We start from the raw sequence: 288,358 nt of genomic DNA on the forward strand, positions 1-288,358 counted from the left end.
GCTGAAAAACACCTCCAGAAATCACTGACTGTCGACACAGTTGGCTGTACCATCCACAAATGCAAGTTCAAGCTATAACATGCAAAGGAGAAGTCATACGTGAACACAATCCAGAAACGCCACAGTCTTTTTGAACTTTTTTTTTCGAGGGGAATCACAGTGCCCTGCAGAATAAAAAGGAGAATAACCACATCATTTTTCTACACATCCTAAAAGGCACTATCAATACTAAAAAGTTTATAGAGGTTTAAGAGCAACATATGCTCACATCCAGGCAACCCCCCTTTCAGAGAAGGCCTTGCATATTTCAGCAAGATAATACAAAATCGCAACAGCATGGCTTCACAGTAGAAGAGTCTAGGTGCTGAACTGGCATGTCTGGAGTCCAGACCTTTCACCAATAGAAAACATTTGGTGCATGAGAAAACCAAAACTCTTGCAAAGAAAAACCAGGGCTTTTGAGAAGCCAGAATCCTACATCAGACATCCCAGACGTTTACAGACTGTTGTTAAGAGAAGATGGGATGCTACACAATGGTAAACATGGCCCTGTCCTTACTTTTTAGATGTGTTGCAACCTTCAAATTCAAATTTAGCTTTTTCATGAAATGGTCAAACCTCTCAGTCTCAACATCTGATATGTTGTTCATGTTCTATTATGGATAAAATACCCAACTTTTTGGAATTGGGCTTGTACATCCATACGTTAAGATTTACTCAGGCCACATTAACACAATGTTTCATCTGATAGTGGCAACTATTTGCTGCATTTTGGCTGTCTGTGATAGAGTTTTGGGTACAAAATGTTTAAAAATTGACTTCTAGGGTACAAACTTTTGAAAATTCAACCATTTTTCTTGTCATGTACACTGGTATTAGAGTTCCCTCAGAAAACAGAGACTTATGCATATTACAGTTCCAGTCTATAGCTATGCACAACGTTGGACTCCTGAGTTTGTATGTGCTGTTCAATCTAAGTCAACATTTTATTGAATTATACTCTCTTGTAGTTTAGGGTAATTTGGAATAACGAATGCACCTCATCATCAGTCCATAAAAATGTTTGTGCATCGTCATTTTTGTATGTTTGTACTCCAGTCTTGTAAAGAAGGAAGCAATGTGCATGTGCATTCCAACAACTGGTCTGGCATGAACACTACAATAGCTTTGGTCGTCTGTTTATGTGGCACTTATTATATAAAATACTGTCATCACTCTTTTGAAACTGAAAATGAAAAAAATGAATAAAAAAATCAATTTTAAGAGGATCATTTCAGTACAAACTTAGCTCCAGTTTTGCATGATAGCAAAAGATATTTATCTTGTTATCTTCGAGGAAGAACAACAGTTTTCCCATAATGACAAGTTTATTTCTTGCAAAAATGTCTGAAATAAATGCTATATCGTGAGAAAACAAGCATAAATAAGTAGAGGTCATGAGCAAACATCCAACATGATTCATAATAACTGGAAAACAAAGAAAAACAAAACAAACACATGTATCTAAGTGTGTCTGTAGAAAAGTAGCTAAATGCATTTACACAGGGACATTTCTGAGGCATTTGTACCTTTAATATGTATATCACTACCTTACTGTTTTATCTACGTATATATTTACATACAGCTTTTATTTGTTATACAACTTCTAACAAGTTGTTTGTATATAGTTGGATATTATGTAGCATATGCCTAGACTACTTTAGAGTAATTTTATTTCCCCTAACCGATCACTTCATTAGGTACACCTGTACAACTGCTCAGTAATGCAAATATCTAATAAGCCAGCCACATGACTGCAGCCAATGCAAGCAGGGATGTAGACATAGTTTAGATGATCTGCTAAAGCATCAGGAGTGGAAAGAACTGTGAGCTTAGTGACTTTGAATGTGCCATGATTGTTGGTGTTCTGGCAGGCTTTCAGGCAGTACTTTCTGGAGCAGCAGAGTCATGACGTACACAAGCAAAAGCAAAAGCTGGTGCAGTTACGGAGGAAGAGATTAGCGTGGATGCTGCTAAGGTGCTAGTTTTATCAGAACTTGACAACATTTCTTTGTTAAAAGAAGAACAAAGAACAGCAGTGAGTTGTTTTCTTTTCAAAAACGACAAAAGTCGAGTACTTACATGTCCATAGTCACCATGTTTCGAGTTATTCCTCAGTAGCTGTGCATGCGCAGCTTGCTAGCGGCTACGTCACGTGCTTTGTTGCTCTGATTGGCCCGTAGAGATGTGACAGACAGAACGTTCACCCAATCATACTCCCAGGATCTTTCAAAGCTTCTGCCTTTTCTCAAACGTTTCCTATTGAAGCTTTCCCAGATGTGAAACACATCCATCTGCCGTATCAGGTTATTCAAACGTCACAGTTGAAATGAAAACTGTTCAGCCCTGGCAATGCTATATCATCCTTTTCATGCACTATTTTGTTGCACTCGTGTGAATTGCAGCCTCAGTTTTCTGTTCATATCTGACAGGAGTATCACCCAGTGTGGCCTCGAGAAGACTGAAATCAACAAAGCACATTAGATTTAAATCAGCAGTACATAGTACACTTCATGTACTTGAACATAAAGTGTTTCATAAGACATATTAAGGTTGGCCCATGGACTTTAGAAATATTTATTTTGATGAGATAAAGTCTGAATATAATCTAACAACAAAAGATACTCCACTGTGGAGGTATTAATGACTTGAGTCTTGTTAAGAGAAAAGCCGCAGTGTAACAGAATACCCATGTATTATTCAGGTGTACAGTTCAATCACTGTCTATCTCTTCTCTGGCTCTACAAGAAACAAGCAGCTCTGCATGTTCAGTGTATACACAGGGATTATATGTTTATGTCTTCTTTACAATGTGATTTAAACTAAATTACATGAACCATGCATACACTCTGGACAATCACTGTCACATCTGATTACAGTTATAAAAACAGCGCTGAGCAGAGAAACATGTGTACATCTGAAATGTCTGATTTCATTTGAAGGTTAAGAAATCAAACAGTTGCATGAATCCTTCAGCTGAGTGTGGTGTTTTTATCACGCTTTGACACACAGCTGAGCCGTATCAAAGTCCAACCAAACAATCTTCTCCACATCAGTCTGCCTGAGTCACAGCGACTGACAAGAGATGAAACGACCGAGGATGGATGAGAGGCGATAAACTGATGATCTGTCATCTGAGGAGCTGATGGACAGAAGCTCCAGCAGCAGGTTACTGACATAGAGAAAGATGGAGGATGGCTGGGGAGAAATCATTCAAATTTGAGAGAGAATGAGGATTATGGCACTGCATGTCAGAGCCAAGTATTCCACTTTTATCCTTTCCTCCTGTAGTTTCAAACTATAACAGCTCATAAAGACTTATGACATGCTTTATTCATCAAATGTGATTCAGATAGATCAATGTATTCTACTTACTCATTCTGCTAAAACTTCTGACTGCTGACAGAAATGCTGAAACACTGACATCTAAAACTGAGCAATCAGCATTAAACTGTTAAATAACGACCAATACTTCATAACTTAACTTACAAAAACAACATAGAGCACAGAGATAACGTAGAAGATGACAAGAAGTGTTAAGAGGCCAGAAACATAAGTACATTATTATAAAATAGCAGAATAAAAGTCTGAAATACAATATAAACATCAAAAAGTATGTAGAAAGGTGCATAAAGGAGAAACTGTAGATGTGCAGGTATATTAGTGATCAGGTTGTATTGTAAAGGAATATACCACACACAGTGTGCTGTTGTAAACAGAAGAGAGAAGTCCGTTGTATTTCAATGTAACACATGAAGTCTGTATAGACATGCTTTATTTTTGTCTGTCAGTTCTGGGGGGGGGGGGGTAGAGGGCCGTACTACTGTTTATGAGGCTGACAACAGAGAGGAAGAAACTGTTCTTGTGGCAGGAGGTTTTTGTTGCGATGGACCTCACCCACAGGAGAGTTTGTTAGCTTTAGCCAAAGCTAACATAGCTATGCTAGCTAAACAATTAAGGTTACTACAGATTACTACATGAGCCAATGTGGCTAAATTAGCTTTAGCTGAAGCTAACATAGCTATTCCAATTAAACAATAATGTTACAACATAAGCCAATGTAACTATATTAGCTTTAGCTAAAGCTATCATAGCTAAACCAGCTACATAATTAATGTTAAGTAAGTCAATCTGGCTATGTTAGCTTTTGCTAAAGGTAACATAGGTATGCCAGCTACATAATTGCAGTTGTTTCATTAGCCAATGTAGCTACATTAGCTTTAGCTAAGCTTGCAAATCTATGCCAGCAACATTATAAATGTTAACACAAAAGCCAATGTATCTAATTTAGCTTTAGCCAAGACTAATATAGGTATGCCAGCTACATAATAAATGTTACCACATAAGCCAATGAAGCTTTGTTTGCTTTAGCTAAAGCTTACATAGTAATGCCAGCTACATTATTAATGTTACTACATAAGACAGTGTAGCTCAGTTAGCTGTGGCATTGTGAGCTTTAACAAACATAACTAAAGCTAATGTAGCTTGCCTAGCTGCTGTGTGAGCTTAGCTTTAGCTACATCAGCTACATTCGCTATGTCGCTAATGGAGCTGCATAAACTACATTAGCTGTGTAAGAACGTTTTCTGTTTTTAAAATTCCTTACTGCAATGGTTAAGAATTCATGATATGGTAAAGGGGTGGAGGAGGTAAGTGCCTTTTTATTGGGTATATTAATGTAACTGCACAGTCAACCAAGTCTATCATCAGGATAAATCTTGTTTACTTTTTGAAAGTTAACTCTCATTTAATGTTAATTTTTCAGCATTTCGTGTTTGTTTTACTGTTGAAAATCTGACTTTTCAGTTGGGTGTATTATTATTTTCCATGTCCTTGTCACCTGCTTCATGGCTGTAACACAAAAGAGGGATGAAGACTTTGTTTATTGTCATGGGTAAATTAATCCCCAGAAGATTTTCTGATCTCAGATTTCCATTTAATTCAAAAATATTGATCAAGGCTTCCTCAACGTCTTTCCAAAATGGGTTTAAATTAAGACACAGAAAAAGTATATGTATATAGTTTTGTTTTTGTTCTCCCCACTCTCTCAGACATTTCATGCCTTGGTTGGACTACTTTCCATATTTGTAGGGTGTAATAGATAAAATTGTTCATTCGTTATTGTTTTCTTTTTAAACTGCTTTTTAGGTTGCCATTTTACATAAAAAAATTCATAAAAATACAGTGCTTAACAAATTTATTAGACCACCACCCAAAGTAAGGTTTATGCCACAGCTGTCCAAAATTAACAGCATTGGTAATTACCAAAATCATTTTTTCTGTTTCTCCATGGTTAATACACCAATATGTAAAGGCTCTTTAACCAAAATGTTATTTTTAATGCTAAAATGTAATTATGAATTTTCAAATTTAATGATTTACAGAAAAACTGAAAAAATAGTAAAGCACATTATTATTTCTTGATTGATATGTCAAATTATAGTTATTTACTTGCATTCCTGAGGAGAAAAATTAGTTTAAGTGGTTGAATGTTATGCTTGATTCATTTCTGTCTTCTCAGAGAAGCCCGTTGAGCCAGCTCAAATTTGGGTATAAAAAGGTGAATTCAGTTTGAAATTCCTCATTCCTGTTCAAAATGGTAAAATGTGGAGAGCTCACCGAAAATGAAAAAGTCCACATTAAAGCACTTATTAATGCTGGATGGTCTTTGAGACAAATATGACAGGTGGTCTAATAAATCTGTTAAGCACTGTATATGAATCGATTTCATAAACATGGTGTTTAATACTTGTGCCCATTATGTGTATTAAAGCTCTTGCCAGTTGGTGCTCAGGGGTGTTTCCTTGGGTGAAACTAACCTTTACAACGAAGAGCTGGATTGTGCTGAGGCTTTGGAAATCAAGATAAAATCAGTCTAATGGAGAAATGAGCTGGTGAGGATGACTTCCTTTAAACAGCTTGTCCATAGAATGAGTAATAACATCACTGTATTCAGATCTATTTAAAATCCCTGTCAGGGAGAGGTTGCTAGAGATGATCATGATGATATTTGGTGTTCAGTGGTGTGATCTTTTTCTATATATCACAGAATAAAATGTTCTTAGCAGATGACTGAAAGGTGTAAAAATGTGTTTTGACTTGCCATGACGTGTGATAAACACTGCTGAGACAAATGTAAATGCCATTTCTTTTCTTTTTTCTTAAGTGGAAAATAAAGCTTAGCATAGGTTAAAGTTGAAAGACTGTTTGATTTCCATTCATCTGTTCTTCATTAATAATCACTCATTCATGTGTCTCCCTTTCCCTGCTCTGGTAATCAGCTGGTATGGGCGTGCACTCCAATTCTGAGCCAATCCCATTCTGCTACATCCTCTCTTGGCCTAATCAACCTGCTGCTGTCATGTTTTAAAATTTGCTCTTCGTTCCTCTGCAGTCAGTCTGTTGCTTTAGTGCTGTTGCTACAACACTCCTCCACCCCAGCCACCTCCATTACATCTCATCAGTGTTCAGGTCTAACCCTTCAGTGCCATCAGGGATCCCTTCATGGCCACCCCTAAGTCATCTCATCAGAGTCTGGGTCCAGCTCCACACCTTCTCCTACTCCTTCCATCACCACCACCAGCATCTAGACTCCTTCATTTCCAAACTTGTAAAATAAATTAACTTATATGAAGACTCTCTTGATTCAAATCTGTGTGTAATAAGTAAGTTTGTGGTGAATGTTCGATGCTGAAAAACCCAAAGAATATTTGTCACCAGCAATTTGATTCCATCACACAAGTTGGTGAAAAGTTTATTTTGCTTTGCGTTTACGTTCACATTACATCAGTGAAATGCATTATTTTAATGAAGTAAATAACTGAACACAAATTTGAGCTGACAGATTATAAAATGTATTTTTTATTTCTTCAAACAGAAATACAATATTTCATACACTTCCACCCTGTACATCTACATTCTGACGACAAAAGTCCACTAGAGTGAAGACGAACACAATTCTCCAGTCAGACTTTACAGACACTTTAAATATTACAGTGGAATATGTTTGCTCCAACAATGAACAAACTCCTTATTTTCAGAAATCAACTCTTTGTCCTTTTTGATCAGTTAGCATCATTTAGAGTGATGATAGATTAAGGAATTCTTTATAATCAGCTGTAGTGTCACTCACATGTAAGGTATGATAATGGCCTGCAGCACCGAGCCCCCATCTGCTCAGTCTTTAAATACATCAGTGTGCCATTTCTTCTCAGTAATGCCAGTAAAATAACCATCATTTATTCTTTCAACCCTTTATATATCAATGTGCGCTGTTGGAGGAGTGTTTAATGTAAAGGGGGAAAAAATAACACAATGAGGAAAAAAATGTAATGCTACACTACTACACTGAACTTTTCCCAAAGCCCATTAAATTTCATCACATAAGAGAAAAATCCGCAACACTGCCTATTCACAAAGTTTCTATACAGACTCTATATGTTTATTTTTAATTGCTATATTGGCATCTAAGTGGTTATTAAGTCACTTCAGTTAGTCTAACAATGAAAGAAAAGTGACTCAAGGCAATCTGATGATCTGAATAACCAACAAATTGTTGTGATTTCATCATTTTATATCTTAAAACAAATGGACAATGGTTCTGAAACGTGATCATCCATCTTTACAGCAGCAGCAGTTCATACAGTATAAGGCTCTGGGGTGAGAGTAACTGTGTTCATCCACGGCAAACCACTCGCACAGTCTTGATCGATCATGTCTCCAGCCGTGTGATTTACTTAAACATGGAGTTGAAGGATCGCCCAATGATAAGTCTGCGAATCTCGCTCGTGCCGGCACCAATTTCGTACAGCTTTGCATCACGCAGGAAACGCCCCATGGGGTAATCGTTGATGTAACCATTTCCACCTGTTGACAAGTGACATAAGGATCTGAGTTTTTATGGAGTGCAGAAATGCATGCACATGTTCTAAATTCATATAAAAACTACAAAATCAAGCTTGTTTTCAAAGCATGGTCTCTTTGTACAGCGTAAACTTGTGTTTCATTGCTTGATTCAGAACTAAAAATATATGATTGAACACTGGCAGCTAACAGTCTTTTCCTATTCAAGTAATTTCTGAATTATGTAAAAACTCATGAAAGATAACTAATCATCTTAATAAACATGGCATATCTGTTATTTGTTACATAAAGGATTATGGTTGTTGGACAAAATGACATAAAATAAGCTGTTTACTGGGAAAATAAGGCGATAAAATGATAAGCAATCAGTTCATAAAATCCTGACATCAGGAGAAAAAAGCAAAATGAAAAGAAAGAGGACAATTATTTGTAACAAAACTGAGCTCCAGAGATGCTTGGCTTTCGTGTGTTTTGCACTGAGGAGAGACTTCTGACTAGCAACTCCACCCTAAGGCCAGATTAGTGGAGGGCTGCAGTGTTGGTTGCCCTTCAAGGAGCTTTGCCCCATCTTTACACAGGATCTCTGAGCTCTGCCTTTGCAAATCATGTCCAGTCAGTTTAATTTACCACAGGTAGCCTCCAATCAAAACTATAGAGGACTACATATTTCTCTCCTAAACTAATAGAAGTTTCTCTACTCATTAAGACATGATTACCTTTATTTTCAGACTGTTTCTGAACAGCTAAGTTTCGTGTTACTCACCCAAACACTGAATGCCATCTAGAGCAACCTGAGTGGCATTCTCTGCACAATAGAGGATCACTCCAGCACAGTCCTGCAATGACAACACGTCAGCACACATGAGCGCAGTGGTGAAGAACAACAACCAAGAAAGGAACAGTTATCAGTAAAATAAGACATTTCAACAAAGAGGGAAACATCCTAAATTATGACTTAAAGTGGCAAAGATTAAAAGGTCAACACTATTCAAATTATTAATCCTAATTTCGTCATTCAAACTTTTAAGGATTTTAAAAGTCAAAATATTTCTAATCATAAGCTGCATGTGAAAATCATAGCTGTTAGAGACATCTGAGGCCAATTAAACAAAAATAAAACTTCTGAACTACACTCAATTCAAAATCTTATTTTTCCCTTTATGAAGAGTAAGGTTCTGTCTAGTAATATCTTAGTGATGCAAAAGCTTTTACCATCGCACTAAAGTGTCCTTTGTCACAGGCCTTGGCCACATTGTACACATACTGTCGACAGGAGCTCAACCTGGTGTACATGTCTGCCATCTTTCCCTGCATTAACTGCAAAGAGAATGAAGCATTGTGTTGATTTTACATAAGACACTGTATGTTTTCAGAGTTTTTTCATGAAGCGTAGCTAAAAGACAAACCTGAAAGTGCCCGATTTTCTGTCCAAAAGCTTCTCTTACGTGAAGGTAGGGAACAGCAAAGTCTAAGACTGACTGCATGATGCTGAAAATCATGACACAGTTAAACACACAGGATATAAACAGACAGAAATGTACAGACATCAAGTAAACAGGTTGCAAAATCAAAAAGGAAAAGTGAAGGAAATAGCACATTTTGATGTCTTTAAATATGTTTTCTTAACTTCAGATGCCAATTTCTCTGAATCTTTTAATGCGAGTAGAGTGATTTTACTTCAGGAGTACCTTATTTGTTATACTGAATTTGTCAGAAACTAATTTTGTTTTTTTAATTCTACATTTCCAGTGTCCAAGCTCATTTTTCTGATCCTTATTCTGTAGGTGTTCCAGTCACAGCGACAGCTTGAACTAAATATAAAAGCTGCTTGTAGAAACTCTTGATGGTTACACACATATGCAAACTAAATGTGCTATTTTGGCTGCAGGCAAGCCAACGAATTCAAATACCCGACACATTCAAATAATTTTATCTGAGGCAGAGTTAAGACTTTAGAATACTTTTTAAGACCTTTTTTAAACATCCACTTCACATATTCTAAGATGCTATTGCATCTTCAAATTCTATCCCATCACATTTACAACACAGTTACAAACAGGAGCATCTATAAAAATTACAATGTCAACTAAAATTTCAGTTTTTCCTGCAATCTACCTCAGAAAGTTACATTTCCCAATATTCTCGGTTCATCTTATACAAAGTAAAACTTTTCAACCTTTTTTGTTTTAATTTTGACAATTACAGCTTATTAAAATCCAAAATCCACCATCTCAAAATATTAGAATATTGTGTGTGGGAAAGTCCAGTTTGCAAAGGCTGCCTGACAGGGTTGCCAGGTCAGTGGTTTTTACAGGGAATTGGGCTACTTTTAACGCACTGCTGCGGGTAGATTTTTTGTCTGCTGGCTGAGCAGACCCATTTTTTATGTCTTGTGTATGAGTATTTAACTTCTGTAGCAGAACAAACTACTCTATTTACACTCAAGTACAACTAAAAAAAAAAACAGCAGACAGGCAGGAAAACATGGAACATGGCACACAGACATACACGCCACCCACAGAGAAGCAGAATGTCTGCGGGCAATCAAGTGATATATGCAGTGTGGCAGAGGTTTTACTGTATTATTCTGAATTTCAGCATTGGGCTTGGTTTTGGGCACGTTTTATCGGCCACTGCTGGTTTTGACCACTGATTTGACAGCTGTCCAGAAAATAGTTAGTGTCATTCTCCACAAGAAGGGTAAGCCACAGAAGATCATTGCTGAAAGAATAGGCTGTTCTCAGAGGCTGTATCAAAGTATTTCCATGGAAAGTTGACTGGAAGGGAAAAGTGTGGTAAGAAAAGGAGCACAAGCAATAGGGATGAACTCAGCCTTCAGAGGATTGTCAAACAAAGTAGATTCAAGAACTTAAGGAAGCTTTACAATGAGCTGACTGAGTCAGTGGCTCAAGAGCCACCACAGAAAGGGTTTCAGGAAATGGACTACAAGTGTTGGGTTCTTCGTGTTGAGCCAATCCTGAACCACAGATGTAATCAGCATCTCATCTGGGCTAGGGAGAAATATAACTGGACCGTTGTTTAGTCGTCCGAGGTCCTATTTCAGATCAGAGTAAAATCAGCATCTTATTCAGAAACCAAGGTCCCAGAGTATGGAGGAAGATGTGAGAGGCACAAAATTCAAGGTACATGAAGTCCAGAGTTTTCAGTTTCCATAGTCAGTCATGGTTTAAGGTACCCTATCATCTGCTGTTTGTCCACTGTGCCTTATCTAGTCCAGACTCAACACTGTCAGCCATTTACCTGGAGGTTTTAGAGGACTTCATGCTTCCATCTGCTGAGAAGCTTTGTGGAGATTCTGATTTCCTTTTCCAGCAGGACTTGGTACCTGCCCACGGTGAAACCAAAACTACCTGAAACTGGTTTGCTGACCCTGGTGTTACTGTGCTTGATTGGCCAGCCAACTGGTCTGACGTGCACCAGAAGAGAATCTCTGGGGAAATGTCAAGAAGAAGATGAGGGACACCAGTCTCCACAACACAGACAAGCTGAAGGCTGCCTGGACTTCATAACACCCCAGCAGTGCCACAGCCTGATTGGCTCTATGACATGTTGCATAGATGCTGTAAAACTGAGTGTTTAAATGATTTTTGTAAGCTGTAAGTCATAATCATCTACATTAAAGCAAAAAGGTCTAGAAATATTTCAGGTTGTGTGAGATTAATATAGAATAGATAAAATTTTCACTTCTTGAATTAAATCACAGGAAAAAGAACTTTTTTTGGAGAATTCTGCAAATAGACTGTGAAAAAACTGATATCTGAATGCAAGGTCTTATTTTTCACGTAAGCAGCCTAAACGTTTTTATACGTCTTTCAAGGAGTACCTAATTACAGGTGATACATTGCAGTGAAGCTATAACGAATAACAGCATCCCTTTAGTTTCAAAGACAAAAAACAAGGTATGATTGCCCATTACAAGATACTTTTAATTCTCTTTAATTCTGATTTAAAAACATTTAAAGGTCTACAACCTCTTTTGATTACTACAAAAAATAAGACCTTATAATCTTGAATTTAAGACTTATAATACATTAACTTTTAATACTTAGAACACCCAGCAGAAATCTTGTAAAAGATAAAATATTTAAAGCCATATGTATATGTATGTATATTATGTGAAATGCATTTTTTCTTACATTTGCTCATAAATACTTAGCAACGAAGGAATTTTCAAAAGCCTCATTTGAGTCTATTTCTAGTGTGAACATACCCAATAGGCCCTGATGCCAGCACCAGCCTCTCCAGATCCAAGCCACTCATCATCACATACACACCTTTGTTTAATGGGCCGAGGATGTTCTCCTCTACAACAAAAACAAAGAAAAACTTTTCAACAAAGCACAGAGAAAGCTGTCTTGATAGGAAACAAAGAGATTTTCTGTTTGATGCACACTTTACAGAAAAAAAAGAAAGAGCTAAAAAAGAGATGATTTAGGAATTCTCCTGTTTTTCACAAGGGAACACTTGGCAGAGTGCGAACTTAAACACACACCTGGGATTTTGCAGTCTTCAAAGATCAGCTCGCAGGTGTTGGATCCTCTCATGCCGAGTTTGTCGAGCTTCTGTGCTGTAGAGAATCCTGGCATCCCCTATAAAATGTTCACAAGCAAAGCCAGACGTATTTCTTTTCACTTTCAAATGAATGCAGTTTGACAATCATAGGACCAAATGCAGACCAAAAAAGGTTGCCCCACATACTGAGAAAAAATTTATCTTCACTTGACTGATTACCTTTTCAACGATGAAAGCTGTGATCCCCTTTTGATGCGCTTCAGGGTCTGTCTTTGCATAAACAATGAGGACGTCTGCATCGGGACCATTTGTGATCCAGAACTTGTTACCATTCAGAATGTAGTAGTCGCCTGTAGAATAATAAAACAGTCAAATAGAAATGAAGTGGAACCAGAACAGAGATAAACATCAGAAATGAGTTTTTAATAAACATGTGTCCTGACTAAAACCTGACTAAAATGATCTTATTCTGGAAACATTTTGGTTGTTTTGGTTTAACAGGAACAAAGTGAACTTACACAACTACTATGCTATTAAAATTTGGCAAGACATAAATTAAGGCAGAGCTGATGAGTGTTCACACCATTTAGCTTATGTCACTCTAAAATGTCTCACTCACTTAGAGCCGTAATCTATGAAAGCACATACCAGCTATTTTTATTTCTGTGGGTACATCAACAGTACACCATTACTGCTTCGATACAGTCAGTTATTAAAGGGATACTTTAACATTTTGGCCAATTTGCCCAATGCCATAATTCCTATAGTCTTAGTAAAAGGTCCGTTTTCTTAGTGATGTGAATCATATCATAAAGGAGCATGTTTTATAATTTCCCTTTGGAGAAGACCATAGCGCGGTGCCGTAGCATGATGCAAGCTCGAGAACCGTGAGTATGAGCGTGTCTAAATAGTGAGGCTTATTTTCACATGTTTGTTTTTTTGACATACAAGGTCACCGTCATTTACAGTACAGGAGTTCTGTCATCACACTTGCAAAATTTCACACACAGGCAGTGATGATGGTGCTGCTCTAAAGGCAGTTATTATAAACGTGCACATTAAACAGCACCTTTCTCATGTTAATTCTATGCTCTGCCAGAAACAGTCTACGTTGTCCCTAAACTCTGAATCAGCCAGCAAAAAGAGTCTGAATATTTCTCCAATCAGACTGCAAAGCTTGACCTTGAAACTATGTTCAATAATGAAACTATCATAAACTTTAATGCACATATAGTTAATATGAGATGCATTGTTCATCATTAACAGGCTGTAAATTTGTAAAAACACAGCGCACAGAATCTAAAAGGATTTGATAGCTACATATTTCAAGTGGCAGAAATAAACTGCATACATTATTAGAATCAATATATGAACTAAGACCTAAGACAGGCCTTTATTCATTTTCAGATGTGGAATAATACAGCATCACAAGTACAGAGAAAAGTGAAGATTATGAACTGAAAAAGTAGGTTTTTATATCCTACCTTTCTTTTTGGCTTTTAGTTTCATTGAGACAACATCAGAGCCAGCATTGGGCTCACTCATGGCGAGGGCTCCTACATGCTCTCCAGTCATTAACTGGCAACAGTGGAAAAACAATTAAAATATTGAATTTAATAAATATCTGACAGTATTTAATATCCAACCATTTGTAATGTAAGGCATAAATTCTAGTCCTCACCTTTGGCATGTACTTCTCCTTCTGCTTCTCGTTGGCGTGGCGAACCATCTGGTTGACACAGAGGTTAGAGTGGGCACCATAACTGAGTGCAATAGCTGCAGACACTCGAGACATTTCCTCCATCACAATGACGTGATCCAAGTAGCCCAATCCTGTGCCCCCATATTCCACTAGAGATTTTGAGAGAAAAATATGTTAAAAATAAAAACATAAAACACCAGCCTTCAGTCCACCAAGCTTTGAGAAAAAAAACACACAAAGAACCTGGAGCTGTGATGCCAAGGAGTCCCATCTCTCCCATTTCTTGCCAATATTTCTGGTGGAGTGAAAATAACAGGTTAAAAAGGCTGAAGTCCTGACCAAGCTCTGATGCTAAATTTACGCACACAAGGACCCAACTACCCTATAAGATATAGCGTAGCAAGGAAGTGGATCTTGGTTATAACAGGGCTGACTTTTCTGTGCATGAATTCTGCCTTAAAATGTTTGACTCACCCGCATTCCTGGAAAGTCATTGTTCTTGTCGATATCATCAGCATAGGGTGCTAGCTTTTCCGCACAGAATTTCCGGACTGTTTGCCTGAGCTGTGAAAAGGACACAACATAAACAACAGACTTTTAAATTACTTCTAACTTTTGTAAGGTGGTAACTTTTGTCTGTGAAGCCTGGAAGAAACATCAAGAAGGTTTATTTTGCAGAAGGGCTTCAGGATAATGGATTCTTGCAGAAATCCTGTATGCTGATATTTAGCTGAAACAGATATCAATACTGATATTTAAATGTAGCTCAGACCTGAAACTACAGTCCTTATGACACACAATTTAAAGTTTGAGGATGAAAAAATTAACATACTGCTGGCCTTCAAACACACTTGAAAGTATAAGGACTGATCCCACATAAAGAAAAAGACTTCAGCTAGTGTAGGTATGTTGGTCCAGCCTAAAGCTCTTCTAATTTATTTGTTAGGGATGGCCAAAATTTACAGCTGATGAAGGCTGATTTTTAAAGCCAAAACACTGGTTTTAAATAAGGCCAATAACATTGTACATCCCTATTTTGTAGTATTATCAAGTGTCAACTTCTGATATCTTGTGTAGCTTGTTTTGGACTGGGCCTATTTTTAAGCATGGCATACACTCACTGTGTCAATGCCACTCAGGCCTCAATGTTGATTGGCTGATGGTTGTGTTACATCAAGCCAGTCAGAAAGGGTTGGGGGCAGGATATTAGGTGAGACTGTAGATAGTGAAAACAAAGACACATCTTGCAGTAGAACCAAAGTGGCGCATCGTTATTGATTGATTTGGTCAATTATTGATAAAATAAACGCTGATAGTGGTTAAATGTCAAATACTGGCATCAATAATCAGCAAGGCTAATAATTAGACTTCTAGGAATGGGTGGTGGTGATACAGTAATACCATATCCCATGGTATTAAAAATAGCCATGGCACTGACTATCATTGTGAAGACGGTGTCATTTAATGAGCGCATATTTAAAGTAAATGCCTTGAGAAACAACAGCACTACTGCCCATGCATGTGAGGATCTTTAAGTGTGATAAATGAAATTCTGCTAACGACTCCAGGCCAACTTGACAAATGTGCATAGGCAATCGTAATATAGCTATATAACTGGTTGTACTGTGATCCATAGCAACATGAGTTTAAATAATGACCACACCTGCTATGTCAAGCATAATCAACCCATTATCACTTTTAAAAAACATTTAAACCTATCGCAACCCATTTTTATCTGAAATGGAAAAGGAAGTTAAAAGCTGGGATGTCTGGTGGTTTAGGTGCACCCTTTAAACAGAAACCATTTATGGCTAATTTCCAGCATGTCATTCTCCACTCTCTCACTCCTAACTTACTACTCTAGTGACTGTCCTATCAAAATAAATGCATTATCATACCAAAAAAAAATATATTTTTTTTTTCAATAAAAAACACTTGAAAATTGATGATTTGTTCATACGTTAAACAAAAAAAAGCAAACAGGCATCTACAAGCTTTGTGTTATAAATCAGAAAATGTGCGTGAGAGTGTATGGGATTTTAAATCATTTCCAAATCTATCACCAACATTTCAGACTTTTTTATTTTTTTTACAACGTCTAGAGCTGGGAGCAGCCCTTTCATCCAATCAAATCCTTTATATGAACTCCCTCCCCCACTCCTCTTTACAACCAGTCTAAAATCTCACTCACTGTGAGGCAAACAGCGCTGACCTGAAATCACCTTTCACACAATTCGCAAATCTTACAAGAAAAGATGTTAAAATGACCGTTAAAGCTGTAAATGCCCATATATGGAGAGAACGGAGCTGTAAACGTTAGCTAGCTATCATTGCTAATCATCCACATGAAGGAGCTCTTAAAGCTGCTCGTACGAATATTATTAATGCCTTCCCCTTTAGTTTTGACATTCGTACACACAGAATAAGTAAACGCTAAATTATGAGAGTAATAAATGTGAGGATGTTAGGCTAGGTCGGCTAATATGAAGGTCTTTTGCATTGTTAGCTAATGTTATGTCATCAACCCTCACGTGCACTGCGTCCTTAAACAACCGTTATCGTTCCTCTCTTAAACTAACTATCGCACTGACTCTGAATTATGTAACTCTTTAACTGCTGTTTACCTACCTACAGCCTATCTGCACTGATATGCTAACTTTGTTTTGCTCGTTAGCTAGCCACTGTGGCTAACCTGTATCTGCTCGTCCGTGAGTCCGTTCACTACGTCGTCCACAGGTATCGCAGCCCCCGCGCATCCTCTCCTCGCCACCGCCGGGATGGATAACCTGGAGCCGAGGCGGAGAGCATTTCTGACGGCGAACATGATGCTGCTTGAAGTGAGGCGGGTAAACCGAGGGAAATAAACCTAAAGTTTACACGAATGGTTGACTGTCAAACCCCGGCCTGGGTGCCCTTTAGCACAGAGAAAGTAAGACGTCTCACTCTGGCACTGTTTCCAAGCACCACAAACGTCATCAACAAAGCGCTTCGTTTCTCCTTTATTCTTGTCATCTGCGCATCAGCGCCACCCTGTGGACTGGAGGTATAGCTATAAATTACGTAATTGACTTTCTAGTAACTAATTGGATAATGTGCGAGAATAATTCAAGAACTTGAGTCATTTACCAATCTGATGTACCTGTACTCAAATTCCTTTCTGATACAACTGACTACATTTCAGCTGAAATACTTCCTGTATAACCCAATTTATCAAAAGTGAGTTTTAAAACACCCAAAGACACATACATTTATTTAAGAACACGTGTAAAACTACCTGAAAGATTAAGCAAGCTCACCTGAAAACAAAAATCTGTTGACATTTTATTACAAAAAGATAATGTAACTTCTAACATGATTTGAGATAATACTTTATTAATTCTCATAGGCAGACTTCTGGCATTGAAGAAACAAAACAAAACAGGAGGAAAGTGTTAAAATAAAATTGAATTAAGAATAAGCAACATAGATAAACTAAAGTACATTTTTAAAAGACAGGAGGCATATACAATTAACGTTTTGTGTGGTCAGTAGTAATTAAAGTGACACATGTTAGTGTAGAGTGCACTGACTAGCAGCCAGTTATGAACATAGTATTGGTATGATGTAAACATGTTATACTGTATGTGCAGTATAGAGGAGCAAGATATGTAGATAATATAAAGATAATACAGATAAACTGAACAGTTTAATAAACAGCAGTATTTTAGTATAATTATTACAATCACTTATGGATTTTTATGAGATTTGGGGAAAAGCACAATGTAGTTAAAAGTTAAGCTAGAATAATATAATATAATATAATATAATATAATATAATATGAAAAGTACCAGTGTTAATAACAGTAATAACAATAATAATGTAATAGCATAGTGCAAACAGTATGAGATTGATGTGCACTACCTACAAAAGGCATTCACCCCTTTGATGTTTTATATGATGTAAAATAAGTGACTGCATATATATTCACCCCCTTAAAGTCGGTATTTAGTAGATCTTTGGCTGCAATCACAGCACTGCATCTGTGTGGATAGGTGTCAAATCAGGCTTGCACAACTGAACACTGAAATTTCACTCCATTCTCCTGTAAAACTGCTCAAGCTCTGCCAGATTATACTGGGATCGGGTGTGGAAAGTCCTTTTCAAGTCCAGCAATTTTCTATTGGATTGATTTCTGGGCTTTGACTCAGCCACTCCAGAACATTCACGTTGTTGTCTTTAAACCTTTTCTGTGTAGTTTTCGTGGTTTGCTTTGGGTCATTATCTTGATTAAAAATAAACTAAAATAAATTACCCTTTCCCAGAGTGATTGAATACATTTATACAGGAATGTATATCAGTGAAATGTTGGCAGGATAACAACTGTAGACCTTCATGTCATGTCATCACAGAGTCAGTCTGCCTTATCCCAATTCCTGCGTTTTGGGGCTTTCAGCTTCGTTGGCATATTAGCCTAACGTCAGTGCTGTGAAACCAGCTCCTCGGCAGAGATGGAAGTTTGCTCTAGTTGCACATCAGTTATTAAATGACACAACTCATCCATTAACATTCATATCCCCTTTTTCAAGAAGGAACTCTGCCAGTTTTTTTACTTCTGTCTTTCATGTCACTGTCATTGTAAACAGAAATCTTGTATTTTTTTTATTAATTCATATCTAGGAAGCAAAAAAAAAAAAAAACACAACCAAAATGCCTCCCCTTCATATCCATCCATCTGTTTATTTCTTTTTATTTTTTCTTTTAGGTTTAGAGAAAATATAAGCAGACAGCAAATGTCCAAAGACTTTACCTCCATTTGGCTGAATATAAATCTGATCATGCATTAACTTTTAAACATGACGACAGAGCAGCAGAATTAGTATTTTCACTCTGTTGTCCCCCTTGTTTGCAGCCGTCCTTCAAGTACAGGTTTCTAGTCCAGGTCATACCATGCCCCTTTTACTCTGATAAAAACCTTTCTGTTGTCTGTTCCAGGTTTGAGCCTTAACAGACATCCAACTCCACCTCAATTACTCACATCACCAGGAGGACATGGAAATAAGGAGGTGAGCTTCTGACTGATGATAATATTCATGTAGTTTTAATTTTTCTGATGTTTTTGAGGACAAATTAAGTTAGTAAAGAAATCCACACTGCTCTGACTGTTTAAGGCAATTTTACTGTTGGGCAGTTGGTGGCAGTAGAGAGTCACAATACTGTATAAACGTTTGATTTAAAATTCAAGACATAAAATCAGCTTATAAAGAAATCTAATACTTTAAGAAGTCCTCAAGGTTTCACTTCAATCCAAGTGTTCAAAAGTTCAGTGCTTTGAAAGTTATGACAATAAATCTATACTTATATTTATTAACATTTGCTTTTTCTAATTGTAATGTTATCTAAGGCGTGACTTCTAATCCGTGTTCTCTTTTCTTTTGATCCACACCCAAAGGTGCCCTTTGGTGTAAAGCCAAAGTCAGCAGGGCTGGATTAACTGCAGTCAGAGAGGACTAATACACCCGGGTTGTGTCCGGGTTTCCTCACACAAAGAAAGCCTCTGTCAGCTTCCTTGATCTCCGTGCACTGATTCTAAGGAGGTTTTACACGTGTGTGGTTGGTATGCACATTTGTGCAACTGCACATGCTTATAGCAAAAACTTTTAAAATTATTTTATATTCAGCTTTTTAGACCACAAAAGTTCACTGACTGATTTAAGACCAACAGAAGAATTAAATCTTGCATTACACCCTCAAGCAGGTTTTAAAACAGGGAATTTTCCCATCATACTTTAATAATGAATGAAATAAATTTGCCTCTTTGACAGTAGAACATATAACATATGCCTTTACCCGTATTTTTATAAATCCTGGTTTCTATGGCACAACTCTAAACTCTCTAAGTCAGTGTTGGAGTGAAGCTACACAGCAGACAGGCTACAGGGTCAAAGCTCTGATAGCAGGCTGACATGGCCACTACCCTGTCATTATTCAACCTATCATTACTCTTTCTGTGACTGTGGTTCTAACACTTTGACCTTAAGGATTCAACAGTCTATTACGATTGCCTACTGTACTTTTATCCCCTCTCAGAGATGCAAAAAGGGTCGCTAGACTTGAGCTTGTATGGTGCCTTTATAGTTGTCTGACAACCCAAACTCCTTTGCTTTGTAAGTTGTCCATCATCCATAAAATTAATCCACATTTCATGCAACAATAGAGGAGCAGTGGGAGCAAATTGAGGTTTAGAGTCTTTCCCAAGTGCATATTGGCATGTGATTGCAGGAACTGGGGATTGAACCCCCTATATTTCAGTTGAGATGACGACTGCCAGTGGTCCACCATAATCTGAGCCACAGAAATATACACATATGCCCCTATTTGGGAAGTACATGTAAGCTACAGAATGAAGCAGTTCACTGTAACCAAGCACTTACACATGTAAACATACTCTGTCAATTAAGTTTTATCTATTAAAATGAATCAGTAAATGGAATCATAATGACTTTGCAGTGCTGTTGACACTGTGCTTTGACACTCATCAGTCTTGAAAGGTTTACAAAGCCATTTCTAAGGCCTTGGGACTCCAGTCAACCATGGTGAGAGCCATTACCCACAAATGGAGAAAACTGGGAACAGTGGTGAATCTTCCTAGCCTACCAAAAATGACTCCAAAAGCACATCGATGACTCATCCAGCAGGTCACAAAAGAATCCCAAACAACATCTGAAGACCTGCAGGCCTCACATGACTCAGTTAATGTCAGTGTTCATGATTCAACAATAAGAAAGAGGCTGGGCAAAAATGGCCTCCAAGGGAGAGTTCCAAGGCCAAAATCACTGCTGACCAAAAAGAACACAAAAGCTCTTCTCACAATTTGCAAAAAACATCTTGATAATCCTCAGACTTTTGGAGAAATGTTCTGTGGACTGATGAGACACCAGTTTAACTACTTTTGTAAGAAAACTGACTCAGCATTTCATCAAAAAGAACATAATTCCAACAAACATAGTGGTGGTAGGATCTGAGACCACTTTGCTGCTCCAGGACCCGGACCACTTGCAGTAATTGATGAAACCATCAACTCTGTTCTCTGTCAGAAAATCCTGAATGTCCGGCCATCAGCTTATGCTCAAACACACTTTGGTTATACAGCAGGCTTAAAAAAAACCTCGGTCAAGGTAGGTACTTAAGTCTGATTGAGATGCTGTGGCATGACCTTAGACAGGCCATTCATGGTAAAAACCCTTCCGTTGTGGCTGAAAAAACAAAACAAAACAAAACAAAACAATTCTTTCAGGAAGTGTGGGTAAAAATTCCTCATTGCCAGTTGTCAGAGATGCTTGCTTGCAGTTGTTGCCACCAAGGTTGGCACAACCAGTTAGTAGGTCAAGGGGCAATTAATATTTCACATACTGTAGGTCCAGGTAGGTAAGGATGTTTTTCCCGTTGATGGAAAAATCAGGGGCTATCTTTGTCAAATATTTCAATGTATTTCATGATATGAAACTTTCAGGTGTGACAAATATGCAAAAAGAAAAGGAGAAAAATCAGGCAGAGGGAAAATACTTTTTCACAGCACTGTATTATCATCGTTATATTTTCATTTTAAAACTGCTAGTGGCTAACTGTGCGCGCGTGCCTGTGTTCAATGAAAATATTTATCTTTGGTTTCACATAAACTTTTCTCTGTGCCGTTTGAGAAACTCGGAGGAGCTGTCAGCTATGAAGATGCACACTGACGCCACCTCCTGGATGCTGTTTTTACTGCTGAACGACTTTGATATGTTGGCATTTTATTTCGAAATTTCTCTCACTTACGGAGTCATGATATATTTATTAAAGAGTCCAACACACGACATGTTTTCCCTCTCATTTACCAAAATAGTTTAGGACAGCAGCTCATTTTTGTCGTTTTGATGTGGATTCAAAAGTGTAGCTTGTTCGGTTTAGGGCAGTTTGTGTCTCATAAGTTAAGTCGGAGGAAAATTAAACATGTAAAAACCTGATTCGTCAGCTGGTTTAATTTCTTGTCAGGAAGCGCGAGACTCAATGCGGAAGATGAACTCATACAGTTGTGCAAGGAGTGCGCCGGCACGCGTGTGCGTGTAAAACCACGTAGACGCGCGAGCCACTCCACCTCCTGAGAGAGAGGGGTTCCCCTTTCCAGCAGCACACGGAGAGACTGCCGGAGTTCTTTGATGAGTGCAAACTCGTACAACAAACAAGGAAGTCCCGCAGATGATCGGCTGTACTCATAGTGTGGTTCTGAAAGTGAAATGACCAGATTTGAAGGCTAATTTGAGTCGTTTCTGCGCCTCTCGTGCGCTCTCACGACGGATCTCCAATGCCCAAAGAGTGCAGGAGGAAGAGCTCCAAAGATTTAGGGCTTTCAGGGACTCCTATAAACGAAGGGTCACGTTCAGAGCGAAGACCAGCCGGGAAGTCCTCGCAGATCTGCGATGGTCTTGCTCAGAAAGCTGCTCAGATCACTGCTTCATCCTCAACCGGAGAGCCGACTGTGATGGATGTTCGACAGGTACCGCAGGTCACCATCACCCCGGAGGGAGGCGGCTCCTCCCGGGAGATACAGCAGGAGGACTTGGAGGATCCGGTGGAGGGCACGTTGCGCAGAAAACTGTCTAACTCGTCCATCTCATCCACGGGCTCATCTGTTGTGGAGTCCGAGGATGATTTACTGAGTGACAACGAGAGCAAAAGCAAAGGCATCATCACGCTGGAGCCTCTGGTCCTGGCCCCTGACACAGGAGAGGTGAGCTACAACTTATTTCTGCAGACTTTGACAAAGTGGTTTAAAGCTTTCATGTATAAATGCAGAAAATATTTCACAGCAGTTGATGGTATTTACAAGTCCAAGGCTACACAAAATAATCCCACACACTGTTTAAATTATCAGCTGTTACATAAAACATCAATGAATCTGCTTAAGTCTGCCCACATGAAGCATCCTTGACCTCCTCTGTGTCATTTCATATCTGCATCCCCCATATCTCTCATGTTACAGAAAAGCGCTGATGTTTAGAAAACAGTGAAGCACAGCAGCACACCAACAGCAGTCAGCAAACTGTTCTACTTCCTCACAGAAGTCCTCTGGGATCTCTGACTGCAGAGAGGAGGCAAAATGAACTTAAAAGTAGGGCTATCACAATACCAAAATTTTAAAAACTGATGTGATACAAGTAATAATCAAAGGACAGTGATATAAACAAAAACAGATGCTCTACATACTCAGAAAAAATTGCAGACAAACCCGTGCACAATGTCTACATAGGTCTAAAGTCAGCAAATAGTCTATGCTTTTGGGCTTTTTATGCCTGTATTATAAGAGATGCACTCTATTATCAGCATGATATTGGTATCGGCAGATGTTAGCTCGAAAAGTAAATTATTGGTATCAATATGAACATTTCTACCGTTATTTCTAATGGATATTTTGGCTGAAAAAAATCAGCTTATAGCAGCTGTAAATATTGTAGGCTGGACCAAAAACCCTACTTCAGGTGAAGTCTTTATTCATTGTTATTCCTGACACTTTAAAGTGTAAGAACTCTGACTTTAAGGTGGATCCCTGCACTGTAGAGCACCAGACGGACAAATATTTTTGTAACACTCCATGCCATTTTAGCAGTGACCTTCTGTGGCTTACCCTCCTTGTAGAGGATGACAATGATTGTCTTCTAGACCTCTGCCAAGTCAGCAATCGTCCCCATGACTGTGGTTGTGTGTACTGAACAGTGGTAGACAGTAAAAAAGTAAATGTACTTAAGTAGTTTTTAAGTATTTGTACTTTTCTTGAGTGTAATTTTCTGGGGAGACTTTTTACTTTTACTGCGCTATATTTGACAGGCTGATATCGTACTTTCTACTCCACTATAGACCCTCTCGTTACTTGCTGCTTTTTCCCTGAAGTTTTTTCCATAGTGTGTTTAGCGATCATCTCTGTTCATGTGGTTTGTTCTATTTGGACTTGCCATACCTTAGAGTACTTTGAATACTTAAACATTTTTCTCTACTACTTCAACTCAAGTAATAATATTCAGTCATGGATGAAAGTATTGGCACTAGAGCCCGACCGAATTTTTGGCAGGCCGATTATAGCGTATCACAGAGTAATCAACATCGGCCAATATGTAGCCGATATATTAACTTTCTTGCTGCGTGGGGTTTTTATCTCTGCTCCTGTCGCTCTATGTGTGTCCTTGCTGAACTCAGCCCGAGCCTGGCCCCTCCCCCTCAACCACAGAGTTCAGCAGCAGCTCTCCCCCATTCAGTGTTGCCAACTTAGCGACTTTGTCTTTATATTAGCAAGTTTTCAGACCCCTCTAGCAACTCTTTTTTTAAAAAGCAACTAGCGACAAATCTAACGACTTTTTCTGGTGTTATTGGAGAGTTTTGGCGACTCTGACGTGAAAGCACGTATTGTTGTTGCTCTTCTCAGTGAGCAGTGGCTGCTGCCGTGGGTCCCTCCCTGTCCCTAAGCACTCACAGGCAGCGAAGTCCTCGCGCAGCAGTCCCTGCTGCAGTCGGACTCACACAGCTTGTTTTGCTGCTTGCGTGTGCTGCGCGTGTCAGCTCCGGGTCGTGCCGGTGCGGCTTTCACACAGGGCGAGAGTTTTCGGCATGTCAGCCGCATCTCCCTGCTCTCAAAGCCCTGTCCTTCTTCATAAGTTTTACCTCAATAAACCCTGCTAAAGGCGACTTGATTCAGTGTACAGAGGAAGTTTGTCGGGAACTATTCAAAATAAAAGCATTCTGTACAAGTGAACAGAGTTTCTTTATACAAATGCTAAACCAGGCTTTTACTTTGAAAAGCACAAACCAGAAAAGCATTCATATGGTATTTATCTTTCCTGTGACATATTCTACTAGTGTGGGGACAGAAAGTTTCACTAATAGTAGATCTTTAGAGAACAACCTTATAAAATAGGCGCATTTAAGCTTGTGGCCTTCCTCAGGGTTATCAAGAAACATATTGTAAACATATTCTATGTGCATATTTGCCACAACGGTGTAAATATGGCTCTCCATTTATCATTTTCCTGTGTAATGGTCCACAGCCACAATAAAAGACTATTATACAGTGTTTTAATGTTGTCTAAGTTGCATATTTGTGAAATAAACAAAGATAAATGCAACTGGTTATTCACGTCCACATTTGTGTTCATGTACAGTATATATCCTGTGTATATTAATGTTCTTATTTCATATATATGGGCCGATATATCGGTTATCGGCTTTTTTTAGACCCTAATATCGGTATTGGCATTGGCCCCAAAAATCCCATTTTGGCCAGGCTCTAACTGGCACCCCTGGAATTTTTCTAGAAAATACACCATTTCTCCCAGACATCGTTGCAATTACAAATGTTTTTGGTATACACATGTTTATTTTATTTATGTGCATTGGAACAACACAAAAAAGCAGAAGAATACAGCTAAAATTGACATAATTTTACACAAAACTCAAAAAATGGGCTTGACAAAATTGTTGGCACCCTCAACATAATATTTGGTTGTACACCCTTGGGAAAAAATGACTGAAACCGAACACTTCCTATAACCATCAACAAGCTTCATACACCTCTCAACTGGAATTTTGGACCACTCTTTTTTTCCAAACTGCTCCAGGTCTCTCAGATTTGAAAGGTGCCTTTTTGCAACAGCAATTTTGCATTTTTGAGATCTCTCCATAGGTGTTCAGTGGGATTTAGAGCCAGAATCATTGCTGGTCACTTCAGAACTCTCCAGCGCTTTGTCTCCAACCATTTCTTGGTGATTTTTGAGGTATGTTTCGGGTCATTGTCCAGCTGAAGCACCCATGACCTCTGACGCAGACCCAGCTTTCTGACACTAGGCCCTATATTTTTGTAGCCCAAAATCTTTTGATAGTCTCAGATTTCATGATTCCTTGCACATAGTCAAGGCACCCAGTGCCAGAGGCAGCACTGGGTGCTGCAAACCCTCTTTGTGTTGTTCCAATGCGCAGAAATGAAATAAACATGTGTATACCAATAACATTTGATATTACAACAATTTCTGGGAAAAATGATGTATTTTCTGGAAAAATTCCAGGTGTGCCAATACTTTTGTCCGTGACTGCACATTGGAGTAAAATTTGACTAGGAGTATCTGTACTTTACTCAAACACTGAAGTTGAGTACTTTGGCCACCACTGTTACTGAACCAGAGTGACAAAATGAAGGCTCAGGAAACCTTTACATATTGGACTTTTTCCACAATATTTTAATGTTTTAAGATAGGGGATTTTTGAAAATGTCTTGGAATATTTCACTTTGTATGAGATGAATCTAGAATATATGGGAATGTAACTTTCTGATATTATTTATATTATTTATTTGATATTGTTATTTTGTTGAGATCCCCTGTATGGGTATCAGTGCCAGCTAAAATGAATTTTGGAATATCAGTGCATTAGCAAAATCAGTACTATTCAACCCTATATTTCACTGAAATAACTTAGATTGTATCATTTTCAAAGATTGTTTTAAGGCTCATAATCATGACTCTAAAGTTAGTTTCAGAGCATAAAATTCCCCCTAAATATATTATCTGTTAAGACTTGAAGGATGTATTTATTATTAATATTATTATTCTTATGTTTGAGATGATGAAAAAGGATTGATATACAGTAACATTTGAAGAAATAACTGCAGGAAAATTGCAGGGCAATCCTCAGGAAGTGTGATTTTCCCTATTTGAAAAAATCTTGTTTTAATTAAAGCCCTTAATACCATGTTAATGATACCATGCAATCTTAAAAATCAAACCAAATTATTACACCATTAAGCCAAATAATCACAAATAAACACAAAAAGCTTCTTTCTTAGTTTTCCTACTGTTTTCTGTTTTGTGACAGTAATCATTTGTGAATCTATTTTTTATTAAATTGAGTTTAATTTGAAAATAAACATGTTTTAAATGCTCCATGTTTTTAGAGCTGTAATCTCCAACCTTTAACCATTGTGTTCTTCCTTCAGCACACACATCATGAACCCTGAGGGTGGAAATTTGTTTGGTATTCTTGGCTGATAAAGCTTATCAAGACAGAAAGCATCAACATGCACAGAGTTATCAAGACACCTTTTTAGTAACTGGTATTGTGCACTTAGATTTGTCACTGGATCTTGTTTTTTGAGTGCGATTTGTGTCGAAGTTGAGTGTGATCATAGTGACTCAGCCCTTGATTTCCATTGTTAACGGCGTAATCTGCTTTTTGTCAACACCGTCACCACATCACACTCACATGTTCAGACTTTCCTGGTTGCTTTCTCCATACATGGTCTACAGCTGTCACTTTCCTTTAAACACACTGAATAAACATTGCCCATTAAGCCTGTGTGTGCAGGATATTTTCCAGTGTTCACTCACTGTCATGTGAAGTCGAGTGTAAAGGCTTTCTCGAGTGAAAAAGTCAATTCTAGCTCTTCAGATACATTGCCACCTATATAGAAATGTGTGGTCTCCTCTGTTGTTTTTTTATTGTTTGTTTCAGCCTCTTTAGCTCGTACATGCACAAAGTACGGCACAGATCAGGTCATTGTGTAATAGTGTGTTTTTGTGGCTAATCTAAGCCTTGGCCTTTGACATTTAACAAAGAAACACTTCAGGAAGTCAGAGACACTGGTGCTTCACAATATTTGGTTGCTCACTCTTGAATGCAAGTCATAGTGGTTCAGTAAGTCACTGTCATGTATGAGTGGAAAGAGCAGACTTGAGATCATTATACAGTGATTTAGATAAAAAATAAGGTAGATGACACATTAATCAAATTTAAGGCTTGAGATGTGACCAACAGCAGCTGCAGAGTGACTCACACTTTGTCGCTTGTAATTCTTTCTCTGTCAGGAAAGATTTGAGCACTGAAAATTGGATGTTTTCATTCTAAAGCTGGGAAACATTTTCATTTTTTAAGACTGAGATGCAGGACAAAACAATATCCTGTATGTCAATGTAGATTAAGAAAACATTATATGCTTCTTATGACCCCATCTTGCCATTGTGCGATGTTAAATGAGTTTTAGAAAAAAAATGGCAGGCCTAAAGTTCAGTAAAATGATAATATTGATACAAGCGTTGAAAGATATAATCGACATGATATCGATATCAGATGTGACATTTCTGCCAATATTTATAACGATTATTTTGGCTTAAAAATCTGCCTGTATCAGCTGTAAAGTTAGTGGAGTTTTATGCTGGACTAACTGATCATTATTATTGTAGATTATTTGTTATCATTCCTTACACTTTAAAGTGTGTTTTAAGGACTGACATTTTCAGTCTGAACTAAATTTAAGTAATAGTATTAATATTGGTAAAATTAATTTCTAAATAATGGCATATCAGATGTTGGCAAAAATCCAATATTGTGCATCCATAATTGATACTTGTGTAATATCACAGCCACAAAATTAGAAGACAAAAATTGCAAGTAAACTCCTGCCTACTATTTGAATTACCCAAGTACACTGACATTTAAAACAGTTGGGGGAAAAGATGAGATTTACCTCATTCTTCATGAGTTCCATCTGCTTTTCCAGAAATTCAATTTCTGCGTAGTTTTTCGCTGTATGCTTCAGGTCATTGTCTCGCTAGAAAATAAATCTTCTCCCAAGCCTTAGTTCTCTGGCAGACTTAATAAGATTGTCCTCCAGGTTTTTCCACATTTATTTTACCCTGTACGTTTACAAGCCTTCATGGGCTGAAGCATCCCCACTGCATGGTGCTGCCACCACCATACTTCACAGTGTGTTTATGGTGATATGCAGTGTTTGGTATCTGCCAAATATAGCGTCTTGTCTGATGGCCAAAAAGCACCATTTTTGTCTCATCAGACCAAATAACTTTCTTCCAACTGGGTTTTCCTTGTTTACCTTATTCTTCACTACTTGTATTCAATTTTCCATATGTTGCCAACATATTAATGTAATTTAGACTAATGTGTGCTCTCCCTTTTTTGGTTACAAATAAGACTGAAGATCAATACATTTGTGTACTTTTTTTCTCTAAGATTGATTTGGGCTTTTATGTCTTTATTTGATAGAACAGTAGAGAAGACAGAGTAGGAAATGAAAGCAGGAGAGGAGCCAAAGGTCAGATTTGTCATGTAGATTTGCCAGTTGCCATGTAACACTAGTTTTGTCAATAGGTTTTTTTCATGTGGTAAATGTTTCATTGTTGTTCTATTTGGCCATGAAATAAATTCCTTTTTATTTTACTTATTTTGCATGAATTTTAGGCATGTTTGGGCCAAATATTCCGGCTGCAGTAAGGTGGATTGACACAACCCAATATATGCTCTGGATGTCCCTGCATGTGATTAGGGACATGGGAAAATAATCGTTTGAAATTAAAAAACAAAGTCCACACCTTTAGGGAGAAGTAGGGGTTGGATGTGGTGAGTAAGGTTGCCATGTGTTCCTGGTCGTGCTTTGGATGTCCCAAGGGCCTGAAAACTGCAGGGGATCTCTGGGCATATTACCAGGGGTGAAAAGGCACGTGTGTTCACATGTCGAGCTGGATTCCGGCCGGTCCCCCACTGTCTCCAGCCCTGGGACCTGGCACAACGGCCCCTCGATGAAGCTTTAGCACCACCCTACATTTCAAAGTGTTAAGAGTATTTTTATGTTCGGCAGTGTGGCTGTTCTGGGATCCCCCTGCCCTTTCATGAGCCTACCTGGAAAATATTAAACAGGAACAGCACACATTCCCACTCTTCCTGTGCCAAAAAGGAAAGCATAAGGCAGGGATAGTAACAGCAAAAAAAACAGAAAGACATTGATTAAGTCAGATGCAGAATGAAGGAGGAGCTGGGGTGGAGGAGGGTTGCAAGTGCAGCTTGCAAAGAGAGTGGCATAGTGCCCTATTTAAACTGCAAGCACAGTTTAAACTAGAAAAGCACTCGGAGAGCGCAGACCTCCACCATTAGCTCTATCTTTTAAAGAATCCTTAAAAAAAAATCATGGATCCGGATCACCGTCTAATCAGTTCTTCCTTATACCACTTCTGACATTTTCTGAAAATTTCATCAAAATCCGTCCATAGGTTTTTGAGTTATGTTGCTAACAAACTAACAAACAAACTAACAAACCCTGCCGATAACATAACCTCCTTGGCGGAGGTAATGAAGCAGCATGAGAGCGATTAGCTAATAGTGTGCTTAGAGCCAATCAGCTGGCCTGGCTTGCATTAGATCAGCTGATTTCAGTTATGGCAGCGCTTGACTCTGTGGCCTACCTGAACTAACGCTATGTCCTCAGTTTCTGCTATTGTGACGATTTGTTTTATCTCTGCAGAACAAAATATTCATGTACAGTATCATGTATAAAAAATACTACTTAATTAAGACATCTGGTCCTTTCCTATGGCTGCTCTATTTGACCAGATCCACTCATGTCAGTGGGTCACACACAAACAAGCCCAGTGTTACAAAAAGAAGGTGTGTCTAACAAGGCAGAAAGTGTTTAACTAACCAGAGAGCAAACAGAGGGAGAAAGTTTCCTTTCCATTCACAAGAGTAAACAAACCTAATCACCTATAAGTGCATCGTTTACTTTGTAATTAGGCAGTGCTGAAAGCTTTCTTTGTTTTTAACTCAAGTTTTACCATAAAGTGGAGTTTTAACATAGAAAACATAATGAAACACTGTTGTTGATGTAACCAGTCAGTGTTTTCTAGCTGGTCTAGCTTTCAATGCTTGTACTGGAAAGTAAAGAATAGCTGGATTTCAGTGGTTTATGAGTTAGAAGCAGTTCAAGGCCTCAGTGGGTGTTAATCATGAGGGATTAAAGTCAAAATTATTAGGGATGAGCTATATTATTGGCATGATATCTGTACCAACAGCTTTATCAACCTGAAAACAAAAAAAGTTAGTGTGTTGTGGGCTGGACCAAAAGACCTACTTCAGCTGAAGTCTTTTTCTTTATTCATCATCCTTACACTTTTAAGTGTATTTTAAGGACTTAATTAAGGTCTGAACTACACTTAAATATTGGTACCAATATCGGTATCAGCTTAAACTAGTTTAAAAATATCAGCCTATCTGATGTCACACTTAGATTAGATTTCTATGGTGCTAATTTTGAAAGCTAACTTTAGTGTTGTAATGTTAGTCATACTTTGACATTCTCTTTACCTCCGAATTACCCGCTTTCAACCCTCTGTATGTTTGGTGCTGATGCTGAGGGTGTGAGAAACATCAATTTTAATAAAATATTTTGATCCTCCGACATTTACTGTGTCTGAAATGGCCTTGGCTCACTGTTTGCTTTTGCTGTTTATCAGAAGGATGATCCGTGATTGATGTCTTAAACAATATTTTTCTAAACAAGTGAGAGAGAACAAATAATTTATCTTTGAAAAGAAATAAATTACACATTAAAATGATTTTTTTTTGCTTTTATTATCTTATATATTTGTCATTACAAATATATTTCTACTATTAAATAGTTAAAATATTAGTTTTACCTACAAAAGAAGGATCTTCATGAAAAAACTAACCTGACATGCCAGATGCATTTGTTTCACACATCCATCCAGTAAACCACTCATAGACAGTGTTTGGAAAGGGCAGAGCCTTTGAAAAAATCTCAGAGGATGATTGGATGAACGTTCTGTCTATCACATCTTCACAGGCCAATCAGAGCAACAAAATACGTGACGTAGCCGCTACTGAGGAACGCTGCTACTCCATAGAGAACTGCATAACGCAAACCATGGCAACTGTGGACATGTCAGTACACGACTTCTGTTGTTTTTAAAAAGAAAAGAACTTAATGCTGTTCTTTGTTCTTCTTTTAACAAAGAAATGTCGTCTAGTTCTGATAAAACTGATGCTTTAGCAGCTTTTACGCTAATGTCTTCCACCATAATTGCACCAGCCTCTTGTTGCTGCTTGCTTACGTCACGACTCATCACGAAAGTACTGCCCCTGGCTGCTGACTGGTCCTGTCACTTTCTAACCAGGCCCAAACAGTTCAGATGGGAGCTTTGCAAGATGGAGTCACCAGTGAGAAACACGGAAATGGGTGAATCCATCTGCTTTGCAAGGTTAGAAAAAACTATTTACAGTAAAGAGTAATAAGTACTTTACAACAAAATCGTTTTCTTGAGGTAAAAAACAAGAATATCTATTTTAAAATGAATGACTAAAATATTAATCCATCAATCAACTCGGCCGCTTTGTGGTTTGCCACATGGAGTTGCTGTAGTCAATGCGCAGGGAAGTGCAGGATGAAGGTGCAGGCCCCTGGACAGATCTAGTACCTACACCGACTGCTGAAAGCATCCCTACAATATGATGGTGCCACCACCGTTCTTCACATTGGGGATTGTGTGTTTGTGGTGATGTGCAGTGTTCAATAACTGCCAAACAGTGTTTTGTCTGATGGCCAAAATGCACCATTTTGGTCTTTATCATTCCTTATACCTTAAAGTCAGTTTTAAGAACTGATATTTAGGAATTGCTTCATCCTTCAACTTCAAATTGTTTAAACTTCAAAAGTTTAAAGCCTTCTTCCAGCAGATTTAGAATGTAGCATGTAATCAGAGGTGTTTCGCATAGCGACAGAAGTGTTATCAGTACAAACTGAGATTTCTGCCATCAAGGCTGAGCGGGGTCAAAAACATGATTAAAGATAAGAGTCAAAGTCAGAGCATGTTTGAACTGTAAATACAGAGAGAGCTGCAGGCTCTTTATGTTTCCATTCCCTTTGTGTGTGTGGATAAGACATTAAAACACGTTTTAGAAAAGCCATGTTCAAATCTGCGTGTCACTGAAGTAAAAGACTTGCAGCAGCAACGTAACACAACAAGTTAGAAGAAGTAGAACACCTCCACAGTGTGATATTATCAGTAAACAAACATATTAAGTGAAGCGAATCAGCTGACATTTAAGAGATCCTCTGCTGCTGTGCAGTTCTCTAATAGTGAGGAGGTGAAGACACTCGAGTGTGAGACTCCCGGTTTCATTTCCTGTTTCAGTCTTAGCACACATGATAGTGACCTCTGAAAGTCTTAAGATAAAGATCCAAAAGACATTTTCCTTTAAATGCCTGTAGGTTTATGGAGATGGTTTCAACTGATACAGAAGAGTACTGTAAGAGAAACCCTATCACTGCTTAAATGTGTTTTTAGAGATGGAGTGGAGGGAATGAAACAAGCAGTAGCCCACAAGTGTGAAGCAGCACAGTGTCTCTGTGAAATGTGCAAGCTGTTACTGTGTTTTATCCTTGCCTGTGTGTGTTTTTGTGTAGTGACAGACAGAGAGAGAGGAAGAAGGAGAAAGAGATGACAGAGGGAGGAGAGTCCTTTAACAAACACACATGAAAGGAAAGTCAACATTACTGCCAAGAGGAGATCATTCAGTTGTCAGTCATGCTAATGTCTTAATTATTCATTGTTCTTTGTTGAGATTCAGTAAAATCATTGTTTTGTTGAAGAAAAAAAAATCAGACATGGAGTGAGTGGGAGTTGAGCAGCTAGAAGCAAATGTGCAGCATCTCCTGGGAGTATTTGGTGTAAAAACTGCAGATTTTCTCTTAAAATGTGACAAGCCATGCATGTTTTATTCAGAGTGAAATCAAAATGCCGCTTAACTTTAAAAACGATAGTGTCTTTTGTTCCATGCTTTTAGTTTTAGATGCTGCACACATAAAGCACATAAAGCTGAACTGAGATGTTGAGTGCTGATAAGTTTCCACTGAAATGGCATTCAACTGACCTACATCAGCGGTCACACACACACAGTGGAAAAACAAAAGCCTGGCATCAGATTTACTCTTTAAAACTGCTTATGTGATCAGATTTTTCTCCAGACAGTCTAAGGTTGACCAAGGCTGTACCACATCTCTTGTATCAGATTGTTTTCTGCACAAAGACATACAAAAAGACCTAAATGCAGCTTTAAAACAGCTCTACTCTGTGCTGTCAGGTTCACTCATGTTTGTTTTTCTTGGGTGTTTTCTGCAGAGCAAGCCATGGTGGAAGTTAAAGACAGTTGTCCACTGGCCCTTCAGTGCTACCCAGAGGAAGAAACTGAACTGGGTTCAGCTGGCCGGGCATAAAGGTACGACCTCTTTGGAGCATCACATCATTGATCCCTGTTAAAGGAGTCTGGAGTGCAGGTTGCTTCACTGATCAGTGCATTTGTTAGTGGGTTTTTGACACAGGACTGACCTTTTCAGTGTCACAATTTTTTTGGCAGCTTATGTGAGAGGAAAAAAGGCAGAGTGAGAAGCCCGCCTATGTTGCAGTTTCAACACTTGCATGCTGTCAGAAATTATTGAAGTGTTGACCTTTGAATTCAAGAGATCTGACTCATGCAGACTCAGGAACAATCATTTCTAACTTACATACAAACTAGGGATGCACAATGTTGGATTTTTTGCCGATATCTGATTTGCCTTTACTTAAAATCAATTTTAGCCAACACTGATATCAAAACTGATACTTACATGTAGTTCAGACCTAAAATTTCAGGCCTTAAAACAGATTTTAAAGTGTAAAGAATGATGATAATTAAAGAAAAGACTTGAGCTGAAGCAGGTCTTTTGATCCAGCCTAAAACTCCACTGACTTATTTGTTCAGTCAGGAACACTCTCGTTATACATTTAACCATTTTATTGCAAAACTGATCTACAGTCTTACTTGGCTCTGCCCTAAAGATGCTCCCTGGATTAGCCAGGAATCATGCTTTGACTTCCCAGGGAATGCATGGCTAGAAACCCCCATATGAATAGATACATTAACCCTTTATCTACTGAGTTGAAAATGGTGATTTGGACATATTTTGTTATTATGGCTGTAGGTCTGAGAGCTTGAACTTGACTTTACAGCATCTGGTTAATGATTTTTGCACATTATATGGAGTTGTCAGCAATTTAAACGAAGAACAATACAAAACTGGTGTTTTGCTATGAATTTCCACGTCATATGGTTGCGAGTACTGTAATGAGCCATATATGTGCACATGCCCACAATTCTCAGCTTTCCAACACTGTTGGAATTTTTCTGATCGAACAAACTTTGACGGAGTTACGGTAATTTATTTATTTATTACGTTTATTTGATAGGGACTATATAGAGATTATAGCTTTTGCTAGTTTCCAATGAGAATGATACTATGGACATATTAAACATAGCGTCGGCGCTATGGCGGTAGGTAAAGGGTTAATGACAATCCGTATTGAATTCAGTGAAATTTAAAGCAATTAATCCATTTTAGCAATAATCTGAATTTGCCGGTGCAACAAGCTTTATGCTATAAAGGAGGAGGCTGGGGTGGAGGAGGTTAAGCTGCAGCAGCAGCATGGTGCATCAGCATCAATGCAAAGTGAAAGTACATAATGTTTAGATACACTGCTGTATTGAGAGAAAGAGATGACAGCTGAAGACAGCTGGGCATATGACTACTGTCCTGCATGAACTGACACTAGGCTTCATTTCATATGCCTAATATTTATGGCTGGCATAGGCAGATTTTATAGCCAACATATCAGTTTTAATGATCATCAGAAATTATCTGCTGAAACTGAAATTTCCCTTTTTTAATCAACGACCTGCTGATACTGATATCATGCCGATAATTTTGTGCATCCCTAACACTAACACCAGGGTATACCATTTAATTTCCATGCAAGTTATGTCTTGTCATGTCTTCTGTTTGTGCAAATCTCAGATCTTTTTTAAAATCTTGTCTCAGGAAACTTCAAAGCGGCAGATGAGGGCACCATCCTGAAAAAGTTCTCTGAAAATGAGATGCAGTGTTTTGAAAAGCTGAGGGATGACGCTCTGCTTCCGTTTGTGCCTACTTACCATGGTGTGGTGGAAAAAGATGGAGAGTCTTTTCTTCACATGACTGACCTGCTGGCAACATTTGACCTTCCTAATGTCATGGACTGTAAGATGGGAGTAAGGTAAGGAAGTGAACTATGTGACTTGAAACATAGTGATATATTTATTAGTCATTTCTGTAATGCACATGTAAACAAGGTTGTAAACATTTTCAGTACCTTTTTATTATGTTTTTGAAGATATTTCATTCACTGTTATTTCAGTGATTGATAATATAAAAAAATTCCAGAACTTTAACTTTTGTTTCTTCTGAACCACAAACTAAAAGACTGACTGGAGAAACCTGATTTTTTTTTTTTAAACAAATATTTTGTTTTAACTCACCTTTATTCATAACAGAGTTTGGCTGTTACATTCACAAAATAACTACAATGCAAACATTACAGACTAAAGAACATTTTGTAAATAAAACACAAAAAAAGGGTCAGAGGTCTAATCCGGGATTAAACGATTATGTATAGACCTGTTTTAGAAGTAGTGGCTCGTTTTGATTTTATAGCTATTCTAGCTACAATGTTAATGTTTCTATGCAAGCTAATGTAGCTTCGTAAGCTCTAGCATTGTGAGCAAACATAGCCCATGCTATTGTAGCTACATAAGCTATGTAGGTAACATAGCTGTGTATATCATGAAGCTTAGTTAGCTTAAGAAAATGTAGCATAAGATAATGTAGCTTTGTAACTTTTAGGTACATTAGCTACATAGCTATATCAAGTGCATGAAATATGGGTCTATGAGATTTTCAAAACTGTTAAAGGTGTACACTCTTCAGCTATGTAACTTATGTAGCTTACTATTTAGCTAACATAGATTTGTTAGCTTTAGCCTTTGCTACGTTAGCTGCGTAGAGTGTTTCCATGGTGGGCAAACTTTTTTCCTGTGAGCAGACTGTGTAGTTGGCTTTATGTAACGTTTTATACTCAAGTTTTGCAGGTTAGTTTTTTTATTTTTAACTTCTGGTATCCTAATCCTAACCTTAAAGGTGCAGTGTGTGATACTGTCTTGCTCATAGGTATGACACCATAGCTCCTTCCACAGAAATTTGCTGCACTTAGCAAAAACTTAAGACTGTGTGCAAGCATGTGCGTTCATGTTTTGCATGACTGCACCTCTGAAACAATATTGACAATAGAAATGAAATACACCCTTATGCATTTGTTATAAGATAGTTTAAAAATGTGATTTCAATGGAAGCTAATTGCCAAATTTTGGTGATTCAACAGTTTTTCCCCCATCACACTGTAGAAAGGTGTTGTTGTTACAATTCATTAGACAGCCAATCTTCAATAACTACCCATTTCTGTTTAATATGAAGGCTGGGTGTTTCACAGTCAAAATTAAAGCAGAAAATGTGACTCAAGTGACCAAAAAATGGTTCAAGAGGTCACAAGTGTTAAAAAACTACATGTGTATCTTGAGCCATGCGCATAGGAGAGGAATAAAAACATCTGGCAAGCTCCTGCACGGTCTGAATTGCACAAGTTGTTGGCAGCATTTAGTAGAGAAACATTGCTGTTGTTTTTGTGCAGTTCAAACAGTGTGCAAGGGTTTGCCTGCAGTTTTAGATAGCTGAAAACAAGAAATTAGCCAAGATTTGGTGCTTAACACTTCACAGGATATTTACTAGTATTATATAAAAGTTTAAAATGCTGGTGCATTGACAATCCTACACACAACTCAAAAAATGATTTTTGTTTTTTCTAAAATAGATGCCACATTACAGTGATGTTTATGTTAATACTCGCATTAAGGACTTGATGAATACAATATTTTGTGTGTTTCTGTGACAGTACGTGCCGCCTGCGGTGTTTGTGCTCTAAAGGGAACACCTGTTGTAACAGCAGGCTACATGGTTGGCTTCCTGCCACAGCAGGCAGGGTGCCTCACTGTGCACAGACTCAAACATGTGCACACAAATACACAAAAACAGGCGGTCACAACATGCATGAATGCAGACACGATTGCATACGTGCATGTTTCAGTGCATGCACAAACACTCACTGCTCTGATGAAAGCTTTGCTTCCGGTTCAACAAGGGGATACACAAACACACAAAGGTGATGGGCAGGCAGATGCACACAGTGTCACTAAACTCAAAAAACAGGAAAACACATATAAACAAATCATTAAGTTATTCTTTCTGTGTCTTTATACATATATTTCTGAGGCTACACATGTGCAGGCACACACTGAGGGTGTCCCTGGAGACTCCCCTTCTTCAAAAACAATCTCAACCACAAAGCTGCAAACCGCTAACTTAGGCAAGCACTAACACTTCTCACATGGTAGCACACAGCGCTGGAGTCTCCTCTCAGCTTCCCCCTTCAGCTCAGAGAGGAAGTTCACGCTTGCAAACTGAAACTGAAATTTAAATCATTTTTTACATTACCGACTCTGGTTAAAAAAAAAGCTGAGTGATAGCATGCTGCTGTGCACCACGAGAATTTAATACTCAAACAGAAGCTCGCTCTCAGATGTGCAGATGAGTGAGGGCATTTTTGTGCACTTTTCAAAAAGAGAGCAGATGATTAGAAAGGAGCAGGTGTGAGTTATAGTGCAGCATAACATGAGTTCTCCGTATTGGAAAGTATGTAGCTTTATTTCTGTGAGGATTCCTAATCTTGCTGTTAAAGCCACATGTGATAAAATCATGAGATCCAAAACAAATACAAAAGCAGACTTGTTGCAAATAGATAACTGCTGAAATCCAAACACACTCAACCACCGACTTAAAGTACACAAAAACTCAATACAAGTCAGAGTAAACGACAGAGAACACTGCTGAAACTGTCTGTAAAAATGTCACACCTTCCCCTGAGGGATTTTCTTCATGTCTCTTTTGTCTCTTTCAGGACGTATTTGGAGGATGAGCTGGTCCGAGCACGGGAGCGTCCCAGGCCAAGGGAGGACCTTTACAAGAAAATGGTGGAGGTGGACAGTGATGGGCCAACTCCTCAGGAACACTCCCAACGAGGAGTCACCAAACCTCGCTACATGCAGTGGAGGGAGAGCATGAGCTCCTCCAACACGCTGGGATTCAGGATAGAGGGGATCAAGGTAGAAGGAGGGGGCAGATCTTTTGTGTATGTTTAGTTTTCATCAAAGAGACTTAATGTGACTAAACTGTGAATACTGGACTGCTGGACATTCAGAATCCTTGATATTTCTCAAATATGTGTAAAGATGAAGAGAGTATTGGAGTTTTTGGTGACTAAATTGAGACTAAAACCTTAAGTGTAAAAATGGCTAAATGTGACTAAAACTTATGGACATTGTTGTCTATTAATTAAGATTAAATTAGAAATAGCTGCCAAAATTAACACTGCGAGATATAGACTATGGACCACCATGCACCCTCTTCATTTGCAGTGTCGCTCATTTTCTCCAAGTATAATGGTACCTACAGGTGCATCTCAAAGAATTAGAATATCATGAAAAATGTATGTTTTTCTGGAATTTAGTTCAAGAAGTGAAACTTCCATATATTCTTGATTCATCTGATACAAAGCTTAGAGCACACAAAAATAAAAAAATTAAATAAATACTACCATATACTGGATAACCGACTTTTGGGATGAGGGTCATTGGTTTTTGAAATTGATACTCTTATAAATACTCCTTAATGATCACACTTTTCATCAATAGTATTAATTATTTTAACAGGATTAGTTCTGTAATTAAGGTGGAAAAATTAGACATGTTTTAACATGGAACTCATGCATTACATCTATCTTATACTTCTACTTAAGTAAATATTTCTCCTTTAAAAGGACTGGATCTATTGCGATTTCTCGCTAGAAACTAAAATTCAAATTTTCTTTGTGTGACATTTGAACACATCATAAAAAGGTTAATCACAAAAAAGTTAATTACATCACTATGCCATGATTAATTATGATTAGTAACAACATTTCTTTAGTTTGAGTAATTTTTAGATTTTTAAACATTCTTATTATCAAGCATTTATCTTCATTATTTAAAGATTATGTACAGCAATTTGAAAGCGCTTTTCACTAAAAAATGTATTATTATTATAATTATTATTATCTATAAACTAACATTTAAAACACTACTCTTTACTTGCATTTTTGTTTGAGATTAAATGGATAATAGTAGATAGCTAACATTAAAAAAAGATGCGTTTTGCCCAGAGGTGGTAATTCAGACTCGTTGTGCTTCGGTGTAAAGACAGGTCATCACCACGGTATGTACACACAACTTTTGTTTTTCCCAGACTTCCATCAGGCAGGTTTTTAAATCGAAATTTTCTGTGAAGCAGACCTGGGTCTGTCTTCTCACTCATCACTGCTGGCTGTGTTTGACCCGCCTATAACCTTTTCAGCTCAGGAGGACTACGGGAGGACGTTGTGGTCAAACTTAGTCATGTGATTAAATTGCGTTATTATTTTTTGAACGCATTAAGCTTTCTAGATTAATCATGAGTGTTAACGCATTAATATTACCAGGCCTACATTAAACATATAATTTTACCATATGCCAACATAGTTTAGCTCCATTATCAGCGTTATCTCGCTGATGTTAATGCAAATTTCAGCGTTGGATTGGTATTTCTAACTATTTAAGAGTTTTTATCACTCTAAGACTGAAGAGGATTACTGTACAGCAGCAACAACAGCTAATATGACAAGTTTAAGCTTTTCAGCAGCTGATGGAGATTTTCAGCGATTCATCGGTAGGCCAACAGCATTTCACTTTAATTTCTTGTAAAGATTACTGTTGGAATACATAGAAGAGCCACAGGTTTAAGATAGCTATCAAACTATCAGCTCCTCTCTCTGTCATGCTGCTTCACACACCCAAGCTCGCTTGCTCCACCTCTCTCTCTCTCCTCTGGTTGTTTTAACAGACAGCAGGTTAGACACACGTGAACGCGCATGCAGATGAACGCGCTCCAGGCGCTGTGTGAACTCTGATCAGTTATGAGGGGTTTTCTCACACAAAAACAACATACACATATAACAGAATAAAATAGTCTATGAAAAAAACGGTTCGAGTTCTCCTCTTCATCCTCGAGTCCTGATGCAGTTAAAGCTCATGTCCGAGTCCAAGTCCAAGTCATCAGCGCTTGAGTCCAAGTTGAGTTACTGGTCCTCAAAATCAGGACTTGAGCCGACCTGATTACTTCAGGTAGATCGTTCCAGAGCTTTGATGCCCGGACTGAAAATGCTCTGCCCCCCTCAGTTTTCAGCCAAGCTTCTGGCACAAATAAAGACCTTTGCCCGAGGATCTCAGAGTGCATGCAGGGGAATAGGGAATTAAAAGGTCTGTGATGTAACTGGGACAGAGACCGCTGAGTGCTTTAAAAGTGATTAATAAAATCTTAGAATCGATCCTAAAACGTACCGATGTAAAGATGCCGAAACAGGCGTAATGTGCTGATGCTTCTTAGTTCTGGTAAAAATCCTGGCAGCAGAATTTTGCACCATCTGTAGTCTGTTTAGGAATTTTTGAGTAAGAAAAGTAAAAAGGCTGTTGCAATAATCCAGACAGGATGAAATAAAAGTATCTTAAATTGTCTTGGTGTCTTCAAAAGTTAAAAATGATCGAATCTTTGAAATATTTCTGAGGTGATAAATGCATGACTGTTCTAGTTGGGTGGTATGCTGCTCAAAATTCAATAATGGAGGGAAACATGCATAAATTAGCATTTTTCTGCACTGATAAACCAACTTTAAAACTCTTTACAAGTATCTATCTCAGGCCATGCTACTCAAAGGTAAACTACACTTTTGAAAGTGTTAAAGTATTTTACAATGTAACAGAGCTGCAGTAATTCTTGAAAACCTGTAGCGAGGTGGGTCTCCTGTAGCAAGATCACATCAGAACCAACCTCATAGCAAGGCCTACCATACTGATGAAGACTATGCATCCTATAGGAACACCTAAAGTCACTAACTCAGTGGATAACTTCACTCATTGAATCTGATTAGGTTTTGTCCAGTCACAGACAGTGTATTTATCTCCATGTTGTGCTTTGTAAAACATGTTTTTCATGTAAAAAATGTCTGCTTTCATCCAAGGTAAATAATGCTGTCACATCTCTTCCTCTCTTCAGAAATCTGACGGAACGTGTCGAACCGACTTTAAGAAAACCCGTTCAAGGGACGATGTCATCCAGGTGTTCAGAGACTTTGTTGGAGGGAATGTCGGCATACTTGTGCGTGGCAACCTCACAGCTCATACACACCCTTACTGTGGTCATGTGTGTACAACAGACAGAAAACATACTGTATGGTGAATACACAAAACAAACCTTCAGGCATTAACTCAAACACTGCTCAAACTAACAACCCAGTGGGTTAAGCTCTCACATCCGTGTTCAGTGTTTGGACAAATGTCAACTATTTTGTAGACACAGTATGAAAAAGGACGGGGCCTGTCTAATGTTAGAAGAAAACAGCCTTGAAGTGTTTGAACTGCAGAAAGTAAATATTCACTCAGTTATGCAGTTTGAGTTTTCTACTAGGCAAATGGTTCCCAAGTATTCACTCAGTCTACACCCTGTTATAGCCGTGGCTCTTAATGGTTTGTGTTGGATTAAGACTTATCTGAAATCAAATCAAGGTGTTACAGTGCTTTATGGTCTACTTATTTCTGTTTCTATGGCACACAGAAGTCTTACCTGAGCAGACTGATGGCAATACAGCAGGCCCTGAAGACATCAGCCTTCTTCAGACAACACGAGGTGAGGACTGATCCAAAGATGAACAACAAGTTTAAGAAAAAAAACTTAAATCCCCTCAAGGGTTGCAGCAGAAATTGCTTCAGAGAGTGTACTCTAGGGATGACACTGTTTACCAAAAGATGTTTTTGTAGGATGCTTTAAATCTTGAATACTAGGTAATAACCAATATTTTTATGCCCAACAACTGATTATTTCTGGTCAGCTTTTTCAACTCTTTATTTTACTTAAGTCTTCAGCCTCTCTAGCTAAATGTTTTCATTGACCTACTATTATATTTACTAATTGAGCTAGTTGGCTAGTTGAGATATTGTTGTGTAAGATGTTAGCAATACTTTTGACTCAGCTTCAGTTGAAGCTATTAATGTCTAGCTATTAAAACTGTCCCTATACTTTTAGTTATTGAAACACTGTATGATACTTTTAGCGTAGCTAAGCTAAACTGTCATCTACCTTAGCTAATAGGAAGCAGCTTGTGAAGCTCTTGTGGTCAAGCTAGTTTAGCCACCTCAGTAGTTTCTTAACTCTGCTGGATTTATTTTTTTGGCCTTTTTTGCCTGTAATTAGAGAGGACAGTGGATAGTCAGGAAACAGGGATGAAAGAGTGAAGGAGAGATTTGCAGGAAAGAAGCAGCAGACGACCTAACCACTAGGCCGCCTTCGCCCCAATAACTTTGCTAGATTTAACTTAAGTTATTTTTTGATATATCGTTTTATGTTTATACCTTAAGCTTTATAAACTGTCTGGCCTTCATATTTCTATTACCCCACTATAAAAGTTGCTTTTTTCAAGCTCATTAATTATGCAAAAAGTTGCAAAAATGCACTTCATTTGATCTTTTCTGCTATTTGTGTGCCAGTAATACTGACAGTGATTCTGGACAGGATTCCTCTAAATGTCATCTTTATGAGACCAAGATGATGTCTGTTTGTTGAAGCATTCAGGTGTAGCAGCTTTTATATTGTAGGTATATGACCATGGTTACGAAGTGTTCTTTTTGGAGTCTCCAGCTTAAAAAAAAGCATAGACTTTTCCTCTGAAAACAATGATAAAAGCTCATTTTTTGTCCTATTGGTATCAACTTTGCACCTAAACTAGGTATGGCTCCATGCTTTGGTCCAATTGAGTTTTACAGCTGATACCACCTATCTAAAGGCCTCTTTTTCACTATAAAAATTCAGATGGGAAAAATGTTTTTGTTGTATTACTGAATGCGAGTAGCAGCTATAGTAAGTCTGACAGTTTGGGAAGAAACTCCAGAGTGCAACCTTTTAAAGGACAGCTTGTATGTGCTTGTACTCCCAATGGCTCCAACACAGCATTCAGTTTAATTTTGGTTATTCCTGGATAGTAATTTTTAACTAATTTTACCCAGATTTCTGGGGTTGAAGACCTTTCTTTTTGCTTTAGTTTCTTCTTACTAGTTCTGAGCTGTGTTCTGATTAACACTTGTACAGTATCTTTTCTCCACCATTACTCCTGATTTTCTAATACTTTCATTTGGCTTCAATTACCTACAAAGTCTCATTGCTTGTTGGTATTTTTATAGATTGATGTCTGACTCAAAGCAGAAGACATAAAATAAAATAAACCCTCTTGTGTGTCGCAGGTCATTGGCAGCTCTTTGCTTTTTATCCATGACCACACAGGCAATGCCCAGGTCTGGATTATTGACTTTGGAAAGACCACAGCATTACCAGAAGGCCAGACGTTGAACCATGAAATTCCGTGGCAGGAAGGCAACCGGGAAGATGGCTACCTGTGGGGGCTGGAAAACCTCATCCAAACACTGAAGTCTATCAGCGATGAAGAGACGAGTGGAGACATGTGTTGCTCAGTTACCAAAGAAAATAGTCAAACTACAGAAACAGAAGCTCAGTGAATTAGACTTTTACACAGGTGAAGGGAACTCAAACTATTTTAACAGACATCTTGAGGGTGGTTTTAAGAAGAGTAGTTGTTAGGGAGCTTTATAAACCACTGACAGAAAAAAATACACTGGACACTGCAGAGAGGCAACTTGTCACTAGTTTCTGAATGATTGAGCAAATAAACTGACACTAATTCAACTTCCTACATGACAGAAGTGAAAAAGTAGGGTTTCTGCTTTTCACTCTCAGGGAGGGATGTTGTGAAGAAATGCTCATGAAGTATGAATCAAACAAAGGCAGAGAAAGTTAAAGCTGATGTTGAACTGGTCACAGACCTCATAGTCCTCCGACTACAGCACATAAATACTGTACAATAAAGTTAACTGTAACTTTTCTGACAAACTTTCTTTTATTGTGTAACATTTTAGATTTCTTTCACTGATTTGATCAAACTTTAATTTAAAAATTACATTTAATCACTCTTGTTTCATGTGCTGTTAAAACATGCTAAATTTCAATGCTGCAATGTTTGTTAAAGCACAGTCTTTGGTTTTGGTCACAGATGTTCTGCAAAGGAATGAAAATATAAAGGAATTAAAAGGGGAACATTTATTTAAATACTTACCTTTGTTGGACTGGATTCAGTTATTTTTTTGTACCACTGGGACAAAACTGATGACAGAAAAAGGATCAATATATGTTTATTTAGGGCACAGTAAGGTTAGATGAACGTGTGAATACAGTATATTGCATAGAGTGCATTTTTGGTTGAGGGTTATAACTTCCTCAGCTACATAAAGAATTCAGAAACTTTGTGAAAGATGACAAAAACAAATTCCCAAATCAATCAAACATTTTTGAAACCTATGTGAGCCTTCTCTACTTTGAAGTTAAATCAAGAAACACTTCTATCAGCAGGCCTGAGCATAAAAACCTACAGTAAACCAAGAGGATATATAAATGTAACATTCAAACACATCAAAAAAGAACTAGTAACATTTAGGCTCCGAATAAAAACACACGTCTACCTAACTGATTAAATACGAATAACCTGAAAACATAAATACTGAATGTAAAATAAAACTGTTAAGACTGAGATACCTGCAGCAGCATGTTTGCTATATCAAAGCTGAATACCTCCCTCTGCTGAGTAAACATAGGAACTACCAGCACTGCTCTAGCAGACGCAGTGTAAAGGTATCGAATGGCAGTGATCAACTACAAATCCAAATCCATCAATAACATGAATGCATACAAATAAAACAGCTACTGATGGGTTAGTACAGTGTATAAAGCCAAGTACAAAAATAGCAGATATTTTCATAGCTGCATGTTTATCAGCAAACTCCACAAACTTTTAATTCATGAGACCTTTCACAGGTTCTTTGCAGTCACGTGATTCCGATGATGTGCAAATGTCCATTGGGGGGCAGGGAGTGGGGTCAATCATTAGGAATGAATGGGAATGGAGTAAAGTTAATACATGCTCTAAATGGACCTGTGCGCTGCGATTATCATCAGGAAATTTCTACATACAGCGAATGCGTCCACTACACCTTCTAGTGTCTGCTATCCTGATGAAGGATAGAGTCTTGAGAAGTCTTGTATGGACCTAAAAGGCTAGCTTAACAAAAGTCCTCATTTTATCATAAACATGCTTTTAATTGGGACAGTTATATACTATCAACTGAATAAACCCTGTAGGGTAAGTGACTGAGTAATGATGTGTCCGTCATGAACGAGCCCGTGCTACCAAGTGTCTCTTTAATGTTAATAGCAGTAGCTAGCTCCCTTTTGAGTGCTTGTTTTACTTTCCTTTATTCTTATTTAATCCACATTTAAAAAGCCAAATGAAGAGCCATTTGTGAGCCACACAACCAGCTCCACTGAGCTGAGCTAAATGATCTGGATCTCTTAAAAGAGACGGATTCGACACGTTGAGAGAGGCTGGACTGACATCAGCTGAGGGAACACAGGTAAGATCAGGGTTTAATGAACCAAACCAGACCACTTTGCGGAAACGGACCATACATGAGTGTTGTGTGACACCACTCGTCCAGGATTTTTTTTTTTTCTAATTTTTTGCCTGAATATTTCACTACTTTTAAGACTACAAAAGTAGCTCAAGAATTAAGAATGTTATTTTTGCACTTAAAACACCTAGGCCTTTTTGGTAGCGTTTCACTATGCAGAAATCACTTCTTGCCCCCCAACATGGGCTTGCCATTGTTGCGTGGTGTCTTCTGCAAAGAACCTATAGACAAAGAAATATCAAGACATCAGGAAACAGAGTCAGGACTGTAATGTAAGTATATACTGCCAAATACAAATGTGTTTAGTTTGGCAAAAATGTTCAAAATTTAATTTCTAGACTGGGATTTTAAATCACAAGGAGTCTGCTTGTACCAAAAAACTCAGTACTTCAAAAAACACTTGAGTGCATTCTTTGTATTTGGGAGAATAATAATATAATAAAAGTATCTGTGTGATATATTTAGCATCAGTTAGTTAGTTTTGATCAGCACAAAGATGGGAACACAAGCAGATCAGCTGGTGTTTCTAAACTAAAATTAAAGCGGGCAGATCAATCTTGCAAAGCTTTTGGCTGAATCATGTGTCAGTCAGTAGATGACTGGACCAATCAGTGTCTTTAGGGAAGAAAGAGGCGGTAGCTACAGGCATGATTTACCTATAGTACAAGTTGGTAGATTATGGCTGCTGCTGGTGATGGGATTGAAGTTGATGTAGCTATAGCAGCAAGTTTTATCAAAACTGGCAACATTTGTTCTAGCTCTTCTTCAAAACAGCTCTGGCAAGAGTTTTAATTCAAACACAGGCTGCACTAATGGTGTACAACAATAATGGCTACCTCTCAAGCCTATGTACCCTTCTATGCATGTTTCTTTTGCTCTGATTGGCTGTAATAGATTTGAGAGACAGAATCTTTGTCCAATTTTTTCCTGAGGATCTGCCCTTTCCAAACACCATCTATGAGGTGATGCCCAGATGGATGTGAAATATATCTAATTTCAAAGACACATGAAGCAGGCTATCAGGTTAACTCAACAATTTATGGTTTGTTTGCTTTCACCTAGGTTTTAAGTTACTTTCGGTGGCATATTATAACTCAGACGTCCGAAGTTTGTCTTCGAATTTGAATAAACAAAGGCTTTAATCCCCCTATATTTGGAAATCCTTTTAACATGTCTGTCTAAACTGAGCAAACTCCATCTGTAATGGAAGATTTGGAAAAAGAGGCATGAAATCAGGAAGTCATCCAATAAGTTTACCTGGCTGTATCATAAGTACCTTAAAACTGAATTTGAAAGACTCTGTTCCCAATGTCTCAATATTTTCCTGCCTGGTCCTACTTAACACTTCATGGTGCGCACTCAAAAATATCATTTACTATGAAGCAACAAAAATATACTGGCAAAGCTTTCATGAAAAAACAAAAAGGTAGAAAAAGAAGTCCCATCTACAGCAGTTACTCTATCAGCCAGCTCCTGCAGGCTTCATGTCATCCTGTGTTTCAGCTTCAGTGTTGAGCTACCAGAAGCCCTGATAGAGCTCAGGGTCCAGCGTTTTCTCTTTGTATCACAGTGTAGAGGAATGTTTGTGGCATGTGAGCATTTGAATGTGTTTTCCAGCATTCCAGGAACTCTGATAATTTGATGTTGTGGCTCTTAGACCGTGATGAGGGCCCTCATGGTTGTACCGTCTCTTCCAGAAATCCAAAACTCGTGTCATTGGCTGTGAGAAAAAGGAATCCAGTTAAGATTTAAGATCCTTAAATCAACAAGAGTCCCTGATGCACTACTTTGTTTTTTAGATTGGAGTAACACTAAGGTCTTCAGACAGAGAAAAGCCAGAGTCTCTGTCCCGTGTTGGTTTCTCGGCTTTGGTGTGCCTCCTCACATCTTCATGTCCATAGCTGGCATGGCGTTTCAGCAGCAGCTTGGGCATACAGGAAGAGGAGGTGTGGAGGCCTAATGTCAGTCCCAGGCTGGACCCTGAGGAGACACTGGGGGCTGAGCCAGTGTTGGTGATGGCTTCTGAAGCTTTGGGCTTCACCAGCGGGAGGCTCTCGGCCTCGTAGCTCTGCTCATCGTAGGCATAGTTGACATTACCACATGGAAAACTCTGCAGCTTAGCCAGGTCCATCCCAGCTTTTGTGCTCCCACCTGCTGCTGTCTTATGGGAGGACGTGCTCATGGCAGCTTGCTGGCCTGGAGTTGAAGGCGTGCAGAAGCTGGTGGTGTTGTCACAGCTGGCATCATGGCTCTCTGATGAGGAGCTGCAGGTCTGAGGAGTCTGGGCGATGGGGCTGCTGGTAGATGAGCTGGAGAGCGGCATGGACTGAGTGTGAGAAAGCGTTTTCTTCCCCCTGAAGTTTTCCAACACCCAGGAGCCGTACGTGGGGTTCCAAAGGTTCTTTGTCTTGTTCTTCACCCTCTGGCTGCCTGAGGAGGAGCTGTTCCTGGAGCAGGGCTGGTGATGAGGAGGCTCAGGGTGGAGCCAGTGACCTCCTGCACACCCAGCTGCTGCTGACAAACCTGGAGCAGGAACAGGCTCCGCCCAGGATGGCTCCAGAGCCTCACGACATGACGTCACCTCCTGTTGGACTGGCTGGTTTTTTTGGAGGAGGAGATGGGGCTTGGTGGGCTGCACAGGGAGAGGGGTGGAACCCAGGCCAAGTGAGGGAAGACCAAGCTGTGGGGAATCCTGAGAAACAGGGTGGGATACCAGAAGAGGAGTGAGGCTGGAGGAGGTGTCAGAAGGACGGATTATTAAACTGCCATCTTCTTCTGAGGTGGGACCGTACTCCACTGGCAGCGGTGTGTTAATAACATCTGGGTCCTAAATTTAGAAGAAAAAGAACAAACATAAAAAGAGAACATTTTAGTGAATGAATGCTATGAAATGCAAATTCAACATATAGTGAAAATTTGAAGAATTGTGCTATAACATACCTGAGAGCAGTAGTTAATTCTCTCCAGGATAGAAGAAAAGTTTGGTCGGTGCTCTGGACAGTGCTGCCAACACTGAGTCATAATCCGATAACTGCATAGTAACACAAGAAAATAAACATTTATTGATAAAGCTGTATGTTGTACCTCCTTGCAAGCCGTAAATGATAAATAAACTCACATTAAAACCACGTATTACATGTATATATGTATGTATATATACATTATGTATATAATGTATTGGTATTGTTAATATCACTGTATCACAGTGACAGAGGCGTCTTAATGAGCTGGTATCAAACCACCAACTGTTCCACTGAGTCTCCACTGAAATGTGATATTATAGATTTTATCATTAAATGTCAGAGGGCTTCACCAGTGCTTTAAGCGCTTTAAGTGGTCAGTATGCAGTACTGAAACTTCTAAAGTTTGCATCTTAGTGATATGGGACTTCTTCCAGTGTACCGGCAAGTATCACTCTATGATAAACATAACAGATGTTGTCTTTAAGTTTGACTCCACAGACTGAGAGTCCATTTTTCATCACCACAGCATTCCTACATTGATCAGTACTCACACAGGCCCTGGGCAGCTTTTAGGTGGATCCATCCTGCCTCCGTTGGTCACAAACTCCAGCACCTCCTGGTTGGTTTTGCAGGGATACGGCATGTAACCCAGAGAGAAGATCTCCCACAGTAGCACCCCAAAAGACCTGCAGGGGGAGACACAGCTCAACGACTAAGCTCACTCCATCATGCGGATCACATATTGAACCTTCGTGCTCAAGCTGAGGATGGCAGCGTCAATACCATAGATTTTCTCTAAAGAATTCTTCAACCAGATGGAGATGTAATCATGTATTGGCTGGAAGCCGGGACTGAATTAGAAAAAGCTTTTAGCTCCTTTGAATCAAACTACAAACCTCCAGTGCTGTCTCTGGAGTGGTTTCTATTTTCTACAGTATTTTCTTGCAGCAGGGTTTCAAATGCCAACCAGAAGCAATTACTGTATTTTACAAAGTAGTGCATGAGCCAGAATCTAAAGACTGCCAGTGAGTTTCCTGTTGGAATAAAAGCAGAAAACAAATAACATTTTTAATTAGTTACATGGCTTGCAATAGATACATTTTTTCACATTTTTTGGCAAAATCTGAGAACCCATGATTTTGTTGCACAGCTCCTGAATATGCACTGTTATGTCATTACATATTTTACATTTTCCCACATGGAGGTCAGGTTTCTAGTAATTCAACAAGCCAGCACTCTTGTTTTTCAAATTGTTCCAGCTTTCCCATAAAGATTCCACCTCAAATCTAAGAGGAAATTTGCCTCTTCTGAGCTTAATTATACTTCTGTGGTCAACCTTAGCTGACTCTAAACATGATCCCACCATCACATTTGTCTCCAAGTTTAATGGACTGCTGTAGAAACCCACAGTCTTCTGATTTGTGACAAACCTCTGACTTTTTCATACTTTGTTGGTAACAAATTGTTCATCTCGTCGTTAAAGCTGAAGATTTAACAGAGTTTGGCATATTATGCTAAACATCTTTTTCTCTTAGGCATTTAAAAGTGGTTTGAATCCTTCTCTTCCCCATTATAGACTCAATTTACCAATTTAACTGAAGCGTAACTCTGTGTTATTTGCACTGTTGGTGTTGTGTCCACAACAGACAAACAGATGCTGTTCTGTCCAGATCCACTCTTTATATTCCTCTATTTAGATGATTTGTCCTCTGTAGGCCAATCTGGTTTTGTTTCAGAATGAAATATGACTTATTTGGTGAAAGGAAAGAACAACTCATGCTTACATGGTACTGACCACATTTAAATGTATTTAAATGATCTCAGATGAGCTGCTGAGATATTCAAGAGATCACCTCGGCTCTTCAGCATGATAATTTGTGACAGATGGTTCATGCAAATGTTTGAGTTACTAGTGTACCAGATTTAATACAGTATGCACAGTGTCTTTAAGAATAAATGAGTAATGAAATGTATGTTATTACAGAACTGCAAAGAAACATGATGTTCATTATCCACCTAAGACATGCACTTTGAGTCCATTTACCCTTTGATTAGAGGTTCTCGATGCTAATTAAAGAAATGAGCATCATCTTCTTTGAATTAAAAACAGGTTCTCTGTATGGATTTGTACAATCAGGGTTCATTAACTAGGAATTATGTGTTTAGTATTCATACCATGTGTCAGTCTTGCAGGTAAAGATTCCCTCCATGAAGGCCTCCGGTGGCATCCATTTGACTGGCAGCATCGCACGGCCACCTTTCCTGTAATAGCTGGCTCTGAGGGAAAGAAAAATATGATATGGGAATGATAATCTATCATCGGTTTAGAAGAAAAGGTAAACACCACAAGGCTATGAACTCTGAGTACATTTACCACCTTTTTCCCCTCCTTTAAGAGAGACACAGCATAAATCATTGTGGTTTGTGATGCAGATTCAGAAAACAGACCTGTAAATATCTCGTGCCATTCCAAAATCTCCAATCTTGGCTACTCTGTCTGGTCCCGGGCAAGTAAGGAGGCAATTTCTAGCAGCAATGTCTCTAAAAAACACAAAATCTTTTATTGAATGCAGCTTCATAATAGCATTTATCCAACAAAATTCATTGAATGTTTTCTCCAATTACCATACAACACAGAATTTAAGTCACATCAGTATTGGGTTCTCCTTGAGGGAAATGGTTTAAACTTTCTTCCAGCTTTACGGTTGCCTTAATGTTATGGAAAAAAGCGGTGAAAACATAGCACTACCAATCTTTAGACCTCAGCACGCTGTGCATAGCAAACACATGTAACACACAATAAAAGGGGGCCAGCTGCAAATTATGCCACTTGAGGGCATGACAGCACATGTTTTCAGCGTTTTATAAGAGTTTATTAGATTCACTGGTGTAAAAGACAACTTGTAGGTAAACAATTAGGTATGCAAAGTGTGTCCTATATACTAAATCTTCCAGTAAGTTACACATAAATCACCTTTTTATACAGGAAATTGAAGTAAATATGGGTATCAAACAGTTTTAGACTGACTGTACATTAAAGTCCCTGTAAAGTGATGAAAAAATCTTTATTTTAGTTTTGTTATATGACAGGCCTCTGTGTTATGAACCACCAGGGCAAATTGCAGCCATGAAAAACATTTCTAAGTAAAAAAAATTCAGCTTCAAAATCACGAAAAATTAGGCAGTAAAGTCTCCTCTAGGATGGTGTGGGTGTGTCAGTTGAATGAGTTGAAGCCACGCCTACTCACAGAAAATACAATCATTTCAAATAATAAAAAAACAATGCTCCTGATGAGAGCTTAGGTGCCTGTCTTTGTGCTAGAGCAGAGAGATAGAAGTTTGGCATTAAATTTACTATTTTCTGACACAAATCTCTCCATTATGATACCGGTGATATCACAAGCTCCTTCGTCACAGCAGACCAAGCCAGGAAAGAGGCCAACAACTTTTTAACGGTCTAAATCCAAAAGTCAAACACACAAAGATCTCAGTGTTTTCACATGTTTACAGCAAACTTATTTCAACATATCTAGTGTGTAAATACAAAATTTTGGAATTCACTTTACAGGGACTTTAAGTTGTTGTTTGTTCTGCTGTTTTATACAGCTAATTACCAGCTATCGATAAAGTTATCCTTTACTTGAAGAACTAAACCTACAGTGGCTGTGCTCTACACAATAAACAGAGCCAAAATTAAAGGGGACATATTTTGCAAAAAACACTTTTTCAGGCTTTTCTAACACAAATATGTGTCCCTGGCCTGTCCACAATCCCCTCAAGTACCAGAAAAATCCATTCTCTCTCCCCCTCTCTTTTTCCATCTTTTAGAAAGTGTGTGCTGAAACAAGCCATTCTCAGTTTTTACATCTAGTGACCTCACCAGGGGCCCTTAGCACCCGCCCCCAGCTTTGGTTGGTCCTCCCCCACTTGGAGAAAAGTTCCACCCTCCTCTACTGATCCTCTCAGCAACCAGCTAAGATGCTGGATAGCTCAGTGGGTTACCCTGCTGATCACAGTGTAGGAGATTGATGTTTTGAATCCCAGTCTAAGCTTTGGGGGAAAAAAAAAGTGTCTGTAATATCACAAGTGCTGCATCCATTTCCTGAGAGGGGTGTGGTCAGGGGCGGAGTCAGACAGCTTATTACCATTTAAAGCCACAGACAGAGAAATGGCTTGTTCTAAGAAGGGCTGAAACAGAGGGGTTTTTAGACATGCATTTTTAGCAATAAACTTCACAGGCATGTATTGGGAACCTCTGAGAACAATATAAACTTGTCTTAAAAGGGTTAATATGTCACCTTTAATACAAGTCTGGCAACAATGGCAACAGAATGCTAATTGATGAAAATCAGAAAACCCGAGCCATTTAATTAAACATGCGATGCACAAGACATTCTCTGACTTTCATGCCTTACTTACAAGAGATATTAGAGAAGAACTGACCATGTTCAAACAGGATATTAGCCAGAAGCTAATGGAGACAGCAGCAGATTTAAAAACTCTAGGCTATTAACCAGGCCGAAGCCCACATATAGGAACTAGAAGAAGGCAGCACTGTGTCCAGGGTTGCCCTCCTATAATTTCTCAAAGTAAGCTACAAGAAAAACAGAGGGACATAGAAAACAGATCCAGGAGAAATAATATAAGGACTTTCGGCATACCAGAAGAGGCGGAGAGCCCCTAGGCTACTTAATAAATGAAGTTCAGCATTAGTTCACACAGAACACCATGGTCATAAGCCCAGGTGTGATCAGTTGATGGCGAGCTGATCCTAATTATCATCTCCCAGCTCCCACAGCCAACCACAGCTTTTTTCAGCATAGCAGTGTATTTAAATATGATTAACGAATCTCTGCTTGAATTAATGCTGTGACCACACTGCTTTTGCTGCTGGCAAAGCTTAACCTCCACCACCCCAGCCTTCTCATTTATAGTATAACGCTGTTGCACCCTCATTCAGGACCATGCTACCATGGATTACTTGCTTTAAACTAATTTTATTACATTCAGTACGTATTGCCATGAATGCATCCATCCATATGGGCGTTTCTAGCCATGTCCTCCCTGGAAAGTCAAAGTATGCTGCTTGCTAACCCAGCAAGAGCCTTCCCTGCCAAGCAAAACTGTACATTTTGAAATCAAAGAGTTGGTGCTGAAATCAGCTTGGAAGAAGAAAATGTAAGTTGGCGACAAGCAAATCTTTTTGACCATAACTATTCAGTAAGGTGATGGTTAAATGCAGAGCCTACAAAGGAATCAAGAAAGTGTAAGCCTTCAACATCCACCCTGAAGTGTTACAGAATATTTCATCCACCATCTTTACATGAAGTCTTCATGATAACAAAGACTTTACATTGCATTTTACTCAGTCTGAAAATGAACTGAGCTCTCAGTAGTTGTAGATGTGTGTTGATCTATAACCTGTGTATGAAGTGGTTCTCCTCCAGGTAGCGACACCCCAAGGCGATGTCTCTGGCCATCCGCAGCAGCTCCTGCATGGTGAGAAAGGAGGTCTGGCCCTGGAAAAAACAGTCCAATTCAGTAAATCCAACCTCAGTCAATGAAAAACACTTATAGTGCAGACATACCGCTCGTGGTCTGTTCTGTCTCAGGAAGCTCTTCATGTCTCCTCCGGTCATCAGCTCCAGCAGGATGAAGCGTGGCAGGATGTTCAGACTGACGCCGATACACCGCACAATATTGTCATGGCTAAACTTGCTGCATGAACAAACGTGAACAATATTGGTTAGGAGACCTGTGCATGAAAGCGTTGACCACATACATCATATCAATTACTAAATACTGGGGAGAAATTTTGTTTAACAACCACACAACAGCAACACAAAATGCTTTCATTAATTCTATTTTGCACACAGAAACAAAGTTATTTCACAAAAGCTACAAGGGTCAAAATGATTTGCTCCCTTTAGAAAATGATCTTTTTGTTGAGCCATAGCACAAGCACACTACTGTTGTGCAATGATATGCTTTAACTTTGTAATGCTCAAAGCTTGTAAAATCAAGAAATTCAAAGAGAGCCACAAAGTACAGAACAAGCCTGGCAGAGGTAGGAAGAGAAATATTTCATAGATTCTGGTAATAAAACTATTGAGAGATGTGTCTAAAAACCCCAGAACAACTAGCAAGACACCAGCGAGGGACTTAGCCAAGTCAGGAACTGTAGTCTCAAAGAAGACAATCACTAAAGCCCTGCACAGGAATGGACTGAGAGGTTGCAGACCAAGAAAAACTCCACTTCTGCAGAAGAGACACTTTCAAAACAGACTGAAGTATGAACAACCTGGAGAAGACTATGCATACTGGAGGCATGCCCTTTGGTCAGATGAGACCAAACTAGAGCTCTTTGGCCATAGAGGTGTTGGTGATGTTTGGAGAAAGAAAGGAGAGGCATATATGCCAAAGAACACTGTCCCCATAGTGTAACATGGGGCTGGGAGTATTATGTTGTGAGGATGCTTCAGGCCTTTTGGAACTGGGAATCTTGTAAAGGTGGAAGAAATCATGAAGAAAGAAAGATATGTGAAGATTTAGAAAGACAACCTCCAGCAGTCATCAGCAAAACTGGGTCTGGGTTGTCACTTTGTCTTCCAACATCCAAAACATACAAGATTCCTGGTGAAGAACTACCTCCAGAAGACCAAAGTGATTATCGACTGGCCTGCACAAGCCCTGACTTAAATCCCATTGAAAATCTGTGGGCTGAATTGAAGACCAAGGTCCATACCAGGAGACCATCAAATCTAGTGGAGCTTGAGAGATTGGCCAAAGAGGAATGGGTTGGGATTCCTCAGGAGATGTATCTGAGACTTGTTATCCAGCAAAAAGGAGACATGACTATTAGCATCAGGGGGCTAATAATTGTGTCCCTGGTAGTTTAAAAAAAATAATTTTGTGCCTGTGTGCAAAGTAAAATTATGTAAGCATCCAAAATAAAACTAGGATGTTTGGAAAATTAAGAATTCCTTGCTCAGTTTAAGAGCACTTTGGAACTAATAGCTAGAAAACATCCTTACTGTATCTGTGACCTGTCTTTTGTTTAAATATAACCTTTAAATGAACTAGTACTGGCTGAACGAGATACAATGCAGAAGTTTGGCATCTAGAGGCTGGATAAACCACAAAAAAGAGGCATCACTGTGACACTCTAGGATTGTGGGTAATGTAGTACTGGCTGAGATCATAAATACACCACTCTTTAAACAAAGTTGATGAGGGACAAAAGTGTGTCTTTTACCTCACAATTAATCATAATTTTACACCCAGGTAGCTTGTAAAAAGTCTACCTTGAATAATAATGACATTATGGCTAATAATCACATCTAAAAAAAGCAGCGTGGACTGAGTGATGCTGTGGCTGATAAGGGACAGCAGCCCAGACTTGGTGTTTGAAAAGCCTTTTTTTAATTCTAGGGTTGATGTACATCAACAGAAAACCCCATGATGTTTAGTCACTCTTTAGATAAAGACATTATAGACTTGATTGTTCCCTGTTTAACTTTGTAGAGATAAAACATGAGCAATAAAAAAAAACACAAGGAAACCTTTCTTGACCACTTAGGGAGCAATATCTGTGAGAGAAACTAAATATCTTCAAATGAGTTCTTGATCTAATTTTTTAAAATTTCACAGTCAAACTATTAGCATTTAACAAGCAGGGACAACATTGTCAGTACAGATTAAGGTCTGAGCATTTGTGTGATTGGTTCTTAGCTTGAAACACCTGTTTATTCATTTTTCTGTCCATGTACAGTCTGACAGTGTAACCGGATAAGTCGTCAAAGAGGAAATAAAAGCATATACTAATGCTCCCTTTAATCACAGAAATATGCTTTGTGGTTGCCACATGTTGATTTTGCTCACTCCAAAGTCAAGAATATAAGCAATATTAACATGAGAGAGCCAGATTTGTGAATGTTTTGCTTGTTTCATATAATAATGACATTAAAATGTGCATATCTGATTCTAATACACTTGACTCTAGCACATTTATGTACATCAGGAGCCCATTTTCTTATTAGATACAAATGACAAATCATTGAAAAAAGCCAAACAGATGTTTGAAAGCAAGGATAATTGCTTGTATTTACAAATTAAGATTGAGAATAAGCCTTCATACATGATTATCCCTGACTAATTTTCTTCTCATATCATTAGCAGAAGCAATAAGCTGTCATACTGGAGGCTAATCTGTGTGCTACAACATTATTATAGTGTTTGGATATCTAATGTAACTCTCATGAAACAATCAAGCTGCTGAAAGTGTGTTTCTGGTTGATATTACAGGAGTTATTAGCAAGATTCACTGGGTGCATCAACGTGAACAATGTGTGATGTACAAAGAAAGGCTCACCTCATAATCAACGCCTCCATCAGGAAATCCATTTCATCCTGTTCGGAGCAAATTTCTGGAAGAGTCTGTGGAACAGAAAGAGAGTTTGAGATATGTGTGAGTGCTAGTGAAAGGAAGGACATCATTACACCTAATCAACAGACCACTGAAAAGCAGCGAGTCCACGTGGAGCTCACCAAGACTTTTTCCTGGTAGTTAAGCTAAGTTGTCTCAGGGCATTGCCTGAACATTTTTACATTTTCCTCTCTCACAGCCTTACGCCAATTAATTCAGCATTTTGCGTGAGTGCCAATTTTGTGAAGAAAGCTTTTGACTATACTTGTCCTTCCACCTTTTCTCCAAAGCTCAAATGGGATCATGATGGCCTAAAAACAGACCGTTGACAATAAAAGCTTAGATCAGACCTGACTGAAATGTTAGTTTTGGACATTCAAAATCCAACAGGTATTTTGGTCTTGGGTATTTTGGCCAGTATCAGAGTAGCTGTCCAGCATCAAGAGCCAAAAATGTCCGGTGGAAAACATACCAATCGCCAAATAAATAAACAATCTATGAACAATTCCATATTGGGGAGGGGCAGTAATAAGATAGTACCGTATCATGGGATTTCATCAGTCAAACATAATAAACTAAGGACAAAAACTAATTAACACTGAAAGCAAGAAAGGCTGAACAGAAAAATGCATTCTATCTCTACAGTGAGACCTTTGTGGACATGGTTTGTTCTTATTGAAGTTATATTTTTAATTTGGTAGAATTTAAAAGCACACGTTTTGGATAGTTTCAACTGAATGAATGCATGTCAAATTAATTGTGAAATTGTCCTGACTCACATGGATGTTAATGCCATTGTTGCAGTGCCTTTGCTGACTTTCCTTGGTGCTAATTTAACCAACATTTTAATGAAAGAATCTAAATAAACAGTCATGTGCAGAAGTTTTAGATTCATTACAATGCCTGATGTGCCACAACCCGGGGCTCGAGGTCAGCCAGATTCAAGCCTGACACATGTCGAAACACATATGTCCCCCTTATCAGCCAAGATCAAGCTCAACGGCATCTCTGTCTGAACATTGTCACCCCTGTTAAAACACCCGAGGATTGACAAAGGTTTTCAGGCCTTTGGGACATCTACAGCATGACCAGGGACTCGTGGCAACTCTAAAACAAGCTTGGACAGCTCCCAACCTGGGGTCCAGACACCCCTGGGTGCTCTGCTTTGATGATGCCATAATTTGATATGCATCTATTTTACTAAAATCCTATTTAGAAACATAATGCATGGCAGCGTATTGGGACCACCCTAAATGATTAGAAAATAAAGAGGATCTGCACATTCTTGAGAAAAAAAGGCAAATCTTTTGAGATAATAAAGCCTTACACTTACAAGAAACCGCACTCAGAATTTTGAAGTTAAAAAGTTGTAATTCATGAAAACAACAAAAACTTGAAATACCTGAGTTGGAAAAGTTGTACATTTTGAAAATTGAAACTCAAAAATTTCAAGTTTGTAAAAGCAAAAATGTATGACTGTACATTAAAAATTTACAAGAAATCAAAACAAATACAGTGGTTCAAGTGTTGGCTTTATAATCTCAAAAGTTTAATTTTTTTTTCTCATATGTATTTATGAGCTTTAAAATATATTTTAAAAATATTAATATTTTGTAGGTTTTTGACTTTTAAACTCAAGAATTTTGAGTTTACTGTTGTGAATAACAGATCCTTTTTATTGATTTTATTCATGTAGTTCTAATACGCCATCATAATAATGGCAAGAGTGTGCTCCTCACCTTGAGGACCCATGCTGAGAGTTTGACATGCAACAGTAGATGCATTTTTTACATAGATTGAGAGTCTATGGAGCTCAGCTGTCCTTGAAAGCATCATTAGATATGGGACAACAGCCTGGTATGGTCACTTATCTGTTCAGTTGAAATCACAGATAACTTGTCTCGTGCAGACTGAAAATCACGGGTGTCAAAAGCACAGATCTCTCCAGGCACTATGAGCAGTCTGTTGTAAGGCAGGCACAGAAAAGCGTATCTGATCTGACCCACATTCTTCACTCTGAGGATCAGCTTTTACCCTCAGGAAGAAGATTTAAGACCTCTCAGACCAGGCTGAACTGATAAAAAAGTTCAATTGTGCCCACGTCAACCAAATTTATGAATAGCAGGTAAGATGTGCAAAAGGGTCGTAAAGAAAGCCAATACGTCACTGCTGCCAGATGTTTTCATGTACATGTGGAAAATTGTTAGATGGAATTGCTGCTATTATTGGATGTACCGATATGTGTTTTATATGATCTATATTTATGATTTATCGATTGTGTAACTGTGGGATGCAGTCCAAGACAAATTCCCCTATGGGGATATTAAAGTCTATTTCATACATCATAACTTAAAGGTCATCCATAACCTTACCCCTGTATACCTATGTGACCTGCACATCTGCACACCCTCCCATCTCACTGTCCCACCTGCCTGCTTGACCACAATGGATTGAAGGGGTTTAAGTCACCCCTCCTATAAGACATCCACAAAATCAGCTTTCCCTCCATTTTCAAATCCTCTCTAAACACATCTTTCAAACTTACATATCCAGTCTGATTGTTTTCCATTTGGCCCACCTAAATACCAAATTATAATCTTTACTTATGTAGAATCACTGAGGGCAAACCCTCATTTACAATGATGTTGAGTAGAAAAAATAGTAAATACATGACAAACAATGAAAAATATGCAAAATATATCAAACATCTTTTGAAAATATTAAAGGTCAATAATGAGTTAAAAGACATAAAATCAGTCAGGCATGGAATGCCAGAGACAATTAAAACAGGTGCAATCACAGGATAAGAAGTTAACGATGAAGGACCTGAAATTGCCCAAAGAAACAAGTTGACTGATTTTTAAAATGCTTTCTTGTAAGTTCTAAGTGGACTGTGCAAAGAAGCTAAAAGAAGATGTACCAATCTCAGAATGTACTCTAGGAACCTGTACTTAGCCAGACATTAAAACGGGTTTTAAGAGCTCCAGAGGAGCAGACAAGCACGGAGGAGATGGGTAGCATCCCAATAAGAGCTTTGTAAATGAACGTGTGAGTATGCAGGTGATATCTCTCAGAGATGACCATCCAACCTGACTGAACAGGATGCACTGATGAGTGTTTTAAGCATCAACTGTTAATAACCTATGCACAAGAGGAAATCTGCACTAAGGGTTTAGAAGTTGCAGCTGAAGCATGCCTATACGAAATACCACTATAATCCAGCACTGATTAAAAATTTGCCTCAACAGTTGTTTTTTAACATTGCAGAAGAAAGCAAGAGTTATTTATTATTAGTTTTTATTCAGAGGAATCAGGGAATCATTTGACAATGTTTACTTACCAATTCAAATGTTTCATCAGTCGAACTATCCAGATACTTATATAATGTCAAACTTTCAATATTAGAGCCATCATTAGTAGTAATGACAACAGTGGCAAACTTAATGCTTTTAGCTCTGGAAAAGAGCATAAATGTTGTTTTCTCTGCATTCAGAACTAACCAGTGTTTGATTAGAGTAACTTCTAAATAATAAAAACAGCTCTGAAGAGAATGCACAACAGGCTGTACAGTATGACTAATAAAATATAAAATTATGTCATCTGCATAAAGAGGAATTTTATAATTGGAAACAGCTGACACTATTTAATCTATATAAACAGTAAACATAACTGGACCAAGGGCGGAACCTTGTGGAATTCCATTTGTAAAAGGAACAAATTCTGATTTTATTTTTCCCAGAGCTTCCCACTGCTGTCTGCCTAATGAAATAGCTCTTGAACCAACTAAACACATTTTTATCAAATTCACTGAGTATTTTTATGTCTCATTTACAAATGTCTCTCTAATGTTCCTTTGTACTGTGACATGAAATGCTGTGACAGGGGCTTTAAATAAAATACATAATTTTTATAAGGCACATAATTCTTTTTCTTCTGAAGGCATTACAAAAACCTGTCTTTTCTGATCCCTCACTTGTGTGCAACCTTTAGCTCAATGCTGTAGAGGCTCATTATAGCTGATTAAAATGACTCCAGATGTTTTCCCCTAAATCTGACATTTAGATGCGAAATGTGCTTCACAGAAGAGGAGCTGACCTTTATTGCCACCTGCATGGGACTGTTGTCAACGCTCATTCCCAGAACTTGTCCTTCATACACTTCACCAAACGCACCGTGGCCAAGAGCTCTGCAAAACAACAGCAATTTAAGTTTAAATGATAGTATGAAGCATTCTTCTTGCTATGAGACACCAATATCTGCACACCTGAGAAGTGTTATGTTCTTGCGTGGTACTTCCTTCAGTTCGTTGAGTGATGCAGCCTTCCCTGCAAAGCAGTAGTTTGGGTTGTAGTCGGTCATGATGGTGGAGGAGCGGATCTTGCTCAGCTTGTACTCTGGACTCTGCAGACGTCCTCGCACTGCGTGCAGATCGTTCTTCCTGCGGTACCACACTAAAGACACAAGTAAGACAGACAAGCTCAATGAAATTTAGAAGATAAGAGCGGTTTTAAGACTCATAATTCTAATTGGACCCCACACTTACAAACCAGCTTTAGCAGCAACCTGACTATCCCAACTGTCTGCTGTAGGAGCAGTTACACAAGGAGGGGTAATCTCAGTAGATCATATAAAATCAACATTTTTCTTTACAGCAGTGGGAAAACTGTTGCAAAAAAATCAAACTGCTTGTTAAAGTTAATTCATTTTGCAAGACCTTCAACTATTTAGCATTCCTATAACATTACTGGATTCACATTGCAGTCAAACTTTGACATCCACCTTTAAACTATGCAACAAGACTGCTGACAGTCCTATCAGAGATTCAAAGCAAAACTTCCAAAGACCAGTAAACACACTTGGAAGGATATCGGAGGAATTCCCCTTTGAGACGAAAAACTCTTCCACAGTCAAACTCTATGTTTTTTTTTGCAGGGTTCATGTGGGATGTCCTCTCCTTGGTTACTGCTCCTATACTGTCTGTGTCAGTGAGTTTGGACTCACCCTCAGTGGAGGCAGCCCATGTCCCCGATGCAGGTTGGTAGTCTGCCAGGGAGGGGGGTGTTGCGTGCAGGTAAGAGGTGCCGTCGAGCCATCGCCCGGTGCAGCTGCTAGTGACTCAGAGGGAGGGGTAGGGTGGGGTGGGGATGAGGAGCAGGAGGAGGAGGAAAAGTAGGAGGAAGGGGAGGGGGAGGGGGAGGGGGAAGGAGATGGGGTGCCCAGGGAACAGACTACCTCCCTGCATGGGGGAGATCTCAGGTGAAGAGACACCGTTAACCTGAAACTTGTGAGTAGCTGATTTTTCAGTAGAAAGCAGTAAGTATGTAAGTGCTGAAATGTCATGTTTTTGTTTTAGTATTTGATTTATTCAGTTGTAAAGCCACACATTTAAACACAAATGTAGTTAGTTAAACAATCTGACTGAATAAAGCAATGATTCCTTATAAAAAGTTGTTTCCTGATTGTGTTGTTCAATGAAATCAGTTTAGTTTTCACTTTGAATACAGTGTCATGCAGTTACACTCACTATGTCGGGCTACAATCAGCAAAACAACCGTCTCATCTGCAATTAATATCCATCTGATTAAATGTGATTGCACAAAGTTCATGGATGTTATACCAAGCTTAACTCTAACTTTTGGCATTCATTTCACACAGTTCATACAATGACTAATATATGTCAGCCTGAGTGGCCTGTCTTCCCCACTTTCATGCATTTCCCATACAATGTTTAACATTTTTGCTCCTTTCCCTACAATGACTCATCTTCTGAAAGCACAGTACTCTCTGTGAATTGTTTTGTCTGCAGAAGGAAACGGATCTTACAGCTTTACACATGCAGATGGATAATTTATTTTCCTTTCTTTTTAAGTAGAAAGAGGAAGTAACATTCATCCTCATGAGGAGATGAATGTGCTCTGCATTTAAACAATAGGATACCTGTATGCAGCTGAGCATAAACAGCTCAAACAGTGCACAAAAACACAAGGGAGTCATCTTCTGGGAATCAAGAGAGTGAGATCAATAAATTTAATCTTTCTTTATCTTTCTGATCTGCTGATTTGCCCTCATTCTCTGTGTAAAACAGATGATTATCTTATGATCAAATAGTGTGAAACTCCGTACCACCTCTCTGTCTCCTCAGGTCATCAGATATGTCTTGGATCAGCTGGAATACTAAAAAATGTATTTTCTCGCTCAATCCCAGTGGGACATATCAGATATTGCTTTTATAATACACCCCCCCGCCCACCCACATTTCTGGGGGTTTACTGCATGTATCACTTAATTCAGAAACCCCTAATGCCTTCATTTGAGAGTGAGAGGAGAGAGTTTGAAGAAAGCCAGAGTAGTGCCAATTTAACTCGAGACTCCCTATATAAAACACCGATCCAGGAAGTGACAGTGAGAAAGAGAGAGTGAGTTTTCAGCTATTGAGCTCCAATTATTATTCTGCCCTCCCTGTGAGGTTATGGAGAGGACGTGAGAGAGGCTCTGCTATATTCCAACACCTCAAATGGCTCTTGATGGAGGATTAGCGGGTCGACTAAAATGTCATGATTCCCTTCCTGATTTTTCTGCAGCAGACGGTTGTCAAAAAGACGACAAAGGTGCAAAGAGCATTAATAGTGAATAATCCCTCACTGTCCTATGGTATGTTGTTACTACTGCAAACAAACGTCAGTAAATAAGTCAGGATTTAGTACATTAGTCAACATTTAAAAATATAAATTGCACAGCAGTTTATGATAAGTTAAACACTAATGCAACATGACTGTCATAAGGTTATGGTATCACAACCATTTACATTAAATATTAGCTTGTTGTGGTGTGTGTTTTTTTTACCACTGGCTAGTAAAATAAAACTACAAAAAGGTTAATTCCCTAATTATTCCTATTTAAGCAGTTTATTTGTGCAACATCATCAGTAAAGCATTGTACAGCATGTCTGGCTGCAAGATTATCTCAAATTAAAACTTCTTGAACAAATCTAGTCATATCCTTATTCAAAAACAGATCCCAAACCTCTGGTAATTGCTTCCTATCACAGTGCTAATATTAGTAGCATATAAGATGTGTCCTGACATAGTTCAGAGTCAATGCCCAAGCGTTAGTAAATCTTCACTGTGCACTTCCCTAAGTAACCGAAATGTAAACCTTTTAGGTACTTAAACCTCTCTATATTTCCCAAAATTTAAATGTTAATATTTTCTCAACCACTGAATCATAATTCTTGACATTTACTGATTCATATTTCACTCACCAATGCACATTTTCAACTGAGAGAAACTTCTTAGTTAGATGTCAGACGTTTGTGTTCCTCCCTTTGAACTGCAACATGATTCACTGAAATACACTTGTGCAACTGTGCAGTTTCTCAAGAAAACCCTCAATTTTTGGGAGGTTGTTTTCAAACAATACTTAGGTTTTACTGGGCTTTTTTAGATGGCCTTAGGTCTAATTGTGTTAAAAAACAAAAATGTAATTCATAATACAGCTTATGGGTCATCACTATTGTTCCATGTTAAAATAACTGGTTGGCATTAAATACAGTGGAAGATAATGTGGTCTTTACCTGCAGTCACCTTCATTATCTCACTTTAAATCTACAATAAAATCTTTTTTCATACCCCTCACCCCCCAAATTGTCATGATGTGTTTACCTGCTAACAAAAGGAGATCTTCACCTCAAATAAGTGCATTTAAGTGTCCACTTGTGCTCACTTCCTTTTGTTGCAATGACAAATTATTTAAAGTCAAATCTCTCTGGCAGCTCCTTTCATGATCTAGAGCCCTGCCAGAGAATGATATATGACTCGAAAGTCCTGTTTCTGCTGTCTGTTCCATCTGCATATGCAGCTGTGCTCACAGCCGGTGAAAGGTGGAGGGCACAGACTGCACACAGAACTGGAAGCATCTCTTACTGAGGATGACGCCAGCACAAATCAGTGCAATGCCGCTGGCGATGGTTGAGACGACGACTGCCAGGATCAAAGACGATGATAACTGGCCCTGTGGAGCCAGGCCCTGTGGACCTGCTGTGAGTGAGGTGAGAAGTAAGGATTAAGTTAAAAGCAGGCTTTAGTTTAAATTCTTTGTCTTTATAGATGGGAAAGGACATATAAACTGTTTGACATTAAAGAAAAAAGCAGGGTATTTTTGGTTCAGTACATACTCATGGTGCGGATACATGTGACATTGTCATTGGCCAGGACTTCGTCCTCTTCACAGAGACACAGGATCAGGTGAGTGTCTTCATCCCGTTTGCAGCTCTGTGTCTGACAGTGGCTGCAGTTGAGCTGAACCTTGATCTCACACTCACCGTGGCTCTCCATGGCTGGAGGGAAGAATGTGCACACAATTTAACACATGAATGTGAAGACAGAATTTCTCTTAAAGTCTACAGTGCCTATAAAAAGTAATTGCCCCATTGCACGTTTTATCCTTTAATTGATTTTATAAACACATCATGGTGAATATATTTTGGCTTTTTCTGTCAAAAAAACTCTTTAATTTCATAGTGAAAACAGATCTTTACAAAGCAATGCCAATTTAATTAAAATATACAAAGTAAAATAAATGACTGTATATATATAAACCTCCTTCAAGTCAGTATTTAGTAGAAGCACCTTTAGCTGTAATCACAGCACTGAGTGTGTGTGGATAGGTCTCAATCAAGAATGATTTCAATTCTACTCCATCCTTCTTTGCAAAAGTGCTCAAGCTCTGTCAGGACATGGATCAGACAAAAACAGCCCTTTTCAAGTCCAGCACCAAATTCTCTTTCGTATTGAGGTCTAGGCTCTGACTCAGCCACTCCACAACATTCACTTTAAAATGTTTCTTTTGAATGTAGCTTTTAAAATGTAGCTTTTGCTGTATGCTTCAGATCATTTTCTTGCTGGAAAATAAATCTTCTCCTAAGCCATAGTTCTCTTACAGACTGACTGCTATATTCACTTTACTCTCTTACTTTGCAAGCCTTTCAGAGTCCGCTGCTGAGAAGCAACCACACAGCATGATGCTGCCACCACCATGCTTCACAGCAGGGATGGTGTGTTTGTGGTGGTGTGCAGTGTTTGGTGTCCACCAAACAGTGCCTTGTCTCATCAGACCAAAGAACTTTCTCCCACTTTACCACTGAGTCTCACACATGCCTTTAGGTGAACTCCAGTCCATATTTAATATGAGTTTTCTTCAACAGTGGCTTTCTCTTTGCCACTTTCCCATAAAGCTTTGACTGATGAAGGACCCAGGCAACAGGTGTCATATGCATCATTGCCACTGGAGCTTGTAACTCCTTCAGAGTAGTCATAGGTGTCTTGGTGGCCTCTCTCACTAGTCTCCTTCTTGCATGGTCACTCAGTTTGTGAGGACAGCCTGATCTAGGCAGATTTACAAATGTGCCATATTCCTTCTATTTCTTGATGATGGATCTAGCTGAACTCCAGGGGATGTTCAGTTCCTTGGAATTTGTTTTGTTTCCATCCCCTGACTTATACTTTTCAATAACCTTTCTGCTTGCTTGCTTGTGTACTTTTGTCTTCATGGTGTAATGGTAGCCAGGAATAGTGATTAACCAGTGATTGGACCTTCCAGACACAGGTGTCTTTATACTACAATCACTTGAGACAAATTCACTGCACTCAGGTGATCCACATTTCATTAACTGAGAGACTACTAGCACCAGTGGGCTGAACCTCTGTCGAATTAGGTTAGTCACTTCAAAGGGGGTGAATATTTATGTAGTCACTTATTTTACCTGCAAATTTGTGTTTCATTGACATTGCTTTGTAGAAATCTGTTTCACCTTTACATTAAAGAGGGTTTGTTTTTGTAATTTTCTTTTGTCAAAAAGCAAACTATATTAGCCACATTGTATTTGTAAAATCATAAAAAGGTAAAACACCCAAGGGGGTGTATTACATTTTATAAGCACAGTATGTGAGTTGGGGAGCATTGAGTCTGGAGGAGACTCCAACAAGAACTGGTGATACTTTTACAAATGACTTTTTCTCAGTAAATCCCTGTCATATCTAGAAGGTTGTCTTTTGAGCCACAAATTGACATTTTTATCCTTTAACCATTAATTATATATTCAATATTCTGATTATTTACATGTTATTTGGACATGCTTCTGCTTTGCATTATAGTGTTTTTTTTAACATCAGCTAGAAATACTTCAAGGAGCATCGAGCATACACTACTGTGCAGCTACAAATATCTTGCTCACTCCTGACTGACTCCAGCTTTGAGAAAACTTTTCTGAAAAACTTTTAGATAATCAGCCAACCCTGACATGAAAATATGGATGCAAGGGATTCATGATGTGCATTTAGCATCGAAACAACCCCTAAAAGATGGGACCAAATGTAAAGTTAGAACACTTTAAAAAGTTTGCATTTGAAATAACATCTCACTGAATTATGATTAAATAATTTCCCTCATTACCAAATTTATACTCTTACTCTGATAACAGATCTCCAGTCTGTGCCATAAGCTATAATTATATGTTTCTTGATTAAAATTATGAATCTGCTTTGTGCTGTCATGTGAGAAATTCATTAAATCTGATCCTCTTCAAGACATGAAGATGATTTAATAAGATTAAAGAAAAACAACATATTCATCTCTATATTTAATTATAACCACATAATTTAATCTCTTTGCATCTTTCTTGACTGTTCTTTTGAAGACGGGAGAGGAGGTCATTGTGTTTGATAGCGCTGACTGGCAGCGCACACAGCAGCAACAACAACATCTTTCACATGAGAATGGAGGACTGTGTGCTGGCGCCGAGAGCAACAGGCTGCATGAGGCTGTAAATTAGTCAACTACCTTCCTGTTCCAGCTGCTACATAATAAGAATCAGATGGCCGGCAGTCTCAAGATGGGGGGAGCACACACTATATATATATATATATATATATATATATATATATTTATGTATGTGCTTTAATGCGGACTCTACCATTTTGAACAGAAATGAGGAATTTCAATCTGAACTCACCCAAATTTGAGCCGGCTCACTGGGCTTCTCTGAGAAGTCAGAAATGAATCAAGCTTAACATTCAACCACTAAAACAAATTTTTTTGTTCAGGAATGACAGTAAATAACTATAATTTGACATATTAATCAAGAAATATTAATGTGCTTTACTATTTTTTCAGTTTTTTTGTAAATCAGTAAATTTGAAAATTCATGGATAACAATAATAATTATATTTTAGCATTAAAAATATCATTTCGGTTAAAGAGCTTCTACATATTGGTGTATTAACCATTGCAGAAACATAAAAAATGATTTTGGTAATTACCAGTGCTGTTATTTAGGGCAGCTGTGGCATAAACCTTACTTTGGTTAAGCACTGTATATATATATCTATATCTATATATCTATATATATATATATATATATATATATATTTTTTTTTTTTTTTTTTTTTTTTTTTTTTTTTTTTTTTTTTGATTGTACAGGAGCTTTAGATTTAAGGGATGATGGAGATAACTCTGAACTAACAGGCACAGGCAGTGCACATACACAATGTGTGGATGATTTGCTCAGAGCTTAGTGCACAGAGAGCCATGAGCTCAGGATTTAATCTCTAAACCGACAGCAACTCTTTGCTTTGGTATCAAGCCCTCTTAGTGTTATCTGTTCCTGTACAAACTCTTAGCAGTGATGCAAGTGTGTTATATAATCTTTAATAAAAATGGATGACTAAAAAGTCCTATCTGAGTTTGCATCCTGTGACCTTCCAGCATGTCTGCATTTAATGACATCACATTTCTTTCTATTATTTCTTTCTTCTTTCAAAACTGCCATTTGTAATTATTTAGCACAGCCTGCATCAATGATCTGGACATCGCCAAATGACACTCCACATTTCGCTGACCCTGTTACCCACCCCATTATCCAGTCCATACAAGCTCTAGAGCATAGGTCTCAAACTCGTGGCCTGCGGGCCAATTGCAGCCCGGGAAGATATTTTGTGGCCCCCTACTTGACATCAAAGTGTAGAGTTAGTGCGGCCTGCGCATTTTACACACGCACACTCCAGTCTCAGTTACAAAAATCAACCAGCTTCTGCTGCAAATCAACAACACTGCTGCTTTAAAACCAACAAAAGGCTCAATTCATATTACATCCATAATATGAATACACATCAAGAGAAAAGAACGAGATTTTTAAAATAGGTGCCTTAACCGAAAAATGCATTTAACACAATGCAGCTGAAAAAATGCTCTTTTGATGTCTTCGTAATAAAAAATCTTCCGACTGTTATGGTTGAGGGTGAAGGCATTGATGGTTTTTGCTTGGTCCAGGGCCATGACCAGTCATGCTGAATGTGTATTTAATGAATAATCCAGTCTAGTAAATTCATCATCAGTGGATTCTAAAAACGTTAAAATCTGTAAAAATTGCCTTGTTACAAGGACAGCATATTTTGCAGTACCTGTTGAGATTACTTGCAAATAAATTCTCTTTCTAAAGTAGCTAATTAACCCTTTTGTGTGCAAACATGCAGCACTCATTAAATGGTACCTGCAACTGATACTGGATCATTTCTCTTTATAAACATGACAGCAGCTTTTACTGTATATCAGTCGCTGGTTGTATTGAGACCCCTGTTCTAGAGCATAGGAGCTAAGAAAAACCCTGCCACACCACAGAATCAACCAAGAAGAAGTCAAACACAGAGCCACCACACTTCACAGCACTCTCTGTATCAGAATAAGGCAGTTATCAGCTGGATGAGCAAACGGGGGATATTGCAGTGCTCCAGAATCCTCCAGAGTGCATCTCTACTAACAGAGTCAATTGCTTTCTGGAAGTCAACATAGGCTGCAAGCTATTGCAGCAACCAAGAATGGGGTCTACTGTAGACCTCTTAGGTTTAAAGCCCAATAGTTCAGGCCACTGGTGTTAGAGCAGCAGATCACAGATCCTGTCAAGCAGTATCAGTGCAAAGGCCTTGCCTGGCACTGACAGAAGATCAAAGGCCCTGTAGTTCTTACACTCACATCATCCTCCTCTTCCAGTTGGTAGGGATGAGGTCTGTTCCCCATACATGCAAAGGAGAGCATGCAACCGCAGTAAGGAGGTTTCACCACCTGCCTGTTTTGTGGGAGTTTTCTTCTTGCACGCTGATTTCCACTGCGTTCAGCAAAAGTCTGCAATGTGTACGTTCTGTGTGACTGTGAAGCCTTTTCAGGAACATCTGTCCTTACCATGTGGAGTGTGCACTCCTTCTAGCTCCAGGCATGGTAGTTGAGCCCTTAGCCTAAAGTTAAAGGAAAAGTTGTGAAAGACGTACCCAGCAGCTCATTCATTACACTGTACACCTCCACTGTGCAAAGGTTTTCTTTAACTGAGGCATCTTTTTCATTAAACCAGTAGTCCAAAAAGTTTACACTATACCATCATTGCCTTTGAATGCAGGACTATGACACTGTGACGGAGAAAAGCTGTGAAAAAGTGGCCCTGCCAGACTGAGGTTAACCACAGTCAATTTAGGCTCATCATATTAGCTGCTGTACAGTAATCCTCCTCAGTCTTGGAAACAGTGATATAAACTCTTAAACCTTGTAATGAGTCCCCTTAGTTAAAAATATCAATCCAACATTGAACTCTGCATTAACAACGGTGAGACGATGCTGATTAGTGAGCTACACAAGGTGGCATACGGTAAATTTTTGATGTGTTTAAAGACAACTCAGACATTAGAGCATTAAAGGGGGGCAAAGTTAAGACCTTTTAATGATGTGTTCAAATGTCACACGGAGATAATTGAAATTTTAGTTTCTAGCGAGACATCTGAATAAATCCAGTCATTTTAAAGGAGTAATATTTAGTATAAGATAGATGTAAAGCATGAGTTCGGTTAAAAACATGTTGTCTTTTAATGTTAGCAAGTAAAAAAGCTCTCATGAGAAAATGGATGTCAGTAGTTGTACCAACAGTTGAGAATTGGTTTGACGTGATTCATGATATTTTCATTATGGAGAGACTCATTTTCAGGCTTAGACTCTAACAAGAGAAGTTTGTAAGCTGTTGGACACCTTGGACTAGGTATATCTTTACATTGAATCCTACTTTAACTGATCATAAACGATGGAATTTATGTCACTCTCCCCTCTAATTTTTTGTTAAGCTACTCAAGTGTACATAGTTGTCGGAGGCCAAAACGTTTGTTTAAAAAAGAACGATTTAATTTAATCTAAGTGTGCTTTATTTTATTTTTTACCTTATTTTTTACTATTATTACTATTGTTACTAACATTATTATATTATTTATTTATTTACTTATTTGTTTATTATTATTTCATATGTATGTGTGCAAGTATGTATATGTATGGGTGTATGTATATGTAGGTGTGGGTGTAGATATGTGTATGTATATATATATATATATATATATATATCTTTATTTGGTGTGCGTTTTGTGAAAATGCTCCAAGGGCCAAGGACTTACACCTGATTTTTTATTTATTGTTAGTATTATTATTTTTTTAATTACTATTGTTATTGTTATTATTATTGTGCTACAGTTGTTTTTTTTTTTGGTTTTGTTTTTCTTCTGGGGGAAAAAAAGGGAACAGGAAGTCTTTGCATAGTTGTGATGTGGAATGTTTTGGCTCTGTTCTTACTAAAAATCTAAATAACAAAACACAAAAAACAAACAAACAAAAAAAAAACATGTCTAATTTTTCCACCCTAAAAACACAAATAATCCTCTCAACATAAGTAACATTGCTGAATAGTGTGATCATTGAGTATTAATAAGAGTATCAGTATCAATAAAAATCAATGATCGTCATCCTGGACTGTAATGTTTTTCAGTTTTCAGCGAATTAAACTATGAAGAGTGATCAGAACTAAAAAGTGACTAAAACTTAACGTGTTTTTGTCTAAAGACTAAAAGAAAAAATAGTTGCCAAAATTAACACCGTCTCTAAGGCTACTCAACCACCGGGTTGTAAGTGTTTAGTTTTGTTCGTGAACAACTGTTGTAAACAGCTCCTCTAGCCCTTTAAAATAAAAAGTTGAAGAAATTCATACATTAATAAAACACATCAACGTAACCCACCTGGAAGGATGGAATGGTTTAAAGGTACTGGGGACTTGTCTAGGACTCGAACATGGGTAATCAGGACTTGACTCAGGTAAAGGGGACTCGACGAGGATTCTTCTTTGGTGACTCAGACTTGACTTTAAACACTAGGGACTTGGGACTTGACCCAGACTTGAGGTTTGGTGACCCGACTACAACACTACTTTCCGCCATTATCAGAAGTCTTTCCCCTTCTTTATCTTGATTGGCCAGTGAGAGAGAATTGACATTGACAAGCATGACACTGTTCCAAAATTGATCTGTTTACAGCTGAAAGGTTCAAAGACAGCTGACACAGAGAGGGATTTTTTGCCACTCAGTACACTGAGTAGTAAGATCTCTGGACTACATTGGCTTTGTATTGAAAACAAACACTAGAAGCACTAAAACTCTTCTGTGGACAAAGGCCCTTATGCTGCTCGATTTCTGGATCAAAGTCCAACACAGGGAGTGTGGAGCACACACAGAAAAGCTCAGTCAAGTTTGGGTCTGAATAAATGTTTACATGTGCAAGTAAACAAACCTCCAATCTCATGTTCTAGATATGTTAGCCTTTTAATGGTGTATTCACTTTAAGCTGGTTTAAAGAAGCATCCTTTACTTTCTTCCACTCATCTTTCTTCCACTCATCTCTCATCAGTTACACTTAACCACTGTCTATTCAATTCTTCTGTAACTTCTAAATTGACCAAAGTAAACTTCTTAGAGTGGACTTGTATTCTGGTGGCCTTTTACAATATAATATAGTTTCCACTCTATTTTCCTTTATTTTCTATCTTTCTTGCACTCTGACCAAGTCACTCTGTGAATAAACATGGCTGTCGTCATTTCATCATGATGTGCTGAGCTGCACCAGTCTCACCTGCCAGAGGCTGAAGGAAAATCTCCCCCATTTGATGAACAAATGAGATTCCATTCTGACCGTCGGCTGTAATCTCATCTGTCAGCGTAGCGTCACCTCCTGTCATAGAAAAATTGATGTGATCATTCCCTATCAGTCTGCTTTATAAATTATGTCACAACGGTTCAAAAGTGTTTCAAACGGCCAGTTTGTCACTACGTTTGACAGCTTTCTCCCCACAAAGAACATACTGAATCATAAAATGGGGCTTGTTTTGCCAGTTCCGGTGGGCTTTTACATTATTTTACTGTATTTTTCATGGGCATAAATAAAGAAGAATAAAGAAAAATAATGTTGAACTACTTCTTATAATCGGGAACAATCCTAAAAACAAGAAGATATCGCTGCAGTTTGTGGTACTCCTTGACGCTACAACAGGGTTACTGAAGTGTGACTATTATACTCTGCAAGACTATTGCACACTGTTTCTCAAACGTAAAGGAAGGAGTTCGGATAGTGTCACGTTAAAGTTACCTCTATATCCTCCTCCACCTCCCCCCGATGTGCAAGCTCCCCCTCCGCCTCCAAAGCCCCCATAGGTGGACCAGCTAAGCTTTGACAGAGCAAGGGGACAAGATGACCCCCCCTCAGCACCCTCTAATAGAGACTTTCCTGCCCTGGGGTTAGAACTGGGACTGCCCATCCAGCCACCACCTCCACCTTCAGGGAAAGAGACACAAAACAAGCAAAAAATTTAAAAAAAAATCAGATTGTACATATTGCAAAGATAATTAAATGGGGAAATAAAGCATACAGGTTATAAGAAAAGAACAAAAATGAAATGAAAAATGATCTTGGAAGAATACCTGTCTTAGAGGTAACTATGATGTAGAGAATAGGTTAATTTTCTTCTTCATTTTGTCCTCTTGATCAGTGATGCTGCTGTTCACTTAAACTTTCCTTCACAATTGCTAACTGAGCAAGGATGAAGAGCTTTAATTGACTGGCAGGGTGAACAGATACTTCCACTGGAAACTTTGAACCAGATTAGAGACACGCACAGTAAGGCAGTTAAGATGGATAACACATGTGGATGGATTTAGGAGGGCTGTGGCACAGCTGGATACTTTGTTCTTTATTCATAGCATGTTTCTGTGGACACTGGGCAACTTATGGTAAAATTTCATGCAGAAGGAACTTTGGTTGGTTGCTATCAAATGTAAACCAGGATGCAGGATCAGTGTTAAAAATAAGCCAGTTATTTACAGTGTCTATAAAAAGTATTCACCACCTTGGGTGTTTTATCTATTTTATAAACCAGTCATAGTCAATATAATTTGGCTATTAAGACCTAAACAAAAAAAAATTTTAAATGTCAAGGTGAAAACAGATTCTTACAAAGTAATGTCAATTAAATAAAACTAGAAAAGCACTCGGAGAGCACAGACCTCCATCATTAGCCCTATCTCCCAATAATACAGAATCCTTTAAAAAGTTCCTGGATCCAGACGGTGATCCAGATCACTCCCAAAATCCAGTCAGTTCTTCCTTAAGCCATTTCCGACATTTCCTGAAAATTTCATCAAAATCCGTCCATATCTTTTTGAGTTATGTTGCTAACAAACAAACTAATAAACCAACAAACTTACAAACCCTGCCGATCACAGTACTGGGTCTGCGTGGATGGGTCTCAATAAGCCTTGCACATCTGGACATTGTAATTTTACTACGTTCTTCTTTGCAAAACTGCTCAAGCTCTGAGGTCTGTGCCTTGACTTAGCCACTTCAGAACAGTCAACATGTTGTCTTTTATCCTTTTCAGTGAAGCTTTTGCTGTATGCTTTGGGTCATTGTCTTACTGAAAAAAAAAAAAAACTTCACCCAAGACAAAGAAGACTGTCCTAAATGAATTTCCCATATTTTCTCACATTCATTTTACCCTGCCTTCCAGGGCCAGCTGCCGAGAAAGCATCCTCACGGCATGATGCTGCCACCACTGTGCTTCACTGTTGGGATGATGTGTTTGTGGTGATGTGCAGTGTTTGGTGTCCACTAAACGAAGCATCTAGTCTGATGGTCAAAGAGCACAATTTTTCTTCTCATTAGACCAAAGAACTTTCTTCCACTGAACCGTGGAGTCTCACACATGCCATTTGAAAAACTATAGTTGGGATTTAATGAGTTTTCTTCAACAGTGGCTTTCTCTTTGCCACTCTCCCATAAAGCTTTCACTGGTTAATAACCCAGACAACAGTTGTTGTATGCAGAGTCTCTCACATTTCAGCTGCTGAAGTTTGTAACTCCTTCACAGTAGTCATAGGTGTCTCTCTCACTAGTCTCCTTCTTGCATGGTCACTCAGTTTGTGAGGACAGCCTGATCTAGGCAGAATTATACATGTCCCTGACTTATACTTTTCAATAACCTTTTCTCTGAGTTGCTTGAAGTGTTCTTTTGTCTTCATGGTGTAATGGTAGCCAGGAATAGTGATTAACCAATGACTGGACCTTCCAGAGAGAGGTGTCTTTATACTACAATAAAATGAGACACATTCCCTGCTCTAAGGTGATCTTGAATTTCCCTAATTGTGTGACTACTAACACCAATTGGCTGGATCTTTGTTGAATTAGGTCAGTCACTTTAAAGCGGGTGAATATTTACGCAGTCACTTATTTTACACATTTTTATTTAATTGGCCCCATGTTGTAGAAATCTGTTTTCACTCTGACATTTAAGAGATTTTTTTGTAGTCCTCTTTGGCCATGACTAATTCACAAAATCAATAAAAGGGTAAAACATTGGTGGGGTTGAATACTTTTCATAGGCACTGTAGTAATAAACTAAGAAAGCATTAGGGGAATTTAGAGCAACATATTTATCAAAATGAAGTTGAATTGATGCTGGAGAAGCCAAGACAGCTGACTTTTGGTGAAGGTCAAGCCTCTAAAAAGCTTTTCCAGGATGCAATTGGGTAATCTTGTTCTATCTAACCTTCTTGGAAACCATTATCATCTTAAAAGCTTTTTATCAGTTATTTTTAATGCAAATTTCCATCATAAGGTTATTTTTTCAGGTTTGGCATCTAGACAGAGTTTATGTTACCGTCCTCAGCATTCATCATGTGTATGAAAGAAGATTTACAACCACAGTTTGATATGATTTTTTTTAAAAATTATATCAGATATTTTTTGTTGTTTCTGTGCTGAGGATGCTGCACCTGTCCCCCCAATATAACATGCAGAGAAATACCAGCTATTGTTTGAGTATGTTTCATATCTTCTTCTCTACTGGAGTGCACACCTTGCTCTTAGAGTAGCAATGTTTCTTCTAAAATACTTTACCCTGTTTATTTAATTTGTGGGTGTTTAATTCAATTGTAATTTTGCAGAGCCACAGACCACATTACACACCTGTTTTCACAGACTGATAAGTTCATCCTATGTTTTTAAACTGATTTTGAAGAGCAAGGATTTAGTAGTGTCCCCTAAAGTCACTTTGAGAATTGTGTCTGATCAGTTGTTTTCATTGTATTACTAGTAAAACGCTGCACTACAGATGTTTTCAGAGATTCTGTGCCTGACCATGCAGTTTTTTAAATCCAGCTCTTACTGGAGGCTGTTTATCTACCAGAGCACTCTGAATTAGCTGCAGTCATACAAAGCTGTTTGCTTGTTGTTCAAAGAGAAAACCATGCTGGAATTTATGTATTCGGTCCTACCACAAAGTCCCAAGAAGGCAGGAAATTTCAATGAAGAGACTAACTTGCAGGAAGTAGGAAGCAGAGTAAAGCAGGCAGAGAATCACAGCAAAAAAGAGCTGTACTGTCCATTGCTATTTGGTGTAAATTTTTGTTTGTTTAATGATGGGGAGAATATTGGAGAGGGTCAGCCATTCACTGTTCATGAAAAAGATGTTTTTGACATTGCCTTTTGTTCATCACTTTACACCTACTCACAGCCACATTCGAATGTTCAGTTCGCACGTTGGCTCTGTTTCTACCATAAATCAAAATGTACGAGTCAATAGCTTGAACCACCTGCTGATCAAAGCCTGATATACAGCAGGGAGCAGATAAAAGCAAGCTTTAAATCCACACATATGTCCAGCAGGAGTACTTGAGTGTGAGACATTCTTAAATTATCACCTGAAGTCTCATGTGATGGCAGAATGATCAGTTTCAGAAATGCCAGACACAGTTCATCAACAACTCAGAGACACACATTAACACAAACATGCATGCACACTCCAGTACCCAAAGCTACATTTTTCTCCCAACACTCAGATCTTTATCTAAACAGTCTCACAGAGGTTTCTATATGATAAGCTGATAGACGGTCAATGTGTGTCAGAGGGGATTTATGTAGAACGATCAAGCAGGCTTTTCCAACAGCTAAGAGGAGCTGCTCTGGCATAAATGCCTTTCTTTAAAGGTTGAGACCCGTCAGGAAAAATGTACGATGCAGTACAATCCCATTATCCACAGGTTATAGATATCCTGCTGTGTGAGTGCAAGTATGCATGCAAACCCCTGCTGCTTTAGTGTTTGTATAAAGAACAAACCTGTCATCGTGTGGGCTTCAGCCAGCCATGCCTCTACAGACAACACTGCCTTTTAGAGAAATGAAAAACATGCTTTTGATCGCACAAAATCTTGTTGCTATTCGAGGTTCAAGCACTTTCACAACTTAGTGGAAAAAAGGAGCTCATTGTTGACTAGGGCATGCTAAATTGCAGCCAATCATGAGGGCCATTCAGAAAACAATACCAACACCAGTACTCACACTGAAGTAGCATGTTGTCCTCATGTCAAAATGTCTCAGCAAAACATTTACTGATGGAGAAGCTTCTTTTCTTTTTGTAATCACATTGTAAATGTATTTTTTCAAAAGCTGTTTCTCTTAAAATGTAAGGTTTCAACCACTAACGATGATAGCACCTGGCTGCAGATATGCATATACGCATGCACACTTTGACAACTGTAACTACAAATAATTGGTTCAAAATATCAGAATTGATGATGAATATAGAAATATGAGATATACTCAGCAATATAGGGGTGCCCAATAAGACAATGTCAGATCTAGAAGAAAAAGAATGTAACAGCTATCTGCTAAAGCTGTTTCATCATTTTATCGCATTTACTTCTAGCTCTTTTCTCCCTAACCCACTCCCTTTCTGCTTCCCAAAGTAGCAGTGATTTATGGCTGGAAATGAAACTGAAACTTACTACTTAGTCCTTAAGAACACTTCTGTCTTACAGGTAGCTGTGCCTTGGTTTTCTCAACAATTAGTGTGCAAAAAATACATTTATTGTTATTATGGTGAAGTATCACTTTAAGAAAAAAGGAAGGGAAGTAATACAAAGCACAGTTGAACAAAACATAAACAACACTCAAATCTGTTCATAAAGTCCAAGCCTCACTTGATAACCCATTACTGTCAAGAAATCTATAAAACACATTCCATACATTCTAAAACTTGTCGAGTTTGTTCTTTGTAAAATCACTGATGTGTTCAAGAGCAAGAAAAAAGGGTAGTTCCTTTCAACCACTGAGACACACCACAGATTGTTTGTTGTTTCCATTACCGAGCAACACATCTTTTAGCCCCCAAGAAACACACATTAAACAGTGAATTTAAGTTATTTGAAATTACAAAATCATCTGGGTAGATATTGAGTGCATAGTTTGGGGTTAAGACGGAACTCTTTACTAATAATTTTGCTACACTCTCACATGCATTGAAACAGACCCCTTCTAGTCACCACATTTAATGCACGTATCAGGAATATTTGAGTTAAATCGGTGTAATCTTGCTGGAGTAATACATTATTTAGTAAGCCATTTATATTGCAGTAACTTGGAATGAGTATTAACTGTTTGAGTTTGAACTAAAGAACATGCCTCTGACCATTCCTCTAATGTTATGTCCACCTGTAAATCCTGTCTCCACACCCGTAAAATGTTACCTGATGATTCATTGCAGTTGCAAACAAACATATCATAAAGTTGAGACACCTGACCCTTAGCCTTCAGATTTTCTAAAGTTGGAGCTGAAGGTGTTGAAAAAAGAGTTTATTGTGAATTTGGTACACAGCTTTAAGTTCCATGAATGACAGAAATTTATTTTCAGAATAAAGATCAGATACCTTTGATACACTAGATGTTGCCCAGAGTTTGAAACCTGGATCCGCTCTGCCCACAGTTTACAAAAATTGGAGTAAATTGTGACAGCTTCTTTTCCTCTCCCAAATACGCGAGGGTGGTGTGCCATACCATTATTGTATTCTTTAGAAAATGATTTTTTGTTGGTTTCAAAAGAGTTTTCTTATCTGCAGAGTGCAAATATAAGTTTAAAGGATAGCAATCGATTTGGATTCCATTACTACCCATGATGGGGGATTATCCTTGACAAAATAGAACATCGCTGCTCTAATTTGAGCCACACAGAAATACCACCTAAGATTTAGTAGTTGTAATTGACCCCTGTCATATGGCATATATAATAAGGAGAGCCTGAGTTTTGGACGTGTCTTGGACTTGTTTCTCCATATGAAATTGAAGAAGGTTTTTTGCAACATTTTAAAGAAAGAGGGTTGTGGAGAAAGTGGTATTGATTGGAAGAGATACAGGAAGGTAAAATTATCATTTTTATGACATTTATTCTCCCAATCAGAGAAACAGGTAGCGTGTTCCATCTGTTAATAAGTTGTGTAGCTGTCTCTGTAAGGGTGTCGTAGTTGGCTGTTACAATTCTACTGATAGTTTGCATAATTTTAACACCCGGGTATGTTAAATCACAGCAACCACAAAAAGGTTGGATAATGGGGAGTAGAGCCTTATTTCCAGCCAAAGCAAAACTATATCTTCCAACTTTTTGTTGCCTTATTTGCAGATAAAAAAAAATATCCAGCTCTTTGCTTATGCAGCTCTACAATAAGCCGTTGGCAAGGGTTTTGGAAAATTTGGCTCTCTATTTCTTTGATTGATTTGAGTTGTTCCATCTCCGCTCTTTGAGATTTGTTCTTAAAGCTAACAAAACTTATCATTTGGCCTCTTATAAAAGCTTTACAAGCTTCCCATCTCACAGCTGCAATAGACTGATCAGTATTGTTTTCAAAGTAAAAATCAATTTGTGCCCCAATATACTCCACAAATTCAGGATCCCTGAGCCAAGTCGACTGGAGTCGCCACCTTGGGTGCTGATAAACCACGCAAGGAAATTTCAACAAAAATGGTACAGAGGCATGGTCTGAAATTATCATACCATCGTACCAACATTTAGTAATTTTAGATGTTAAGTTTCCTGAAACTAAAAAATAAATCCTGGAGAAAGTCTTCTAAGTACTGGAGTAACAAGAAAAGGTAGACTGATCTGGGTGCAGGTTTCTCCACACATCATTTAGGTTAAAGTTCTTAATACAAGAAAGTAGCTCTTTTCTTGTCTGCAGATGTGAAGTGTCTACTCCTGTGGACCTGTCCAACTCTGGCTGCAGAACACAATTGAAATCACCTCCTATGATAAACTCACCAAGCAGAGTGGCTAATGATAAGAAGAGGTTTCTAAAGAATGCTGCATTATCAATATTTGACCCATACACATTTAACAAATTTAACCTGACTGAAAGAATTTGATATTGAATAGTAAGATATCTGCCAAAATTATCTTCAGTCACACTGATAAGCTGAAAAGGTACTGACTTATGTATAATAGTAGTAATAGTACATAATACATAATAGTAATAACTCCTCTTACATGTGAGCTTAAAGAGGCTGAGAACACCTGGCTTGGCCATCTTCTCCTCACTCTGATTAGCCTACATCATCAGTGGTTAAGTGACTCTCATGCAGAAAAAATATTTTGGAGTTCAACCGCCAAATCCAGCTCATAACTTGATTTAGTTTGACAAGTGTGTTTAGTCTTTTAACATTCCAAGAGGTAAACTGAAGATCAGAGACCATAAGAAATAAATGAATACTGTTATGTGAGCATATCTGATGTGAGACTTTAAAGGGCTGTTAGTAAAAAAGGTAACATGATAGTCAAAGAACAGACTGTAAAAGGGAACACTTAAGGCAGTAGGAAAAACAGAAACATAGTTGAATGTATTTCCCCAACTAAATACACCCACCCACCCCAGTAAAGAAACATCCCAAGGAGCCCACACATGAGCCCTATTATGGAGCTACACTGGTCCACATACATAGAAACCATAATGAGGAGCAGCTTGCTTAACAACCAAAGGAGACCACCCCAACTCCCTCTTCCTAATGTGGTGCAGTAAAACTTAGTGTTTAGTTTTGCACACCATTTGTAGCCATGAACAGTAAATAAAATACTTACTGAATCATGTAAACAGTGTTCATATTGTCCATGTACAGCCACTAGACGGCTGGAACATACCTATTAGCTCAGGCATGGTGATCATCAAGTGGTATGAAACAGTTAAGTTTGCTCATTTGTCCACGGATTGATGACTGTGGCCCCTCAGCTCCTGCATGAACTTCTCCGCTGCCTCCACCATCTCAAAAGTGTGGCGTCTTCTTTTGCGTGTAATAAACAGCGTCGCCGGGAGAACTACCCCATACCGTAGATCCGGAAAGGCGAGAGATGCCAGGTTTCTTCTTCACTTGATCGAAGATTTTCCTTCGTTTTAGCAGATCGGCAGAGATGTGAGGAAAGATCATGATCTGTTGGTTATCCAGGAGCAAGGGACGTTTCTTTCTGGCAGCCCTCATGGCAGCCATCCACTTCATTAACTAGACCCTCGATAGTAATTTTCATGGCCGCATTTTGAGCTTGCATGGAACCATGTTGTACTGATTCGAACTAATTCTCTCTTCAGCTTTCAAGGCGTGTGCCGTCACTGCTTTAGGTTCACCCTGTACTCCTTGAATTGCATATAACAGTCCGGCAAATCTTGCTATGAAGTCCTCCTTCATTGCTTCAATAGCAGTCAAGATGTAGTCGGGACCAGTCGCTATGTCAGAATCCGTAGCTTCCTTGCTAGCACTCCTGTTAGCTGGCTGCGTAGGTTCTAATTTAGCAGAATTTTTTGACTGTTTTGATCATCTTGGTGACATTTGGAGCTGCACAGTACCCTCGGTGATGAGATATATGGCCATCTGAATAATTCAGGTAGTTCAGATGCCAGATTTTTCAAGTTTGACAGAGAGCTCCAGACACCTGTCTGCTCAGCAATGCCTATAACTGGAAGTCCCCATACACCTCGAAAAGATTCAGCTGCTGTTTTGTTCAATTTCACCAAAAAATTCAAGTTAATTCATTGCTCAACTTTTAAGCTAATCATTTCCCGATACCTTAGCAAAAAAACGTGCACTTTATCGGTATTTAGCAGTGAACTAAAGACATCAATTATTGGAAACTTAAAGCAGTTGTGCATGAAAATCCAACCTTTAATATCTAACTCAGTGACTGTGAAGCACACAGTTTTATTTGGAATAATGTGAACTCTGAAAGAGATTAATCTCAAAGACAGTTTTATAAACCTGGAACAATAAAAAGATCAAATGATACCTGCAGCACCAGTCTGACCACTGGTACCAGGAGCTGCGGTGCTGTTTTCATACTGCTCCAGTGGAATATGGTCAGATGTGGACTCTGGGTCCTCCATATAGGCATTTCCTCCTCCACCAGCAGCAATCAGCAAGGGAACCAGCTCCCCTTCCTCCATCTGAAAGACAAGAGAACATACTAGAAATGAAGAGTAATTACATTAATTGCTCCTTTGTTATGATACCAACTTCCAGAGTATGTTTCCCCCATCCAAAGCTGTTAACACCCCACTGAACTGCTGATATGTCTACATGTACAATTACTATCAGTATGTTCACATAATCGCCACAGAGCCACAAAAAAAAAAAAAAACAGGAAAGGATAAACAGCACAAATGCTCTACCAATCACCTTAAAGATGTAGGTCGCTCCCCCTCCTCCACCTCCTCCCCCTGCCCATTCTGCACCAGCCTCTCCCCTGCGGTTATCTTCAATCACAGACGACTCTCCCAGGCAGATTTTCTGGGTTAGGGGGTTTCTCTACACAGGAGAGGGAGACTCAACTTCAGAAGTATAAATCTTAAAGTACAAATCCAGCAGGCAAGATTTCTTTAATCTAGGGTCAACTGTCTCCCCAAGGGAATTGCACTCAAATCTTTGGAGTCTGTCCTTGCTCTCACCCTACTCACCCCCGGGCACGCATCCTCTCCCTGGTGGCCCACTAAGATGTAAAGCACATCTCCTTTTTCCAGAGGAAAGATTGCAGATATGAAGACCCCATGGTTGCGTTTGTTGTGGTTTTTTGCTCCTTTTCCTCCTGCAGCACCGTAGGCAGAGATCCTGAAGGGAAATTGTTTCACCACAGGAGCATAACAGACTGTGAGTGACAGAAATTGTCTTTGGCTCAGGCTTCACAGTATGCATTTTACTATATAAATACACCTCAATACACTTGCACAAAAGGCAATAGATTTCTGTCAAACTGACAAAACCTCCTGAGGTTTTACATAAATTCCCTCTTGAAACAGACATTCTGTGATGGTGTTGGCATGAAGTGCAGCTGTGACCATTTAAGCCCCATACCCTGTAAATCCATTGCAACATTTCTGTTGCCTCTTTTTTGTCATCATAAGTGTGATAATGAGGTCCCATGACTGGCTCTGCAAAGACAATTAAATTGCTCGTCTTCTTCATCTGGCAAGAGAACAATCAGTTACTCTCAGCAAGGCCAGCATGATTAAGGCCCAGAATATGCACTCATGCATCTTAACTTTCACCAAGCAGAGCTTTCGGTAAGCACAACAGTTATTAACATAAAAGAGGAGTATGATCTGTTCACTGGGCTTCTAGAAACACTGTGACTAATGATCAGAGTGGAAAATACAGCACAACTCTTTCTTTCAAGATAAGTCCTGTGACTTATTTTCTGAATGCTGTGACTAACAACCAGAAGTTCATTAGGTCCTCCAGATAATACTTTGAATGTGTGGCATACAAATATTTGAACTAAAAATCTTTGATGTCATTAATCATTTGTGGTCCATGTCTGTTAGGCTTTACCTGTACCAACTGTAGGTTTAGTTTGAACAACTGTCAGTTTTGCCAAGGACTGTGTATAACGATGGACAGGTCAACAGTGACCTAAGTGTGAAGCCAAAACAATTAGACCTCCCCCCTGCTGACTGGCTACAGTCTTTCTAACTAACATGAACTGGCTAACAGAATACCTTTATTTGCATTTAAAGTACATCAGAAACTTTCCTTTTTTTCTTTATTTCTTCTCCAGTCTGACCAGAATTGTCATAATCGTGAGTGCTTGAAGCAAACACAAGGTTCCTATAAACTTTTAAAAATCAGATCTAAGATTTTTTTCGAAGAATGAATTGAAAAAAATAATAGTGCTTCTTGCATGGTAAACGGTCAAAAATAAAAGGCATATGAAATTTCTCAGTACACTAGACTGGTCTGGTTTCCATTGAGTACAAAGGACAAGAAAGACTGTCCATTTTAACATACAAGTAATTTTTTCTTCCCTTTTACTGGATTTTCTAACTATACACAAAACAACATCACCAGACATACAGAGTTAAAGCTCTCCTTTATCACTTACAGGTATCTGTTAGTTGCAGGAACTCTCCATATTTGGACGCCCTTCAAAGAGCCTTCCTTTCCCACTGTAACACTGACATTTTTGTTCCTATAGGTGCTGTCACACTGAGCCTGGGTTGGACCATGGGGACCACTGGCACCACATGAGTTGAACCACCATGTCATCAAGGAAACCTCTGGAGAAATTGAGACAAAAAGGGGACTAGTTTTATATTTCAGTGGGAGTATTTGTTTAGCTCTGGTATATAATCTTAAATACATGTAATAAATAAATATAAAAAAAATGCATGAGTACTTGTTTATTTTTAAACATCCAAAGACAAAAGCACATATATGGTAAAGCATCTAGTTGATGGGACCTGGTATATGAGCCCTTAATGTACGATAAATTATAGATTCTTAGGCTGACCACACACCAGGATTTTAAGCCCGATTTGAGGCAAGATTTTCCTTCCTCGACGATCATGGGGGAGTATCCAGAGTGGATCCTCGTCGCAAACCATTATTTGTCTGAATACTCCTCAAGTGTGTGGTGTCAACACGATTATTTTACCGCTCCAAATCGTCTTATAGCCTCCCAGACTCCGAATCATAAATATCAAACACGTTTGATATTTACGATTTGAGGTCCTAGTGCCTAAGACGAAGTACCCACATCAACAAACGAGAGTGAGCAGACAGGATCATATGTACTTTTACCGTTCAAAAGCATAAACACAGCTGTACCTTCACTCCAGCTAGGACAGCCTGTTGCGGAGGGACAGCAAGAGGGTATCTACAGACATCTATGGTTGTTTTTTTCTGAAGTCACATGATCACCTGAGGTCATTGGCAGGTCGGCAGGTATGTGGTCTCCATTGATCTGAAAGTCTGGCTGAGTTGTGTAGTATGTGCGTTCGGAGGATTAAAGATCAAAAATCATTTGAAAATGTCCTGATCAATGTTGTTTCCCACATTTTTAAAATCATTCCAGATTTTAAAGTTGTCTCCTGTGTGGCCAGCCTTATCAGCAACTGTTACGTAAGTTCTGCACAAACAATGGTTCTATAAGGGATAAGGGACATTGAAAATTCTAAAAGTATCCAAGGAGATAGAAGAAGCTGCACGCTACCTGGGCCTGGGGGCTCTGGAAGGGGGCTTAGGAAATCCTCCAAGAGCTCCATGGTCAGGAGAGAGTTGAGATCTAAGGAGAGGCAGGAAGCCATGGAAGGTGGGAGAACAGAGAGAAAAGAACATCCATGTGCATATCACTGAAGTGTAAAAAAAATCTATTTAGACAGAGAAAAACAAAATAAATTAAACAAAAGAAAGAAAAGTAAAGAAAATAAAATAAAAGAATTCTAGGAAGTGTTGAAAACCGAAACATCTCCTCAAACTAATTTTTCAGCAGGAAAGCGTTAATGTGTTTATCCTTCATTCCTTTTCTGCTGTAGCATACAGGTAAGGTGTGTGTTTTCTGTTTCACGGTTACAATAACTGTTTTTGTACATTTTTAAGATTTTAAGGGGAGCATAATTTGCACAACCCTAAACTTCCCAGAGACAACACAGTCCATCAAGATACATAATCAATGACCTTTAACAACTAATGAGAGCCTTCATGGCCTTATCTTTGCTGGGTCATAAATGTAATCGAGGCAACCATTAAAAATACTCAAGGGTCCTAACCCAACCGTAGTAACAACAAGAAAATGATCCAGTGGTGTTCACCTGATCCTGTGACTACATCACACAGACAACACAGGGAATTCCTTCAATCCAATAAACAAAACTTGTAAATGACATCTAGGTGTAAACTCTGGTACCAATTCATAGCTGACCATTTCAATAGAGCAGAAAATAGCTTTAAAGAAAAAAGTCAAGATCGTTTGAATTAATGCCCGAATGCCAGACTAACAATGACAGGAATGTTGGCACTCACTTTGCAGTACAGTGTTTGAGAAAAACATACAGTGTTGGTTATCCTTCATCATAAACATTCATTGAATCAGTGCATCAAACAAATGACTGAGGACCTGAAAAGCTCAAAGCTTCAGACAGCAGTCATCAATCTCAGCATAGTTAAGGCCTCTTGCTTCTCTTTTCTCCATTTTTACTCAGCAACAGTCTGATTTAATAACATAGAGGGATAATAATCAATTAAATAATTCTTAAAGTCAGGAGACAAATTGAACACAACTAAGACAAATCCACTGTCCTTTTGGGCCTCACTGGCTTATAAGTATAATAAGCCATAGAGCCCGCCTGTGTGACATTTACTGAAAGTGGTCTCTGTGGCCACATATGCCCTGCAGGAGTTTTTGTGTAAATAATCAGAACTTATGCTTTTTAGTGTCTCTGACCAAAAAGAATTGTGTTTATATTAAAACAAGCTGAATGGCGAGTTTCCCGAAAAAACATTTGCTAAGCGTGTTTTGGCATATTTGCATAAGAGTTTTGTTTTATATCCTTACATATTTTTGCAGTCCTGTTCCTAATCACATTGTTAGTCCAACTGATGAACCTAGCACAGAAAGTAAAGCCATTTGCTTGGCAGATTATTTCTTTGTTGTAATGATGCTTCTAGGCAATAAATCTACTACCATTAGAAAGCCTGTTTATTCCCTTTTAAATTGCCACATTTGAAAGGAACATGCATTTGTGGGATGAGCAGCAGAGCTGAATATGTGGGTTAAGCCTTTGAAAAATTTGCCAAATCTTCTCTGCTTATGCCAAACAGCTTATCTGCCATTGACTCTTGTTTGGTGTTTGGTGGGTTGGATGATTGAAGTCTGAAGAAACAAGACATATTGCAGATTTAACAATTTATTCTCTTAGGAGCAGGAGCCTCAGTAACGTGTGGAAGAACCATACACAGCTGCCAACAGCCTGGCACCTCTTCCTCATGCTGGTCACCAGCCTGGTCACACACTGCTTTGGGATGGCATCCCATTCTTCAACCAGCATTTGTGGCAAGTCAGCCAATGTGGTTGAGTTGGTCACTCTTGCACGAACAGCAAGCTGATCCAATAAATGTTCAATGGGGTTGAGGTCAGGACTGCTGGCAGGTCATTCCATCCTCTCCTCTCCCCAAATTCTAGAGGTAGTCTCTAATAAACCGCCTCTGTAGGGTCAAGCGTTGTCATCTTGGAGGAGAGAGTTCGGTCACAGACTGTGGAGATATGGGATTGCCACTGGTTGCAGGATCTCATCTTGATATCTCTCTGGATTGAGATTGACAACCAGGTGCCAATTAGGCTCCTGATTGTCAGCATCTGGGGGTACCAGAACCCCAAAACAAACGTCAATAACAACAGCAAAATAAGCTGCTCATCCCACAAATGCATGTTCCTTACAAATGTTTAAATTTAAAACATTTACAGTTTTAAAAGGGAAAAAAACAGGCTTTATGGCAGCATAAGCTTTATTGCCACAAAGCATTGTTACAACAAAGAAATAATCTACCAAACACAAATTTCCTTACTTTTAATGCAAAGTTAAATTTTTTTATTTCCTTAAGTGTTTAACAATGATTTGTGCGCAACGGTGTACCTTTGTTGAAGCAGGCCGCTCCAATCGCAATGTCATCAAGAGCAACATCAGCATTCGACCCATCCCCCCACACAGCTGTTATCCTGACATGGAACCTGGAGCAAAGCACATACCATGTTTGTATTTGAAGACTTGTAGTTTCTAGTAAAGATGAAGTCTGTTTCAAAACAATAGCAATTACTGTTTTTGTTTATTTACCCATAATGGAGGCCAGTGAGCTCTAGGGCAACATCTTCCCAATCATCTGTCCACTGACCATTTCTCTCCCATACCAGTGGTGCAATGGTGGTCCCATTTTCTTCTATCGCCACCACCAACGAACCATTAAAGTCTCCGTATAAGTACAGAGAGAATCGCATCTATACAGAAAAATGGGAACAAGGGGTAAAGCCTCAAATGGGGGGGGGATAACAGTATAACAACAAAACTAATACACAACTGTATCTAATAAACAACTGACCTGACAGGCAGCAGAAGACACTGGTGGAGGGAAAGAGGAGCTCCGAATGGACGCCTCTCGGGGAGGATTACTTTCCCTTACCTTCAAAAACAGAAAGTGCCCTAGGGACACACAATAAAACTTACACAGCTGAACAAACCCATGATCATGATAAAACTTTCTTTTGAGATTTTATTATGGCTGTCATAGTCCTTAAAGGCACATTATATACTCCTGGTTTATTGTTTGACAGGAACCAGAGGTCTTTGAAGTAAATACGGTGCTGAAAAGCATAAAGGACATTAGTTACGTTTGTAACAGTATGAATGATCTGCAGCTGCATTTATATGAGCCATATAAACTCTTTCATATGCAAAAATTTCGTATGGTTGTAGTCTAACAAGGCATTCCTATCATAGGCTTAGACTACAAAAAGGAAAAGAGACATCTTGTCAAAATTAGTTTTAACAAAAGGGAATTTGAAGTTTGTTGTTAAAAACATTTTTTTCTTTTAAAGTTTCTGTCATTAACACCCCAATGCTTATTCGGAATGGAATAATTTATCAATGTACCTCTGGTTTACCACTGGGACAACAGTGCAATCAGGTTGTTAACAGGAGCATTTGACACAAACTGCACACAAACACTCAGAGAGCCAACCTTGTGTTTGCTGCAGAGCAACACCCTGCATTTCGTTGTCCTCCAAAAACTCTTCTCCAGTGACCCTTCTCCACCCCGAGTGATGGTTGGACACTGACCAGCCACAGGCATCGAGTTCAAACGAACAGTGTGAGCCAAAAAAAAGACCAGCTGGGAGAGAGGAAGATTGTTATTCACAGGATTGAAGAAATACAACAAGAATGCCTGTTTTCAGCTTCCACAGACATATCAGGAGTACAAAATAAATATTTACAGGTTTGGGCATGTGCAATTTCTTTTTTTATAAATACAAAAATGATTCAATCTCTGTGCTTATGCAGACAATAAACATCATTTATAAGTTAGGTCGCTTGTTTTCCTCTGCTATATATAAATACATGAGTTATAAGAGTGTGAATAATGTCCTGAAGATGACATACTTTATTACCAATCTCTCAGGCCAAAACCAGCTCTCTTTTAGGCCATACCCCTAGTGTCCCTGCCCAGCTCCTCAACCTTCCCTTTGGGTTATGACATTCAAGTCTGAACCAAGTGAAGATGTTTGTCGGATTCTCGGGTCAGATTTGTAGTTGAAAGTTGACATGATTGCTCTCTACCTGTTTCAAGACCAAACAAGTATTAAGTCCTGATTAGAAGGTCTGTTGTTTCTGCTTCAGTTTTATTCCTGGGATAAAACTCCTCATTCCTGTTCTAAATATTGGCAGGGCAAACATTTGGAGAGGGAGAGGATTGTGCGGAAGAATCAGGTATGAAACATATTTGAGATTTATTACACATTACTTTTGTATATTTACAGAAGGTTTATCTTACCTGTAAGTTTTTTTAACTAGTAGCTCCTTCCTAAAATGTCATGAATAGGCAAATATACTGTATTCAGTAAATTCCCCTGTTGATTCTTTATTTAATCAAAAAGCGTTTACTTAAATGAGACAAATGTTGGAAGATTCCCTGTAAGAAAAACTAGGCCAGTTACTCCACAAAAAGAATAAAAGTTGTCCAGATTTTACATCTGATCTTGCTGAAATAAAAACACAGACATAAATTAAATGACAGGACAAAGTGCAGCATGACACTTAAGCAGAGTAATTTATGAGCACTGAGAGAGGAGAGACTTTGTTGCCAGTTAGAAAATAAAATGTCTGCCACTGTGACACAGTTACTTTCCCCCAGGGATCCACAACTCAGGGGCTGTAAATAGCCCTGATTCATTGATTTGATCCGTGACTGAAGTGGGGTCTGGAGGTTCTCAGTGTGGCAAAGTGTTTTTTTCTGAACTAAATGATTGAAGTTTCCAAATGAGAAGAAGGAAGCTTTTTTTGGCAAGTTGGTGGAGAAAAAATGTAATGACTGTTTTTTCAGCAGCATGTTTTTCAAAGTTGGGATTTCAAAAGACAAATAAATGTAAAAGGGCTGCATCGTACTATGATTAATCATCTTATACTGTAAGTGCTGACATTTTTGGGGGTGTGAATTCAAGATGAAATCTTTATGGCCAAGGAAGAAAAGGAGCACAAGTTGATTAGAGTGTTTTGAATCATCAGAGGACAGAAGCACTGTCGGGCTGCATATGAAAGTGAACTCCTGCACTTTAAATATATTGAGTATAGGCTCTTGATATTGAATAATCTGGTACGCAGTCATAAGGTTTAAAGTTCAGCATACACTTAAACTTTAATACAGCTAATGAAATGCACTTCAGCCTGCCAGTATCCTCATACTCTGTTTTGAGGACTCCCACACTGCATGCTGGAGGACTTTACTCTTTATCTGCAGTCACACAAACTGAGACATACATATCTTTATTTGTTTTCACACATCCATTCACAGACAAGCCAATTGTGAAGGTTCCTTTTGAAGTTTTATTAATATAAATCAAAGGCCACAATTTGCATCCATGCAACATCCTTTTGCATTAAAAAAACTTACCACAGATGAGGCCCTCATCCTCTCCTAAAGGACAGTCAGTGTGAAAGTTGCACACTTGGCTCTGGTCTATGCATCCTCTTGAGTTTTCACAGTGGAAAGATTCACCACATGGCGCATCGAGCTCATCAATCTGATCTGTATCACAACAACCACATGATAAATTTACAAAGATGTGCATCCACTGAGAGCTTGAAATAAAACCACTGCAAAAAGGGTCTGCAGATGGTTAAAAGTAGGGCTGGACAATTAATCGCAAATCACATTAAATTGCAATATGGGCCACTGCATTTTTCAAATTGCATAAGGTGCAATATTTCTTTAACCTGAAATTTGTGCAAAAATACCAATTCAAAGCATTTTTTTGCTGCAGAGATGTTATGCATTACATGTCATGCAATCATTCAAGTGCCATTTTTTTGAGAATACAGAAAAATCCTACTTTCTCCATTTTTGTAGGTTTTTCTTACTGAACATGAGAATGACATCAAAATGATCACTCCTTTTGATACCGAAGAGTCAAAATGATCACAATTAGATATAAAAGAAGATTCAAATTGTTTAGTCCTTTTTTGATCTTACATTTTGTTGGTTATGATATTGAATGATTTATTGCTTGTGTTTGTTAAAAATACGTACATAAGATGAATAACTTTAGAAATAATTGTATTTCAAATTGCAATTGCAATTTTGGGGGAAAAAATCACAATTAGATTATTTTCCCAAATCATTCAGCCTTAGGCAAAAGCCATGCAACCCTGAAGTGAAAATGTTGTTTTTTCTTTTAAAGTTCAACATTTTGGCCTTCTTCCTCTTTTCTCTTAGCCAAGCACAAGATGTGAAGGTCAACATCACACTAATGTCTGAAAACAAGCTACAGCCCGTAACCGGAGTCTTTTGCTGAGCCAAGAGGCTAGCTGAGCCCCTTTAACATATTAAGAATTTCTCATTCCGTCACAAAAATGCTTTTAATTGAAATAGTAATATACTATTGACTGAGTAAACCTTGTGAAGTGAGCCACTGAGTGAAGATGTGCAATTCACGAATGAGCATGTTCTTCAAAACAAATATTTTATGTTAGCTGTGGTATTTACCTCCTGTTTGAGTGCCAGTTTTCTTTCCTTCATCCTTTGTCGTTATTCAATCCTAACTTAAAAAGCCAAACTGCTACCAAATTAAGAGCCATTTGGGAGCCAAACAACCAGTTCTACTGGTGACTTATGACAGTTTGTTGTGACAGATTTCCTGTCACAATGACCTCTACTGAAACTGCACTTCTGTCAGTAATGGAACCACTGCGTTTGGCTAGAGCAGCTGGTCAGTCCTCAGTTCTTTTACTGCTGGATCTGTCTGCTGCCTTTGACACAGTAAACCACCAAATCCTCCTCTCCACACTCTCTTCACTTGGTATCTCAGGATTTGCCCTCCAGTGGTTTAAGTCCTTCCTCACTGGGAGATCTTTTAGAGAATCATGGAGGGGAGAAGTGTCCAAACTGCATGGCTTATCAACAGGGGTGCCTCAAGGGTCAGCACTTGGTCCCCTACTTTTCTCACCATACACCACCTCACTTGGTGCAAATCCACTCCCATGGCTTTTCTTATCACTGCTATGCAGATGATACACAGCTTTTCCTATCCTTTCCACCAGATGACACAACTGTCTCAACTCGGATCTCATCCTGCCTTGCTGTTTTTTCTAAATGGATGAGGGAACGTCACTTTCAGCTCAACCTGTCCAAGACTGAGCTTAATATAATTCCAGCCAATCCCACTGTGGAACCACAGATCAGTATCCAGCTTGGATCAAATAATGTCATGCCCTCTAAGTCTGCCCAAAATCTGGGTGTCATGATTGATGACCAGCTAACCTTCAAGGTTCATGTGGCCTCAATTACTCAGTCCTGTTTGCCCTCTAGAACATCAAGAGGATCAGACCCTACCTGACAGAGCATGGTACACAGCTCCTGGTACAGGATTTTGTAATATCACACATTGACTACTGCAACTCATTACTGGCAGGCCTCCCTGCATGCACGGTTAAACCTCTGTAGATGATCCAGAATGCAGCAGCACGTCTGGTCTTCAACCAACCTAAGAGAGCTCATGTTACTCCTCTTTTCATCTCTCTACACTGGCTTCCAGTTGCGGCTCGCATTAAATTCAAAACTCTAATCATTGCTTACAAAGCAGTAACCAAAACTGCTCCTGTTCACCTGGACTCCCTCATCCAGGTCTAAACAACTTCTTTCCCACTGTGCTCTGCCAGCAAAAGGTGTCTGATATTTCCAGCACATCAGGCACCTAAGTCACTAATCCGACTCTTCTCCTCTGTTGTCCCTAAATGGTGGAATGAATTACCCAACTCCATTTGATCCACAGAGTCCCTCTCTACTTTCAAGAGAAAGCTAAAGACCCAGCTCTTTAGAGAACACTATGCACTTAGCTAGACTGTTCTCCCCTGTTGTCCCCAGTGGTAGAATAAATCTCCCAGCTACAGTTAGCTCGCACTGTCCTGCTCTATTTCTGGGATTTTTATGCCCAGCTCCTTGTGAGTGACCCAGCACTTGGTACTTTGGTCATTAGTGTTGTGAAGACAATTTAATTGATGGTGATGTTGAGAGATCTCACATTTTGGTTGTTTCACTGTTGATGTTTATATATAAAAAAAAAAAAACTTGTATACATAATGTGCTTTGCCTTTAACACTGCATGGTGGCACCTGCACCCAATTTGATCTGTAGCACTTTGTGGCACTTACTGATGTTGTTTCATCTTGTCTAGATCTTTGCTTGTGTTGTTCTTGCTCTCAAATGTATGTCGCTTTGGATAGAAGCATCTGCTAAATGACACTGTAACATTGTAACATTGTTACATTGTAACGAGCCAGACAGGAAATTGGTGGACCAATCTTCAGCCGAGGAAACACAGGTAAGATGAGAGTTTAAATGTGCTAGAGACTTTTTAAAAGATTCCTCCCTGCTGCCTCTGTGACCTTTTAAAAAACGTTTTGAACATTTCATTACTTTCAGGAAATAAAAGTAACTTAAGGATGCTTATATTTTCACACAATTTGACAACTTAGCATAGTTGTAAACAAAACATGGCCTTTTTTTTGCGTGGTGGTCAAAACGAAGATTCACAGCGTTTAACATGTTTGACAATTAAAACAATTTACAATGAGGTTTTCAGGCAGAAAACACTTCTTATATTTACAGTATATACAGATCGAGATCAGCGAAGAGATAAAAGGTGCTGCTTAGTCCACAGAGGGTTGAAAAATCAAGGCAAATCAAAAGTTCCTAAATAGAGCTTTGAAAAACTTCTTTATCATCTCAAGCCCTTTGCAAAAATGTGAAACTGTGACAGGACTTCGATATACTTTATGTTGGGCATAACATATGCTTCAAATTCTTTAGCGATACCTTTGAAGAGGAACCAGTAATCACAGCTCTACAAAACACAAATACTCACCTGAGTCACAGTCAATGAGCTCTAGGGAGTCCAAAGCCACAGTAGCCTTATCTTCACCCAAACAGGAAGTGTAGAGCAGGGTCACCTGAAAGGATTCGTCGATCTGGCCGATCATAGTCAATAGAACCTCCCACTCTCCCCTGTATAAACCAATCAGATCAATAACCTTAAGACTCATCTGCATAATACAAAATGTTAAGATGATGTATTGCACAAAAGCAGAAAAACAGTAAATACAGAGGCTTAAATAATTTCTAACTTGAATCATTTTTTTTTCTAGTTTACATCCAAACAAACACTGAAGCTCATGAGGATTTTGGGGCCTTTGCTTGCACACAAACACCTAGATTTAACAGCCATTAAGTTGATCCAAATGTATTAAAAAACACACACACATTTTTTGTCAGTCTGCAACTTTCATCTTTTGCTTTTTGCTTCCTTCCAGCAAAATATTGAATCAATTCTCATATGCTGTCAGCTGGAGTCATATGAACGCAATGAAAGAGAATAAATCTCTCAAAGTGATGATCATGAGGCTTTAGCTCCCCTAAAGATGAAACCTTTTTTTTTTATGTCAGCGTACCATCTTAAATTCATGTTTTGACAGCATCTTCACTTAGCTTTAATTTAAGTGTATCTCTGTTTATAAATCCCTGCTGTTACAGCTTCAAGGTACAGCACATTAGGTAGAGGGGGTCAGAAGTTTTTACTATAGGGAGTGCAGTTAAATGATGATAATGCGTGCAATTGAGAAGCCATTTTAAAAGGCACAGTGTTGGTTTTGCAGTAAAAGTCGTTCAGCTAGTTACTGGAAAGAATAAGTAGTACAGGATGGTTGATTTGCAGGTAAGTGGGAGTTAAATTATGGGCTGGATAAATGAAAGTACTGTATGTGTGTTTCTCATAATGGAATTGCTCAGTCCATTACAGCAGAGACACAAACAAAGTCAGTGTACAAGCTTCTTGCCTATGCCCATCCATCCCTCTTCTGTCACAACCAATTAAATAAATCTATTTACAGAGTCTGCATTTAGAGACACAAATGCTTTTAGCTGCTCTGAAGACAGCTGGACCTCGGCATTAGATCAACAGGAAATACCTGTTTCCATTGACCAAAGATACACAGGGACCACTGGCCCCTTACCTTTCTAGGCACTGTCCCACATGGAAGATAAGAACCATTTCTTGCGTTTAACCTCAGTATCACAGAAGATAAAGGTATTAGTTTCTGTGCCCTTGCTCACATTGAAAGCCTCTGTCACCTTTCATTGCAGTGAATCTGAGCTCCCTTCGGTTATTTAATAAGTTGGACCTTTACTTGACAAGCACTTCCAATCAGTGAAGATGTGGGCCTTTACTGTTTGACACTAATCAAATGGACATGAGCTGCATAACTTATGAGTAAACCTGTAAACAAAACATATCCTGTTTAAAAAGAGGCACACAGAAGTGGTTTGAGTTTGTTTCCTGACCTGTGGTTATCACGGCTCTTGCTGTTGAGAACCACTGACTGGACCGTTGATCCTGAGAGGAATGGCTTTATCAGGACCGTAAGGTTTCCCCACGTTGGACCGGCTTCATACAGAGCCACCTGCAGCATGCAGCCCCTAGTGCTTCTTGGCAGGACTGGACTGGTTAGGTGGTACTCACATCTCCCAGAGGCCTCTGCAGCAGGGGAGGGGCTTAAGTAGAGGAAGTGCCCTAAGGTAATCAAACAGAGAAGGATAGTCATGTTTGAGCGTTTAATAGCTACATCACTGTACATTTGGGTTATTAAATTAAGGCTGATCAATTCTTAACAAATATATAATTGCAATTATTTTGACTCATTGAAAATTCTACATGAACTGTTATATTAAAGGGAATTATAATTTTACGTCTTTCTAATTCTTGACAAGACAAAAATATTTAAATGTTTGCATTAAGTGTAAAGCATAACATATCTGCCTCAAAAACTGATTAAATATATATTTTAGTAAACATTTTAGGCTAAAGAAATATTGCCTCTTCTGTGATTTGAAAACTGCAGTAAGCAATATTTATATAGCACTTTTAAAACACTCGGTCACAAAGTGCTTCACAAAAAGAAAAATAAATAAATAAAACAGATAATCCACACAAGGAGAAAAATAAATCACATCATATCGTACATGATCAAACAAGACAAAATAGTAATACACAACAAATTGGAGGAGCTTCAAGTTACAAATTCACAAGAAAGCTTGTCTAAACAAGTGAGTTTTTAAATATTTCTTAAAACATTCAACATTCCAGCAACTCTGCTGATTTGACAGACTGCGGGAGTTTATTCCACGGGGGGGGGGGGGGGCTAGCTCAGAGAAGCCTCGATCACCTTTAGTTTTGAAATTAGAAGAAGGGATGTACAGGAGGCTGAGATTAGATGATCTGAGCGGGCGAGGGGGGATATATGGAAAAAGGAGGTGAGAAATGTAAGTAGGAGCAAGGCCATGCAGTGCTTTATATGTGAGTAACAGGATTTTGTAGTTGATTCTGACTTTTACTGGAAGCCAATGGAGAGATGCAAGAATGGGTGTGATGTGAGACCGGTGGCTGGATCTGGTTAACAGTCTGGCTGCAGCATTTTGAACTTATTGTAGGCGGTTTAGGGAAGACTGCATCAGGCTATATTGTGATTTGATCTAAATTTCGATAAATTTCACAGCCCTAGTCATCATTTTGTTGAAAACTTCAACTTCAGGAAGGCTCTAAGACTGCATTAGAGATCATCATGCACATAAACACAACAGATTTTAAGAGAGACACCCTGACACACAGAGCTCTGAGTCAGCTCTCAGATTGTTTACTGGGTTTTCTAACCTCTTACTGTGTTTCAATGACTTTCTCCTCAGCACTCGACACTCTTACCCTGAGAGCTTCCCACTGAGTGGTCCGTCACAGGCATCCCAGCACGAGTGTATGGTTGCTGTGGCGACACCACTGACCAGTCACTTTGATCAGTGTGATTTGATAGAGTCCAGTGGCACAGAGATTCAAAATCACAGGAGGTACCTAAAAGACAGAAAGCGAGAGTTTAGCTTCCAACTTAGAGTTTTAAAGGGTGAATATTTGAAGACGTGAATAGAAAAAAAGGCAAAACAATATTGATCTCATATAAAGCAGTGTTTCCCCTACCATTCTATAAGGGGGCACCCTGCCCCCCCAACAGCACCCCCTGCCCCCCTTGAACGTCGAGTCAATTTCATTTAATTGTATTTTCAATATACCGCCAGATCACAATAGATGTCATTCAAGGATATCTTTCCTATAGAGCAGGTCTATACCTGGTCCCTTTATTAAACAAACTAAATAGCCCTATGTTATTTATCTTGTTTACATGAATGTATTTAAATTCTGAGTCCTGGTTTTCTGCTCGTTCCCTCTGACTCCATGACCAGAGCTGAGCAAACCCACACACTTACTGACCAGAGAGCCCCGCACCCTCCTCACCATGTCAGAGTTAGGGTCTAGTGTTTGCTGGATTGCTTTGACTCAGTATCATGAGAGAGAGTTCTCCAATGCAACTGATTTATCCTCTAAAGTTGTGTATGAACCGATGCTCCGCTTGTTTTACGTCTGAGATAGTTAAACGAGCGTTGGATTTTTGGTGTGAGATTGCAGCAATTGCGCACAAGTTATTGAATTCTTGCAACGAGTCTGACACTTGTCATGTGGGAAAATCCTGCCATCCTCCGTATATCACGCTGCAAATAGACAAACTGGTGGGAAACGTGGTTAAAATCAGCGACAGTTGGGCACCAACTCCCTCTTGATCTTCTCACCACAGCAGGCAATACGCGCGGTCCCTCACAGGGGTGTTGGGGCAGGTGAGCCGTGAATATTGGAGGGGATCAGTTCCTATACAGACTGACTGAGCAGCTCATCTGCGGGTCACCCGATGATCATTTTATCATTTTAACATTTTAACATTCATTGTGGATGGCCCCTTTTGTCTTTTTATTCCTCGCACACATGTTTCTCATTGCGCCTCGTGCTATTGGCGATATTTCTGGTGGTTATTTACACTCTAAAATAAACCTCGTCCACATGCAGATTACGAGAGAACCTCTTCAACCTTTATAAACATAGGAGTGTTGACAAAAGATCACACAGGAATAGAGACAACAGGAGGAGATGGAGACATGCAATGTGTGTGGACAATAATAGTGAAGAGAGAGAAAATTAGTAGATAAAGTCAGTGGAGGACAATCAATCATCATAAAGCACATTTATCAAAATACATAATATTACCTATTATAAATATTTTATGTTACAATAAACAGTTTCCTAAATCATTTTTTTGGTTAATTATTTGTTAAATCTTTCAGATGTCAGACTCATTTGCATGTAGGGAGGCCTTTTTGACAGCATAGGTAAACTTTACACTTAATATTGGTATGATGCAGTCCTAAAGTTACTCCTGATGTGGTAGGAAGGCAAAAAGGTACATTTCCAACCCTGTCATTCATACATGCACAAATAAATAATGATAGATAGAATGTTATATTGACAGCTGGAAATTAGAGAATCACATGAACACCAGGATTCCTGTAACTGTTTGTGTTGGTGTCCCGCTGCACACTGAAAATGGCTTTGTGACCCAATTTTTGGTCCCGACCCACCAGTTGAGAACCAAGGGACAAGTTTAATGAGCAACTGCTGTCTACCACTTTCATATAATTCATTTTACTTCTAATGCAAATGCCAAATATTTCACAACAAATTATTGCTGTTCTTAGCATGTAATACACAAAAACCTAGTTATTTATTACTCTTAATCCTCTGACTATTAAATATCGATAATAGAGAACAAACAGTGTCTGTTATTCAACCAAAATGAGATGAAACTTATTGTTTTGAAACTCAGAGTCAGAGTAGAGATGCAGTAGACTGTTGTGGCTCACGAGAAATGAATTTCATGTTTTCAATGCAACAAGCTGTTTTTCTCAGATTATTAAATCTTTATTAAGTAAATACACAAGGTTGTCCAGTTTCAGCTTTTTAGGTCTCAATGAAAACATGAACATAAGCACAAACACAAATTACTCAGATGTCTGTACTCATATGCAAATCAACATAGCTAACAACTGAAAAAAAAAAAAAAAAATCCTAAAAAATGCATTTAAATTCCTGAGTCAAACCTACAAATGACATCTCATAGTTTTCTTGGCTCAAAGCCCAAACATCCTCTTATTTGTTTGGAAACCAAAACCATCTGAACACCCAAATAAAAGGACTCTGTAGAAACTGAATGTGTCTGCCTGTGACTTGAGGAGGGATTTATGAACAGGATGAGGAGGGAAAAGTGGAGGCGTCTGAGACATCATGTGATGATTGGAGAGGAAATTGGCACAACCACTAATTTTAAAAACAGCCAAAGAAATCCCTCTAGGGATGAGGGGAAGTTATAAAGGACAAATTATTGAATCATTATGTCACTGGAACACGCTTTAAAGTCATACAATACTGTAGATGATGCTCTAGACGATTACAGATGACTGAAACTACAACTGTTTCTATTCAGAGGCTGTTTTCCTCTTGTTCAGATGCTGATATGTATATCTTTGTACTTAAAATGAGAAGTTTGTTGGTTAATCATCTTTCCTGTGCTGGATTAGTGGTGATGTATTCATTCTCAAACCTTATGACGTATATGCAGTGATTAAAGTGTAAGTAAACCCCCTGCTCAGAGCTAACTCCGCCAACTTCAGACTTCTGAAAAATGGCTCTGTTCTCACCATGTGGAGTTTACACTCCTGCTAGCTACCAGTATGGTAGCTCTCTACCTACACTGATAGTTATAAAGTGCTGACCCACAGCCTACAAGTGCTATTCTCAACTAGGGCTGGGCAATATATCGAGTATGCTCGATGTATTGCGGCTTTTGCCAGGCATGATGTATAAAATGACTATATCACGAACATGGAGTATAGATTATGTGGAAGTTTTGAGCTGTCATTGTGCATTTCTCGCTGGAGTTTCGCCTCTCCCATTGTTCCTGAACGCATCTCTCTCACAGCAGAGAGCTCATTCCCCCGCCCATTTGGAAAACTCTCCTCCGCACATGTGCGTTTTTTTTTTTATCAGCGGGGGAGAGAGAAGCATTGGGGAGTTAAGGAAGTAATATGGTAAAAACATATTGTGATATAAATTTTAGGCCATATTGCCCAGCCCTACTCTCAACCTCCACCGCTCAGTTGTTGTCTTTAACTTAGGAGTCTTTTAATCAAACTAGCTCTCAACAAGGTTCACTTAAGTTCCAGTATACTAACACTTTTTCTAAATTAAATACAGGTTTATAAAATGTTAGCCATTACAATAACCAGTTGCAGTTGTGCACACATTCAGAAAAAGTTGTACAGTAAAAAGTAGTTAAAAGTGAGGCTGTGACATGTTAATATTGATTTTAAAATTATATAAATAAAAGCTTTCTGTGTGATTTGAAGGTTAGGAATTTGTCCTGTAAGGGGAAAAACAGCAAGCTTTTATCAACATACATTAGCTTCAGTCCCTCGGTCTCTGGGATGCATAATGATAAAATGCAAGCTTTTTCTAAAACTGAAGGTCTTTCACACTCTTTTTTTAGTGAATAGTGACATCAATAACCTTTTGTGAAGCCAGCTCTTCAGTCATGTAATAGAGTTGCACATAACTCTTTCAACTATAACCTACCAGTTATGAGAAGAATGTGTGTCACAAGGTGCCTTGTATCTTGCTGCGCTAGAGATGGCTAAGAATGTCTGATTGTCCTTATTCTTGAGAATATATGGATATTTATCGATTTCTTTAATACACAACAGTGTATTTCCTTCATGTTATTCAGATTTTTGTCATGTTGTTGACATATTCTCCTTGTGGAAAGGATTTTTAGAGGCCCTAAGAACATGTATACAGGAAAAACCCAAGAGTGTTTAGTCTTACCAGCACAACAGCTGCCTCTAGTTGGTGGAAAAAATGACTAAAAGCAAATTGGAAAGGTGTGTTTCCATCTTTTACTGCAAAACAGAGTCAGATCTACTACAGTAGTTATAAATTACTGATATAGATGATCATGGGTAAAACCTCTCTTATTTTTGTGCTCAAACGCTTACACAAAACTCTTACTTTGGCTGTCGCCTTCTAAATCCAAATGATGAAGGAAAAGCTGATCCGAGTAGTTCTCCTCCAGGAAGTGATCCAACAGAGCATGGCAGGTGCTGCTAACTGCACAGAGGAAGACAGAGAAAGTGGTTACGGTTATTGTTTTACTATTGAGAACAATGACCTCATTTCAAGTTAATATACATAATATTCACTTCTGCTTTATTCAAAACCAAACACCCTGTTTGAGTTAAGACCTACAGTTCTCTTGATCCAGAATGATTTGAAAATGTGTTTTGGTAAATAACATTGATATCCAGAGGGAGCTGTTGTGAAAACATCACAGCTTGAAGTTGATGGAGAAATCACAAACAAAAATCAAGCAAAATGAAATAATTTTCTGTAAATATTCTTGAGCTATGAGATGAAAATTCTACATCTTGATATTGGTTTCTTTACCCTATGTGCCTACAGCTATGAGCTTTATAAACAGTATCACATTCAGTGTCACCTTTCAAGTTACAGGCCCTGTCTGTATTATTAACCTGTAACAGAAGTCATCTGAATTCAATCTCTGGAGCCTTTCAAACCAGGTATTTTAACGTTCATGCCCACATCCCTTTACCCTATGTTCCAGAGGGAGCTGGTAAACATGTAAGCCTTCTTGCAAGGTCAGGAGACATGCTGGGAAATTTTCATTTGTAACCCTTTAACTGATCCGAGGCTCATGTTGATACGTTTACATGGACGTAAAGAGTTGGAATAAAAAGCTTAAGTTGAAAATAAAGTTTCTGATCCAATCGTCCCACTAAAAAAGAAATTTCCTTCCAACTGAGATGGGTGGTTCTGATGATTCTTCCCGTTTGGGGTAAAACTTGTCTTACTGTGCATGTCTGCCTGTCTCTTCTACTGCACATGTCTGAAAGTCCACTGCACTGTGTCCATTTATCAAATGCAGGATAGTTACACTGCTGAGCTTGTAGCTTAATTAGTGAGGACAAGAAAAGGGTAGCAGTACATTAGAAACATCCATTTTGGCAAAAAGGCAAAAAATGAACAGGTGACAGACATCCAAAGTCACAGGACATGAGAAAGGATGAGAATGAAACCTTCAGTGACAGCTAAGGGACGAGCACTACAGTAATATCAAGGAGTGTCCAGTGGCATGTGCTCATAGCAATTGTGGCATGCAAACCTAAAACTAGATAGAGAATAATAAAGGTAGAAGCGGGAATTTTGCTTGAACTGGATCACACTCCAGAGAAAGCTTTATTGAGGCATGCTCAAAGACTAAAATACTGTCGTGATTGTAGTGAAATACTTTTTGATTATAGTCTTTTTCTTAGCAACAAAGACTTTCTCTTGAACAAAGATTTGGTTAGGTTTTTATGTCAGTGCATAAAAATTATGATGCATCTATTCAGACTACTTTTGTTTAGCGAGCACAAATGCCAATCTTGTTTTGTTATTTGTTTGTCTGTCATTTTGTATTTTGTTTTGTTTGTGTTGACCTCGTCTGCTTTTGTGGTGTTCTTTATGTACTAATACAATCTTTCTCTGCATCGTCTTTGAGTTTTTATGAAGAGCGCTTTATAAATAAAATGTACAGTTATTATTATTATAACACAATTTCTGAATATCAAAGTGTAAATGTGTAACCAGTTAGTTAAGAGCAGCACCAACATTTTTTTATATATCATTGAAAAACTCTTCAAATAAGCTAAACCAATCCTTCACCCTTGGTCGTCTTTCTCTATCCATTAGACCACAAACATACTGGTACCATGCCTCAGACCTGAGCATGCTGTTTAACGCTTCCACTTTCAGTAAGAACCACAGGGTTGCTCCAGAAATAGAGCCATGTTGTTTAAGAGGCAGTACACTTCACACGTGACTTTGTGACATGACATTCAACATACTAACAGGCATGACCAGTAGACAGTGTGTGTGTGAGTGTGTGTGTGTGGGGGGGGGGGGGGGGTGATCGTAATGCAGGGGGTCATCCCATCTCAACCCCTGTAACCGCCTCTGGACAGTGACATTACTGTTTTCTGAAGCCTCTAAGGCAAGGCCTCCAAGGTCAAGCAGGACAAATTGAATTATTTAAAGGACAGTTTATTAAAAGCAGTTAGTTCTGAAAATGATGCAGGCTGACGGCAACAGCAGTCTAGCTTTTCACAAAAATTGCTATGGATAGATTACTGAATACAGAAACCGGAAAGTTTGGATACTCCATAAACTGGAGGGAATTCATAAAATACTAATAAAAACACATTTGTTTAAAAATAAAAAGCAAACTGTTTTTGGGTAATCCCCCAAAGTTCAATGCTCTGGTCATTGCCTCTCTATTGTCCCCTTTTTCAGTATTTAACTTGGGAAATGAAGGAACACAGAAAACACGTTGTTTCCTTTAGAGAAAGAAGAAAATAAAAAGGTTTTATTTTGCTATTACAAAAACAAAAGCAGAACAGTTAATTACTTCAGCTGCTGTTTACTGCTTGAAAGAAATCTGACTTTGAGTGCTGTCAGTTCCTTTAAAAACAAAGACTGATTTCAGGAGAGTTTATGCCAAGCTTGTGTCAAAAGAGGCAGATTGGACAAAGTGGTTGGTGGTTATTCCTTTTAAAGTTTGAGCATTGCACTTGTGATTGAAATATTCTAGGATCCAGAGTAGTCATCTTTTTTGATGAATGTAACAGCTTGGACACTTATAGACCTGATGACACTTCTACTTCTCCTCTCCCACCAATCCACAGCACGATTTTCAATTTTCATCATGGGGATTTTGTTCTCACTGAAATGAAATTTGTGACAACAAAGATATCTAGACTGTTAACTGTGCTTCAGGGGGAAATGCAGTATTAATTTTGACAACCTGCCAGGTCAAATAACACAGAGAGCTGCCTCAGAAGGTGTAAGATCAATATTCTGGTGTTAAAGACCTGCATTTACACTTGTACTGACTGGACCTTATGAACTGTAAAGTGGTTACAGTTCATCCTGAGGGAAACATAAACGTTTTTGCTGAATTTCATGGTTATCAAAATATTTGACTGAAAAGTCATCTGAGCAAAAAGATTAAGTAAAGTCTCTGTGGTTTCCATAATCTTGTAAACAAATTTCATAGTAATCCAGCAAATAGAGGTACAGACATTCATGGTCATGCATGTTAAGCATGCATCAAAGCTCCAGAATATCAAAGACTCATTTAACAACGATGACACATGCTTGCACTTAGTTTCAGTATTTCAAACAATCAAACCAACAGATAAATCAATACTGGAGCTGTCAAGGGAAAACATTTTTAATCGCAATTAATCTCACAACTTTCACAGTTAACTCCAGATTAATCGCAAATTAACTGCACCATTTTTATCTGTTCTTAATGTAACATACAGAGATATTTTTCAAGATATGAATACCCTTAACAGCACACAAATGGACAGAAATGCTTACTTTATGCAATTGTTTGTTTACAGCAACAACCAAAAATTATCTAGATTAAACTCAAAGATACTGAATGTTCAAAAAATATGCAGAAAGCATAACATGGAAAACTCAAGCCCAACAAGCGACAGCAGTTGGGAATACTGACTTTAAGGTAACATTATTGAATAACGCCAAAATGTAGCGCCTACCTTCACACTTCTAGAAGTGAACTCATCTGTTTTTCTCGGCAGCTTAACACATAACATCGGATCTCAGGCATCACATAAAGAAAATGGTCAGTTAAGTTTGAGATCACTTAAAGATCATTCCCTGGATTCTTCCCGTAGGGGGAAATAAAGGCTCACAGAAATATGGATGCAAATTATTTCCAGCAGAACCTCATCCTTCATGTTGTCTTAGTGTCTCCTTTGTAAACAATCCAGCATGGCCTGCATTTGGCTAGGGGGGTGGCTCTCTGCATTATTTAACCTGAAATTGGATACATTTCTGTAATACATGGTATATTTTATTATCCTGATTTTTATTCATAAAAAGGGTCAAGAAAACATTCATTAATGGGCACAAAGAGATGACATCAGTGTCACACACCTGCCTGAGGCACTCAGAGTAAGAGAAAGAGAACTGCTGACTGGGATCACTTCATGTAAAATGTATGGAAATAAATGCATGTAAATAATGATTACGCTGTCTATAACATTTTCAAACAATGACGAAGGTCTGGACATCATAGACATCACCTTCTCCCTCTAAAAAACATTCTTAGTAAAAGTTTCCCTTGTGACTCCATTATTCTGACAGGTTAAGCCTTGTGAAGAGGCGAGGAGACCTTTTAATAACTTGCTAAAACAATGAAAGAGTAGAATAATATCTACTGAAACAATGTACATAGAAAACAAAAAAATGTAATTCAACATTCTTAAAAAATATTTCAACATACAACTATATAGTTGTCTATACAAGTTGAGAACACATTTTAAACATCAATAACCACATTCAGTCATGTTTCTTTGCTAATAGAAAGGTTTAAATCCTGATTTAAATTCTATTATTTGTACAGCTGTAGAAACACTATGATAACATCTAGAGCCCGACCCATTTATCGGCGGGCTGATTATAGCGTATCACAGAGTAATCAACATCGACCAATATGTAGCCAATATATTAACTTTTCTGCTGCGCGGGGATTTTATCTCTGCTCCTGTCGCTCTGTGTGTGTCCTTGCTGAACTCAGCCCGAGCCTGGCCCCTTTCTCTCAAACACAGAGTTCAGCTGCAGCTCTCCCTCACTCAATGTTGCCAACTTAGCGACTTTGTCACTATATTTAGCGAGTTTTCAGACCCCTCTAGCAACTCTTTTTCAAAAAAGTGACTAGCGACAAATCTAGCGACTTTTTCTGGTGTTATTGGAGAGATTTGGAGACTCTGACGTGAAAGTACGTATCGTTGTTGCTCTTCTCAGTGAGCAGTGGCTGCTGCCGTGGGTCCCTCCCCGTCCTTAAGCACTCACAGGCAGCAAAGTCCTCGCGCAGCAGTCCCTGCTGCAGCTGGACTCACTCAGCTTGTTTTGCTGCTTGCGTGTGCTGCACATGTCAGCTCCGGGTCGTGCCGGTGCGGCTTTCACACAGGGTGCAAGTTTTCTGTATGTCAGCCGCATCTCCCTGCTCTCAAAGCCCTGTCCTTCATAAGTTTTACCTGAATAAACCCCGCTAACAGCGACTTGATTCAGTGTACAGAGGAAGTTTGTCGGGAACTATTCAAAATAAAAGCATTCTGTACAAGTTCAGAGTTTCTCTATAGAAATGCTAAACTGGGCTTTTACTTTGAAAAGCACAAACCAGAAAAGCATTCATATGGTGTTTATCTTTCCTGTGACATATTCTACCAGTGTGGGGACAGAAAGTTTCACTAATAGTAGATCTTTAGAGAACAACTTTATAAAACAGGCACGTTTAAGCTTGTGGCCTTCTTCAGGGTTATCAAGAGACACATTGTAAACATATTCTATGTGCATATTTGCCACAACAATGTAAATATGGCTCTCCATTTATCATTTTCCTATGTAATGGTCCACAGCCACAATAAAAGATGATTATACAGCATTTTAATGTCGTCTAAGTTGCATCTTTGTGAAATAAACAAAGATAAATGCAACTGGTTTTTCACGTCCATGTGTGTTCATGTACAGTATATATCCTGTGTATATCAATGTTCTTATTTCATATATCAGCCAAAATATCAGTTATCGGCCAATATATCGGATATCGGCCGATATATCAGATATCAGCTTTTTTTTAGCCCCCAATATCAGTATCAGCATCAGCCCCAAATGTCCCATATCGGTCAGGCTCTAATAACATCCAAATGTGTCTCTGCACTTGACTGCTCTATTAGGGTGTATGAGTAAGATAAAAAGTGAAAAAGCGCTGAAACTTAGTAAACTGACGCCCATTAATATGTACAGTTTGAGCTGACTTCTCTGCAGATTTTACAGACCTGTACTTGAATTTTTCCTTCAGTATTGACAACAGGAAACAGAATATACACATCCAAGGTTATGTAAGGTCTGCTTGATAAACCCATCTTTTATGACCATAGACATACCAAGGCTCCAGTGAGAACAAGGTCATTAAGAGGGGTGTAAATGTCACTTCCTTACTATCTTGCGCTCTTCTTTAAAGCCTGGAATCCAGTCAAAACCAGTTTCAGGGACACAAAGTCAATAAAATGTTTGTAAATAGGTTTTTTTGCAATCAAGTTATCCCGATGGAGGAATGCCTGATGGGAAGGCAGGAAGTGGAGGGACAGCCGTTGAGAATGAATAGGGAAGGTAGATGGTGCTTTACAGTTCTAAATGGACCTGACCTGCAATTATCTTTAGAAAATTTCTACATTGAGTACGATCCCTACACTTCACTTTTAATTACCGCAGTTAAACCAATTTACCTGGCATTGTCTAGCCAGATGAAGGGAGACGAGAGTCTTGAGTAGTCTTATATTGAGATAAAAGCCTAGCTGAACCTCTTTAACATATTAAAAAAATCCTCATTTTTCTAACAAACATGCTTTTAATTGAAACAGTGATGTACTATCAATCGGATAAAGCTTGTGGAGTAAGCAAAAGAATAACGAAAAGCTGTTTACAAACCAGCCTGTTCTATGAAACGTGCCTTTTATGTGAGCTAGTTTGAGTACCAGTTTCCTTCCCTCCATCCTTTGTCATTATTTAACCCACATATAAAAAGCAAAACTGGTACCAAATGAAGAGATGAACACAGAGATGAACTGTCCCTGGGAATGCAAAAAAGGCATGGATAAGGTTAACGTGCAGCACATTTGTATACGATTAATGCAATGTCAAATTACCCTCCAGGGTGATATAGCATTGACAGCATAATCCTGCAGTCTATCAAGCTGAGCATAACTCATGATGCACTCTGTATTATCATGTTTCTGTCTGTAATTCATCAGGTGCTATGTCAGAAAAAAGGAACCACAGGGTAAGAAAGTTGAAAGGGTCAAACAACTATCACATAATCTTTATAAAAGGATAGTTTGATAGTTTGATAGTTTGTTGCAAAAAGGATTGTTCACGTAAGGTTAGAGGGCAACCTCAGAACCCTCGAGAAATCATTGTCTAACACAGTATGATATATGATATATGCCTCTGGGAACAGATGCCAATTTCTTCTTCATAACTCTGGTGAAGTCAGCAGTTTGCATTTAACCACTTCCAGGCAGAACTAATGTTTCCATGCCACATTAAATTAGTCCATCTTATCTATTGAGCCTCAGTTCAACAGTGGGCAACAAGTAATGTGGCAGGCCCACTCTGCCTCACTTCAGAGGTATGAACCTGAAGAAAAAGTGTCTTGCTCATGCCTTTCTTGCAATTAATGGATATTAAGTTCCATATAACAACATTATGAAGTCAAAAGCAAGCAAGAGGAGAAGAAAACGTAAATGATGCTTCTTTGCTGAATGTTTAGATTGATCACTTTAGATGTGTTTCAGGAAGCTGTGAAATCTTAATGCAAAAAAAAAAAAATAAAAATTTCAGCAGTTTTTAGGAAGATTCCAACAATCACCTGTGATTTGTTCTTAGGAAAGAAGAAAATCTAAGAACAATCTAGAGCACTCTTACAAGCATTTCAAAGCTTATATGGAATGAAATGTTTCAATATGCATTCATCACCACTCAAATGTGCTAGATTAAGAAGAACAAAAAATATATTTTTTTATTCTATATTTCCTGCATTTTTTCAATTTAACAATTTCATAAAATAAAAGTTATAGGCCTAATTATTATTAACTATTAAATATGATTATAATTTAATGCTTCTACCAGAAGAACAACACAGTTCTGACAAGGTTCCCAAAACTGTTTCAGTCATTATGTAAATCTGTACCAGTCCTTTGATGAGAAAACACTCTGGTTAAACAACCAGGCAAAAATGTTCACACATTTATCATGAGGAAAGACCATGATTTTGGTTTAAAAACACACAGTGACCGTAGATTAGTCAACATCATGTTGTGTTCCAGTGCACACAATTGCTAATGTGGTGCATGTGTTCTGTTTAAAATTGAAGAAGCTTATTTTCAAACAATTTTTGAAGAAAGGAGTAGTGGGTGAAAAAACAAAGCTTTATCACTCCTATCACAAGAAGAAAAATATCCCAATGACTAGGTAAATGAACCGCAGAAGCACTGTGAAGACTGAGAATTAAGAAAAGGCTTATTTTTCTTTCACGAGGAAAGCAATAAGTTCAGATTACAAGTTTCCATGTCCCCTTATAGGAATGCGAGGCAGCTTCAATACAATGGATCCAATCAATTTCAGCCCATTCTCAAAATATGTTTTTATAACAGCTCTTTGTCTGACAGTGTTAACCCAGAGAAATTTGATTCATTATTATAAAGGCCAAAGAAAACCTTCAAGTCTTTTTCATTTTAGAGGCCACAATCAGAGAGATGTAGGCGTATTTGCTTTGGGATCTTACTGATTTCATAAACCTGTTATCAAGGTTAACAGTTTGCATCACCGGTATCCTATCACATAGAGAATACCATGATTAACTGTCGCTTTTCACACAAACAATGATTAAGGATGCACAGTATTACTGTCATGACATTGGTATTAGCAATATTAGCTCATGAAATGTATTATTGGGGTGTTGCCCTGCAATCGGAAGATTGTGGGGTCGATGTGTCCTTGGGTAAGACACTTAATATCAAATTGGTGTTTAAGTGGGTATGGATGCGTATGACTTGGATTAGCTAATATTGAGGGCCAGTTCTCTGCTATACATGTATGAATGTTGGGTGAAGAGTGTAGGTGTGAAGTGCACTGTAGAAGCACCTTGAATACTCATATTCATATGTGAAATACATAAAAATTGGCCAATATCCACTGTAAATATTGGTTGTATGTACAAACACGTTTGCAGTTTTAAGCTGGACTAACAGACCTCTTTCAGCTGACATTTTTTTCTTAGTCAATCCTCACTTAGATTTTCAAGTGTGTTTTAAAGACTTAAGTTTTAGGTCTTAAGTGGTTTAGATTTATATATCTGTGCTGACAGGCTTGGCTAGAATGAATTTGGAAACATCAGTATATCAGATATTGGTTAAAATCCAATATTGTGCATCTTTCATATGATCACATAGTATTTAATAGTAATATTGTGACCCTACTGGTAATAAAAATGCCATATTTTTATTTCATTTATCACTGTTGATCCCAACAAATAAAAGAATGTTTGGACATTATGTCTTTTATTGTACACTACTTTTTAATCTGACAGATACATAAAATATATCGAGATGAATAAGACGTAACCACAACTGAATCCACATTCAGACAAACAGTACTTTTCAATATTTATGCATAGTGGCAAATCAAATAAATCTGTTAAGTTTTGTTGGGGGCGACGACTTCCAAAACACATTGCTCACGTCTTTTTATGTTTTGCTATTATTTGCCCAATTTGACATCAAATTATACTGCATACCTTAAAAGCCGCAATGGCAATTAAGTCTTGATTGAATTTCCTCTCTGGGCTTGGTAGAGTTGAAAATGTTGTAATTGAATTATTGTACATGAATACATCAAGTTATTTCTTATAAGCAATTTAGTTCTTATTGGATTGAGTGCCAGATGTTAGACCAGATGCCAGATAGTACACAAAGACTTCAAAAATGGTAGTAAACAATGCTGAAAAGTAAAGCCTTTTATTTTTTCCCTGACCCCAAGTTTCAGGTCAGGCCATTCCAGCTAAAAGGAGCAGTAAATTTAAAGATCTTTTATCTAAGTTCGGTTCTGACCCTTGAGACAAAGAAAACATCCTGAGAATGAAGAAGGTAGGTTCCAGAGCTCCTGATGTTGGTCAAAAGATATGAAGGTAGAACACAGATAGCCTTGTAGATAAGAATATGCAGGGGTTTTAGTCTACATGAAAACAGAGAAGACCATCCAACACATTCATACAACCAAACAGAGATGAACCTGAGAGCTCCATGATACACACTATCCAGAATTTAGACTCTGAAATGAGGCATGCATGTACAAAACATCTCCATATAACTGATGGTGCAGAGGGAAAAAATGATGTAATGGATACAAGCAGCATTAATACAGTAAACTTAATTTGAACAACATTTTATCCCACTAAAAATATTTTCTCCTTTTATAGAACTCACAAGTAAAGTTTGGAAAACAGCCTCAGGGAGCTTTACGCTCATTCAAACCAGACAGTTCCTTTATATCCTGATGGAGTTATCCAAGATACATAATACACTGATGTTTGAGAAAGACTGCAATCATACCACTTTGATTCGATATGTAAACGTGCCTTACACTTTCAACATTGAGTAAAAAAAATATCTAGACAGGAACAGCACTTTGTCAAATCTTGTGAGAATTTTTAACATCAGTTTCAAAGTGAGTAGCTTGAAGGATGTTAGTCTTTCTTCCAGGAGGGAATAGCTTGTTAATTCTGGTGTTTGATAAATCATAGCAAAGACTTATGGTCTAGAAACATTTATGTAATCATTTTAGATCAGGGTTTATTTTTTCAAATACAATGTGTAGACATTTAAGGCTAAACCAAGCATTAAACCCAAACATTGAAAATATTGTTTGCTCATCTCTTATTCCATCCATCAGCAATCTGTAACACATTCAAACACATTTCTGCTCCTTTCTGCACTCAGAGGTCTATCCAAAAGAAGCAAACAATGCTTTCAACTGCTAAAAACCTCATCTGTTAGGCTCCAGACACAGTCATACACATATTTGGAAACCATTTGCACATACCAGCACAACTCTGAACCATAAAACTAATTTGTACTCTAATTTTATGTCAGTCATGTGCAATATTGTTAGAAAACAGAGGTGCAGACATGCAAAGCCAAACTCAACTCTCCCAAGCCTCTAAATCAGACAAACTCCTTCAGATATGTCATGTGGTTAACAAAGAATTATAAATTAGGGAACATGGGAGCAAATGCTGAAAGTCTTCATTGCCACTCGAAATGAGAAGAATCACCCTGAGTTAGCTAATGGCCATGTTCACATTGTACTGCATCATACTACTCCAGCTTCCAGAGCTTTATGTCTTACATCACTTCATCCACAGCTTAGAAGATCACATCACTTCTAAGATTAGAAAGAACAAAGGAATGTGACTGCGCTGTATGCTTTGTGTTACTGAGTAAATTATGTTTTTCTTTTATCCATTTGTCTCTATGTCAAAACAGTGAAAGTGCTTATAAGAACGTCACAGGGAATACCAGATGAAAAAAAAAGTCTCTATTAAAGGTCCAAGCAGGGGTCTCTTTTTCATTAGAAATCCCCTGAATGCTCCATAAGAATGCTCATAGGAAGCATTCTTATGAGATGTTTGAACAACATCAACCGGCTCCTTTTAATGCCAAGGATCAGAGCTCTACTGCAAGCTTCCTGCAGATGTCCATGCTGCTTACTCTATGTCAAAGGCAAAACCACGCAAACCTTGAAGGGAAACGCCTTTCCGCAGTCATGATCTTATTCTGTGGTCACTCCTAGGGATGTGCACAGTGAGCAAACTAAATGTGTTCACAGTACAGTTGTAACAGTACTATAATTTGGATGCCTGTTTTGATCTCCTGGACACCCAAAACTAGGGGTGGGTAAAAATATCGATTAATCGATGCACTGCAATACCCCCCCCCCCCCCCAATTCAATATCAATTCAGCAAATTCTCTGAATCGATTCACCTCCTGGCCAGTGGGGGTCGCTGTGCGTGGGATTTACATTGTATGGACGGAGGCTGCACTCGACCAAACAACAACATACACTGTAAAAAATGTCCGTAGAAAATACGGCAAAAGACTGTTAAATAGCAACAGTAAAAGACCGTAAAACAAATAAACATATATTACTGTATAAAATACACAGAATTGCTGTAAATCAAGCAACAGTATGAAACATAAATTTTTACAATTAAAGTACGTAATAATTACAAAATTGTACCGTTTAAACGAAAGAAGATTGTGAAAATAAAGGAAAAATACTGTAATCTTCAAGACGGGCAATTACTCTAAAAATTACAGTAGTATTTTGTTAAAATTACAGACTTTTCTCTCATGTACATTTAAATTCACAGTAAAAATCTGTGAAAAAAATTGCAATCACATACCGTAATTTTAGCAGGGACAAGAGGTTAAAAATACTGCATGATCAGGAAAGTTCTGTAGAAAATACAGTAAAAACCTGTCAACCTGCAAAACCTGTGAACAAGCACCAATTTGTTGTTATGTTCACATTTGTTTCTCAGTGCTACACCACATGATGCTGCCTTGTGAAATAAACGGACAGTTACAGTTAATATGAAAACCTTATTGAAACAAGAATGGTACCAAAAATCATTTTGTTTGTTCTTAATTTGATGGATGAAAGTGGTCAATTATTTTAGTTTAACTGATTTATTGGAAAAGAATGATGTTAATTGCTCTCACAAAGAATGCCATTGCATCTGTAAAGCCATTCCACTTCCTTTAATGCATCTAACACAAAATACATTGATGTACTTTAACATTTCAGTCAATCTTTCAGAACTGAAATTGGATGACACATATTACCGATAGGAAATATAACAAGGTAATTGGAAAGAACTATTTTATATGTACATAAAGAGAGAGAGAGAGATACATACTGTATATATAAAATGTATATAATACAGTTGAATATATAGTATATACATTATATAAATACAATAGTTATTTTTACTGATTAAATAACTTAAACATGAATGCAAATAGAATGACAGGAAACCCTCCATAATCAGTTTTAAAAATGAATGGGAACTGTACATATAGTCTATCAAATTGATTTCTAAGGGAAAAAAAATCTTAAAAAAAAAAAAATGAAACCATGGTTTAGTTTCTGAAATTTTAATTTACTTCTCATACCTTATGTAATTTAATCTAAACTTCTCTTTACCTGTATGTGGGGTTATTTATGTCTAGAAAATACGTTTTGTTTCATGTGCCAATGCTGTATTAACTATTGGAATCTGTTCAATAAAGTTGTATCAATACAAAAAATAAATATATAAAATAATTTTGAAAAACTGTTTCCCGTCGCCATTCAACCCTGTCTACACAGGAACGTCTTCTATTCTGTCTGTACTAGAACAGCGATTTGGGTGTTTAAAAATGGAACAATTTGGAAACGAGCTACAGAGTGAACAGTTTTCAGTCACCTCCCTCCACGTACACTAACAGTGCTGCTTTCTCGAAATGCGTTTGCGCACTGTGGTTGCAGTCAATTGCCATGCGCGAATCGGTTTCGCGCAGGCGGGAAAGAAGGACCTTATACGCTTGCTTGTGTGATTCGTTGGAACATCATACCGCCAACGGCTGCCTGGTTATCTACAGCGTTTTCGTGTCTTCTGTAGTCTAGTGTGCGCGAAATATTTCATAAAGTTGCTGTCTGCTCGTAGAACGAGCTGCAAACGAAGATGGAATACAAAGCAGGACATTGGCGTGTATTAATTCGGCGTCACCGGAGCATCAGCCTACGAGCTATTGGTAAGGTATGTAGAACTTCTTTTGTCGTAGTGTCAAATATTTCTTGAGTTCTTTTCATTCAGTAACACCACGTGTTTATAGGTAGAAGTTAAATGGGTCAGGAGGCATTTTGTTTCAATTCCAGACCAGCCAACATTGCTGTTTGATTTGTATTTTTTGCTGTCATTTTAGCGTGGAGAACGTTCAACACTTGCTGTGTTGGGGACCATAAGTGAACCCCAAGCTCAGAGCTAACTCCGCCCACTTCAGACTTTTGAAAAATGCACAAAAAATGGGCGGTTGGGTACTGGGAACACTGGGAAGAGGGAAAGAAAAAGGACGGAGTTTTCCAGATGAGGTGGGAGTGACCGTGAGGACCGTGATGTCCTCTAGCCAAAAAGTGAGAGTCCCGCCGCAGCACTGATGCTTCAGAGCGACCTAAGGTGAAGGATTTTTCCCCTTCAGAGTCATATTCATATCTGTGTTCAGAGTCATATTCATATCTGTGTTCAGAGTCACATTCATATCTGTGTTCAGAGTCATATTCATATCTGTGTTCAGAGTCATATTCATATCTGTGTTCAGAGTCATATTCATATCTGTGTTCAGAGTCCCCTGAGGCAGGCTTTCCAGCTTATTCCTACCCCTCCATGAATATGGGCGCAACTTCCGCTCCGTTCCATCTAAATGGGACTTTGCATAGAAACGAGATGCTAAACGTGACTATTAAAGCAATTTTAATACCAAACTACATAAACTTAGACTGCTTAACCTCAAACGGGATAATATTATTATTATTTCTCTAGCCTCTACTGGAGAGTTCAAATTGATGACATTACTTTAGATAACCTACACGGGCATTTTTAGCTAACTTTATTAGCTTTATATCAGTATAAAAAGATACATTTCTAGTTTGTGGAGTTGCTGAAATTCTCATTTTACAAACTAATCCCTCTTAAATATGGGAATTATATTTATAAAATTATCCATGACTCAAGTTGCCAGCTCTTCAGTTTGGTAAATGTCAAGTTTTGTATTAAGAATTTATGATAAATTAATACTAAAAGAATCACATCCCCGATGCACTTAGACAGTGGACAGCATGTTGTGAGAGACATATTTAACTTTGTCATAATATTAGTACCATGAACATAGCAACAGGTACTGAGCATAACAGAAAATATGATTAAAAAATTTCAGCTCATTGATTTAACAAAAATGAAGCAGTATTTATTACAGCAAATATTTATTTATTTCAGAACAACCACTGTTGACACTAAATCACTTTAGTAAGCCTTTGGAAAAATCATGTTTTTGCTATTATTGTTACTGTACTGGAAGTTCCACTTCCATTCATAGCTACAGTAGACCCCAGGAATAATGTGGTATCCACCTTATTTACTTATCTACAGCTTATAATACAAACAGTGTGAACATGTGATAACAAAAATATAAATATTTACAAATTCCAGAAGAATTCCTATTGAAACAACTGTGGTTCTTTGTTAGCGTCCATAGTTAGCTGCTGTACTAGAATACATGTATTTAATGTAGCCTACTTCCGTTTTGGCACCGGAAGTTTCGCCCATATTCACATTTGCAGTAGCAGCCCCAGGAATAAGGGGATAGTGTGGTGGTGGACTGTGGTGGTCCTGGGCACTACCTGTTGGCTCCAGCACCTCCTAAATGCACAATGGGGATATGTGCACGTCAGTGTCATGGCACTAAAGATTTAATAGATCACTTGATTTTTGCAGGATGCCACAAAGCTCAAGATTCAGAGAGGACCGTTGGAGGGCTGCTCAGTGGACATAAAGGGTATGGTGTTTCCTTCTCTCCTGTTTCGACAAAAAGAAGACAACCTCTTTTGCCTTGTTGAAACATTCTTGCCAGATGAGGTACCAGTGGAAAGCCTGCCCCATGTATTGTTTTTGTAGTAAGTGGATCTCAGAAACACTTTAAAGACTCATTTGGATGGTAATGGATGATTTGCTTGTAATTCTTTTCTACTTTTATCATTCTCCCAGGAGCCTCTTGCTAGGCTTCAAGGCAGCTCATGCTATGCATTGACCAGCATTGGGATCCACTCAGGAGTTCCTACAGAGGTAATAATTTTTCCTCTTTAGAGGTAGTTATATGGTATAGTGTAATGCTGGCAAAATGTTTTATATCCTTCCAGCCGTGTGCATCATATGATACAATATCAGTTATTTTTATAACTGTGTTATCGTCACCTGTAACAACTGCTATCCTGAGGAAGACGGTTCAGGACAAAAAGAGCCAAAACTAACAGACTGAAAAACAGCACATATCCCAGAGCAGTTGCAATAATAAACTAGAAAAGCACTCAGAGAGCGTAGACCTCCGCCATTAGCCCTATCTCCCAATAGTGAATAGTCCTTTAAAAATTCCTAGATCCAGACGATGATCTGGATCAGTCCCAAAATCAAATCAGTTCTTCCTTTTGCCATTTCTGACATTTCCTGGAAATTTCATCAGAATCTATCCATAACTTTTTGGGTTATGTTGCCAACAAACAAACTAACAAACCCTGCCGATCACATAACCTCCTTGGCAGAGGTAATAATAATTGCACTGAATGGAACTGTGCAAAATTTCGTTGTACTTGTGTACAATGACAATAAAGATTCTGGTTCAGATTTTTAGGTTTGATAGTATCCAAATTTTCAAATTTAAAAAACAAAAAAGAAATAGATGTGCAGCATTTTTTTCTAAACCAAAACTGTTGTGAGCAGAAAAAGCGCAAGGGCAAGCAAGATGACTTACAGAGCTGTGGGATCAACACACACTCTAAGTGGAGAGGGTAGCACCAGTCACAGCTTAGTGTTGATTTTAGAAGAACATATAAACACAGCAACACCCATCTGATAACTGCTTAACAGCTGGATCACTCTACATGTATGTCTGCATTTTGTGTCTGCTGTAGCTTCTGCCACAGAACACAAGGGATGTGACAAGACATTCAGCTCATGGGACAGGGCGAGATTGGGTCCTCCTTTTTTGAGTGAATTCAAAAATTGGATAGTACTTTGCAATCAGTGCATACATAAGTGTTCAAAACTTCTAAGTTGACATGATTTGGTGCTTTACCTTGTCTTTCTATTTTTCCTTACTCTTTTTTAAGGTCCTGTTTCTTCTGCTAGTAGTGACTAGGACTCCATTACTTTATACTGTCTCCAGTATTCCACTCTTCTTAAAAGACGCCAGTTATCAAGGAAAAATAATGGTAAGCCTTGCACAGCATTTGTACATACCTCAATAAATTCTTTAGATTAATCTTTCTTTAAGCAACATGAAGCCATTTTATGTTTATTTTATGTAGTTTACACCAAGCACTGCATTAATCTGGTCATGTAGAAATACCCAGAATACTGCCATGCCACTGCTTTGTCCAGCTTGTTCTCAGTGTTCTGATGATCACACCATATGGGGGCCAATACAGTTTTCTGTGTGAGTCATATGTTTTCATTATGATTGATTTAAAATTCAGCGCCCATCATCTTTGTTACAGCAAAATCCTTTTGTACCCCAAAGCATTTAGGGTAAGTGTACCCATTAGGCCCACCAAAATCTAAGTTCACGTATTTTTCATAGATACTAAGATGGTTTATAAACATGATCATTTGTTAGAATGAAGGATTAATCCCTCATTTGAAGGTATATTTATTTACTTATGCATATTTCAAAGAACAAATTAAAGAAATGTTATGAATAAAGTCAAAAGTCTGGCATGGGCTTAATTGGTACCTAAGTACCATTTAAGCCCACGTGTGTTCCAAATAAGCCCACAACCACGTTTATTGACAGAAATTAAAAAAATTATTACATTTTTCAAGTAGTAAACATATATTAATTCAGTAACATGTTATACATGTTAAACACAATTTATTTTGAACTTGGCTTTAATGTTTGGCTTGTAACAATGGACCACCACAAACATGACTAAGTAGGCCTAAACCTAATTTTCATTGGCTTCAGTATTTAACATTTCATTGAACATTTTATTTAATATTGACAAAATTTGATTCAATATTGACAAAATAAAAAAATGTGTTTGTTTTTAAAAGTATTAAATGATATTACAGTGAATCAACAATATCTTATTGAACTTGGATTTAATGTTTGGCTGTAACAATGATGATTTTAGGACAGTTGCTGTAATTCCTCTTTTTTGTTGGCATTTTTCTCACTATAAACAAATGATTATCCAAAATTAACTGACATAACAATTCTTCTGGTCAGTGTGTGATCTGTGATGTACTCGTGTTAATGAAGTTAGTATAACAACATCCAACACAGGATTACAGCGAAAAGCTATCAAACCTCAAAATTTCATTTTTTTCTATTGAAACACATCAGATGGGCTTAAATGGAACACACTGGGCTTAAATGGTACTACAGTGACTACCAGGGAAATGAAGATAATATGTTCTCACCAAAATTAAACAAATGTTTAAAGAAATGCCTGTAGCCTAAATATGCTGCAAAACTTGCCATCACAGTTATTCCTCTTCTGCCAAACTTTCTGAATTATCAAGGAATTCTTGTTCAAAGTTTTATGTAAGATTTATGTAAAATGAATCAGAAAACACTTAGTTTGTGTACTTATCATTTTTAATCATTAAGCAGTGTATCTATCAGTAGGGCTACATGTATTGACTAGTGATTAGCTCGCTACGCTAGCTAGCATGACTCATCTTTTCACATAAAACTAAATAGTAAGAAATTACAAAAAACTACCTGTTTATACACAAAAAAACAAATTAATAATCTCTCAAATTACATAATATGAATGTACTTAACAAGTCAGTGGCTGAAAATGGTTGAAAAGAGGTTCTTTCTGAGGGGTCCCAAAACACCAAAGTTTTGAGGCGACTTTATCTGAGCCTCCTTGAGACTGCACAAATGTAGGCGGGCCTTTTTCAATATCTACAAATGTGATTGGTGTCAAACAAAAACTGACATATAATTAAGAAATTGTGTGATTGGACAAAATAATGTATAGCATAAGACAGGCCCCTCTTTTTTTTTTTTAATTGACTTCAAAGTCGCAAGTGGGCTTAAATGGTGCCTGGGCTTAATGGGTAGGCTTACCCTAATACAATACAATAATAACTTTATTCATCCCCGAAGGGAAATTATATAGAAATTATATATAAAATTACATATTATATTTACATGTAAAAGCAAATTCTATATTTATTTGGGTGGTCTTACAAGTAAATATATATATAAAAAGCATAGTTTGCAAATATTTATCTTGTGGTTCAACTACCTAAAATCACAATATAACCCTTATGAATGGTTAATACCAAGGTCTTTTGCTAACACTTGTGGTTTGGGCTATTGTGTGTAGCTTTAAATCAGTGTTAATTTCGTCGACTAAAACTATGACTAAAAATGTTCATTGACAGCTTTGTTTTCCATGACAAAAACTAGACTAAGACTAACAAAAATAGATCTGTGATGACTGAAACTGACAAAAACTAAGTTTAGTGTTTGACTAGAATGTAATGTAGTTTTCGTCGGACATTCAAAATCCATGATATCTCTCCACTGTGGGTAATTCTGTCAAAAAACAACGCAGCTGTAGCTCTTCTGTCTCTCAGCTGTAGAAAGCAGGGACCCCAGGTTTGGCAGGGTGCAGAGAACATCCCACTATGACTTGGTACCAGATTTAAGCAAGACAATAAATGCTTGGACTAAAAGTAAAACCTAAATGTGAGGACTTTTTATGGACTAAAACTAAATGGACAGAAATGACTAAAATGTGACTGAAACTAAAATTCATTTCACTTAAAGACTAAAACTAAGACTAAAATTAAAAATATCTGCCAAAATTAAAACTGCTTTAAATAATGACATCAATTCAAATTTATGTTTAGTTTTTACAGCAATAGCTATGTCACTTTTTTGTGTGGGTCCATATCTTCTTGGATATTTGAAGGAGGGGGGAGCTCAGTGGATACAAGCCTGGGCACCACAGCTCTAAACTATAAAGGAAAAGCAAATTGCAATTAATATGTCATAACTGTCTCATTATAATCAATAACGGAAAAAGTAATTGGCTGTTGTTAGGTGATTGCTGACTTAATAGCTGGCATTTGTGGGTACATTTGCGTTTCTTCACCATATTCTATTATAGAAATGATCTGTATGTACTGTACACACTGTTTATTTTATTCTGTTGTGCTGATTGTAAGCATGGCTTATTAGAGCCTAGTTTTCTCAAATTTACATCTGTGTAGGCATTAAACTGAAGCACTGAATCACTCTAACTCTGCTTTTTATATGTACTTCCTGCAGAGAGGATGGAGCCAGTCCAAAGTAGAACACCTGATGAACTGTGCTCGAGTCTTCAAGAAGATGAAGTTTCTTGGCCATGTGAAGCTTCCCAAGTGGAAGGCCTTCTTCAGTCAAGACTGGACTCATTACTCTTGAATCATTTAGGGGCAAGTGACTTTGTTTCATCTTCATGCATTACACCAAGGACTACCTGTCATACATATGGACACAAGCTTTTTCTTCCAAGATCTAAACTGCTTTGTGAGTATACAGACAAGTTATCAGATGTGTTGAAAGGTTTTTTTATTGCAAACATATAACTGCAGAGTTTCTTATTGTTTATCAGAGAGCTTGAATCTTTTGTTAAAAGTAGGAGTATTAGGGCACTACTGCAAAAATCTAGCAAATTAACTGAAATTTCACATGTTTTGTACTGTATTTTTTACAGTAAATATCTGGCAACCACAGCTGCTTGTAATTTACCGTAAAATTTGAAGTAAGGCAGTATTAAGCTACTACTGTAAAATCTGCAAACATCAGCTGTAATTTCTCATGTTTTGTCCTGTATTTTTTACGGTAAATTTCTGGTAACCACAGCTGCCAGTAATTTACTGTAAAATTTAAAGTTGGGCAGTATTTTGCTACTACCGTAAAATCTGCAAACATCAGCTGTAATTTCTCATGTTTTGTCCTGTATTTTTTACAGTAAATTTCTGGTAACCACAGCTGCCAGTAATTTACTGTAAAATTTAAGTAGTTACAATAAAATACCGTTAAACATTATACGGGTCTACTGTTTTTATTACTGAGATAGATTGTATTTAGGTTTACAGGATTTCTGGTGTTTTTAAAGTAATTTACCGTAAACAGGTTTGTTTCATTATCGTTATTTTTACAGCCAATCCCTGTAGAAAATGTTGTAATAGAGCTGTAATTTCTACATCAAATTACAGTAAGTTGTACAGCAAATTACCGTAAATATGGTTACAGTATAACTGTTATTTTTACAGCAAATCCTTGTATAAACGGTTACAGTGTTGTATTTTTTTAACAGAAATTTACAGTTAAAAAAAAAACAGGTTTGAACTGTAATATTTACAGTTGTAGAATGAAAACACCGTTTTTTCTCATACATTCTCACCGTAATTTTTACAGTAAATCTCTGGTAACCACAGCTGCCAGCGTTTTACCGTAAATTTAACGGAATTTTTTTTACAGTGTACCATAACTATGTTGTGAGGTTTATCACAATTTCCAAGAGGAAAGAAATATTTAAGTTTACATGCACTTTGCTTTTTCAGTGTTTATACAGAACTGTCATGGTTTTTACTTTTGTACTCCATATGCACAAATAAGTTATTATTGTGCAATTTTTTTTTATTTTCAGATGTTTTATTGCTCAAAAATGTGAGGTGACTTACCAAATATGTTCACACGGGCATGAAAATAATTATAGAAATTGTCAACAGGTTATTTGTGTATTTCTACTTCTTACTGAATCGACATTGAAGCATTTAAATCAATATCGAATTGAATTGATATCGAATCGAATCGCAACCTAAAGAATCAACATTGAATCGAATCGTGAGGTTCTTAACAATACCCAGCCCTACCCAAAACTGCTTAATTTAGTATTTTTTTTGTCATTTTCAACAGATACATAAGAAAGGTTGACTAACCACTGAACACACACAAACATTTACATACTGTTTAGTAATAAAAGGCTAAATACACTCTAAAATATAAAAAAACTTACATGACCAATCAAAAGTCGAATATTTTTGCTTAATTATCATTAATAACCCAGAAGAAATGTATGCAGTGATTTTGCTCCAGTAGCTGGGCCTGGTTAGAAATTGACAGGACCAATTAGTGTCAAGGGGCAGTGCTTTCAGGTGAGGCAGAGTCGTGATGTAAGCAAGTAGCAACAAGAGTCCGGTGCAATCATGGAATAAGAAATTAGCGTGGATGCTGCTAAAGTGTAAGTTTTATCACAAGTTGACGACATTTCTTCATTAAAAGAAGAACAGCACTGAGTTGTTTTAAGAAACGATTGTCTACATGTCTGCAGTTGCCATGGTAGGCGTTATGCAGTTCTCTATGGATTTACTCCTCGCTGGTGGCTACGTCACGTGTTTTGTTGCTCTGATTGGCCCGTAAAGATGTGACAGCAGGAACGTTCATCCAGTCACCCTCAGAGGATTTTTTCAAAGCCTCTGCCGTGTCCCAAATGCTGTGTTGGGAGATTTTACAGATGGATGTGTGAAACAAATCCATCCAGTGTGTCAGGTTATCACTGACATACATAAGTCAGGATTTTGTACAAGTAAGCACTGCACCGCCTTTTTGCCAACAACAGTGTCACAGCACGTCATCAATACAACACAAGACAGGCCTTTTTGAAGTGTTTCACATTACCACTGCCCAGTTCCAATGCTTTAAAAAGGACTGTCATGTACAGGGCAAAGTCTATATGGAATAAACTGCCACTGCATTTGTTCAAAATTATTAATAGGCTACTTTAGAAAATAAATTTAGGACAGCCGTTTTTAAAAAAGAAATAAGCCTTTTTTACTAGTAACAGCTGGTAAATGATTAAATGTATCTGACAGATATTTAATAGACTGTTACGGAAACTTGAGTGATGATACTGTAAACAAATGTTTTAACCATCTGTGTTCCAGACTATGAAAGATTTTAGATCTTGGTTTGTTGTGACTGTTTGATTTTATTGTATTTTACTGTATCTTGTTACTGTTTGTATATTTTTGTTTGATTATGTATTGTGTATTGTCATGTCTCTCTGTGGACCACAGGAAGAGTAGTCGTTACTGCAGTAACAACTAATGGGGATCCAATGTAAATAAATAAATAAGAAATATGATACATTGCTCTAAAATGCACATATAGTTTAACTCCATTTTTAAACATTATAACAGTTATGTGTCACAATTAAAAGCACAGTTTTTTCTAAACTTTTAAGTAAAGTAATAATAATTAAGCTCTTTGTGCATGACTGTCAAATTTCACATTTTATTAAAAAACAAAGTGGTGGAGAAATCTTGCAAAGACAAAAACTGCACAAGATACCCCTCAAAAAATATTTTGCCCAGTTTTGATTCCTTTCTTAGCATTTTCTTTCCTATAGCGTTAAATAGCCATTAAAATTAGTCTCAAAGAAGATCCCCAGCCACTACCCCAAGATGAGGGGAGGAAGAGCTTTGGTGCATTGAGAGCTTTCTTCATCCTAATTGATCAACTGAAGACACGAACTAGGACTTGACCAAAGAAGCCCTTGAGATACTTTAAGTCCTATGCTTAGAATAACCATGGCCTCAGACTCACAGATGTCTGCAAACTCTCTGATTGTGTATTGAAGGTTGCCGTGTCCTCAAACTAAACAAAAGCCATAGACAAACTCCTCTTTACCGTTGCTATCTTGAGGTCCAGAAAATTTAAACAGCACAAATGAACAGCGACAACTCTGATGAAGACTATCACCCACCAAAAACATAATCATGCAGCTCATACTCTTATGTTAGCATTTCTGTTCTAATATCAATACTCAAGCAAAGATCACTTAAAGAAAAGGGCTGTAGGCCTTTTCCAGGTCCACATCTGGATGAGCAAACCCTAATCATTCTGCCTTGGTCCTCTGGTTCCCTGCCAAGACTGAATCTACACTGTTTCTCTTTCTTCTCAGGATTAGCAATTGGCCAGAGGGTGCTTTCATCACCTCCCTGAAGCCCAATCGTGTCCAGACCCTTAAATATCTAAGGGCCAATCTCATCCTCTCCGGGCGCCTTGCCACTATGTGGTTCCTCCACTACCTTGACACCTTCAGCCAAGAATATGGGTACATGTTTAAACTAAGAGAAAATACTAAAACAAAGAAGCACCTCATTCAGTGCTCACAAAAAGTCATCATGTGAAATTCACAGGCATAAGATGTCGATGCTGTCAGTTTGAATGTGCTGAGTCAAGAATTAGAGCACTGTTTGAAAAAAACTCATGATCATTTCGACACTGTTTTCATAATCCTTCTTTGTTCTCAGGCAATAAAACTTTACATAGACTTTCATATGATAACTATCTTTAGATGGTTTTCATGGAGGGGAGTAACAAATTATTTTAAAAACAAGCAGCATGGGAGGATTACTCTTCTCTGATTCATACGTAAATAGACATGTTTGAGAAATATCCCATTAAATCTCTCAAAACATCTCGTGCTAAGTTATATCAAGCCAAGCTGATGAGTGGACTGAAAGATCTTTTGACTAGAACTACTTTTCCATACCTATTTTGCTCCTTGAGAGGTTCACTGCCTTCCACAGATGATGCACCATTATATCAGACTAAAGCTGTTTCCACCCTAAAATGCCTATCTCCACCAAGGCACACTTCTGAAAGACCCATTTATGTGCAAAGAATCAGGCTCTCCTTAGTTTTAAAAAAAGTCCCATAACTCAATTTGTGATTAAATTGGTTGCAGCTTGGCATCAATTATCAGGCACGTCGTAGGGGTAAGCAGTTTCCTTTCAGATGGCCAAAAACATTAGACACAGAAAGTCTGTCATCTGATAACCAAATATGAATAAAAAGATAAAAGGCAGTACGTACAGAAGCCAATAAGAAGACAATTCAAGGTGAGTGGGGACAAGTTAGCTGAAATGGAAACAGAACATGTGATTTAATGAGCTCCATCAGCAAAAAGAGGACTGGTAATGGTGAAAGCTCTTAAAACATCACTGTGATGTCTTTCTGCAATGCATTTTTCATCATCCTGTGGTGCAATAATGTCATGAAACAGTTCATCTTTTTAAATGTCAAGCTCTGAAGGGTCAGACCTTTAGTACTACAACAGCTGCTGTCTGTATGTGTATTTATATTTGCCTTTTTCTGTAGTTGTACAAACCATGACCAGAATAAAATGAGAGAATTAAAAATGGAATCTGATATCATTAATTTATCATAGCTTGTTTAATATTTCAGAAAAAAAACATGGACCGCAACAAACTCTAAAAAGGCATCACTGTCTAAAGCTATTACACATTGTTTACATCAGTGAGTGTTCATTATTACATAAACTGATAAATTTGGAATAAAGAGTTGGTTAATTTCAAGAACTGGGGCATGTATAATTAATTATATTGCCTTCTTGTAGCAATCCACATTCTGTTCTGAGCAGAATGGTTAGCATTAAATAACGATGGTTCCAAAACAGAGATGCACCAGTGGTAGAAATTATGGCCAATACCAATGTTTAAATTAACACTTTAGTTGATTGGAGACTTCAAAAATGTGTTTTTTTCCCAGTATTTCTTGTTGCAAGACTTCCACTATGCTAACATCTTCTCTCATGCTTGACCATGAAAACATTTATTTACCAAACAAACTACAACATAAACTAACAACTGGCATATTTTGGTTTTAAAGAGTTTTCTTTTTTCACTTTTGCTAAGAATTGACTTTCAATGTCTTGACAAACTGTCGCGTTTGACATTTCAGTCAACTAAACAAGAATTCAGGTGCAATATGTTGAGTCAGAAAGTTTCTCTATTAAAAAAAGTCATTTTCAGACTGCATCCCTTATATAAAATTAAGGAAAATGAGTCTGCTAATAAGTCTGCAAATAAAACACACCAATGATAACACATTGTCATGCTTAATAAATGTAACGGTTTTGTGGATAGCTGTTTTTTTCACTGCATACGTTAGAACTGAAAGAAGGCTGAATTCAAGATAGATTAAGTTATACAATTATAGACTGACATCAAAGCTAGGTAAAAATGTTAAGTGCATTCTTAATACAAAATAATGGTGCAGTCCAAGGTTAAACTTCTGTTACTGATGTTGTCTATCAGACTGTGAATGTGTGAAACCACATAAAACAGGGCAGGCAGGGATACGTCTGAGAAGTAGCAGCGGATTGAGAGACTGTAAGGCATCGGCTTCAGTTCAGGGCTAATGCTAGATGCCACTGACACTTCATAGTCCTTTATTAGGATGACAGCTCTTATGTGACTTATTATATCTGTTGTGTTAAAACTAAGGGAATTCTATTTTTAAGAACACAATTGTGCTATCTTCCTCTGAGACCTTGAAAAACACGCACACTATAAAGCCATGTTTGGTCTGTCATATCTTTGTTGCGACTGTAGTTTTGCTGCTGCTGCTTCTTCTTCTCTGTGTTTAATGGCGTATACACTGCCATGCCACCTACTGTTTTTTGTAAGGAAGTGAACATACACCTTTATAAGCAGTGGATTTTTATTGGAATCACAAAATTATATAAAAGTACTGTACTGAAATTTTTGGTGCAGCCCTACACATATCTGTTGATATTTACAAAAGATATAGCTGTACATATTGGCTCCATGTATGAAAACTTTTGTGTAGATTAAGACAGAACCAACAGACTGAAAAAAAAACCAACAGACCAAAAATCCAATATTGTACATTCCTGGTTTAAATTATGTTGATATGGGCATGGATATGGTATCAGTAACTGTTTTCCCTTTCTCCATTCTTCATCATTTGCTAATTAAGTTGTTACTGCTGATCAAAACTTTCTTTAAAACTATTCTCCTTTACTATAATTAGGACTGATGCCAACATTATATTAATTTAACTGATACCACCTTTTTAATGCTTTTTTGGTGTAACACTCCCAGTATGTAAACATCACATTAAATTGGCTGCAGCGCAACACTGTTTTCACAAAAGCACTCTAAAAACTAACTGTACATTGCTCAGCAAAAAAGAGCAAAACTGGCACAGAAACAAACTGGTGAAAGCTGTGGAGCTAAAACATCCTGCTACTTTCCTAAATGGTCATTATGGACTGAAACCATAACAATAAAATAGGAGAAAGAAATTACTAGAAATAGAAATATGTTGTGCTTTGTCCAGAGTAAGTTTAGAAACATTCTTCTTTTTCAGTTTTATAGTTTATGTAATAAGTACGGTTGCAGAGATAAGGGTTATTTTTGTGTAACTTCATGTGCCATCACTTTGGGATGCATTGCCAAATCTGATGACACAAATAAACAGATCAAAAAGAACAAAATTATTTAGCTGCATAACCTTAAAAAATGTTTTTCGTGGTTTCTAATCCTCCATACAGTATCTTAAAAAATAATACGTAAACCAAATACTTTTTAGCCTTCTATAAGGACAAAATGTTCACAACTAGCATTTAGAAAAAACATTTACTTGGCAGAGTAGGTGAATAAATGGTTAAATAATGCATCACTGAGTACAAAATGGCTCACAAGCACTTTGATTCTCCCTCAAACTGGGTCTGACATCAGTCTCAGAGTAGCATTCTGGTGAGATGGTGTAATAGAGGGGGTAAGGCATCCTTCTCATCTCCCACCACAAAGTCAAACTCCTACTCAGTCTGAGCGGCTGCTGAGCTGACCTTCCTCCACAGAGATCAAACAGTGGTGTCAATGAAAGTGAGGCACCTCACTCATAAGCTCTGTCTTTGACATACGACCCATCAAAGCCAGCGCTGCCTTCCTCATGACTCACTGTTATGCTTTGCTGGATATGAATTCATATCTGCTGCAGAGTTATTTTCCTAGAGAAATGTTTCCTCAATATGCAGACAAAGGGGAAAACACCAGGCCAGTTTTATTAAAGGCTTCCTGTTTTGTTTTTTTTTTTGCTAAAGCAGGCATGCAGCACCAGAATAGCCAAAGAGTGGCTTTGTTTATGATTTCATGGAAAGACAGATGAATGATAGCACTCTGGGTCTGTCACTGCCTCTACTTCTGTTTCTACAACAGGCTAATCTATCCTGACATATTTATGCTCTTGTAGACATGACACCTCCTTTGCTCTGGGCAGTAGATGGGACACTGCATGACCCTAAAACGATTTGACCAGAATGTGGCTTAACTTGAAGTCTCGTGATAAAACAACATGTGACTTTCAGTCTCTGTTACTGTGTTTGCTTCTTCTGCCTCCCCTGACATGGGTCTGTTTTCATTCAGCAAAAACAAGTCATTCTCAAGTCATTCTCTTGCCACATGGAAGTCTGGGAAAATTAAGATATGAAGAATCTGATGTCAAAAGCAAAATATTTTCTACTGTGTGCCACATATAAAAAAGTACAAAAACTGCCAAGGACAGTATCACAGATTTCCAACAAGACCTGTTGGAAGAAGACTGTAATATTTTCACCTCCTCCAAGGAGGTTATGTGATCAGGAGGGTTTGTTCATTTGTTTGTTAGTTTGTTTGTTAGCAACATCACTCAAAAAGCTGCGGATGGATTTTGATGAAATTTTCAGGAAATGTCAGAAATGGCATAAGGAAGAACTGATAAGATTTTGGGAGTGATCCGGATCTGGTTGCAGGAATCCAGGAAGGATTCTGTACTGTTGGGAGATAGGGCTAATGGTGAAGGTCTGTGCTCTCCGGGTGCTTTTCTAGTTTCTAATAATAACTCTCTTGTTAGAATCCTCAGTGGTTTTCACAGCTGTGATGACTCTTCACCATTACTGATTAAAACTTAAAGAGTAACTAGATCCTCAGAACACTTTTTTAAGATTAAAATTGATGTATGTGGGGATTCAGCTGTACTGTTGATTAGTCAGGGTCCAAATCTTGACATTTTAGAACAAAGTATTTAAATTCTACTACTTACTGCCTGTTAGTCCAATCCAATAATTACAGAACACTGCCTGCACTGCTTCTCTTGGCTGCAGACACCAGAGTATTAACCACAGATGACTGGATCAGTGACTTTAAGCATTAGTTCCAAACAACTGATCCTGTATTTTTGATGAAAATTCTCCAATTACGATCAATTCCAGATCATCTGGGGCATCGTTAACACACAGAGTTAAAACATATCCCATAACAGCTTCAGCTTTATTCAGCACAAAAAGCCAGATTACAGCAGCAACAACAGTTTATGGCGGCTATGGTGAGTCAAGAAACCAATTACTCCAAATGACGAGCAAACATAAACACAAATATGCTGCACACATTGATTTCTGAAGACAACAGTGATGTGCACTCAAACTATGTGTAATTAAAATTATATACCAAATACTTGTTTGATGTTTCACCAGATGTGCTGAAATCACCAGCAGAGATAGACAACAGGCAGTCTTACATTACATCTTTTGCTAGCCCACCTGGCTGTGATGATACCATGAGATTAGCCAGCCAAAAAGAGCAAGGGATCAACCATCACAGGGAACAACAGCTACAGAAGTGGAAAATACCAGATGTTCAAGCAGAGCACAGCAGAATTAAGGGCGGATTTGAAACATGTCAACAACTGGCTGTTACTGCAGACTTGTGGACTGCTCTCACCACAGAGTCATCTGTTACCATTACAAGTCACTTAATTCAGAAATGAGACTGGAAGACTGATCCCCTAAAGTCATGCCGTACTGATGAGTGTTACATGCAAAATACACTCCCTCCAAAAGTATTGGAGCAGTGAGGCCAATTCCTTATTTTTGCTGTGGGCTGAAAATATTTATGTTTGACATCAAACGATGAATATGCAACAAAAGATCAACATTTCAGCTTTCATTTTCAGGTATTTAAATCTGAATCTGATATATACAACTAAGAAGATAGCATTAATTGTAACAGAACACCAAATGTCATTAAAACCCTTTTTTTATCTTTCTTTAATGGATGTTCAATCAAAACTGTCACAATATTGTATTTTAACCAATATCTGATATGCTGTTTCCAATTTCATTCTAAACAAGACTGTTATCGATATAGATATAAATGTAGTTCACTTTAGACCTAAAGCTTTAGTCTTTAAAACACACTTTAAACAGCCATGCAAGGCCAAGCCATGACTTTACCTCCACTGTTTCACAGGTGAGCTTATATGTTTGGGATGAGCAGATCCTTTCCTTCTCCAAACTTTATCCTTTCCATCACTTCAGTAAAGGTTCATCTTTATCTCATCAGTCCATACAGCTTTGTCCCAGGATTTTTTAGACTTGTCTCTGTACTTTTTGACAGATTCCAACCTGGCCTTCCCGCTCTTCTTCCTAGTGAGTGGTCTGCATCTTCTGGTGTACCCTCCGCACGTTTGCACATGAAGTCTTCTGTGAACAGTAGATGGTGATACCTTCAGTCCTGTCCTCTGGAGGTTGTTGCTGATGTCAGTAATAGTAGGTGGTGATACCTTCACTCCTGTCCTGCTGCTGTTTTCCTTGGTCTACCTGTTTGACGCCTGTTACTTTGTACACCAGTGGTTTCTTTTTTCCTCAGGACATTCCCAGTGGTGGTTCTGGCTATCACCAATGTTTAGTGCAATGGCTCTGACTGATTTTCCACCTTCTCTCTGCTTCAGAATTGCTTTATTTCACCCATAGACAGCTCTCTGGTTTTCATGTTGGTTTCACCTCTAACTACAAGTGCAGTCTGCACAGGCATAACCCAAATCTGATACTAGTGTCTACCCTAGATAGTGTAGACATTTAGGACAAATCATAGAATAATTAACATAATAGTGTACACTTGGACAACAAAACACACCTGTCAGTCACATATTCCAATACTTTTGCTCACATGAAAAATGGGTGGGTTCAAACAAATATTCTGTATCAGGTGTAAATACCTGGAATTAAAAACTGGAATGTTGATGTCTTGTCCCATATTCATCTTCTGATGTCAAACCTGATTTTTTTCATTCTACTGATAAGCATAGTTAACGTAATGCTACATCTTCAAATTATCAATTAGTAGAGCAACAGATAATTAATTTTGAATGGCATGAGGCAGGAAAATATCGGACTTGCAAATATGCTGGAAAATTACAAAACTTATCTACAGCTAATCAAAAAGCTACAGATGTCCATACTGTCAATTAACTAATCAATAAATTGGCAATTTTCAAATCTCTAATAAGCAAATATTTAAAGAATGATTTTATGTCAAAATATTTTTCACTGTCAAATAAAATCTTAAAGGGTATAATGGTAAAATAATGTCATTCTGTGGTGGAGTTAATTCTGGAAAATACTGAATGTGTTCAAAACACATCCACTTGTCAATGAAAAAACCTCAAACCTGCATGTTTAGTACTTTGAAAACCATCCCTAACATTATTAAGTCTAGTAGCGGTTTGTTGTTGTCGATATAATCAGAGGGGAATTAACTTTCCATCTGCTCTTCTCATAAGCAGCATTTTGCAGAGCACAGCTTCATTCCATCAGACAAATACCGTTTTAACGAACTGACAAATTGGCCCAATCTGTGCGCTGACATGATTTTGCAATTCCCTGCAGTCATGCTGGTAGTATTTGTTTTTAAGTTCCTTCCAGTCATCCAGACTATGTAATTTACAAATGTCTGGCTTACATATGTCTCTTCAGAGTCAGCGATGACAAGATTGTTTCTGAACGGGGCTTTTCGTTCAGGAGCATAAAAAAAGGTTAAACATACTGTAGATCTTCAGTACTGATACTTTGTCTTTGTTGTTTATGTTTTGTGGTATTTGAATTTAGCTCCAGCAAGGATGCACAGTTAGGTATCAATTAACCAACAGATCCTCTGCACATTTCGGATTAATAATATCATTCCTATAAATTACACCCTACAAGAGCTGATTAATATGATTTTAGGTTTTCTATCTTAAGTATGACAGTCTGAAGTTGTTGAAAAAGCATGTTTTAGTCAGGACATCACTCTGCTGTTTTTCACAGCTTCACTTTCTCTTCAGTGAAGCCTCTCAAGAGAAAATGCACCTTTCACATTTCGTGCAAGACTAACATCTCACTCTTGGTTCAATGACTTTCATCTTGCTGTCATGTTTTGTCTAAATGTCACTCCATAACTGTGTCTGCATGCACATATATCCACCTCTCTCTTTTCCTCTACTTCTTGTCTAAGTGCAAAAGAAAAAATATTTGCAACAGCTTTAATGTTGCTTTACTTTGACCCATGCATCCCCAGTAACATAAGAGATGCACAGCTGGCTGCTTATCTGTCTATGATCCAGCCATCAGGGTAACAGAGGCCAGGCTTTGACGTCCTGTCTCTGTCTCTATACAGCTCATTTATATTCTTTAACTCTTCCTGCACCTGAGTGTCAGATGATTCTTGTCCAGAAACTTAGCTAGAATAACAAGAAAAAAAACACTCTGTCCATCTCTAATTGGTTTCATGTTGTGAGGGTGAAATCCAATGAAACACAAGAGCTCAAAGACAAAATACCTATCCCTTAACCCTGCCAGAGAAAATATGAGAGGAGTCAGAGAGGAAATGAGGCATTTTGCATGGTGAATAAAAATATTCAAATGCAAAAAGGATTTATTTTAAGTCCCCAGGAGAAGTAACACTAAATGATCGGATTCCCTCAACGGATCAGCAAGAAATCTGACTCCTGAGGTGTTCTAGTGAAATAGCACCCAATTCTCAACCATGTAAGTGGCTCAGACTAATCAATTTAAACCTTAACGTAGCTCCTCTGAGGTCAAGCCATGGTCAGCATCTCAATGTTTCTTTTGGTCTCTAGTTTCGAATGTGGGCATTTAATCTCCTAATCTCACAGTGCATTTCAAACATAAACTCAACCAGCAGGGGAAATCTGACTTATCAAACTTTAAACAATGAAGAGAGGCAGGCGTATTGGTCTTAAACAGCATCAAAGTCTGAGCTCTACAGCCAGGTAAAAGAATCACTGGAGATGAGCTGATCTATGCCTGAGTCTGCGTGTAATCTCTAGTTTTTTATCACCTATAAAAAGAATCACACTCTGCTGAATGCAAATCAGACTCTATTTCTTTAAACATCCATTCAGAGATGCAAATAAGCAAGCACAATTAATTAGACTCATAGCACACAGTTTATAGCATGATAGTCATCAATGCTTAATCAACATTTAAAATAAAATCATTTACAGTTATTATCTGGCTCAGAGAGATCTTTACCTTCACCTATATTTAACTACTCTCTGTAAGCTTATGTTGTTAGGACTGGAGGAGACAACGCAACATTTCCAAATAAATGAGTCACACAATTTCAGGTGATTTATTTCATAAGTTACTGCGCAATAAATCTGTCTCTGCATGGACAGTGTTGATCATTAAATGTTTTCTCCTGTTTCTTATCCTCTTGATATGCGTTACATCTGGCTGTAAGATTCCTGCTCAACACTCATTCCTCTGTCATCACCATTGGAGCGTGGCAGCAAAATTTCACAGCATTTATAAACACAAAAACGCTTTGATAGCTCTGTGGTGTTTTAACTAAGATATCTACTAAGAATACAATTTTTCCACAGACAAGTTTGGCTACAGCCTTGAATTTCTTGTTTCTAGATACAGCACCATGTGTCCTGCTTACATGCAAGTTTCCAGTGATCAAAGTAACTTGAATCTGTTTCGGGGAGAGATTTCACCAAGAGTCAAATCACAAACAGGATCTGAATTGAAATCAAAGAGTGAAAACAAGCTGTTTTTTGTTTCTATATATGTGATTTGATAGGGGAGATGACTTAACAGTCTGTATGAATTCAAAAAAACAGAATATACAGTTTGCTTAAGTGCTCACATTTATGTATTTTTTATGATGCAAACCAGCTCAACAATAGCGACAGTTGAGAACACAGAGATGTTACTCCAGATTTCTCCCACTTCAGTTTCCATCTGACAAAGGCTGATATAAAAATGGGAGCCACATGTTCCATAATTTCATATCCAAAACATAGAAACATTGTGTCTTTGTTCTTTTACTGCCAATATATCAACAGGAGGTAGGGATTGGGAAATTGTGGTTTCAGATTAATATTGATACTGTAGACATGTCTTGTGCTTCAGGTCAAAAACAACTTATTCAATCTATTGCAACAACTGCAGTCTCTTTTAAGTTTTAACCAAATACAGTGAGTTCTTAATCATAACAATAAATCAATAATAATTTTACTGATACCAGCATACAGTGTGCCACAGGTTAAAGGGATATTTCTGGATAATTTATGTACATTTTACTTTCATTTAAAAGATGCTTTATTAGGTTTATAAACTGAAAAAGAAAATTCAGAGTAACTATAAATTTGCATGTTCTGATGCAGGTAAGTAGCTATTATAGTGCAGCATTTGGAAATGATATAGATGCCATGGCACAACTGGTATGGGAGAACTGTCTCTCCCTTGCTGTTAACTACACTGCATGCTGGACACAATTCAGGACCAGAGAGGGAGGGGGTTCAACATAATACTGTAAGCGCTGGCACAGCTTACGGTATCTGGGTTTTCTCCTGTCACAGAGATTGACTGCAGTAAGACGGAGCCACTTACGCTGGTCCAGTCATTGTGGTTGACACAAGCCAAGACACCAGCTCCTCCTGCCTCTCTTAATTAAAAAGAAAAGCTGGTATGCATAACATGTCAAATAAACTATTTATGAGTAAATAAGCAGGCAACTGTTAAGCAAATACAAGACCATTAGCTGCAAAGCATGTGGTGCCACATCAGAAAGGAGAATGTGGTTCAAACTACTTGTGGGGAAAGAAACATGCCTTGGCATGAAAACTTGGTGGGTGATCGCAACACAAAATAGCGCCTTAGTGTGTAAAAGGCGAACTAATATGCTCCTTGGGAATATTTAAAGCCAGATGAAGTCACAGTAATGCCAATAATACAACTCCACTGAGTCTAAGTCAGCCCATCATAGTTTTTACTGCTCCACATGATATGCCTCTGTGTCTCTTCTAGACCTGAACACTCAGGCAATTCATGTATGACATAAAGCCTAGTCAGACCTGGTAAGCAAAAAGCACAGAAAAGTAACATAGCTAGTAATTTTTCCTATTAAATATATGTGTTGCAACAAGTAAGACTATAATGAGTTTTAAGGTTCACAGAAAAATGTACAGGTTTACATTTAAGATGTGTTGGTAATTTCTTAGACATGTTTTAACACTTTACAGCATCTTATTGGAAAGGAAAACTAATCAAATACTTCACTGTTACCTTAACTTTTGAAGAGGAAGTTTTCTTCACTTTTGGGGGTTCCCTAGCCTATTTGCTATTTAACTAAAAACACCAATCTGTAATTTGCAAACTCACAAACTACTATGACAGCACTTGGAGAGCCCACATCTTGCCAAGTCTATTTGCTGTGCTGCAATTTTAAGGAATGTAAATCAATCTCTACAGTGGGCCTCGAGAGATTATAAGACCTCCATTAAAGTCATTTTGCAAAGTGGATGAGGAAACACCTTAATATGAGTGAATGGAAATGATGGAGAAACTGAATTAACACCTATTACCTGAGAGAAGAAGAGACAGAATTATATTTAACGGGCTCAGTCTAATTCCTGGACTACATTCTCAGTAGAGGGTCTATTTTCACTAAGCTGATTAAAAAAATGAGAACAAAATGAATGTTTTCAACTATTTTTAAACATTTTAACGCTTTTCAGCCATGCTTTCTCGATATGTCTTCTTCTGCAGTAGTCTGGTGAACAATGACTAGAGAATTAGCGCCACCTAACGTCGACAGATCAAGTCCGTAAATTAGCATGATACTATCGGTTACAACCGGGTTGAAACACGCATATCGTTCAGAATCATTATCTTTTCAAGCAGCTTGTTTTCAGAACAACTCGATTAAAAATTAAGCACTTCTTGAATGGAACCCTTCTAGAGCCGAATTCGCTCATTTGGCTGAATATTGTTGAGAAATAATCATAAAAGGCTGAAAAGGGAAAAGTTGAACTGCAGGTAGGCTAAAACATTTTGTTAGCTTAACACGTACTGAAGTTAAAGTGAGTCTTTGTACTTACTTATTAAAATGACGACGGAGAGATGAGCACTGTGGTGTTTTACATAATCCATGGCTTTTTTTGTCGGCACATCCACAGAGTTTTTGTAGTATTTGGGACCTTCAGCTCTTCATGAATGCGTTTCGTTGACCGTTATGAACAGGCTCGTGAAACCCTCAGTTAACGGACACTCACACAGGCGCGCGCTCCTCCGGATAGTGTAGTTGTTTCTCCAAGTTGCGCACTGTTACTCATACCGGTGATGCTGATGCTGCTGCAGCACTCAGTGACGACAAACCATCTCCCCCCTCCTCTTTTCCCCCTTTACTCTCTCTCTCTCTCCCTCGTTGGTCATGACGTCTCCCGGTCCTACAGACAGACATTCATTATCTCTCATTCCCTCTCTCGCTGCCTGCTGGGGTTAGAGGGAAATTGTTTTTATCTTCACTTTTTGGTCTCAGAAGTCTTTAATCTTCATGTTCCGGCTGCAGGTGGTGACACAGCCGTCTCCATGCAAAATAAATGCTGGAAGCCTATAATGAAGAGTGATGAAACTGTAGCTTACCTTGTTACAAAAGAAGAACAGAGACACAGACATATTTCACGAGAAAAAGCAATCAACTTGTACACCTGGAACATAGACTATTCATTATATGCCACAACTCCAATTCCAAAAAAATGGGGCACTATTTAAAATATGAATTACAAATAGCATGGAATGGAATTTAAATCTTACAAATCAATATTTTGTTCACAATACAACATGAACTACACTTCAGATGTTGAAACTGAGACATTTTACCATTTAATGAAAGATATAAGCTCAGTTTGAATTTAATGGCAGCAAAACATGTAAAAACAAACAGCTAAAGGAGCATTTTGCAGGTTAATAGGTTATCATCAGGTCAGTAACATGGCTGGGTATAAAAAGAGCATTTTGGAGAAGCAGAGTCCCTCAGAAGTAAAGATGGGATGAGGTTCACTGATCTGTGAAAAACTGTGTCTAAAATTGTGAGACAGTTCCAGAAAAATGTTTCTTAAGGTAAAATTGTAAAGAATATTCCACTTGAATTCCTTTGAATATTCCACCATCTACAGTTCATAATATCATCAAAATATCCAGTGAATCTGGAGAAATCTCTGTGCGAAAGGGACAAGGCCGAATGTCAATATTGGATGCTCATGATCTTCAGGCCCACAGGGGAGACTGCATTAAAATCAGGCATGTTTCTGTACTGGAAATCACTGCATGGCTTAAGATCACTTCCAGGAATGATTGTCTGGCCACACAGTTAGCTGTGCCATCCACAATGCAAGTTAAATCTCTATTATGCAAAGAAGAAGACATACGTGAACACACTCAAGAAACCCAGCTGCCTTTTCTGCACCAAAGCTCATTTAAAACAGGCTGAGGCAACACGGAAAACTGTTCTGTGGTCAGATGAATTCTTTGAAATTCCTTTTTGACACTACAGGTGCCATGTCCCATTGACTAAAGAGGAGAGGGACCATCCAGCTTGTGATCAGTGCACAGTTCAACAGCATTAGTGCCTATGGCGTGGGCAGCTTACACATCTGCAAAGGCACTATAAATGCAGAAAAGTATATTGAGGATTTAGAGCAACATATGCTCCCATTCAGGCAACATCTGTTGCAGGGAAGAACTTGCATATTTTGGCAAGACAATGCTAAACCACATACCACATTCATCACTGCAGCATGGCTTCACAGTAGAAGAGTCCAGGTGCTGAAGTGACCTGTCTGCAGCCCAGACTGTTCACCATGGAAAACATTTGGAGCATCATAAAAGGACAATATCAAAAAAGAAGATCCAGGACTGTTGAGCAGCTAGAATACAACATTAGACAAGAATGGAAAAAAAATCCTCTCCCAAAACACCCTCAACTGGTCTCCTCACTTTCCAGATGTCTACAGACTGTTGTTAAAAGAAGAGGGGATGCTACACAACAGCAAACATGGCCCTGTCCATACTTTTTTGAGATGTGTTGTTGCCATCAAACTTGTTGATGTGTTGTTCATGTTCTATAGTAAATAAAGTGTGAGTTAGAATGAAATTTTAAAAAACACATTTAAAAAGCTAATATAAAGACAAACATGCAGAAAAGACAAAAAATATGACACTTCTTATACAGATCCAGGTTATTCAGTTGCTACTATGTTAAAGTATGTGTCAGTGCGTGATTTGAATAATTTCTATATGACAATCTGAGGGGTCTGGTGGTTATATAAAGTCTCAGAAGGTCTATTATATAGGAAGATTGATCCTATATCAAACTGTGAGATTTTAATGGGCAGATTGAATGAATAGGTGGTCTCTTCCAAGCAATGATCTCATGTTAATTCATGTGGTAGCTGTCAATCATGCTGGGAGGAATAAAAGCACAAAAATACCCCTGGAGAGGGGGTCTAACGATGATTATGTGAGTGATTTTCTGAGATTAATATTATAATTTGCATTACTAACACTGTTTCTATAAAGGTTGCTCAAGCCAAAGTTCAAGCAGGAATTATATTTTCTGCATTTTGGTTCAATTGTTCATTCTTGCACTCTGTTTCATACACTCCTCTATTCATGCTAACTCATTTACATAAAAGTATCTTATAGCCTGGGTTTATCTATTCAATCGCACTGGTCCTCTCCATCATTGTTAGCCCAGGAAATCACTGCTGTCTTTTTTTTCACAATGGTTTCCTCCTCGCACAGTTTAGTCATGATGTGGTTATGTGTGACCCTTCACCTCCCACATCACATCAAGTCTCATCTCATATCAAATCAACAAGACGTCAGAAAGTCATCGTAGACATCCTCTTGTCAACCCCAGCCTTCGTAGCTCAGTCAGCCTCCTCATCCCATCAATGAGACCACATCTTCACATCTTCTGTCTCTCTTTCTCTCTCCCTCTGGGCTGAAGCGGACCAGCTGTCCTTTCACCTGACTTCTAGTGTATTTCAAAGCATCTGAAGTTAAATTAAGTTAAATCAAAGTCACGCCCATGCAGGTAGTCTACATCAGCTCTGAGAAAATGGGAAATGGCGTATACATGGCACAGTATCCTGTTTTCCTTCGGAGTTCTCAACAAAACCAGGTTGCTGATCCTTTTGTTGAAAAGATCAAATTACATCTGAAAAGGGCCCTTTAATTGGGCTGGTGAAGGGCTGAGCAATTTCTGTGGGATACTCCTCATTCACCCTAATACCACTGTAGAGTTCAAGTGCCAAAGATGCTTTGACAGTTACTCAATTTCATATCTATTCGAGATACATGTTTATCTTTGATTCATTTACTCACCTCTCCTGGTTAAAATGGTATTATGATATATGCTCTCTGTTACTCTGCGGCTTTACTGTACTCATAAAAAGACATTATCCGTGATCTGAATAACCATTCCCTACCACACATGCTGCCACATGTTTCTGATTTACAGCTAAGGCCTGTGAACACAACTCCTGAAGAGGTCTTTCCCCTTTGCTGAAAAAAAGCATCACACTGATATATTAATGTCTATGTGTGGTCCTCTACACAAGGTGAGGATGGAGTGGATTCATGGGAAACATACAGTATATCCCACGATTATAATTGGCAGAGCACCTGTGTGTCTGTTTCAATTTGCATGCCACACAGTTGCTCCAAATCTCTTTGCTGCCTTTTAGAAGACTTCTTGGGTGTGCTGGTTCGAAACTGGTGCCATGAAAAAATCGTCAACATGTACAGATTTTTCTATAAAATCCCCAAATATTGCACAGAGTCATCATTCAGGAACTTCAACTGTGTGCCATTTCAGCTTCTGAAACCAATTTGTGGAGGCACACTAGAGCCCTCCGGCTGAGCTTGACTTTCTGTTAGCTAAGCTATTACTAAAGCTAGCCCTCTGGTTGACCGATAGGTAGCGTATGCCTGTCAAGTGATCTGTCAATCAAATGAATGCGCTGTGAGTTTTGTCCTAAATATAATTGAAATAGTTGTGGAACAAAAAATGTATGCCCCTTATAGTGTGTGCTCATGAGGACATTAGCTAATAAGACACGTTTCATTTTTGGAACCAGGCTGTAAACCAGTTTATTTCGAGTATAAAAACAGCTTTTTAACATGTGTTGTGTACGTGACTTCTGGTGTTCCTGCAGCCAGCCACAAGTGGACACTCGCCATATTGCAATTTTTTGCATTTCTGCACAGTTATGATGTTATTTAGCAGACACTTTTTGTCCAAAGTGACAGGTGTTCCTGGCATTAAGGACCTTTCCCAAGGGATTTTAACTGACTGGGATTTGAACCCCCAATCTCCCATACCACTGAGCTATCCAGCAGCATTGACCTGATTTTTCAGGACCGGAGGTTGCCGCTTGGTCTGTATCCAGCATAACATGGCAGATGTGCTGTGTGATGCTTGGTTAAAGCTCCACAATAAAGTGTGTGCACTAAAACTTTGTAAATAAGTCAAAAGGCACTGCTTTAATGCTCCACTTATTGTGTTGTTGGCCTGTCACCACATGAGTGCACAGAAACACTAAGCCATTATGCAGTTTTTATGACACACAAACTTTCCAGAGATAATGAATCAGTTTCACCTCTGCTATGACTTAAAGACCATGTAAAGTGAAATCCAATGTTTTTTTTGTTTTTTTTAACACACTAGATATGTTGGAATATGGTTGCTGTAAACATGTGAAAACACTTAGATTTACATGTGACTGAATTCTGGATTTAGACAGAATGTTTTCCTTTCCTTTCCTGGCTTGGTTTCATGTGAGCAGGGCCAATATGTGGGCTCAGTAGGGAATGATCCCACCCCTCTAAAACTACAATATAAAATCACAGAACAGTTCATCTCAGTACAGTCTGTTGTTAGTTGATGTCACTGCCTTTATTGAAAGTTAACAGTCAGTTAAATGCTGTTTTATTGTTAATGCCAGAAACATGCCTTATGCCAAATCTTTCAGCCACAGTAGTCTATCGATCATTTAAAGTATCATAACATCAGTAGTATCATAAAGTATCATAAAGTCAATATTCAGATTGTAACATTTTTTAAGTCTGAGAGGATCGTATTTCTCCTGAGTGCTCATTCAACAGACACGTCCACACCATCCTGGAGCAGATATAAGTGCCTCATTTTTCATGATTTTGAAGCTTTATTTGATAAACTTAGAGATTTTTTTCATGACTGAAATTTGATTTAGGAATTCATAACACAGTGACAGTGTCATACAACAAACCTAAATACGGATTCATTTTCACTTTATAGGGTCTTTAAAAATAAATAATGTGATTATAAGGTTGGGGAATATTAACTTTGCATTACTATTAGTAGGCTACGAACAGGAGTTAAATCACTCTTAGACTCTCGGACGCTTTTTTTTAAATGTGTGGCAACATTACATATGACAAGGATGTCATAAATGATCAGAGATCCAGTAGGTGCGGCCAGGAGTCCAACGCAAGGCTCTAGTTATCTTAATGAGGAGAACATGAATGTTAGTAGGCCGTTTTAATTAATCAAAAAATTAAAAAGTCTTCCTTTCTTCCAAACTACAGAATGCATCTTTAATATTTTCAGACATGCAGTTATTGTTGAGCCTTTTTGGACATACAGCAGTGTTTGAGCACAGCAATGTTTCATAATGCCTGATGCATGAATTCACTTCAAGAAGAATTTCAGATGCTTTCAAGCTGCATTTTTCATTTGTTTTGATGGAGAGCAAATCATAAATTCAGTACTCCAAGCCCAACATGATGTTCCTTTTAAAAAGAGAAAACCATCACTGTGCATATGTGCGGCAGTTTTTCTTTCCTGTGATGAACATGTTTTGTGTTTTCTTTCTTCCTACGCTGAAAAGGAAACAGAGTTTGTATCTTTCTGATGAGGAAAAATGACCATGAACATTTTTCAATTTTTTTTTTTTTTTTTTCAAATTTTTGTGAATGCAAACCCATCTTTCCCTGTTTTCTTTATCTGCTGCTCCATACTAAAGCTATTTTGTATTCTTTAGATGCTGGTGGTTCATAACAAGGCTTACATCATCAGGAGAGTACCTTCATGTTCATTCATGCACCTGCCAATCAAACAGGAATGCTTCCCAGAGCACGACACACTTCGGAGCCAGCGCTGATGATGACAGTGGAGTGGGAGAGAGGAAAAAAAGCTGAAGGATCAAGGAACACTGAGGGATCATGGTAGAACAATTTCTTCATCTTTAAAGTGTGTTGAATGCTGCATTGATCCCACTGGTTACTCAGAGAAGGGCTGCCCATGATTCTAAAGAGTCCTCTCCAAATATTCAAGAGCCAAGTTCCAGGGATGCAAGGAGACTTAACCGCTATTGAACCGACTGCAAGTGCTTACAGCTGATCAAAATACAGCATATTCAGGGAAACAAGCCATGGAATTGATATAACATGCCAAACAATGCAGCAACATGATAGCACAAGAAACACGGAAGGAAGTGCACCGCACTGAAGCAACATATTGTGCCCATTATTTTTTTTTCATTGTAGAATAACCTGGACAGCAAACTGGCAGTTATTTTTTTTGTAGGATTTTGACAGTCATTTGAACTGGCTTTCTTTGCTGTAAACTGTAAACTTTTCCAGTCAGTGTTTCATGTGAAAATTGTTGACTCCACTTGCTGTTCATGTTCATCCTCTCAACAATGTGGCCAATAATCCAAACATGGTTATCACTTGTTTTGATAAGTGCATTTTATAAATCAGTGTTGCAATTTGGCTGATAGAGACACAGATAGTGAATTAGTCAATAAAGCAATATGATAAAGCTAAGGTCAAGTCCCATAAACACTTAAATTGCAAATAAAAAGAACTCTAAACACTGAAAACTGGAAGCTAGAAATGTAAGAATGATACCAAGGTTACTGTTGCAGCTTTCTTTAAACTCTATTCATCTTTACATAAAATAGACCTTTTTCAATCCTCTTTATGTAAAAGAGGATTCAGAGGAGGGACCCTGAAAGACTGAAGTGAGCTCAGATAGATAGATCAGAGGGACTAAATTTTCAAGAAACATCTGAAAAATAAAAATATCCATCATCTAACATGCAGGTAAAGAGCAAAGAAAAATTGCAGCTGATTTGAAAAGGTTGCTGCAAGCTTTTTATAAAAACCTCTTTTATTTCAAAGTGAAAACAGATTTCTACAAAGTAATGCCATTTTAACAAAAATATGAAATGTTAAAGAAGTGACATAAATATTCACCTTCTTTATTTCAGTATTTAGTAGATGGCTGCAATCACCGTTGAGTGGATAGGTCTCAATCAGGCTTGCACATCTTGACCCTGTAATTTTACTCCATTCTTCTTTGAAAAACTGCCCAAGCTCTGTCAGGTTGCACAGAGATCAAGCATGAACAGTCCTTTCAAATCCAGCCACAAGTTCTCTATTGATTGGGGTCTGGGCTTTAACTTGGTGACTCCAGAACATTCACATTACATTGCCTTTAAAGCATTTCTGTGTAGTATTAGCTGTATACTTCGTCATTGTCATTGTCTTGCTGGAAAAGAAATCATCTCCAAAATCTTAGCTCTCTTGCGGACCAAATAAATTTGTCCTCAAAGATTTCCTATATTTTCCTGCACTCATTTTACCCTCTACCTTTATGAGCCTTCCAGGGCCAGCTGCTGAGAACCTCCCCGACATCATGATGTTGCCACCACTGTGCTTCACAGTGGAGATGGTTTGTTGTGATGTGCAGTGTTTGGTGCCCACCAAACATAGTGTCTTGTCTGACTGCCAAAGAGCAACATTTTCGGACCACAGAGTGTTCTTTCACTTGACCACGGAGTCTCCCGCATACCTTTTGGGGAACTCTAGTCCAGATTTGATATGAGATGTTATGAGTTTTGTCATATCAAATCTCCCATACCATTCTACCACAAAGCTTTGACTGGCTAACAACCCAGGTAACAGTTGCTGTATGCAGAGTCTCTCTCATCTAAGCTCTTTCTTGCATGGTCACTCAACTTGGATAGTCTGATCCAGGCAGATTTACACACATGCCATGTTGATTTCATTTCTTGATGATGGATTCAGTTGAGTTCTAGGAAATGTTCAGTTCCTTGGAATTTGTTGTGTATCCATTCCCTGTCTTAAACTTTTCAGTAACTTTTTCTCTGAGTTGTTTGAAGTGTTCTTTTGTCTTCATGGTGTAATGGTAGCCAGGAATACTGGTTAACCAGTAACTAGACCTTCCAGGCACAGGTGTATTTATACTACAATCACTGCACTCAGTTGATCCCCATTTCATTGATTGTGAGACTACCAGCACCAATAGGCTGGACCTCTGTCGAATTAGGTCAGTCACTTCAAAGGGTGGGAAAATTTTATGCATTCCCTTATGGTTAATACATTGACCTTTCTTCTACATCTGTTTTCACTTTGACATTAAAGAGTTTTTTAAAATTATTTTTTAGTCCAAAAAAGTCAAATTATATTGGTGTGATTTATTTCTAAAATCAATAAAAGAGAAATAAACACATTATTGTTGCTATGACAAGTGACAGATATAGTGACAAAAACAACAAGAAGAAAACTGCACCTCCTAAAAACATCCCACATGTTTGTTTTTGACTAAAAAAGTGAGAGGCTGAAACCAATCAGACCACTACAGCATCCGCCAGCATTTTCCTTCTAACTCCAACTCCCCAAGGCATTCAGCAGACGACCAAATGTGAGGATATGACATCTCCTCTCCTCTGCGTCGGCCATAGTGTCACCAAATCTGATTCGTGCGCAACAAAACTACAGAGCAAGATCAGTTCAAGCCTCAGCTCACTTCTTTTGGGTATAAGTCTGCCAGAAAACATGGTTTCATGGTTTCTGCAGCTACAGAGCTGACCTGTTTTCAGTTAGCAGACAATCAGAGATGGACTGAACACAAAATTTCCTGTATGCCATTTTATATAATAAAAAAAGGCATATCTGCTGGATGACTTGGCCACAGCTCAGTCGGTTCAAACATTTATTTTGATAGTTCATCTTCATTTCTCCAGTGAGCTCTTTTCACCAAACCAGCTCTCAGAGCTTTGGCCAAAATCTGACCAATAATTCAACCCAAAGTGCACCTCTGACACATCTGTCTTTGGAAAGGAGAATTCCCTGTGTTCAATCTGACCATAACATCCTTTTATCTTTATATTCAATCCAAAGTAAACATTATCCAACATCTTCTCCTGCTGCCACGGCTGCACAAGATTGTTATCCTTCATTTGTGTTCCAGCAAGCTGTCATTCATCCAATGTAGGACCCACATATCAGCTCAAGTGGCAAAAAAAAAGGGTTTAAACCAGCATAATTGGTCAAAGAGTGGCAAAAATGGGTTGAAACTGGTAAACAGAAGCAAAAGGGGTCAAAGAATGGCAAAAAAGGGTTTAAACTGGCAAAAAGGGGACAAAAAGGTCCAAAGACTGGCAACAATGGGTGAGAGGAGCAGCAAAAATGGGACGAAACTGACAAATTTTGTGGCTAATGTGGGTTAAAAGTGGCAAAGATGGACAAAAAGCAGCAAAAATTTGTTAGGGGTGGCAAAACAGTAGCAAAATTGGGATACAAGTGTCAAAAATAGGCATTATGTGACGAAACAGGCTAACTATATAAATGGGCAAAAAATGCCAAAACATTGTCAAAAATGGGCATAATGTGGCAAAAAGTGACAAAAAAGTGGCATAAAGAGCAGTGAACAGTGGCATGCATGGGTGGAAAGTGGCAAACATGGGGGATAGCGGGCTAAAGTGGGCTAAAAGTGGCAAAATACTTGCAAAAATGGGATAAAAGTGTTTAGAATGGGCAAAAAGTGGCAAAGATAGCATAAATGTGTGAAAAGTGTAAAAAAAAAGTTGTATAAAAGAGCAACAAACAGCGACATGGGTTTAAAGCGGCAAAATTGGGTTAAAACAAGTGAGGAAAAGGTGGCAAAAATGGCCCAAAAAGTTGGAAAACATGGTCAAGACTGACAAACAGAAGTGGTATACATGGGCAAAATGTGGCAAAAAAGGGGGAGAGGAGCAGCAAAAACTATCAAAAAGCTACAAAAGTGGATTAAAAGTAGCAAAGATGGACAAAAAGCAACACAAATTTGTTATAAGGGGTTAAACAGTTGCAAAATGGGATAAAAGTGTCAAAAATGGGCATAAAGTGGCAAAAAAGTAGCAAAGATAGCATAAATTGGTAAAAAGTGTCAAAAAGTGGCATAAAAGAGCAACAAACAACAACAATGGTTTAAAAAGGCAAAACTGGGTTAAAACTGGTGTAGAAAAAGTGGCAAAAATGGCCCAAAAAGTTGCAAACATGGTCAAAATTGGCAAAAAACATTGGTAAACACGGGCAAAAATGGGTAAAAAATGGGACAGAAGCAACAAAAGTGGATTAAAAGTAGCAAAAATTTGTTAAAATGAGGCAAAACATTTGCAAAAATGAGACAAAAGAGTCAAAATTGGGAATTTACTGGCAAAAATGGGCCAACAATAGCCTGAATGGGTGAAAAGTGGCACAACATTGTCAGAAATGGCCATAAAGTGGCAAAAAGCGACAAGAATGGGATAAAAGTGCAACAAACAGCAAAAATGTTATTAAAAGTTGCAAAAACAGTGAAAAACAGCAACAATAAGTTGCAAAATAATGGCAAAAATGGGCTAAAAGTAGCAAAAAGGGAGGCAAAGAGAGGCAAAAAAAGGCATGAAAGGTGAAAAACAGCAAAAATGTTTTAAAAGTGGCAAAAAGAAGTAGCACAAATTGACAGAAATTGTGCTGAAAAGAGGTGAAAAAGTCGCAATGATAAATAATTCAAATAAAACTCAGTAATAGTGTGACACACTTTTCTGCTCCATTCAGCCAATTCTGTGGGCAGCCCTGAGAATAAACGCTGTCAGAAATGTGGAAATGTGCAGTATTAATTCAGGCTGAGAAACAGACAAATTCCAGTAATGGAGACCACATCCTGGAAAAAAAAAAAGAAAAATATTGTAAAATAAATTACTTTGACATGAAGAGGTCAACTGCCTGCATCATTTAAGCCTTTAACATTTAAACTGGGGATACTGCATGATGAAAAACAAACCGTTGTGTTGTTGAGGTTAGGGCTTGTTTCAGTGGTAACTGTGGAAACTAAAAAAAACACATCCCTTCACTCCGGCACAGCTTTGAGGAGAAGTTGTTTCCACAATCTGAAAAATCCTGAATCTAAGGTCTCAGTTTCAGCAGCATTAAACCACAGCAGCCTTTCTTTTAGATAAATACACCAGCAGAGCAGCTAAAAACTTGCAGGTGTTCCTTTACTTGTGTATGTGCTTTGTAGGATTTAGGGAGGCAGAGGAATTCAAAGACTAAATCAAAGATACAGAACAAAGGCCTGGAGGAGGTGAAGTTGATTAAAATACTTTGTCAAATAATAATAGCAGAAATGCCATGAGTATTACTGACAGATGATATCTTTCTGAATAAGATATCAGAGGAGAGATGAATGCAAGAACTTGTTGGTTTTACCATGAGAATCAAATAAACTTAGGTCAAAACAACACAGCCTGTACATTCATTGGGGTCGCTTTGAGGCCAGTGAATGTCTGATAGAAGCAGATAAATACTCTTGCATGGGATCAAAAGGTTAACAGGCTTCATAATATTTTTAGAATAACAATGGATCAAGTGGGATATTTAAATTTTTCATATCTTATTAGAAACAACCCAGCAGTTTTAGGCACCTTTTAGATGACGGTTTTGTTTTCACCAGGTTCATTTTGACAGTTGTTATATTTTAGTTTTCCTACAACCCCACTTCCAAAAAAAGTTGGAGTTCTGTGTAAAATTTGAAATAAAAACAGAATGCAGTAATCTTTTCATTAACCCATATTGTATTCACAAAAGGACACAAACAACATATCAGATGTTGAAACCGAGTCCTTATTGAATTTGATGACAGCAACACATCTCAAAAAAGTGAAGAGGCTGGAAAAGTGAGTGGTGGTACGGGTGGTTAGGTTAATTGGCAACAGGTCAGTAACATGACCAGGTTTAACAGGAGCATTGTAGAGTGGCAGAATGTCTCAGAAGTAAAGATGGGCAGAGATTCACCAAACTGTGATAAACTGTGTCTAAAAATCGTGGAATAACTTCAGACAATATTCCACAGCGTACAATTGTTGGCTCAGGAACACTTCCAGAAATTAGTGTCAGTCAACACAGTAGTAGACATTTCACAGTAGACATTTACAGACTTCCGGTAAAGGAAGGGGGCATGCTACACAGTGGTAAACATCTGGTTCAACATCTGGGGTGAGGCAAGAGTACTTTTGGCAACAGTTAAGTCACATTTGAAACAGGTGAGTGTGGTGACTACGTCAATGGACTCAAAGCGGTGTACAACTTTTACCCAGCGCCGTCTCATTACAAGTTGAGAAGAGAAAAATTTTAAGGCAGTCTGAACCAGATAGTCAGTTTTCTTGACTCAAACATTTAATGTCCAACAAACTTGATGTGAAGTTTATTTGCAGTGTACTACAACTAAACAACAGCTGAACATACAGAACAGATAACGACACTGCTGATATTCAGTGTCTATAACCAAATCACTGCAGTGCTGATATTCATAACTTCTCCCTGTGAGGTCGCCCATAATAAGAGACAAACGGGAAGACTTTGTGGGGCAAAGTCTCATGATAGGGGCCCATAAAGATGTGATAACTAAACGTTATTTTCAAGCAAAAATCCCCAAAATTACTCATCAAAGCAACAAAAATACACATTTTTGTTGTTGTTGCTCCAGAAAGTGTAGACTGTTTTAAAATGCAACTCTTCATCCTCTTAAAAATGTATGATCTTTTTTCTCTCTTACCTGTGGTCATTTTGTTTTGGACTCCATACAGCCATGCCAGGACCTGAACCAAAGCTGGGACACTGGAAAAGAAAGGAAATAAGGATATGCACAAACCCTGACAATGACTTGTTAAATTTTTTTCAGTCCACTTCAAAGCTGATGTGAATCTTGGAGGCAAATGGTAGCTTTCAAAATTACTGTTGTCTCCTGTCTTGTGGGTTGATGTGGGTCATTGTGGTCCACTGCCTGTCTTTAAAAGGAAGTTTTTCCCTGGATCTAATGCCACTAGTCAGTGATAATAAAAACTCCTTCCAGAACTTAACTTTCTGTTAGTTGCCAATGTGACAGCCATATTGCAATTAGATAAGTAAGGTTTGGATTTGTCTGCAGAAACAAAATGAGAAAGGTCTGTTAAATTTGGACTTGTGGACAAGATAAAGAGAAACCATATGGTTTTCAGTATTTTGTTGTCTTTGCTTTGCCAAGCTGTTTTCAATAATCAAAAGTGTGATTTGTATAAAGTGCTGAATGTGGGGAATTTTTATTTTGTTTTGTTTGCTTAAAGCATATTTGAAGCAATTGTTCTGGCGAGTGCAGACAGTTTTTGACTTTGTAAATAGCATTACTTTATTTTTCATAAAAATGTTGGGAATTTAGTTTTGACATCTTGTCATATAACATATTTTTAGGGGTTTTTTTGTTATTATTTTCTTGCATCTTTGTTCTCTTTGCACAGCTTTAGATTTTGAAACTTTTTTGGGGAATATAATTTTCAGGGATTAATACTGTATATTTGTGCACTTGGGTGGTTTGATTTTTGTTTTTATTTGATCATTTCTTTTCCTTTATTTTGGAAGGTGCACATTATTACTTGAATTACAGTTTTACTATGTTCAGTTTTCTTTTATAATTTTTTTTCTTTTATATTTACTATTTATATGAAAATTTTTCCATAGTAATTCACTTTATCCAGCACTAAAACTTTGTAAATAAGTTAAAAGGCACAACTATATGCTCCCCTTTTTGTACTGTTGGACTATCACCACACGTGCACAGGCGCACAGAAATGCTCAGCCATTATGCAGTTATTTGGTTAAAAAACACCCCTTTCCATGCAAATTGGCTTTACTGCATTAAGCATCTAACAATGAGGATGGTAGTAGCATGGCATGAATAAAGATAAGTCTACTGTCTGCAAGAACTGATGGAAGTACCCTACAGTTTTTATGGTGTACAAACTTTCCAGAGATCAGGAAACAATTTCACCTCTGTATGACTTTGAAATAAACGATGATAAAAAAAAGGTCTCTCTGAAAATACAGCTGTGAGTCAAATCTGGACCTTTTAGCATTCTGATGAGAAAACTGTTGCTTTGTTTTAGCACTGAAATAGCTCAGTTGGTAGAGAAGGTGCCCAACAAACAGTAGACTTCAGCCCTTCTTGCTCTGGTAGGTTTGACTCCCGGTGCTGATGCTGTTTTGAGCATATCATCCTTCCAGCTGCCCCCAGAAATATCCTGCCTCTCTTTAACGGTGCGGTAGAATAATGGCCAAAAGGCAAAAATAATCTTGGAAATATTGATTAATTGGCTGTGTCGAGTTCTCTTCCTATGATCAAAACAAATTATTTGGTAACTTTATCTCAACACCTTGTATGTTTTCTTGTGGGTTTCCAGCACTGGAAACTGTTTTGGAGGTGTCATACGCTTTCATGACTTCCGTCCTTCCTTCATGGTTTATGTATGGCTCACGGCTCACCTGGGGTCAGCTGAGGTCTCTGAGTGATTAATCTGACCTTTATGTATTTCTAAATGATTTTACTGTCTATGAACTGACTGCACTTCACATAGAGACTGAGCTTCAGTAACCCCAGTATTAAGTCACCTAGCTGTCGCCTCTCTTTCAGCACATTCTCCTGACCTTTGTTTGACTACATTTACCATCTCTCAGGATCATCTCAAATCTAATCATGTAAATTAAATTAGAAGAACCTCATTACTTTGAATCGCCTGCAGAAGTAAGGCTTTGTCTAAGCTCTCATACGTGACATTTCTTCTTCCAAGAACCCAGTCTGGTCTGTTGGCAGCTGAATGGCTAACAGAGGATAAAATGGAAGGAGAATGGAGGGGGGTCTTCATTATTAGAAATCTACTACAAATCTTGATTAGCTTATGTTGCCTGCTGTTTGTTGTCAGCAAGATTACAGTAAATGACTGACCTGATTTTAACCAAACTTGGTGCAAGGAAGGGATTGATTAATTCGATTTCTTTGACACTTATCACTCATTAAGCTTGACTGCATCTTAACACAAACTGTTTTGCTTATTTATTGTTCCTGATAAAGTTTCTATGCTCAGGACGAGCATGTGGTTTCAACTTCTTACTGAATCTTTTATGATTAGTTTTTAAGCAACCACGTTCTTCAGTTTCAGCATCATTCAAACAAAGTTCCTGGAAACAGGCATGACATTTAGGTCAGATTCTGACCTTGGAAGAGTAGATCACTTACCAAAAAACCCCACACTGATTGAAACAGGCTTTCTATTGTTGCTGCTGCTAGCATCACTGTCTTCTTTTGTTAGGCATTGTGACAGTTGGAATACATATCTCATATAAAAATCCATGTTGGCACTAGCTGGAATATGTAATTAGCTTCCAGTAAACTGTAAACTGCAGTGAGATTATATTGCTAGATCAATCGCACCTTTTTTTATTAATGTTTTCTCAAGAACATTTGACATCAGACTTGCAGAACAGCTGCAGATGCAACCTGCTGAACCCTTTGATTCTGTGGTTGCACAGCAGCCAAGCGAGCCTGCACAGTGGTAGATCTAGATGATTTTATGCCTCTTAAGGCGGAATTTCAATGCCAGATGTTGACGATTTTAGGCGTTTGATGTCAAAGAAAAATGGCATGGAAGCAAACCTCTCATGCTTGGCAAGCCAGCTGCACACAGCACCAAACTTAAAGCTGAAGTTGGGTACAAGGAAAAACACCCATGCAGCACCACTGGCCTGTGGTTGGAGTGGAAGGTGACTACTGTGTAAGGCATCTACTGTGGGAGGGAGTAGAGGCTTTGCCACAGCTTTTGTAGCTTTAGACCTCCTGCAGTTTCTCCAAAGTTCTCCTCCAATAGGCCCCACCTCAAACGGTGCTGCAGTGCAGATGAGGTTGCTTATCAGTCTGTTGTCCTGGTTGCCCCTCAAAAGTACCACAACTCTAACCTGGCACACCAAATGGACTTGTTTCACACATCCATCTGGTAAACCACTCATAGACAGCATTTGGGAAAGGGCAGAACCTTTAAAAAAATCACTCTGAGGGTGATTGGATGGATGTTCTGTCACATATTTACGGGCCAATCAGAGCAACAAAACACATGACGTAGCCATTACCCAGCTGCACCCCTACTGACGAGTAAACTCCATAGAGTACTGCATAACATGACCGGGAATCTGCATAATCATGGCGACTGTAGACACATCAGTGCATGACTTTTGTCATTTTTGAAAAGAAAAGTACTCAATGCTGTTCTTTTTTCTTCTTTTAACGAAGAAATGTCGTCAAGTTCTGATAAAACTGGCACTTTAGCAGCATCCATACTGATGTCTTTCACCATAATTGCACCGGCCTCTTGTTGCTGCTCGCTTACATCACAACTCAGTACTGCCCCTAGACACTGATTGGTCCTGTCACTTTCTAACCGGACCCAAACTGTTCAGACAGGAGCTTTGCAAGATGAATTTGCCAGTGAGAAACATAGAAACGGGCGTATCCATCTGCTTTACAAGGTTACCACAACTCAGGCTCTGTATTGTCTTGTAGGCCGAGTCTTTGTTAAAAGTGGGTTGGAGCATGGCAAAGGGTCCCAAAAAGGTGCCCTACAAGTGGGCAATAACTTAAAAAGGGCCTTCTATGGTGCCCTACCAGTGGATAAAATTTGACAAAGTGCCCTCGAGAGTGCCCTTTTAATGGACCCAACATAATAATGGGCACTTCGCTACCCTAGCCAAGTGTATGCCAGTGATAGCAAAGAAATGTTTGACTGAGGAAATGTTTTCTATTTCACCAGATATTCTAAGAGCGTGTTTGACAATGTACAGACTGAGCACAACCTCCCCATCAAGAGAAGACGCCACAGACAAAGCTGGATCCCTAAAGAAGACAGACTTTGCACCCACTGCAGCCAACTGGAGGTTGACACAGAGCTACACTTTCTAACCACCTGTTCTTTGTACAAGGCCAGATGCACTGATGTCTGCCAACCATCTGCTCCTGGATGTGCCCCCAAAAAAAGTGAAAACCAGGGGAGATTAAGCTTTTCAGTAGCTGCCCTGAAACTATAGAACAGCCTACCCCTCCATATAAGATCTGCCTCAATCCCTGAACATTTTAAATCACTTTTGAAGTCTGCTTGGCTTTCACATGGAGTTTTTTGCAAACTCTAAGCAGGCTTTAATGTGTTTGAGACATCTGAGCTAAATTTTAAGTGTTTTTTCAAAGGGTCTGAATACTTATATCAATGTGATATTTCAGGGCGTTTATATTTTTCAGAAATTTGCAAAGATGTCTAAAATTATGTTTTCACTTTGTCATTATAGGGTACTGAATGTAGATTGATAAGAATTAAAAAACACATTTAAACAGCATAACAAAAGGCTGCAACATAAAAAAATTGCAGGGTAGTTTATAATTCCTCATCTGTTTTATTACAGAGAATTAGTTGGTATAATCACATAAAAAATATTTAATCTTAAGCAGGGCTTCTCACTTTTTCACAGCTTTTTGTGCACTGGTGGCCCACCATTTACAGCAGGTGCCCTTTGTATCATTTTTGCCCATGCCCCTCAAACATCCTGTGACCAACACTGCTGGTAGCCTACTCTTGTTATTTAGAAACTATTTGTCCATGAAAATAAGATATATGGGAGGACTGAACGCTTACAAGGTCTATGCATCACAGTTTATTGAGCCAAGCACCCCTAAAGGTCTGATCCTAAAATCAGCCCTGATGCCAGACTTCTTACATTATAAATCTGAAACGTTCAGAGAGCCTTTCTTGCGTGCTGCTAATCATGCATGTTGCTTTAACATCTAATATTGATGAAGTATTGTATAAACTAAAAAAGATTTATATTGCTGATGACGCAAGCTAAACACAGCTGCTCTAGAAAGGCTGCAAATGTAGGGCACATCCATATGTTCAAAATGTCTCTTAGTATGAAATATTTATTCTGTGTTGTGTTATTAATAAAATATTTGGCCAAATGTGATCCAGATTCTGCATTAACTTTTAATCCCTTAGGATAACAATATGAGCTTATCTGCTCAGCATTACTTTATTAGCTAACAGACGGATGTATTGATTGACAGATGTGGTCATGCAATGGTGAAAAAAGATGCTGTTTTCCCCCACAGTCGACAGGAAGCGACTTGCCCCTGAAGTGTAATCTAATAAACATGAAATACGAAGCAGTCTGGGTCTGTCAGGATGTTTCCTCCACCTTTAGCCTGTTTGTCTGAGTCTGTACAGTCCTGTAAGTCCAATAAAGAATAGTCTAAGTTACAATAAGCAATCTCCACATTCAGCTCAGAGCCTAGGAAAAAGGTATACGGTGACTCGACAAAACATTTAAAATCCATTGAATATTATCCAGTTAATCCATAGAGGTATGTTTATCTTTTCTGTCTCCCTCTTGGTAATGTCTTTTTTCTGTCTCATTGTTCCCTGATATATTGACAAGTAAGTTGTAAACACTTTTTTAGTTAAACCTATTACAAAACTTAAAGGTCACATATTTTGCCCCTTTAAGGCAACATGTCCCCAAAACATGCCTGTGAAGTTTGTTGTTGAAAAAAACACTCCAGCATTGGATTTTTGCATGTCTAAAAACGCCCCTGTTTCAGCCCTGCTCAGAACGAGCTGTTTCTGTGTCTGTGTCTTTAAATGTTAATGAGCTCTCTGACTCCGCCCCTCTCAGGAAATGGATGTGGCTCTCCTGATCTTCCTCTCAGCTGCCAGTGGGGCTAACTCCCGACATGACATCATGAGGGGAAGCTGAGAACAGCTTGTTTCAGCACACATTTTCTGTAAGGTGGAGAAAGAGAGAGGGGAGGGACTGGATTTTTCTGATTCTTGGGGGGATATCAACAGGCCAGGGGCACACATTTTTGCTAGAAAAGCCTGAAAAAGTGAATTTTGCACAATATGTGACCTTTAAGTCATTTATGTTGACGCACTCTGCCAACATTATATTCTCTCTGGACATGATTGGATCTCATGACCTCATCTTCCTTCAGGCCAAACTTTAATTTCAGGAACAAATTTTAAAATTGTTGGAGGAATTGTCCAAGACCTTCATGCTATAGCAAACATGAGCTGGTGCTCTAACTGAAGGAAAAAGGGCAAAACTGGAGAAAATATGTAGACAGATGACAGGAAATGGTGTGAAAAATAAAAGGAAAATCTGAGAAGTTAAGAGTCTCCTGATCTGAACTTTGAAATTTAAAAGCATTATTAATCAGCATAGAGTTCACTGTTAGAGCAAAACCCTCAGTGAAATGAATAGCAGCACAGAGGATACCCAAAGAAAACACAACTGAGCAGTAAAGAAAGAAGTCAGTAGACATAAATCAAAAGATGCAGGACATCGGAGCAATAGAAATATGTCATGGAGCCATCGTTCTTTAGAGTTGGTATGCTCCGAAGAACCTTTAAAATAACTTAAAAAAGAACAAACTCTTCACTGTCAAAATAAAATGGGGATCATCTGAGTGCAATGAACGTGTCTCAAATGATTGAAGTTTAAAGACACCTTTGTCGGAAGGTCCAGTCACTGGTTAATCAGTATTCCTGGCTACCATTACACCATGAAGAAAAAAGAACACTCCAATCAACTCCATATTAAAGTATGCATATTGGGATACAATGTCATTATAGTCCCTATTGTTTTAATGGTCAAGCGGCCAAATATGTTTGTCCTTATAAGGTAGTTGGCAATGCCTGCCATTAAACTATCTTGATACTCGGTTTATTTCTCAGATGATGGACAACTAGTATTAAAGAAATACAGACTGGAAGCAGCAGACAGGTAGAAAGCAGGTTTCTGACAATGACACCTCAGGCTGCTAGTGGTTACGGACCTAATAGTCACCTAACTCTTTAAGAAAAGGGCTTTAGGTCACAAAGGAACACTCCTTTTAGAGGTTTGAATGTTGCAAAGAAAAAACTGAGTAGAATATAATTTCCTTTTAAGGAAGGCACAGTGTTGAATCAGCCAGAAAACCACTAATAAGCTCCTTTTCAGCGTCAGTTATAAGACAAATCTCCCTCGTCTACTTGTTTGCCAAGATTCAGTCCTAGACTATGAAAACATGTTTCATGCCAAACATAAATCTCAGTGCGTATCTCCGTTTAGATATGTCATAATACAGGAGGAGGTCATGGGCTGTGTAATCCATTACCAATCATAAAAGGAGCATGTATGCGTGTTTGTTATTACCTGTACTCAGAACAAAGCTCTTAGCAGGCTAAAATGTTTTTCCCAGCAGTATCCACATCAGAAAATTCCCATAATAACAGACTCATGAAGGCACAGACGCTTGTGATAACGGATAACAGCACATTTTCTCTTTTCATTGGATACTGTGTGTCTCCAAACCACTTTGAATGTTTTTTCATGGCTCAGAGGTGGAATGGTTATCAGGCATGCCGGACATTTTTTCTGCTGCTTTTCCACATCCTTTGTTGTAACAGTTTGGCCCATTTGTTGTTTTTATCATCACAGGTATTTGCAGTAAGTATAATTTATGTAAGTAATGACTGAATGATTACAATAGTGCGATAAGCAGATACAAAGTTCAACAAATATCAGTTGTTATGGTTATTCAGACTGAGTGAGTATCAAATGTATCTGACTTTTAGTCTCCAACAAGTAGCTGATATTTTTCATCTCTGTGGCAACAGATGTCAGCCTGCATGGACTAAAGCAAAGGTTTCCCGGATGTTTTCAGAATGAAAGCCCAATCCAAGAGTCACAGGGTAGGAACCATCAGCCCTGAAACTCTGTAGTAAACAACAATCAAGGACAGGTCTGAAATCTCACACCCTCCCAACTTGAAGTCTAACATGTTTGATCAACAATTTGGCCTATGTAAAAATGTAAATGTAAACAAACCACATGGCGGTGAAATAACAGTGATGGAAGTTGCAGCTGTGAAAACCTGACAGTAAGACAGAAACAGTTTGTCAAGCTCTGACAACAACATTCCTGCCTCTATGGTGTGTCATAGAGAAACTCACACAACTGAAAAAAGAGAGGAATGATACAGAGAAATAGCAACCATTGAATCACTTCCATTAGCATCAGCATCAAGCTAGTATACCTTTCATCATAATGTTTGGATAGACAAACAGATACAGTACAGTAGTAAATTTACAAGACAGTCTGGCTGCAGGCTGCAGCTCTCTTGCAGACCACTTTCTGTGAGACCCCTCCTCTGTCAGGATGGAGATAAATGCTAAAACTTTCCAAATAAAACTGGATTAAACTTACAGTTAGTGTTAGGACACCAAAAGTCAAAGTCAAACACCTTAACAGCAAAACCTAATTATAAAACGTTTAATGAAGCCTACTCAACAGTCTGCTTACAGTAAAAAGTTTCCCCCATGAAACACTCATATGCAGCTAATCCTACTAATAAAGCTACAATAGCTACATAAACTATGTAAATAATGTAGCTCAAGACCGAACACCTTTACATTTTTGCAAATTCCATAAACCTGTACTATATTCAGGTAAATTAGCTACAAAGTTAGCAAAGCTAAAGCTAGAAAAGCTATTTTAACTATGTTTGCTTATGCTACATTTGCTATAGCAAATTTAGCTAAACTAGCTGTATAGTTATTTTCCCTACATAGCTAAATTACCATTAGCTATGTCTGCTAAAGTGAAAACATTGCCTTATGTAGTATATTAACTATGTATCTAATGTAGCTATGTTATATTTAGCTAAAGCCAACAAAGCTAAAGCAAGCCACTGTTCAAAGTGATTATTTCATAAATGTAACTGCAAGATTTTCTTTATGAATAAATTGATTTCTTAAAAAGCTAGGGTTTGGGCTCAGGGTTAGGATATGAAAAATAAAATTTAAAAAACTGACCAGCAACACCTACTTGCAAAACATTAAATAAAGCCAACTAAACAGTCTGCTTACAGGAATAAAGCTTTTGTCCAAACTTCTAACGCAGCAAGCACAGCTCATAAAGCTCCTTTAGCTGTGTAGCTACTGTGGCTACATAGCTAACATAGCTACAGCCTTGCTCTCATGTGACTACATAAAGTATGTAGGTATGCTCTCTATGTATTAGTTTTGGCTACTTTTGCTAAAGCTCAAATTGCTAAAGCTAAAGCTAAAGAATTAGCATATGTAGTGTGTTAACTAAGTAGCTAGCATAGCTATGTTAGCTTTAGCTAGAGTTAATGAAGCTAAAGCAAGTCGCCGTCCATGTAACTACTTCTAAAACAGGTCTTTACATAATTTAATCCCAGATCAGATATCCATCTTATCCTGCGTTTTATTTATGGAGTGTTGCTTGGTCTTTTGTGTTTGCAGTGAAGTTATTTCATGAATGAAACAGACTTTGTTTGTGAATAAAGTTGAATTAAAAAAGAAAAAGTATCAGCAAATTACAGCACTTCCATTCTGAAACCGATGGCTTTTCAGACAAAAGGTCTGTGAGAGTGGCTGTCAGAGATGTACGTTCTGCAGCCGGACTGTCTTGAGATAGACTGTTTCATACTGTATATCCATGGCATGGGATATATTTCACATCTATCTGGGAGGCCTCCCATAGTCTGTGTTTGGAAGAGCAAAACCTTTGAACAATTTTTCTAAAGGTGATTTGGCCAACATTCTGTCTGTCGCAGTCATCACAGGCCAGTCAGAGCAACAAAATGTTGTAGGAATTTGCAACTCCAGTGACTAAACTACATAACATGAAATCAATAAGCAGGTGCTGTCGTTGTTTACTATCAGTGGAGCCAGTTAGAGAGTCAAACTCATGCTAAAGCCTGAGCAAAAACATTTCCCTCCAAGAAAAGCTTTCAGTATGGTTTTGAAATAACTTTTTGAAAAAAAAGAATGTAGTCCAGTTCTGATAAAAACTGCTGCTATACTAGAGCTACATCCCAGCTTATCATTTCACTATCAGCCACCATCGCTGAACCAAACCACCACCCTTAGCTACCGCCTGGCTCTCAACAAATGACGCTGATTGAAACATTCTCAGACTCAGCAGAATCATTTCAGATTGGAGCTTTGCAAGATTGATCTGCCTGACGACAGACACTGAATCTGGCCAATCCGTTGGCTATGCAAGGTGACGTCCAACAGTAGTTTGTGGTTAAAAAACAGCCAAAGTGAAGGAAAACAATGTGATTACTTTTATGAACAAAAAAAACACTCAATTACTGATAAAAAACTATGAATCATTATTGGAAGACGCTGTCCCTCCTCTTATCTTACTTCAATAAATGTTGCTAAACTAAGTTTATACAGTTTCTCTGCTGAACAGCTACATGACAGCAAAATGTAACATGAAACTGTTTCCCTTTCTACTGAGACTGAAGGACAAAATTGCCATTTTAGTTTATTTTATAGGAAGAAGATTCAATGTACACTACTTCTGCCTGCCTCTATCAAGAAATTAATCCACTCTGCTCGTGGTCACTTGTGGAGACGATGAATCACATTTTGTTTAAATCAGTAAGGGGAGTATAGAGTCTGACCAGTGTTATCTGCTCTGATCTTTAATTGTGTGGGGATATTCATCTTCCCAGTCTGCCAGCACACACCAGATTACAAGGTTAATAGAAAAGAACAAACCCTGCAGCACATGAGTCAACTCATTTGCAAAGTGAAAATCAGCTTCCTTCCTTCCTTTGACATAAAAGTCAGCAAATCTATGGTTGACAACTATTATGCCAAAGCCTGAAATAAATGAAACAAGTCTTGATTACTTTTGTCTTTCCAAAATTTGTCTTTCAGAAAACATGTTTTACTGTTGAAGGGTCCAATATATTACACGCTAAATCAAGAAAAATCCTGGGAAGGAATTTACAACTTAACACCTGTTTAATTTGTAAGCTCAGTGTTTTTATATTCATCATTCAGTAAGTTTACAAACACAATAAGGTCAAGTTATATCTTAAGATATGGCTTTAGTATCACAGTTTACTGGACTACTTTCCCAAGTGGACATGCCAGATAAACTGTTTCATATATCAATTGCGTAGGATATATTACACATTCATCTGGGAAACCTCCCATGCAAAGCATTTGGGAGGGGCAGATGTTGAATGGACCAATGTTCTGTCCATCAGATTCATTACTGGCCAATCAGAGCAACAACACAAAATAAGCTCCCCAGGCTAGTGCTGCCGTGGTTTGCCAAAGTTGCCAGTGGGTAAAATTCATGCCAAAGCTGGTCAGTTTGGCACTTTGACCTTGTTTTAACCCTCTTCGACCGACTGTAGTAGGTTTTCCAATAAAACCATCCGCGGGAGCTTATGGCTGACGCGTGTTTCAAAAAGTGTGTCCTCCACAAAAGTTTGTCTACTCACATTTATTGAACAGAAAACACGAAAAAATAGAAGACACGTTTTCTGTCCAGACACAGCTTTAAATATGTACAAAAACCTGAACAGTCCGAACACGGTCAGAAAAACAGTGAGCTCCTCTCGGCTCCCAGGCTGTCTGCACCCACAGTACCTAGCATCACAGAGATCACTGCCCTTTCTTAAAGCGACAGGCCTCTATTTTAATCCTTAGCTCTTATGAGTACATTAACTTGAAATAACCAAATACTGTGGCCGTGTAACTTATAATAATGCAAATGTTACTAAATTAAGCATGTAAAAACTTTTTGAATGCCATAAAATAATAACTAATTAATAACTGAACTGAAATTGCCATTAGTTAACACAAACTATGCATACCGCACCTATACCAACTATCAAGAGAAAGAGGTTATAAAAGTTAAATTACTTTTGAACCATAAATTTTTGATCCACAGCAGCAAGCCATCGATATCCATGATAACAGGAACAGGAAGAGCCATGTAGATGGATCATTATAGTACTAGCATTAGCAGAAAAATGGCAGTGAAGAGAAATATGTACAAGGTGATTAAGTTGAACACACTTGAATTCACTTTAAACATTTGAAATAATAATAAATAATAATTTTGATGATGATGAGGCAGGTGGGTCCACAACAGCAGGTCATCCAGACCAAAGATCCTGACAAATCTACACGCCACAGAGGCAGAGGAGCTCCCAGGAAGACAAAAGAAGGACTAGAACATGAAAATTAACAGCAGGTGATATGAAGTGAAATTAATATGAATGCATACAAAGATAAAGAGAGATAAGGAGAGAGAAGGTAAGTGTGCCATGACCCCCCCTAGCAGTCGCAGCCTGTAGTGGCATAACTATCTGTGCTGGTCCAGGCCTGTTTTAATCCAGGAAAGTGTTAACCGTACACCAACATTCAACAGTTAGCTAGAAGTGCTGCCAAAGACACTCAGCTCTTTGAGATCGTGACTATCTTGAAGACAATGGTTTTGGGCATTTGGAGCATTCCTAAGTGCTTGCCTGGGGTTGCATAGCCTCAGTGACATTTAATTGGCCATGACATGAACAATGTTTGCATGTCTGCCCTGTGAGGGGCAGGACTTCAGTCCCATCAAATTTATTGTGTTATATTCAAAACATCCTTTATGTGGCCTTTTAACCGAAAGTATTTTGACAACTTGTTGCTTTTGACTGGATTCTTCCTTTTAAACAACAAAGAATTAAGCATATTGCTAATCTTCTGTGCTTTTTTAAAAATACAATAATACAAAATAACTAGAGTAAAATCGTTTCTAAGAGGCTTGGATGATAAATGCTAACCAGATAGACTCCTGGTTGCACACTGGTATGTACTACCCCTGAATAAGGCCCCACTTGGGCCGTCCTAGGAAAGGTTTGGATGTTCCTCTGTATTGGAGAGAATACCCAAAAGAATGTTTTTGACCCATTAAAAAGCAATAGAAGGCAATGAATATAGGTTTTGGTATTCAAATTTGTGTTCTTTGGCTTTAAAAAGCATCATACAGGCTACTCTGACTCTAGGATGAGTAGTTTAGATTTTTAAGCAGTATAAGATAAGGAGTAAAGATTTTCATGAGTCATTGGCAGGTGAGTGATGGACTGCTGGATTAAAAAAATCAGGACACATGCTGTGGTCAGTGCATGTGCTGTGTGTATGTTGACAGCAGAACCACAGCAGTGGGGAAGAAAGGAGTAAATGCATGTAGAAAAATGTTTTAATAACTGTGCAAAAGTGCATTTGAAGTTATCTTTCTGTTAATGCATGACTTGGGGTTGAGAGGGATAAACTTTATACTTTAAACAATACTGTAATCTGCTTTATTCTGTTATTGTACCAACTATACCATTAATGAATTATTAGTAAACTGCTTAGAAAATGCTAACACACACTAAGCCATTCACACCCATTCATTCTCAATTCACACACTGATGAAGAAGGCTGCTTTGTAGAGTGGCCATAAACTTTCACACAGCAGTGGAAGCAGTTTTGGGGTAGGTACACTGTATGGACAAAAGTGTGCAGCCACACTTGTTAATTATAAAATGCATGTGTTTCAATCAGACCCACTGCCACAGGTGTATAAACTCAAGCACCTAGCCGTGCAGTCTCCGTTTACAAGCATTCAGGATCTCAAGTGTGGCACTGGGATGGATGCCACCTTGAGACGGTTCATGAAATTTCACCCCTGCTGGAACTTCTATAGTCAGCTGTGAGTGACATAATCAGAAAGTGGAAGCATTTAAGAACAACAGCAACTCAGCCACAAAGCAGAAGATCACAGAGTGAATTAGCAACGTTAGTGACTGCTAACGTTGCTAATGCTTTGCTAAAACATAAAAACTGTGTGGCTGGAGCATGGGTTTCCATGTTTAAGCAGCTCCATGCAAGCCTCATGTCACCAAGTCCAATGCCAAGCATCAGATGGAGTGGAGTGGTGTAAAGCACAGCAGCACTGGACTCTGGAGCAGTGGAAACCTGCTCTGTGAAGTGATAAGTCACACTTTTCTGATTGGCAGTCAGATGGGCAAGTCTAAAAAAAAAAAAAAAAGGCAAGTCATAAAAGACAGGAAGACTTTTACAGTTTGCCAACAGCAGGGGGCTCATACAGGAAAAACTCGAACAGATCTCACAGTACTTAGAGACATGAACATGTTTTTAGATGGAGTGCACTCTGGCTCATGACAAGAGCTTGGTTAATGTTCAACAGAGGAACCCTGAGCGATTGTCTTCAGCAATAAAGCAGCCTCTGTAATCAGTTAAATTGAGCAAAAACAGAATAAATCATGAGATAAGATTGATAAATACGTCAAAATGAATATTGGAAAACTGAGAGTAGGCTCCTCATAATTATATTAGAGTAATAAACATCTGATAAGCTATTTTTATGCTTTGAATCAGATATGTTTTGTTTACTGGCTGCATATTGGATCAGAGCTTTGTTCAGTTTTATCACTATTTTGTGATCCAATATCAAAGTTTCAACACCACAAACTCAGCAAATTTGAGAAAGTGCTCTTGAGAGATTTCTTCATCATCACACCTTGTTAAATATATATACACACACACACACATATATATATATATGTTGGCTTTTTGGAAGAACAAAAATGACAAAAAAAATTTCTTCATTCCAAAGTGAAAACAGATTTTTACAAAGTAATGTCAGTTAAGTAAAAACGTGATATAAATAAGTGACTGCATAAATATTCACCCCTTCAAGATAGTGTTTAGTAGATGCACCTTTGGATGCAATCACAGCACTGAGTCTGTTTGGATAGGTCTCAATCAGGTTTGCACATCTTGACACTGTAATTTTTATCTTCTCTGTGACATGTTCTACCAATGTAGCAATAATAAGCTCCAGGAAAAGATGAAGTTAAGAGAAAAAACTTAATTAGACCAATGTGTTTGAGTGTGTGGCCTTCATCAGGACCATCAAGAGACACTGCAGACAGATTCTACTGATGTGGACAACCATATCTGCCAAAACAAGGTAAAATGAGCTCCCTTTTATTGTTTTTCCCTTGTTGCAGAGAAAAACACATAGCTTGTTGAAAAAGTAGACAAGCCTTGTATTCTCTAGGTTTTCTGCACATGAGACACAAATATCAGGTATGTGAGATGTTGAGTTCATGCAGCCTGAAAGCCCTGACTTATAAACTTGCACTCTTAAATGAAAATCAAGCAGTTACGCTGGTGTTTATCAGGCTGTTATACTCCAAATTTCTTTTGGATTTTAGACAAAGCAATGAAAAAAATTATGGTACACTTTTACTGGAGTTTTGGGTTTTCAGTCCCTGCTTTAAACCAGTGTCTCATATAAAGCAGACATACAAACTGACAGTGCTTCAGGGTCAATAGCAAACATGCTGTTTTTCCATTGGAGCCTTTCAGATGATTAAAAACAAGTCAAATACTCTAAATGGTCTGTTAGAGGCTGTACAAAGTGCCACAAACAGCTCCATTAAAACATCAATGAGAAGCCATTTAGGGTTCCCCTACTTCATTAGGTGTCTTCTAAACACTGACACTTACACGTGTGTTTTATGTTAGGAGTAAAATTTTAAACGTGATAACAGCAACGATAACACGCAGTTAATCTACACACTGAGGGGGCATCAAAAAACATTAGAAAATCATGAAAAGGTTAGGTTTTTCCCAAGGATTTTTTAAGAAGTGAAACTTTCACATATTCTTAAATCATCTCATAGGAAGTGGAATATTTAAAGACTTTGTTGTTTAAATGTTGATGATTACAGCTTACACCTCACTAAAATGAAAAATCCACCATCTCAAAATATTAGAATATCACAAAACATCATTTGACTGGAGCTACTTTTTTACAAATTACTGCATCTACACTATATTACCAAAAGTATTCTCTCACCTGCCTTGACTCACATATGAACTTGAGTGACATCCCATTCTTAATTCATAGGGTTTAATATGACGTTGGTCGACCCTTTGCAGCTATAACAGCTTTAACTCTTCTGGGAAGGCTTTCCACAAGGTTTAGGAGTGTGTTTATGGGAATTTCTGACCATTCCTCCAAAAGCACATCTGTGAGGTCACACACTGATGTTGGATGAGAAGGCCTGGCTCTCAGTCTATGCTCTATTTTATTCCAAAGGTGTTCTGTCAGGTTGAGGTCAGGACTCTGTGCAGGTCAGTCAAGTTCATCCACCCCAAACTCTCTCATCCATGTCTTTATGGACCTTGCTACCTTTCACTGGAACAAAGGGGCCCAGTCTAGCTCCTGAAAAACAACCCCACACCATAATCCCCCCTCCACCAAACTTTACACTTGGCACAATGCAGTCAGACAAGTACCGTTCTCCTGGCAACCGCCAAGCCCAGACTCGTCCATCAGATTGCCAGATGGAGAAGTGCATTTCGTCACTCCACTGCTCCAGAGTCCAGTGCCGGCGTGCTTTATACCACTGCATCCGACATTTTGCATTGCACTTGGTGATGTATGGCTTGGATGCAGCTGCTTGGCCATGGAAAGCCATTCCATGAAGCTCTCTATGCACCGTTCTTGAGCTAATCTGAAGGCCACATGAAGTTTGGAGGTCTGTAGGGATTGACTCTGCAAAAAGTTGGTGACCTCTGCACACTATGTGCCTCAGCATCTACTGACCCTGCTCCGTCAATTTATGTGGCCTACCACTTCATGGCTGAGTTGCTGTCATTCCCATCGCTTCCACTTTGTTATAATACCACTGAGAGTTGACTGCGGAATATTTAGGAGCAAGGAAATTTCACGACCAGACTTGTTGCACAGGTGGCATCCTATCACAGTACCACACTGGGATTCACTGAGCTCCTGAGAGCGACCCATTCTTTCACAAATGTTTGTAGAAACAGTCTGCGTGCCTAGGTGCTTGATTTTATTCACCTGTGACCATGGAAGGGATTGGAACACCTGATATCAATTATTTGGATGGGTGAGTGAATATTTTTGGCAATATAGTGTATGTGACACGGCACTGAGCCAACAGTCTGTGGTCCTGCTGGAGTGGGGTGGGGGGTGGGGGGCTATTGCATGATATTCTAATTTTAATTTTTGAGATCAAGAAGGAAAACATAAAGCCATAAAGCCAACATACATCAGTGCAAAATAAATAATAACGTAATGTATAATGTAATATCCCAAGATTTTTTGGGAAAAAAATTTGTGGGCTGATGAGACAAAGTTGAACTTTTTGGAAGGTGTGCATCCACTATATCTGACATAAAACTATCACAGCATTTCATAAAAAGAACATGATAGCAACAGGCAAACATGGTGGTGGTAGTGTGATGATCTGGGCCAGCTTTGTGGCTTCAGGACCTAGAATTGTTGTAACTGATGGAACCATGAATTCTGCTCTACCAGAAAATCTTGAAGGAGAATTTCAAGTGCACTAGGGTTATTCATCAGGACAATGATCACATCAGCAAGTCCAGCTCTGAATGGTAAAAAAAAAAAAAAAAAAAAACTAATGAGGTTTTTGGAGAGGCCTGGTCAAAGTCTGGATGTAAATCAATTGAAATGCTCTGGCATGGGCATTCATGCTGGAAAACCATCCAGTGTGGCTGAATGGGACAAATTTCCTCATTTGCAATTGTCAGAAATGCTTGCTTGCAGTTTCTGCTGCCAAGGGTGGCAATGATAAGTAAAATTATCCTTTAAAAACTACATTTTGTATTATTTAAAGTTGTTTTGTCCATTTGTATTCATTCACCAATCCACCACTTCATTGTTTCAGTTTATCAATAGGGATCTATTGAACTATAATTTCCTTGATATGAAAACATTTTGGGTCTTTTTGATGGATTAGACCGTCATGTTGGGGCCAGGGGTCCTCCCCTGGTACATTATGGATGGTCAGAATCTAATTTGGTGCCTTGTTATTCACTCTTGGCCTCTTATTAACCTTCAGAATAAATATCTTTAATCACTGAAAGTAGTTCCAACTGCATATCTGATATTTGATGCACATCTTTAATGACTGTATCTTGCCCTTTGGAGCACAAGGCCCTGCCTTTTCCTAATGGAAATCGACCTGTTAATCTTTCAACCCAAAGCCTTACTGTGCAATAACTTGCCACATTAATACTTTACTGAAATGTTCACGATTTAGGGAAAAATTATTGTCAGCCACCCTGGTGACTCATTGAGGATTTAGCTATTACTCAAATTCAACAACCCAAGACAGACAAATGTAAAGTGTAACGAGTTTTGACAAAATAATGCGCCTTTTCTGCGGGGCACTGTGTTTTGTATCAGCTCAGTGCAGTGATGCAAAACAGACGTCAACAGAAAATGTACCAGCCATTAATATCCAAACCACTGCATAATAAACACATCAGAGGGCTGCAACGCAAGCTTAATGTTTCCTCACAGGGGAGTCAGTGATTTGTCAGCGGTCCTAAAGCTGTAGTTACCCAGTTCAGTTTAACGACTGATAAAACCCAGCAGAAGGAGAAAAGATGTCCTCAAAGTAGGCCGTTGTTTTTTAAACAAACCCAGAATGACAGTACAGTTACTGCTGGACACAGGCTGTACTCTTGAAACAAGTACAAATTGTTCAGACTGCTAATTTACCAAAAATTGAATAAAAAGTAGCTACTATTCTGTCACCCATTAGTTTGTGGGCTACTGTTTAGGAGCCTCCAGTCTGGATTTGTAAGATACAGACAACTACTTATTAATGCAAAGTTCAATAATAACTTATAGTAAAGCATATGTGGAAGTGTTTAGGAACAACAGCGCAAGTTTTCCAATCAACCCCACTTAACATGAATGGAAATTGTGAGCCAGGCAACAGACGTCAGTGTCTGTTCTCAAATTCCCTCAGAAAGCACTCTGAAATCTGGTGGACAGCCTTCTAAGAAGAGTGGGGACTGTTATAGCTGCAAAAGTGGGGCCAACTCCATTTTAACTTAATACCAGTTTAACAATGATTTATTTAACATGTTTGGCAATGTTTGAAATTGTGAAATGTCTTTGGCAGATAGACTCCATCGAAAAGATGAGTAAGGCACTTCTGAGGAACAGATTTCTGAGGAGCTTGATCCAGACACTAATGAGATACTTGGAAGTAGTGATGAAGGGATGCAGGATGCATGAAGGAACTTGACCATAACACTAATGAGACGGCTTGGGGATGGAGATAAAAGGATGCAGGATAAATGAGGCTGAACCTGGACACCAGTGAGATGTAATGGAGGTGGCTAGGGTGGAGGAAGGTTGAAGCGGTTGCACTGAAACAACATACTGACTGTGGAGGAAAGAGAACAGATTTTGAAATACAGCTGCTGGATGATTGGATTGAGAAAAGTCAAGTTTAAGGGAGTAGACGCTGATTACCAGAGCAGGAAACAGTGAGGGAAAATGGAGGCATGTGAGTTTGTGATTACTAATGAATGGGAAAGAAACAGTCTTCCACTAAGCTTCATATTAAACCGTATAAATTTGTAATTACAGTCCCTGTTGGTGTAATGGTCATTCAGCTGAAAACTTTCGTCCATATTGTGCATTTCAGCTGGATAAGCTAAGCTAGGCAAAGATAAGCAAAGCTTGGCTAAAATAACATTGACAAAACAGCCGTACAGTCTCGTATTTTAATTCTTTGAAAGCTAAAAAGTCCCGCATGATTCCAAGAATGTCAAATCTTTAGCCAAAAATTTTCCCTCAACTGATGTTCTTTTTAAGTAATGTGTCTGTCATCTTTAAAGCTCAGCCAAAGCAGCATTTTTCACATACTTTCAGTAAAAGAGGAGCCTTAAGAGTGTAGTGTAAGTACTTCAGAAATGCTGACCGTCTGTTTTCTATCTACCAAAGGAAGCTATTACATAGCAGGAATGCTAATGAGAACTCCGAATGCAGTCTGTCAGAGTGACCTGTTTGTCCTTCACCTATATCAGACCTGTCTCTTCCTCCAGGACTTGGCTTTTGAACAGAGCAGAAGCAGCAGAAAAAATGTGGTTAAATTGATCAAAGACACTGCTGATGCTGCCATTGAATCTCCTGAGCCGACACTAACTCTATAGTGTGTGTGAGCATGAGTGTGTGTTGTAAGACCAAGTCTTATTCAACACTTTAAATCAGTCTGACATACTTAGTGGTGAAACCCTATTGTATGCACTGAGTTCAGTAAACACACGGACTATTGTATTTGATCCCTTGGATTTATTCTGGCCCGACTCATAATGATTCAATTACTTCTTCCAAAACTAAACGACTGACATGTTTTATGACCTATAAAGTATGTTGAGTCAGACGGCTGCATTTTAATAATTTGTTTTGTTTTGAGCAGTCAGCTTAAGCTTTGGATTTGATGTGGTCTGTTTACACAGTCTCTAAGAAGCAGATGTTTGAAGTTTAAATGTAAAAAATGTGTTGCTCACATATTGCTCATATTTACAGGGATAACATGAGGACAGGAGAAAGTCCACCTTAATTTATTTAGCATACACTCTGTTTGACCAGCTAATAGGCATGAAATTTAATTTAACACTCTACATGTTTTAATTTTTAATAAGTTAAATTATTTTTTGCAGTTCATAGACTGCACTTCCACTCTTGATCTTTATGCAACCAACTCGGTTATTTTCCTTCATTTTAATGTGATTGTAACAGGATCCAAAGCTGAGTCGAAGATTATTCGACTCTTATTTTTTAGTGCTTACTCATACCGTACTGTGCAGAACTTTTTCAACATAGTTGCGCCAAATACTGAGGCAGCAGTAAGGCATTGATGTGGCGAGTAAGCTGCCTGAGGGCACCAGCAGGCAAGATGGAGGACTGACTCAATCCTGGTCATGCTCTGGATGTCTTTCTATGTTATCATGGGCATGGGAAACCAATATGTTGTATGTCCACACTTTTAGGGCAGACTAAGGGGTGGATGTGGTGAGTAAGCATGGCCTAGGGTGTCGTTTGTGAGGGCAGTAGGGTTGCTACAAGTCCCTGGTCATGCTGTTGATGTCCCAAGGGCCTGTTTATTACCCTTTTAAGCGGTGCCACTTTGTAAGGAACATGCATTTGTGGGATGAGCAGCCGAGCTGAGTATGTGCCAATTCTTCTCTGCCAATGCCAAACAGCTTATTTAACTGTTACCAATGACTCTTGCTTTGAGCTTCTGGTACCCCCAGGTGCTGACAATCAAGTGCCTGATTTGCATGAGTCCAGGTTCTGCCTACGGCAGCTGGATCATTAACCTTGCAAAGCTGATGGATTGGCCAGACTCCATGTCTGTCATCAGGCAAATCCATCTTGCAAAGCTCTCACCTGCAAAGTTTTTGGCGAACCAGAAACTATTTGGGCCAATCAGTGTCATTTGCAGAGAATGTGGGCTTTTTTAAGTTTTATCACAACTGGACCACATTTATCTATACAATAAAGAGCAGGAAACATGAAAGCTTTTCATGGCAGAAAAGATGTTTCCACCCTATGCCAACCTGCTTCAGCATGAGTTTGCAAAAGTTACAGGGGAAGGGGGGAGTAGTGTGGTTCTGTAAGTACAATGGGAGCTGGTGGGGCAGTTAGCTCGGCTGTATCATTGGTATAGTGGCAGTTTAATCAGAGCTGGACCACATTTCTTTATTAAAACAAGAGCAAAGAGCCATACTGCAAGCTTCTCTTGGCACAGAAGACATTTTCGGTGTTCTCCTGACCGGCCACGGCTTTTAATCCATATCAAAATCCACAGTTCCTAAACTACGGTAGTGTTTACTGGTAGGTTTGTTGCAGAGATGGGTATGTGTGCTACCACGTCACGTTTTGGGGTCTAAATGGCCTATCACGAATATGACAGTACGTTCATCAAATCAACTTCGAAGAACTTTTTGGAAACTTCCCAAACGCTTTGATAGCAAGGGTTCCCAGATGAGGGTGAAATTTCCATGCAGTGGATATATGAAACAGTCTATCTGGTGTGTCCGGTTTATGACCAGTGCTCTAAGGAATGTAGCCTCTTTGTATGGGCGCCTGCTTAACCAACTGAGTTAAGATGTCACCCATCACTTAACATTTTGAGATGCTCATCACCAAACATTTTGAGAAAAGAATCACCAATCTTTTGAGAAGAGTATTATCCCAGAGCAATCTGGAAACTGAAAGAAAACTTCCAGCTGAAAACATTACAAAATCAATCTCAGTAATATTCTCACAAGGTTTCTAAGAAAAAAAATAAGCATGCTGAGGTTGAGGGTTTGACCTCAACTACTGTTGACTTGTCCTTACGCCACATACATAACATCCTCTGCATTTTTTGAAAAGCACTTAGGGACAAGAAACCACAACATAATCTTGAGTTCATTTACCATCAATCGTTTACATCAGTGTTGTGTATCACTAGTAATTGCCTTTTTGTCATCTTACATAAGTGAAAGATAAGGATTTAGTACATAAATCTTATCTTTTCCCAGAATCAGATTATCCTGTATGTCTCCCAAGAATCAAGTTAGGGTGCACTCACACTAGGCCATTCGTACCGTGCCTGGGCCCGTTTCAGCCTAAAGTCTGGTTCGTTTGGCCAGTGTGAGTGGAATCATTCTGTGCTTTGGCGTGGCACACTTCGCGGCCACGGTACGGAAGGACAAGGTGGGCCTAGGCATGGCACAGATGCAAATGAAGGAGCACAAGAACAGGAATGTGACGTAGCGTGAAGTAACAACAAAAGGACCCGCCTCAGAGAGCCCACCAGGCAGCAGCTGCATGCCAGAGTCTAGTGACCCGTTTCTGCTGGCGAGAACGGCTTCTGACAATACGTCACCACGCAGTTACGTCAAGACGAAGAGCATGCGCAGAAAGAACGTGTCAGATCAATTGGGTGAAGATGTTTACATGGAAGAATTTTCCCTCTGATCGGGTCGTGAAAAGGTGTAGACCACCCCTCTGCAACTGATTAGATTTTTGATGGGATGGGGCTTGATCAGGTTGATTTAGGTGTTTACATGCAACATTTCTAATCAGGTTGAGGGTTTCACCCGATTAGAATTGTCCATGTAAACGCAGCTACTGTTTATTAATCCTGTGGCATATTCACCTCCAGCTCTCATCAGATGGTTAAAATTGCTCTTATAGTGGTAAAAAAAAATTTTATCTGAACATTTAATACTGCTCTGGACACAGGCTGTGCCTATGGCATGAGAGCTTGTTTGGTGCAGCACTGAAAGGCATCCAAAATTCTCAGAGATGGCACAGTTCATGCCGCCTAAAGAAGTGCCAGGGGTATTCAGATAGTACACGGACACACAGAAGAACGACTGTGGGGGCTCATACAAGTTAAAAAGTCAGGGTTTCATTCAGCAGAAGTTCTTGGAAGACTGATCAGGCTCCAGATTTTATATACTGTGAGCAATAACTCTCCCCAAGAACAGCTTTCTCTCTCCTCAGTTAACGTAGCCGACTGATCCCAGGCCAGCTGAAATAACTCTGGTGTCAGATCAGATATTGTATAAATCTGTTGCTAGGGTTAGGGTCTAATGCTGAAGAGAGAACACATTCAGACTTATTTTCTGAACAAGCACAGCCATCAAGGTCAAAGTAAGGATATGTACAGGGATTGATAAATTGATTGTAACTGTTAACGAATCACTGGGGGCCTTCGGCTTGTACTTTTAATCAGCAAAGCTACTTGTGGGTCATTTCAACACACTCCACAACAGACCCGTGAGGTACTGCTAGAACAGGAGGTTGGGTAAATCACCATGAAGACTGTAAACATATTTTATTATTTAAGCATACCTACAAACATACGCACACCTCAGTTGCTAATCCAGTTTCCATTTCCATTATTGAAAGTGGGACATCCTCCGGACCTACAGGAAATGGTGAAATTCCACATAAGAATTCAAGCTTTGAGCAAGAGACAAGAAAAAAAAGGTTTACTTCAGTCTAATCTGACAGGGCAAGCTAAGGTAATATCCAGCACTGAGCACAGGAAAGCCATGCTTTGCAGTTTCAGATTCAGGAGGTAAGAGGGAGGACAGAGAGGATTATTGTGCAGGAGGAGAGAAAGTAAATCACTCTGCTCTCCAGAACTGAGAAACTGCACCCAGTGGGATTTATTAGAATAACATCTTTGGCTGTATTCTTATATGGGCTGGATAGTTATGCTACAGCTGGTGTTTTTAATGACTGCTCAGCTCTCTTAAGCACATTTCAATGTCAAATGCGTGTCCGAGAATGATGGATGAGTAGGGTAATAAATAAGCACAATGTAGTTCTTCTTTAGCTCCATTCAGGATCTGGAGATCATTTATTCTGAGGTTATTTATGATCCTGTTTCTGGTGAAAATCATCAGTGATGGATGTGAAAGAAATGTGAGAAATGTGAGGTTCCTGCTGTGAAGGAACCTCACATTTTTAGATGCATGTTTCATGCTGTATATGGTCATTGTAATTCCATCAGTATTTCATGTTATCCTTAGACGGCCGGGTATATGTAGACCCTTTAGTTTAATTTGATAGCTGGATATAAAATCTGTATGAACTTTAAAGGCCCACAGCAGGAGCAGGATCTCTGTAAAATGTTGAACTAAAATTCAAGATGAAAGAGTAAACCCACACCAAGTAAAGGGAGTAGTAATGGCAATGTCAAAAATGTCTATAGCTATAAAGAAAGGACTTTTTTACAGTGTGATGTATTTCCACAGTACAATCATAAAACTGTGATAAAGTCAACAGTAACAGTGCCGCCAGAAAGTATTCAGACCCCCTCACGCTACAGTCAAAAATATTTTTATTCTCATCAATCTACACACAGCACCCCATAACGACAAAGTGGAAATAGAATTTTAGAAAGTTTTGCAAATTTATAAAAAATAAAAAACTGAACTATCCCTTTTACATAAATATTCAGACCATCTGCAAGAATATTTGAATTTTTTGCCTTCTATTTCTCTTGATTGTTGCTGGGATGTTTCTACATTTTGATTGGAGTCTAAAATCCCCTCTGAGGTTTTTGCTGTTTTAACTAATATCTTTGTCTTTTAACGCCATAGACTATGGCTAGCCAAAAATAGATCTTTAATGACTAAAACTGACTAAAAGTAAGTTTAGTTTTTGTCAAGATGACTATCAAAATAGACTAAAATGTAATTTAGTTTTCGTTTGATAGGGTGCATAGAACATATCCCATGACTTGGTACCAGATTCAGTAAAGAATAAAATGTGAGGCCTTTATGGACTGACACTAGACTAAAATGTTTTGGGGTTTTCATCAACTAAGACTATAACGGGCAGAAATTATTCAAATGTGACTAAAACTAAAAGGTGTTTAATCTAAAGACTAAGACTGAGACTAAAATTAAAAATCACTGTCAAAATTAACACTGGGTTCAAACACTTTTGTGAACAGGAGAATCTCACCTTTCACTTCCGGCCTTTACTAGCCTTCCCACGTGATTCACAGGGCCAAAACGACAGCAATGGGCACATGCCATCACCTCTCACTGTGCGCCGTTGAATGAATCCTTCGTCTGTCAACTTGTGCATACATACGTTTTTGCCAACCAATGACACACTGGAATTCCTAAGGCCCTCCCTGTCATAGTTTTTGTGGGAGACGTAAGCCCAGAGACTGGAGTGAGAGGAGAGAATTAGACCTGTTTATCTCCAATGAGGGTGAATCAAAGCTGAAGTCATTATTCAGTTTTCTGCACTTACCTATTATTTTATTTATATATCCCACTACTTTTGTGAAGCTAAGACTTTGGCAAACCTATGTTAAGTACCAGAACAATGAGTGAAGGTGCGTTTTCACTAGAGATTCAAACTCTAACCCGTTAGTGTTTGAAATCCAGTCTTTCAAACATTTTCAAAGATTGGATTTCAAAATAGTATTAGGGCTTAAATAACTCTTTACATAGTCCTCAATGACAAAAATGGGTATCAGCATTCATAAAGCTGAGATTGTTCTGAAAATTTTGTTATAAAACACTTCAGTATTGTGTTATTTTTAAGTATCTTTAAAAGGTGAATTAAAAATAATGTAAAAGTTGAGGAAATACCCTTTGACCTCAGAGGGTCACATTGATTGGACAAGATTTGGAAAGGCTTCTAGAAGGCCTTGCAGCTGAAAATGCATTTCAGAGCAAAAACCAAGCCATGAGGTCAAAGGAACAGCCTGCAGAGCTCAGAGACAGGATTGGTGCAAGGCACAGATCTGTGGAAGCCTTCAAAAAAGTTCTGCAGCACTGAAAGTTCCCAAGAGCTCAGTGGCCTCCATAATTCCCAAATAGAAGAAGTTTGGCACAAGCAGAACTCTTCCAAGAGCAGGTCGCCTGGCAAAACTGAGCAATCAGGGGAGTTGGGCCTTAGTAATAGAGGTGACACAGAGCTGCTGTGTGGAGATGGGACAAAGTTCCAGAGGAACAACCATCACTGCAGCTCTCCACCGATCTGGGCTTTACAGCAAAGTGGTTAGATGGAAACCTCTCCTCAGTGCAAAACACATGAAAGCCTGCTTGGCTTTCATATGGAGTTCCTTGCAAACTCAAAATGTCTTTCATGTGTTTGCTCTGATTTTATCCCTTGTGCAGATGTAACAGAGTTAATATTGTATGTTATTCCAATTGCATATTGCGAGGTTTAAGCTATTGTTATTTGTAGCCCAAGGGTGCTCTCTCTCAACCATAGCGCATATAGTCAATGGGCAACTGTAAAATTTGGTCAGTTTATGAGAGACATGCACAAGGAGAGTTGTAGAGTGAAGCACTACACAAATTCATGTATTACGTTTATATTCATAAGTGATTTATGAGAAAGCTAATGAGAAACATCCCGAGTAGTTTACTGTTACTTCCTGTGTGCTTAAATGTCTATTTAACAATACTGTACATATATTAGCCGGCCAGCTAGCATGTTTGCCAAATTCACGTTCTATCCTTTTGAAGTGTTGTGCGTGTGACATGAGCCAACTGTATGACTGACCGGTAGTTACCCTGTTCCTCTTCAGATAGTAAACGGCAGCATATAAAAAACAAAAGAGCCTCCTGTCCATCACTCTACACTCAACGCAGAGTCAAGGGGTTTATTGAACCAGCCAGCTGCAATGAAATGCAATTGAGCGTGGTTACACAGACAGCTGTTAATCATAATGTTTGCCACTCAGCCCAGCTGAGCGGTCGTGTCATGCCCTGAAAGTGACATCAATGCACGGGTGCCAAATTTGGCAAAATTTTGCAAGGTCACAGTGACCTTGCACACCCAAAATGGAATCAGTTCATTGTTTATGCAAAATGGACATTTGTGCAAAGTCTGAAGAAAATTCTTGAAAGCATTCTTAAGATAACCTATTCACAAGCAAAGGGTGACCATGATGCTCAATGGCCTTGACTTTTGACCGACGACCTCCAAAATCTAATCATCCTTGAGGACAGAGAAGACATTTCCCCAAGGGTTAAAGAACTTTCCCCAAAGCATTCTTGAGATATTGGTTTTTGCGAGACATGGTCATGAGGTCCAAGGTCCTAGACCTCTATCTAAGACTGTCAAAATCCAATATGTTCTTCCTAGAGGGAAGACTTGATATTTGTGCATAATTGAAAAGAAATACCTCAAAACCTTCTTGAGATTTCCAACTCACAAGAATGGTCCACTCAACAGACGCCTCCAGATCTGGCTATTGCTTGATCAGAGGCATAGAACAATTACTAATAATTTAAAGACTAGATTAAACTGGGTTTTCCTAAGACTCTAGCCAGAGGGAACAATTTGAACTTAAAATGTGGCTGGTGTTTTATAAAATCTAAGTCTAGGTCAAAGATATCTATTTGGAAGGATCTATGGACAACTGTTTTCTAACCTGCCATCATAAGACCAAGGTTTCTCTCAATTTTGGTGCTTTCCTGCGAACCAGCCTACATTCACACCAGTGTAAGAGGAACCAAAGAGGGAGGAACTTACTCAGCATTACTCAGTGGTTTTATGAGTTTATTAATTATTTTGTCTGGCATTCAGGTGAACCTAGCCTTCACCATCTCTTCTGCAAGTTCAGCATGTAACTTGTTCTTCCTTGTTCTACTCTAAAGCTACACCTGGATTTCTATGGATGCCCAGATTGCAACCAAAAATTCTATCTCCTCTGCAGACCACTTGGTGGAAGAACCAAGTATTTATTGGTTCCATCTAAGAACCAGCTTTTCAGGTTCTCAACTATTTTCTTTTGGTTTGAATGCACCAGCTTCTTAAAATTAGGTTCAGGAACTGAAACAGGCAATGGAAAGGCCTATTAGTCTATCATTTGAGCATGCTGGCATGCTGCTGCACTTATTAATAAATCCTGATGTTAATTGAATGTGAACTGATTCGCAGTCATGAAGATGGAAAATCAAGCATCCACTTGCTAGCTGTTATTGTCTGTGCAAGATTTCATAACAGTTCATCTGCAAATTATAGAGATAAATCGGTTTGAAGCAAAGTTGTCAGCACTGTGATAAAGCCTCTAGCATGGCTAACATCAACAGAGGGTTGAAATAATTGGAAGAAATGCAACAGCAAGGGAAAAACAGGATCCAGCTCGAATGGGTGAGTAAAAGGAAACAGCAGTAGCAGAGCATATGTCACACATTATATTATAAAACCTCCCTATCTGTTCACATTTTTATTCCACGGGCTTTTTTTTCCCACTTGTGTTCTCATTTCCACCCACAATGTACACAGTTCAGGAAAAAACAAAAACATATTACAGCTGAAAATGCTCTGGGAATTGTTTGTTCTGACGGCTGTGATAGAAGTAATTCTCAGAAAAAACCTGTGAAGCTCACGGACACTCTCAGAGGATATTATAGGGTCCTTACCCAGCCAGGAATGTCACGGATGTCTGCACATATGGAATGTCAACACAGCCACACAGACACTCAGTTACCAGAGCTAATGCTGCTCTGACTTCCAGCTGGATGTCAGCCATTAACCAAGAGAAAATCCAAAGCACCAAGGGAGGGAACACGACCTACTGCTGTGTCCAAACATATGTCTGGAATACTAAACGCTGTATAAGTCAGAGCTGGTGTGGTTTGAGATTTTCCAAATTGACACCCAGTTAAACCTTCATAACTAATCACATCAAACCATCTGAGAGTTCAAAAGCTGGAACAACCAATGATCAATGCAACAGCGGCGCTCCTGAGCAGAATGTGTGTCAGCTGTAAATGTTCTGGGGAATCAGTACCGGTTTGTGCGTGTTGTTATTGCTGCATACATATGTTGACCAAATGCGCTCAAACATTCAGTCTAATGAGGAAAATCCCTCCAAGTAAAGATAGTTTGGCTTGTTTTTATAAGAGGCCAGTTTGTTTTAGGGTCGAAGTTTCAACAAGGACAATTCTAGGAGTTCAACTAACTTTTAGGAATATTTCTACGGTTAATGGGGAACTGAACTAGCTGCATGTGGACAAGATTATTGGATCAATTATCACTGATGAATTACCAGCATGCTGTGTGTCCCCATAGGTCTACAGAGGCTTCTTGAGGCCTATCTTACTTAAAATGGAGAGATTGCGGTGGGCTAATTCTCACTCACACTGTGATGACTCAGATTACAGTTTTAAAGACGGACTACAAAGCAATAATAAAAGCTACATGAAAAAGTCATTACAGCCTTTAAAAACATGAACTATGATTCATTCCTAAATGTAGTCACAAATAAAATATGGTGTTTATAAGAGAATCAAACATACTCAAATAGTTTATCAAGTTCAATCGTTTGAATGCTAAAAACAAAGTCTTATGTAAAGCAACAACAACCCGAGAAGAAAAAATTGAAATCCCATTGCTGGTATGTCCAGAAATATCTGTGCATTAATTTCAAAGAGTTGCTGTAGCTCTGTAAAAGAACTGAGATGCAGATCTTCAGGGTCAAGTAATGACATCGCATTCAAATACATGTACTTTAATATGGAGTACTTTTGCAGCTATAAGAGCCTCTACTCTTGGAAGCTTTCCACAAGATTTGAGGAATTTGTGCCTATTCATTCAGTAGAGCATTCATGACGTTAGGCACTGATGTTGGACAAGAAGGCCTGGCTCACAGACTCCGTTCCAGTTTATCCCAAAGGTACCTGATGGGGTTGAGATCAGGCCTCTGTGCAGGCCAGTAAAGTTCTTCCACACCAGACTCATCAAAGCATGTTTTTCCAGTTCTTGCTTTGGGCCTTCCCCAAACTGTTGCCACATAGTTGGAAGCATAGCATTATCCAATATGTCTTGGTATGCTGAAGCATTAAGGCTGCCTTTCACTGGAGATTAAGGGGTCTAGCTCAAACCCTAAAAAATAGCCCCATACCATTATCCCTCCTCCACCAAACCTCACAGTTGGCACAGTGCAGTCAGGCAGGTAATGTTCTCCCAGTATCCGCTGAACCCAGACTCACTCATCTGACTGCCAGAGAAGCGTGATTCATCACTCTACAGAACACGTTTCCACTGCTCCACAGTCCAGTGTCCAGTGTGCTTTACACACTCCATCCAACATTTAGCATTGGACTTGGTGATGCAAGGCTTGCATGGAGCTGCTTGGCCATGGAAACTCACTCCATGAAGCTCCCGCCACACTGTTTTAGTGCTTACATTAATGCCAGTGGAAGTTCAAAACTCTTCAAAGCTATGAAATCAGAAAGGCATTGGTGACTTTTATGCACCATGCGCCATAGCTGTCATTGACCCTGCTCTGTGATTCTACGCGGTTTTCTGCTTTGTGGCTTAGCTGTTGGCCCTGACGCTTCCACTCTCTAATATCACTTAAAGTTACTCTGCTACACTAACCCTAGCTACCAGCTAACTCCAGGGCTATTGAGCCTGTAACCCGGTGCCTCTCCCAATGATGCATTTTACATGGGCATGCTACCTGAATTTCCTGGTGTCCTGCAGCCAGCCAGTTGTTGCTACCTGTTTAGGTTAAGAATGTCATCGTGTCAAACCTGTCAACGTGTCGAAGAAACCAATAATACAGTCTTTCGTTTGTCTCCAATGTCTTGTGTCTCGGTGCCCATTACTCTCCCTCTCACCTCCACCTTATAAAGGGACCACTGAGTGACAGCTGGGATGGTAGTTAGTTTAACTGTTTCACTAAGTGGGCATTAACAATAGCTGCTAGTGGAGTGATTAGCTTGGACTTAGCCACAGCAGCAGTTTTGTCAAAGTGGACATTTCTTTATTAAAACAAAGGCAAAGAGCCACACTGAAAGCTTTCCATGACAGAAGAGATATTTTCATGCTTCTCCCAGTCTGCCTCGGCATGGGTTTGTGATTGTTGTAGGTGGAGTCTGTTGGTGTATCCTATGGCTGCTGCCCTCGTAGCAATTAGCTCAGATGTAGCTGTAGGAAAGCTGCATTTTAAACTGAACTGGACCACATTTCTTTTTAAAAACCAGAGCAAAGAGCCACACTGAAAGCTTGTCACAGCAGAGAGGACGCTTTTGCATGTCTCCCGCCTGAGCTTGCCATCAATATGATTCACCGAGAAGCTCCGCCATTAACAATCAATGGCAGCGGTAACCTATCAGCTGAAAAGAAGCACATGCCTACGTCATTTTGTCTTCACGCTCTAATTGGCTCATGAACGTGACAGACAGAACAGTCCTCCGATCACCTTGTGAGAATTTTTTGAAAAGTCCGGCCCTTCCCAAACGCTTTATATGGGCGCTTTCCCAGATGAATGTAAATTGCATCCATGCAATGGATATTTGAAACTGTTGATCAGGCTTGTCAGGTTAGAAAGGTACTAGGTGATGTCCAGATTCCTACGCCTGCTACGTATTTGTACAGTTTGAGGATATTTAAATTGAACAAGGTTTGAAAACTCCTGAAGTGCAAGCCTGACCTTAGAGAGGTCATCAGTCTTGATGGCATATTTTTAAAAAGAAAGACTGTCTTCTGTGGCCCAAAGTTAGGAAAAGCCATGGAAGAAAATGTTCGTTTTATGATCAATTTAAAGGGTTTTTTATTTTTATACAGCTGTCAAATATTTTCTTAAATTCTACTTTAATATGACTACTACTGAAAAAACACCTACATACCCCCATAAAATGTGAGAAGGGAACTCAGATTGGCGGTTTGCATGCACAACCTATTAAACACATCAAAGCGTGACTAGACCTGGTGTTAAAGTCGACGAGGAAGAACCAAGCTGGCACTCAGCCATCTGTGTCTTAAGGATGTTTCCAAAAGTCTGCTTCACAAATGACCACACACACTGACACTAACTGGGTCAGCTAAACCCCGAAGTGTGATCATCCTGCACAAACTCTGCCCAGCATTATCTCGCTACGTCTTTGTTTTGGAGAGAGCAGAGAGAGAGGAAGTTTTAAGTCATCACACTGTTTTTTTGTTGTTTTTAGACAATGATTAAACAAAGCTTTTGTTTTAAGTGATCACTTTATATTGATGGTTTAATGGGTTTATAAGTACACCAATACCCCCCCCCCCCCCCACACACACACACACACACCCACACACACACACCCCCACACACACACATTAGGTCTAATTTATCAGTGTGCTCTGACTCATTTGCTTTGACCCATTTAATCACAGCAGTATTGCTTATTTTGTAGGTTAATGGCTGAGATGGAAAAGCCTTATTTACATTTCCGCCTTCTACTAATGTGTGTTTAACACTCTCCTAGGCTGTAGAAATGGGGGTTAATTTGTGTTTTCGGTGCCCTGACAGTAGATATAGCTGTTAGTTTTAACCAGAAGTGCAGCCTTGCTAACATGATAGAGGAGAGTGGATGACAAAATGCCCTGACTATCCATCCCAATTATTGGCTTTGTCTCTCTTTTTGTTATCAGTGAAGCCTATTCCCAGACCAGCAATGCTTGCAATTATTTTTTACTTCTGCTGTCTCAAGGTTATGATTTCATATGTCATAAGATGCTATTTTATCAGAACTAAATGAGATCATCGACCCACTATCAGGAAGAAACAAAGGCTATTTCCTGTTGTTGTTTTGTATATCTGAAATCAGTAGTATCACAATGCATAGCTAGTAATACTTGTACTTAAGTTAGTCATTCTGTCATGTTAATTTGCGCAAAAATGTCAAGAGAGATCTGGCTGCAGACAGCAGCTGTCGGACACTCCCTCTTGAAGGCCACTACCGTGAGAAGACGCCTCTGTTAAAACAGGAATACATAATTAAGACTTTCAAAATAAAATTGGAAGAAACCTCTGGTTAGGACTAGGGTTAGGGGTAGGGTTATGATACCAAAAGTTAAAACTCAAAAAACCTGACCTGCAAAACCTGATCACAAAAGGTTTAATAAAGACCAATTAACAGCCTGATCACAGGAAAAAAGCTAGTGCACCATGAAAATACTCCATCGTAGCTAATGTAGCTAAGGGTGAGCTATGTAGCAAACATAGCTACATAGGTAAGGCAAAAGCTAACAAAGCTATAATAATTAATGCTACATTTACAGTAGCAAATGTATCTAAGTTAGCTTTATCTGCATAAGCTACATTGCTACATTAGCTTTAGCTATGTACCTACGTAGCGAATGTACATAAGCGTTAGCTACATTTGTGTGAAAACTGATTACTGACCAGACTTCACAGGCCAAATGGTCGTGCATGGCCTGAGTGATCACACTGTACGAGTGAAGTCAGGACAGACTTCCTCTGAAAAAGTCTCACATACAGACCAGTACTGTGAGCTGCTGCCTCTTGCAGACCACTGCTGTGAGACTTACTCAAAACAGAAGTGGCATAATTTGCCTCTACACTATGCTTCACTATCAAAGTGTTACCCACAGTGTTAAAAACTGGATTCTGAGTGATTAGTCTTGACAACACTGATTGTATTTAGTTTAGCATATACTACTTTGACCTGTGCACCTGCAGCTTCTTCTGCAGCGCAGGAATGCACATTAGTGTCTTGGTTATTTTTTAAATTAGTTGTTATATCACTTAGACATGCAGTAATTATAGTTTAATGATTTTGTTAATGCTGCTTTTGTATCAAATTTAATCCGATTTAACCACAGACTCTGAGTCGCATGACTTACTTGGAAGTTGCATTGACTTTCAGTTGGATTGTGTATTGTTTGTTGTGCAGTGTGCGGCCAATCAGGACCTGACAAAGCCCTGACCAGCTGCTACTGACTGGCCGGATGCCCGTGTGTCGTAAGTAATTCTATTGCAAAGTATGAGCTGACTTTCAGTCCTGACTGTTAGAGAGCCAGGTGACATGAGCTTTAGCAAATGTAGTAGGTTATTCTAACATAACTCCAGTAGCTATGTAGGTAACATAACTATGTAGCTAACATAGATAAAGCTGATGTTGCTATGTAGCACTGCAAATGTAGCATTAGCTAACATAATTTTCTTAGCTTTGCTATGTTACCTACATAGCTTATGTAGCTAATGTAGTTTCATTAGCTTTAGTTTTGGCTACATACGTTGCAATAGAGTATTTTCATGATGGACTAGCTTTTTTCCTGTCAGCAGACTGTTTACTGGTTTTTATTAAATGTTTTGTGATCAGGTTTTTGACTGTTAAAGTTTAGTATCCTACCCCTTACTTTAATCCTTACCCTTTCCCTAATCAAATGTTTAATCAGATTTTATTTTGAAAGGTTTAGCAGGTATTTTTCACTGTGGTCTGCGAGAGAGTGCGCCTGAGAGCTGCTGTCTGCAGCCAGACTGTCTTGAAAATGTCATATCTGAGCAACTTTTCTTTTAAAACACATCAGACTGAACTTCAGGCTTGTTGGTTAATGGAAGTCATTAAGAGCAATGTTGAAGTGTTGATTAAAAACTGAGTTATCCATAATCACCCCATGGTCTTATGAAAACATGAGTCACTTCCTTTTAAATGATCTCATGACAAGTGAGTGAACACCATTATCTCTAAGAAGTAAATAACTCGTCCCTTCTCTCTGCACAATAGGGAAATAACAAAAATCATTAAAGTGTTATGAGGAACATGGAGCTGTGGATGATTGGATTCTTAAAAAAAAGCTAATCTCATTTTAGGTGATTAAGGCAAAAGTTTCAAAAAGTAGTCCTGATGAAATACAACACTTTCTAGCAATATGTACAGTGCAGGCTTGGAGAAAATAAAGTTAAAAATTATACTTGCAAGAATATAATCCAGGTAAGTCAGATTTTCAATTTCCTGTAAAAAGAACATTTTCTCTTTTTGGGTAAAAACACCCCTCCGCCCCTACCATACCTTGATTCACTTTAAACATAGCTCAAAGAGTCTGGGTTGTGATGTTCCCGTTACAGAACTCTTCTTTTATCTTTTGCAATTCATGTATCGGTGGCTTGTAATATTGCAAAATCTTGTCTTAATTAAATTGATGTATTTGCACTATAAAGATGAAGGCTTTTCTGAGCGATGGCTCAATCAGTTTGAAAAAGAAGAGTAAGTTGTGCATATGTGCACAGTAAGATCATCAAACAGCACAAATCAAGTCCCTCTGTAGCTTCTTGGAGCTTCATGTATGCGGGCATATTGAACCAGAAGACAGCCCTGTCAGGCTACCCTCATAAACCCAGGGCTTAGGAATGAGATACAAGAGGAAGGATTCCAACATGAAGTATCAAAAAGAGAGAAAATAGAGACATCTGGGGTGATGATAGATAATTTAGAGGATGTTATTCTGGGGTCGCACAAGGACGTTTTGTATTGTTTCTGGCAAGAATTTTATCTTTAACCACAGAAAAAAGGGATCAACATCCACACACTGTTCAGCCCCCAGTGAGTACGTTTTTTATTTTACAAAAGGCAACATTTCAGTCAGCAGGATCTTGTATCTATCTTTCTCCAGAGCAAACAGCTGGAGAAGGAGGCGTTCAAATCAAAGAACACAGTGAAAAATGTTTGAGCCTCTGAATGAAACATGAAGAAGCTGAAGGAATTCTGTCTCATCAGTGGGAACACAAAGCTGAGAAGAACAAACCCAGAGAAAAAAGATTCAGAACAATGGTAGAAAATAAATATCATCTGTTGAGACAGCGGAGCTAAGGTTTAGCTAAAAAAAACTAACACTAAACGTAGCACAAACAAACCCGAAAAGAAGCACTTATCTTAGTTAAAACTCGGGGAAGTCTTCAGTTATCACTGTAACAACAGCCCGTTTTATCATGGTCATCTACAATATGACATCTGAGCCCCCTTCATGACATTTAACAGAGATAATTTTACTAAGCTGGAGATCAATTAAGGAAAGAAGAGAAATCAGAACGGTCAGATACAGAGAGAGAAGGAGATATCTATGCCTGAGCGACATGTAGACTAAGTATTCACATTGAGTAATTATGAAAAGAGAAGAAAAAAATGCATGTTTTCAATATTACTGTACCCATTATTCTCCTGTACTAGCAGAAACAGAGCTCTGTCTATCCAAATCTTCTTCAATTATTTAATTAGCTTTAATTTGAGCTTCTTGGAGAAATGTTAGATTTTGTTTTTACTGTAACCAGGACCAATAAAACCAGGGAAGTTACAAGTAAAGATGGGCAAAGATTAATGGACCAGTAAACTCATTTAATATTTATCTCCAAACTAACTATCAAAGTGAGACACCTGGGCAGGTGTGTGATGAAAACCTCTTTTATGACATGTTATTGTTTTCCCCTTTTCCTCCATTTTTGTCAAAGCAAAAAGTTATTTGGATTCCATGTTCAGTTTTCTACCAGAGTGAATCGAACTAAACTGAATCGTTCTGTATTTCAGTGAATCGCCAACATTTGAATCAAACCGTCTTGAGGAGAGATTCACACCCCCTACAAGGAACCATGTATGGACACTTTCGTCAACTTCCTTTGTGGCCTCCCCCCAACTCTCTGTGATACAGAAAAACCAGAATGATTTTATCAGCCAATCAGTGGAGATCAGTCGGTGTCACGGAGAGTGGCATCACAGCATCTGACCAATGAGCAGTGTCCCAGAACATCTCAAACTTCTGGTTTCCTCCAGAACTTGCAAAATACAGATTTAAATCTGTTGGTCCCAAACATATGGCCCTAACATCATCACTAACCACTCTGCTAAATGATGATTAGTCTTGTGCTTCCAGGGATTAAAGCTGGGTCTTTGTAAATAATAGAGGGTAACTTAGACCTCCTCTTACTGTAAGGAGCTCTGAGATTACATCTGTTATGAACTGGCCCTATACAAATAAGACTGACCGAATGAAACTGCGTGCTTGTCAACGATGGATTTATCTGAGCTGCAGTTTCACTCACATCGGATACGATGTGCTACAAAGAAAAAAAAACCCTCAAAACATTGCAACATGAAGCACTGTTTAAGAAAAAATGCCTTCACAAAATCAGGCACAGGCCACAAGAATCATTAAACTCCTGCCAAATCCTGGTGGGATTGCTAAAATGAATACATAGTTTGAAGAGCTGTTGGGACCTGAAGGCCTGAGTGATAATTTTCTCTTCGGATGTGTCTGACTTCACACCTCCATACGCCGTAAACAAAAATGTAGGTCAATGCCTGAAGTGCACATGTTCAACATAAAAGCCGTGCGTTATTTCCAGGCCCCTTGGTAATCATTATCATGTCTGGAAATCGTCACAAGGGTTCGAAGCTTGAAATGCAATGTTTTTTCTATGCTTCTCTATCAGTTCGTATTTTTCTCAACTTTTTGCTTCATTCCAGCACACGTGAAGCTACCCAGAGAGCGTCTCATGTGGCTTCAATCTAAAAAAACTCAATCTCTCTTTAATCAAGCTTCTTATCACTCACTTTCAAAGTGTAATCTGGTGAATTCTGCTCGACTCTCTTTCATGGCAGGACACGCTGCCTCATCTGACTCCTTCATGCACACCCAGCTTGAGAGGAACGGCCCTCATTAGCCGAGTGTTAAATATTTATTACAACCCAAACTACAGAGAGATGGAGAGGCAGTGGACAAGTAAAAAAGAGAGATATGTGGGCAGCAGGCCCGATACAAACACATCATGGCAGCAATCTGTTGTGCTTTGAACATGAACCCTGCGGACAACATGGTTTGAGCATGTGATTTCACTTTAAGTCAGCTTTACAGTGAAAAGAAAGCATAATAAATGTAGACATTATTATTTTCTGCCTTTTTTGTTTACATATTTAGCCCAAGGAGACTAGGCCATAGTGTTTTAGATGTTTTATTTTTACAAAAGCACATTTTAATGAAAGCAACAGCTCCACAGCTTTAAGTTCAATGTATTTGTGGGTTCTTTTTAAAAAGGTTGACTTATTCTGTGGGGGTTTCATACCTTTATTTGAAAGATATGACAGTTTAGAGTCAGAAAACTGAAAAAGAAAATGAGGAGTTACAAGAAGGAAGGGAGCCACAGGTCAGACATTGAGGGCTATACACTTATACAATGTTTAAGGCTCACTGAGCAAACTCCACATGCAGTGCTGGGAAAAACTATTTGCCCCCTTCCTGATTCTTTATTTTGTTCATAATGTCACACTTGAATGTTTCACATCATCAAACAAATTTTCACACTGGACAAGGATAGCCCCAGCAAATACAAACATGCATTTTTTAAATGATGATTTCATTTATTAAGGGACAAATGCTATCCAAACCTACACTGGCCCTATGTGAAAAGTAACTGCCCCTTTCTTAAATCATGAATTACCTGTGATTAACCACATTTTTGGAAAGCTGTGTTTGGTTTCACTAGCCAAACCCAGGTCTAATAACTTCCACGCCTGTTGAATCAAGGAATCCCTTAAACAGAACGTGTCTGACAAGTAAAGTACGCTAAAAGATCTGAAAAAGCAACACATCATGTCACCATCTAACGAAATTCAAGAGCAGATGAGAAACAAAGTCATTAACCTTTTTCAGTCTGGAAAGGGTTACACTGCCATCTCTAAGGCTTTGGGACTCCAGTGAACCACTGTGAGAGCCATTATCCACAAATGGAGAAATCTTGGAACCTATCCAGGAGTGGCCAGGCTACCAAAATTACTCCAAGAGTACATCGACAACTCATCCAGGAGGTCACAAGAGAATCCAGGACATCTAAAGACCTGCAGGCCTCACTTGTCCAGATAAGGTCAATGTTCATCTGTGTTAAATTTGTCAACTAAAACTATGACTAAAAATGTTTGTCAGCTTTTTTTCATGAGAAAAACTAGACTAAAACTAGCCAAAAATAGATCTTTGATGACTAAAAGTATGTTTCTTTGTTTTCAAGATGACTAAAACAAGAATAAAATGTAATTTAGTTTTTGTCAGACATTCAAAATATTTGGCTCGTCATTTTAAAACTGCTTTTTGGATTTTTCAGGTTATTATGTCTAACTTTAAAGTTGTTTTTGATTAACTGAAACTAAGTGTGAAAAATATGCCAAAAAGAAACCAGGGAGGGGACAAATACTTTTAGCATTGTACATTAATAAAGATGAATTATTTTACACACTATTAACTGGTGACTACACAAGCACATTGTGAATCTGCATCCACCACACAAATGCAACACTCACAGCAGTTTCTCAGATTTGTATTTCTAACCTCTCTGCCTCTTACCAGGCCTTCTTTTCTTGTTTTTCATGTCGCTGCAGCAGACTGAAGGCAGGCTTTGTCAGCCAGACATCGTGAGAGCATCATGTCTCCCCTCTAATATAATCAGATTCAGTGAATTACAACAGCACCTAATGACATTAGGACCTGGTGACACTCATTAAGTCCTCTTAAAGACCCCGCTTGTCTCAGAGTTTTGAAAAGTTGGAGCACAACACAGAGAAAGTGACAGCTTGTCGAAACAGCGTCTCTCCCTGGTGAGATAGGAGAATTACAGTGTCTTTACAAAGTATTCACCTCTTTGGATGTTTTACCCTTTTAGTGATTTTTTATGGCCAATAATTTGGCTTATTTGAAAAAAACAAACTAAAAAAACTCTTTAATGTCAAAGGGAAAACTGATTTCTACAAAGAAATCTCAATTTCTCAATCATCAAAAATGATGTGAAATAAGAGACTGCATAAATATTCCCCCCCTTTGAGTCAGTATTTAGTAGATGTACCCTTGGCTGCAATCACAGCACTGAGTCTGTGTGGATAGGTCTCAATCAGGCTTGCACATCTAGACATTTTAATTTTACTCCATTCTCCTTTGAAAAACTACTCAAGCTCTGTTAGCTTGCATGTCGATCAGGCATGAACAGCCCTTTTCAAGTCCAGCCAAAAACAGTCTATTGGATTGAGGTCTGGGCTTTGACTTGACCACTCCAGAACATTCACCTTGTTGTCTTCAGCCCATTTTCTTTGGGTAATTGTCACTCAGTTTGTGAGGATGGCCTGATCTAGGTAGATTTACACATGTCCCACATTCTTTACATTTCTTGATGATGGATCAACTCTGGTGGATGTTCAGGGCCTTGGAAAAAATGTCTTATCCATCCCCTGACTTATACTTTTCAGTTATCTCAGGGTTTCTTGTAGTGTTCTTTTGTCTTCATGGTGTAATGTAGCCGTGGATACTGATTAACCAGTGACTGGACCTTCCAGAAACAGATGTCTTTATACTTAAATTATGAGACATATTCACTGCACTCAGGTGATCTCCTTTTCACTAATTGTGAGACTACTAGCACCAGTTGGCTGAGCCCCTGTTAAATTAGGTCAGTCACTTTAAAGGAGGTGATTATCTATGCATGACATATCTTTATTTAATTGACATTGCTGTATAGAAATCCGTTTTCACTTTGACATTAAAGAGTTGTTTTATATCAGATTGAGCGGATTTAGTTCCGCTTTTTAAAAAATCAAAATTTAAGCCACAAAAGAAAAAAAGGCTTTCCAGGGAGCCACACAGGCAGAAAAAAAGACCCATGCACACAAGTAAACACCATTTTACCACCAATTTACTCCAACAAAAGCAGGAATAGAGAGAGTGTAGTACAGATGTGCACTAGACTCTCTCACACATACGCACAGAGACAAAAAATTGCACATTATAAAACATTTCATAATGTATTACATGAAACTTAAAATAGCATTATATAATAGACATGAAACACAGTGAATGATGAGGCCATGATTTAAGTATTTGTAGTTTTTTCAAAAGTTCCCTTAACTCTCAAATGAATTTTCCCACTCATTGTGGTAACACAAAAGATTTTGCAAGAAAACACAGGAGGGGTTCAAAGAACAAACAGTCCTTTAAAAACTCAGCGGTGAGTCATAGCATTAAACCATCTCAGAATTATGGTTGAATTCTGGACAGGACATTTCCTGGACAAACACTGTGACTAAATTCAGACTAGAAAGTCAAATCATCATTCCATTTTATCCAGGTTCCCCCGACTCCTCAAACCTTCATAACAGAGTTCCCGCTCCTAGCATGTGAAGCATGGCGTGCACGTCCGTGCCTACCTATAAAGATGCTCTGTGTGCAACCCTCACACTAATGAGGTTGAGTCCTCACAACATGAGTCAACTTTGTTTTCATCATCAGCTCACTTCTTTTGATCAGAAATCATGCAAAAGAACATGATTCTGATCTTACCAGCGTCATGGTTTGTGCTTACACAAGATGCAGCTGAGCCTTTAAGTCAGCACTACAGTGGCCATGAATAAAACACACTCTGTCTCAGTCTCTTAGGTCAGAATAATTTAAAGTTAAAAACCCTCTGTGCCCCTAATGTTTTTTGATTACTCATCTCTTGTAGGCCAGTGTTACTCTCAAAGAAATGTACATTTAATGTTCTCTGCATTGTAATTATGTCAAGTGAGATCTTTTTTTTTTTTTATAATTTTATTTAATGCTCAGGGTTTACAATTAATAACAACTTACATCATTTTGGGTCATTTACACAGGGGCTGCAAGAGGGGGAGAAAAAGGAGATGATTGAATACATTACAACAGAGAACATCTTACAGGAGAGGGTACAGGGAATACTGGCTATGTCCTCCTAGGTTGATAGAGATGACAACAAAGAAAAAAAGAGGAATAAAAACAACTAATGTAGCTATGTTAGCTTTATCAACCATAGCAACAGCTAGCATAGCTACATAGCTAATGTACATATTTATCTACCATGCTGTTTTGAGAGCTTAGCTCCAGATATGTTAATTACATAGCAATGTTAGCTACACAGCTCTGTAATCTATGCAGCTTGGTAGCTTTAGCAGTTTTAGCTAAAGCTAGCATAGTTACGTAGATAACATAGGTAGAACAAAGCTCTTAAGCAGCTATGTTAAATATGTAGGTATGTTATCTATGTAGCTATATTAGATATGTTAACTTTAGCAAATGTAGCAAAAGCTAACATTGCTACATAGTTTGCTACATAGCCTCTTCGAGGGCTTAGTTGGGGCACTGTATGATACATATGTGCATTATCTACGTGGCTATGTTAGCTTTAGAAAACATAACTACAGCTAACATAGCCACGTAGATAATGCACATATGTATCATACAATGCTGGTTTGAGAGCTTAGCTCTAGCTATGTTCACTACGAAGCAATGTTAGCTACACAGCTCTGTTATTTATGTAGCCTTTTTAGCTTTATCAAACTTAGCAAAAGCTAACCAAGCTACATAACGTACCTACATATCTTACATAGCTGCTTTGAGAGCTTAGCTCTAGCTCTGTTGGCTACGTAGTTATGTTAGCTATGCAGCTCTGTTATCTACAGAGCTTAACAAATTTATTAGACCACCTGTCTCAGGGACCATCCAGCATCATGAAGTGCTTTAATGCGGACTCTTTCATTTTCAGTGAGCTCTCGACGTTTTACCATTTTGAACAGGAATGAGGAATTTCAAACTGAATTCACCTTTTTATACCCAAATTTGAGCCGACTCACTGGGCTTCTCTGAGAAGTCAGAAATTAATCAAGCATAACATTCAACAACTAAAACTCATTTTTCTGTTCAGGAATGCAAGTAAATAACTATAATTTGACATATTAATCAAGAAATAATAATGTGCTTTACTATGTTGTCAGTTTTTTGTAAATCAGTAAATTTGAAAATTCATGGATATCAATAATAATAATATTTTAGCATTAAAAATATCATTTGGATTAAAGAGCTTCTACATATTGGTGTATTAACCATTGCAGAAACATAAAGAATGATTTTGGTTTACCAATTTCTACCAATGCTGTTAATTTAGGGCAGCTGTGGCATAAACCTTACTTTGGGTGGGGGTCTAATAAATTTGTTAAGCACTGTACATAGCTTACACAGCTAATGGAGGTACTTAAGCTATGCTGGCAACGAATGTTTTCATGAAGGACAAGCTTTTTCCTGTAAGCAGACTGTTTCCTTGACTTTATTAAACCTTTTATCAACCATAGTCTGTGCAGCATTTTTTCCATACTGTGCACTTCAGCATCACTTCACTCCCTATGAAGATACTTTTTTTTAGCTTGTCCTTTACTGGTGAAGGAAATAACTTTGTGTCTTAAATCTTTTGTGTTTAAGCAGGTAGGTAATTGTTTCCATGTTGGCATCCAGCTTTTAGACAAGTTGGTGTTTATTTCATGTGCTGCTTAACTTTTCCACCACCTGCCTGCTACATCATGCTTAAATTAGTCTTTCACCCTGCAGGGATTCAGCAGACTCCTTACTGCTGGTTTCATTATAATCAAAACAAACAGTAATCCAGTCATCTAAGGAAAACATATGCAGGGCCTTGAGCTCTACACCCTTTTAATATTTTAAAAGCATACTTTGTCAACTACAACAACTTTTCTCTGTCAGTGTGCTTCATTTGCGGTGCACCACCTGGATCTGTGCTGGGGCCTGGATTTTATCCACTGATCAGACTAAATGTGTTGACTGAATTACAGCAAAATGAAAATTTGTAAAGTGAGTTAATTAGATTTTATAGACCACTTACTGGCACCAGATTCTAATACTTTCAGATTTATAGCATGCCTTCAAGTAGAGGTATAATTGCTCAGGATATTGAAACCTTCTCAAACCCATGTAAGGTTTCTCATAAATAGAAATAAACACTGAGTACCCACTGATGCCAACTTCTTTATACAAGGTTTTAAATCAGAGATATTCATCTCAATTCTGTTTTAATTTCCTGTGTTTAAGCGGCTGAATGGAACAGAGGAAATCAGTGGATATTGGTTTCCAACAGTGAGCAAGCTAAGATATTATTCACATGTGTTTAATAAGTGAAAATCCCTCAAAACAGCTTAAGTGGCTGACAACTGACATAGATGTCATATCTGCGATTTTATGAGCTATAGATTAACATGGTTATACATGCACCAGGTGAAACTGAAGATAGGGAAAGGAAGGGAAAATAAAGAGAGAATTTCAACTGAGAAAAAGAGTGATGTTTTATGAGTAGAATCCAGAAAAGCAATAGGAGATGTTCTGATACAGATTCTTGGTCTGTAACTAGTTACTTGGCATACTTTCTTATTAAGCAAACAGGCTTTTTCTCTGCTTCTTAGTGAGATCAGATTCTTTTCACTTGCCTTTTATGCATCTGCACCAGCGATAGCTGAGGCTAGAGGCCTTATGTTTTCAGGTACCCTGTTTGTACTTCCAAATACCAAGACTCACAAATGAACCCATTAGATTTTGGAGGTCAAAAGTGAGCAGTTAAAGTTGTCTGCCCTCATGCTCATAGCTTGCCTGTGAACCTTTTATCCCACACACTTTGCAGGATTTTTTTCAAATTTGCAAAATTGTCTAATCAGACTCGAGGATAAATTTGTGACAATTCAAAGTCAGGAATGAAAGATCAATGATGCTAGTGGGGATCTCTGCCTCAACGATGAACTGATTAGTGTGTAGAGGTCAAGGGTCAAGGTCTCATGCTCATCCCTTACTTGTGGAGGCAATATCTCACAAATATTTCAAGTGAATGTTCTTTGAGCTTCGCACTTTACCCACTCTAACTCAAGGATTACCTGATAAGGTTTTGGACATTTAAGGTCGAGAATTTTGGACCAAAATTTTAAGATAATTTACAGTGTGCCAAAGGCATTCTGAGGAGGAAGAAATACTTTGTATAATCTTATTTCAGTTGCCTCTGGAATAATTATACAAGTGTATTTCCCATTTGGTCTTTTCAGTGTCCAGACCAGTAACATTATGAGAGTTATGAAATTTATAAATCTTTGGAAACTAAGAGAGGCTGCAGACAGCTGATCTCAGATGTCCCCTCTTGCAGACCACCGCTGTGAGATACTGCCTCTGTCTAAATAGACCTGAAGTAATCTGTCGGTAAAATGTTTTTCCCTTTTTTGTTTAAACTCAACAATATGTGTCAGTTACATTCATGAAATCCCCACATTGCAAACATTACAGACTACACAACATTTCCTAAATAAAACAGAAAAAGATCAGAGGTCTAATAAGAAATCAAATTATGTTTGGAACCTGGTTTGGAAATAGTTACATGAATGGTGGCTTGTTTGAGCTAGCATAACTGCACTAGCTACAAAGTTAATGTCACTGCGCCAATGTAGCTACATTGGCTTAAACTAAAGAAAGCAAAGCTAAAGTGAGCTAAAATACACAAAACTTTTTCTAAAATGGGTCTAGTTTAAGCAAACTGAGCATAAGCTAACATAGTTGATGTAGCAACATTAATTTTAGCTACATTTCATATGGAGCAAACATATTTAACATAGCTAATGTAGCTTTGCTGGCTTTAGCATTAGCTACGTTAGCTATGTCACCTACATTGCTTACTTAGCTAAGGCTTCATTTGCTTTAGCCTTAGCTACACTAGCTGCATAACCTAAATAGCTCACATAGCTTTTTATAGCTATAGCCTTAGCTACATTAGCTGTGTTACCCACATATCTTACTTAGGTAATATAGCTCCATTAGCTTAAGCCTTAACTACATTAGCTACATTACTTACACAGCTTACGTAGCTAACATAGCGTCATTAGCTTTAACTATATTAGCTGCACCTACCTACATGGCTTACATAGCTAACGTAGCATCCTTAGCTTTAGCCTTTATCTATCTAAGCTACAATACCTACATAGCTTACATAGCTGACGTAGCTTTCTTGGCTTTAGCCTTAGCTATGTGAGCTGCTTAAGTGTTTTCATGGAGGCCAAGTTTGTTTCCTGCAAAAAGACTGTTTACTTAGCTTCATTCAGTGTTTTGTGATCAGGCTTTGCAGGTCAGGTTTTCAACCTTTAGTTTTTGGTATCCTAACCCATGCAAAAACACCTTGGACCAAAATATGTAATCAATTTTCAGTGCTGTAACTGTCTTACAATGCTACATAAATTCCCACATCGATTGTATATGCATAACCGTCTCACAGTAGGAGTCTGCAAGGCGGGGGGGGGGGGGTCGTCTAAGAGCTGCAGTCTGCATTAAAACTGTCTTAGAAAGACTAAGTTAGATGCTACAACATTTCTGAGCTGTAAATTCCTGTTAAATGTGGTTTATGCATATCACATTTCTGTGACAAGTGTTCAAAAGACACAAGTATCTCATCAACATAGAGGTCTGACAACATCCCCATTCCCTTTCTTGACCATGTATTAATACCCCAGTCATCAGTGATGGGGCAATATGATTGTCACTGGAGCATGTGAAAGTTCAGATTGAGGGAGCGTCTTAATGTGCTCCAAATTCTACTGAGTAAATCACAACAGGATTTGAGGAAAGAGCTGTAATGTGTTGGTTTTCATGGGAGTTTAGAACGAAGTAAAGCCACCAAAGAAGAGGATCTAGTGACATCGCTCCTCATCCAAATATAACAAAGCTCTGATTTTGGTTTCCCAATAATAAGCCATGAAATTTGGGGTTATCGTGCCATTACACCCAGAGCAAGAGCTCTCTGAAGTGCTGTATGTTTTCAATGATACTTGGCTGTGTTTAATCAGATACAAAGGGAGATATCTGACTGATCAAATAAAAAACAAAACATTTAGTAAAAAAAAAACAGGAAGAAACTGAATGAAATCTTGATCACATTGGTTCATCCCCCTAAGGACAGAGGAGAAGGCCTCAGTGCTCACTGTTTAAGAAGCGATGCATAAGAATGAAGTTTATACAATGTCATCATTATTTTTAAAAAATTATTGAAGTTATAAAGTAGATGTTAATGTTGATTCTGCAGCTCATTTTTATTGTTGTTGTCACATATCATGTGCAGTTATTTTCATAACTGCCATGTAAGACTGCAGAGCTCAGGGTAGAGCTGCTGCTCCTTCACTTCAAAAGGAGCCAGCTGAAGCGGTTTAGGCATCTGATCAGCATGCCTCCTGGTTGATTCCCTTTGGAGGTCTTTTTTGGCACATCCAACCTGGAGGAGACCCCGTGGCAGACCAAAACTCACTGGAGGGCTTATATGAATCCCATCTGGCCTGGAATTGACTCTGAATTCCCCAAGAGAAGCTGGAAAATGTTGCTGGAGAGAGGGATGTCTGAGTTGACTGGATGAGGCTGCTGCCACCGTGACCCAGAAAGAAAATGGATGGATGGATGGATGGATGGATGGAAACAGAGCATGGGTTTGTGTCCAACTGTTAATATTACTGTAAATATTTCTGTTACTTTCTAGCTTACTCTATCATCTATATTTATTTTTTAAGGCATGATTACTTTGAATTTAACCCTTATCATATTAAAGCAACAATATCTAACTCATTCACCTTAAAACGTTTTGAAGTTGATCTAAGAGTATGATACCTTAAACAAGAAGAATGGCATCCACCACATTTCCACAGAGTGCCCCGGTCGCCTGCTTTGGGCACTACTTAACTTTGGTAAATGGCAGTTTTCTTGCTTGAAGTGCACACAGCTTTACGCCACTAGTCGCTAGCCACTTCAGCTTAAAAGAAGCCCAATTAGTCCATCCAGGAATTCTTTGATACATTGCTGAGGCTAAGAGACAAGAGTGGACAGAAAAAGCCGAGAAATGAAAAAGAGAGAGTAAACATTCAACAGGTTATTACAGATGTGTGTCCACAGCTGAGCTGGCTTTGTTGCTTTTGAGCGGTTAAAGGCAGGTTAAACTACTGCATTGGAATAAAGTACTATAATGGCAAATGGCTAATGGGAAAGCAAGAATTAAACAGAAGAAGGCACATCCATGCAGATATTAATAACAGATTGCAACATAACATTAGGCTACATCACTGTCTGTGTCAAATATATCTTATAATTGGCAGCTCAACTGGTGCAGAAAGTCATATGACCACATTTATGTCTCAGGCTTGCATGTAAAAAGTCTCTTCCCTTTAGAGTTAGTTTTGTTAGTCTGGAACATTACAAACGTACCTCAACTAGCATGTGCTGAATTTCCCTCTCCAGTGAAGCCACAGACGATAGGCTTTACAGTAAAGGTCTTTATAAACTGGGTCCATTATTTTTTGATGGGTTTTTTTGGATCAGAAAAATTGAAACCCACTCAAACCTTGCAGACTGAATCTGTTGAGTTTTTATTTGCCTTTACTGCAAAAATTTGTAAAATGTGGGAAATTGTTTCAAACAGCGAGCCCATGGCTCTGTCACTCCTTTATAATCACTCTGGATCCATCCTGACAGCTTCATATCACACCAGCTCAATTGTCACAGTGCTGAGCCAAGAGAGATTGAGCAACTTCTTCATTCGGTCTCCTTTATAACCTGCAAGTAGGCTACAAATCTATTCCTTTATCTGTTATATCTAAAGGCCTTTTAACACACACAGCACAAGTAGGATACAGTGAGAAAAAGCCTTGTTATCTAATTTTACCTTTCTAATGTTATCTAGGATTTACCGGAGCATTCTATTTGTTGCATTTCAGTAAATATATTGAATAATAATAATAAACGTATAATAAACGTAATGAAAAGTATGTTCAATTTAAGGCATAGTAACATACTTTATGCTGTAAAACAGCCTCTGTTCAAACCAAAAACCCCTTCTGTTTTTCCTTAAAGGATCATTGTTTAATATTTAACATACTGTGAAAATCTCCCACTCTTCCTAGATTCCTTCACTTATTTCAAATCAAATAATGTCAGCTAGGCCGTGCCAACTTTAAAAAAACCACACTTGTCTTCTAGACTATCAGGAAGAAATAAGACACAAAGATATGAAGGACCATAAAAACAAGATGTAAAAGTTACTTGCACAATGTTAGGGTTTGAGGATTATTGTGTCTGAAGTCTTTTTACCGTTGGTATCATAATGAAGAGGACCATTCAGGAAAGTAAGAAAAATGTATGTTCATTATAAAGTTCTTAAGTTAAATATAGTATACTGTAAATCTGAACAAGTCGAAACTGCTCAAAATTTTTGTTGAAACTCATGAAGTTAATTTTTTGAAGTCGTGGAAATAGATTTTTTTGATCATTTCTCCTCATACATTTATGTTGGGTTAATTTGACTTTTATATGTTAAACTTTACTGTGGAAATTTCCTAAAAATTCTGTTTAAATCCAACTCAAAGCAACATGTTTAAGTACTTTTCATACTTCTACCACATACTTTAATCTTCTACATCAGTGGCACCCAGAGTGTTGTAATTTATAGGACTACAATGCCTCGACTGAATACCCATAACCACCAATGGGGTGAGCAGACCGGGCAGTGTCCCAGCCGGATGTTACCTACTTCCACCGATAATCAGAGTTCCTACATGTTTTAAAATCAAATGAAAGACCTATTAAGGCTTGAACTGAGAAAAAACACTATCACTTTTTGCTAGTGTCAAAAATGAGAGGAATGAAATATCTCAGGACTGAATTTTCTGATTTGATAAATGAATTAATTTAATGTTTTCAAAATGTCAAAATGTATAGGGCAAATGAGGTTCAATGGGTCATAAATGAACAAATTTGATTATTTTTCACAACAGTACAGATCACAGTGAGTCAGACAAAATCAAAGAAGGGTCTGGGTCTATGCAACACTAAATTCCCTGAATTATAGAAAACATTTATGCAACAATTTGTGGGGGAAGATGATTACAATTATAAGGTTGGTTAGAAAACGAGTGAATAAGGGCATGTTTTACTTAAAGCACCTGGTAAAATTTCACACTTTTTATGGTCTTTAATTTCAAATGTGAAATTTAAGACTATTCAAGACTTGTCAAGGACCTGCAGTGACTCTGGCTAACAAACTTAAACACAACTGTAGCTTCATTCCAGCCAGGATTTCATCCTGATTATTTTCCTAGTTTTATATTTTTGCTACAACTGTACAACATGCCAGGACAGACTTTTGTGGAGAGACAGCAAGCAGAGGATATAAAAGTCATCCGTGTTTATTTTAGTTTGATCACGCGAGGTTCTTTGAAATCTGATGTTTGGGGAATCTTCACTGTGAGGTCAGCAGGTGTGTGTTCTTCAGTGGTCTGACGGCCTGGCTGAGCCGTGAAGTTTGTATGTGTCCTTATGTCCGTGGTCTCCCATGTGTTTAAAATCATTTACGATTGAAAATCGTGTAGTCTGTGGCCAGCCTTCATCTAACTTCCCTAAAATAGTTTCCCTTTGAAGAACAATGGCCAACTGACAGAGGTAAGTGCAATTTCCTTATTTTGGAACGGGACAGCTCAGCACATTGCCCCATGAATGAGACCAAATGTAGACCAGATGTGGAGTAAACCATGTGAACAATATTAGTGCCCAAAAGAGGTGCCATTGTCTTTAACCAGACTGTCACATGGGTGGGAATTTCACTGAGAAGCAAGAACATAAAGCAGTGTATATACTTATCAACACATAGGGGAAATCAGGTTTGACACACAAAAGTAAGAATATACAGCATGCAATCAAGCTGTCTGGTGTAACTAAAAAAGTGATTGATCTACTAACTAGAGGCAGGCATTCAGCTTGAAAAGCACCATTATTGATAACTTGGCAAATAAAAAAGTTACATGCTGAGGGTTTTAAGTGGTTTGCGCCAACGTGGAGCCTTCAAAAGTAAAAGATGAAAATGGATTCTTCCTGTGAGGATGCAGGAGCGGTACACAACAAAAAGACATCCTATACGCTTCTACAGAAGTTTGAAGTATTCAGACCACCACCACAGCTCGCTGCATTTCAAGACAACAGAAGGAGTTCCATTACAGGACATGAAAAACAAGTAATTAACTTAACATAGAGTCTAAAAACACATCATAATAGCCAGATCTCACTCCTAAAACATCTCTCTGTGAAACAGGGATGGTAGAAGGTTCACTTTACAGCTGCAGTAAAATCATAATGAGGCCTGTGTTGTTCTGGAGCATTTATTGTTGGACATTTTAATAGGCAAACGTTATTACCCATGAACTGCTGTCGTTATCTTTTTTTAGAAGTAGCGACATTACATTTAATGACTGGAAAAAATTACAAAAAAACAAAAGGAGGGGTCTTGATGGGTCAAATACACATGCTTTCATTAGGTCTTCATAATGATGTGAACTTGCTTTACATGTGCTGCAATTTTCACAAACTCTGGAGGGTTTTCCTCTGAATGGGTTCATATATGAGGTGAATACATAATGGTGTACTCCAGGTTTCAGAAGAGGTTTTTACCAAAGGAAGACCCATGCCATAATTTCTATCTTGTGTCCTCAAAATGCCCTAAAAGTGCCTGAGAGCTTGGTAAAAAAACACTCTCAAGTATACCTCATCTTTCCCAGCACTCTCTTCAGTCTCTCCTATGGGTTCTCTTTGCTGTTGTTTTCATGTTGGCACCATAAATAGATGTTTTGTTTCTGGGGGCAGTTAGAGACCATATGCTTGGTTAGTCAGTATCATCGTCTCTACCTAGAGCTTGCATGTCGGTCTCAGCCGGGGTCTGTAGAAGATGGCTATGCGGCAGCAACATGTGAGAGGTAATGGAACTTATAGAGATAAGGGCCATGCTGAGAGCAAGCCATCTGATAAGTGGCAATGAGTCTTTCTCATCACTGGGGTAATTTAGGCCCACTCTTCTTTGCAGAATAGTTTTTAATTCAGCCAAATTAGAGTGTTTTTGAACATGTTTAAGGTCATGCCACAGCATCTACATCAGATCTAGATTTAGATCAGTCTAGACTTTGACTAGACCACTCCAAAACCTTCATTTTGTTTTATTAACCCATCCAGAACTGGACTTGCTGTTGTGTTTTGGATTATTGTCCTTCAGCCTTACCCAAGTGTTCTTAAGCTTGAGGGCAGGAACTGATGGCTGGACATTCTCCTTCAGGATTTTCTGGTAAAGAGCAGAATTCGTGGTTCCAGCATTTGCAGCAAGTCGTCAAAGCTGCCCCAGTCCAGGCCTGGAGAGGTTAATCTGGAGAAACGGGACAAATCCCAGTGGGCTGGGCTGCTCTTAGGGCTGGTAGGGCAGCCGTACAGTGGCATTAAACAGGCTACACTAGCTAAATAAGTCCATATATCAGCTATCAATGCAGCAGAAGGTGCTCTGCTGGGTAGGTACAAGTATAGACATAATATATGTAAACGCCTCATTGACTAACTGGCTGTACGTCAAAGTCGCCGCCATATTGCAAGAGGCAAGTCCGCTACATAAGGCATTAGGAGTAGACAAGGAGTATGTGAGTTGTCGAAATAAAAAGCACAAATCATACTAAATTGATTTTAATGAATAGTTTATACTCAGTGTTACAGAAGAGGATCCTCCTGAGAGCAACCCATTCTTTCACAAATGTTTGTATACAGTCTGCATGCCTAGGTGCTTGATTTTATACACCTGTGGCCATGGAAGTGATTGGAACACCTGATTTCAATTATTTGGATGGGTGAGTAAATACTTTTGGCAATATAGTGTGTCTTGCTCCTGGTCTGCTGATTGTATGGTTGCTGCGTTTACTTTCCTCAACAGTAAATTGGACTCTGGTCCTATAGTTGCAGTCTTGACAGCACAGAATGCTTCAAAACTTAATGCTGTTGTAAAGACGCAACAATGCACCGATGCTTTACACACATCTGTATCACAGAACATTCATAAAATCAGCACACCCTTTAGTTTCAGATAGTCTCATCACTTCAACTACATGGTCACACTCTGAGTTATTGAATTTCATCATGGTTGTAAAAGGGACAGTGATATCAGAGAAAAGTTTAACTTAGAATACTGAATATTACTGCATAATTTTAGAAAATTAGCAACAGACAACGATGATGTTAACACCTTCAATTATGGCTGCCACTGAAAAACAGCCAGCTCTGAGTGGACACAATGAACAGGTGAAGGTAGAAGCTGAATTTTATCACTGTGTAAAGAAATGTCATGCACTGGACCTCGATCTATTCTCACAGCTTGTTACCAAACTTAATACAAAACAGAAAAACAGGAACACTGAGGTCCCTTACAGGCACTTTCCAAATCTGATTAGAGCCCGACAACAGTTTAATGGAAATCTAAAGAGGTCTCTGTTTAGGAAAGACTGAAAGAGTGAGTGCTATTGATCAGTGACACTAACAGAACAAAGCTTTCTGCTGATATAGAGGAAGCTCCTGGATAAGGTTTTGCTTGATGGTTTTAATTTGGATGGTTTTAATGTGTTAAGTCCCATGAAAATTAAGTTTGTTAAGCCATGTTGTTCAGTGAGTGAACATGCAGTGCAGCATTTTAACGTAAGCTTTGATTCAGTGCTATTTCAGAGTCAAAACTTGCTGTTCCAGTCATTCACTCAGATTAAAGAAAAATAAAAGACTTACTTGAAATTATTTTTTATTTACAAAAATTTCCATTTCAGGCACTTGTAAAGAAGCACATTTTAATTTACTCTTCAAGGCCAGGAGTATTTTTGTGGGGCTCTCAGGCTCATATAAATCACCATAATTCTGACAAAGAGCTGGTTTAAAAAAAAGGTTTTCTCTAGCTGACTTAGACAAAATGTTCTAGGATTTATGTCTCATTGCATCCACTCTGTTTTTTTTTCTTGTTCAGTGTTTAACCTCATGGTTTCAGATCAAACAGGTCGAATGAGATTCAACAGACGTTCAGATAATCTTCACTGATGAGCCTTTGATTTAAAGCAGGTTAAAGTGACAAAAACAACTGGTATATAACACTTTAAGTTTCAGCTAAATCTGTGCCAGGGTGAGAATCCTTTTAGAGAGGATGTAACAGGAAAATTCCTTGTGATCATGTCTGCACTTATTCCAAGTCCAACCTTTGATCTATTTTGACAGATTAAGGAGTCAAATCTCACCTTGCCTCTAGTCAACCACCTTTATTTCTCAGTATCTTCCACTCCTGCTCTGGTATCTGTTCAGTCTCAGTCCCATATTGTCCACTCCTGTATATTCTACATTTTTCTTCTGTTGTCCCTCTCTCTTCCTTCAGTCTCCTTTATGGTTGCCACTGTCTTGCAGCTTCAGGATGCTCTCCAAGCGTTTGGCCCTTATTGGTGGCAGCTCATCGTACACATCAAAGCCGAGCTCTGAGTGGCACTGTGGCAGGCGGAAGAGCAGCAAGTGCATCCTCAATACCTGGAGATGAGACGAGGAGAGTGAGAGGAAGGTACTGGCTGTGAAAAGCAGGGACTCCCACCAAGGAGTACTTGTGACTGAGAGGGATAGAGTACATCTGGCAGGGAATAGGAGGAGGCATTGTGGAGGAAAATGGTGCATTAAAATCAGTTACAAAGCAGGAGGTAAGGTCTGAAAAGTTTAGCACAAAGTTACACTAAAATATTAACATGAATGGTTACAAGAAGTGGATAAAAAAATAACTTAAAGTTGGCGAGTGTGGAAAAAAAGATCCAGATTAAAAGGTGTCTAGCCGTTATAGCTGAAAGCATAATGATAAATGGTTAAAAAAAAAGGACAGTGGCGTGGAGTTAAAAAAGGCCACTTTGCTGACCTGATTATAGTGAGAAAAAAAACACCTTTCCATGATGAGGTACTGAATGTAGATACATGAGAATAAAAATAGGTTTCCAAATGTATTATCAGGCTGCAAAATAACACGTCTGAAAAAAGTGCAGGGGGTCTGAATACTGAATGCACTGTATTTTTGCATTGTTGTTGAGTATCACAAAAAATATATTATGGGCAGCTCACCCTGAAAATCTCAGAAAGTTTTCAGGAGTTTTTGTGAACAGAGCTATAGAAAACAGCTTAAAAAGTATGAATAAAGTAATTGTCAAGCAACTGAAATCTTGTTCACATCAAACTGAGCATTTAAAGCTCAGTTTAATGAAATAAAATAATCAGTTGTGCTTAATAAATCCAGTTTAACAATTAAATGAACATATGACATGATGTCAATTGGGGCATTCCAGCTGACAGCTGGTAAGAAGTTACGGAGGCACAAAAAATACTACAGTGCTCCAAAAATTTAGGAAACACTGCTGTTGTGCAAATGGGACAGACAACAGGTGAAAAGGAGAGGCATCACTAGTGGTAGCATGAGACGGCATCTGCAACCCACAGAAGTTGATCAGGGAGTGCAACTCATCCAGAATGGTGCATCCATCCGTGCTGTGGTAAGAAGGTTTGCTGTGTCTCCCAACACAGTGTCAAGAGCGTGGAGGACATACCAGGAGACAGGCCAGTACCCCAGGAGACGTGAAGGGGGTCGTAGAAGGGCAACAGCCCAACAGCAGGACCGCTATCTGCTCCTCTGTGCAAGGAGGAACAGGAGGAGCACTGCCAGAGCCCTACAAAATGACATCCAGCAGGCCACTAACGTGCATGTTTCTGCTCAAACTGTCAGAAACAGACTCCATGGGGGGGTATGAGGGCCAGATGTCCACAAGTGGGACCTGTGCTCACAGCCCAGCACTGTGCAGCCCCATTGGCATCTGTCAGAGAACAGCTGAATTTGCAGATTTGCCATTGGCGCCTTGTGCTCTTCACAAATGAGAGCAAGCTCACACTGAGCACATGTGACAGATGTGAGAGAGTCAGGAGATGCCGTGGAGAACATTCTGCTGCCTGCAACATCCACCAGCATGACCGGTTTGGTGTTGGGTCAGTGATGGTCTGGGGAGGCATATCCTTGGAGGGCCGCACAGACCTCCATGTGCCTGCTAGAGGTTCACAGTGCAGAACTTTTCCTCCATGTTTAAGATGGGATAAAGATGATTACTGAAAATGTACTCAATCAATTTAAGGAGCAATTTCAGGACTGAAATGAGAAGAAAGCTGAATAACAGTAGCAAAGCTATGTTTTACAGAGACTTACGAAAAAAAACTTTTGGATTAACCGCTTATTACATCATCATATCCAAACGCAGCCAAAGACATAAAATATAAATCATGAAGGAACTCAAAGCTTCAATCACCGTAGATCAGCGGTACTCAACCTTACTCTATCCAAGAGCCAAATTGTCTTAAAAATACTACTGCAAGAGCCACAATCCAAAACCAGGGATGTTGGTGGATTATTGTGTTGTTAAATGGGATGCAAAAGGCGACAAAAAAATGCCTAGTGTCAGAAGAAAGGATATTTCACCGATAATATGCATATGTTTTTATTTATGTAAGTTCCACCTGGACTAAAGTCTTTTTAAAATATCAGAATGTGCCGACTTAGAGCTATGAGAAGCTTTTCAAAGAGCTGATGTATTATGGGTGTCTGTTTGGGTATTTATTACCTCTGCCAAGGAGGTTATGTGATCGGCTGGGTTTGTTCATTTGTTCGTTTGTTTGTTAGCAACATAACTCAAAAAGTCATGGACGGATTGTGATGAAATTTTCAGGAAATGTCACAAATGGCATAAGGAAGAACTGATTCTATTTTGGGAGTGATCCAGATCACCGTCTGGATCCAGGAATTTTTAAAAGAATTCTTTACTATTGGGAGATAGGGCTAATGGCAGAGATCTGCGCTGTTACCACTTTACACCAGGAGATGGCGGACATGAGTAACTTTTTCAAAGTTTTGGAGTTTATAGAGTTTGAAAGACACATGCCCAGTCGAGGAGATGAGTCGGAGCACAACAGAGAGAAAGACAGTGAATTGTAGTGAGAATACTCACAATGCTGGAAGGAATAGAGGAATATTCTCCCTCTGCCATGACTTTCAGTCGTCCATTGAGACCATGGTGCTTCCACCATGACAGTCCACACAAAGTGAAGCCAATGCTTTGCCTCACCGTGTCTCCACCCCACCAGGGAGGGAGTAATCGGCAAATTACATTTTGGGAGTCATCCGGATCACCGTCTGGATCCAGGAATGTTTTTAAAGGATTCTTCACTATTGGGAGATAGGGCTAATGGTGGAGGTCTGTGCTCTCTGAGTGCTTTTCTAGTATTTCATATTTGCATATTTACTGTAGTTCTGTGACTCTAATAACTTAAAGGGATTTTTTTCCTCTCATTATTATTGCTTTTAGCTAAAGGGGGAGGGTCTCCATATTGGTCTTTGTCCTGGGCCTCCAAATGGCTAAAACCGTCCCTGCCTCACACCTGCAGCTCCCCCTCATAAACCGTTCTGTCCTGCCACTTTGTTGCTTTCGTTTGTCTGTTTCTGCCCTTTTGAAAATATTTATCATTAGTACGTTTAAGATAAAATAAAACACCCACGTTTGGACAAGTTTTACTCAATTTTACATTATTTAAAAATGTGATCCGTGTGTGTTTGGCTCGTTGATGATGATGCGCATTGCAAAAACCATCATCAAATACGAGTATAGGAGAGCAGTGACAGGAAGTGACTGAAGAAATTTGTTAAAACGAGGGCATTAGACGCTTCACTTTGAACACAAGACAGCACACCTCTGAATTAACTTACTGAAGAAACGTGCCGCCAGCGGACTTCCTCTTTGCTCTTTGACACACGTTCCTCCATCCAGCGTGCATCCGACAGTAATAATAAACAAGTTTTCATTTGAATTTGGCAATTAAAGTCTGTCTTCTTTGTGTGGAATTAGATTATTGATATGACTTATTGCAATAAGTCTTTACTGCTGGCAGTTTTCACCTTTATACAGGATTTCGGGAGGATTTTTTTAAAGTAAGCCTTAAAAGAGCTGCAACTGGTCACTAAAGAGCCACATGTGGCTTGAGAGCCACTGGTTGAGTATCACTCCCATAGATGGAAAAAGAGCAAGGCCAAACAAAAGATGTCTACAATGTGAAACAAGAGACGGAGGAGTATCCGAGAGAGATTATCATAAGAATGTAACATGAGGGGGAGAAAGGGAGAGGAGATCGAATCAGTAAACACATGGCAGTGAATGAAGATCAGAGAGACACACCTCATCAGTCAGGTAGTAGATTTTCCTCAGCATACTGTGTCGAGCTGCTTCCACCTCCTGAAAAAGATGAGGGAATGAAACATCAAAGGTCCTACTGATGTAAGGATGCTCTTTTCCTCTCTGGATGCTTTCTTTGCATGCTAACCTTCAAAGTTCATGGTTCAATCAAAGAGGATGTTGAGACGTTGGATTATCAGGGATTGAAAATCCAATCTGGGCATTTGAGTGTCAAGTGACTGCTCTTTAGCACATGGGTTCACAATATACATTATCAATATGACCTGAGAGACAACCTGATGTTGGAACTCACTTGTCTCTCTTATGCTGATGATGCCCTTACATCATTTCTCATCATCATTCCTCTCTTAAACAGGCTTGGTATCCCTGTATGCTGAGTGCAGCAAATTAAACAAAAGAAAGAAGGCAAATAAACCACAATCTGAGATAATAATGGCGCCTCTACAACAGCTTTTCTCCCTCATTCTGTCACAAACATGCTTTTAAAGCAGTGGCTCTCAACTGGTGGGATGGGATCCAGAAACGCAATGCTGAGCTGTTCTTGGTGAATTGCAAATGAGGCAAAAAACCTACAATGTATGCAATAATGCCAATATTTATCCAATATGTCAATAATTTCAAAAAAATGTAAGATAATATTGATACCGATATATAAATGTAGTTCAGACCTAAAACCTCAGCCTTTAAAATACACTTCAATGTTGACTAACTCAGTCCTTAGCAAGGTTGTTATAGTTAACTCAAACTAAATTACTAAAACTAAAATATGACAATCATTTTAGTTAACTAAAACAAAAATAAAAACAAGGCTCTACAAAAAACATATATCAGCCAACTAAAAGTGGCATGTGTTCTCATAAAACTAACTCAAATTAAATTAGAGACAAAATATCCTTAGTTTAGTCTTTGACACAGGCATACTAACTAACACATCATCTAGGATTTGTTTCAATCACACTGGTTTGCATCCTGCATGAGCTTGTTCATTGCTGAAGTTATAAATATGTCAATTTCAGTATTTAATTTTGGGAGCCTTAGGAAACAAACTTCTGGATTTGTGCATTAATTTTGTGTGCACAGATGAGTGAATAGCTAAAAAACTACTACAACCTTGGTACTTAGAACGTACTTTCTCTCTGTGCAGTTAAAATCTAAACCGATGCAACTATGTCAGACTGCATGGATGATAATAGGATAATAATAGGATGTAAAATCACACAGACTATTTTTGAACAGGCTGCATTCAGGCAGAGTATGAACAGGTTCCCTCTGGTAGGGGGTTTAGCATTCCCTGCTGCAGAATGAACAGGTTCAAAAAGTCATTTATTTGATTGTCTACAAATCAGCACCAATGCATTGGTGCATAATTACATTTCAGTGGTTGATTTTTTTTTTTTTTTTTTTTTTAATTAAAAGTTGGGAGGAAAATTGTGACATGTTGTTTGTGGACGAACTGGTTCTGAGAACTAGATCGCTTTCTGAGAAACATGAGCCAGGTCCAATTTGAAAACAGTCCCCTTTAACTCTATTTTTTTTTGTTTCTTTAGACAAAGATAATAAAAAGAGCCTTGAATTGACCAAATAAAGAGCATTTGGGAGCCAAAAGACCATCTGTTATTAGTGAGCTAAGCCAAAAGTCCTGATCTCTAAAAGAGCTGCAATTCCCATCACTCTAAGCAGGGCAGGAAGGACATATATAAAACCTTGTTTTTTGTTTACTAGTGGATCACTCCAGTTGACAGGGCAGTCCTTAATGCGTGCCAGTGCTTGTTGTGAACCAGTATGTGAATATCTGGTGAATATCAAACTGTTTTTAAGAGGTGTATCGGCACAAACCATTAAGAACTACTACTTAGTTTTCAAATGCCCAAACTGGAAAGAAATCTGTTATAAATACTTGAAATGAACATTAGAAGACCAGGTGAGGCTCTTTCTTCCACAGCTCATTAAAAACAAAGATCTGTTTAGTTAACTCATAAAATCTTTAATATTTTATAATGTTCATATTCAGGGAAAATGACTTTATGCCAGTAAGCCCACTTAATACTTCAAACAAATCGCACCTCCTGTTAAGTGCAGCTGCAGCACCTTCTGGATTTGCTCAGTAATTACACATGTGGCAGTTTGCCTCAAGGTTCACTGTGTCTGATCTAAAAAGCTACAGAGCCCAGGCATTACATGAACCCATAATCAGATCACTTAAGAGGGAGATAGAGCAGAACAACATCAGCAGAGAGACCTGGATCTGTTTTAGAAGCTGTGTTCATAAATCAGAGAAAAACTCCCAGTGGTGACAGAGTTCAATTATTTTCATTCACAGGCCTGTGTGCCGAGTCTACATGTGTTTCCCATGTGGTTCTGTACCTGTGCTGCAGCATCCTGAGAGAAGATGAATGAGTTGACATGAGATAAAGCAACCACATACAAGACGGGACACCAGCAGGGCTTCAGCATTCCCGTCACCAGGGAGCGGAAGTAGAGACGGAGGAGAGGGAGGGAGTCTTCAGGGGGAGACGTGAAGTGCTCGATGGGGATGGAGAGCTTCAAACAAAAAGAGAGAAAGAGGTGATAAATGAATCCTAATCAACTGTTATATGATCTCAGAGTGTTCTGTTCAAGAGACATTCATATTGAAATGACCTCAAAGGCATCTTAAAAAGCTGAAAAATCCTCATGGCTACCTGATCCAAAGTCACTCCCAATGACCTCAACATCCCAACATGCTCTCCAAACACAGCCAGCCTCATGGTGGCGCTGTACCTCCTCTGCAGGGGTAATAGGACCCAGCAGCCAAAGAGTCTGTCTCCAAAGGACACAGCCTCATACTGGGTCAGAAGAGCAGAGAACAAGTCCTGGAAGGAGGCTAAACCAGGAGGAGGGACGTCCAGATCCAAAGAGTTTAGTCTGGACTGCCTGTGAAGATTTAGTTCATCTTAGCCACAGTTCTCTCTCTTTGCTAAATTTAGACTACCCATTTAAAGAAAAAGAACGTTATCCTTTTAATTACCTTGTTAGGAGTCTGAAAAGACCCCAGGTCAGTTTCTGAACGGGTCTCTCCAGGAACATGTCGCTGGAGCATAGGAACACACAGGACAGGCGAGCCAGCTTGGCAACAGGAGGGATCACCTTCATCAAAACAAGAGATTATACGGACAGTTTTATGGCTACTGAGAAACATGAGCACATCATCCCCCCATTTTAGCCTCCCTTCACCTCCCTCTGCATTTTAGAATTGTTTTCAAGATTTTATTGAGGCATTAATCATTAAATGGGCTTTCTCCAACTGATCTCTCTCTTCAAGACTGGAACATTTGGTCTCTACATGTTCAGATGTCTCTCACATCCTCTGTTTTTAAATCAAACCTTAACGAGGTAGTGAACACTTCAACTTTTTTTTCAGCTGTACACTGAAGTATCTGACTGAACTATGATAAAACACATAAATGCTGGTGTTATTGAGCACATTTGCACCAAACTGATAAAAAAAATCTACATTTTATGGCTTTGATTAGCTCAAACAGACATCTGCTTTGAAAAATCTTTTTCAGAAGGCATGGCTTATGTGACGTAGAAACCTACCATCTAGAGTTCATGAAATGGCAATACTTAGGGATAAGTTAAAAAGTAGTAATAAGATCAAATAAAAAAATAAACAAATAAAGCGCTTAAAGATAACTCAGTAAGATATGCTGAAATAGGATCACACAATGCTAAAAGATGAGTCAGAAAAAAATTGCTAAAATAAAATTAAAAACATGAAGATGAGTGTGTAAAATATGCTGAAATAAAATTATAAAAGCTTAAATACAAATCATAAAAATATGCTTAATTAAGATAATAAAATGCAAATGATAAACAATAAACCCTGTCCATGTACCTTTAGTGCCTCCTCCCTCCAGACCTCCAGCAGGAGCAGCCACTGCAGACAGTGGCTCACCGCCTGCAGAGCCCCCTGCGGAAGCTCCTCCACCGCCAACCCCCCACCGTCAGACACCCCGGCTCGCTCATACAGGCTTACAAGTGGCAGGAAAGGCCAATCGGATGGTAGGAAGGGACCTGTGAGCTCTGGGAGGAGGTGAGACTTGATCCAGGGGTTTCGGCCAAGCAGGGCATCCCTGGACGCCAGCATGGACGGCTCCAGGTGGGCCAGGTGAGTGAGGAAGCAGCCTCGTATGGAGGGCAGCTGGACGCAGGCTTCTCTCAGGAGAGATCCCACAGTCTGCAGGGTGGGTGAGCTGTAATGTTGCGTTTCCTCTTGGAGCCTCAGCTCTCCGAGTTCGACAGCCTCAGGTCCTCCGCTGTGGCCCTCTCTGGGAGGTAAAAATAAACAAACTGAGTCAGACTGTAATGAGGAGGAAACAAAGACAACAACATCAACATTAAACTTAATGAAGTCAATGTAAACCTACGATAAAAAGTCTCTGCTGAAGATGATGGTGGACAGAAGTTCATGTGCCAGGAATTCACTGCCAGGTAATAACCATGGAAGAAGAACCAGTGCCACCTGGTGGTACAGTGAAGCATGCTTTGCTACCTCTGGCTCAATGGGAACCTGAGAAAAAGAAATTTAACACAAGATGAAAACCAGATGGAAACACTAAATGTTGGAAAAATCAAAGCTGCCAAAGTGTTAGACTCTCAAGTATTTTTTGAGATTGCCCAAACACATGGATTATGTTAGAAAAAAAAACCATACAGAATTCAACACAGAACATTTCAAAACAAACTTATTAAATCTAAAAACCATTTGCTTACATAATATCTCCCCTGATGTGAAAAGTACTGGCATGTTCGATGTTGACGGTTTCTAATGCTAGGGGCAGAGGAAAGGCTCTGGCTAAAATACGGATGATTCATGCATATTTTCAACTTATTTTTTTCTCTAAACTCCTCATTTTTATTTGGTGCAAATACTTCTATTTAATAGTTTCCTAATTTCTGGTTGATCTGGTTGTACACTTCTTCCCACTTCTTTGTGGATATGTTGTGAACAAAATCATGGTGTTTGACATTTTCTATCGCAACGTGTTAAATACTTTTTGCAAGACTACTGTTGTCATTTGTATAATTATTTTGCAGTGTCTTAAATACATATCAGAAATAAATTTGATACGGATGGACAGACCATGAACAACCCAAAAAGAGCTTATCAATGCAGGACTACATATCATTGCCAAATACAAAAAAAAAAAACTGACAATAATAAATCAATCTAGCTTGTTTAAAAAATACAGTAACATACAGGATCAACTACTTTTTGTGTACATAAAGTAAAGCTTGTGAATGAAAGAAGCATGAACAGCTAATTTCAATTCAAAAAGAAAATATTACTAAGGGTAGATTTTGGAGAGAGCATACCAGTCTGTGTGCAAGCCGGAGCAGGAGGTAGAGGAGGTGGTGTTCATGACGGCGCAGCCAGGCTCTGGTGTGAGACAAGGTGGGAGTAGCCTGACTACAACTCAGCAGGTAACCAAACACAGGCTCTGACAGGAGGAGACCTTTGAACTAGAGAACGGGACAGGAGGTCAAAACGAGGTATCAGTGGTATCATTAAAAACTGCATATGATGTTGTCCATTTTTGTTCTGATATAATTTAAAAAGCTCTTCAGTGAGACTTACTTTGCAGCTGAGACCTTTGTGGATGCCTGTGATGGTCTCCAGAAGGAGACCCAGGCCTGTGAGGAGCGGGAAGGGGGAGCTGGGAACAACCAGGCCTGGACAGTCCCTCCATCCTGCGCAGGATAAACCAGGGAGGCTGGGAATAGTCTCTGGGCTAGTGGAACTGGACTGGATGTTGCACACAACCGATGAAGACCTAGTGTGAGGAAAAAGTCCAAATTCTTATTTTTCAGGTTGTGAAATTAAACTTGCAATCAATTAAATTTCAGAAAAAGTATTACTGAAAACACTACATTCAGAAAATCTTATCTGTTCAACTGCAGTAAGCTGGACTTACTTGAGGTTTTTCATATGGCCCTGAACAACCTGATGTGACAGCAAAGGGAGCAGAACCTCCGACGTTAGTGTCTCTAGTTCCTGGAGGGTCTCGACTGGCTTGAAACAGCTCTGAGGAAGCAAATTATGCCATCGTTATTACAGAGTTTGTAAGCATGCATAGGAATAATATATGTGGGAAGCCACAGGTCGGACTTTTGTCCAGGTTGCTGTCTACAAGGACTACAACCTCATATAAAGATGCATCTCATTAAGTTAGAATATCATGGAAAAGTTTGTTTATTTCAGTAGTTCAATTCAAAAAGTGAAACTCAGTTATTATATAGATTCATGTCACACAGAGTAAAAAAATTTAAAGTCTTTATTTTCATTTTAGTTCTGTTATGGAAGTCCAGGTTGTTTGATGGCAGCCTTCAGCTTGTCTGCATTTTTTGGTCTGGTGTCTCTCATCCCCCTATTAACAATATCCCATAGATTCTCTATGGGGCTCAGGTCTGGCAAATTTGCTAGCCAACCAAGCACAGGAATATCATGGTTGTTTAACCAGCTTTGGTACTTTCGGCAGTGTGGGCAGGTGCCAAGTCCATAAAGCTTGTCAGCAGATGGAAGCATGAAATGCTCTAAAACTTTCCTGTTAAATGGCTGCGTTGACTTAGGACTTCAAAAAACAGTGGACCAACAGCAGCAGATGACTGGCAACCCAAATCATCAATGACTGTGGAAACTGAAAACACTTAACTGAAAGGACCTGTGACTCTGTGCCTCTCTGATCTTCCTCCAGACTCTGGGACCTTGATTTCCAAATGAATTTCAAAATTTACTTTCGTCTGAAACAGGACTTTGAACCATTGAGCAATGGCACAGATCTTTTTCTCCACAGCCCAGGTGAGACGCTGATGATTTCTCTGGTTCAGGAAGTGGCTTGACAAGAGCAATGCAACAGTCGTAGCCAAATTCCTTGATACGCCTGTGTGTGGTGGCTCTTGATGAACTGACTCCAGTCTCTGTCCAATCCTTGTAAAGTCCCCCCAAATTCTTGAAAGAGTTTTGCCTTACAATCCTCTCAAGGCTGCAGTTATCCCTGTTGCTTGTATATCTTCTTCTACCACTCTTTAATATAATTGTGAACAGCCAGCTTCTTCAGCAATGACCTGTTGTCTTACCTTCCTTATGGAGGGTGTCAGTGATTGTTTTTTGGACATTTGTCAAGTCAGCAGTCTTCCCCATGACTGTGTAAGCTACTGAACCAAACTAAGGGGCTATTTAAAGGCTCAGGAAAGCTTTGCAGGTGTTTCAAGCTAATAAGCTAAAGTCTGACACCATTAGTTTACAATATTGAACATTTTCACAACATCCTGATTTCATGAGAAACTGAATTTTGGGTTTTTATTATCAGTAATCCATAATCATTCTAAATAAAAAAAAATACAAACACTTTAAACATTTCACTCTGTGTGTAATAAATCTATATAAGAGTTTCACTTTTTGAATGAACTTGTGAAACAAATTAACTTTTCCATGATATTCTAACTTATTGAGATGCACCTGTATATGGGTCATGATCTCACCACTAGGCCATTGGTGCCCCAGTATAACTCTAAAATCCCTATTTTTGTTTATTTTATGATGAAGTTGTGCTTAGTGTGGTAAAGCAGAAAGTTTCACCCCTTTATTTCTGTGAGATTTCCTCAAGTATTTGTGATTCGATATCATTTTTTCAGACGTTAAGAAATAACTGTAGATTCAGAATAAAAAAGTATGATTCTTCTATAGAGAATCTAGAGGACAGAGAACCAAGCAAAGAGTTGTACCTGAATGGAGAGCTGATGGTAGTAGGCTTCTAGATATATAAGGTAAACTGGTATCACAGCCAAGCTGCTCTCTGTCCGAACTGGATCATCAAGACTCTTTACAAAGGTTTTCAAATGTCCCACCAGAGATGCCTGCAACCCTGCAACATGGGCCCATGACACCGGAGGAGGGGGAGGACACTCCTCTCCCTGTGAGCTGGAAAAAAAAGAAGGTAACAAGCAGCTAAAAGGATTCAAGTGTCTTGTAGTTGAATGGTCTCACGATTCATACCTGACGAGGCCGGCCTGCAGCTCCTGATGGCAGCCAGCGGTGTGTGTGACCTGTGTGAGCAGACAAAGCAGAGCCTGGACCCGCTGAAGGTGCAGGGGCCACAGAGGATCTGAGGGGTCCAGGGCCCTGTGGACTGACTGCAACGCCTTTGCCAAGCTTAGATACAGGTCTCTATGGAAAAATGAATGATAACATGTTGTCAGGGTACTGTACAGTGTTAACACTGGCTCTATATTTAGGCATGTTTTCACTTGCATGTTTGTTTCGTACTCCTTCTTTCTCTCACTTTATATATTGACCTACATGTATAACTGACAGGCCTGACCGTAGCTGGCAGCCACAGCCCACAGCCTGAAGGCCTCAGTTGTGATCCTGAGGGCTTCGGCTGGTTCCAGCAGCAGCTCACTGGGCTCAGCACTCAGCAGACATGACAGACGTTCCCTCACTCCAACAGAGTTTAACTGAGGAGAAAGATGCATGGTTCATCTGTTCATACATGTGGGAATGATGAAATAAGATTGAAAAGAATGAAATATTGCTTATAATTATGTACTTATCGTGAACACATGTTAAAAAATTACTCAAAAAGATATCAGAAACAGATCTTGTTGCTTTAAAATAAAAGGGTGACATCATTTTGCCTCTTTGTAGTCATGATGAGTATTTTTCCCAAAAAAAAAAAACAACCATAATAAATCCCAGATTTTAGATGTAGGCCCATGAGTATTTTTTTTGGACATAACAATTTTTATTATTGCTAGAGACATGCAACCAAAGAGCTTGATTAAACTCAGGTCAGCTGAAGTGTAAGGCTCTGTAGTTCATATTAAAATATACAAGTGAATCTCAGTAAATTATAATATTATCAAAAAGTTTCTTTTTACAGTAATTACAATTAAAAAAGGAAACTTCCAGATATTATAGATTAATTACCCACAAAGTATTCTTTAATCTTGATGGTTACGGCTCAAATGACTGTGGTTGTGAACCAGAGCCAGAGTAAGAGAATAAAGACCTAGAAAAACAATGCAAATGAGACTTTTCCGACTTATTCTAATATCCTGAGATACGTTTTTTGATTCTTGTAAGACATAAAGATTCAAACAAAACAAACCTTTAAAATATTTCATTTATGCATAATGAATCTGGAATTTATAGAAGTTTCACTTTTGGAATTTAATTATCATAAAAAATGAACTTTTTCATGATATTCTAATTTACTGAGATGCACTATTATAGAGGTAAAATAGCTGTGCTATGGTGTACCCACAGACCTGTGAAGTTTTGCTGACGTGCTTTATGACGCAAACGTATAAAATGATGAGTAAAGACTGGATCTGCACGCTTCAGACACATCTGAATATCTGAATACTGTGATATCTCAACAGCGGCTTTAGTCAGCAACAAACCCAGCAAAGCACTTACGAGTCGGGCGCAGGCATGTCTCCCTGACGTGGCTAAAACTCTCAACAACTTCATGGCAGAGGCTAGTGGCAGTCCGTACACAGATGGAGGAAGAGGCGAGGATGGAGCCACCCACGAAGTAGGAAGGAACTCTGACATTACTGTCTCCATCAAGCGAGGGCAATCAAGCACCTAAGAGGGTATTTTAAACAATTATGGCCAGAATTTGTAAAGGAATTCAAATAATAGCCAGTGAAAATTTAATGTGATTTAAGGGCAGGAAGTGTAGCTGTAAGTGAAAGTGTACAGTTGTAACCTGGGTGGAAGATGAGGAAGAGTGCCGAGCGATACGAGTCAAGATCTCCAGGACATCCTGGACCACTCGTGGAGATGGTCGAACCACTTCCAGGATGTAACGCAGCCTAGGGAGCAGCTTTATCTTTAACAGACCCTGAAACACACACAACAAAGCACATATTTAAACTTCCTCATGAATCTTAACATAAGGAAAATTACTTGTATCGTATATAAAAGTTAATTATTATTTGCCTTGACAGCATCCTGCCTGGCCACATCATGATCACTCTTCTTCTCTTCCTTCTCCTTGGCTGTCTCTCTCATATTTTCCGGCAATCCTTCATCTTCCTCATCTTCCTCTTCTTGAGCAGATGGTAGCAGAGGGAAGGAGGCCAGACCGCGAAACCAGGAGAAGGTGTGATCCAAACACTCCTGACAGGGTGAAAAAAATGACCAATTCTTCTATGGAAGGTGTGCATCAGGGTAGGGTATTCTTTTTCTTATAACTCAAGTTCATAACGCTGCATTGCCAACATATTCTGTCATTACTGATGGATTTAGGTGGGACTTCAACTTCGGTAATTACTTCATAATTCAAATTTAGTGCACATCTGGGGAGAAACCACTCCAAACATTTTAATAAAAAAACTAAGGTGCATTACTTCATCCTCTGCACACACAAGCAGAGCTCTCAGTGCATGCACAGCAGCAGACATCACTCCCTCCACCCCGTCATCTAGTGCAAAGCGGAGCAGGAACAGCAGTCCAGCGTCCAGCAGGGTGGAAATCACACTGCCCGTCAGGACTGACACGTACTCTCCTGCTCGAGCCTACAGGGGGAGAAATAAGTGACTACAGACATATTCTTCTACAGATATCTGCCATCCTGTATATGCTTTGTTTGCAGACCTTTAAGAGGATGTGGGCCAGAGTGCTGAGGGCCAGGCTCCTCTGCTGGTTGACTTGACTACGAGACAGCAGGAAGAGTTCCTGCAGGGAGTAACCTGCCCGCTGGAATAAAAACAATATCAAGCATCAAGAAAATGTGTCCACTTATTTTCTCAGGATCTCTCTCTGCAGATCCAATCTTTTGAATATAAATGAAAACAAACAAACAAAAACATGAAGCTGCAATGTATAGTTTATTAAAGACTAATAAGTCTTTTGTGGTTTTATTTTATTTTTGTGCTGACTGACCTCAGGCTCCTCTCCATGATGGTGCAGACCTAAGTGTGTGGGCAGATCCTGAGTGGGAGGAATCAAGGTCCCTGCAAAGTCAAAGCGAGCCTGCATGGCCTGTAGGGAAAACAGAACCACAGAGTGTGGTATTTCTCCTTGCAAAGAGGCTTGAGTGCAAAAAATAGGATACATTTATTTTAAAAATCAGAATTATCGCCCTACCATCTTGGTTCCTTTCTTCCTCGGAGGTGGTAAATCTCTCATCCACTCCAGTTTCTCTGGCTCCAGCTTGTTCATGTGAACCCATTCTTTCTTAGGCTTCACAGGCAGATCATCCACTAGATAAAACAACAATGGACAAGAATGCACAATAAATTAAATGCTAAAAAATCAATTACGGCAAAAGTTTTTCCCCTTTTACTCTGCAAAAACAGCCAATATTTTTACTTTCTTTGAATATAATGCATTATGAAATTATAAGAAAAAGTTCTTTAAGGGGCTTGTAATTTATATATTTCACAGCGTGACAGCAACATATAATTTCATATCATGTCAATAAATATACAAGACAATATGCAGGTTCATCTCAATAAATTAGAATATCACTAAAGAATTCATTTATATCAGTGGTTTGATTTACAAATCAGTGTGAAATCTTTAAAGGGTTAATCCTACTACTTTACTGGCAGCATGCCTGTCTGTGTTGATTTGCACGCCACCCCATTGCACCAATTGTCCTTGATACCCTTCACTTTTTAGGTGTCCCGGTTCAAAAATGGTGCCATAAAAAATATCATAAGTCAGTACAGATTTTTAATAAAATACTAAAATTTCAAATTTGGGGACTTCCTCTATGTTATGAAGTGACTGTGGACTGTTATTGCATCTTCCTGCCAACAGAGGGCACCAGAGTAATAAAAAGTGTGGGTGATTACGTGACAGAACTGAGAAAGCTGGCGCAGGGCTGTGACTTTGGTGATTTGTTGACAAAAATGTTGGGAGATTGTTTGATCTGTTAAGACAGGATAGAGTGGAGGCTGCTGCCGGAGGATGGACTGACTTTGAAAAAGCACTTATAACTGTCTAAGCAATGGAGGCGGCAAACAGGGGCATTGTGGATTTACATAGCATGGAAGAACCTGGTAAAACAACTGAGCAGTGGACAAGGTCAGCGACATATACCAAAAGCTAGGGTTGTTCCAATCCCGATACCAGTATCGGAAACACATCCGAAACTGCTTAAAATGCAGATATTGGTAACGGCGAGTACAAAAGTTTATGCACCGATCCGATACCTTTTGGTTTAATTTTATATTTTGCTTTCTGTAGCCGTGCTAACTGTTAGTGCTATAATCCGCTATTCATGCCTTTGAATCCTGCATGGGAGCATTTTCAGCGAGCCTGGAATTCATGTGTCTTTTAGGGACTTTAATGATTAAATCCACGCCAGTAAACCTGATATGAACGTCTTTTAATCCATTTTAATCGAATTACGATCATTTATTACCGCTAGCTTGAATGCTAACCACCATATTGTTTCTCTCTGTGAGTGTCTGTCAGCCAATGGCAGGCTGTTCCGTAATCATGTGATGCTGCCCAAAATAGCAGAAAGGAGAGATAAGAGTTCAATGCACTTTTTGATTTATACAACTGTATACATTAAATACATATCTGTATACAACAGTTGTTAATATGTGAGTTGTAAGTTTTATATTGTATTTGGTAAAGTGCAATAAAGTTTGTATTAAAAAAGAGTGACAGGGAGAGCTTGTGATGCAGCCCCCTTTATTATTGTTATTTTAATATTTAGCAGTACAACTTAATAATCAGCAGAAAAACAACTTTAGGGTCACAGAGATGCTGTACATTATGATTCTATTTGTTGAGCCATATCCTAAGTCAAATATAGGCTGCCCGATACCTAAAACCTTGGTTTCAGGATCGTATCGGGAAGGAAAAAATGGAATCGGAACATCCCTAACCAAAGCCCCAGCTGGACATTACAAAACGCCACAGATGCGGTGGAGAAAACCACCTGGTGAAAGACTGCAGGTTTGCCAGTGAAAAATACCACAACTGTGGAAGAGTGGGGCGGATAAAAGGCCCTGCAGAAACAAAACAGGGAGTAAAGAAAATACTACACAGTTTAAGGGGGAGAAAAAAGAATGAAAAGAGAGCTAACCTCATATAGGATGAAGGGGGAGAATGAAGAAGTTTTCACTATATTTAACATTTAATTCTTCTCACACTGGAACAATTATTTTATCAAATTAATAGAAAGTTGAATGGAATAAAAAAGTGTGATAGAAAAAGATGCGTGAATCACGCAAAAGGAGCCCAAAGCAAGTATTGAGTGCATATAAATGAACATTTCTGTATTAAAAATCCTTTTAATTGGTCTTATACAATATTGTACTTTTTTGAGATACTGAATGTGGGGTTTTCATGAACTGTAAGCCATAATTGTGAAAATTAAAAGAAATAAAGACTTACTATTTTTTATCCTGTGTGTGATGGATCTATACAACACATGGGTTTCACTTTTTGTATTGAATTACTAAAATAAATTTACTTTTTCAAGATACACTAATTTATTGAGATGCACTGGCAATACAGAATTAGTCATCATGACAATAAGTTTAAGTATTTAGTTCATGCTGTGATAACTAAAGATTTTAATAACAAAAATTATTAGCTCAAACCATCTCAAAAGCAAGTACATTTTACAAGCATAAAAAAACAACCTTAGTTCCTAAACCTATGGTTGACTGATTTATGGCTATCTATTCTGATCTTTAATCACTGACATAATTCACTGAAAGGGAAATCAGAGGATGCAAAAATGAGTCCTTCTCCAGAGCAGCATAATTACAGAAAACAGCTTTGCTCCTTTAGCTTTTCTCTGTGAAACAGAATATACTGATGTGTAAGATCTGTCTTTATTTGATCCATTAGCTCCACTTTCATCAGGACTCAGTTTTCTTTTAAATCTGCAGGAACTTAATTGCAGAGAGTGCCTTCTTCTGGCTCAGTCTGCTGACAGACTAAAGTTAATGATCAGCTTAAACGTCTGGATATTAGCCGGCAGTTTCATCCCACATTATTTATATAAGCTTGAGAACGTATGCTTGGGAGACGACGGATAGGAAAATGAAGTGAATGAAGGAAGCCGCAGACAGACTACTGTGATGGCCTTTTTGGTGGTGAAAAAATATTTTTGTCTTATATTAACTGCTGGGGTATATTAGGGACGCATCTCTCTTTAAAATGCATCACAACTTTAATATTTTGACACTCCCTGCAGCAGGATTACAGGCCTATTGATGCAAATAATCCATAAAAAGTGAATGCTGTTGGTTTGTGATTATCTCCAGCACCAACAACTGAACAGGAAAAGTAAAAGTGGTACAAGTTGTTTTTTTTACATCCATCATACCCCTCACAGCCTGTGGCGGTGGCATTTCCTCCTCCTCTCCCTCCATCTCTTCTTCTTGGGGATTCACAGCAGCACTGGAGTCAGACTTGTCAACAGGAAAGTTTCCCTCGCTGATTTTGCCCCCGGGCTGTTTGGACGGGGAAGCAGAGGACGGGGCGCTCTGGGCTTTGCGAGATCTAACAAACTCGACCAGCCTCGGATCTGGGAAGCAGAAATAATTGTGTTATACACAGTAGGATCAACAAGATGAAAAAAATGTAAGGATACAATCTAAGTGCATACTATTTCTTTATGTCTATACATATATTTTAAACTATCTATCATGTAGACATTTTCTTACCAAGATGTGCTAGGAGTTTCTTCTGCTCCTGGAGTATCTCATTCTGAGACATGGCCTGGATCTCAGCCTGGTTCTCCATGTGAATCCTCATGGTTTCTGTTGGGCCGTCTGGGCCCTGAAGACCCTGACCAGACACAAGCCTAGAACCTGAGACTACAGAGAGACAGCGACGATAAAGGGAGAAGGAGAGAGGAAAACAAATCAGACATAAATATATATATACGTGACATGTGTTACTCTTGTTACTTTTTTTTTGTTTATGCCAACTTTCAAGATCTGGATTTTTCTGTTTTTTCCCTTTTATTTGCAATTATTCTTGTTAATCTTGCATTTTTAAGTCTGAATTCAGTTCATGGTAGGCCTGACTACTGATGGTTTTTTTCCACTATATACTACTGGATCCACTTGTCTCAACTCTGCTCATTTATTTTATCTTTTAGCTCCATGAAGCATCATTCCTGTTACTTTCTTGCCATGACTTCTGGTGTGTTTCCAAATACCCATACTAGAATAAACTAGACTAGATATTGACTAGTCTGAGAGTATCACAACCAGGAATATCATGAGTGGGATGTCTGATGCAGGAATCAAACCCCTCTGGTTGTTTGCATCATATTGCTGTAGGAATTCCCAAACTGCCTGCCTACATTAAGGAGGTATTACTGAAGTAAACAACTGTGATACTCAAACTGTGGCTCTTTTGTGAGTAGTTGTGGCTCTTCTAATACCTACTTGTAAAAAAGAAAAGATATTCCCAGAAAATATTTGATTGATTTCAAGCCAGGTTAATGTCTTAATTTCCTTTAAGGTAAGAGGAAGAAGTATAGAGTTGAGTTTAGATTCATCACTAACTGAATGCTTGTTATATCTCTCCTGTAAAAACTATATATAGATATATATATATATATACGACCCCTCAAGCTTAGCTGTGTCAACCAATCAGTCACAACCACTACTAAAATGCAGGAGCCCATCTTCAACTGTATCTAGAGTTAAAAAAAAAAAATCTCTTTGCTCTGACAATAGCAGTGAGTGGCAGACACGTGACAGACATCTGTCTCGAGTGGCACACACGAGACAGACATCCTCTTCCTTCACTCAAAGCAACTATGCTCCCAAACTTCTGAGCATGTCCTGTTTGTTAAAACTAGTAATCCACTGTTGAAAAAACTGTTGAAACTTGGTTGGCTAGTTATCTAACTATATCATAATGGTTACAGTACGTCGTGTTTAAGGCCAGCTCAGTAAAAATACTTTAAGGCAAATTTAAAAATGTCATCATGGTGCTTTTAAATGTAATTTCATTAAAAAGAAAATGTAGGTTTTGGCAAGAAACTTAAATAAATTCCGTTTTTAGGACAAGAAATGTGTTTTCTCAACATAAAACATATATTACAGGTTAAATTATGACCTGTTTAACAAATTAACACAAGCTCAATCTATCTTAACAGTTCTTTTAAAATGTACAGTATAGTCTTATCATTCCACCTAAAGCAAAAAGTAGCAGTACTGATATCATTAAGGGTATCAATATGACTCATGATTAATCATCCCTTATTGCACTATACTAAATGCTTTTCATTCCTTATGAAACTACAACAATTAGCCCTGCTCTTCTGTGCAAACTCCTCTGCAAGGGAGGAAAGGGACATTTTTGAATCACAGCTCTTGCAAAAATCAGTATCAGAGTCAAGCTGACAGCGCATATGAAAATGCATATTTTAATTTCTTGAGTTCTTCTCTCTCGCTTTGTTAAAACACCTGTCTTTTAATGTGCTATTGCATTATTAATTATATAACATCTAATATTATCATAATAATCTGTCTTAAACCTACTTACAGATATCTGCGGCTTCACTCTGGTCTGTATCCATTCTTGTCTCAGGAGGCAGGCTCTGCTCTCTGTGCCCAGATGTCTGAGCAGCTTCAGGTGCACAGTGCAAAGGTGTCTTTCCCTCCTTCATTCTCTGAGCTGCGATCTGCTGTGCAAAGATACTCTTCTTTGGGCCCACTGAGGACACTGGCACCTGGTTAGAAGTGATAAATGTAGAAAGTTTAGATGAAAGTCCAACAGCACAGTTCTCAGCAAAAATCAATGACAGCCAAGCACTGACTGCAAACAACAATCACATTACCAATATTATCACTGTTTTCAACAATAACACTTCCGACTCTACTTAATATGATTTATACTGTCTAGCAGTTGCATTGCTTCACTTTTCTGCACAATAATAAGCAGGTTTTGAAAAAGGACAAATAATATTCATGCACATCTCTTAAAATTTTAATCTTACACTTTGTTATTATCACCTAACATCTTCAGTTACAAACCTTAATAAGTACATTTCTTTAAACAACATTAATTATGCACATAGAGAGAAGCTGCTTTTCTTTCATGTTTATGTCCATAGTGTTTTGCCATTTTAGAAAACCAATGCTTATAAATGTTAAGGCTAAGAAATGCCATCATTATGAATGTCTTTTTACCTGACTACTGGTTTCTGAGCGATGCATTACTCTGGGGAAAGCCATTCCTGTGAGAGCTGGTAGAGATATCGGAGTAGAAGTGGTATCTCTCTCCTAAACAAAGAATAATGTTAGAAATCAGTTGATGAAATAACATGATACCAGGCGAGTACACCTCAATAACTAAGACAGAAACCTGAACAACATTTTTTCCATGTGATTCCAACTTTTATGTTTAATAGATAATTTTATTAAAACACTTACTACAATCCTGGAGAGAACAGCACTGATGTGAGTGTCATGTCTGTCCAGCCTCTCCTCTGCGTCATCCTTCTCAAAGGTGACCCGGCTGGCTTTGAAGCGAGATTTCTTTGGAGGTGCTGGTGTCAGGGATGGAAGTTGGTCTGGAAGATCTAAACAAAGCATACATTGAACATTAACTTACTTATAAACTGTTAGCTGCTACATTTTTTCACAGATATTTCAGGAAATATGTGATTTGTACCCTCTTACCTTCTATACTGACAACATCCCGCTGTTCTCCATCGCACACCCCGTTTTTATCGCCCTCTCCTCCTCCAGCCTCCCCTCTCCTTTTGTCAGGTCTACGGACCACATTGGCAGCAGACGGAGCCCCAGAGGTCAGAAACCGCTCCTGCTCTCTCAGGAGGTCAGCCTCAGAGTCAGTTGGCTTGGGACGTCGTAACATCCCGCTGAAAGATACAGAGGACAGTCACAAACTAGAAAAGCACTCAGAGCGCAGACCTCCACCATTAGCCCTATTTCCCAATAGTAAAGAGTCCTTTAAAAAAATTCCTGGATCCAGAAGGTGATCCGGATCATTCCCAAAATCTGATCAGTTCTTCCTTATGCCATTTCTGACATTTCCTGAAAATTTCATCAAAATCCGTCCATAATTTTTTGAGTTGTGTTGCTAATAAACAAACTAACAAACTAACTAACAAACCCTGCCGATCACATAACCTCCTTGGTGGAGGTAATTAGTCCGCTGGTGTTTAATTAGATTTTTTTGGGGGGGCGGGGGTCTTGGTGGGTGCACGGGAATGTTTTTACGCCACTGCTTACCATTTATATGCCACTTTAGCTTCGATTGGAATTTAAAAGTTGTTGGTGTTTCGGCTTAACCGTGTCCATATTAATGGGCGACCTACAGTCGGATACACTTATCGTAGTCACAACACATGTTGAACACTTAAGAGCCCCAGAGAATGCGTATTGTGCTCGTTTTGCGTTACGTGGTGTACTTTTTAAACATATGTGTAATGAAAAAGTCAGCAAGGAGGAAGTCATTTACACTCTTAAGCATCCATGTAACTGATACATACAGGTGCATTCCATGGAAAGGCACCAGTTAACATGGTAACTTTTGAAGCCGAAACATTGGCAAACACGGCTAATCTTGAGGCGATCTAGTATCGTTTACAGAGTGTAAAGTTCAACATAAAACAGCCGTCTTAAAACTGTTTAATATATTTTTTCCCGTATATATCATCTCTACTACCATGCTTTAGCAATATCACGTTTGTGAAAGTAAACATCCGACACGCACTTGCAGTGTGTGTAACGTAATGTAAGTACATGCTAGCTTGCGGAGCCTGAAGTCTCTAACGTCATTCTAACGCTTTAATTATTCACAAAGAAGAGAAACATTATAACAGTGTGAGCGCCTTTGCATCTTCAAAATATGTTTAAGCTGTATGTGGTGGTGGCTAACCTTATGTGAAGCTCTAGATCCGTGTGGCTGGGCTGAACAAAATACTCTAAGACAACACGGAAGAATTTTAATGTTACACCAAAGTACGCCTTCAAAATAAAAGCCCTGGCAGTTCAACGAGAAGTGACCTGCAGCGAAAACAACGCCTCTATTTTTTTCTCGAATTATAAAGTAATATATCGTCTTACACGAAACAATGGTAGAGGCAGGTGTTTGGCGATATTTAGCGTAACGTCTCTGACTGGTGTTGTAACCGTATGTCGTTTGACGCCCTTTTTATAGCAAACCTTGTACTGCATCTGCATTATCATCCTTTCTTCTTCAAGGGGAACGAGGTAAAACATATTTTTAAGATTATTTTTTATGATGTCTGCTCTTTTTAGGTTGCTTTAACCACTGGAGAGTGACATCAGTCCCCACAGACTGCACGATGGTCAACCTCTGCTGCCTTTGCTGCGGTGAAATCCCTCAACCCCGCCCCCCTCCGTCCGGCCAGCAGGGACCACCGCGGGATCCCCGCTCCGTAAAGCAGCAACAGCAGCAGCCTGCTGGCTCCGGCCCAGGCGCTGTGGGGCTGAAGGAGGCACAGAAAAAAGAGGGAACAAACAGGGGGAGCAGAGTAAGTGAATAAGAGGGTCTGAGTTTGCAACTGACATGCGAAAAGTGCAGCATGCTCTCTTCCGATCTGGACCCTGCAGCGGAGGATACAGCGGCCAGCGCTGCCAATGATGCTGAGGGAGAGGAGCAGGAGGAAGAGGAGGAGGACTCACCGGCCCAGAGTGATGTCCTGGAGGAGGTAGGTGGAATTTTTATGGAGTGGGCAGTCTAGCCATTCATTTTCTTATTTGTAACTTAAACATGCACATAAAAACAGGGTATCAATGACTAGAATCAATAACTTTGTTTTTGAATGATTTACAGAAATTTTTACCAACCATCTCTAATGCAATACCCCTTTTTTAACTGACAAAATAACCAACTGAATGAATATTTCTACTATAAATTTGAAATGCATGTTTTTTGATCTCTGATCTTATATCCACATCCTCTCTGTGCCATTATTGTTCCACCTGCAGACGAACAGCACCTCTGCTACAATTCACATAACCATGCAGTTGTATTACAAAGATAGATATTGAGCCATCAGACATGTATTTCTTGCAAAGAGTCATTGACGTGTACATGCACAAGCCCCCTGTCTTTACTGACATGTAGTAATTACTTTGAATCCATTTGGGAAATGCAGCCAGCCGTGGTAGACATAGAGTGAAAAAACACGCCTTCTGAAACTGCTTCGTCTTATTTTGTCTTGTGAATGGTCTGTCTTCAGCCAACAGGTTATATTATGCAAAGTGATGGCTAAAAGGAAAGCTGCTGTCATTCAAAGTGACTCAAAGCTTATCAGACATTTTTGTTCTTATATCTTGGCTACATGGAGAGATATATTTTTCATTAGATGAATAAGATAAGGGATATTGCACAATTCACAAGATTTGAGGGTTTAAATAAAAATGATATAAAAATTATTAACTAATTATATTCCAAAGTCAAGAGGCCTTGCTTTAAAACGTCCTTGCTCTACAGCAGAATTAAACCCGATTGCTTCATAAATAACTGAGCTAGGACCAGCAAAGCGACATGTCCACCCCTCTGTCAGAGCTGTAATGGATGGAGCTGCTTGTCAACATAAATTGCCTCACTACATAAAACACCAGAGGTAGTCTTCAGGAAGACAGGAGCTCATTGGGAGGGCTGTCATCAAAATAACTTGACTGAAATCGATCAGAAATCCAGATAAATTCAACCAATGTAATGTGTAAAACTCCCAAACTCCCCTCCCTGCTCAAGTGTTGCAGTCCTGCTTTAATCGCTGTAGAGGCTGCAGTTTCTTTTATTGTTTTTGTTACTCATTAAACAGCTTTGTGTCTCTGCTGATGGGACTGTTTAACTCATGGCCAATTCTGCAACTGTGAGCAGTTTCTGTTTCTCTGAGATAATCACAGATGATTCAGCAGTCGAGGATAAAGAAAAGCTCTGTGCGTGTTCAAGCAAGGCTGCAGGGTGATCATAGATTCTGTACAATAAACAATATCTCAAACACTGCATTACACTTACAATATTCAAAATTGTATTTCAAAGCAACCGTAAAGTATCAGCAAAATGTCAGTTACACACAATTACTTACAAGACTTTTATATTAGGTTAATCTTCCTCCATTTGAGAATTATGAAGGCCACTGGGCTACTTTGTAGCATCAGGCTACAACTTCACAAAACTGAAATAGTGAGGTGGATCTGAATACTTTCTGAATGCACTGTATGTCATTAGAAGAAGCAAATCAGAAATAGCACTTAAATACTGTATTCCCCTTGTGGCATGACAGTTTTAATTATCAGGAGGTAAATTGCAACTGTATCTACTGAAAACAGTGTGCGTTTTTGTAAAAAAGTATTGACTCCATCTCCATACTCCATCTCCAACAATTGTTAACAATTCTGTCTATAAATACTCCAGGATCACCCTGAGAAGTTAGTTTGACAACTTTAACCAGAAATAGTTTTATGCTAATGCAGCATAGATGAAATAAATTACACATGTAAGTGTGAAAAAACACCTTGGTGAATGTTTTGTCTCTCAGATGCTTTGACTCACAGCCTCCATAGGATACTACATAGTTTTACTGCACCCCTGTGAGCTTCCTTTGGTTGATTTATTTTGTGCTTAGGTATGGAAAACCTGGCAATTTTTCGTGCAGCCACTTCCATTTGCATTTCTACACCAGTCATAATATCACCGCCATGTTTCCTCATTGCTCTAAGTGCCTATTTCTCTTCTTTCCTTCTTATCTCTCTCGCTCCCTCTCTCTCGCTCTGCAGCAGCATCCGATGAAACAGTCTCTGGGTGCTTGTGTCTGCCGGGACTCCCACTGGCGCTGCCTGCTCCTCTCTCTGCTCATGTACGGCTGCCTGGGCGTGGTGTTCTGGTGCCAGGTGACACGCGTCACCAAGATCAGCTTCAACCCAGCTATCACCTCTTCCTTCACGGCCTCCTTCACCTCTTCCCTACGTGGGGCCACAGGGATGGGCATTGGAGGACACTCGATGATCTACCATGACAGTCCCTGCTCTGACGGCTACATCTACATCCCTCTGGCCTTCCTGCTCATGCTCTACGTCCTTTACCTGGCCGAGTGCTGGCACTGCAGAGCCCGGAGCGAGCTGCAGGCCAAAGCTGACGTGGAGAGCGTGTATGAGCGAGTTCTGCGGATGCAACAGGCGCAACCTTGCATTTGGTGGAAGGCGATCAGCTACCACTTTGTGCGACGGACTCGGCAGGTCACACGATATCGTAATGGTGACTCCTACACTACCACGCAGGTTTACCATGAAAGAGTAAACACACATGTAGCAGAAGGGGAGTTTGATTTCAGCAGATGTGGGATGAAAGATGTGTCTAGAGACCTTAAAGGTTTGGAGGGACATTCAGCAACTCGGCTACGCTTCACAAAATGTTTCAGCTTCACAGAGGCCGGTCCAGAAAATGATTACCTCAACCAGAGAGCGAGATTCTTCTCTGAAATCGAGGGTTTGGACGATTACATGGAAGCCAGGGAGGGGATGCAGCTGAAGAATGTAGACTTTAGGGAAAATCTGATGACCTATGCCAACCCGGAGAGGATGCCTTGGTACACCTCCGATGTTGCCTTCTGGCTGGCGGCTATATTGATGTTGTCCTGGCCTCTGAGGGTGCTGGTGGAGTACCGCACTGCTTATGTGCACTACCGTATAGAGAAACTGTTTGGGTTGGAGTACAGCCCCAGCAGTCCCTCTCCTCTGGATGAAGACAGGCCTTTAAGGAATAACCCCAGCTGTGTAATTCCAAGGGTAGACACTTTTGACAGCACTGAGATGGAGTGGCACATTCGCTGTAATCGTCAGGTGATTCCAAGCTACTCCGAGGCCATGCTGCTCAACATGAGCACGGCAGACTCCAACTCACAACAGGACACAGAAAACACCTTGTCCTCAAACTGCTTCCTCCTGGACTCCTCCACTCAGAGCTACGGCGCCCTCCAAAGCCAGGATGACCCCGAGAGATGCAGCGAGCCGAGCCGACAAGGAGGAAGGACGAGGACCATCACCAGCTCCAGCTGTTCCTCCATCTTCTCCTGCCGTGGAGCGCTATTCCACTCCCAGCTCTCCTCCAACACATCTCGCTTCTCCTTGTGCCGCATGTACGGCTCGCATCGCACCGTAGCTCTGTGGAGGAGCCATAGCAGCAACCTGACGGAGCCCTGCTGCGTGGACGAGCAGTGCTGCAGGTCTGACTCAAGTCAGCTGGCACTCAGTGACAGCCCGCCTACTTACAGGGATGCCCGGTTCTTCCCTGTTCTCATTGTCCATCGATCTGAAGGCTGCGGTAGCGAGGATGGGAGAGAAGTGAGGCGGTATTATATACGGAGGGGGTCGTCCTGTGTGGAGACATCTCTGTGATCACTATGGGCGGACTCAAATCAGTAGTACTGAAAGGTGGAATTACTAATATACAAGTTTCTAATGTCTTTTTTATAGCTATAGAATTGGTACATCAGTAAAATGCAATCAAGTGGGACATACGTGACACTGATACATGAGAACTGCATCACTTTAACTCCCTACTGAGCCACAAAAGGAACATGGACTGAACAATAAATTCCTAAGTTCCTTCTGCAACCAAAAACGTATCCATGCTCACAGAAAAGTTTCTGATGCACTCATGTGTGGATTAGGAAGTTTAGAGACTGAGATAGTTTCTTTCCTTTCAAAACAGACGGTTTGGCCAGATTGCATGTCTGTCATCAGGCAGATCCATCTTGCAGAATTGAAGCAAAACGTCTGTTCCTGGTCAGAGAATGACTAGACCAATCAGTATGATTTAAGAAAAAATAAGTGTTAGTTGTACTAAGCTGATGGGAGTACCAGATCTACACAGGGTCTTGCATGTGGCAGGGCCCTTACACAGTATGACTGGCCGAATGTTGGTGTGATGACATGATTTATTGTCTGACAGACAGTTCAGCGAACAAGTCAAAAGTCATCTGCTCCTTGTGATGTCAAATATTTACCTCTTTACTGTTCTCGTAATTTTCTTTTCCATCCATAACAAGTTCCTTTTTTCCATGGTTAAGTTTGTTTTAAAATCTTCAATCTACCTATAAAAAGCAGGTCTGTATCCAAACAGAAAGTCAATTACTCTGAGTTTAAAACAGTAGAAAAATCTATAATGACAAAAATTTAGGCTGAAGTCAGGCAAGTAGATGTGGCAAGTAAGCCGCCTGAGGGCACCATTGGACACAACCCTGGTCTTGCTCTGGATGTCCTTGCATATTACCAGGGGCATGGGAAAATAGATCTGATGAAAAAAATGACACACACAAGTGCACACATTAAGGGTGGAGTAAGGGGTGGATGTGGCAAATAAGTACAGCCTAGGGTAATGTCCAGGCAGGTAGTAGGGTTTCCATGAGCCCCTGGTTGTGCTGAGGATGTTCCAAGGGCCCAAAAACCATCGGCAGTCTCCAGGTGTATCACCAGGGGTGAAAAGGCCCAGACAAAAGAGATGCTGTCGAAGTTGACCTTGGCTGCCAAGTGATACGCACGTGGATATTTATGAATAATGCTAAGAAATTAGTGCTATATATCTCTTGATATATCTGCAATATTTTTTTTATCAGAATCAGCTGCATTGGCCAGCTATGCTTTAATATATGAGGGATTTGACGTTGATAAACAGTGCTATCTGTATACTTACAGTTAACATTGCATTTCAATCAATAGACATATATAAAACTTAGATCTACAAGCTTAGAGAAGACAACAGTGCAGGTCACCAGTTTAGCAGGCCCTCATATACAGAGGCTGGACTGGTCGCAAGATCGATTCCCAGTTCTAGTGCATGTCATCCCATGTTCTGTCTTCATATTTCCTGTCTCTCTTCAGCTGTCCTATCTAAATAAAGGTAAAAAGCCCTGAAATTAATCTTAAAAAAGACAAGTGCAGTGATTCTCCAACACAACTAGAAAAACCCCCACATCTGTAAACTCTCCAGCATACCACCAATCACAATGTGCTATGTCATCATATCAACGTACAGCAAATCATATTGTGTGTCATCCCTTACAGACACAGAACCCCGTGTAGATCTGACACCTACCCCAAGACAAAATGGCTGCTAGTGAAGAGATTAGCATGGACGTAGTTATAGTGGCAGTTTAATCAGAAACAGAGCAAGGAATTGCACTGAAAGCTTTACTTGGTGTAAAAATTGTGTTTGCTCTTCTCTTGAGTGGCCTATGTTAGAGTTTGATTGGCCTACTGGCTCCACTGTTAGTGACCTATGATAACAACTGCCTGTTGAGCACGTTATGCAGTTTATTCCCAGGGTCAGTGCTCTGCTGCTGCATCATATATTGACAGACAGAACATCCGTCAAATCAGCCCCTGAGATTTATCTGTAAGATACTATTCTTCCTAAACACTGTGTATGGACTGTTTCCCAGATGGTTTTGAAATAAATCCCATGGATATGTGAAACAATCCATCTGGTGTGTCAGGTTAGATAGTTTCTAGTGTGCATGGGAAAGTTTGTCATGAACAGGGGTGAATCTCCCGTACGAATGAGAAACATGTCCTTCAAAGGACTCTGTAACATCCTTCTGTTTTTATAACACAATTTATTTTGTAAAATCACAAGAAACAAAGATTTACCAAATCTGACTTTGACCTAAACATGTCTGTTTATGTGCTGGGGACTTGTAAGGGTTATCAAAGAAAAAAAATTTGCATGAAGTTACCATAGATGTATTTTTGTCATTGAGTTGATGTTAAATCAACAAAGTGAAACCAAAGACATGAGCATTCTTTTTTGTCTGTTTTTATTTGGTCATTTTATAAAACACAATAAAAGTATCTAGTGATGTCAAAATGGAAGCAATAAAAGTTTTTCTGAAGGATTTTTAATCTATACAAGTGTTTTTATATCAACCACAGGACATTTGGAGTGGGGATCTGCTTATTTGTATCCTGTAGGATTCAGTTAATTTTATACAATGAGGAGAGAAGAGAAGATTGATTATGTTATAGTCTCACAAATAAGAGTAATCTCATTCTGTGGTCAGCATAAAGTGCATTTCTTCATTGGATTGCTGCTTAATTGAAGGCTGACGGCAACCTTTCTTTCAACATTTAGTTGCTCTAGACATTTAAACTGTAAAACACATGCAGTGAAGTTAAATGTTGCATTTTCCAGTGAAACTGCTTAAGGCTAGGCTTTATTGATTGATATCATCTCACTCATTAAAAGTGTTTTCACTATCCTATCTGCAGAGGGAGCATAAAAATGTTCATTTGGTTAGTTAGCAAAGTTTATTTCAAACATGTAAAAGCAAAACAATGAAAAATGGTCATTCACAATTTTCCATTCTTAAATTTAAACCACTAATGGCATGTCACAGTCCTTTCCAGAAGATGGAGCTGTTGCATACATTTTCATGGAAAGGTCTCATTAAGCAGCAGTCGATCACTTTTAGATGGTAAGTATGAGGTTTAAATATTTATTTATTTTGGGGGGCAGACATACCACCACAAAAAAAGTTTCACTATTAAATAGTATCTTAACAACCAGGGTCTGTCCTGCTAATGCAGAGTTAAAATGTAAAAAATATGAAGAGTACAAGATAAGATGTGCAGGTTATACATTTCTGACCACTGACAGGGCTTAGGTGCTGATGACTTGGTTTCTATTCTGTCCATTCAGCCGACCATCCAGGACCCGTCTTACTCTCTGTAAGTATTTAGCTGTGGCCGATCTTCTTCTCGCCTCCTCATGGTTGCCATCTGCTTGTGGGATTCCAAGGTATTTGTAGTTGTCCCAAACATCTGCTACGTTTCCTTGAGGTTGTTCAATCCCTTTCATTGTCTTTGTACTTTCTTAGCAATCAGGAGGTGAAGTAATTGAAAATATTCAGAATTTCAAGATTTCAGAATCAAAATCTTCTTTATTGGCCAAGTATGTTCACACAAAAAGGAATTTGACTTTGGTTAGCTTTGCACTCAAAGTACTGAAATTAATGAAATAACAACTAAAGCTGAGAAAATACATAATATTAGAATTTAAATATGTACAGGGTCTTGTTAGGTATTTTAACCCCATTAAATTCTGTAGGCCAACTGCTCAGCTGATGGGTATTTTTGCAACTATTCAGTTATTAACTAAATGTAAATATAACATAGTATACACCACCAGAAAGCTCTGATTCTCAGGATTCTGACCATGTAAACCATATCAACAAAAAACACTACAGCAGCCACATGAACACATTTGTCAGACAACAAACAACAATAAAAGTGACACAGCTCAACATTAGAAGCTATCCTGTTCCCCGCAATCTAAATTCAGGCAAAATTATTAGTCCAAAAACACTATCACATCCATAAAGATCCACATTGATTTGATATTATTTCAAATTTGCCTTTGTTGTTCTTAATAGTCCACTGTATTTGCTGTAAAAATGTCTTTTTTCCAGGCAATTATTAGCACTACTTTATAGCAAAATGTCTGTCATGATCCTTCATGGAGTCTCCTGAAAGGCCTGAACTTTTCCTAAAGAAAAAATAAACAATTGTTAAATTTTTATTTTCTCTTCTATTGTTACCATCTTTTAACTTGAAATAGCTAAGGCCTCATGCTTCAGTCAGATTTAGTTTTTCCAGCTTATTACTCCCTGCTACAGTCATTTACAGGCCTCTGTTTCCCAATACTAACTCAGACAGGAAAAAATAATTGCATTACTCAGTACCAGTAGCAACAACAATGGGAAGAAACTTAAGAACGTTACCTTTCTAAAGACACCATGTTTGTGCCTCTACCCCAAATAGTTCAAACACAGCATTCAATTTAATTTAGATATTCTTGGACAGGAGTTTTCGACTCATTTCACCCAGAATTCTTAGGAGTTAATTAGCACAAGTCTGTGCATCAATGATATGGTTGCATGGTATGCAAAGCTAAGCTGATATGATCTGAAGTACAAAATATGCAAGGATGCAGGCAGATTTACATGAGGAAGATAAGATTATTTAAGATCATTTACATCAACCAGTGCAAATGCGCATATGAGTTAAGACATTTTGCCACAGTGAGCTCTCTTGGAGTATTTGAGCACCAGTAAAGCAGTAAAGAGACAGTGTGGGATATTTCACATTAAGCAGGGCTAAGGTGCTTGTGAAGTTTAAGTCGTATTTGCTGACTCTGGGACTGTTAAGCATTCATCAGAGTAACAGCCTGGGGGAAGAAGCTGTGTCTGTGTAAGGTTGTTTTGGCCTGCCTTGCCATTGAGGGTAGGAGTTTGAACAGTTTGCCTCCAGGGTGTGTGGGAATGATACAAGTCCTGGATGGACAGTAGATCAGTCCTGATAATTCTCTCTTGTCCATTTCAGTCTATTTTTGTCCTGTTTGGTAGCAAATCCATCCCAAACAGTGGACATGCAGAGAACAAACTGGATGATGGCCATGTAGAAAATGAACACCAGCTCCAGGGACAAGTTGAAATTCCCGGGCTGTCTCAGGCGTAGTTCCCTGGTGAGTCGAGATGATGCAGAATGTAGTGCAGTCCCATGCTGACCTGTTTGCCCCACAGGCAAACTGCAGAGGATCCAGCAGGGGGCCTGTGATGTCTTTCAGAGGGCTCAACACAAGCCTCTCCAAGGATTTTATGACAACAGATATCATTGCAAAAGGTCTTGTAGTCATTTTGTCCTTTGATAGAGGACTTCATAGGTACTGCGATGATGGTGGAGCAATTGAGGCAGGAGGGCACTTCACACAACTCCAGGGATCTGGTGAAGGTCTGGTGGAGATCTGCGGCTGGTCAGTGCAGACTCTCAGAGAAGAGAGGGACACGCCATCAGGTCCCTGGAGCCTTCCTGATCTTCTGTCTCTGAAATTAGATTTACATCTTGAAACATAGCTGTATGACTTGATATCAAGTTTCCCTGTCACAGTGGGAATATGGTGTATAAGATGAAATACTGGGAGCTGCAAATGCATGATATTTTTTTTTCTTGTTTTTCTAGGGCAAAAATAAGTCTTCAAAAAAATTGGAACTTCATGCTCACCTGCAAGCACTTGTTGCTGTTGAGAACACGTTCTAGCAACGAATGGCTTCAGGTATGCATCCAATAGCTAGTTGATGATCCAGTCTGCATCCTGAGTCAGCATCCATTAGGTGATGGAGGACATCTGACCAATACTGGACAAGAAGGGGAGAAACTTGTAGGAAAGGGTTCATACCTTGCATGCAGCCTATGACCAGAGACAAGCAGAGTCACAAAAGGCTGACATTTCTCCTGTATGTGGATGCAGTCCTACTCCATAGGTGATTTTCATTATGCTAACAATAAATATCTCTTTATTCCTTTGTTTAAACCTGTCAGTAGAGTTATATAGAGTCCAAATAATGTATGAAAAGAAGAAATGCAGTGCCTATAAAAAAGTATTCACACCCTTGCCCTTGCATGTTTTACCCTTTTATTGATTATAAAAACTAATCATGGTCAACAGAATTTGACTTTTTGACAAAAAACCCTCTCAAATGTCAAAGTGAAAACAGATTTCTACAAATGTGTAATATAAAGACGCCTGTGTCTGGAAGGTCCAGTCACTGGTTAAAAAGTAGTCCTGGCTACCATTACACCATGAAGACAAAAGAAAACTCCAAGCAACTCAGAGAAAAGGTTATTGAAATATAAAAGTCAGGGCATGGATACAAAAAATGTTCCAAGGCACTGAACATCCCAACAGAGAAAATAACAACCAGCTGAAGGTATCTTGAACAGCTGAGCTTAAGTTATAAATTATTTGTGCGAAATATGGCACGAGTGCGTTGAAAAGTACACCTTTGTTGGTTCCCACCTCCTCTTACCTTAGATTGTAGTCCCCAGCACAAGGATGCCAGTCTGAACTTCTTATAGGGATGGAGGAACTGAAGATCATCACCTTGTTGAGGGGCAGAACATACAACAGCAGCAGCAGCAAGTCCCTGAAAATTTTGCCTCAGTGCTGCAGCATTGGACATTTTGGTGACTGCAAAAAAGCAGAGACACACAAATACAAAAAGTAATTCTGACATGGCCAGTACAATGCACATATACACAATACACAAGTTATCAGTACACTGTACTGTGGCTTCTGGGTCTCATTTTAGTCTTTATCCTCATCATCCAGGTAATTATAGTCATAACATCTCCATCCAATTATCCTCATATTGCTGGGGGACTATGCAGGAGCAATGGAAACAAGGGCTGATGTCCTACTGGTTGTCAGGATTTTTCCAGTGTTGAGTTGTTGTTCCAGAGAACCTTGTGAACTTCTTTCTTGCTGTACTGTAGATTTCCTTGAAAGAAGGTTGTCATAGTTGTTACGTTGTGTCCTTAGAAGAACTTTCATGAAGTTTGTTGTCCTGCTGTTGTTCCATTGTTGCTCAGTTGTGTCTTTGAAAGCACTTTGAAAATTGTTATTTTAGTGTTGTGCCATTGTTGGTCCAGATTTCCTTGGAAGCACTTTGGGAATATCTTTTTGCTGTTGTGCCATTGTTGGTCCAACTTTCCTTGGAAGCACTTTGGGAATATCTTTTGCTGTTGTGCCATTGTTGGTCCAACTTTCCTTGGAAGCACTTTGGGAATATTGTTGTTTTGCTGTTGTGCCATTGTTGGTCCAACTTTCCTTGGAAGCACTTTGGGAATATCCTTTGCTGTTGTGCCATTGTTGGTCCAACTTTCCTTGGAAGCACTTTGGGAATATTGTTGTTCTGCTGTTGTGCCATTGTTGGTCCAACTTTCCTTGGAAGCACTTTGGGAATATTGTTGTTTTGCTGTTGTTCCACTGTTGCTTGATTGTTTCCTTGAAAGTATTTTGTCCACTTTGTTGATGTTGTTGGGATGTTTCTTGAAAGCACTTTGAATTTTGTTGTTTAGTTGTTGGTCCACATTCATTGCAAGCACTTAATGAGTTTTGTTTTTGTTGTATTAAACACACTTCGTAGTTGTTTATTGTTCATTCTTTTTTGTGATATTTTCTTTTGGATGTACTTCATGATTTTGTTGTTGTATTAAACCCACTTAGCCGTTTTAATTCACTTCAAGCAAACCTTTTGAATGTTGCTGCTGTTTCATGAAAAGCATGGTATAAATTTTGTTGATATGGTGATGGTTTTGATGTTTGTTATTTTGGTTTTGTTAGTGATAAACATGCAGTGTTTAGAAAATAAGAACGCTTGACTTACCTGTTGATGGTGACTTACCTGTTGAGAGATGGAGGCAGACCTGCATGCCGGAGGAACACCCACTGTAACACCAGCACAAAGCCGGCTGGCTGGGGCCCTCCAATGCTGGGTCATACTGCCAATCAGGTTTTCAATTTTGATTCATAGCAAAAAGTAACACTGAATCCTGACTCAAAATTTAGTTATTTTTTTATTAAATTCACTCTGTCAACTTTGTTGATTTGAACACTGTATTTTCTTTATTTTTTTTCTCTTGCATTGAACACTTTTGTAAAGGAATCCATTTGTGACTTTGTGATAGGTATTGAGCTAACTGTTACTATAGTTGTACTGAACACCTGGTGACTTTTTTATTGTATGACATGCACTCTGTGGTTGTCATTTTTTCTGTCATTGAGAAAAATACATAATTCTTTTACTGTTACGCTTAAATCACTTTTGAAATTTGCTGAGGATTTTTTGTCTGCACACTTTAAGTTTTTTGTTTGTTTTATTGAACTCAATGAATTATTGTTGTATCATTTGAATTTAATGCTTGTAGTTTTTGCATCGTATTGTATTAAACACATATTGCATTGCTCAGTCATATTGACAACACTTTAGGAATTTGTGTTTGATTTTTTTTTTTTTTGTTTAATTAAAAGCATATTGTTTATTTTTATTGTTTCTGGTTGTTTATTGGTTATCGTGGTTGTTGTTTCTGATATAACATGCAGTATAAAGAAATTATATAAACTTGACTCACCTGGTGAAGGTGACCTACCTGCTGCAGTATAAGGAGTGAACCTGGAAGGTTTGAGAAAACCTCTGTAGGGGGGATTCAGAGCAGCAGGCCAGGGGAACTGACCACCTGAACCAGCACTAAGACATCTGGCAAAGGGAACCTTGTGTGGGTGGATGTGTAGCCACAGACTAGAGGTGGAGTCTGCAAGAGCCAGCACTAGGCCAGCAAGAAGGAGGAACCCTCTGTAGGGTGGATTCAAAGCTAAAGGCCTATCAGGTTTTGACAGGCTGTGTATTTTGCTGTGAATTTTATTCACAGCTGTTACATACCTGTGATTCCTGGTTAAGCAGCAGCTTGTGAGGTCATCTCTGTCCATGAGATAAATAATGATAACTATATAAACAATAAACTGGTTAATCCATGTAAATATAAGTCAATAAACTAATTAAATGAAAACAGAAAGAGTAGATGGTAACATTAGGTGACTTTTATTGCAAATATTTGACTTAAACCCCAAAAGAAATTTCCAATGATATGAGACTTTAGTCACCCAACACAGAAATCAGGGGAAATGAACAAGCTCTGAAGCCTATTCTGACTGAAACTGTTGCCTCACAAAAATGTAAACCATAACATACAAACAATACCAAACAAGCAGGAATTCCACAATAAAACACAAACAAACAAAATTAGTGGGTAAAATGACAGCGTATTCCCTTCAGGGATGCCAAATCCAGACTGACCCGAGGCCAAAGCAGCCCATTTTAATACCCTGTAGCCACTCCTACTTGGCGATTAAATGTTTTTTTTTCTGACAACGTTTTACTCGTGATTTAAACGTTAACAAGCTTACAAACGCTCAACACTCTCTGTTCCTACGTTTAACATATTTAATCTATCATTTTTGTCGACACATAAGATACATTTGTAAAGAAAATGCATGAAACAAAAAAAATCAGTGGGTTTTTTCAGACAGGACATCATTTCGCGCCTTCCCGCCGATTTACGAAGCGGAAATGCATTGCCTCTGTTTTGTCAGACTCACCTGCAGATGGGACATGGCGGGGTAAAAATGCAGCGCACCTCCAGGTAACTAGGTTTAATAAACTTAGTTTAGAGATACAAGGTGGAAAAAGTACACATAAGAATAGCCTACATTTCACATTAGTGCTTGTGACAGCCATCTCCTTTTCTTTTGATACTAGTTAATCAAAAATCCGAAAAAGGGAGATTTTCATTGGTGGCGAAGATACACTTTGTCTCAGGTTAAAACATGAACGAGTAAGGAAGGCCTTAAAGGAGGAGGCAGGGAGAAGAAGGGAAAAGTTACACATCTGGCCCAATGTGTAATATTCATTTACCGATTTTACATTCAATAAGAGCATATGGATTGAAGACACCACTTTTAAACTGAATTAAAGCTGATAAGTAATTGGCCACTCAGGGATCAGTACCCTTTTGGATGATGCCTTACAGGCCGTCGGAAATCTGACAACTACAAATTGAGTAAAGCTGAAGGTAAAACCATAGTCTGTATCAAGTTAAAAAACAAAAAAGTAATAGGTTTTTTTGAGGGGGTGGGGTGTTTTGTTTTAGAGTATGAAAGTAAAAATGGTAAACTATAATTTATAAATTAGCTTTTTGTTACAAAACAAACTGAATTACATATTAAATCGCACACTAAAAATTTTGAGATAAATAGCAACTTAATCCCAGATGACTGGGATGCGCCTATTTTACAAAACAAGCATGTGAAATCTTGCTCTTACAAAAATGTTACGTTACTAGAAGTAAACTTGCTGTTGCATCTCACACTGTTTGACAAATGGCCTGTTTTAATTGAACTATTTTGTTCAGTTTGTAACAGTCGGAGCTTAAAGGCTTAGTGAGGTGAATTGTATATAAATGTATGTTAAAATGTTGCATTTAAAAACCCTTTGCCGGTACTATGTTTGATTTTCAGTTTTGGATTATTTCTTGAATGTTTAAAGAACGAATGATAAACGGACTCGAGCAGTTTCCTGATATCCTGTCCGTCGATAAAGTACGCGCTCCTTGCTGACGTCACTTCCCCAGCGCGCGAGATCCTGCTAACTGCTGCTAATCAACCAACTGACTGAAACAAACTATCCCGTATCCTCAAATTTTGTCAAGAAACTGAAAAGCTAACCACCACCGACTGACTAAAGCGCGTTAAACCGAGGGTTGACTGTGTGTATTGCCACTGACAGCCGTGTATGAGGTCGTTGTTTGTGGCTCTGTGAAGAAAGCTTCGGTGTTGTTGACATCCATGATGAGCACGGATGTGTGTTGTGTCACTAGCTTCAGGACGTAAGTAACAAACTAGCGTGGCTTTCCGTGGAAGTTTCTCTCTGGTATGCATTTCAACCCTTCGTTTGCTCTGGCACGGCGCTGAGCCGGACTATCTAGCTTTATTATTTGGTTGGAGATGAAGCTCCAGTGTGATGTCGAAGTGGTTAGTCGGATGCTCCCCTCGTTTGGGATGAAAAGTCGAGGGAAGGGGACGAGGGCGGTGATCTCCATTGGGAAGCATTTGGACAAGACGAGTCAACGCAGCAACATTTACATGATGATCTGCACAGCTAAAGACAGAGCAGGCTCTAAATACAAGGTCAGTGGTTGTTATTGGTACTTTTCTTGTCTTCTGTACTGTACAAACTACTGTGCTGTACTGGAGTACACAGTTTATCCCAGAATTGGAGGCCTGTTTGCTTAGGACTATGCTGTTTTTATTGCATGCAGATAGCTTTCAAAGGCAACCTGAAGTCTGAAAACACTGAACTAACTCCATCAAACAATACTGTTCATAAAGCTCTACAAAACAGCGATGTCTAAAATAAAACAAAAATAGTGGGTGCTAATATAAATATGCAAAAATCAGCCCCAAAACCTTCAGGTGCATTCCCAAGGTCTTAAACTAAAGTTAGACCCAAATGTAAGAGACATAAACATGATTAAATTGCTATATTTGCTCTTCTCTCTCTTTTGTTTTGAATTTCTGTAGCGTGGAGGCTATGATGGGACATTAATGTTTCTGAGGTAAAAAGAAGGAAAGGAATAACATGATGCCAAATCAACAATGCAAATGCATTTATATTTCACAGTAGGTTAACACTAGAACCACCAGGGATTTCTTTACACCTAAAACACTCAGCAGGTGAAATTACCCCATTAATAGAGCTGATTGGTCCTCACTTTGAGCGTTTTTTTTCTTCTCTGTCTTTCTGTACATCTGACTGGTTTGTGTATGATTAAAATGATTAAAGTATGTATATACAGCGCTGTCTAAACATAAACTTTACCTGGTCTTCACACCTTTGTAAATAAAGTGTTTGGGGGCCTCATACCAGAGTCTACTTAGAGTTGGCCTCTATGACCATTTTAAGCACAGGGGCAGAAGTGTACTTAAGTTAATTATTATTATTATTCAGAGACCCTGGAGAGTGTTTTAGGATAGATGGAGCTCTTGTACCCATGATTACTGTCAGATAGCCTAAAAATTGATAACATTAAAGACAAAATTAAATTGCAATCCTTTTTCAAAACATGATGATTTTACCTTTCTGTGCATTTTGTATACAAATTCATTGAGTAATTTTGCTTTTATATGTCTATTTGCATCACGTTTATTACGGAAAACACATTATTTGATCAGTTTTCATGGTGCCCCTAAATTTCTTTATGTGCTCCTAACTTTTTGGGGAAAAAGTTAGCGTCAAGCCCTATACAAAGTTAGACACAATTTGAGAACAGCCTTGGGTAAAATTTAACCAATGGCTGTTCTAGTGGTTAGAGTTTGCTTCACAATACTTGCCTTTCTTTTAAGACCTACAAGCGCTGACAAATGAAACACAGCAGAAAAGTGAAATTCAATCAGCCAGAGTTTTTTTTTATGATTGGACATCTTGAATCAGATAACTGCTAAACTCTCTGCAACTTTTAATGATCCCTTATCAGTTTTTGTGTCAATTAAATCCCAAAGATAAACTTTTTCTGTCATTCATCCTTTGAAAGACTCTGATTATAAACTGTGTCTTTGCATAATCTCAATAGGGATGCATGATATTGTTAGTATTAGACTGGTATTTGCACGTTAGCCTAATACGTGAATTACCAGTATCGGCACATATGAAAATTTCTGCTAGTATTTACAACAAATACTTTGGCTATAAAATTCTTCATATATCAGCTGTAGGGCTGGGTAATTGCAATATGTCCTTCTACAATTTTAAAATCTCAGAACATGCAATATTTCTTCACATTTCCAAATGTGTGTCAAACTACAGTTTGGTACATCTTTTGAGGCAGAAATAATATGCTCTAAATATTCAAACCAAATGCATCCTTTCATTGCAGCTATTCACATCAAACTGCACTGAGTCAGAATAACCGGAATTAGAGATTTTAATACTGTATTTTTCATAATATAGAAATATTTACTGCATATTTTATTGAGAAATACATAGGAACTTGAACAATAATCATATATTGAATTGCAATTGCAATATTAGGGGAAGAAATTGCAGTCAGTTAGATTATTTTCCCAAATCGTTCATCCCTAATCAGATGTAAATATTGGCTGTACAAACAAGTAGGTTGGACCAACAGATCTTGTTCATCATCATTCCTCCTTACTCTTTAAAGTTTGTTTTAAGGACTTAAATTCGTTCATCCTAAAACTTTAAATTCTATGTTTTAAGGACAGAAGGTTAAGGGCTGACCTACATTTGAATATCTGAAATCTGAAATCGGTAACAGCTAAAATAATTTGTATAAATCAGCACATCAGATTTCAGCAAAAACCCAATATCCCTATTCTGAAATACATTCATGTCTCCTCAGATGCTTTCTTTAAAAGGTCACATCCCTGTGAACTTGTAAACCAACATGGAGAGATTAAGATGTTTTCAATAATCATGTCTGCACTGGTGGAGTGAGTGACTCACTGTCAGTTTAATGATGATGCACTCCTTCCTGAAATGTGTTTTGAAATGTACTTTTCCACTGCTGACACTTGCCAACTTTCTCTTGCAGCTCAGAGACAACATAGAAAAATTCTTCACTTGGTTTGTGGAAGAAGGAAAGGCCACTGTGAGATTAAAGGAACCTGCTGTTGACATTGTTTTGAGCAAGGTATGACGGCTGGCGTGGCGTAAACACATTCGAGTGTGGGTTTTTTTCCTGCTACAGGTTTATGATGAAATAACTTCACAGTTTTTTTTCCTTAAAGGATTTTCCACACAAGAAAGTAACACTATCAGCTAGACAGACAAATGCTGTTGTTTTGACTGTATGGACAGACACCACCATAGCAGCCTCATTGTTTCCAGCTGCTTTAAAGCCCTCCTGGCTATGTTGAGGCAGCAGTGACCTTTCACCTAGTTTCTAACAGTTCCACCTGTTTTGTTGAGACACACCAACAAACAGACTGACACACCAGACAGATGAAATAGGAAATCAGGAGCAATTACAATAAACCTCTATTGATGTACCTCTATTGGCCACACTTTATAAGCAGCATCAGAAACTAGCAGGGGGTGTTTTTGGTTTCATGACTGATGTTTTAATCTGTATTTTGTTGGGTCTTCACAGATATAAACAAAAAACTTTGTTACAATAGATTAACATTGTATTCCCAGCAGCAAAATGTTCATCATGTTCATTCTGAGGAAGTGTGTCAAGATATTTCAGGCCAGTGAATGTAGGTTAGTTATTTCAAGGAGCCTAGTCATGTGCTGTTTCTGTCACACTTTATTGTATTAATTCATCTGCACCTGTATTGATTGACTGATTGATTTGTAGGCTGATGCAAACAGCTTGAAGAACTTCCTCTCAGCAGCTCGCTTGGCTGACAGAGGAAGCGACACAAGCAGCCTTCCTCTCTCCACCTTAACTCCTGTCCGTGCCCGAGACGTAGAGCAACCCAAGAAGAAGCTCACCATTGTCTCAAAGAAGGACTACCCACTCACCTCCAACTTCCCGTACTCTCTGGAGCAGCTGCAGGTCTCCTACTGCAAGCTGTCTCGGGTGGACATGAGGATGCTCTCCCTTAAAGGTAGAACAAGAAGTGGCTGGGTTTGCTACAAAACTGTCTGGATTACCTTGTTCTGGAGCCATCTTTAAGTTTATGTTGTCTTGTTTTTCTCCAGCTCTCCGGAAGCTCGACCTCAGCAACAACCACATTAAGAAACTCCCTGCAACCATTGGTGACCTCGGCTGCCTCTCCGAGCTTGTCCTTCACAACAACCACCTGGAGGCCTTCAGCGAGGCCCTGTGCCTTTCCACCCTGCAGCGGACCCTCCAGCTCCTGGATCTCAGCCAGAACCGCCTGCGGTCGCTCCCCGCTCAGTTCTGCCAACTGAGGGAACTAGTGAACCTCAAACTGGACGACAATGAGCTCGTTTGTTTGCCATTCCATGTGGGGAGACTCTCCAGGTTGAGGTTCCTGTCAGCTGCACATAACCAGCTGGCTGTTCTGCCCGCTGACTTTCGTAAGCTGAGTTTGGAGAACCTGGACCTGTTTGGAAATCCATTTGTCCAGCCGAACCCTCTGGACCACACCATGAAACTTACATTCCCAGTTCCACTTCAAGAGCTGGCTTCCAGAGCAGTGGTCAGCCTCAGGTCAGTGATGTATGATAATAAGTAATAAAAAAGAATAGTTTAGATTACTGGCTGCTGAAACTTCCTCAGTGTGGTTTCTGATAGCGTGACAGTAAATGTGCAGCTTGTTACCAAAATTTCTGATTTAGAGCAACAGGTTTCAGGGAAATCAGCAGAAGTGTGGTGCAGGAAGTGTTTTAGCACTATTTCTGTTAAGTACTTGCATTATCTCTTTAATGAATATTACTATTTTTCTCCCAACTTTTTAATTGCTTGTGTTTAGATAATAAAATATAGGTTTATTTTACATTCAGCTATTACATTAAGGGAGTAAAAAATGCCAACAGAAAAAGTTTTATTTTCAGATTTGTAACCCAAAGCTGCTACAAGCAAATGTAACAATAGTTGAATGACATAGAGAAGATTGGAATGGAAATAGAATAAGTGTGGTATTCCATAACAAAGTGGTGAATCAGAAAAAACACAACATTCACTGATTTTTAGCAGCAATGTTGTTCTAAATAAACAACACTATGTGCCATTTACTTATAATAAAATAAAATAAACCCTTTTTGTTGTGCCTGGGACTGCTATACTTTTTCCAAAGAATCACTTAGTACCATTTTTATATTAAGCTATGTTTCCACCAGGTGGTCCAGTTTGATTGGGTACAGCTTGGTATGATTCGGTATGGTAACCCCCAAAACAGTTTCCACAGACACCCCTACCCTCATTTGGTGGGTGGACTGTAGAGGCTATGGGTGCCACGTCACAGGCAGTGCAAGTCTCTGCTGTTCCAGCCCCTGAGCTGCAGAAAGTTTTAGCTGGTGACAGAAATCAGTAGGGAGTAAGCAGCTGGAAGTGCTGTCATTTTAATAACTGTTTTAAAGATGTTCACTGTGGTCAGAAGGGTTGAACGATTTGGGACAATAATCTAATTGTGATCCCCCAATTGCAATTGCGATTTGATATACTTTTTTTTTTTTTAGTTTCTCATCTTATGTATATCTCACCAAACAAGCTATAAATCATTCTATATTACAACAAACACAACATTTGATATATAAAACTAAGGCTGAGTAAATCTGAAAAAATATCTACTTGCCATTATTTTGACACATTACAAATTCTCATATGATGATTTTAGGTCTTTCTTATCTTTAATAAGACAAACATGCAAAAACAAGGAGAGACAGTGAATGTGTGCATGATGTGTAGAGCAGAACATCTCTGCCACAAATAAATGTACTAAACTGGAATTTTAACACATTCCAGGTCCAAGAAGTATTGAACCTTCTGATATTTGAAAATTGCAGAAGCTGAAATTGCAATTTAATCTAAATTTCAATTAATTTCCCAGCCCTTAGTGGTCAGTACCGAGCCTCGGCTGATGGAAAATTTTCACAGACATGTTTGGTGCCTTAATTGTACGTTAATAAAGACACAAGATGAAGCTGGGCTAATACAGTGGATGCAACAAGCATTCAGTTAGTGATGATTATAATCTAAGCTCCACCATTCTCCTTCCTCCTACCTTAAAGGGAAATGAAGACCTTACAGTTTAGCAAAAATCAACCATATGGTAAAATAATATCTCAGGTCTAGTCATTTCCCTGAATGTATCCAACACTTCAACAGTTTATACAACATAATATAAAAAATTGAGAGCTGTACTGACTGAATTTGTCATATTGAAAATTTTATGAAGGTTTAACTGGTGTTAAATTAAATGAGATTAGCTGGGGTCCATCAGTCTCATCAGACTGATGTGTGGCTTCAGGCTCTGCTTCATGTATGTGAAATCAGGTCCATATAATGTGAAGAAACTCGATTTATGACCATATACCAGTGTCCATGGCTCAAGAAATGGTTTGGATCTCTGTTGAGTCCAAATATTCCCGGTTTAAGCAGATATCAGTCTGTTTATCTCCTGTTTCCACACACTCCTCATAGAGCAGACAGCTGGTTTATCATTCAGCTTGACTGAGCAGAAAGTCAGTTAAAACCCTCTATTGTGTGTAGCTCTACCCTTTTGAAACAGATAGGTTAGATTGGCACCCCTATCTACTTAGCTCTTTGGCTCCACTTTGGTTTTTATGTTCTTAAGCTAACTCTTGATGTGATTCTCCTTTGTACAGGATACCATATGGACCTCACCTCATCCCTGCCCACTTGTGTCGAGACCTGGAAGTAGCCAAAACCTGCAACTGTGGCCGCGTCTGCATCAGCTTCTACATAAAGACAGCGGTCAGCATGAACCTGCACCAGGTCTCTCACACGGTGGTCCTGGTGGATGACATGGGGGGCACGGATGCTCCGGTGCAACAGCACTTCTGCTCCCTCTCCTGCTACTCTGAATTTTTAGACAGTTCCCTCCAGAGAGGGATCAGATGAGAAGGAACGGACTGTTTGTTTAAAAAAAAGTAAGAACACAATTACAGATGGAAATTGCTGTGGACTTTTGCATTAGATTGCAGGTTTTTAGATGCTGTTTACGTGGAATGAGACGACTACGGTTGCATTCTGCAAACAGCTCAGTGGTGCAGTTATCTGGTAATACCGTTTAATGAAAGGAGAACATTTATGCTGTTATGCTTTGTTTTTAAAAGTACTTAAACTTCCATTCAACTTTAACGCACTTGCCACACGTTAACAATCAGCTAAGAGAGGCACATAAATCCTCCTTAACTTCTCCAGCAGTCCTATGAGTGGCACTGACTTTATGTAATAATTACACGCAGCACTGACATTACACTGACAGTTTGACTGTGCTGCTATGTGTCACATATGATCTTTTTTGTCTCAGTGTTTTATCTCAAATTTTAAGTTTCCCTACTGACCTACTTTAATTAGCCAGGGGAATAAAGAAATTAGAGTTTTTATCTGAACACAGTGCCTCAGGGTCCAGGAGTATTGGCTAAAGTGAGGTGGTTTTTACTGTTCTAATGACCCACAATTTTATAAACATAAATATGTAAATCAGTTTAAAATAAAGTATTCATTACATTGTCCCAAGTTATTTCTTTACTCAGATATTTTATTATTTGTCATGTATTCCTGAAAAAGTTGACTAAATAAAAAAAATTAACTCTGCAAAAGGTAGAGTTTGAAGTAAAAATGTCTACTTTTGAGCCTAAAGCGTCTCAATTGCTTTTTAATGAGGCACATTCAGTGAAGAAGTCCAGATAAATATCTCATTTTAAGTTATAAATAAATACTGACTTGGTTGTTTAAAGTAAAACTATCTGACAAAGCAGCAAGCAAAAGACATCGCATCGAAAGAAATTTTTACTTATTACAAGATATAAAGGTTGTGGTTTTTGCTAATTACATCTTGATAATGTTTTTGGGACTTGTAATCTGAATGTGGCTTATATTAATTGCAGTCTAATATTTTTACTAGGGCTGTCAAGATTAATCGCAATTAACTACAACCAGTGCACTAATATATTTTTAATTGCAATTAATCACATTCATTCTTTTGTCCCTTTTAACAAACTTTGTTTAAGCCACTGCAGCGTATCCCTGCATGCAGTGATGTAATGAGCTTTAATGTCTTATGTCACTTTAAAAACTCGAGACAGCTCAGTGGACAAGTCAGAAGTCACCTGAACCTTGTGTTATCAAACAGTGACCTTTTGTTGCAAAGTAATGCAAAGTAGTGGAATTTGAGAATGACATGAAAAGGCTGCAATTAACCATGATTGACTTTAGAAATCCTGAGATTATTTGCAATTGAAAATTATAATCTTTTGACAGCCATACTGGAAACTACACAGAGACATTTGCTAAGGTTTTAGTTTTCCCGTGCAAATATCTGCATTCAAATTGCTCTAGCACAAGAAAACCATTGGATTTTGAAGGTTTTGAAGTTCCGTTAAATGTCTTAAATGCAAGACTATAGGGTCATAAACTTTGAAGCTTAGTTAATTTTTATATTCATCAAAATCAGAATTACTGAATAATATAGGTATCCTGAAAAGACCCTAGCCTTATGTTTTTTTTTCTTAAAACCTCAATTTATACTGTTCTACTTTTTAGTTTTAACTGCATTGCAAAACCTGAAAATAGGTATTTCTATATTGTTAACTACTTTAGGCTGCTGAAGTAAAAAGTCAGGACTTCCATTGTCATCTACTTTATATTATCAAACAAGTATTTTTTCATATAGTCTAATCTTAACCCCATTATCTTCTGAGGGCCCACTGGCGATGATTCTCTGATTCTCAGGATTCTGACCGTTAACCATATCAGGATAAAACCACCACAACAGCCACAATTAATGCACGCTACTAACAAACAATAAAACTGACACTATCAGAAGCTCTCCTGATCATGTAAGTCCATCAAAAACAGCCCTGCTATCTCAGAAAGAGTGCAGACAATCTAAATAAAGTCACTTTCCGGGTCCAAAAACATAATCACATCCATAAAGATCCATGGACTGGTTTTTTTCCACTGTGTTTGCCGTAATAATTTCTTCTTCCAGGCAATTATTAGCATTACTATATAGCAACATTTCTGCCAACTTCGATTGTTTTTGGAGTCTCCAGTTTGAAACACCTGGACTTTTTGTCATCAAACAGGTGTAAAATCCTCATTTTCTGTTCTGTTGTTATCAACTTTGAGCCTGAACTAGCAAAGCTGGCTAAGGGGTCAAGTTGAGTTTTCCAGCTAATACCTCCCTTCTACAGTCATCTACAGGCCTCTGTTTCACAATACAAATTCAGACTCAACACAAGTAGCACCTACAGCAAATCCAACGGTTCAGGAATAAACTTAAGAGTGTAACATTTCTAAAGACACCTTTATGTGCTTGTACTTGAAATACTTCAAACAGAATTAATTTTAATTTGGGTATTCTTGAGTAGGAGTTTTTACTCCAGAATTCTGAGGGGTTAAAATGCTCCAAAAAGCTTGATTTGAACAATATAATAAGAATTACTACCATCATTTTATTTTCTTTATTTACAGATTTTTGTCCTACTATGTGACTGTGTCATTAATGCAACATGTTAGAAATGAAAGACTAGATAAGGCTTTAAAAAGCATGAAGAGGGTCTTGAAAAGGTCTTAAAAGAAATAAATTTAATGTCAGATTTTCTCTATATGCCCTGAGTTCACTTTCTTTGAGCCTCTAAATCAAGTCCTTAGTCCAGCTCAAACATGAGTGAGTTTTCAAAGATGAACCCAGCAGATACTGAATGATCACTGATGACCTTTTCATTCCCATCCTCATCAATTTCCCGCAGTAACACAGACGGTAGCAGTGGCCTACTGTCCTTGTGCTCTGGCTTTCCAAGGAGTTCCTCTGTTGGCAGGTCATCTTCATCAATTATCTCCTCATTTTGCACTGATCCTGTAGGAAGTCTCACTGAGGAGAGAGAGACCCCATTGCCTGAACCACTTGGCTGTTTGGCTTCATCTGTTGTAGGCATCTCGCTGGACTCTTCATCTCTCTGGGATGTGGGGTTTACACTCAGGTTCTTATTGTGAGATGGCATTGAAGACCCAACAGCTGTAGCTCGGGATTCCTCCATGGAGCTGTGCTGTACAGGTGTAGCCTCTGTTTCCACCTACAACAGAAAAATGAAAATATTATCATATATTTCAACTTAGAACATTATTTTCAGTGATGGTTTACCTTAATGTTTTCAGCTGGAGTCTCTTCTTTTAGTTCAGTTTTCTCTTTTATTTCTGGAGTCATCATTTTGGTTGTCAACTCTTGATTTACTCTTAGTTTGGGACTTGAATCTTCAGTTGTGTTTAAAACAGGCTGGATTCTTGTTTCAGGGGAAGCAGCTGTATGTGAGTTTTTAGATGAAATTTCAATGCAATCGATGCCCTTATCCTCCTGAAAACTTGGTACACCAGAGTCTTTTTTCTCTGCTGCACTGTAACATCCACCTTCACTCATTTTTGTTAGATGTTCCATTTTCTGTAGGTTTTTCTCATCTTCACTCTCATGTTGTGGTGTTTTATGTAGGTTTTCCCTGTCTTCATCTTCATGCTGCTGAGTGTTCTGTAGATTTTTCTCATCCTCACTTTCTACTTGCTGCATTAACTGTGGATTGTACTTATCTACACCTTTATATTGTGAAGTTTTCTGTATGTTTTCCTCATTTCCCCCATTATTTTGTGGTATTTTCTGTATGCTTTCCTCATCTTCACTCTTGCTTTGCTGCATACTTGGTGAATTTTCCTCATCTTCATGTTTATGTGGAGATGCTTTCTTTATGTTTCCCTCATCTTCACTTAAATGTCGCTGCATACTTTGTAGGTTTCCTTCACAGTCACCATGTTGCTGCGTTCCCTTTTGGTTTTCCTCATCTTCACTCTTAAGTTGCTCCTCTCCTGTCTCCTTTTTCTCTCTCTCCTCTCTTACTTTATCCTTCTCATCACCCTTTTCCTCTCCTTGCTCCCTTCTCTGTACTTCCACCTCCTCACCATCGCTCACACCACACTTATTTACCCCTAGAACAAACTCCAGAGCTTCTTCAGAAGGCAGAACAGGCAGGGTGACTATCAGCTGTTTTTTCTGCTTGTTAAACTTGGCCTCTCCTTTATCTACATCCACAGGGTAGGCTAAAGGCAGCTCCAGTCTGTAGGCTGGTTTCTGGGACTCTAAAAGTAGATGTTTCTCTGTTACTTCCAGGTTAGCATCTGTGACCATCTTCAGGAGTGGCAGGTCAATGGTGACTACTATTTCCTTGGGTCTGGGGCTTTGGGCTGAGTCCCTAGAGCACCTGAAGTCCTGCAGGTCAATAAAAGATCGATACTTCACTGCGTATTTTGGCTCGGTTAGCTCTTTGGTTTTTGGAGGCTGGATCTGGAAGCTTTTAGGTGTAGCATCGCTCTTGGTTTGGGGTTGTGTTGGCTTTGTCTCTGGATATGGGAATGCAAGTGGATCAGGCTTCTCTGAGGCCTCACTGGGTTTAAATCCAGGTATGGGTTTTCTAATAACACAAGGCTGTGGTGTACCTTTGTATTTTGTATTCAGCTCCCTCACGTTGTTTTTATCTAAAGTCACTTTAAAAGTATTCTGGATCCCTTCAATAGCTGTGCTGTCCACCATGTCCATGAATCTACTATTTTTGCTTGCAATGTGGAGAGTGTCAGGGTGGAAAACCACATCATAGATCATGAACCTTCTCCCTTTTCCGTCAGTGTTTTCTCTCCCTGGGTGCAGACTGTGAGGCAATGACCAGTACTGTCCTCTTCGGCCAGCCTCAGCCATCCCCAATTTACACTCAGGTTTACTCACTTTGTCATTGCTGCAGATGTTAATAAAGCATTTCTGTTTGCCATTCACACTCGTCCTGATGGCTCTGAATGGTTCCGGGTGGATAAATTCAATCGTGTTTCCTCTCTCCTGCTCTAAAAGTTTGATCTCCTCTTCGTATCTTTTCCTATTCTCGGGGTCGGATAATTCTTCGGCGTAGTCAAGCAGCATTTCCCGGAACTTTTCGTCTTTGAAAGCCTTTGTCATCCTGTCAATTTCCTCCGCTGTCATGCTGAGCTCTTTAAGCTTATCCACAACCTCCATGATGACTGTTTACAAGAAAAAAAGTTGAATTACGTGACTCGGTGCACGACTTTCAAGAAACAGTGCGAAGAAAAACATCAAGTACGCTAAACTATAAATGAAAGCCCACCAAAATGCTTAATTTCACTCAGTTATGCGCCCACTTGCTTGTGGTTTTGTTCTTCACTAGGTAGCAAACGGTACTGTATTGCCGTAACCATAGCAACCAAAGACCAATTGTGCAACAGGGAAATATTCTCCCCCGAACTTTGTTTCTACTAAAACAGAGGTGGAAAAAATACACGGCTGTCGTACTCAAGTAAAGTTAGAGTTACCCTGGTTAAAATGTACTTACGTAAAAGTCCTGGTCTATAAATCTACTCAAGTAAAAGTAAAACGTGTTTAGTTAAACGTTTACTTTAAGTACTGAGTAGCTGATGAGTTGTAGGTAAAATATAACCTTTCCTTGTTGGCAATTACAATACGACAACAGATGCACAACCAGGTTGTTCAGGTAAAGTCATGCCTCTATAATAAAGTAAAATACACAGCAAAATTGACAGCGTTAATTAAAGTCATATAGAGTTAAATTTAAAGCTTTCAAAGTGGTCCACACTATATAAAGTTAAACTTCATGATTAAAATGTTTAATATTGTACTCTATGACAGAGCTACAGTAACTCTTAAAAGTCTGTTATAAATTGAGTCTCCTCTGAGAAGAATAAAGCAGAGCTTTGGCAAGGGAATGCATACAGATGAAAAATATGCACTTTACATCTTTTCAGAACAGCTTAAGTCACATGCAGAAACTCTAAATGGGTGGATAACTTAGCCCATGGTGCTAATGTGTCTCACATCAAAAACAACAAAACAATCCACCAGAAACATTACCTAAAGAACCCCAGTAGGGATAGCTGTACAACAGGCAACATCCAAACACAACTAAACTCAAATAAAACACACCAACACTCCAGTTTTTGCTGTGCTCAAGAGCTGTTTGTGGATGTGATGTGGAATCATTCTCTCGCTATGTGCTACTGTGTAGTCCACAGAGGCAGAAGAAGTACCAGAGTACTGTAGTCAAGATAAAGTACAGAAACTCTTGTTAAAAACTACCTAAGTATAAGTGAAAGTACTGATTTCAAAATGGACTCAAGATTGTACAAATGCCCCCAAAAACTAAACAATTACAGTAACTTGAGTAAATGTAGTTACTTTTCACCCTTGATATTCAGACATTCAATTTTTTGAAGAGTAGCTTATTTGAATGTAAATGTGCAATTGTACTATGTTTATTTTCCTGGTCCTTTTGGATCTCGCCCCTAAAAAGTACCCTATATTAATTTAAAAAAACGGACACTAAAACTGATAATTACTAGATAAAAATGCAGCATTTTCACAAATTAAAAACTTAACTTACAAACAAGTAAAAAAAGAATCAAAATTAACTCATATAGAGAACAATAATTGAAAACAAACTAAAAAATAAAAACTAGTGACAAACCCTTAACTGTTAAAATCTGTAATGTTAGAACGATAATCTTAAATTAGGCCCACCCCATGACAATCTAGGAAAGAATCTCCTTGAACTGTTCATAACTGTACTATTAATTCCTAAGTTCATTTTTCTACTAGCTAATATTCTCCATGTGCATAGCCTCTTGCACTTTATGGCATCACCTGCGTGAAGCTGGACTTGAAGCTCTACGGCACTTACTGATGTTTTTTCCTCCTGCAAAGTCAGTGCACTGAAACTGGATATGTGGGCCATTAAATGAGCCTTTTTAACCCTAATGATTTTAAGAGGAAAAAAATTCATCAGACTATTTATATTCCCTCTTGGTTTTACAAAAAATAATTTAGGACATGAACACTGACTTGATTGTAAAGCTTTCTATTTCATACAGCATTTTTACAACATCCCCCTTAAGTTTAAATTATAAGTATTAGAGCATGATGGTACACAGCTATTTCTTTCTGATAAGTACCTAATAAAAGTATAACAATAATGCTTTATGCCTCTATAATAATGTTATTCTTCACAAAATTTTTGGGGAATATTTTCCCGGAGCCTTCATGGTGAAATTACTTGTGGTCGCCAGCAGATGTCACTGTAGGCTACCTCCCAGAGGACGCACAACCAGAGAGTATATCGGTCAGTAAGGCAAAGGGGCGGGTGTGCAGGGAAGAGAGGTGATTGGTCGCACCCCCAACAGTTCATATTTCTCTCAGTCTGATTGGAGAGGATTTGCTGTTACTAGGTGTGGGACCACTGCTTATGAATGTGAGGCAAAGAGACAGATAGGATGGAGGCAGTGAGGAGAAATGCTCATCCAGCAGCATCTTATTGGTGCCTTTTTGTGATTCATAAAAATTCAGTTGAATTCAGATGAATGGAGTAAATCTGGAAACGCCAAACTCAGTGGTTGTTGATATGATCTACTGCTGTATAGGCTTTGAAGATATGTGATTTGCAAACCAATGGCCACTACTGAGGGGCACATTTCCCAATTAATACCAACCCATTTAGTGATCTTTGAATGAATAAGTGGTGCATTACGCAAGAGTCCCACAGCTCCACCACCTCCTTGTTCCCACGTGACAGAGCTGAATGAGCTCGAATGATTGGTTCACAAACTCAAACACAAGCTTGAGAAATCTGCTTGTCACGTCTGCTCTGACTCTTCAAGTGCTCAAGCTAATGAGTAGGATGCAGTGTCCTCAAATGGCCTTGCAAAAAGAGCTTTTATAACACCAAAAAAAGACAAAATCACTCAGCCAATAGTGCGAAAGAGGACAGTGTGGTGGGGGGGAGTCACTCAGTGACGCACACAGGATGTGGGCAGGAACCACTCACTGCATTTCTGCATGAGACAACCGGGAAAGATTGCTGACTCTACCAAGATCCCAAAACCTCATCTTTTTTTTTTTCCTGGATGAGATGCTGGAAAAGGTCACAAAATGTATGATAAATGCCTGGTTTGATCTTTTGTTTATTACAAATATGTATTAAATAATATGAAAAGTTAGACAGAGAGATATAATCATTGTATAATCATAGTACTGGTGATTAATAGTCATATTTACATTGTTTTTCAATGTCAACTTTTTCCCAAATATGACAAATAAATGCATTTCATCACCAAAGATACATTCACATAGACATACATATCCATTGATCAAAGTGTTGTAGGAGAGGTGCAGAGAGTGAAATGTGTAAGACCAACTTCATACAAAGGCTTTGGCAAGTGTGCATACATATAAGTAATATCAAAGTAAACAAGAGTCCTTTTGAGAAAAAAACACGTACAAATACGCAGAAGAGAGGAAAAACAAAGAGTCCAGTGCATGTTTTTCTTTCATTCCCATGAGTAAAATAGCAGCAGCCCAGTGTGCTTGACTGCTCCTGGTGTCCCCGTGGCATCTCGGGAGTATTAAAGATGGCAGTGTTCATTGTCTACTTTGAGCTGGCAGGCACCAGCACGCTTAGTGTGGTGAGGCCAGGTTTGGAGGAAGGTGTTTTTCCAGCAGGCATTTTGTTCAAACTCCGAACGTCAGCCTGCCAGGAGGGGATTTTCTTTGTTGTCATGTGGCGTCGAGCGTGTTTGGTGAGGTGATCGCTGCGCATAAATCGCCGCTCACACACAGGACACACAAACTTCTTCTCACCGGTGTGCGTTCGCCGGTGACGGGAGAGCTCATCAGAGCGGGCAAACCTCTTATCACAGCCATCCCAACTGCAGCTGAAGGGTTTCTCACCTAAAGGAGACAAGCAGACAGAGAGAGACAAACAAGAGAGTCAGCGTTGAGTCATACTGCAGTCAGAAAACTTCACATAACAGCATGCCATGTCTGAGATTTAACAATGAGCTCACTCTTCCCATCAAGAATAACAAGGCTGAGAAAGGAATGCTTCACAAACAGGAAGAAACACCCATCATTGGTTGGGTTTTATTCAACATCCTCTTGCGTATCAACCATTGTCTGTAAACACTCACCTGTGTGTGTCCTTAAATGAGCCTTGAGGTGTGAGCTCTTGAAGTAAGTCTTCCTGCAGCCGGGGAAATTACACACATAGTTTCTCCTGCGGGAAAAGTCCATCTTTGTGGCCGTTGTACTGCTGCTGGGCCCTGCTGGCATGTACACGGGGGCTGGGGCCAGAGGTAGCAGCTTGGTGTTGCCCAGCGTCATGACAGTCTGTGGGCAGTGAGAGGCCTGAGAAACAGAGGATTGTGGGAGAACCAGCATCACCGTGCCCTGAGGGACTGCCGAGCCCACGATGAGGGACTGCTGGACAGAGGAGGCATTTGTGGAGGTGGGCTGTGGGAGGATAGGCGTGTTGGCGGTTCGAATCCCGGTGCTGGATGTCTGAACTGCACTGGGGATGAAGGCTGAGATGATACCTGACTGGCTGCTGACAGGGAACATCTGGCAGATGATCTGAGGGCTGGTAACTGAGGGCGGGGACAGGGTTGTGGGAGCAGGCGGAGTGTGTTGGTTAGTTTGTGGCTGGGGACTGACCGAAGTGAGGGTGGAGGCACTGTCCAAACTGCTTTTAGAGGGGCTGGTTGGCTGTTCTGTTTTTAAGGCAGGTGTGAGACGAGCAGGAGGAGATGGAGGTGTGTTAATATCAGTCTTTGTAATATAATGCTGCTGTCGCTGCTGGCAGAGCGTCACAGCCGCTACTGTGTCTCTTGTTTTCTCTGGGTTGGGAGCAACTGGAATGAGGTGGTGGCAGGGGGTGCTGTCTGCTGTGTGGCGGATGACACTAGTCGCCATGGCTCTGCAGGACTGAGGAGGAGGGAGTGAAGGGAACTTCTCAGTGTTGGTTGCCAGGACAGGTTGATGGAGCCCAGAGATGCAGTGTGGGGAGGCCACAGCTGGGACAGAAGTGGATGCTGAAGTTTCAACAAAGCTGGGGCTGTGAGGGGGGGTCATACACTGAGAAAAAGAAAGATGAGAAGAGAATTAGGTGTCTGGATGTAATGTTTGCAGAGATTAGTATTACAGGTGGCAGGCAGACACGCTGGAATAATGATGACTCTGAGCAATAAACTGTGATTTTTATGACCCTGTAGGGAGGAGGTCACACCCTCTAGCTATTTCAAGGCCTTTCTTGCTGCAGCACTTCCCACCTGCCCTGGTCACGTCATAAACCACTGTCCTATTGTTACTTTTTACATCAAAAGGATTTAAAGCAAACTTAGTCTTTTTTCATGTTTGCTAACCAAACAAGAGTTATCTCAAAGATTCTAAATATAATCACAAAGCAGGAAAACTCCCCATTGGGATACAGACATACACAAATTTAACTCAATGGTTTGACCTGTTCTGTACAGTCATGATAATTAACTTACCAGGGATGAGAGGGACACGAAGTCCTTTGGAGGCTCTGGAAGTTCTGGTGCTAACAGGGAGTCACAAGAGTCTGAGGCTGGAGTGAGGGGTCGTGGCTTGCAGGGGTTTGGCCTGTTGCTGCTGATAAAGTGACCCTGGCCCCATGAACTCATGCACACCAGTGCTTCTGCAGCCTCCAGGTCTGTGTACTCCAGGCCAGAGGTTACATTACAGACCTTCTGATTGTTGTCATGCCTCCTTCTCTTTGCATAAGACCCACAATGATCCATGTACTCAGCCTAAAAAGAAAAACAAGTGAACATCAGACAAAGAATTATAATAGCATTTTACTAACACTACATAACTGTTATCACTGCTATTTTCACTTGCAGTGTAATCTGTATATATTCTCAGAAAAGGAGAAAAATAATCTATTTCCAGTTATCATCTGCTCTGTCACAGTTCCCGGGCCAAACTGCATGATGCTGCCAGTAAGGGGAGAGGGGGTGTTAGTGACTACACCCCGGCCCAGCATGCACTGCCTTTGGCTGAGCGCCAGGACACCTCCCATTGCCAAATATAGACCAAACAGTGACGTGCTGCCCGAGATGAGCCATGTGAAATCCCCATAAAGCGGGTTTGCATCAGGAAGTAGGTTTGGTACTTCTTAACTTCATAGAATAGTTTTACAGTGAACAAAGCATATTTCTGATTCTGCGAATTAACACAATAATGTGAAAAAACAAGTCGACATTGACAGGCTTCAGTTATTCTTCAAAGTCCAATTTTAGGCTCAATTACCAAATATACAGATGCTACAACATTTCATAAATACTGAATAACAAACAAGGTGACTATATAAATGCGTTAGAAAAATAACAGTCCTTATATTTTGATTTATTGCGGCTAGTTTGGCATACTTGGATGCTGACGTGACATAAAACGATTTTCTAGGGAATGAAACGCGTTGATAAATGTTTAATTAAGCACAAAACTTAGCCCAAAAAGCATAAATATTAAAATAAGTGGGAAAAAAATCTCAACCGTACAGGGCTAATAATTACAAGTCGCTGTCAGCTGAAACATAATTTTTAAAATTTTCTTACCTCGTTTGAGTCCATCTCTGTAAATTTCCGCGCTGGCATTGAAGAATAAAATATCTAAATATCACTTTTATTGTTGTCAAAGGCAGTGTAGAACAAAGAGACGGCGGTTGCCAGTGCTGCTGCCTGTACTAGGGAAGGGTTGAGGTCGTTTTTTCTCTGACTGGCTCCCTTTTCTCTCAGCTGTGTGTGTAAAACATGGGAGGAGAAAAAAAAAGAAAAACAAAACTCACAACACGCACCGGCGGGTGGCAACACTCAGCCAATCACAATTGAGTGTGTGCGGGACTTCGGCCAATGAGAGAGGAGGGAGCGCGTGAACAGTGCATGCCCGCTGGACGGTTGGAGGAAATAGGGTGCGTGGCCGTTGGTGGGCGTGGTCGTGGGAGTCAGCAGTGTCAGGGTAAACCCGATGAACTGCCATCCGCTAAACTAGGCAAAAGGTCGGCCCAGTCTATGCTGCGTTCAGTGGGTATCGGAATGAACGTCGAAAGTCGACCTCAAGATTTAATAGTTGAGTGTTATCCAGGATATTTTTCCATATGTCCTCTCGTACGACTGTAAAACAGGTTAAGCGACATCCTTTTCCTTCTGTAGAGAAATACGAGTCATTGTTGAAAAACAAAATCGGAATAAGTGTTGGAGCTAAATACCAATTCATAAATCAATAGTAGGCTAGCTACCAAGCATTTTAGTTATTAAAGGTATCGTTTGTTTTTTGTTTTTGCACTTCTGTGAATTTCATATATTTTTAGAATCTAATAGCTTTAGTTTATTTTTCTTCTGGCTGATTTTTTCGGATTTCTCTTTGATTTGGTTAATAATGGTTGTCTGTGTATAGATACAAATATACAAATATCTATATGGGAATTTGTATATACTTCCACAGTCCCAAAGATGTTACAGTCACCTTTCAAAAGTGTGGATTTTTTTCTCTTCTCTTGACCTGCTTGCTAAATTATTAATATTATTAATATTTTTCCGTTGTGTAATGTTACCTGGAATTTTACAGCTCTTTCATATCAGTACCATGCACACTGTGTGTGTTTTTACTTCTAATCTGGTCTTGGTCCTTTTCCAAGCGAAGGTGCACATATTTTAGTAATACTATTATTGCTGTTATTATTTTTGCTATTTTTTTGTTATGTTGTATTTAGGTATTGTTTGCAAAGTTTATTTTATTGTATGTATTATATTGCTATAACATGCCCCTCTCCTGTTGAGCTATTGCAATAACCAACTTTGCTCTAATGATGGATCAATAAAGGTTTATCTTATCTTATTGTAATGTAACGTAACGTACATTACAGTACAATTGGTATATTTTATGGTCATTTTAAAATTAAATTGAAGCACTGTTAAGTAGTAATACTGTGTATTAAAAGCGATTTACCCTTGTAGTTGCAATGGGCATATTTTTGGTGTTTATGAGTATTTTCTCCCTTTTGGTTGCATCTTATCTTAATGTCCTTAAATGTTTTCAAGTGAAACAAACAAATGCCAAGGTTTTCAGAACTGCAGAAGTGCATTTAACTTCCCTTTACTTAAAGAAAATACCAGCACAAAGACGCTCTGTTTTTTCTATCTACTAGAAACTATCGAAAAAGTCGAGAGGGGCCTAAAGAATGTCAATTCCACCTGTTTTTCCCACAGTACTCGAATGCAACACTAGGGCCAGCTGAGGCGCAGTTTCTGTCTTGTTTTTTGGAGATGTTTGTGCAGCTTTCTTGCGGAAATAAAGCATAACAGCAAGTGCCCTCATCAGTTTATGATTTCATATAAAAAAACAAGTTTGCTAAGCAACAAAGTGAGTTAAAAAGGTTTGATTTTCCTATTTTATGATTTTAACGGTTAGCAATGTGGCTAATGTCAAACATAATCATGATCTCTTTATCAGAAGATATTGAAGTATTAATGTGGTTTCACCTTGAATAAAGCAGGGTCATTGAACTCCATGCATAGTGCATGAAAAAGTCAACAATGTTTCTGGTGTGCCCCTATCTGGTTATAAATTTTGTTTTGTCTGTGGGTGTCGCTACATAATAGAACTCTATTGTAAAGTCAAAAGCAGTGCTCCATTTATATCCATATATACTATATCAGTCTTGATTTATAGCCTATTATTACATCTGAACACAAGTCTAAGAATCAGGGGTTTTCCACAGACATTCAGCCCTACTGATGCTATGCCCTGATAAACTGTATGAAGAGGAAAGTCTTCCATGCTTTGTTTTCCTATGATAAATATGGTCTTTAAACTTAATGGAAATGTTAATGTATGCCTGGCTGTTCCTTTTTTTGTGAACTATTATCTAGCCATCTCTATAAGGTCGTGCCCTCAAGTACAGTGGTGAGGTGTCAGAGTATTCAAATGGTCCTGACCTACATATGCAGTTACATCACCAACTGTAACAGGACAAAGAAAAATGAAGTCCCAATGAACTTCCGTTAGCAGTATTCAGCAGTTTATTCTGTGCTTTACCAAATGCTTTGTTAAAAACAATGGTAGGTCTAGGCTCCTTTTCAAGAGCATTGTGGCAGGAATGTCCACATTCTGTCTTCCTTGTGAATTAATAAATAAATAAGAAGAGGCCTGCTACATTAACCATGGTGTATGTAAGCGGCCCACCTGCAGCAGAAGGAGTGTAGCAGGTGTGTAGGCCCACCCCTTGCAGCGCCTTCCCTTTACCTAAGGCTGCGCCACGCTGTGACTCACATAAGTATGACCTCAGAGAGCAACGAGGGCATGGAGCTGAGGCGGTGCAGCTCCAGCCCGCGAGGAAGAGGGAGGAGTCACAGGGGCGACGAGTCGAATGCAGGCATGACAGGCAGAAGTACAGCAGCCTGTTTGTGATATAAGTGGGGCAGGCCACTTCAACTTAGTTGGGGAATCTGGAGGAAAGGTTACGCAGGCCCTATCTGGGCCTCCATATGCACACCTCTTCTGTCCAGCCAACTTCCCCATCCCAGGAACTCCTGGAGCAGGCTCAAAAAGGGGGGAGTTACCCCAGCAGGGTTAAATATACCACCAAGTGTCTATATTTCACTAACAGGCCCTGAGCTCTGACGAGCAACCACAGGCAGTGTTACAGAGACAAGACTGTTTCTTTTACATGAATTATAGCCTCTCAAAATGTTTTTATAGGACATACTGCAACAACACGTGTGGTCATAAACAACAAGCTTTCTTATAAGGTTGCTATTTAATTAAAAAAAACTGCAGATTGCTAAGGGAGTGATAAGTCATATGCTATTCATAAGTTCCCTTGTTTTGACTTGTTTTACAAGCATGCAAGAGAACACAAAGTCTTAATTAATTTACAAGCTTTAAAAAGCTACACATGATGTCTTTTGGAAAATTTGGAGCAAATGTTGCAAAGAAGCTGCAGTTTGCATTCAGTATCACAATAGAACACAGAAATAATAGCTTTTACCATGCTGAATATCTGACTAATCATGTCATATGTTTAAGACTGCAATCAATAAATGCACATTTTTGCAACAAATCAAATTTTCTCTGAACCCTCTCATTTTTCTAACAGTACCTACATGTACTGTATTTTGCAGGCTGTTGTTGCAGATATGACTCAAGTATGTCACTGAAATACTTTTACGCAGTCACATTCCTGTCATAACTGTAAAATGGCTTGGTGATAATAGCTATAATAGCCTAAGCTTGTATTAATGTTACACAATCACCAAAAATGCTTTGTCAGCTCTGTTGAACTTGTGAAAAGCAGGCAGTCGGTAACTTCTCTGGCATCTGGGTTAAAGGGCACAGGGAGTTATGACACCCAAGGCTGTCTACAAAAGTAACCAAGTAGAATCCTTCATACTTTTCACTGCTCTTCTGAAGTTTATGGTCAAAATGAGGTAATGAAGCACTAAATAATGCAAAAAAGTGATCATAAGGCAAAGCAAGTATGCAGAGAAAATTATGAAAAGTCAAGTAAGAGCATGTAAAGTTTGTGCAACTATTCCCTCTGAGATTCTCACTGTTGTGGCCCTAAAAAGGGCAAGAAATGAGTCAACAACTCAAATATGCATAATGTCAGTGAAATGTAGCAATGTGTCGGTGTTGGCTCTTTTAAGTAAACAACGGGAGCCACCTCCCACCATCTACCCCACCCCTTTTTGGTCTTGTTTAATACCCAACAAAACAAAGGTATGCTCTTCACTCCACATTGCTTGGCCCACAGGCACAATCTGATGGTATGCAGCGCCTATAAAAATTATTCACCCCCTTGGATGTTTGACCCTTCATGGTCAATATGACTGGCTTTTGTGACAAGAAAATACAGATTTCACAAAGATATATTTTTTTCCAACTCTTCTTATTCAATTTTTAGGACATTACAGCAAAATACAAAGATATTTAATTTAAAATAAGTGGCTGCATAAATATTCACACCCTTCAAGTCAGTTGTTAGTAGATAGATTCAACTTTGGCTGCAATCACAGCATTGAGTCTGTGTGGATAGGTCTCAATCAGGCCTACACATCTGGACGCTGCAATTCAACTCCATTCTTCTTTGCAAAACTGCTCAATTCTGTCAGGTTGCATGGAGATTAGGCATAAAAAGCCAAGTCTGGCCACAAATTCTCTATTGGATGGAGGTCTGGGCTTTGACTCGGCCTCTCCAAAACATTAGCCTTTTTCTGTGTAGCTTTCGCTGTATGCATTGGGTCATTATTGTGCTGGAAAATAAATCTTGCCAAATCCTAAGCTGTAGTACTCTCTTGCAAACTGAATAAGATTGTCCTCCAGGATTTGCCACATTCATTTTACCTTCTAACTTCACAAGCCTTCCAGGACCGTCTGCCAAGAAGCATACCCATAGCATGATGCTGCCACCACTGTGCTTCACAGTGGGGATAGTGTATTTGTGGTGATGTGCAGAGTTTTGTGTCCTCCAAACATAGCATCTTGTCTGATTGCCAAAAAGCACAATTTTGGTCTCATCAGACCAAAGAACTTTCTTCCGCTTAATGAAGTCTCCTACATGCCTTTTGGTGAACTCTAGTCAAGATTGAATGAGTTTTCTTAAACTGTGACTTTCCCCCATAAAACAACGGTTGTTGTATGCAGAGTCTCTCTCATCTCAGCTGCTGAAGTTTGTAACTTCTTCAGGGTAGTCATAGGTGTCTTGATGGCCTCTCTCACGAGTCTCCTTGCACAGTCACTCAGTTCGTGAGGACGGCAAGATTTGCACATGCCATATTCCTTCCATTTCTTGGTGATGGATTTAACTGAACACCGGGGGATGTTCAGTGCCTTGGACATTTCTTGTATCCATCCCGACTTATATTTTTCCTATACATTTTCTCTGAGTTGCTTGGAGCGTTCTTTTGTCTTCATGGTGTAATGGTAGCCAGGAATACCAAAGAACTAGTGATGGCAGTTCAGATGATCCCTATTTCACTAACTATGAGACTACTAGCACCAATTGGCTGGACCTCTGTTGAATTAGGTCAGTCACTTTAAAGTGGTTGAATATTTAAGCAGTTACTTATTTTAACTTACATATTTTTATTTAATTGAGCTTACTTTGTAGAAATCTGATTTCGCTTTGACTTTTAAGAGTTTTGTTGTTGAATTATACTGACTATGATTGATTTATAAAAACAATATAAAGGTAAAACATCCAAAGGGGTGAATATTAAGCACTGTAACATCAGTTGTTAGACTCAACATCATGTAAAGTAGTCTTATCGAGACTTAATTTAGTTATGATGAATAATTGCTGTTAAAACATTACACAAATATCAATTATAATTAAAAAGAATACTAAATTTAGCTGTTTTTTAGCCAAAAATTGGTACCAAATAAAGAGCTATTTTAGAGCAGAAGGACCGGCTGTTATTACTGGGCTGATCCCAATGATCAGAATCACTAAAAAGAGCCAGAATTCCCATCACTAGTGAAATGAAGCAGCAAAGCTGGGACAGAAATAGAAAATTTATCTCAAACCCATTTTTGCATTTACTTCAAGTGCCTCCTGTTAACACGTCTCTCTTTATGTAGCTCTTAAAGACAGGAAATGTTCAAATGTATCATTTATCTGTCATTCTCTTTTATTATTCTATGTTTTATGGATAAGTTCCATTTGCATACCCCATAATAGGCAAATATTTGGTTTTAAATTTCACAAAAATGAAAACCAAATGGAGGATTTAGGTTTTAAAACTATATCAGCATCAAGGGATAACAGATGAGCTGTAGATTTAATGTTGCAGGGGATAAATCCTGAATTTTGTCCTGTGTTGGAGGGGAAAAAAACCATCGTTGTGAAACTGTTTTGTCTTCATTGTTGTTGTTGTTTGAATTTTTATGTTTCCTGTAAGTCTTTGTGCGACGGGTAATAAGTCCTGCCTGACAACAACCGATGGCTGAGCTGTAGGGCCACCTCTTATAGAAAACTCTACACTGAATGATGCTTTGTTTACCACCCAACACGTTTGGCTCCGCCCCTTTTTCTCTCCTACACATTGGAAAGAAGCAACAGGCATTCCTCTACAGGCTCCTGGCTCCTGATTGGTCGAACAAGGATCCAGAGCCAATCTGTTGCTATGAGACACTGACTCTGTGCAGCCAGATCGGCTGTCTGTTGTCATGGCAACACGAGGAGCAAGAGGCAGGTTTGAGGGCCTCCCAGGAGGAGCTCCTCTGGAGACGGAGCATGTGTGGAGTCTAATGATGAAGGATTGGAGATCTGTGATATCATTAAAATACACACCATGAATCATTTACTGTCTGGGTGTCTTGCTGCAGAGCCAATTATCATATTTCACCATATAATGCGCTACGAAGCAGTCTGTGCTGCTGCTATTGTCACTTCAGGAAGCTACAGTATGCAACAACCTTTTAAAGTCTTTAATCAAAATTATTTATTTTAATTAAAATGCTAATGTGCATTCAGTTCTGCTGCTTCCAGGCACAAATGAACAGAAAATAAGAAACATACCTCACTTCTTCATTTTATTCCCATCAGAAAACAAACAGGACACCTTCTAGAGTCAAGCAAGACCAGAACAAAGAGAAGGAGAAGAAATAACGAAAGAGCTGTATGGCAGAAAATCAACAAACAGTACAGAGAAACATGAAGTAAAAAACAAAAAACACATTTTGGTGGATTGTAAAGACCAACTGGTTCAGCTCCCAGGCATCACTCTGGACAGTGAATTATTCACTTTTATTTTGTGAGAATTTTATCTCTGTCACTCCAAATGATTTTTTTTCATAAGAAGGTTGTTTTTTAGGGATGCACCCATACCATATTTTTCCAGACTGAGTTCAAGTTACTAACAAATACTGAGTACATATGTGTTTAATACCAAAGAGTTTGTTTTTTATTTTTATCAGATGTTCTGATGCTCTTCATTGCTTCTCTTGACAATTTATCAGTGCATATTTTCATTCTCTTCTATTTTTCATCCTCTTTTATGTTCATGTATCACCAAACAGGAGGCATGGCTCCAGCTTTAACTACTTACTCACCTAATGAGAGGCTAAAATCATGCTTTAAAAGTGTATTGAGTACAGTATCTGTAATGTTTTATGAATACCAGTTCGAGTACTTAGACATGGTATACTGTTAAATATATTTTTAAAGGGCCTTTAGTTCACTCTGCATGGTTTTATTCTGCAGTGGCAGAGAGATTAAAAAATGCAGTTAAAATGGTAGTAAAGAGTACATTTTTGTCCATGAATGGCTTATATGCTGCAAAATCATCCATTGGACTCTACAAAAAACTAATCATGCATCAAAATCAACTTTGTTGCTAATTTTTGACACATACAAGACTATAGTAAATAAAAATAGCCTGCCCCCCCGTCATATATTATATAGAAAATGACTTTTTTTGTGATTGTGACACCATGTATGCAAACTGCCATTCAAAGTGTTAAAATCTTGAAAATAATTGAAAATTTTGATTATCACTGAAGTTTAATGAAAGATTTAAGCCGATAAAAAAATTGGAAAAATATTAATGTATAATGTGTTGATTGTAGTTATTGGATGTGCAACATTTTTAATCTGACACCACGAAAAAGAAAAAAGCATCAAAATATATTTTGTTGCTAATCTTTGACATTTGCAGGACTTTGCTTGAAAGACTCCCCCAGCCAGCTGACATTTTTTTCCATATAGCTATTTCTTTTTGTTTTTTTCACCTTATAAAGAACAGAATGGGGTACTTCTTGTTGTCAAACTGGCATTTGAAGGGTTAAAACCCCCAAAATATTCAAATATTTGGTAGTTTTGGATAGGATGAGGTTGATTTTAAAATTAATAAAAAATTAGGAATATTGTTTTTATATGATTTTTTTTTTTTTATTAATGTTTTTCCCAGTGGACTTTGAGGGTAGGGAATTTGAATGATGCCAGAAGGTTAAATTTGAAGGGCACTTAATGGTTTTAATTTTGCTGAATACAGATGTAAGTGTACTGGTAGCTGAAAGGAACATGCTTCTATATTCATCCAAGCAGGAGTTTTTTCTTTGCAAAAATGAAACATTATAATTCTCATCTGTGCTGGTAGTACGGGTAAAGGGGAACGGTTGACTTTTTAAGTCAGCCTTTGTCTCACAGCAGAGATGTAGATCTCAACCTGGGCTTTGTCTGACAAATACTCTGAGAGGGTAAACGTCTGTCTGCGGAGACTGTATGACTTCCTTAGGGTGATTTCTAACGAGTCTCATGAGCATACAGGTGTTTAGTAAAGATGCTGTTAAGCACTAAACAGATAATACACCACTATTAACCTTTAATGAACATGGATATACCTTTTGTGGTGTGTACTCTGCATTCATCATTTTCTTTTATATATATATGTGTGTGTATATATATATATATATATATATATATATATATATATATATATATATATATATATATATGTATATATATATATGAAAGAAATTTCAATCCAATCTGAAAGAATAGTCATGTGTAGACAAGGCCGCCCATAAAGGGGGGTAATGGGGAGAGCTTTCTAGGGCCCAGCTGAACTGGGGGCCCATGGAGGTCAACAAAATCATAGTCAATGGTAAGGTTAAGCTGTGATATCTATATTTTATATATAACCTGAATAATAATCACCCTGATAAAAGCAACAAATATATTTTTTGTTTGTCTCATAGTGTATAGCCAACCAAAAAATGTAAATCCATTTTCTTAACAACAGAATTAAAATGGGTTAACAATTGCTAAAGTGGGTTAAAATGGCTAAAATGGGTTAAAAGTAGCAAATTGGGGGAAAAGATGGCGAAGTGGGATTTTTAAAAGTAGCAAGAATGGGTTAGAAGTGGCAAAAATTAGGAAAAAAGGTGAAAAAAGTAAACAAAAAATGGCAAAAAATGCGCTAAAGTAGGAAAAACCGGCATAAAAAGTCAGAAAAGGGGGTTGTGGCCGCAATGGGTTAGAAGTGGCAAAAATGATATAAAGGTGGCAAAGAAAAAAATGGCTAAAATTGGTTAAAGTGGCAAAAACAGGCATTTAAAAAGGGTATTAAAAGTTGCAGAAATTTGTTTAAAGTAGCAAAAGTGTGTAAGACAGAGGCAAAAATTGGTCCAAATTGTCGAATTGACGAAAAGTGTCAAATAAAAGTGGCAAAACTGGGTGAGAAAAATGATTAAAAAGTTGCTCAAATACATTCTTTCAACACTGGAACCCAATAATAGTTTGACAAACTTTTCAACTCCAAAATGAGGGAACTCATCAATAATCACAGCAGAGGAGAACCTTTCTCTGAGTTTATCAGACACCAGAACAATTCTGAGTGCAGACATACTTTTTACAACTTTTTGATTTCAGCACAAATCTCACCAATTTTTATTTTTTATTTTTTATTTAATTAATTTCATACATATATTTTTAGGAAATGGGTAAAATATACAGTTTGAAATCATTTAAAAAATATTATTATGTTTTTTTTAAGGCATCTGGCACCCCCATTTCAGTGTCTTGTGACCCCAACATGAGAACCACTAGTTCTCACTGATGCAGCCTGAAATCAAATGATTAGGTGAAGACAGAAGTTTCTCACTGTATTTAGAATTGATCCTGTATTCACACAAGAAGCAAGACATCATTTATTTGATCGCTAGGAGGACATAGATATTTAATTTTTTTTTTCAACATACAGCAGGTGCAGAGGTACAGACAGTGACTCTGTCATCAACATGTAAGCAGAGATATGTCTTAAAATGAAACTTAGCTGTTTCAGCTAACATGCTGACTGCTAACTCCAGTCTGCTGCAGAGATTTTTTTTTCGAGGTTTTCTGTTTACAGCAGACTGAACAGGCTGTGCTGTTGGGATAGTTTTGTCCATCTCTGTTTCATCAAGAGAATTGGAGTGGGCATGTTACATCACCCACCCACCCACTCCCTCCAAAGCAAACACCCACACAAACTTACATGTGCACACACCCACCTGCGCACTCAAGAGATGCTTCAATGAGCAACAGCAAAATAAAAAGTCCAGACAGAGCATTAATGCAAACAAGTTGTTGACACCGACATTGACATAGATTTCTTTTTCTTTTTGGGTTAGATTTAACTAAAATAAATTCCAGACATACAGTATAAAAAGTTGTCACATACCTGTATGGACAAAAGTATTTGGCCATACCTACCATACTAAAAAATAGTTAAAAGTCCACAATTAACAGAAGCTCTGAGTAGACAAATATCCAGATATTTTATTTCACTCAGTTTTGTTGTGATAACAAGTGCAAACCCAATTCCAAAAAATTTAGTATGCTGTGTGAAATGCAAATAAAAACAGAATGCAATGATCTGGAAGTTTTATTAACTCATGTTTTATTCCCAGTAGAAAGAAACAACATATCAGATGTTGAAACTGAGACATTTTACATTTCATGGACAATTTTAGCTTATTTTGAATTTGATGGCAGCAACACATCTCAAAAAGTAGGGATGAGGCAACAAAAGGTTGGAAAAGTAAGAGATGCTAATGGAAAAAATAGCTGGGAGAACATTTTACTTCTACTTAGGTCAGCGTTACTCAACCCTGGACAACCAAAGAGCCAAAATACCTTTGCAAGAACCACAATCTAAGTGGTGAAAAGTTGGCAAGAATGGGTTAAAGTGGCAATAAAAATAAGTTAAAGGGGGCAAAATGGTCAGAAAGGGACAACAGAAAGGAGTGAAAAAGCATAAAATGCCAAAAACTGGGCGAAAAGTGACAAAAATGGAGGGAAAAGGTGACAAAGGGGCAGAAAGTGTCAAAATTTGGGTGAAAAGTGAAATAAAAATGGGTTTCAGGTGGCAAAAATGTCAAAAACATGGGCAAAAATGGGCAGAAAAGCAGTTAAGAGTGGCAAAAATTGGGGGGAAAGTGTCATTTAATGGCAAAAGGCAGCTTAAATGGGTGAAAGTGGCAAAAATATCCAATAGCAAAATAAAAGAGTCAAAAACTGGGGTATGGCTCAGAAAGAAGTGACAAAATTATCCCTAAATCAGTAAAATGGATTAAAAATGGCAAGAAATTGCAAATAAGGGCAATGGAAATATACAGTCAACAAAATGACAGTTGAAAATAAAGCCAAGTGTGGGAAACAAACTGATTGATGTGACTTGCAATGGATAATTTCTGAAGTCAAAGTTTCCCTTTTTTAAGGTTTTCTGGGGGAATAATATTTCAAATTAAGCCATAAAAGAACCATAAATCATCTCAAAGGAGCATCATCATCATCATGATACTCAACATGTGGCTATAGAGCCACATGTTGAGTATCATGTTGATTGGCAACAGACCAGTAACCTGACTGGGTATAAAAGGATCATTCTCAGAGTCTTTCAGAAGAGGGAAGAGGTTTGTCATCAATAGTAAAATGGCCTCTAAAAATTGTGAAACAATTTCAGAAAATGTTCCTCATCGTAAAATGGTGAAGACTGAATATCCCACCATCTACAGTTCAAAATACCATCTAAAGATTCTGAGAATCAGGAGGAATATCTATTTGAAGGGACAAGGCCAGAGGTCAATATTGGAAGATCATGGTCTTCAAGCCCTCAAGCAGCACTGCCTTACAAACAGGCATGATTCTGTACTGGAAATCACTGCAAGGGCTCAGAAACACTTCCAGACATTGTCTGTCAACACTGTTAGCTGTGCCATCCACCAATGAAAGTTAAGACTGAGTCATGCAAAGAAGAAACCATAAGTGAACATGACCTAGAAACGCCAAAGGTCATTTAAAATGGGCTGAGGAAAAAATGGAAAACTGTTCTGTGGTCAGATTAATCAAAATTTGAATTTTTTTTTTTTTTAAACCTTAGACGTATATAGTGGTTTTAGAGTGACAGAGTGGCAATTTTTGACAAGGACCCAGAAGCAGAGCACGAGCAAAGGTAGTTGGTGAAAGCAATTTATTTCCAAAAAGGAAAAAGCAAATGGAGGGGAGTTGGCTGGCCAGTGGAAGCACTGACAGGATGCTGGAGGCACTGAAAGAAAAAGCAGGACAAAGTAGAAGGGTCAAAAAATCCACAAAGGAGAGCTCAAGTAATGAAGTTCACTTAGTGGTTGTGAAGAGTCAGGTTACCACTCAGGAACCTGAAGGAATACTCTGATGTCTGAAGCTTCAACAAGAGATGATAACATCATCTCCGACCCCAGCCATGTTCTAAACAAAGAATATGTACTGTTACCATCAGGGCGTCGGTACTCTGTGCCACGCTTTAATAGGGTCAGGTTCAAACAGTCCTTCATACATCAGTCCATCCTAAAGCTAAATGAGGACCTTAATCCACAAAATCACACAAAATCAATGAGGTTGTAATTGGGTAGACGTTTTTTTGTTAATTGTCCTCGTTGAATGTTATATGTATGTCTGTGTATATCGTCCCTTGAATTGTGTATGACGGAGCTGCTGTTTTAATGCAAAACAAATTTCAGATCTTGCATCTGACAATAAAGTATTATCAATCAATCAATCAATCAATCAATAAAAAGAACATCTTGATTGCCAGAAGATCAGCTGCAGCTAAGACTGCCAGTGCCACTGCAAAAACAAAAAAAAACCCTCCTCCCAAACACAAAAATGCACTACAAATACCAAAACAAAGTCCAACCATGACTTACAGCTTCCATCCAGACAATGTCTCATCCAGGGAAGGCTTTTCATTTTCAACAAGACGATGTTAGACCACTTGCTACACCCATCACAACAGCATGGCTTCACAGTGAAAGAGTCCGGGCGCTGAACTGACCTGCCTGCAGTCCAGACCTTTCACAAATAGAACATGCAAAGAAGACTCAGGAATGTTGAGCAAGAGACCTACATCAAAAAAGAATGGGACAACGTTCCTCTCTCAAGGAATTGCATGACAATTATGATTGCATATTTTCTTTTTTAACATCTACCAACCTCCTTATGCCTGTCTTTTGGTCATAAATAACAATAAGTAGAGAAAATAGTCTCTGCTCCACATTTTAAATTATATAAATGATTTCATTCGCAGTCTCTTGGTGTTCTACGTTCTGCAAGTTTCCTGTAAGAACAGTAAAGGTTGTGGTTTCACTGTGTGGGTACGGTAGGTGTTTGTCTATTTTCAAAGTTGCTATTTTCAGTGTCTGCAGGCTGAATCACAGAGGCACAATGAAAAATCATCCTGTTATGTCACCAAGTCCACATGCAGTGAGTAAAAAGTACACAGCAGGAGGGAGATTTTATTTCAAAGGAGGAAAAATGGCCTGAATGAATCATAAAAAGATACATGAGAACAGAGCGGCTCGAACACTAAGGACAATGCTAATCTAGTTTTCGTCTTTTATGGGTACATTTGGAAGAAATTTCGAGGATAAATACAGGAAACTTAACTCTAGGAGATGTATGAATCATTGTCTATGTTTATTCGAGTATTTCTGTGTCAAATGAGACTTTATCTCATGTGAAAACGTCAAGCCTGACCCCAGATATGAAGAGAGTATCTCAGAGGTGTTAGAGCGCTGAGGGAGGAATGTGTTTGGTTTTCTCAAAGTGAGAAACCAGAGCTGACACTAAAGCTGCACTTGGGATGTTTGAACAGCATCGAAGTAGGTCACTTGTGGTCTGGTCTGTCGAGGGTACGTAAGGCTGTCACCGGAGTGTGTGGTTTGACAGGGCAGGGCCCAAAGTGCTGCAGAATTCAAGCTCAGAAAAATCCGAGGAGCATCTTGGTAGCAGTGAGATTACATGAGTCATGTGTTTACTGTAAACATAGAGGAGCTCAGCCTTAACAAAGGGTTAGTCAGCATGTCAGGTTGTTTAGAGAAGTGGGTCTATGAAACTGGAAATCAAGACATCATTAAGACTGCAAGCATGCTAAAATGGGTCATATTTATGTTAGCATATTCTAATGATGTGGACTGAACTGATATTCTTAGATACTGAATTACACACGTGTTTTAAAACTCTCATACAACATAACCACCTCAAACTGCTTCATGAAAACTGAAAACACAATGTTTGGTTGTTTTTCCAGCAGAAATGAGTTTCCAAGTTAGTCACTAAATGTTGAAAGAAAAGGTCTCCACCCACAGAAATGTGGACTGAATCATCAAAACTTCCAAACCAACAAAAAGAAGCACACTACATTAAAATCTCCTGACATAAAAAGATGTTACAGAATAATAATATTAGGAAGTAAAGTAAATAATGTGTATTTGCATGCATGGCTGTCCAATAGGGGGATAAAGGGGAGAGCTGTCTGGTGCCCAGCCAAATATTGGGGGCAAATGGAGGTCAGCAAAATCATGGTCTAATGTTAAGCTGTGCTAACAATATTTTGTTTTTAAATGAATAATAACCGCTCTTATCAAAGCAACAAAAATGATCTTTTTAGTTTTGCTGTGGAACAATGTAGCTTAGTTCAAAATTTAAACCCATTTGCATAAAACACATTACCTTTTTATTAGTGATGTTAACAAAGTGGATAGGCACATTGAACTAAATGATTAAGAAAGTAATGTTAGCCTAGCCACGTCATATCTAAGCAATCATATGCATAAGTGCCAGGATGCCAGACTTTAAAGTAGAAGAAATAAGACGAGAAGAATAATTGCAAAGAGACAAAACTGGATGAAAAGCAGCAAGAAGGGATAAAAATAGTTTTAAAAATGGCATAAATGGCTTAAAAGTGGCAACAAATGGCAAAAAAGTGGCATAAATGGATTTTGAACATTGCAAAAATGTTCAAAAAGTGTCAAAAATGGGATATGTGGCCAAAATGGGCAAAAAGTAGCAAAAAAGGTGGCATCAATGGGCAAAAATGGGTACAAAGGGACAGAAATGGGGGCAAATGGTTCCAAAAAAGGGGAGAAAAGCATGAAAAATAGGGAACAAATGGGCAAAGAAAAAAGTGGTAAAAATGGGATAAGGTGGTAAAAGAAGTGACAAAATGGGCAAAAAATGCACAATCAATGCAAAACTAGGCAAAAAAATGGTAAAAATGGATCAAGTCCGCCATTTCTGCACCGGCCTCTTGTTGCTGCTTGCTGACGTCACGGCTCTGCTGTGCCTGAAAGTACTGCCCCTAGTCACTGATTGGTCCTGTCACTTTCTAACTGGGCCCAAATGGTTCAGACGGGAGCTTTGCAAGATGGATTTGCCAGTGAGAAACACAGAAACGAGCGTATCCATCTGCTTTGCAAGGTGGATAAAGTGGTATCAGTGGGCAAAAATGAGTACGAAGTGACAAAAAGTGGTAAAAAGGGCAAAAAGTGGCAAAACTGACAAAATGTGCTAAGGGTGGCATAATAGGATTAAAGTGGCAAAATTAGCAAAAAATTGGAAAAACAACACAAGGTTGTGGAAAAAGTGGCAAAAATAGTTCAGGTGGCCGAAATGAGCAAAAAGCAGCAAAAAAGTGGTATTAGTGGGCAAAAATGGGAACAAAGTGCGATGGGCAAAAAGTAGCAAAAGTGGACAGAAAATGGGCAAAAGGTGGCGACACCGGTGAAAAGCAGCAAAACGTGTAAAAAGAAGGCAAAGTACACAAAAGTTGTAAAAAGATGTTGCAAAAATGGGCAGAAAATGGCAGAATGGCCACTTTTCTTCTGCAAAAGCAGAAGAAAAGTGGCAGAAATGGGTGAAGAGCAGCAAAAATGGGCAAAAAGTGACAAATATGGGGCAAGATGGTAAAGAAGTGACAAAAATGGGCAAAAAGTTGCAAAAAATCAATGTAAAATTGGCAAAATGTGACCAAGTGGCCAAAATGAGTAAAAAGCAGTAAAAAAAAAAAAAAAGTTGTATCCGTGGGCAAAAATTGGGTACAAAGTGATAAAAATGGATGACATCTGCAAAAAAATTAAAGAATAAAAAAAGGACAAAAATTTGAAAGAAATGATAAAAACTTGAGGAAAGTTGGCAACATGGGTGGAAAGCAGCAACAAAGGGCAAAAGTGGCAAAAAAACGGCTGAATTGTGCAAAAGTTCTAAAAAGATTTTGCAGAAATCTGAAAACAATGGCAAATAGCAGAAGAAAAGTGGAAGATTTGGGTGACAAGGAAAAAACCAAGACATACCTAGAAATAAGTGTTCCAAAAAAGGGCAAAAAAACTGGAAAAAAATGGAAGAAAAGCAGCAAAAATGGACGTAAAGCTGCAAAAAGTGGCTATAGCATGCAAAAAAGCAGCTAAAATGGGTTAAAAGTAGCAAAATGATGTGACAATAACGGATGGAAGAATTGGTTTAAAAGTCCAGCAAATAAATAATATTAACATCAGAACCCAGCAATGGTTGACACACTTTTTAGCTCTAACATGAAGTAACTATTAGCCAGGGTACCAATGCTGCTGATCTAACACACATGCATTAAAATCATCAGTATATTACAACTAGGGAAGGCCCATTCATTCGGTTATTCAGGGGCCCAGCCAATTCTGTGGGCAGGCCTGTTGGCATTGTTAAGTGACTGTAATAATGATCGTCTTTACTGAGATACAAGGCAAGATATAATTTCATTTTTAAGGAACTCACCCCCATGGGTGGAAAGTAACAAATTTAATTTGCTCATGTTGCCGAAATTGAGTCATTTCACAATGTCTTGAGAGTTTAATGTGCTAAACTATGGCAAAACTGTTCTGAACCAAGCTGGACTGCCCTCTGGAAACGGAGTGTTGTATGACCTTTATGTTCAGGCTTCTCTGTGAGTTTTTTAACCTTTTTTTTTTCTTTTCTTTGCCAAAAATATGCTATGGAATAAGCAGAGCATTGGTGACTTTTATGCACCATACACCTCAGCAGTCTCTGAACCTGCTCTGGGATATAAGTGGTCTTCTGTTTATTGGCTGAGATGCTGTTGTTCCTAAACGCTTCCATTTTCTAATAATATCACTTATAGTTGCCTGTGAAATACCAAGCCGGGATGAAGTTTCATGAACCATCTTATGGCAAAGGTGGCATCCATCACAGGACCATGCTTGAAGCCACTGAGCTCTTCAGATTGACACATTTTGTTTAACAAATTTTTGCAAATGGAGACTGCATGGCGAGATGTTTGATTTTATATACCCCTGGCAATGGGTCTGATGGAAACACCTGAACTCAGCGATGAACAGGCGTGACCAAATACTTTTGTCCATATAGTGCATGTGCAAATATACTTTTTAAAAAAAGGGGTTTTCATAATGTGTCTCTTTTAAACAAAGCAGCACTAATTCTCCTTGAGTACAGTATTCATGTACTGTTTCCTACCCTGCAGTGCAGAGTTTCTGTTACACAACAGCATATGTAAGAGTTTGTTGTCGTACTACATGTATGGACAAAAATGGAGAGATGAGAATTTGGGGTAAGGAAAAGAAGACACTTACTGTGTCTATCCAAAAAAGGGTAAACAAGATGGCAGATTCTTATTATCTATTTATTTATTTTGTAATTTCCAGTTATTTCCAGCCTGCTCCAGTCATATTCTAATGTGGTAACAGGGTCTTTTTATCATGATTGAAAGAGTCACCATATGTCTGAGCTGAGATCCTGCCCAGTTCTCTGACCTCACTTCAGGTCATCCATATGAGTGCATAAGCAGCATGTTGACAGTGTGGGTTAAATTAAGGACATTTCATCAGGGAGAGCAGGGAGCATGAGAGAGAGACAGTGAAAGAAGGATGGAGCAGATGGCCTCGTGCAGGGCAGCACGGCTACAGTGGCTGTGCTCGCTGGTTAAATTATAACTATATGAGTCTTGTGGCCTTCCTGAACATAGAGAGTCAGAGAGTTTCATCTTTTATGATGCTTACTGTTCAGATAGCAGGCTGCTATTTATCAGACTGATGGTTTCATGGGCCTACCATATGACTATTAAGATAAAATCAGGTTGTAAACACAAGAGGCATGCTTGTTCAACTGAATTTATCACTTTATAAAAGGCTATGTGACAGGAATGGTATGAATCAATCTTGTTTTTCTTCTTGATGTTTCTTTTCCAAGTTAAAAGCAAACCAAGCATGCAGATAATGAAGTATAATTAAAGACTAATTATCAAAATTTCTATCAATTTTATTCTTAAAGCTCCTGAAAGGAAATTTGTTTGTGTCATTCTTGGCACCTCCTTGTAAACAAAGTAAAACATCTTATCTCTTTGGTGATAATGTTCCACACATGGCTGGGGAGGTTTCTAGAAAAATCTCATCTTGCTGTCTGTTTGCAGTCATGTTTTATTGATGCATTCAACCCTCCTTCACCTCAGCCACCTCCATTCAGTTCATCATCATCTAGTCCAGATCTTCACTGGTCTTCTGTTCATCTGCATACCTCGGTCTCCTCTTCCAAGCCACCCAATTGGTGTTTCCTGTCTAGCTTCTCCGAAGTCTGCTTCTCTTATGATCTTGCATCCCTCATCAACACCACCGCCAGTTCCTGGACTCCTAAGGAGGTATTCTATTCCTGCCTTCAGCCTCACTACCCCTTCAAATACATAAAGTCCTCATAATGGAGTCTAATCGCTAAAAGCATTTTATTTTTATTTCATCGAAATTTGTGCAAACTTGTTGTCAAACTTGTATTAGTCTCTCCTGACTGAAATATAATTACAAGATTGAAGTCAAAATGTTAAGAAAAAGTCAAAATGTCAAAGATAGTCTGATAGTCAAGATCCACCGTTTGCTATATACTTAACTTATCAAAAGTTCAGTAAGGTTAAAAGTATATGTGCTGTGCTTATAATGATTTTAAATGCCTCCTTGTTTAAATGTTCTGCTTTTATGTGTAATAATGGGCTTTTTGTATCTGTAGTCTACCCTTTAATAAAATTAAAACTCATGTTGGTGCAACTGGAATATTCAAAGTTGGGATTCATCTACAAGGTACAATGAACAGTTGACATTACTTCCAGAAAATAGAGGTATGATAATATTCAGAAATGGGGTGTATGACAAATTATGGCCAGGTTTGTGCAGGAGCATCTTCTCTGCACCAGGCTGTCCTGTCAGGTCTGTTTGTTTCCTGTGCACATGGTGAGGGCTGATGCCCAGACATCTGCTCCTTTGGACAGACATAAAACAACACTGGCACACACACAATTAATATCTGCTACAGCTCTGCAATTCATCCCTCTAAAGACCCAATATCGCTTTATGAGAACATTTAATTTCCATCTATTCCTGAAATATGTTGGAAGAGTAATAAAAGAGATGAAAAGATGCAGAAGTTGAGATTTTATTGGGCACTTTGTGCATCAAATCCTTTACAAAAGCAACAATTATAAACATGTTAATCAATCCCTTGACACTTAATGTTAAAATAGCTTTGATATAAAATGAAAAAAAAAACATTATATTAATAAGAATAAAAGAAATATTGATATATATGATAAAAAAAACATTAACCCATATCCATTCTCTTAATAAATATATACACAATAAGTACTCTGATACAAAAGAGAGGATCACACAAATCCTTTTGGTCAGCATGTATTTACAAAAATAAGTCCATTAAAAAACTCATTATTATACACTTCAAATATGGCAATAAATGAGATTTTTTTTCCTGAAGCTGAATATCATATTGCACTCCTAGAACAGTCTGTGTGGACTGCACTAGACATTCAGTGACCTATTTCATCAGATATCTACTCTAGAGTGGCGGGGAGCTGCTTTAGCTTTATTATCAAAATAATTATTCACTTTTTAATACTTACAAAGAGGCCCTTTTTTTAGAATTGATCAGAGGACAAACAAAACATAAATCAACATTTACATTATCCAACGCTAACTGTATGATGGTTGAAGAAAGTTTTACACACTAAATACTGCCACGTTGTTTGGTATTAATACACTGAAGCCTCGAGGATCCATCAACAAAAAGCTGTCTTTAGTTTGTGCTCTTAATACCCAACTTTACAGATCATATTAATCAGTGCTATGGCTTTATGAAAGACAAGACAAGCCCATTCTCCTAAGAGGAATCCACAAAATGGCAAAACACTGCTGCATGCAAAGCTTGAGGTATAGCAGCACTACACAGGCTGTACAAAAGTAGGCACTAATAACTGAGGCACAACTGTGTCTTAAAAAAGAATGCAGTTGTCGAACCTGAATATCTGATCGACATTTATGCTAATTTAAGAGCTATGGCCTTTTAAATTCCTCTTTGACTTTGTCTTTTATCATCTATTTGTCTTAAAAAAGGAACAATTACAATTTTGGTTTGACTGAACAGCTACTTGTGTAAACCTCTACTCCTGACAGTTCCATTTTATTCATCCTGTGTGATGTCACCTTCTCCAGCCAATCAGATCTCAGTTAGGGTGAGTTTGTAAATGCCACCCAGCTCCTCCATGGTTATCTGGAAGGTGTCTTCATTAGAGTAGTGTTTGATGATGTTGTCGTCCATGTGGACAAGAATCCTGTGAAAGAAAAAGATGCATGTTAAGGCTGATTCAAGTTTAGATTTACATTTCTTAATTTTTGGTCTGTACTATGAATGCTGCCAAGGCATAACAGGGGGATGGATTAACCCCTACTCTGTCGTAGCTTTGGAGCAAGTTACAGAGGTGTCACAGAGGCTAGAAGAGAGGCACTTTGCCATGCTCTCACACACTCCTGTAAAGCCTTAACATACCGTGAACTAAGAAGAAGAAGCAAATATCAGAGTGTGAATGTATCAAGGTCCACTGACTATAAAAGCTCATTTCTGCCACAAAAACTAAAGTCAGGCAGTTAAAAAAAATGCAAAAAAGGATAAAGAAAAAAATCCAAATGATGAGATAAAAAGTCCAGAAGATAAAAGAATTGTGAAACAAAAAGTCTAAATTGAGATTCAAACAGTGAAATAAAAAGTAGAAATTATGAAAATAAAAGTCATAATTATGAAATAAAAAGACTGAATTATAAGATGAAAAGTCAAAATTATGACATTAAAAAATCAGAATTATAAGGAAAAAGTTGCAACCATCAATTCAAAAGTCAGAATTATAAAAAGAGGCAAATTATGAGACTTAAAAATTCATAAAAAAAGTCAAAATTATTATACAAAAATAATTACTAGATAAAGGCAAAATTATGAGATTAAATAAACACAATGATGAGATATAGAGTCAGTATTATGACATGAAAGTCTGAATTGAGATAAAAGTTGCAACGGTCAAGAAAAAATAAAAAATTATGAGAATAAAAATCATAATTACGAGTTAAAAAAATGTTTAATGAATGAGGTAAAAAGTCTGAATAATGACATTAAAGACAGAAAAGTTGCAATGATCAATTGAAAAGTCAAAATGATGAAAAAAGGCAAAATTGTGAGATTTAATGAGACATAATTATGAGATAAAGTCATGATAAGTACAAGGTAAAAAGTCATGAGATCATTAGTTAAAATTGTGCAATACGTTTCAATATTGAGATAAAAGTCAATTTATGAGTTAACCTCAAAATAATGTCAGTAAAAGTCATTTGTTTGACTTACTCTCTCATAGTTTCAATTTAGGATTTTTTCTTTCTCTTTTTTTTAGAACTGCCATAATTTTGGTACTTTGATTTTTTAAATAATCGAAATGGGCTTCTATAAATGACAGGGGAGTTTCAGGTCAGGATGTCATGCTGTAACGTAGTTGGGCTGATTTGATGTAGTCTAAGCAAACTTTGCAAGTCTTTAAGACAAGATGCAAAAGTGTTTCAAAAGTTATGAAAGTAGTGTTTATTTGTCATGATTATGCTGATGAACAAAATGTTTATCATCTTATTTTTCAGCAGTGATCTAAAATCTATGGGAAAAAAAGTTTGTCCATGAAACCCAGATGGATGCCAATTCTAGTTTGGCCAACATAAACTCGTCATCCCTGCAGCACTGCAGCCTTCTGCCTACACCTGAATAACAGCAGTGATGATATTCAATACATCACTCCCTGTCATCTGATGCTGCCTTAGTAATCAGTGCACCATTTATTTCACCATCAGCACTCAAAATTTGAAGTCAATCAAACATGTACTGATCTTATCCTCAGCTCATGATTATGCTTATAAGGATGACAGCACCTACTTGGATTAACTATGCTCCACTTATTCACAAAACCTGACTGAGAATCTATGAAAGACTGTTTGACAAATTCAAAATGGCAGATGTCAGTAATGTGGGTTGTTACTGTGAAGGAGTGCTGTCTCAGAAGACCTGATGCAGTGTAGGAGTGTGTTATAACTCATACTCACCCTTTCTTGCACTTTTTGTAGACCTTTCCCACCTTCTCCAAAGGTAGTTCGTACTTTTCTGCAATCTGGTGGAGACAAAAAACAACAATGTTGAATAACTGAAAAAAACAAACATGTTATCATGCATAATAAACAGTGAGCTATACTGTATCTTATCTTATCATATGCCTTTCAGTAATAGCTCATTAACTCCACCATAGGAACATAAATGACCTTTCTGCTTCATCTGCTTTTAAACTCATCGACCCCCAAAGACACTGTATAACTGCCGATTTTTATTCTACTTGTTTATGTTTCACATCTTTCCACAATCCCTGCCCCATTGGCATCTTTACTTCCTTTTATTAACTACTTCTTTACCTATTTAGCCCCCTTACCCCCTCTTTTTTTGCATCACTAACCTCCCGTCACCCTTTCCCCCAGCCTAAGTCTTTTCCAGGTCTGTATCACTCCTACATTTTACTCCTAAAACACACACCTAAACGCACAGTTCGAAAGCTGTAATGTGCACAGCTGAGACTATCAATATAACAGAAAAAGGATCAATATTTGTTTATAACAGAGTAGGACCACTTACAGCTTCCACCAGGCCTTTCAGTGTGGGATTCTTCAGCATGAGGGCGTCAAACACCTCCTCTGTCTCTTTGCGCACATACAGAAGGACTGTGTGGTGAAAAAAAGACAAGAGGGCGTCAAAGCAAAGCACGCATGTTCATGGATAAAATCCAGAAAAAACAAGCCCAAATGGGGCCCTCAGAATATAATATTTGCGTCCAACTGTTTTTATGTAATTTGTACCGCCATATAAGGATTGGTAGGTTTCCAGTCTTGATTTTGACACCGCAAAGCTCTGACACATGCTGACATACTTTGTGTTTAATCAGTTTGTAGACTTGCAGGTATGATGTGGTACAGCCAGTCTGCACTGGCACACATCCTGGGTCAAATAAGTGGCAATGCTTCGAAACAAGGTGCACCTAGAAAGCACACGTCGTACATGATTGCGCAGACAGAAGGATGGGCATACCTCTCATTCACAGCACTTAAAAATAGACCATGCTCCAAATAGATCTCTGTTGTTTTCCAACCTGCTGCAGGAACCTGTGATATTCTCGGCCTCTAAAGACAACAAATACTCCTTCTGCTTTCAAATAAGAGTCTATTTAAAGACATAATTACGTACAAAGGAGATTCATCTTAGTGGCATGGAGCAAGGACAAATGAGACAGAAGTGAGCCGAGCAGATCAGGCCACATATTTGCTGTTTTCTTGTGTGGTAGAGCAGCCATGATTGGCAGGGCTCTCTATCAATCAGCGTGCTTCCTTCTAAACCATCACCACTTGGCACATTTTCTATGTAAAACCTCAAATCAAAGAGAGTTTTTTGTCTAAGTTCTTGTCAAAATATCTAATTCAAGCTGAATTTCTTGTACTCCAAGATACAAGAAGCAAAAAAAGGCCAGAACCACCAGTAATGGGTAAAATAAATAAAATAAATAAAAATAAAGTCTGGGGTTGGCACAACCAAGTACTCTTCCAAGAGATGGTCTGAGCGATCGGGGGGGAAGGGACTTAGTCAGAGAGGTGACCAAGGACCTGATGGTCACTCTGACTGAGCTCCAGACATCCTGTGTGGAGATGTGCCAAAGTTCCAGAAGGACAACCATCACTGCTCTCCACAGGTCAGTGCAGTTTCACGTAGAGGTTTTGCAAACTCCAAGCAGGCTTTACCGTGTATTGCACTGACCTGAGGCTTCCATCTTCCATCAGCCCAGATGGGTGGATGGCTGCAAAGATGGTTGTCCTTCTGAAAATGTATCTCCCTGATTGCTCACTTTGACCAGACAACAAGTTCTTGGATGAGTCCTGGCTGTGTCAAACTTCTTTCATTTAAGAATTATAGACACCACTGTGCTCTTGGAAACCTGCAGATTTTTTTGTAGTCTTCCCCAGGTATATGCCTTTCCAAATCATGTCCAGCCTCCTTCGTGAATGGTACATCACCAGAACTCCCTACTTGCTGTCTTTAATTGTACTCTACAGGTTTTATGTTCTAAATAGCATAATCATCATTTTCTTTTTAATCATATCTATGACAAAGTGGGAGAAAAGCTGGCACATTTTGTGTTTTTTGTTATCACTAATGTACTATAAGTGACTATTCTTTGTACTTATCAACGGACTGCAGCGAGTGTAGCTCCACTCTTAGGGTTGCTCCAACAAAAGGTGCTAAAATGTGGCCTAATGCCGATCAGTTATTTTGGATCCTTACCCAACTCAAGAAAGTGGAAATGCAAATGAAAGTGTACCAAACTGAACTGAAGTAGACCGCTTAGTGAAAGCACAGATTTGACTAGGTTTACTGACCAATAAGTTTGCGTGGATTTGAGTTTTAGCAGTCTTAGCTGTGGTGGAAAGTTATACAACTTCACCTAAACCTTTTCAATTCATTTGAGCAATAAGGACAAACTTTTGCTGTACAATGCTTTAGTTTGAATTCGCAGTGGCTACTTCAGATTTCTCTTTTTTGGCTTTTGACCCATAAAAAAGAAAGGTTTAAAGACTTCAATTCCTATCTTTATTGAGGCTGGGGTATCCTCATTGTTTTTGCTTTAAAGCCCTGCTTTAAACTCCTGCTATGTGCTATATAAATAAAAGGACTGAAGGAAGTTCTAGGGGCCTAATGAGCTGAAAAACAGATAAGAGATAAGTTTTGTTTTGTGTAACAGTAGTGTCCCATGATCCCCTGATCTTTCTAAGAATCTATTGAATCCTTGCTGTGTTTCACTGATTGGTTCGGCATGCATCTGATCAGGTTCAATTGCTTCTCTACACATGGCGTCCAGACTAAAAACCCTGCAGGGGAAATCTTATCTCCCAGGATCTGTCTTGGCTGTGTGAAGCTGCAGACTACATGCAGGTGCATTCATGTAGATTAAGCGTGAATCTGTTTTGCCAAAGATCAAGGTAATACACAGGTGTCTGAAACTTTTCCTTTCAGGCTATAACACAGCACAGAGGTTCATTTTACATTTCTCAGTATCAATAAAAGCCTGTTGAGTGTGTGTGAGAAGAATATAGGGTAAAGGGCACAGGCTTGTTTGCGTCTGTGAACGTCGTGATTGGTGTTTTTTGTCAGGTCAGTTGAGGCCTTGAGCACGTGTGTGTGTTTTGAAAGAGCTGGAATGATCACATGGCACAGAGTATATGTGTGTGTGTGTTTGTGGGTTTGTGTGAGTGTATGCCAGTTGTCCTCAGGGGCGGATCACAGCAAACACGCACACGTGCACAAGCATAAACGCCGTCTTTAACACACTGACCCCTGCATGTGAATAATCAGAGAATTTAAAAAAAGTTTTACCTTTCTTTGGTTCCTCCATTCTCGCCATCTTGTTTGGGGGTGAACCAAACTCCTCGTCACTGAATGGTAATCTCTTCATGCCCGAGCTGCAGTGAGAAAAACACATAAATCACTCTTTAACCCCTGAGATGGTGCAAGAGAAATTGTTATACTCAGGATGCAAGTGGCCAAAAACAGCCCGATGCATAAATAAGAACTAAAAAATATACATTCATATTTTTTACGACACTTTTGCATTGTTTTTTTAAAATCATGATCGTAAATATCTTTTTTTTTTAAATATTTTTTGGGGTTTAAACCCTTTCATTGCCAGCATTATTTTCTTTAACTTTAAGATTTAAGAAATTGTCACAACTATGCCCCTATAGGAAGCCAGGAAAAATTGTGCAATTTCCCCTCATGCCAAATATGGAAAATAGTTGGCATTTGGTCACAAACAGGAAAAACTGCAATTTTGAAGCAATGACTCCAGAATAAAAAACGTTATATCAAATAATACG

The 288,358-nt window shown here is 38.7% G+C and overlaps 9 protein-coding genes across 11 annotated transcripts in view; 3 read left to right on the top strand and 6 right to left on the bottom strand.

The window, feature by feature from the left end:
* Positions 1-6,777: 6,777 nt before the first annotated feature.
* ivd (isovaleryl-CoA dehydrogenase) lies at positions 6,778-17,107 on the bottom strand. The gene is made up of 12 exons (XM_041812753.1): positions 16,830-17,107; positions 14,612-14,701; positions 14,381-14,432; positions 14,117-14,286; positions 13,920-14,013; positions 12,655-12,785; positions 12,416-12,512; positions 12,134-12,227; positions 9,309-9,390; positions 9,115-9,219; positions 8,666-8,738; positions 6,778-7,905 (listed from the first exon to the last, which is right to left on the bottom strand). The coding sequence occupies exons 1-12, from the start codon at positions 16,959-16,961 to the stop codon at positions 7,772-7,774; spliced, it is 1,254 nt and encodes a 417-aa protein (XP_041668687.1). The 5' UTR covers positions 16,962-17,107; the 3' UTR covers positions 6,778-7,771.
* Positions 17,108-22,251: 5,144 nt separating this feature from the next.
* itpka (inositol-trisphosphate 3-kinase A) lies at positions 22,252-46,734 on the top strand. Its single transcript, XM_041812679.1, has 7 exons — positions 22,252-22,884; positions 34,118-34,214; positions 35,851-36,064; positions 38,855-39,059; positions 42,079-42,180; positions 42,637-42,708; positions 44,316-46,734. The coding sequence occupies exons 1-7, from the start codon at positions 22,459-22,461 to the stop codon at positions 44,586-44,588; spliced, it is 1,389 nt and encodes a 462-aa protein (XP_041668613.1). The 5' UTR covers positions 22,252-22,458; the 3' UTR covers positions 44,589-46,734.
* Positions 45,263-138,540, bottom strand: ltk (leukocyte receptor tyrosine kinase). 3 transcript variants are annotated; one of them, XM_041812677.1, is made up of 29 exons: positions 138,283-138,540; positions 102,721-102,819; positions 98,485-98,628; positions 97,071-97,299; positions 95,599-95,738; positions 92,130-92,264; positions 90,204-90,353; positions 89,565-89,665; positions 89,303-89,463; positions 89,105-89,199; positions 86,686-86,757; positions 85,576-85,750; positions 84,155-84,305; positions 83,877-84,005; positions 83,488-83,644; positions 74,487-74,672; positions 73,974-74,072; positions 66,172-66,333; positions 65,921-66,031; positions 62,263-62,449; positions 62,094-62,184; positions 57,945-58,009; positions 55,162-55,291; positions 54,995-55,092; positions 52,022-52,114; positions 51,749-51,850; positions 50,125-50,259; positions 49,551-49,641; positions 45,263-49,437 (listed from the first exon to the last, which is right to left on the bottom strand). In XM_041812677.1, exons 1-29 carry the CDS (start codon positions 138,332-138,334, stop codon positions 48,406-48,408), a joined length of 4,572 nt encoding a protein of 1,523 aa, XP_041668611.1. In that variant the 5' UTR covers positions 138,335-138,540; the 3' UTR covers positions 45,263-48,405. The 3 variants fall into 3 exon arrangements, with proteins under 3 accessions (XP_041668611.1, XP_041668610.1, XP_041668612.1); XM_041812676.1 differs by having other exon boundaries at positions 65,921-66,034; XM_041812678.1 differs by lacking the exons at positions 73,974-74,072; positions 74,487-74,672 and having other exon boundaries at positions 65,921-66,034.
* A 66,264-nt stretch (positions 138,541-204,804) lies between these two features.
* On the bottom strand, positions 204,805-228,261 carry rpap1 (RNA polymerase II associated protein 1). Its single transcript, XM_041812626.1, has 27 exons — positions 228,215-228,261; positions 226,993-227,192; positions 226,744-226,892; positions 226,501-226,593; positions 225,854-226,040; positions 224,014-224,166; positions 223,674-223,874; positions 220,460-220,575; positions 220,256-220,354; positions 219,968-220,069; positions 219,721-219,888; positions 219,311-219,490; positions 219,078-219,212; positions 218,783-218,953; positions 217,661-217,818; positions 217,358-217,528; positions 217,087-217,282; positions 215,277-215,386; positions 214,940-215,135; positions 214,678-214,824; positions 213,729-213,871; positions 213,197-213,629; positions 212,327-212,445; positions 212,001-212,232; positions 211,684-211,860; positions 209,302-209,358; positions 204,805-205,585 (listed from the first exon to the last, which is right to left on the bottom strand). Exons 2-27 carry the CDS (start codon positions 227,186-227,188, stop codon positions 205,436-205,438), a joined length of 4,239 nt encoding a protein of 1,412 aa, XP_041668560.1. The 5' UTR covers positions 227,189-227,192; positions 228,215-228,261; the 3' UTR covers positions 204,805-205,435.
* A 64-nt stretch (positions 228,262-228,325) lies between these two features.
* Positions 228,326-232,869, top strand: LOC121526187 (transmembrane protein 151B). Its single transcript, XM_041812627.1, has 4 exons — positions 228,326-228,385; positions 228,598-229,010; positions 230,611-230,613; positions 231,091-232,869. Exons 2-4 carry the CDS (start codon positions 228,885-228,887, stop codon positions 232,705-232,707), a joined length of 1,746 nt encoding a protein of 581 aa, XP_041668561.1. The 5' UTR covers positions 228,326-228,385; positions 228,598-228,884; the 3' UTR covers positions 232,708-232,869.
* Positions 232,870-243,325: 10,456 nt separating this feature from the next.
* On the top strand, positions 243,326-250,890 carry lrr1 (leucine rich repeat protein 1). The gene is made up of 5 exons (XM_041812629.1): positions 243,326-243,889; positions 246,313-246,411; positions 247,081-247,333; positions 247,428-247,902; positions 250,020-250,890. Exons 1-5 carry the CDS (start codon positions 243,707-243,709, stop codon positions 250,273-250,275), a joined length of 1,266 nt encoding a protein of 421 aa, XP_041668563.1. The 5' UTR covers positions 243,326-243,706; the 3' UTR covers positions 250,276-250,890.
* A 2,141-nt stretch (positions 250,891-253,031) lies between these two features.
* Positions 253,032-255,427, bottom strand: LOC121526572 (protein kintoun-like). Its single transcript, XM_041813219.1, has 2 exons — positions 253,616-255,427; positions 253,032-253,457 (listed from the first exon to the last, which is right to left on the bottom strand). The coding sequence occupies exons 1-2, from the start codon at positions 255,425-255,427 to the stop codon at positions 253,032-253,034; spliced, it is 2,238 nt and encodes a 745-aa protein (XP_041669153.1).
* A 2,959-nt stretch (positions 255,428-258,386) lies between these two features.
* Positions 258,387-262,045, bottom strand: LOC121526188 (Krueppel-like factor 11). The gene is made up of 4 exons (XM_041812628.1): positions 261,850-262,045; positions 260,764-261,042; positions 259,405-260,347; positions 258,387-259,165 (listed from the first exon to the last, which is right to left on the bottom strand). The coding sequence occupies exons 1-4, from the start codon at positions 261,886-261,888 to the stop codon at positions 258,864-258,866; spliced, it is 1,563 nt and encodes a 520-aa protein (XP_041668562.1). The 5' UTR covers positions 261,889-262,045; the 3' UTR covers positions 258,387-258,863.
* Positions 262,046-281,511: 19,466 nt separating this feature from the next.
* grhl1 (grainyhead-like transcription factor 1) overlaps positions 281,512-288,358 on the bottom strand; it is a 24,979-nt gene continuing 18,132 nt past the window's right edge. Inside the window, exons 13-16 of the mRNA XM_041812065.1 lie at positions 287,859-287,944; positions 285,075-285,160; positions 284,498-284,562; positions 281,512-282,699 (exon numbers count right to left, since the gene is read on the bottom strand). Coding sequence (XP_041667999.1) covers positions 282,585-282,699; positions 284,498-284,562; positions 285,075-285,160; positions 287,859-287,944 — 352 coding nt within the window. The 3' untranslated portion in view covers positions 281,512-282,584. The remainder of the gene's footprint in view (positions 282,700-284,497; positions 284,563-285,074; positions 285,161-287,858; positions 287,945-288,358) is intronic.

The sequence above is a fragment of the Cheilinus undulatus genome, linkage group 18, assembly GCF_018320785.1.
Source record: "Cheilinus undulatus linkage group 18, ASM1832078v1, whole genome shotgun sequence".
NCBI classification, from domain to species: Eukaryota; Metazoa; Chordata; class Actinopteri; order Labriformes; family Labridae; genus Cheilinus; species Cheilinus undulatus.

What these genes read in the sequence shown, in the direction of transcription:
- ivd (XM_041812753.1), bottom strand. Translation starts at nt 16,961, where the DNA reads ATGTTCGCCGTCAGAAATGCTCTCCGCCTCGGCTCCAGGTTATCCATC. An exon ending in CCTTGGCATCACAGCTCCAG is followed by an intron (nt 14,287 to 14,380) that starts GTTCTTTGTGTG and finishes CAAAATCTCTAG; the next exon opens with TGGAATATGGGGGCACAGGA. An exon ending in AAGGACACTTTAGTGCGATG is followed by an intron (nt 8,739 to 9,114) that starts GTAAAAGCTTTT and finishes TTGTCATTGCAG; the next exon opens with GACTGTGCTGGAGTGATCCT.
- itpka (XM_041812679.1), top strand. Translation starts at nt 22,459, where the DNA reads ATGCCCAAAGAGTGCAGGAGGAAGAGCTCCAAAGATTTAGGGCTTTCA. An exon ending in TCAGCTGGCCGGGCATAAAG is followed by an intron (nt 34,215 to 35,850) that starts GTACGACCTCTT and finishes ATCTTGTCTCAG; the next exon opens with GAAACTTCAAAGCGGCAGAT. An exon ending in CCTTCTTCAGACAACACGAG is followed by an intron (nt 42,709 to 44,315) that starts GTGAGGACTGAT and finishes TGTGTGTCGCAG; the next exon opens with GTCATTGGCAGCTCTTTGCT.
- ltk (XM_041812676.1), bottom strand. Translation starts at nt 138,334, where the DNA reads ATGGATTATGTAAAACACCACAGTGCTCATCTCTCCGTCGTCATTTTA. An exon ending in CCATGCAGGTGGCAATAAAG is followed by an intron (nt 58,010 to 62,093) that starts GTCAGCTCCTCT and finishes TCTGTTCCACAG; the next exon opens with ACTCTTCCAGAAATTTGCTC. An exon ending in ATGGCACGAGATATTTACAG is followed by an intron (nt 51,851 to 52,021) that starts GTCTGTTTTCTG and finishes TCTTTCCCTCAG; the next exon opens with AGCCAGCTATTACAGGAAAG.
- rpap1 (XM_041812626.1), bottom strand. Translation starts at nt 227,188, where the DNA reads ATGTTACGACGTCCCAAGCCAACTGACTCTGAGGCTGACCTCCTGAGA. An exon ending in CAGGCCTGTCAGTTATACAT is followed by an intron (nt 217,529 to 217,660) that starts GTAGGTCAATAT and finishes ATTTTTCCATAG; the next exon opens with AGACCTGTATCTAAGCTTGG. An exon ending in CTGCAGGCCGGCCTCGTCAG is followed by an intron (nt 217,283 to 217,357) that starts GTATGAATCGTG and finishes TTTTTTTTCCAG; the next exon opens with CTCACAGGGAGAGGAGTGTC.
- LOC121526187 (XM_041812627.1), top strand. Translation starts at nt 228,885, where the DNA reads ATGCTCTCTTCCGATCTGGACCCTGCAGCGGAGGATACAGCGGCCAGC.
- lrr1 (XM_041812629.1), top strand. Translation starts at nt 243,707, where the DNA reads ATGAAGCTCCAGTGTGATGTCGAAGTGGTTAGTCGGATGCTCCCCTCG. An exon ending in TTGACATTGTTTTGAGCAAG is followed by an intron (nt 246,412 to 247,080) that starts GTATGACGGCTG and finishes ATTGATTTGTAG; the next exon opens with GCTGATGCAAACAGCTTGAA. An exon ending in AGAGCAGTGGTCAGCCTCAG is followed by an intron (nt 247,903 to 250,019) that starts GTCAGTGATGTA and finishes TCCTTTGTACAG; the next exon opens with GATACCATATGGACCTCACC.
- LOC121526572 (XM_041813219.1), bottom strand. Translation starts at nt 255,427, where the DNA reads ATGGAGGTTGTGGATAAGCTTAAAGAGCTCAGCATGACAGCGGAGGAA. An exon ending in ATTCAAGTCCCAAACTAAGA is followed by an intron (nt 253,458 to 253,615) that starts GTAAATCAAGAG and finishes TTTCTGTTGTAG; the next exon opens with GTGGAAACAGAGGCTACACC.
- LOC121526188 (XM_041812628.1), bottom strand. Translation starts at nt 261,888, where the DNA reads ATGCCAGCGCGGAAATTTACAGAGATGGACTCAAACGAG. An exon ending in CAGAGATGGACTCAAACGAG is followed by an intron (nt 261,043 to 261,849) that starts GTAAGAAAATTT and finishes TTTTCTTTTTAG; the next exon opens with GCTGAGTACATGGATCATTG. An exon ending in TCATTTAAGGACACACACAG is followed by an intron (nt 259,166 to 259,404) that starts GTGAGTGTTTAC and finishes TGTCTCCTTTAG; the next exon opens with GTGAGAAACCCTTCAGCTGC.